The 288,358-nt window shown below is 34.1% G+C and overlaps 114 non-coding genes across 114 annotated transcripts; all 114 read right to left on the bottom strand.

The window, feature by feature from the left end:
• Positions 1 to 117,927: 117,927 nt before the first annotated feature.
• Positions 117,928 to 118,000, bottom strand: TRNAR-UCG (transfer RNA arginine (anticodon UCG)). Its single transcript has one exon. It is a non-coding gene; the product is annotated as a tRNA-Arg (tRNA).
• Positions 118,001 to 118,582: 582 nt separating this feature from the next.
• On the bottom strand, positions 118,583 to 118,655 carry TRNAR-UCG (transfer RNA arginine (anticodon UCG)). Its single transcript has one exon. It is a non-coding gene; the product is annotated as a tRNA-Arg (tRNA).
• Positions 118,656 to 119,179: 524 nt separating this feature from the next.
• TRNAR-UCU (transfer RNA arginine (anticodon UCU)) lies at positions 119,180 to 119,252 on the bottom strand. Its single transcript has one exon. It is a non-coding gene; the product is annotated as a tRNA-Arg (tRNA).
• An 856-nt stretch (positions 119,253 to 120,108) lies between these two features.
• On the bottom strand, positions 120,109 to 120,181 carry TRNAR-UCG (transfer RNA arginine (anticodon UCG)). Its single transcript has one exon. It is a non-coding gene; the product is annotated as a tRNA-Arg (tRNA).
• A 364-nt stretch (positions 120,182 to 120,545) lies between these two features.
• Positions 120,546 to 120,618, bottom strand: TRNAR-UCG (transfer RNA arginine (anticodon UCG)). Its single transcript has one exon. It is a non-coding gene; the product is annotated as a tRNA-Arg (tRNA).
• A 91-nt stretch (positions 120,619 to 120,709) lies between these two features.
• TRNAR-UCG (transfer RNA arginine (anticodon UCG)) lies at positions 120,710 to 120,782 on the bottom strand. The gene has a single exon. It is a non-coding gene; the product is annotated as a tRNA-Arg (tRNA).
• Positions 120,783 to 122,402: 1,620 nt separating this feature from the next.
• On the bottom strand, positions 122,403 to 122,475 carry TRNAR-UCG (transfer RNA arginine (anticodon UCG)). The gene has a single exon. It is a non-coding gene; the product is annotated as a tRNA-Arg (tRNA).
• Positions 122,476 to 122,730: 255 nt separating this feature from the next.
• Positions 122,731 to 122,803, bottom strand: TRNAR-UCG (transfer RNA arginine (anticodon UCG)). Its single transcript has one exon. It is a non-coding gene; the product is annotated as a tRNA-Arg (tRNA).
• A 91-nt stretch (positions 122,804 to 122,894) lies between these two features.
• On the bottom strand, positions 122,895 to 122,967 carry TRNAR-UCG (transfer RNA arginine (anticodon UCG)). The gene has a single exon. It is a non-coding gene; the product is annotated as a tRNA-Arg (tRNA).
• Positions 122,968 to 123,659: 692 nt separating this feature from the next.
• TRNAQ-UUG (transfer RNA glutamine (anticodon UUG)) lies at positions 123,660 to 123,732 on the bottom strand. The gene has a single exon. It is a non-coding gene; the product is annotated as a tRNA-Gln (tRNA).
• Positions 123,733 to 124,697: 965 nt separating this feature from the next.
• On the bottom strand, positions 124,698 to 124,770 carry TRNAR-UCG (transfer RNA arginine (anticodon UCG)). The gene has a single exon. It is a non-coding gene; the product is annotated as a tRNA-Arg (tRNA).
• A 255-nt stretch (positions 124,771 to 125,025) lies between these two features.
• TRNAR-UCG (transfer RNA arginine (anticodon UCG)) lies at positions 125,026 to 125,098 on the bottom strand. Its single transcript has one exon. It is a non-coding gene; the product is annotated as a tRNA-Arg (tRNA).
• Positions 125,099 to 125,189: 91 nt separating this feature from the next.
• On the bottom strand, positions 125,190 to 125,262 carry TRNAR-UCG (transfer RNA arginine (anticodon UCG)). The gene has a single exon. It is a non-coding gene; the product is annotated as a tRNA-Arg (tRNA).
• Positions 125,263 to 126,118: 856 nt separating this feature from the next.
• Positions 126,119 to 126,191, bottom strand: TRNAR-UCG (transfer RNA arginine (anticodon UCG)). The gene has a single exon. It is a non-coding gene; the product is annotated as a tRNA-Arg (tRNA).
• A 255-nt stretch (positions 126,192 to 126,446) lies between these two features.
• TRNAL-UAG (transfer RNA leucine (anticodon UAG)) lies at positions 126,447 to 126,519 on the bottom strand. The gene has a single exon. It is a non-coding gene; the product is annotated as a tRNA-Leu (tRNA).
• Positions 126,520 to 126,938: 419 nt separating this feature from the next.
• On the bottom strand, positions 126,939 to 127,011 carry TRNAR-UCG (transfer RNA arginine (anticodon UCG)). The gene has a single exon. It is a non-coding gene; the product is annotated as a tRNA-Arg (tRNA).
• Positions 127,012 to 130,391: 3,380 nt separating this feature from the next.
• Positions 130,392 to 130,464, bottom strand: TRNAR-UCG (transfer RNA arginine (anticodon UCG)). The gene has a single exon. It is a non-coding gene; the product is annotated as a tRNA-Arg (tRNA).
• A 692-nt stretch (positions 130,465 to 131,156) lies between these two features.
• TRNAR-UCG (transfer RNA arginine (anticodon UCG)) lies at positions 131,157 to 131,229 on the bottom strand. Its single transcript has one exon. It is a non-coding gene; the product is annotated as a tRNA-Arg (tRNA).
• Positions 131,230 to 131,484: 255 nt separating this feature from the next.
• On the bottom strand, positions 131,485 to 131,557 carry TRNAR-UCG (transfer RNA arginine (anticodon UCG)). The gene has a single exon. It is a non-coding gene; the product is annotated as a tRNA-Arg (tRNA).
• A 1,948-nt stretch (positions 131,558 to 133,505) lies between these two features.
• Positions 133,506 to 133,578, bottom strand: TRNAR-UCG (transfer RNA arginine (anticodon UCG)). The gene has a single exon. It is a non-coding gene; the product is annotated as a tRNA-Arg (tRNA).
• A 255-nt stretch (positions 133,579 to 133,833) lies between these two features.
• TRNAR-UCG (transfer RNA arginine (anticodon UCG)) lies at positions 133,834 to 133,906 on the bottom strand. Its single transcript has one exon. It is a non-coding gene; the product is annotated as a tRNA-Arg (tRNA).
• A 2,326-nt stretch (positions 133,907 to 136,232) lies between these two features.
• TRNAR-UCG (transfer RNA arginine (anticodon UCG)) lies at positions 136,233 to 136,305 on the bottom strand. Its single transcript has one exon. It is a non-coding gene; the product is annotated as a tRNA-Arg (tRNA).
• A 524-nt stretch (positions 136,306 to 136,829) lies between these two features.
• TRNAR-UCU (transfer RNA arginine (anticodon UCU)) lies at positions 136,830 to 136,902 on the bottom strand. Its single transcript has one exon. It is a non-coding gene; the product is annotated as a tRNA-Arg (tRNA).
• Positions 136,903 to 138,031: 1,129 nt separating this feature from the next.
• Positions 138,032 to 138,104, bottom strand: TRNAR-UCG (transfer RNA arginine (anticodon UCG)). The gene has a single exon. It is a non-coding gene; the product is annotated as a tRNA-Arg (tRNA).
• Positions 138,105 to 139,888: 1,784 nt separating this feature from the next.
• On the bottom strand, positions 139,889 to 139,961 carry TRNAR-UCG (transfer RNA arginine (anticodon UCG)). The gene has a single exon. It is a non-coding gene; the product is annotated as a tRNA-Arg (tRNA).
• A 91-nt stretch (positions 139,962 to 140,052) lies between these two features.
• Positions 140,053 to 140,125, bottom strand: TRNAR-UCG (transfer RNA arginine (anticodon UCG)). Its single transcript has one exon. It is a non-coding gene; the product is annotated as a tRNA-Arg (tRNA).
• Positions 140,126 to 140,216: 91 nt separating this feature from the next.
• TRNAR-UCG (transfer RNA arginine (anticodon UCG)) lies at positions 140,217 to 140,289 on the bottom strand. Its single transcript has one exon. It is a non-coding gene; the product is annotated as a tRNA-Arg (tRNA).
• Positions 140,290 to 140,817: 528 nt separating this feature from the next.
• Positions 140,818 to 140,890, bottom strand: TRNAR-UCG (transfer RNA arginine (anticodon UCG)). Its single transcript has one exon. It is a non-coding gene; the product is annotated as a tRNA-Arg (tRNA).
• Positions 140,891 to 140,981: 91 nt separating this feature from the next.
• TRNAQ-UUG (transfer RNA glutamine (anticodon UUG)) lies at positions 140,982 to 141,054 on the bottom strand. The gene has a single exon. It is a non-coding gene; the product is annotated as a tRNA-Gln (tRNA).
• A 419-nt stretch (positions 141,055 to 141,473) lies between these two features.
• On the bottom strand, positions 141,474 to 141,546 carry TRNAR-UCG (transfer RNA arginine (anticodon UCG)). Its single transcript has one exon. It is a non-coding gene; the product is annotated as a tRNA-Arg (tRNA).
• Positions 141,547 to 141,637: 91 nt separating this feature from the next.
• TRNAR-UCG (transfer RNA arginine (anticodon UCG)) lies at positions 141,638 to 141,710 on the bottom strand. Its single transcript has one exon. It is a non-coding gene; the product is annotated as a tRNA-Arg (tRNA).
• Positions 141,711 to 141,801: 91 nt separating this feature from the next.
• On the bottom strand, positions 141,802 to 141,874 carry TRNAL-UAG (transfer RNA leucine (anticodon UAG)). Its single transcript has one exon. It is a non-coding gene; the product is annotated as a tRNA-Leu (tRNA).
• A 3,872-nt stretch (positions 141,875 to 145,746) lies between these two features.
• TRNAR-UCG (transfer RNA arginine (anticodon UCG)) lies at positions 145,747 to 145,819 on the bottom strand. The gene has a single exon. It is a non-coding gene; the product is annotated as a tRNA-Arg (tRNA).
• Positions 145,820 to 146,347: 528 nt separating this feature from the next.
• Positions 146,348 to 146,420, bottom strand: TRNAR-UCG (transfer RNA arginine (anticodon UCG)). Its single transcript has one exon. It is a non-coding gene; the product is annotated as a tRNA-Arg (tRNA).
• A 91-nt stretch (positions 146,421 to 146,511) lies between these two features.
• On the bottom strand, positions 146,512 to 146,584 carry TRNAQ-UUG (transfer RNA glutamine (anticodon UUG)). The gene has a single exon. It is a non-coding gene; the product is annotated as a tRNA-Gln (tRNA).
• A 419-nt stretch (positions 146,585 to 147,003) lies between these two features.
• On the bottom strand, positions 147,004 to 147,076 carry TRNAR-UCG (transfer RNA arginine (anticodon UCG)). The gene has a single exon. It is a non-coding gene; the product is annotated as a tRNA-Arg (tRNA).
• A 91-nt stretch (positions 147,077 to 147,167) lies between these two features.
• Positions 147,168 to 147,240, bottom strand: TRNAR-UCG (transfer RNA arginine (anticodon UCG)). Its single transcript has one exon. It is a non-coding gene; the product is annotated as a tRNA-Arg (tRNA).
• A 91-nt stretch (positions 147,241 to 147,331) lies between these two features.
• Positions 147,332 to 147,404, bottom strand: TRNAL-UAG (transfer RNA leucine (anticodon UAG)). The gene has a single exon. It is a non-coding gene; the product is annotated as a tRNA-Leu (tRNA).
• Positions 147,405 to 151,603: 4,199 nt separating this feature from the next.
• On the bottom strand, positions 151,604 to 151,676 carry TRNAR-UCG (transfer RNA arginine (anticodon UCG)). Its single transcript has one exon. It is a non-coding gene; the product is annotated as a tRNA-Arg (tRNA).
• Positions 151,677 to 152,368: 692 nt separating this feature from the next.
• On the bottom strand, positions 152,369 to 152,441 carry TRNAR-UCG (transfer RNA arginine (anticodon UCG)). The gene has a single exon. It is a non-coding gene; the product is annotated as a tRNA-Arg (tRNA).
• A 255-nt stretch (positions 152,442 to 152,696) lies between these two features.
• TRNAR-UCG (transfer RNA arginine (anticodon UCG)) lies at positions 152,697 to 152,769 on the bottom strand. The gene has a single exon. It is a non-coding gene; the product is annotated as a tRNA-Arg (tRNA).
• Positions 152,770 to 154,773: 2,004 nt separating this feature from the next.
• Positions 154,774 to 154,846, bottom strand: TRNAR-UCG (transfer RNA arginine (anticodon UCG)). The gene has a single exon. It is a non-coding gene; the product is annotated as a tRNA-Arg (tRNA).
• Positions 154,847 to 160,256: 5,410 nt separating this feature from the next.
• Positions 160,257 to 160,329, bottom strand: TRNAR-UCG (transfer RNA arginine (anticodon UCG)). Its single transcript has one exon. It is a non-coding gene; the product is annotated as a tRNA-Arg (tRNA).
• Positions 160,330 to 161,021: 692 nt separating this feature from the next.
• Positions 161,022 to 161,094, bottom strand: TRNAR-UCG (transfer RNA arginine (anticodon UCG)). Its single transcript has one exon. It is a non-coding gene; the product is annotated as a tRNA-Arg (tRNA).
• Positions 161,095 to 161,349: 255 nt separating this feature from the next.
• TRNAR-UCG (transfer RNA arginine (anticodon UCG)) lies at positions 161,350 to 161,422 on the bottom strand. Its single transcript has one exon. It is a non-coding gene; the product is annotated as a tRNA-Arg (tRNA).
• A 1,840-nt stretch (positions 161,423 to 163,262) lies between these two features.
• TRNAR-UCG (transfer RNA arginine (anticodon UCG)) lies at positions 163,263 to 163,335 on the bottom strand. The gene has a single exon. It is a non-coding gene; the product is annotated as a tRNA-Arg (tRNA).
• Positions 163,336 to 167,755: 4,420 nt separating this feature from the next.
• Positions 167,756 to 167,828, bottom strand: TRNAR-UCG (transfer RNA arginine (anticodon UCG)). The gene has a single exon. It is a non-coding gene; the product is annotated as a tRNA-Arg (tRNA).
• Positions 167,829 to 169,566: 1,738 nt separating this feature from the next.
• TRNAR-UCG (transfer RNA arginine (anticodon UCG)) lies at positions 169,567 to 169,639 on the bottom strand. Its single transcript has one exon. It is a non-coding gene; the product is annotated as a tRNA-Arg (tRNA).
• Positions 169,640 to 171,205: 1,566 nt separating this feature from the next.
• Positions 171,206 to 171,278, bottom strand: TRNAR-UCG (transfer RNA arginine (anticodon UCG)). The gene has a single exon. It is a non-coding gene; the product is annotated as a tRNA-Arg (tRNA).
• Positions 171,279 to 177,183: 5,905 nt separating this feature from the next.
• TRNAR-UCG (transfer RNA arginine (anticodon UCG)) lies at positions 177,184 to 177,256 on the bottom strand. The gene has a single exon. It is a non-coding gene; the product is annotated as a tRNA-Arg (tRNA).
• Positions 177,257 to 178,004: 748 nt separating this feature from the next.
• TRNAR-UCG (transfer RNA arginine (anticodon UCG)) lies at positions 178,005 to 178,077 on the bottom strand. Its single transcript has one exon. It is a non-coding gene; the product is annotated as a tRNA-Arg (tRNA).
• A 3,050-nt stretch (positions 178,078 to 181,127) lies between these two features.
• TRNAR-UCG (transfer RNA arginine (anticodon UCG)) lies at positions 181,128 to 181,200 on the bottom strand. Its single transcript has one exon. It is a non-coding gene; the product is annotated as a tRNA-Arg (tRNA).
• Positions 181,201 to 182,938: 1,738 nt separating this feature from the next.
• On the bottom strand, positions 182,939 to 183,011 carry TRNAR-UCG (transfer RNA arginine (anticodon UCG)). The gene has a single exon. It is a non-coding gene; the product is annotated as a tRNA-Arg (tRNA).
• A 1,565-nt stretch (positions 183,012 to 184,576) lies between these two features.
• Positions 184,577 to 184,649, bottom strand: TRNAR-UCG (transfer RNA arginine (anticodon UCG)). Its single transcript has one exon. It is a non-coding gene; the product is annotated as a tRNA-Arg (tRNA).
• Positions 184,650 to 186,491: 1,842 nt separating this feature from the next.
• Positions 186,492 to 186,564, bottom strand: TRNAR-UCG (transfer RNA arginine (anticodon UCG)). Its single transcript has one exon. It is a non-coding gene; the product is annotated as a tRNA-Arg (tRNA).
• Positions 186,565 to 186,982: 418 nt separating this feature from the next.
• On the bottom strand, positions 186,983 to 187,055 carry TRNAR-UCG (transfer RNA arginine (anticodon UCG)). Its single transcript has one exon. It is a non-coding gene; the product is annotated as a tRNA-Arg (tRNA).
• Positions 187,056 to 188,679: 1,624 nt separating this feature from the next.
• TRNAR-UCG (transfer RNA arginine (anticodon UCG)) lies at positions 188,680 to 188,752 on the bottom strand. The gene has a single exon. It is a non-coding gene; the product is annotated as a tRNA-Arg (tRNA).
• Positions 188,753 to 189,608: 856 nt separating this feature from the next.
• Positions 189,609 to 189,681, bottom strand: TRNAR-UCG (transfer RNA arginine (anticodon UCG)). The gene has a single exon. It is a non-coding gene; the product is annotated as a tRNA-Arg (tRNA).
• Positions 189,682 to 190,926: 1,245 nt separating this feature from the next.
• Positions 190,927 to 190,999, bottom strand: TRNAR-UCG (transfer RNA arginine (anticodon UCG)). Its single transcript has one exon. It is a non-coding gene; the product is annotated as a tRNA-Arg (tRNA).
• A 255-nt stretch (positions 191,000 to 191,254) lies between these two features.
• On the bottom strand, positions 191,255 to 191,327 carry TRNAR-UCG (transfer RNA arginine (anticodon UCG)). Its single transcript has one exon. It is a non-coding gene; the product is annotated as a tRNA-Arg (tRNA).
• Positions 191,328 to 191,691: 364 nt separating this feature from the next.
• On the bottom strand, positions 191,692 to 191,764 carry TRNAR-UCG (transfer RNA arginine (anticodon UCG)). The gene has a single exon. It is a non-coding gene; the product is annotated as a tRNA-Arg (tRNA).
• A 255-nt stretch (positions 191,765 to 192,019) lies between these two features.
• On the bottom strand, positions 192,020 to 192,092 carry TRNAQ-UUG (transfer RNA glutamine (anticodon UUG)). The gene has a single exon. It is a non-coding gene; the product is annotated as a tRNA-Gln (tRNA).
• A 200-nt stretch (positions 192,093 to 192,292) lies between these two features.
• On the bottom strand, positions 192,293 to 192,365 carry TRNAR-UCG (transfer RNA arginine (anticodon UCG)). The gene has a single exon. It is a non-coding gene; the product is annotated as a tRNA-Arg (tRNA).
• A 255-nt stretch (positions 192,366 to 192,620) lies between these two features.
• Positions 192,621 to 192,693, bottom strand: TRNAR-UCG (transfer RNA arginine (anticodon UCG)). Its single transcript has one exon. It is a non-coding gene; the product is annotated as a tRNA-Arg (tRNA).
• A 418-nt stretch (positions 192,694 to 193,111) lies between these two features.
• TRNAR-UCG (transfer RNA arginine (anticodon UCG)) lies at positions 193,112 to 193,184 on the bottom strand. Its single transcript has one exon. It is a non-coding gene; the product is annotated as a tRNA-Arg (tRNA).
• A 1,624-nt stretch (positions 193,185 to 194,808) lies between these two features.
• On the bottom strand, positions 194,809 to 194,881 carry TRNAR-UCG (transfer RNA arginine (anticodon UCG)). The gene has a single exon. It is a non-coding gene; the product is annotated as a tRNA-Arg (tRNA).
• A 255-nt stretch (positions 194,882 to 195,136) lies between these two features.
• Positions 195,137 to 195,209, bottom strand: TRNAR-UCG (transfer RNA arginine (anticodon UCG)). Its single transcript has one exon. It is a non-coding gene; the product is annotated as a tRNA-Arg (tRNA).
• A 528-nt stretch (positions 195,210 to 195,737) lies between these two features.
• Positions 195,738 to 195,810, bottom strand: TRNAR-UCG (transfer RNA arginine (anticodon UCG)). Its single transcript has one exon. It is a non-coding gene; the product is annotated as a tRNA-Arg (tRNA).
• An 805-nt stretch (positions 195,811 to 196,615) lies between these two features.
• On the bottom strand, positions 196,616 to 196,688 carry TRNAR-UCG (transfer RNA arginine (anticodon UCG)). The gene has a single exon. It is a non-coding gene; the product is annotated as a tRNA-Arg (tRNA).
• Positions 196,689 to 196,943: 255 nt separating this feature from the next.
• On the bottom strand, positions 196,944 to 197,016 carry TRNAR-UCG (transfer RNA arginine (anticodon UCG)). Its single transcript has one exon. It is a non-coding gene; the product is annotated as a tRNA-Arg (tRNA).
• A 364-nt stretch (positions 197,017 to 197,380) lies between these two features.
• Positions 197,381 to 197,453, bottom strand: TRNAR-UCG (transfer RNA arginine (anticodon UCG)). Its single transcript has one exon. It is a non-coding gene; the product is annotated as a tRNA-Arg (tRNA).
• A 255-nt stretch (positions 197,454 to 197,708) lies between these two features.
• Positions 197,709 to 197,781, bottom strand: TRNAQ-UUG (transfer RNA glutamine (anticodon UUG)). Its single transcript has one exon. It is a non-coding gene; the product is annotated as a tRNA-Gln (tRNA).
• Positions 197,782 to 197,981: 200 nt separating this feature from the next.
• TRNAR-UCG (transfer RNA arginine (anticodon UCG)) lies at positions 197,982 to 198,054 on the bottom strand. Its single transcript has one exon. It is a non-coding gene; the product is annotated as a tRNA-Arg (tRNA).
• Positions 198,055 to 198,254: 200 nt separating this feature from the next.
• On the bottom strand, positions 198,255 to 198,327 carry TRNAR-UCG (transfer RNA arginine (anticodon UCG)). The gene has a single exon. It is a non-coding gene; the product is annotated as a tRNA-Arg (tRNA).
• An 801-nt stretch (positions 198,328 to 199,128) lies between these two features.
• Positions 199,129 to 199,201, bottom strand: TRNAQ-UUG (transfer RNA glutamine (anticodon UUG)). The gene has a single exon. It is a non-coding gene; the product is annotated as a tRNA-Gln (tRNA).
• Positions 199,202 to 201,403: 2,202 nt separating this feature from the next.
• Positions 201,404 to 201,476, bottom strand: TRNAR-UCG (transfer RNA arginine (anticodon UCG)). The gene has a single exon. It is a non-coding gene; the product is annotated as a tRNA-Arg (tRNA).
• Positions 201,477 to 202,223: 747 nt separating this feature from the next.
• Positions 202,224 to 202,296, bottom strand: TRNAR-UCG (transfer RNA arginine (anticodon UCG)). Its single transcript has one exon. It is a non-coding gene; the product is annotated as a tRNA-Arg (tRNA).
• Positions 202,297 to 204,248: 1,952 nt separating this feature from the next.
• TRNAR-UCG (transfer RNA arginine (anticodon UCG)) lies at positions 204,249 to 204,321 on the bottom strand. The gene has a single exon. It is a non-coding gene; the product is annotated as a tRNA-Arg (tRNA).
• A 1,457-nt stretch (positions 204,322 to 205,778) lies between these two features.
• On the bottom strand, positions 205,779 to 205,851 carry TRNAR-UCG (transfer RNA arginine (anticodon UCG)). The gene has a single exon. It is a non-coding gene; the product is annotated as a tRNA-Arg (tRNA).
• A 91-nt stretch (positions 205,852 to 205,942) lies between these two features.
• Positions 205,943 to 206,015, bottom strand: TRNAQ-UUG (transfer RNA glutamine (anticodon UUG)). Its single transcript has one exon. It is a non-coding gene; the product is annotated as a tRNA-Gln (tRNA).
• Positions 206,016 to 206,106: 91 nt separating this feature from the next.
• On the bottom strand, positions 206,107 to 206,179 carry TRNAR-UCG (transfer RNA arginine (anticodon UCG)). Its single transcript has one exon. It is a non-coding gene; the product is annotated as a tRNA-Arg (tRNA).
• Positions 206,180 to 206,707: 528 nt separating this feature from the next.
• Positions 206,708 to 206,780, bottom strand: TRNAQ-UUG (transfer RNA glutamine (anticodon UUG)). The gene has a single exon. It is a non-coding gene; the product is annotated as a tRNA-Gln (tRNA).
• Positions 206,781 to 206,871: 91 nt separating this feature from the next.
• On the bottom strand, positions 206,872 to 206,944 carry TRNAR-UCG (transfer RNA arginine (anticodon UCG)). Its single transcript has one exon. It is a non-coding gene; the product is annotated as a tRNA-Arg (tRNA).
• A 255-nt stretch (positions 206,945 to 207,199) lies between these two features.
• TRNAR-UCG (transfer RNA arginine (anticodon UCG)) lies at positions 207,200 to 207,272 on the bottom strand. Its single transcript has one exon. It is a non-coding gene; the product is annotated as a tRNA-Arg (tRNA).
• A 251-nt stretch (positions 207,273 to 207,523) lies between these two features.
• TRNAQ-UUG (transfer RNA glutamine (anticodon UUG)) lies at positions 207,524 to 207,596 on the bottom strand. Its single transcript has one exon. It is a non-coding gene; the product is annotated as a tRNA-Gln (tRNA).
• Positions 207,597 to 208,288: 692 nt separating this feature from the next.
• On the bottom strand, positions 208,289 to 208,361 carry TRNAQ-UUG (transfer RNA glutamine (anticodon UUG)). Its single transcript has one exon. It is a non-coding gene; the product is annotated as a tRNA-Gln (tRNA).
• Positions 208,362 to 208,452: 91 nt separating this feature from the next.
• TRNAR-UCG (transfer RNA arginine (anticodon UCG)) lies at positions 208,453 to 208,525 on the bottom strand. The gene has a single exon. It is a non-coding gene; the product is annotated as a tRNA-Arg (tRNA).
• A 364-nt stretch (positions 208,526 to 208,889) lies between these two features.
• Positions 208,890 to 208,962, bottom strand: TRNAR-UCG (transfer RNA arginine (anticodon UCG)). Its single transcript has one exon. It is a non-coding gene; the product is annotated as a tRNA-Arg (tRNA).
• Positions 208,963 to 209,817: 855 nt separating this feature from the next.
• On the bottom strand, positions 209,818 to 209,890 carry TRNAR-UCG (transfer RNA arginine (anticodon UCG)). Its single transcript has one exon. It is a non-coding gene; the product is annotated as a tRNA-Arg (tRNA).
• Positions 209,891 to 210,418: 528 nt separating this feature from the next.
• On the bottom strand, positions 210,419 to 210,491 carry TRNAP-UGG (transfer RNA proline (anticodon UGG)). The gene has a single exon. It is a non-coding gene; the product is annotated as a tRNA-Pro (tRNA).
• Positions 210,492 to 211,018: 527 nt separating this feature from the next.
• Positions 211,019 to 211,091, bottom strand: TRNAR-UCG (transfer RNA arginine (anticodon UCG)). The gene has a single exon. It is a non-coding gene; the product is annotated as a tRNA-Arg (tRNA).
• A 91-nt stretch (positions 211,092 to 211,182) lies between these two features.
• Positions 211,183 to 211,255, bottom strand: TRNAP-UGG (transfer RNA proline (anticodon UGG)). The gene has a single exon. It is a non-coding gene; the product is annotated as a tRNA-Pro (tRNA).
• Positions 211,256 to 211,947: 692 nt separating this feature from the next.
• Positions 211,948 to 212,020, bottom strand: TRNAR-UCG (transfer RNA arginine (anticodon UCG)). The gene has a single exon. It is a non-coding gene; the product is annotated as a tRNA-Arg (tRNA).
• A 528-nt stretch (positions 212,021 to 212,548) lies between these two features.
• Positions 212,549 to 212,621, bottom strand: TRNAR-UCG (transfer RNA arginine (anticodon UCG)). Its single transcript has one exon. It is a non-coding gene; the product is annotated as a tRNA-Arg (tRNA).
• A 364-nt stretch (positions 212,622 to 212,985) lies between these two features.
• Positions 212,986 to 213,058, bottom strand: TRNAR-UCG (transfer RNA arginine (anticodon UCG)). Its single transcript has one exon. It is a non-coding gene; the product is annotated as a tRNA-Arg (tRNA).
• Positions 213,059 to 213,913: 855 nt separating this feature from the next.
• On the bottom strand, positions 213,914 to 213,986 carry TRNAR-UCG (transfer RNA arginine (anticodon UCG)). Its single transcript has one exon. It is a non-coding gene; the product is annotated as a tRNA-Arg (tRNA).
• A 528-nt stretch (positions 213,987 to 214,514) lies between these two features.
• TRNAP-UGG (transfer RNA proline (anticodon UGG)) lies at positions 214,515 to 214,587 on the bottom strand. Its single transcript has one exon. It is a non-coding gene; the product is annotated as a tRNA-Pro (tRNA).
• Positions 214,588 to 215,114: 527 nt separating this feature from the next.
• Positions 215,115 to 215,187, bottom strand: TRNAR-UCG (transfer RNA arginine (anticodon UCG)). Its single transcript has one exon. It is a non-coding gene; the product is annotated as a tRNA-Arg (tRNA).
• Positions 215,188 to 215,278: 91 nt separating this feature from the next.
• TRNAP-UGG (transfer RNA proline (anticodon UGG)) lies at positions 215,279 to 215,351 on the bottom strand. The gene has a single exon. It is a non-coding gene; the product is annotated as a tRNA-Pro (tRNA).
• Positions 215,352 to 216,043: 692 nt separating this feature from the next.
• On the bottom strand, positions 216,044 to 216,116 carry TRNAR-UCG (transfer RNA arginine (anticodon UCG)). Its single transcript has one exon. It is a non-coding gene; the product is annotated as a tRNA-Arg (tRNA).
• Positions 216,117 to 216,644: 528 nt separating this feature from the next.
• On the bottom strand, positions 216,645 to 216,717 carry TRNAP-UGG (transfer RNA proline (anticodon UGG)). The gene has a single exon. It is a non-coding gene; the product is annotated as a tRNA-Pro (tRNA).
• A 691-nt stretch (positions 216,718 to 217,408) lies between these two features.
• Positions 217,409 to 217,481, bottom strand: TRNAP-UGG (transfer RNA proline (anticodon UGG)). Its single transcript has one exon. It is a non-coding gene; the product is annotated as a tRNA-Pro (tRNA).
• Positions 217,482 to 218,173: 692 nt separating this feature from the next.
• On the bottom strand, positions 218,174 to 218,246 carry TRNAR-UCG (transfer RNA arginine (anticodon UCG)). Its single transcript has one exon. It is a non-coding gene; the product is annotated as a tRNA-Arg (tRNA).
• A 200-nt stretch (positions 218,247 to 218,446) lies between these two features.
• TRNAR-UCG (transfer RNA arginine (anticodon UCG)) lies at positions 218,447 to 218,519 on the bottom strand. The gene has a single exon. It is a non-coding gene; the product is annotated as a tRNA-Arg (tRNA).
• Positions 218,520 to 219,375: 856 nt separating this feature from the next.
• TRNAR-UCG (transfer RNA arginine (anticodon UCG)) lies at positions 219,376 to 219,448 on the bottom strand. Its single transcript has one exon. It is a non-coding gene; the product is annotated as a tRNA-Arg (tRNA).
• Positions 219,449 to 219,648: 200 nt separating this feature from the next.
• Positions 219,649 to 219,721, bottom strand: TRNAR-UCG (transfer RNA arginine (anticodon UCG)). Its single transcript has one exon. It is a non-coding gene; the product is annotated as a tRNA-Arg (tRNA).
• A 583-nt stretch (positions 219,722 to 220,304) lies between these two features.
• TRNAQ-UUG (transfer RNA arginine (anticodon UCG)) lies at positions 220,305 to 220,377 on the bottom strand. Its single transcript has one exon. It is a non-coding gene; the product is annotated as a tRNA-Gln (tRNA).
• Positions 220,378 to 220,468: 91 nt separating this feature from the next.
• TRNAR-UCG (transfer RNA arginine (anticodon UCG)) lies at positions 220,469 to 220,541 on the bottom strand. The gene has a single exon. It is a non-coding gene; the product is annotated as a tRNA-Arg (tRNA).
• A 255-nt stretch (positions 220,542 to 220,796) lies between these two features.
• Positions 220,797 to 220,869, bottom strand: TRNAR-UCG (transfer RNA arginine (anticodon UCG)). Its single transcript has one exon. It is a non-coding gene; the product is annotated as a tRNA-Arg (tRNA).
• Positions 220,870 to 221,288: 419 nt separating this feature from the next.
• On the bottom strand, positions 221,289 to 221,361 carry TRNAL-UAG (transfer RNA arginine (anticodon UCG)). Its single transcript has one exon. It is a non-coding gene; the product is annotated as a tRNA-Leu (tRNA).
• A 255-nt stretch (positions 221,362 to 221,616) lies between these two features.
• Positions 221,617 to 221,689, bottom strand: TRNAL-UAG (transfer RNA arginine (anticodon UCG)). The gene has a single exon. It is a non-coding gene; the product is annotated as a tRNA-Leu (tRNA).
• Positions 221,690 to 221,944: 255 nt separating this feature from the next.
• TRNAR-UCG (transfer RNA arginine (anticodon UCG)) lies at positions 221,945 to 222,017 on the bottom strand. Its single transcript has one exon. It is a non-coding gene; the product is annotated as a tRNA-Arg (tRNA).
• A 255-nt stretch (positions 222,018 to 222,272) lies between these two features.
• TRNAR-UCG (transfer RNA arginine (anticodon UCG)) lies at positions 222,273 to 222,345 on the bottom strand. Its single transcript has one exon. It is a non-coding gene; the product is annotated as a tRNA-Arg (tRNA).
• Positions 222,346 to 222,709: 364 nt separating this feature from the next.
• TRNAR-UCG (transfer RNA arginine (anticodon UCG)) lies at positions 222,710 to 222,782 on the bottom strand. Its single transcript has one exon. It is a non-coding gene; the product is annotated as a tRNA-Arg (tRNA).
• Between the last annotated feature and the right edge of the window lie 65,576 nt (positions 222,783 to 288,358).

Raw genomic sequence — 288,358 nt, 5'->3', positions numbered from 1 at the left:
ATTCCATAATTCTTGATGGCTAAATTTACTATTGTTTTCTGTAATGCAAAATACTAAACCATATTAGAATTAAAATGAATGTTTCATGCTTAACCAAAAACTGACCTTAAATAACTGAGATTTGTTTCCTAGACTTTTGTATGTAATTTCGATGAATCTTTGAAAAATAAAATTCTGCTAAAGTCAGTGATTCTTAATTCCTTACTTTTTAAATACTTTATATTTTAAAATCATTCTAGTAGTTTAAGTTTATGAGGCCAGTCGTGGTTCAGTTTTATTTGAATCGAGTGAAAGTTGTGTATCAGTTAGTTTCACCTCATTCCATTTGGATCTTAGTCGCATCTATATTTCGCCCTGTAACTCTAAATTTAAATATCTTCAGGCTGAATTTAAGCAAATAGATATGTATTATGTGTAGATGCATTATTTTATGCTATATACAACACGATAAATTTGGATAGTATCTTCGTAGCGTGAGAAGCTGCAAGCGGCTTGAAGGTGCATTCCAATCAACCGTTTCTAGTCTTCAAACAGAGGTTAGCTAAGTGAAATTTGAAAAGTTTCAAAAAGTCTGAATCGTACTTATAATTTTTGTTTATCAATAGAGGTTATAATGTGTTTTTCTTTTTGGATGTATGACACACATAATATGCAAACCGTATTGAAAAAGAAATCTGAGTAAATCTATACGAGAGCTAGGTATGTATAAGAAGTTCGAAAACACAGTTACTGTAATTTCTGTAAGTTCTGTTGTTTTAACATTAAAAAGATATTTTAGTAACGGGCTAAATTACACATTTCAATTTTTATTGCCCATACATAATGTAAATCGCAGCAAGTTCCAAACATTACATGAGAAATTATGCGCCAAAATTTAGTATCTATTTTGGATCATTTAGAATTGAATGATTAATCACTCCATTAGTTAACGACATACTTTTTATTATTTTGCAGCCACGACAAATTTATTTATTTTGAATGTGAAATATGCAATAACTTCAAAAAGATCTTTAATGTTTGCTGATTAGAAACTGCCATTATTTTTCATTCAGAATCTATTTCTTCAATAAACTTCTGCATTAGTGTAGCATTCTTCTTCTGTATAATCTCCTAGAATATTTAAAAAAAAAACATAGTAAAAAATAATATAAAATTTAAAACACATGAAACATAAGCAAAGTTTATACTGGTTAGGATACTTCAGAATCGAACTGCTGAGAAGCTAATGGCGCTTTGATTGATGCTTGCATTTTCCTTATGGAAAGTACGTTTAAAGTTTAAAAATAAATAAATGCAAGAACGTGCTATGTATATGCAAAATAATCAATGTATAAGCAAATGTGTATGTTTGCAAAGTCGTCAAGTTTATAAACATACACATTTTTATTAATACAGATATTAATGTAATTGAAAATAAATTTGAGTAATCTGTGTCACCAAAACCAGTAAATTATCCAAAATTACCAAATTAACCCAAAATAAAAGTACAAATTTTATCATATTTAGAAAGTATAGGATGAATATTTGCCATTTTAATTTTTTTTTTAAATCGCATTTGGAAGGTTTGCGTTGAATGTGCTGTTAAAGTTTTGGTTAATAAACAAATAATTTAAGCAGTTGTTGTATAACAGCATTATTTTACTGCATACAATAATAATCTTAAACGATGTTTAGCTAGAAATTAGCTTGGTTTCACAATTTTTAAAATGTCCTGATGCGCTTAATGCATTAAAGTTAAATGACTAAATAACGCTGTCTTGCGCTCATTCATGGCTTGACGTCATCAAAATTCAAGAATTTCCACAGTTTGTTCTGCTCCTGATTTTATTTTCACAACATTATCTTTGCAACAAGGAGTAACCATTTTTACAGGGGACTTCACAGGCAATAGCCTCCGGAAGAAAAGAGAGAGAAAATCCTCGGGATCTAAATAGCAGTGTAAAATCATATATGTTATTTTAAATTAATCATATCTGTTATTTTAAATTCTATATGACAAGATGACTCGAAAGTTTAAAAGTTGTTAGTTTGTTTAATAAAATTTAATATTTTAGTGAAATTTCAACGTAAATAAAACTTAACTTCAGGCATAGAAATATAAAAATCTTTTTTGAGAATTGTTTACGCTAATTTATTACTTCCCGTCCTGTTAAACAAAAGGAATTGAACCTTGTAACCTTTAATGCATTGCATACTTTTAAATCTTCGTTATTACAATTTAATTGTTATGAAACATTTTTAAACAGAAATAAATAATTTGGATTTTGTGATAATCCTGGGAGAAGAAGCGTCATTCATTTCTCTCTTACCTTTAATTTTTGATTAAAAGGGAGCACCAATCTATCTCCTTATACCATTTGCAAAGCATAATTGTGATTAAAAAATTACTTTATAAAGTATTCTACAAAAAATCCTTGTAGATTTGCATTTCTGTGCTGAGTTAATACACATTGAAAATTCAATGAAACATGAAATTTTGTGCAATTTCGCTTTCTTTTTACTGGCCCAGTATTTTGATAGAGCTTTAAAGAAAATTCATTTGAATTTGAGAAAAATATCGAGTGTTCGTATCGGAATGAGGGATTCATTATTTTATTGTGTCCAGATTTGTTCCAAATTTATAAACTCGGACTATGACAAAAAGGTCTCACAGCAGCATTACTCAATTATAAATGGCACCACATATAGAAATATGGCCCCACCACACATATAAGCACCTTAGGCACCACATATGAGTAATAAATCCAAAGGAAATTGCCTTACTTATGTCATAAATGTAATAGCAATTCTATCTAAAAAAATTCGATATTAAACAGTATATATAGTGAGACAAATAGATAAATAGATAGATAGATACAAAAAAATAGTTATATACAGAGTTTATCGTTATTAAATATATATATTTAATAAGAGTCAGCTTGAAGACGTTGTAGCTGAGATTCAAGGCTTTTAGATGACTCGGTGACACTTTTTCACTAAAACACTGAAATTGTTTCATCGCGTAGCCGACGAAAAGCACAGCACAAAGATCCTGTACGCACCCATCGGAGAAAAGCTTCGCCGCTCTATATATATATGTATAATAAACCTTAAATTTGTATGTATTTTGAACAAACAAATATACAATCTTTCCAGTACTATTTTACTTGAATCTGGGTGCAGCTTGAAATGACTAGTGTAATATACAGACCTTTTTCTGGTTCTAGAGACTGTACTATATTGCACATAACTCATAACTAAATGGAAATATTTTAACTTTTTTAAATTATGTAAACCATCATTAAACACAAATTTACTTTATACTTATCTGCAGTTTAAAATAAAATTATGCTTTATGAATAAAAGTTATAATTCTAGAACAGTTATTAAAAATTACACCTTCTTACCTTTTGCACAGAGCAATCTGAAAAACTTTGTGTAATGTGATATGTAATTCTTAGTTATTCAACTTCATCTCAAGTAGTTCTTCTGTTCAACAGGACTGCAAAAAGATTAAATCTGTGAAAAGAAAGAATAATTATGCAAATTATTCATAAAAACAATTATGTCTAAATTTCTAAAGCACTGATTCCTTTTTCGTAGATATGTTTTATTACTTAACAAGATACAACATAAAATATATACATAGAAACTTAGAAAACATACAATATTTTTTCATTATATACATCATCTCCAAAAAAGCGACAAAATATTGTACTAAATGGCCTGTTCTGTTAACGGTACTCCTCTTGCTAAGTGAAGCTAAGGTTTGTCTGCTATTTTTATGAGAGTAAATATAATATAAAAGGTAAAAAATCTGGAATATGTGCATTTAATTTCAGTATATTCTGTAAATATTTATACATTCTGTAAAAATATTCCATTGTAAATCTATATTATATGTTCTGTAAATATTCTGCATTTAATTTCAACATATTCTGTTAATCTTCATATCTCAACTTGTACCATATGTACTAAATTTAATTTTATTATCCTTCATATTTAAACAAATGTGTGTTGCGTTGCATATAATTAGGCTTTCAAAGTCTATGTTTCATCAGTCGAAAATATTAACTAAATCATAGTAATACTTTCGTATTTTGAACCTGTTAGTATAGGTTTTCGAATGTTATTTATCCGTTAGAAATGTACATGTTAGGTATCAAAGAAGCAAAGTCAGATGCAGGTCATTTTAAATAGCTTAAAATGAATTCTGCAGATTTTTCCTTTTGAATGGAAACATTCTTAATAACAATTTAGAGTGTGGCAACAAAGTTTACAAATCGGTAACTACCAACAGTAATTCATATTTATGTACTAATAATCATGGTTAGAAAATAAAAGAATCTCCTCCAGTGCGTTTTTCGAAATACCTGTCTGCATTATCTATTGATATACTTACCGTTAATATTTTTTAGTTTTCATTTCATCATATTCTAAAGTCTATTGCTGAGAAATTAAGCGGCAATTTTCTTTTAATTTTATAAAAGAAACGATGAAAAATAATTTTCTATTTAGTTTTCGCAGAAGTAAAAAATTTTCAAATGACCCTTATAACTCTAGATTTCTCAAATAAGCTCACATTATAAATTAGTGCAGCATACTTACGATAAATTTATTTATAACAGTGATCAGTTAGGCAAAAATGTATACATATTTCAGGTACTTTCAAGCAAACTTTCAACGAAGATTTAAAAATTTGAGTCCATTGCAAAATATAATTAAATAGTTGTGGCAAAAACACAATGATTAACACATAACTCTGAATACTTATATGAAATTAATAAACTTTTAATCTATTTAGTTTTTGTAAAAAAGTAACATAATCAGTAAATTGTGAAATTTGTTTAGTTACAGGCAATTTTTTACATGCTGGCTAAAGATAAGTAACAAATAAACACTTACTGTCTAAAAATAAGAAAGATTTACATGATTTCTAACTTGTAACCATCCGAATGGTACGACAGACTTCAACCTAGAAGATATTTAGTCTATTTAAGCAAAGCCATAGTATTTATAATGGCCATATTAACTAAAGCACTATCTGGGTTTCCTAGAGTTGCTACATAAATTACTTAATGCAGTGATCTAAACGTATTTTACCTGAAATTCAATGACGCACAGTTAATTATTGATGTAACTTCTTTGCCAACTTCGCATTTGCGTTTATTTCGAAGATAACTTCAGACCCTTCAGATAACATTTCAGCCCCTTCCAAAAGGTAATATTTGATAGGAAATGTACTTATTATCTCAGATTCTGCTCACCTCAGTTTGAAATGTTAAGGCACTCTAAGCTGTTAAGGAGACTTCATCTAAACAAATCTAAAATGGCTCTCTTATTACAGATTTACATCATATATAATTAACATAGATCAAGTTAAACGTACAGGACAATTTTCTGAGCTCTTTGTTCCTTTCCTTTCTGCGATGAAAACAGTTCTGATTTGAATTCCTCTCCTCTACATTACAAAGAAGTTCAATTCTTATCACCTAAAATAATGAAATTTTTTCAAACTAAAAAGTAGCATTTTTCAAGTAATGCATTTACCAAACATGAAACTCATCTGAATCCAAACCAATATTTTTAAGGAAGTTTTTTTTTGTAAACTGCTATATTTTTTGCAACTAAACTTCTATCTTCTGCTATATTTGTAAATGTAATCTTACTAGAATTTTGGATTTTATGGATAACAATGGTAGTTAATAAAATCATAATAATACTTACGTATTTTGAAGCTGTTACTAAAGGTTTTCAAGGATTATTTATCAGTTCGATGCATATATGTTAGCTATTAAAGAAGAAAAATCAGACGCAGGCCATATTAAACGACTTAAAATGAATTTCGTAGAACTCTCATTTTGTGAATGATTTAGAGCATCTGATTTTAGAAGATCTTCCAGCAAGCGCATTTATGCTGAATTTAGTATGAGAATATTAGTATTTAGTGTAGCTTATACTCAGATTTCGTTTACCGTAAACAACTTGTGCTGCAACCAAAACTTTCTGCTATAACTAAATCTTTTAATCGCATTTCTTTTTCGTAATTGTCTAAGTATGTCATGTAATCTGGCGCTTAATTAAAGTAATGCTGTGAATTAAATTTGTCCTAAACAGCAAACGATAGCTTTTTGTGTCTAGTATCTATATTTTCAGTTTAAATATTGCTTTGTATCTATAAATACCGAGCTAGAGATTTCTGGTTGCTATTATTTTAATGTGGAAAGGGCATTTGTTCTCAAATGCTTCCTTCAACTTTAAATCACTTTTCTGAAGCATAAAAAGTTGAAAGTAACATTGCCAAGGCTTGAACTAAATGCATCTTCACTTTAAAAGGGAGATCATTAGATCAAATTTAAAGATACTTTAATATAAATAGTCACCTCTGACGGCAATACAGGTAATGTTTTATGATGCTGATAGCATTTAAGTTACCATTTGCGAAATGCTATCCAGTTCGCAAGAAAAATTTCTTTTGAATGTACCTTTTTCACCAGCCTAATCCGATGAGAAATTCTAACCAACTTTTAGCATAAATTAAGTGAAGTATGTTTTATTTACAAAAAGATAAATATAGGACTTGTAAATGCATCTAAGGGCCGTTGCAAAGTGTATGTGCCTCATAACGTGTTATATTGAACAAACGAGTTTCGTAACACGTCATATTAACCAAAAAAACAAGTTTTCCTAAACTATGGCACTACTTTCACATAAGTCTGCCTTTCACAGACTTAAAAGATGCGACTGAATCTTCTTCACGTTCTCTACATTACAATACTCAAGGAAGCACTTTATAAAGTAAATCCGTATCCTCCACAAACAGTGCAGATTTCTATTTACCTACCAAGCGACAGTGATGCAGATTGTATTTATTTAAGTTGATGAAAACATATCCATTGCTTGTCACCTAACATGAAATCCTTTCTCATCATGTGGTCGCCGCGCCATGGAGTCTCGTAGATGTGCCGAAGACAGATCTTAACTGAATCGGGTAAGCGCTCAGTTGCCTTGGGCAGTTAACCCTTATTCACTTGAACTGTTGTAGTTTTTAAGTTTTCCTTCCGTGTACTTCAAAGACGTTATCAGAAGAATCTGAATATTGCTCACAAGTTAACCGTAGGCTGTTACGATGCTGTCCCAAAACGATTATCGTTAAAATCTGCATCTAATTATATCTAATTTATTGAGATGCTCTGATTTTACATACGAACTAGAAAAGATTGGTAAAGTTTTCTGAGATTACACCAAAAACTTACGAATGCGGGATGGAATTTAATCTTATGTTGTATACACAAATTCTGTCAATGTTCAGCTATCGTATACTGCGAGTTTTCTTCTTTCTTTTTTTATAATAATTAACAAAGAGGAATTACACGTTGCTTGTGGCACAGGAAAATTACACTGTATTTGTATTTGGAGGCATGTGAATTGTATTGTACACATGCTACAATGAAACTAATAAAGCAATATCGTACTGAAATTCGATCTGAGTGAAATTGGTTTTATAAAACTAAAAATTTTAAAGAATTTTAGTGCACTCTTTCTGGCCGGTTTCTAACCAGCTTCCTTAAAACTCTTGTAACGATTAAATCACAGCTTAAGTTAAAATGTATATTCCATTTTTGTTGCCGATGTGTTGCTACTGATTAAGTATTTTTTCCGTTGCTTATTAGTTTCGCTAAGCAGTAAATGTGATGAAATTGCTATATGTTCTCATTATTTTAAAAATATATGGGATCTTTTATTAACATTTCTTGTAAAGGTTTTCTAGTAAAGCTTTTCGAGTCATAAAAGATGGAACTGAATAAAATACAGACAAAGCAAATGGCGAATTATGCAAAAAAAAGTGACAGTGCAACATCCTAAACTGCATTAACACTCAGTTCTGCTGGTTAAAACTATTGCAGTATTAAGCAAACGTGTAGCAGTTGTTATTTGTGTTATTGCCAAATATTAAATTTATGAAACAAATCTTTTGTCTCATTACTTATGCAACGGAAAGTGATGAAAGTGTTACTATTAAAAGGCTATTTTATTATTTACCGACGAATATAAATTATATTTGAATAAAATTATTTCAGATAGTAACTAAGAATTATAAATTAAATACTGGGACAGAAAATGTAAAGTTTGATAGTTAAGAGGATTCATATGATAAATGCATCTGATCTTTCGTAAGCAAGTCACCTGCTTGTGACAGATTAATTAAGACCGTTATAGAGTGGTAGTACGTCCCGGGTCCGAAACTAGGCGAACGAGCGATGACTAAACTTTTAAAATCTTATTAAATAGATGTTTCTTAATAATTGTTTATCTGCAGTAGTGTAACAAGAGAAAATCAGCGTTCGTGACGTTCTTATTCAACATCAGTGGCAGAATTTTATGGAGTACAAGAGCCATAAAAAAACATATGATCCTTGCAAAAAAAAAAAAAAAAAAAAAAAAAAAAAACTTCCCAGACGTTAATAATTTTACGCATATTACTTTAGACTTGTTTTATTTTTCAATGCATAAAACATCTTATACTTAATAACTAAATATAAAACCTCAAAATGCTTTATTCCCCTTTGTTCGTTTTGTAACACGCAATATTCTTTTGAATATCATTATAAAAAATTGTGGTATGATGCACTTTTCTAACAATTAGTAAATTATTTTTTTTAAATTACATTATACGCATAAAAATTTAAATACTTGTCGAACTGTGCGTTATGTACTAATAAAAAAAAATAATAAACAAAAGATAAATGATTTTCTTTCTGTTATTTAGTGTCTCCCAGATGCCACTTTTAAATAGTGTACTGACTGTCGAGATGCTGACAACACACTGCATTTTTCTCATATGTCTGAAATTTTATTTGTAGGCATTACGAAAAAATATAGTTGTAACTTGCACTTGGGAAAAATACGTGTGTACATTATATGAAGGTAAAATGCGTGTGGTCCAGTTTGCATCTGGCGAGTAATTTAATAACGCTTCTAACATTAAGTGTGTGAGAAACACTAAACTATTTTTTAATGTAAAAATATTGGTGAGTTGATAGCTCATTTTATACTTATTTTCGAATCTGGTGCTCTGGCTCTAAAACGCAAGCCGTGTGTAAATGAACTGTAACACTGCTTCCCAATGTCATTTTTTTTTACCCCAAAGGGATTGCATATATGTTCATTGTGAAGGAAACTTGTTAGTTCTCTCACTTAAAGAATGAAATGTTCGCTCGAACGGAGAGCCCTTTTTAAATTATTCTAAAGTCATAACTTTTTTTTTTCTATGTATTAAATTCAGTTGACTAAAATTTTAACCAATTGGTGGAGGGGACTCGGAAGCTAGAAATTATGTTTGGTTTTCAGATGGAAAAAGTGTTGAATATACAGTATAAAAATATTTAATTTGTTTATTGCAAAACTTTTTTTTTTGTGTGTGTATTCGGAACAAGAACAATAAGGTTTTATTTCCATCCAATAACCTTATTAATTCTAAATGCGAAATCTTCATAAATTTGCTTAAAATGTTTCTTAATTCAATGTGTGAGAACTCCTTGTTAACTAATTTCAAATATGCCTCTCTATCCCCCAAAACTATTCTTAAAACTGTATAAATGTTTAGTTATGAATCTTGCAATATCTAGCTGCAACTCTTGAATAGTCTTGAACTCTTATATGTGGTTCCTAATGACTTTGATTTAAAGATTTGGTCCTTCTTGGACTACTTACGCATAGTGGAGAACGAAATATTTTCATAAGAATCATTAGCACAGTTCCAGACAGTTTCGACGTATCCCAGTAGCAATAAAAATGCTAATACAGTAAACCTTCGTTAATACACTCTCGAGGGACAGAAAAATCAAGAGTTACTGCTAAAAGAATTTGAATTAACTGGAGATTCAAATGTCAATTTTGGAATATTTTTTTACACAATAACCATTTACAGCATATAGTTACGTAAGTACTATAATATTATGTATGTCGTCATAGAAAACACAACAAGGCTATAATAATTACTGTATTATAACTTGAAAAAATACACTCATGTATCACAAACTTTATGGTGAATGGCATTCATGGCTTCCGTAAAACTAGTGGTCAATTCGGATGTAGCAGCTATAATGGAGTCCACACGAAAACATTTTCATCTGCACTAACAGACTATTAAATCTCATCATTGACGCAATGATCATGATTGTCGAGTAATGTTACTCATGCTGGCTATATTTAAAAGAATACAATGTATTCTTTGATGTTTTCAATTAAACGAGACAGAAAATTTCGGAACGCTGTCCTTGCAGAGAAACAACATAAAAATAGATAAAATCTAACGAAACAATGGATTAAAAAAAAACTATGTTCATATGTTCGTAATTCGTGTTAACCGACATTCACGTTAACGGATAAAATTTCTTATAACATGGTATGCATTGCTGCCAAGACTGAAATTTTGTTCATGTTAACCGAGTGTTCGCAATAAGCGAGTTCGTGTTAGGAAGGGTGTAATAGATATGTTCTTTCTATTGCTATTTATAAATGCTAATATTTTGCAGCTATTAATATACTCAAATGTTTTTGCACAAAAAAAAGGGAAAGAAATGAAATTATAATTTGGATAATACTAAAGCCGTATGTACTACATGCATGGGCACTTGCAAGCGCATTTATATGTCAACTAGCCATCTTATCTTTTAGTTGTTAATCACATATTATAGGGTATTTCAGCTCAACACATATTTTTTAAGATATTTAGGATAATAGCTAAATTTTAAATGAAGCCTCATTATTTATGTTTTTCTCCTGTTATGCTAGTGCTTTTTATAGTACTGAAATATTGTGTGCTATGAAAGTATAATAGTGAAAGCCTGTCAGCAATGAAAAGGAATTACGAATACATTTTCTGTGATTTAAACTCTTTTTATTATTATTATTATTATTATTATTATTATTATTATTATTATTATCATAGTATTTATATGTTATTACATTTCTAATGTTTCTGTACTTTTCATTCATGCTTTATGACTGTTTCATATAGCATGAATGAAATGCTATATTCATGCTGTATGACGTATTAATGCTGTAACCAATCATTTAGCGTACTTTTGTTTATATTTAAAAGTTATTTCGACAGTTTCTTGTGCTTTTATTGGATGCATTACTGCCCTTCATGTACAACTGTTACAGTAGTCAACTTAACACGCTTTTGATGAATCTTGTACATTTTTGGAAAGGATTGCATTTGACTATGCCCATTTAATGTTTTGATATTTATTTATACTTTTCACCAGTGGACAATTTTTCAATTTTAAGGAATTATATTATACCTTTCTGTTATCAAGAGAGTAGTTACTTCCTCCCCCCTGCGCATGTTTAAATTGTACATGCAGAATGTTAATTTGTATCGTGCAATAATGTAGTACGCTACAGCAAAGCTTACATTACTGTATTAGATATCATATTAGATTAATTATCTGATATCTTTAAAAATACTGTGGCAAGCTTTTTGTGAAGATTTATAGAGAAGATTTCTTTGATTAAACTTTTAAAATTTGAAGTTGTCCAAATATTTTTTTTTCTTTTAAAATAAGATTTAGATATGCTAGCTTGAATTTAATGGATTTTTTTTCTTTTTTTTTTTTTTTATAGTGATGATGTTAAAGAAAATATTGAGATTGAATGAAAAAAGTTTTGATAGCTTAGTTTTCAGAATTAATTTTTGCCAACTGCTCAAAAAATCAAAATTTCTTATTCATGACGGAAGAAAGCAGATGTGAGATAACAGCGTACCTTACAGTTAAAAACCTTTCAAAAGCGCAGGTATTATGTGTTGCCAATAAGGAAATAAACAAATGAATGCAAAAGAAGAAAATTAATTTCACATATTACAGCTTGAAAATGTTATCAAAATTTAATCGCGCATTTGTTTCTGCTACTATCGAGATTGCATCAGTAAGAAAACGATTAGAAAAATTTTAATTATTTTTTTTTTAATCTGAAAGCTTTCAGATTTTATATTAAGCCCAAAGAAGTGCCTTTTTTATCGTTTTGCGTGTTACCTTTATTTATTAAATATCATGTTGTTCTTCGCACTTAAACCACATAAAATTCAATTTAACAACAATATCACGAAATATTTAAAAACAGCATATCTTTAGAATTTCCGGTGGGCAGTCTCGCACCCTGAAGATAAAAATACATTCTTCGTACAACGTTGTCCTTGCTCGCCATGAAATAGTTGAGTTTGTTAATCAAAAATTCGTTAAAGTTTTACAAAATCTGAAATAGATAATAAAGCAAATTCCAAATTAGGGCTTCCAGATGACCATACTCGGTGAAAGATTACGTTATTCAAGATTTGATGACTCTAGGTACCGCTGTTTTATCAGAATGCGAGAAACGTACATATATTCATGCAGATTCTTTATTATATAATTTTTTTAAACATAATAGAGGCCGATAATATTTGGTGGTAACAATTTAAAAAGTGATACGTCGTTTACAGTGAAACATTTTGGGACTAATAGCTCTTCTCGGTTACTGCTTCTTAAAGCTATTATTATTTTTTAATAATGGAAAGAAAGTCGTTCAAGAACAATTTAAATTTCCAGTTCTGACTTTAACAAAGAATGAAAAATTAAATTTTTTACTAGTGTAAAAGAATGGCGTCACCCTCAAGGTCTCGTAATTAAGGCATTAATAATAACAACATAAAAACCTGTGTCAGCGATTCTGTAATTGATATGTGAAGCAACTCCTTTACTCAAGGAAGTGTTAGTAGAAAATATATATTATTAATTAAACCTTGCAAACTAGGTGTATATATATTTTATCATTACTTCATTCGTATTTTTTTTAACTTGAAATATTTATTAGGTTGCTACCTTGTCTACCATGTAACTTACGTACTCATTAACTTTCTTTGCAATGGTTCGAAAGGTCTGAATATGTCATTATTTTAGTTTTATATTAAGATTCAATCTTAACGATCTGTTACTTGCACATTATTTGTTAAAAAGCGACATAAATCTTCTCAAATCAAGTTTTTAAAGAAAGATTAACTCTAGATTGAAACATATTTATTCCCTTCTGCTCTCCCACCTTTAATATTTTTTTCTTCTTTATAATCAAGCTGAGGGTGATAGGAAAACTCGTAAAAATAATTGGCCCAGTCACCTGATGTGCTCATGAGGAGGAAAAAAAAAAAAAAGAATGTTGTAAGGGAGAAAAAAATATTTGCTAAGGTCTTTCGTTAATTATTGCATTGTTCAATGTTTACTGCCTCGGGGGCATTAGCTTGGAAACGAAAGAGATAAAAAATAAAAGTTCTCTGATTTCGGTGTAATAAGCATAATGGAGATTGTCAGAGTGTCGAGGCTGAATTTAATATTTACGCCCTCTGGTGAGTTTTAATTCGTATCACGGAACCTATTACAGGAAATTATTCCCTAAACATTCTGTAGAACGAGATGGCCATGTGTTCCATGTCAGAAGTGATTTGCTGTTGGCTTTTTGTGTGGGAAATCTGTTTTATGCTTCGGAAGAGAGGAATTCAAATCACAGAGTTATCATGTCTAAAAGTTGTTTTATGTTAATTACACATGTGCAATCAAATTTCTTAATTACTGTTATAAAAAATGTTAACAAACTTGAAATGAAGGAAATATTTTAACTCCATATTTTTTCTACTTTTCATTTTATTACGAATATTATGCATTAAAATTTCATTAAGAGTCATGAAGAGTATAAATAGTGTCATTTAAACAATAGCTGCGGTCCATAACACAAGAAATATACTTACCTTTTTAACCTTCCATCATTTACCTTTCCTATTAGAATGATATTTCAATTTCGCGCGATATGCACTGTGTCTATAAGTATGGTAGAGAGGTACTATTTAAGCTGGTAACTCAGTTACTTGAGACAGAGCGTGTTCTGCCGTTCAGCCACGTTGTTTCTCTGATTTAAGATTGCTAGTTTACGTTACGTATAGTAATTGCCAGTTTGTGTACGTCGGTGGTAGGGCTAACAGCCAACTCGCGTTAATTATCTCTGCGCAGCTTCGGCTGATTATTTAACTATTTTACACCTAGTAGTCTATTAATTATTTTACACCTAGTTTCAATTTTAAATTTCTCTTTTGAGTTGCAGCCAAAGTATTGACTAAGTTTGATAAGTACCAGGAGTGTCGTCTGTAAATTACTTCTTGAGTTGAGTAAAGGGGTCTTTTCCCCCTTCCTGGGTCTGGTCATTCATACAGCTAGAATTTAGTTCAAGTAAAGATCGCTTCAAAGTTCAAGTACGGATATAGCCAGCAAAGTAGCTTTAGTTTAGTTCAGAGTCTTAAAATATCTGTTTAATTCTTGCAATTATGTCAAATTTAAGCGTGTTTATTTCCCATTTGAACTAGCATCTAAACCTTCTTCTTTAGTCTTAGTTAAACATTTTCTGAAACTTCGCAGCTAAAAGTGCTGATTAGTACACTTTAAAAAAACTGTTTTAAGAAACAAATAACAATTTTCTTAATACTGAAAATTGTACTTATTTATTTGTTTGTTTGTTTGTTTATTAGACAGCTCTCTATCCTATTTAAGCCATTGATTCAATTTTTTGTTTTGAAGCAGCAGTGCTTCATTTTCAAAACATGTCTAAATTAATGTTATGTAAGGAACAGGCTGTGGATTTTCTTGAATTTTAATGATACTCAGGACAAAAAAAAAAATTAAGAGTGGAAGAACATTATTTTACTTTAATCCTCTTATATTAAGCATCAGAAATAAATATGGAACCAATCCTAAGTTTAAGATTATGCTAATTTTAAGCTAAGCCTCATTTTACATTTAGAATATTGTTATAATACTCATTTTATGCTAAGCTAGAAAAAATGCATTCAGTGAGAAGATTTAATTTTAAAACTTCGAAAATTTCAAATGTACATAGCAAAATGTACATCTGTATATTTATTTTAATTTAAGATTAGAAATAAAAATACACTATACTAAAAACCGTATTTCCAGTGTTCATTAACCAAATGCGGCGAAGTGGCTGCTGCAACTGTGTAATACTTGTCTACATAACGTTGCAGTAAACTTTGACCTTGCGGTTATTCGAAACGTCTGATGAAATTGCATTTTAAATTTTATAATTGCACTATAGCAATTTTCTGATGGCGTCTAATGTTCGCATCTCAGTGTATGTTGTTATACTTTGAGTAATGTAGTACATTCTCCACTTATGACCATAATTGGTATTAACTGGCTATCATAGCTGGCTTTCAAGTTGGACATCGTTGGCTGAAGTTTTATACGTATTCAAAACTGCTGGAAGTTCACATATTTAAATACCAAATGTTTTACCTTCCAGACGAAACCAGTTTAAGACATTTAACCTGGCTGATCCGTCTGCAGACCGCAAGTCCTACTTCTGTTAGCACCGTGACCTACCAGTGGGTCGTAATAATTTGAACGCTGCAACAGATCTTATTGTATGAGAGTTTCGTATTTTAATTTCTAAATATATAAATGAACTAAAATTGAATATAGTTCAGACCACAGAGGTGAAGGATTAATTCTGTACGAAGATGTCTGTTTTTAGGAAAGATAAATAATATTTTCATTACTTGAATTTTTATTTTAAAATAGCTTAAATCAAAACAATCAATATAATATGAAATTTTTCGCACGTTTTTCTAATTACCTATTGCAGTCTGGGTCTATTTATCTATCGCATCCTAATTTTGCGACCGTTCTTTTTAGCCCGAAAAAGACATTAATCCCAAATGGAATATTAGTCTCGAAAGACTTAAATGTGTTGCATCATTGTTCAAATTGTTGCCACTAAATAATGTCGTCTTGTATTATATTTGAAGAAATTAAATAATGAAGAGTCTGCATGAATGCATATATGTTTCTCGTATTGTGAAAAAAATAATGGAACCTAGAGCCATCAAATTTGGAACAACGAATTTCGCTACTCGAGCATCAGTACCTGGAAGCCCGAATTTGGCGTTTGGAATTTTGTTTTAACACCTGTTTCCAATTTTACAAAAACTTTAACGAATTTTTTATTAACAATTTCGACGATTTCAAAGCGAGCAATGGCAACACTGTACTAAAAAAATAAAATAAACACTTTTATCTCCAGCACGCAAGACTGTCTATCGGAAATTCTAAAGATATGCTGTTACTAATATTTTGTGATTTTGCTGCTGAATCGAATTTTATGTGGCAAAAGCGCGAAGAGCGTGGTACTTAATAAGTGAAGTAAACACACGAAACGTTAATAATAAAAAGACAAAAGAAGTTTCGTAAAGCTAACTTAGTAAGGAAACAGAACATTGATATGATGACTTAAATAATAAGAAAAATGTATGCCAACATTTAAAGCTATATCGGTAATTCTAAACGTATATTTTTATGCTTCTTTTAAAATTTTTTCAATTTGCTGTTGTATTGAATATGGCGCAAGTACGAAGAAAATGATGCTTAATAATAAAGCTTAAAGCCCAAAAAATGGTTTATCAGGAGTGAACAGACTGGTAGATTGCGAGCTCTGAGAGACTGTAAAAAACCTTAACAAACCCTTTTTGGCGACAGTTAAAATCTGAAACCTTTCAGATTTTACTTTTATTTATTTACTAATTTATGTATTTACTTTTTTACAATCTGGTGAATAATTTTAATAATTTTTATACTTTTTTCTCATTTTCCTTTTTGAGATATGAAGGCATAATATTACTTGCATTGTTTCCTTGTTAGTCGTGTTATTACCATTTATTATTTTTAAAGACATAGCTTTCCATATGTATAAAATAGAGGGTTACATAATTTGCATTAGCAGCAACCTCAAAGAGTAAATCCAGCTTACGTAAGAATCAAAATTTAATCATCTTTTACCTACACTTATATAGTGAAATGAAAATTCTCATATATGCTTATGGATCGTGGTGAAAAGCAAACAAATTGTGATCAAGACAGCAATTTCCCTTTATGATACAACGAAAGATGTAGTAGGTTACGGACTTTTATATTTCTATAGTGTTTTATTATGATTACCGGGTTTTGCTTTTATTGTAGATGGTTGAGTATACGTAGAATAGTCAGGAAGAGATTCTGTAGCCAAAATGTGCCACTTATAGTTTTGTAAAAATATGATTAAAAACTGTAATAAAAGTATAAATACTCATAAAATAACTAATCTTTAGAAAAGCCAATAGTTTACTTGAACGTAAGAAAATAATAATAATAGTAATAATAATAATAAAAAAAAACAATGATGCTAATAATAAATATTCTTTGGAGAATCTTGGTACCATCCAAATGTACCCAAAAGTTGTCAAAATGATATTTTAAATTATCTATTCTGTTAACTTTAATCTATACTATTGAAATCTGTGCGCGTCTGTATTTTTCTTTCTTTATTTGTTTGTTTTAGGCATTATCTCCTCCGGAACGGCCGGAAATTGAGTTTCGAGTGAGATACCTCCGGATTCTAAAAATTCGTGAGAGGGCATTTCGACCATTCTCATCTTCGCACGACTTTAATCAGCTGAGATAATAGTTAAAAACTCTGAAAATGTTAATTTTCGCACTCATTTTTCCGAGTGGCAACAGTCCCGCGCGTTATAGATAAAATTGCTTTATTTTGAAATGTGTTGCCACTGCTCGCTTTCAAATCGTAGAATTTGTTAATAAAAAATTTTTGTTTCACATAATATGAAATAAAATTAGCATTGCCATACATTAAATATGTCATTATTACGAGTATATAAGGGGATATTCTGACTTTGAAGAAAGCACGCGATTGCATATGACGTCATAGTATATCGAAATTTTATCGTTAATGTCAGAATTTTAAATAAATAGCTGCTGTTGGCAACTTTTCTCTTTCAGGTTAGGAAAGATGTTATCGCCATGTTAATTCTTTTATTGATAAAGTTGTTATATTATATCAAATTTAAATCGTGACGTCATACGTATTAACCTGAACTGTAAAAAGTTTAGTTTCTTGGTTTGGCAAAAAAAATGTGTATGAATTGGTTATTGCTTGTGAAAAATTAACTGATTTCTTTCATATTAAAATGCTTTTATACATTTACTTTTCAGGGGTACACAGAAATTTTAAATTTTTCTTTGGTTGCAGCCCACTTATCAGCTTGTCCTCTGGTATACCATCATAATCTGAATGATTTTATATCGTGGGATTTGGTGACAGTTTCCGCTGTTGTATGATACACTCGGGCGAAACTTCTTGCGTATCCTACAAATATCATCACATTTTTCAGCGGTGAAAATGTGAGGGAAAATGTACAGATGCTATATGAAATTAGTGTATGAAACCCCGGGAGGAAAAAAAAATTAGTATTGAAGATAATTGGATTGGAGAAAAAAGAGAAATATTTAAGGAGATTATTTTCAAGATGTCAATGCTCAGAAACCAACATTAATAACACAGAAAATTCAAGAAAATGTCTGCAGTTCGTAATTAAGAAACGCAGCAAGAAGATATTTCTGAAATAAATTTAAGATCTGAAATGTAAATAAGCAACAAATACGTGCATACATAGAATAAATGTGAACATGTCTCTGAGGCTGTTTTTGTCTCCTCTTATCAACAGCACTAAAAAATTGTCCTTAAACTTTTTTTGGTTCTTGTTGAAAACTGGAAACGCAAAGCAATTTCTCATCTTACCTTTATTAAATTTGAAACATATATTGAATACAGAGGAAAATAAACCCAATAATGTACGTACAAAAGGAAATGATTAAATTTACCGAAAGGAGAATTTGATTTCAAATAATTCATTCAGTAATTTGTGGCGTTGTTTTCGTAAGCTTATTTTAAGTCCCGGGGGGGGAGGGGAACTGTGATGCTATTTTTTCAAGATAGTGGTTTTCAATTTCATGTAGCTCATAATCTTTTTTTATAGTTTAATCTACCGCGCAAAATGCTTGTAACTTTGCAATTAATCGGTTGACACTGAGAAATACATCCGATACCGCATATGTAAATTAAAATAAAATTTTTAACATTAGATTTCTGTAAATTTCTTGCTCTTTTTATTCTCTCTTTCTTTTTATTTCATTTCCTAGAATGCACGCTTGTAGAATATAGTTCTCTAAAATATGTTATACACTTAACACAATAGCAACTGACAGCAACATCATTTCGAAAATTAAACTCTGGACATAGCTTAAGCAGTAAGTATTTGTAAGGTATTCGTTAATGATATCTTAAAATGTCCGAAATGTTTTTAATAATATTTTAATAACTATCATATATGTTACGTTATTTTACAACATTTTTGAGTGTGTGAAAACACTTGTGATGTGTGAAATGTGTGTTTTCGAAACGTGTGAAAAACTTTAAAAAAATTTACGTCTCAAGACTGAGTGATAAGATTGTCTTAGCTGTGTCTATTTCATATATAAACTTAATTTTTTCCATCAGAAATATTTATCTAATAAAAAATCTTTATATCCCTTAAAAATCGAAAACTATTTTATCAGAAAGGAAAATATACATCAAAAAAATCGATAATTTTTGTTACTAGTGTGATTAATAAAGTAATAATCAGTGGGAAAAAAGGAAAGAATAACACTACACAATAGTTTTCAGCATTTTTTATTTCATATTTAAAATCGCACATCTGTAAACAGAACTATTTATTAAATCATTAATGCTACTGATATGAAACATAAAATACTTACTCAAGTTTAGTTTCAGCTGCTTTCTGATATATATCAGCTGCTTTCTGATATATATCTGTTACCGGCAAAGTAAAAGGAAATCCGGCATTCCATAGAGTGCCTAGGCATTTTACAGAATGTCGCAAACTGGCCGGCCCGATGCATGAAACGATTAAATATTTCACACATTGCTAGGCATTTTATAGAATGCCAGATGACAAAATAGCAAAGTATGGAATATTCTTTTCGAATAACCTAAACTACTTACCAGAAGTTAATAAACGATGTAAAAATACCAAAATGGCTGCTAAGAAGGAATCACGGGACAACTGGTTGCTGAATCGCTATGATGGAATGTTTGCAGAAAACAAATTTAACTTATTTATCATATTAAAGAAGACGTCAGTTATTTCACTTACTTCATGGAATACATTTGGCTGTTGGGCACAGAGGACGTGATAGAGTGTTGAAGGAACTTTAAACCTGATACCACGGAATGATATTGAACAGTACATCAATTTTTGTGAGCACTGCCAGAAAAGGCCATTATTGTGAAACCTGTGATTTTTCTGAATTTAATTCCCGTTGCCAGGTAGATCTTATTGATCTCCAGTCATTTAGAGAATACAAATTTATTATGGTGTATCTGATTATTTTTAAGTATTTAGAATAAAAGATTTTAGTGGCAAACTTTTTTTATTTTTTCAAAATAACAGAGTTGTATTTTTCAGTAATGAATGTTTTTATCATGACCTTTTTTTTCATACTTTACCTAAGGCGCATTTGTCATTCTATAAAATTCCTAGGTATTATATACAATGTCTAGGCAAAGTATATAATATATAATAATTCTCATATTTCATATTTTGCCTAAAAACACCAGGCATTCTATAAAATGCCCATCAGGAGTTCTATAGAATGCCGGCGCTACGTACATTGTCGTTAACATACATAACTCCTTGCACTTCTTGCAAGCCGCATAAAATTCGTAAACAAAATAATTGCGGATAAAACAATATCCTTTTCTGTATGTATGAAGCTCGGTTGACAACAGTGAATAGCAACAATATCGTACCCCGGGGAAATTCTACTTATAGTATGCTGATATTTCGCTATACTTTAGAAAACCTGGTTATAACGTAAATATAAATCTGTAAAAAAACAGCAAAAAAATTCCGAAAATCGCCAACAATTAGCATTCGAAGCAAATTTGTTTAGAAGTCCTTGAAATAGGATTAGTTTAATATTGAATTAGGATAATTGTAACTAGGATACTTGAAATTAATATTGAATTAGGATACTTAATATTGAATTAGGATACTTGAAATAGGATAATTGTAACAGCGTAGATTTGATAATTAACTGCTTAGATTTGATAATTAACTGCGTAGATTTGATAATTAACTGCGTAGTAACGCAGACAACCTATTCAATTTCTAAAGAACTTAAAATCAGTTGTCTTATCCTGCGCAAATTCTGCAAGTTATTTTGACTGCATTGAGCCTATGTAAATAATTCAGTTTCCAAAATGAAAAAATTTTAAGTCAATACCAGTTTTGGCCTACATTTGATAATAATATTATAACAGCTTTGTGGCGATTTTCAAAATATTTTCCATAGTGTTCGAAAGTAAACACTCGTAGCGTGATCGATCTCAATGATTAGATTCTTATGGAACTGAAATCTTGACGTATGTGCAAATAAAAATACGAACCATAAAATTATAGTGATTTTCAATCGTTTTATGTTTGTAAATATTTAACAAACCAGGCAATGATAAGATTTCCATTTTCCTTTTTTAGATTATGGTTCATTTGCGGCAATAATTGGATGTGATAAAAATAAGATACTAAAGCAGCTTAGTGCAATAATAATTCCATTGTTTAACATCTAAATTGTATTTAGATGTACGATTGTATTTAATTGTACGCTTTTAACATCTAAATTGTATTTGATTTTTTTTGGGGGGGGTGTTGCTGTTATTGATGATTACCTGGTTTTGGTCAATAACAAAGTACTCAAAATGCTTCCTTATGTCCTCAGGTTACACATATACAGCTCTTTAAAATGAAACAGATGGAATGAAGTTTTCCGTAATGGTATTTGTATCAAATTAGCGTTCAGCTTTCTAGCTTTAATAAATCTGATGAATGTCCAACAGCATATACAAAAATAAATGTATGTTCTATATAAGGAAATATCATGCAATACATGATTCAGAAGAATTGAACAAACCATATAATCAAGTCTAGTAACTTCTTATTTAAACAGGGAAAAGGGAAATACGATAAGAATTATTGTTTGCAAAGACAGCAATGCATTGTAACTTAGCTTTTGCCACGCATATGCAATGAAATATAAGAATTTGGAAACTGAATGAAATAGGGAAGGTAATATTTTATTTTGCAGTAAAAGGTATTTAAGTTGTTATGGAAATTGGTCGAAATGTTTGCTTTATTCCATAGTCTACGTTAATTTCACATTTTTCGAATATTAACTCAGTATCTTGAGCTGAATTCATGGTTTGAAGCAAAGAACTTATAAAAACATGACTGCATGCAAAACCCAAGATTTCTCAAAACAATAATTTGATTAAATAATATGAAAAACTAACTAGAATTTTTTTTAATTATCGCATTTAAATTAGGAAATTATTTGAACAGAAAAGAATGTAAATCAAGGAGGAGAAATTGCCTAGTTTAAAAATAAAATTAAAATAGTGATAAATACTAGGGATTACAAGGGGTATATCTGGGGGAGTGAGATAGCTGCTTTTTTATTATTTTATTACCATATGTCATGTTATTATCATTATTTTTATCATTTTATTACCATTTATTTCCATATCAATTTTTTTCAATCTTTCAACAAGCAAAATTTTAAGAACTTTTCTCATAATTTAGTTTAAAATAACAAGCCTAATAACGATTATTGGAGAAGTTAAACAACAAGAATTAGCGTAATGTTTGTAAAGCGTGAAGGATTAGTTTCGATAGTTAAATACAGAAACCTCATCTTCAACTGCTTATGTGAAAATGAAAGAGATGAAGAAGATGGTTCTGTATTTAAACCAACAAAACTGAAAATTTTCCAAACATTACTCTGATTCTTGTTGTTTAACTTCTCCAACTTTTCTTGTATTAACATCTCAATTGCTTCGTTTCTTTTTGCTTTTTTAATATTAATAATTATTCTTAATATTTCTGTAAGAATCCTATGGCAGTGATTGCTCCTATATTAATAATTCACTAAGTTCCTCGTATAACTGGTAATTTGTATAGCTCTTCACAGTATAAATTTAAAAAAAAAAACTGCTCCAACAATGAATCTTTCAGTTAGGAAAGAGGAAATTTTCTCTTAATTCGAAAAATCAATAGTCTAAAGATGAAGAATTCATAAAAAATTCTATTAATAAATTGAATATTTCAAAATTTTTAAGCTTTGGATTATATAAATTATAAATAAGTGCGGACGAACCATTATTTATCTCAGTGAATGTGAAATCTTAAATCCTTGTCATAAAGGAACGTCGTCAATGTCTGAAATTTTGTCATTTTCTGCAGTTTTATTCAGCTGGGCTGTAATTGCCCACTATTTAGCATATATACGAATTTTTAATCACGAATCACAAGAAAAAAGAGTACAATAAATTACTTTGTTCATTCTTCTGCTGTTCAAATATGTTCATATAACTACTTATTATTTTACTGTTGCTATTTTTTCCCTTATTCATGCACTACGATTTTAAATCATGAATTTTAGTTCTTTGTATATATATTCATTTCATTTTCAATCACAACTTACTTGATTTGTAAGCTTTTTGTACTAAAGAAAGCACTAAGTTTTAAAATTAGGGTACTGAGTTACTTAATATTTATTTAGTTTCTAATATTTTAAAAACTGCTAATCCATGCATTGTAGCTATCAAACTAAACAAACTTCTTGTATCTGCTCTTCTATAATTTGCGAATTTTTCTTTTTCGCAACTCTTAAAACTGCATGCTTAAATTTATTATTTAAAGATCTTTTAAGAATAAATATTAAATAACTTCTCAACTGTTTAATTTCAATTTAAATACCTGAGTGAAACTTGACAGGAAGAAAAAAAAATGGTTATTTAAGGGATGTTACAAAAGAAAATTATGCTTTTCTAATAACGTAAAACCAAAAATATCTTCAGAAGTTTAAGATACAAATACTTTTTAGGGCATTCTGCAACTGATATGAATTATATATTTTTTTAAAATTTACTAAAGCTCAGGAAATTTCCTCCAAAACTGATGTCAGTAACTTTTTATACTCCTCTCTGAACTTAAAAATTACACCTTCATGTAATAAACTTGGCATGCATTTAAGTTTTGCATTTAGAGTTCAACATAAATGCAAGATTCTTTCAGTAGATAGACATGATTTATGGTTTTCAATTAGCAGCACGTTGAATATGAATTAAAAAAGAATTCTTGATTAATTTTGTGATGCATATATATCTATCTTAACGATAGTACTATTGTGTCAAGATAAGTATCAGTTTCATTTTTGTGAAAATGAAAAGTATACATATATAAATGTAACATTCATTCCGTAGACAGGTTTTATTGCTTTTAACTAACAAAGAACTGAAAGGGATTTTGGAGGAGTCGCCAACTACTTTTTTTGCGCAGCATATTATTATGTGATAATGCTAAACTAAAAGCTTTCTCGTAATTCGATTTTATCTTTCTGCATATAGTTTTAAAATTAACACATGATAACACACACACAACTAATTCATTCTAGTTTTGATTTTAATAGGTAACATTTTGTTTCCCTACCTTTATCTTTCAATGTACCCTCATAATGTGGTATGTGAGCCCATATTTTATAAAAAGTGTATTTTTGAGCATTTGCTTTGTCTTTTAGAAGCACTGTTAACCTTTTTTCCTATCTTGTGTAGCTTCCACAAGCAGGTGCTTATGCTATAGAAGCGATTTATGGGATATTTATCCCAGCACGGTATTTCTCGACATTGGCTTGGGGGACATTAGATAAGTGTGGGGACACCTCTTATGCAAATATGTGCGACCTTTAACCTTCCCACCCACACTGTATTTGTTGCCATTAACTTAACATAATAGCTTCTCTCCTCCGAGATTGGTTCGCTCTTCTTTTGTGGGAGGAGCGATCATGATTTACGAGGAGTTCGGAGCTTTCCTTGAGGGGCCATTATGTTCAAGTACCCCCCAAATGGCCCTGGACGATCCTTCTAAGCGATTGCCGAGAACAGAGTTTTGCTCATTCCAATGCATTGGGGAATCTGAAAGTGCTACTGTTTTAAAACGAGATTTTTTTTCTTCTTTCTTCCTTCTCCAGTTTATTGTAAGAATCGGTAATAAACACCAGCTGAAGCATAAAGTGTGAGGCACAAAGAAAAAAAAAAAAAAAAAGCAAACATAAATAAGCGTTTTAGACGTTTATCGCAAAATAAAGAGCCATTTTTTGTAGATATAAGCAGAGATCAATATTTTATTGCATGTGCTGTGTAAATTAAGGATCATTAAGCATGCTTATCTCAACACTAGAACTATTACAGAATTGCAGCTGCTGTTCTGTAATAATCTGAGCTCACTTTAACAAACTTTTTAGAGAAGGATATTTTTTTTTTTTTTTTTTTCTTATTTAAAACGGAAGAAGTATATTATATAAGTATGCATTTTTAACATAAGTATTTCCTTATTTCATTTAGTTCGCTTAAATTGAAAAATTCATTTTTTAATTTTTTTATATTTATATCATTTTTAAGATGTTGTTTAAAATTTAATATTATGAAAATATTTTCAGTCTTATTTCTGTGTCAAATGCAATTTTTGTTGTTGTTGTTGTTATTAAAATTACATTTTCTTACGTATTGCAAATGAGTAAACAAAACAAAGGTAATTTTATTTTTAATGAAAGTTTTTTCGAACATTATTTTTGAGTTTAAAATATATTTGTTTTTTAAATTGTGAATCTGATGTGAGTCTCTGGCTTTCTGCATTTAGATTAAGAAAAAAATAGTGCGAGTATTTTATCCATTAAAACTACTTATTTCTTTTTCATTTAATTAAGTAAGTTTTATTAATAATAAAGACCTTAATCATAAATTTTAGAAGCATTAGAGCCCTGAAAACTTTGAATTTAAAATAATACTTTGATATTGTTCATATATTTGTAAAAGCTTTTATTTTCTTATGGGACAACAACGCATTACTGATATGTAATTCTTTTTAAACTGCTAGTCAAACCGTTTTTTTTTAATAGCCCAAAGGAGTAATTTGCCCAGAAGGGCTATTGATTTCGTTTTGGCATTTTGCGTTGGTTCAGTATAAACGGCGTGTCACTTTTCAAACTGTTGCCACCAAATATTAGAGACATGCATTATATTTAAAGAAATTAAATAATGAAGAATTTGAGGAAATGTATGTATGTTTCTCGCACTGTGAAAAAACAACGGTACTTAAGAGACATCAAATTCTGAATAGCGTAATCCTCCACTCGAATATCGGCCTAGAAGCCCGAATTTGGAATTTGCTTTATTATTCGATTTCATATTTTTCAATACTTTAACGACGTTTCGATTAACAAACTCAACGAATTCAAAGCGAGCAGTGGCAACACTGTGAGGAAAGAAACATTCGTTGAGTTTGTTTCAGAGTTAAGAATCTATCGTTTTCCTTTGGAAATGCATTAGCTTTTTTATTTCAAATTAGTACTAGGAACGATAGAATTCTGCCAATTGCTAAACACGAGCGTTCTGTAATAACATATAAATTAAAAATTTTAAAATAATTCAACTGATCTTAGATCCATATATATTGATAACAGCTCCACATCATGAAATACCCACCAGTTATTATTAAATTATTCCTTGTATTCATGATTTATTGCAACTTATTGAGTGTACGTGGAAATATTGGTAAAATAATAGAAAGCAATTAAATTTTTACTCTTTTAAGAGATATCAATGCAGTTGAAACCAGTTTAAATAAATTCAGAAAAAATAAACTTAGGCGATGGTTTTTGTTTTGGCAATCAATTCGTTGCTTTAATATGAATTAAGCATGAAAGAGTTTTTAAGAAACATTTACTTATGCAAGGTTCAGAAACTTGATGTATGTTAAAATTAGGCTTTGATCTTAATTTTAGAAAAATTAATTATTTCCGAAAGTGTGGGCAAATATCAAATGCAATTTTAATCATTTTGTTAAACACTGACAGTTTTTTTTTGGGGGGGGGAGAGAATTTTAAATGCACATATAAATAAATAAATAAATATAAATTGAGTCATTCCTGATTTTTCAGAAATAATTTTTATAAGTGATTTGATTTGAATAATTCATACATTGTTGTTTATTATATTAAATATATTTATTCAACTTTGAATTTGCCCAACAGTGGCCGAGCGGTAAAGTAGTTGAACACTGTTAGTTCGGTCCGTGAGCCGGCTGGCTGCATGGGCGTTTTCATGTTTTCCCTCATCTGTAACGTGTATATGAGTCAGTTCCCCTTCGAAAGTCCTTCACAAAGACATCCCTCCGTTTAGGCAGATATCCCTCGAGGTTTTTGCAGTAACCAAACCAAACCAACTATGAATTTAGAGCATAAGTACAACTGGTTTTGGCCTGCTTAAAGTAATATTTCCTTATTTACATATTTTTTCATTCTATGAATTGAAAAACATAATGTGCAGATTAAACTCTTTTTTGAATGATGTGAATTCATAACAGACATGAACAGTTCGCAATATATGCATATAAACAAATCAAATGAAATGTTTTTAATGAGGAAATATTTATAATGATAATAATAATGTTGTCAGCTTCATGCAAAATTAAAAAAAAAAAAAAAAAATAGTAATAAGTAGTAGTAGTTTTAGTGTGAAAAAAAATATTACTCAACTGTATTTAAATCTAATTGAAGAAGTAAATCAAGAATAGAAAAAAAATCAGTCACACTTACTCATTTAAAAAATTAGATGCGTTAAAAATGGAACGAGAGAAAACTGATAATTTAACATTAGATTCATATATTACACACGTTATTAAAGAAAAATTCCAAATATATGGTACAGTTTCTAAAAGCCTTGGCTTATTTGAGTATGGCAAAGCACTCGAGGGCTATCTGCCTGAGTGTAGGAGTGCCTTCGTGGAGAACTTTCTAAGGGAAGCCAGGTCATATACATGTTACACGGGAGGAAAGGTAAATGCGATCAGCTCGTTCGCGGTATTCGAACCTCGGACCGAACTACCAGTATTCATTGACTTTACCGCTCGGCCGCTGGTGGGCCTACAGTTTCTAAAAGTGAAGTGGAGTTGAACTGGCAGGCGTACACTCTTTAAATTCGAAACTGATAATATGTTTAATGTCAAAATTACAGATAAAAAATTATATATCGCTAATCTTTCATTTTTGGTAAAAAAAAAAAAAAAAAAAAAAAAAAAAAGGGTCAACCAAGAAGTCTTAAACTTGAGAGTGAGCAGTGAACAGGAAACTTTCATGAAACCGTAACAGTTGGTTTATTCCAGTTTCTGATCACGCATATCAAATGTATACTCATTAATTTTTATTGAACAAAAACGGTTACATAAATGCCATATTATCGGAATTTGGGGGGTCCTTTTCTCATTCACTAAAAGCTATAATCTTCGGAACATGTAAGTAAATAATAACTGTAAAGCACATATATTCTGGGTTTAATTTTTTAAATCCTTAAATATCATTTTCAGTTTTTATGAATCAAAACTAGCAAATTGAGTTAACTAAGGTAGAAAAGACGCAAATACTGACAATTAAATCCATCTTGATAACTGATATTTTATCAAAGATGCTTTCAAAATTGAAAAGGTTTCAGCTATGTTTATAATGATAATTGATAAACTGAAAAGTAATCTCTAAAAAGTCATAGATTTAAGTATGCAAAGCAACAAACTTATAATTTGGCGTAGATTTTAGTCAACACTCTATCTACTCTTGACTAAAATCTACGCCAAACGTTAGGTTATTGCTTTGCCTAAGTTCATGATCTTACTTCGGCGTATTTCTCTTTTTTCCTGGTCATAGATATATCGTTATGATATTCATGACTTAAGAGCATTTTTGTATCATTTATTTATTATCTACGCCAAACGTTAGGTTATTGCTTTGCCTAAGTTCATGATCTTACTTCGGCGTATTTCTCTTTTTTCCTGGTCATAGATATATCGTTATGATATTCATGACTTAAGAGCATTTTTGTATCATTTATTTATTATCTACGCCAAACGTTAGGTTATTGCTTTGCCTAAGTTCATGATCTTACTTCGGCGTATTTCTCTTTTTTCCTGGTCATAGATATATCGTTATGATATTCATGACTTAAGAGCATTTTTGTATCATTTATTTATTATCTGTAGAACTTTCGATATTGCACATGTTTAAACTACATCTATCAATAAAACTTAGCACGAAAGTAAGTCAAAAATCGGGTAGTGAACCGGAAACTTAGCTAGGATTAGCACAGACTAAAAAATCGTAATGAAATGTCATAAGGTTGTCATTTATTTTAATTGACGCCATAAATTCTATAAACTAAAAGAAACAATACAGATTTCAATTAGGGACTGCACTTAGTAATTTGTGAAAACACTTTCCATTTAAAGGTCTTTGTTAGAACGCATGCAGTTTACGAAATATTAAAAAAATATACATATTTCATTTATTGCTGACGAAAGAAATTAAACCACAAACGCATATAAGTGTTTGCACATGAAGAGCTTAACAATACCCGAAATATGCTTAATTTCTGCATACTTACGAGCATTTTATGTGCAAAGCTTTAAAGTTATTAAAATTTCAGTGAAGGTTTGCGATTGTGAAAGCACGATGCTACTGCTAAAAAAACTTTAATGAATCTCATTTTCCTTTCCTCAAGGATATTTTTTTGGAAATATTAACAGTATTTGTAACAACAAATTTTCTTATTATCTTCCTTACTGATGCCAAAAAACTATCTCATTAATTAATTAAATGAACATTGTTCGGGACACTCAAACCGTTCTTAATGTCTCCTCCTTCGAAGAATGAGAACAGTACGCTCTAGAAACTTGACGCCTTTTAGGAGAACTTCAGAAATGGACACAAAAGGTACTAATGGTCTATCGCTATCTATCAAAGCAACGTTTGTCAGAATCACAAAATCGGGATCTTGACATTGAGCTTTGTCAAAAGCCGCTTTTTTTTCTTCTTCTTTTTACGGTTCGTAATTACCAGAGTTTCTCGTTTTCTGGAGATTGATGGCGACAAGCCCAAATTGACGCCAAGACATCTTGAGTGCAGACAACTCTTCCCCCCTTTTTTTTTAATCTTTTGTTGTTTTGGGACACCCCTCTCCAGATTGCACGCAGCTGACTGACCAACCAGGAAGCAGTATTTAATGGCATAAAAGCCAATGAGGTGTTTCAGACAAAGTCGGCGACGTGTAACTTTTCTTACCATCTTCAGACTAAGAATATTTTTTTCCCTGCTTATTTTCTTTCGTTATAGTTTGCTTTCTTTTTACGTTATCAGCTTTTGAGTTGGAAGTTACATTGACCACCCGTGGGAGAGACATAATTCTTCCTCGTTCTTCTCGCCTTTTCTTTTATGTATTTTTTGGGGAGGCAGAAGGAGCTTGACAAAGCAATGTGTTACATTTCAAGATATCTAACGGGTACTTTTAAAATTTTCGGCATCTCAAAAGACATCCAGCCCCGTTGCTATTCAGCTACCGTGGGAAATTTGGATATTCACACTGTTCATTTGTAACGCTTTTAATACATGGGATGCAGACAAAGTTCTCTAATACTTTAATGCATGAGATCAGATTTATGAACTTCACGCTCCAGAATCTTGTAGGAAAAAGTTTGTCTCACAAAAGTATTTCTCAAAAGAAGCATCCTTTTCTCTTATCATTTCGAACGATTACATACAAAACAGAAATTCTTTACAAATTTACTAAAAATTAATTTCTGAAAATTGTATTAATTATAAATTTTCTGGAAATTGAAAGAGATAGGATATTTATCAGAGAACTGACTTGCAGTGACATGAATTTAATCAATGAATAAGGTGGTATATAGTGACGAATGTTTTGTTATTAATATGCTAACTGAAAAAAACATGCTTTCATTAATATTTTTATCTGTCATTAGTTATTAATTCTTTGTTTCTGTGAGATACCTGGTCTTTTAAACGATATTATCTTTATCTTTGTTTCTTCTTTCAGGATTGTTCATTTCGTATTTCAATTAATAACGTAATTTTAAACGCTGTTTGCCGTCTTTTAAAGGAATGAAGGTTATTAATTTTTATTCAATGGACTAAAGACTATTATTACATAGTTACTATTAAGTAGTCTTTTAAGAACAATTATCATGTTATTATTATTGTTATTATATGCATCAGCTTTTGAATCAAGAAAATAATTATTCAACATTTCTCCTGTTTTAGGTTAAAATAACACGCCGAACAAAGATTAATTTAGAAGTTAAAACAACAAAAATCAGCGTTGTATTCGCAAATTTTCCAGAACTGATTTCGATGATTCTATCGAACAATTATCCTCAGCTGTCAAATTGGAAAATTTCCGAACATAACGCTGATTTTCGCTGTTTGACTTCTAAATTAATTTCATCTATTTCTCAGTAAATACAAATAAAAAAAACTATGCACATATAAAATATAGCAACAAAGCCTTGTTTAATACCTGCAACTGACTTCTGCCTTTATAAATGTGCACAATATATTAAGAGTAAATTAATTTTTTTTCAACATTTATTTTATAATTAAAAAAATTAAGAGTATCTTTTGAGTTTTTTAAACACGCAGTTCAGTAATAATTTTAATGAATTAAGTAAATCAGTAATTAGCCCAAAGGGACAATTTGCCCAGAAGGGCTATTAATTTCGCTTTGGCATTTTGCGTCGGTTCGCTATAAATGTCGGTTCACTTTTCAGATTGTTGTCATTAAATATTAGAGCCCTGCACTATATTTAAAGAAATTAAATAATGAAGAATCCGCATAAATATTATATGTTTCTCGCATTGTGATAAAACAACGTAACCTAGAGCCGACAAATTTTGAATAACGTGCGTCTCCACCCGAATATGGGCATCTGGAAACCCAAATTTGAAATTTGTTTTATAATCTATTACATACTCGTATTTCGTAAAGCATTTATGAGTTTTTAATTAAAAAAACTCAACGATTTCAAAGCGAGCAATGGCAACACTGTACAAAAAAAAAAAAAAAAAAAAAAAAAATTATCTCCAGCGAGTGAGACCGTGTATCGGAAATTTTAAACATTTTGTGATATTGCTGTTAAATTGAATTTTACGGTTTATGTGCGAAGACATGATATTTAATAAATAAAGGTAACACACAAAAGGTTAAACGAAAGAAAGAAAGAAAGAATCTTTGGACGTAATATAGAATCTGAAAGCTTTCAGATTCTTTTTAAAATTATTTTACTAATTTATTTTGCCCCCAAAATCCTGCTAATTTTTTTTTCATATCTCATCTATTCATGCTTCATATTCAAAAGAATACTTGAAAAGCTAATAAGCAACCCGTCTTTTCTAAAATGAAATGGAAGCTTTCTTATGTTTCAGAAGATTTACATACTCGTTTTTCTTAAAGCGCCCCCACAAAGGAAAAAAATTAGACCATCAAATATTAATGCAAAGACAAATAGTTTATGAATGGAGTTATTCTAATGGAGAGTTTTCTCTTCAAATACTATGGGAAAGATTGGGATTGTATAAGATTCTTTACATAGTTTAAACTTCTTTTTTAAATGTCTAAATTCCTTTTATTCATATATATTTACTCCACATTTTATTTGTATCTTAGCGCTTAAAGACACATTTCCAAAGTTGTTTTTTTCATTGGAAATTTAAAATAATAATAATGATTAATACATAAAATTTGATAAATAGAAGCACGTTCTCCAAATTATTTTTATTATTTTTATTAATATCTGATGAAAAAGGTATAGTGCTATTAGAATTATCTCGGCTATGATAAATAACTTACATCCGCAAAACATTTCAAAATATAATACCAGAACTATTAGTATATTATCACCGACAGTTCTGTATTTTAATATAATCTGCAGAGAAAATTTTGTTTTAATATATCTTTACGCTTAGTTTTTTGGCTCCAGAATTCTTCGAGAATTTCTCAAGAAAATGAAAATTTTCTCTGCTTTCATTTAAAAGTGCCATTTTGATTTAGATTATTTGGTTTTAACGTGAATTATCCAATTTATTTGATATGATCTAATAAATAATTTAAGCTAACAATCATTATTAACTTGGTTACATTGTCCACACCATCATGCGAAAAGCAGTATAAGGACACAAATATAAAACAGACAGCCAATTTTCTTTAGAAACATTTTCCACGAAGGCATGCCTCCCACAGGCAGATAGTCCTTATATGCTTTGCGGTATTCGAATACCCTAATCTAAACTGAAGAAGCTAAGCATAGATAATCTGAAGAAAAACTGTATTTTAATTTCGCTTTTATCTCGTTATGCTTCTTCTATTACTTTATACATTTTCTCTTTTTATTTTGCAGTAATTTGTAAGAATTGAATGCCCGGTTATTTAAATAATTTATTTGAAAAATTACCAATGTGAATTTAATTATATATAATGATACAGAGAAATTTCTAGAAACGAATATAATTCTTTTCTTGATAAATGAAAGAGGATGCAGTACAGAAACACTACTTATAACGTCAATTGCGAAATATTTTAAATAATGAGAATAAAAGAAAGTTTAAAAGTAATCTGATGTGATGAGGGGCCCAACAGAAGAATAGCTTATGTTATAGTCATAAATTTTACATAAGATTTGATTGTACTCATTTTGACCGAAACTGAATATTATTGTATATTTCTCTTGTTTATAGCATAATTTTCTCCACTCGGATTTTTACTTCACTCGTTTTACGCAGCCTCATTCTACTTTTGTGTCAGTTTAAAATTAAAATTACGAGATTATAATTTTAAGCACCAAAGTTTTAAACAAAAATGGGTCCACGAATGAGATAAACATTAAATTTGAAGTTCTATATGTTTATTCAGTCTATATTTATTCCAGTCTGAGATAGTATTTAGCGAAATACTTTTATTACGTGCGGGAAATTTTTCCAGCTCTAATATTTGAATTCATATCTTATATTGAATTCCCTGAATTCACTTATACTGAATATTCATTTGAAGCTATATGCTTCTATTTCAACGTCTTGATGTGTCATCGTGAAAAATTACTGGGACAGGTATTCGCTACGCTGAGACGAGTCTGTAAATATTGAACAATGATTTAGATTAATCAGTAATTTCTAAAGATAATTTAGTGCTAGGTGATAATTTATGTTAATTAATAACTGCTAAAGACTGATGTTGGCTTGACGAAATTGTCTCATTTAACATTGTGGTAATCTAAACTGGATTAGACAACAGGTTTAATAAGAGTCAAAATAAAATTAGCGCTTGTCTTACCCAAAATTTAATCTTATGAAATAAGAAGAATTTAAGTTTTCCGTTAAAATTATTGAGAATAATAAATTTAGGGGCTAGTAACTAATGTCCTCCCATTTCTATGAACATTCTACAATGATTAGAAATTTAAGCAAATTAAAATACGATTCTCTTAGACTAATAAATGCATGCCGTTATAATCACGACGTGTTTTATAAGCCACAACGTTTGATAAAATGAAATTCAGAAACTCAGAAATTATCACCATCACGTAATACGTCTTTTAAAATACGTATGTACATTTTGAGAATTAGCAGTTTTGCGCAAAACACAAAATTATTAATAGAGGACAATTTCTTATTTTTCAGAGTAGTAAATCACTAGCAAACTTTCATTTTTCCTCCGTATTGGATAGAATTTTCTGTTCATATATTTTAGTATATTTTGCTCATATGTGTTTAATATAATAATCCACTTAATGTTCTGTTCGTATATTTTAATATAGGAAAAGATACTTTTAAACAGGTTACAGACTCAATTTTCTTTAACATAAAGAATCTAATAGTCTATAAAATAACTCATTTGAATTTTGGTAATCAAATGTTTAACATTTTTTTGTGTTTGTCAAACAGAAATAATGGAATTTTTTCCTATGCATCGGATTTTCTGAATAGCGTACAAAAGGTGTTACGCAATTTATTAATTAAAGAAAGACCTGAGAGAATATAATTTAAGATTTACAGATGATCAATCCCAGGCGGAGGCAAATGAAGCTGCTTTGAAATCAAGTGAAAAATGTGTATTTATATTGATACAATACTGTATTCTAAAATGTACTTGTGAAACCTCAAATTAAAAAATTCAGTAAATATTTACTAGTATAATTTTTTGTCTCCATTGTTTGCTCCTTTCTTATGGAAATATTTCTTAGTCTCTTGTACAAAGAAACAAAAAGCATTATTTAATTTTTTATTCCAAAGCGTATTATGAAAGCAGGAAGATTGATAGTTTCAAAGCTTTTAGGTACAAATGAACCATAAAACAAGTAAGTTGATACATTCGATCATTTCTTGATAAAATTAGTTTATTTAAAAAATTAAACTGATTACTGAAAAAAAAAAATTATTCTAAATAAGAGAAAAGTGTTTGTAAGAAAAAAGTGTACGTCTGAACCTGTTAGGGGCTTAAAACGGGGAATTTTTTAATTAAATATTAAATTTTAGGGAAGTTAAATTTGCGGTACTTTGCTGCTTTAGTTGTTATGAAAAATTATCTCAAGCCGAAGTTACTAATGCGAAAATAGTCTTTGTATTTTGCTTATCCGATAAATACAAATAAATTTGTTGAAAATGAGAAGAGGGTAATGTTTTGAATATGCGTCGAGGAAATTTGCCTATTTTTTTTAAAGATTCCGGATTAAATAAAATTCACCCAAAAAGCGTTGGGAGGGTAAAACCAACATTTAGCTTCATGGAAGAAGTGAAAATAGATATTGCTCTATTACTTCGCTCAAAATATGCTCAAAATATTCAGAATTACGATATTCATTGCGTACAGAAATTACCTAAGTTCTAGTCTTCCTAGAGTAAAATAATGTGGTTATAGTTTCAAATTTCATAGCTCAGAATAAATCTTAAAAAATTCCTTCGGTTAGAAAAGTCGTTGTTTGCTTATATAAAAATAAAAAATTACATGTTCCACAAGCATTTTTTTCTTCTGCAGTACTTATTCTCAAATCATGAATTTAATTGAAAAACTTCGGGCAGTACACTTAAAACGGAATTGTGAGTCTTAATATGTTGTGGAGAAGACAAATTTTTACATTACTTGTAATATATATTGATAATTGCGATCAAAATTTGATGAATTCTTAGAATTAATGAAACTTGGCATAATTTTTTTTTAATAACCGAGTGCTTTTCTTTACAGGGAAATTCATTCCATACTCTTGCGTATTGTGCATATCATAAAGTAAAGGCACATATGACATAAATGCAAGTGTACGATAAATACAAATTCTAGCATGTGTTAAATATAAAAGTTACACAGTTTTTGTTCTTGAATTTGAAATTAGAGTTCAAAACAAATTACAAAAACTATATAACAAACGTTAAATTATCTAACGATATGTGTTGTTGATATATAATAATCACAAAATTTCTAACTCTCATGTCACAGCAATATATATATATGGCAGGTCACTGATATCATCTCTATAAGATGAAGTTACACAAGACGTATTATAAAAGTAAAATCATTACAATGTTATCTTTAGAACAAATTAAATACACATATATGATATTTTTTTTTTTTTTTTTTTTACCATGAAAATTTTTCTTTCCATTAGAAGGGCTGAGACCTACCATAAATTGTAGAGCATTTGTTAATTTGTTTGATGTATGTATAGTCTGTTAAACAGCTGTAAGATGGAGTGTTACGTTTTCCTGATATTATTCGTTTAGTATTACAAGTCTTATTACATTCCGAAATGTCATAGTTGTGTTCTGTGCTGTGATAATTCTTTGCTTTCATTCACTCATCTCTATTAGAACCTTCAGAGTCAGGTAGGGCAAGCACTATTCTAGCTACCAATATCCCAGCTAAGGTCCGCAAATGCCAATGCTTGGCCCAATCTTTATCCTATTTAGGTCACGATTATCCCCATGTTTAACGACAACATTAATCAAACCAAAGATAAACAAATCACGGCATGCAACGCCGAAATATCAAATATTTCACGGCATACTACGCCGACAATACTGCGAAATCCTGGCTTTGGCATTGCTCGTATATAAGATAGAAGAATACCTGAGAATTTCCTCTTCTCTTCACAAGTAAAGAACAAGTAAGAAAACTATAAAGAAGAATTTTAAATAACATTTCAAAAATTTCGATTCGATTATTTACAATATTTGGTATACCATTTCTTCCTTAATTTTATTGTTTGCTTAAATTTTTACATTTTTTCCCTTCAACGTTATTTTTTACTTAATTTTTTTCATAGGTACTTTTCAAATTTTTATCCTATATTCTAGAGTTTATGCTTACTAAAATTTGCAAGCTATATTCCGTTTCCAGCAGAATGTTTAAAGCGCGCCTCTAGTTTTTCGCGATTACAATACTTCCTCTTTACTTCCTTTTGCGAAAAGGTTCAGGCTGCATATTTCAACGAAAATATCCCATTTTAACCTCTTTCAAATGCAATTTAACGATGTATTTCCGTGATATCTGTATGTAAGAGCAGAATAAAACACTCTTTTTCTCCAAAAAAATTATAAAACTGCTTTAAAATGAATTCTGAAGAGAATTTTTCGTGGCGTATGGACGAACTTATGTGCGTACGTACGTATCTCGCATAACTCAAAAACGAGTATATAGGACTGCTATAACATGTAGATGTGCACCTAGTATTTTGGTTGCAATCGGCCGCACCAAACGTATTATATCCACTCTGTTACCCGGCTCAGTGATCTCAGTTTCTTTACTCTTATATGTTTTTAAATTGTACATTTTTTGCTTTAAAAATGATTGAATTATGTTGTTCTTATCTTCCGGTTAAGGTTGTTATGCCTTTAGTAAATCTGTATGCAATATTTTTAGAATTATCAACAATTTTAAAATTGTTTAAGTGCCGCTAAGCCTAATAATGTTTTTGATGGCGGCCATTGTTCTTGTTTACATTTGAAACAGCAGGATAGCGGATTTGTTGCCAATCTAGAGAAACTTAGCTTCGCAACAACAAAGATAACGCCTTCATTTATTATTTAAATCATGCTTAATCCTTTCTGGAATTTTTTTTCGAGGAAATAAGCGTTTAAGATTTACTTCGTAATTTTTAATACAGATATTTTGAGTTTTTACGTATTTTTGCCTTGTCGAGAAGTAAGAACTGAATTAAGTGAGTGAGAAATATTCAATCGTCTGTGAAAAACTGTTTCTTTTTTGTTTTGTTTGCTTAATTTCATTTATACATCGTTCTAGCTTTATTAGAGTATTTGAATAGAACATGTGGCAACGATTAGATAATTCTTTAAATGATATAAATTTTGTGCATTCTGAGTTATAATATGAACGAAATATAATACTGTTAAGTCAACCTAGCGCCAGAGTGTGAAACAAAGTGAATTTTAAAGAATGAATTTATTCTATTGTGGTTTATGCGCTGTCGGCGAAGTAGGTTTAATTCAATCTAATAAGTTTAAATGAAATACAAGAAAAAATGCGTATAATTTAATATTCTGTACAAGGAAGTCATGTAGTGTACACATCAGATTTTTTTATATTGCATTGTTAATAAAGGAAAGAAAAGCATTGCTTTACTTTTAGATAATACAGACAAAGTAGAATATATAATTTCTTGGTTTAATTAACAAGTATTCGAAACAGAAACAGAAACTACAAAGAGCATTAATTTTATCATTGGGAAAGTCAAAATTCATGTGCCGTCGCGGTAAAACAGTTGAAACTCTCAAAACTTTAAAAGCCTAGTATTTACATGAACATTTTCGCGATCGAGATTTACGTAAATAGTTTTGAGAGGGGTGAAAAGGAATGATATATACCAGAAACGCGATGCGATAACGCAAATAACTACAAAATGAAAATTCGTACATTTTAAAACTGACATCTAGATTTATAAATCAACCAGATCCTGGAATCTTACTGAACTTTGCTACTTTAGATTACGACTGGACAGTATTTATGTACATTATGCTATGCATATTCTTCATTTAGTAATGTATTTTTTCAAAAAGGACTGGCCAGTATCGCAGTTATGCGTTGGCAGTGGCATGCACGGAGGCGACTTTGGGTAATCTCGGGAAAGGCTTTTTCTCATACTCCAAAAATCCAGTAAAATTTAGGAAAATCCAAAGCTCATTCTTCTAGTTTAGATTTTGGAGTGTGAAAATGTGTGTTGTTGCAGCGTGTTTTCTTTTCTTTTCTTTTCTTTTTTTTTTTTTTTTTTTTTTTTTTAAGAAATTGTAATGGACATTGAAAAAAAAATTACCTAAATTGGAAAATAATTTAGAAATTGTAATAGAAATTAAAAAAGAGAGGGAAAATTCCAAAATTCACAAATTTATTACACGTTTGCGGAAAGAAAAATCACATAAAATTTTCAAAAAAATGGTAGAAATTTGCTCTGAGATTATAGTTTATATATATATATATATATATATTGTTTGAATGCATGTGTTTTTTTCATTCGCTTTTATACTTCGTTAATAATGTTCGAATTCCTTTTTTTCACGTTTATGTATGGATATAAATAGCACTTAATAATCTCATAAGAGCAATTGTTCTTAATTTTCAGAGAGCAGATAAAATTAATCGTAGGCAGACGTAACCGAGTCTTAATACTACATGCTAGGCAAGGCCAAGCTGCAGCTTCTCGTGCCTAGCATATAGTGGCTCTTTGGCTCTTGGAAATATGTGGCTCTTTGGCTCGTTAAATATGGCTCATGTTATGACAAATAGTAATATTATTTTTGAAATATCATTCCAGTTTTGAAACACAATTCGAGCTACGTCATGCTATTTTAACAATAATAGTTTCATATTTTAAATTGTATTACATGCATCATGCTTTTAGATATTAAATTTTGAACTATTTCTGAGACTTGCTACTGAGGTAATTTTTAAAACAGCCCAAATTCTCTCGAAAAGCGTATGTGTATGTAAATAAAAAAAACGCCCCTTTGGGAGTAATATAAAATCTTAAAGCTTTCAGATTCATTTATTTATTTATTACTATTATTGTTATTATGACTTCCCTTTGACCTATAGCAAAACTCCAAATATGTGAATTAACTGGGATGGTAGTCCGTCAGTGTAACGGAAAAATCCGAATAAATGGATTGAGATTATATCCTAACCACAACACGAATTATATATTATGAATAATTTTATAAAACTTTTTGTCAATTGCTATTTTCTAAATTTTTTATGTTAAATAATCATATTGATTATAAAATATGATATCATTCGAGAATCTTATGAAATTTTTTAAAGCATATAAGGTATTTCTCCCGCCTTCTTAGCATGCCTTCGTGGTGTAGCTGTTAGCACACTTGGCGCGTATTCGAGACATCCGAGGTTCGAGTCCTGGCGAGGACATTGTTCATTTAACATCTCTTCTGCTTTAAAAAAGTACCTAATGTCTTTACAGTGACGCCCAAACTACAAAAGGTGGTGGATGATGATTCTTCACCACCAGAATTTGGCGAGTGGCTCCCCTAATCCCTAGTCGCCCTTTAAAGGGGGTGCATATAAGATATTTCACTCGCTTTCTTAGCATGCATTCATGGTGATCAGGACACTCTGCGCGTATTCGAGAGGTCCGAGGTTCGAGTCCCAGCGAGAACATTGCTCATTTTTCTCGTCTTCCGTCTTAAAAATAACCTAATGGCTACAAGCATTAAGACAAATTTTAATACAAATTTTGTTCAAATATTGTTATGTATTTTTAAAATCTAAAGTTTGCTCCCAACAGGTATGAAGCATGGCCACTCCTGCTTCAAGCATTTAAATATATATATACATATATATAATTCCTCATTTTACGCATCGTTATCCATTTTTTTGTTTCACAGACAAGTAAATTATGAGTTTAAAACAACTGCACATCTTAAAAATTCAGATGTTAACAGAAAGTGAACAAACAAAATTGTTTATGGTACATATTTTAATTAAAGTCATTATTTGTTTTATCATCTCATTGTAACGAGTTCAAGCATGTCATTTTCAATTTATTTGAAGCTTACAAATTTAGCAGAATTTTAAGTATATTCTCTACACAATCAAACTATGAAATTAGCACCCAAGACAACTAGGTACACCCGAATATTTATTATTAGCATACTACCTACTGAAAAATCAGCAGTTAAATCAATAATAATTAATTATGTATAATAATTATAGGCTCAGTTTTCTATTTCAAAGACTGAGAATGGAGACAATTAATGCAGTTATATTCAGAATCATACAAGTTCATTAGAAAAACCGATAGTTAAAAAATTATGTAAATTATTATTTTTATGGCAAAGCTTGCGTTATTCTTGTAGATAATGAGTAATTTACATAGTTTTAAGAATTTTTATTTCAAATCCTCATTTTGTCGCTATACAGTTGTATTTTTCGTCGCTAATGTATAATTCTGCATTCATCCATGCTAATCGGCTTCGAACGCTTTTATCTTGTGGAATTTCATATTTTTCTGGCAGATCATTGGAACTAATAATTATATGCATGAAATATGAATGAGCTACCTAAATTTAATTAATATTACACTAATATCGTCCAAACGTTCCACACATATTAAGAGACTTTTGGGAAGGTACTATTTCGTATTCCATCTGTTGTTTAGCAAATTTAGCAAGCATCCTGCATTAAATTTAGAAAGAAAGCTAATAATTACCAATAGAAAGAACAAATAATAAAACTGTACGGAGATGTCGCAAAATAATGAAAAAGCTTTCACAGAGTTAAACAACTTAATAATTATTCAGAAAGCAGAATTTCCCTAATAAACTTCAAAGTACAAGTAAATACTATTGAACGCTGATAAACACTAATAAGTTCCAACTTACGTTTCATCTGCACCTCTTATAAAAAATAAACAATTTATATTAAAGAAAAGTAACTTTATAGTACAACTATAGCATGCTGCTACACTGCTGTGATTTTGATACTGAGATTTAAATCGTTTCATTACTATTATTATTATTATTATAACTTCCCTTCCACTTATAGTAAAACTGCAAATAAGTAAATTAACTGAGATCGTAGTTCATCAGGATAATCGAAAAAACCGAATAATTGGGTTGGGAACATAGTCTATCCGAATATTAAAAAAAAATCGTATTTTTTTGCTGCCCGTCAAATATGTATTTACTATACAGCAAATCACAAATTTTATTTTCTGGTCTATTCTAGCACATTTCAATAGAAATTATTTAACTAAAAATGTATAAAATATTTTTACTTTATATCATTTTGTTTATAATACAAAACACATCGTTTTCAGGAAAATGAAATTAATTTTTTTTTATCTTGAAGCAAAATACAAACTATGTATTTATTTATTTATTTATTTATTTATTTTTTTCCTGTTTAAGTTAAGCAAAGAATTTTTTCCCTGCAAATAAAGAGTATAACTTATTTCTATTCCCCCAAATTTTTATTATTATGTTTATTTTTTACATTTAAGTTAAACAAGGAATTATTTTTTCCGCAAACAAAATGCATAATCTACTTTTATTCCCCAAAATTAAATTAAACTGCTGTCAGATAATACAAATAACAAGATAATACATTTCATTAGGTAATTAAACAAAGAAATTATTTTTATTTTTGTAAACAAAGCACAGGAGTTATTTTTATTGTAGAAAAATTAAATTGAAACATTACCTTAATTGGAACTATTTAATAATATAACACGAATCGTACAATAATGACGCTTATATAATATCCGCTTATAATATTATTTTTTTTTTCATTATTTAAATCAACGATAGAATCTTAAAGCACTAAAGTCAACTAACTACCAATTAGCTTAATTTTACTTTACTCTGATAAAAGAATTTCCGGACATTTGGAGCTCGCATAAATGGAGTTTTACTGTATTTCAGTTTGCATATTTAACATGCACACAAATAAGATTTACTAGAACAAGCTTAAACTGATCCCCTTTTTACATTACCAGAGCAACTTTTTTTTAAAACACATATAAACAAAATTTCGCTTACCTTGAAATTAATAACTATATAAACATCAATTTATTACTAATTCCGAGCAGGTTATTTTACAACTACACTACTTTCGTGTTGATCTAAACTCAGTGGTACACAATTTAACGTATCCCTACTACAGAAATTAGAACCAAAGTATTAATATCCGAGTAATTACATTACGGTGTTATCATTACAGACAGCAAGCCACGCCTCGTGTTCAACAAGAAGTCGTAGACATCAATCCATCAACGCCTTGGGCCAAAGCTCTTGCTTGACAGCTGACACTAAAGAAGACAACTGTCGAGATAACATCACATGATCTCACGCTTTAGAAGGTAATTCCAGTTCCCCCCCTTCTGAAATGAATAAGCAAGTATGTTAGTATACAAATCATAATATAAAAATATTTACTCAGTAATTAGGAATGAAAAACCTACATTTTTTATAGGTAGCATTTTTATGAGTAATATTTTCTTACATACATCAATGAAACTTCTTTATTTTTTCCCATTATTACTAAAAACATAGCATCTTTCTTCGTATAAGCGAACAATAGCTAAGAATTTTATTGCTGTATATTGCAAATCTACAGAAATATTTAGTAAAATTTACTTTATGTTGGGGGGTATTAGCTAATTTTGTATATGTTAGAGCTTTTTATCCACTTATTAGACATTAACTGGACTTTGTTAGGTTTGGTTTGGTTTATTTAACTATGGCAAAGCACACTAGGGCTATCTGCCTAAGGGGAGGGATGCCTTCGTGGAGGACTTTCTAAGGGAAACTGACTCCTATACACATTAAACATGGGTGCGTAGTTTAGTAAAGTAAGTTAATGTACAAACAAATAGGAACGGTAAATATACACTACGAGGCGGAAAGTATAAATTTTTCTTAAAAGCTTGGAATGCTTTTCGCAAATGCCATTCTAGTTTTTTTATTTGTTGTTAATGCCAAAAATCATCTTAAAATTACCTCAATGCCAAAAACCATCTTAATCTACTTAATAATTAAATAACACCTATTATCTGCACGAAGTTTATGAATCTGATATATATATATATATATATATATATTAATATATATATATTTGTGTGTTTAGCATCAACAGACCTATCTGCGAAACGCTTGTTAAATATATGAAAAATTTTAAGAATAAGAGCTATAAGAATAGGCTGCCGCCTTGCGTTGTTGTGTCAGTTTATAAAACCTTTTTAGCCCAAAGGAGGCGTTAGCCCAAAAAGAGCTCTTAGTCTCGAAACCGCATTTAGCGTTTAATCACTTAAATGTGATGTAACATTTTTCAAATTGTTGCCACCAAATATTGCCGCCCTGTATTATATTTAAAGAAACTAAATATTGAAGAATCTGCATGAATGTAGGTATGTTTCTCGCACTGTGAAAAAACAATGGTACATCAAATTTCTAGATTCATCAAATTTTGAATAGCATAGTCCTCCACTCGAACATGAGCACTTGGAAGGCCGAATTTCGAATTTGTTTTGTTGTCTATTTCATATTTTGTCAAACATTAAAGAATTTTTTTATTAAGAAACTCAGAGTGAGCAAATTTCAAAGCGAGCAATAGCAACACTGTACGGGAATAAACAATTTTTATCTCCAGCACGCGAGACATCAGAAATTTTAAAAATATGCTGTTTTAAATATTTTTAGCATAAAGTGGCATTAGCCCAAGTGCCGTCGAAAAGTATATGTGTCTGTAAATGCAAAAAACAATATAAAACCTGAAAGCTTTCACATTTTATTTTATTTTATTTACTTATTATTTTTTTTTTCACGGACAATAGATTAAAACTGAGTTTTTGAACTAAGCTTATCAAGTCATAGCTCGGTCCCTTGAGAAAATTAAAGTTACATTTACTTGTTAAAACTGTAAAACTTGCAGGTTCATTTTGGGAACGTCTGCGGTATACTCGCATTCTAAACAAGAAATGGTGGAATTCATTTAAATAAATATCGTAAATTGCGTAAAAGCAAACGCAAATCAAAAATGAAGAGAATCGGTATTGTAATTGCGAAATGAAAAATTCAGAGAATTAAGATTAGATTTCAAGATTTAAAAATACTAATGCTAATAAACGTTAACAAAATAAATTATTAGATTAGCATATGCTAAGATAAAAAAGCATATATATAAAGAGGTATTACACTTGGTTACAAATAAACTTTAAATACACCGGCACTTTCATCACTATCTTTCAAAATTTCTTAATTAAATGTAAATTCATTTAAAATATTCAGTTTGACGTATCATTAACTCATTTTGAACATATTTAATTCTTTTCATTCTAGGTGAGACATATCGCTATGGTTAATATTATTTTACAGAAGAATAGTATTTGTTATTATGAAAAGTTACCCGTCCCAAACAACTGACATCGGATTGTGTCTTGATTCTGTTAAATCATAGTATCAGTTTCTTGTCTTCGAAACTGCTGCTGGTCTCATATAGAGTACATGATATGAAATTATCATCTTGAAAAATTTTCCCTTTATGTAACTTCTAAACAGTCATTTTCTCCTTTACAACGGCATTTTCCTCCACGAAGGCATGCTTCTCCTTAACTGCACAGACTTCCCATGCTTTGCTATAATTACATATAACGGGTAATCAAAATTCATGACAATAGGAGTCGCATAATGGAATTCAGAAAAGCTTGAGAGCCACTGCCACATTTTCTGAGAGTTCTAGATTTTGCAGGTTTTGACATCTTTTGAGCAAATCTTTATACATCTTCTATATTTGAGTAAAGGACAAAGCCAAGTTTGAAAAATAAATTTAGTAATTTATTTAGTTATTAGCCCAGAAGGGTTATTAATTTCGTTTTGGCATTTTGCGTTGGTTCACTATAAATATCGGTTCCCTTTTCAAATTGTTGCCACCAAATATTATCGCCCTGGATTATATTTAAAGAAATTAAAAAGTGAAGAATCTGCATAAAGGTATGTACGTTTCTCGCATTGTGATAAAACAACGGTACCTAGAGCCATCGAATTTTGAATAACGTACGTCTAGACCCGAATGTGGGCATCTGGAGGCCCGAATTTGAAATTTGTTTTATTATTGATTTCAAATTTTGTAACAATTTAACGAATTTTTCATTGACAAACTCAACGATTTCAAAGCGAGCAATGGTAACAATGTACGGGGGAGGGGGGGAAATATTTCCAGGGCGCGAGACTGTGTATCGGAAATTCTAAATGCATGCTCATTTTAAAATTATTTTGCGATATTGTTGCTGAATTGAATTTTATGGTTTAAGGGCGAAGAGCATGATATTTACTAAATAAAGATAACACACAAAACGTTAAAGACGTCGGATGTAATGTAAAATCTGAAAGCTTTCATGTTGTACATTTGCCTAACTAGACTTTCTTGTATAGTTTGCTTCTTGTTTAATAGTAAGTTTTACATTTACAATTTAAATTACAGCTCGTCAATAGCTTTTTAGCTATTTTATTTTAATTGTACTTTTGCTTAACTAGGCTTTCTTGTAAAACGTTTTCTTGTTAATTAGTAAGTTTTACATTTACAATTTAAATTACTGCGCGTCGGGAAAAGAAGCAATATAATTGGGACTTACTAAACTTTTTTAGATTTTTCAAGTTCTATTAGTGAACGCTTATAGTCTCAATTACTATCGTTTGACGAAACGCGTTATAGGTATTAACTTGAGTCGTGTTTTGAGCTGCTTTTCCCTTGATAAATCCGGCTCAAACCTCGAGTTGAGCTATTTATCATTTATTGCAATTTTTTGTACATATTTACTGTGTATTTGAAATGTATTTAATTTTTACAAGAGTTCTTTTTTAAATTGTTTGCACGTTAAAATTTCTTAAATTTTACTCACCCTTTTTTATTTTGAAGTCATCTCAAATTTTAATTTTTGCATTTAATTTTTACGAGATAGCTTTTACTACTTTAATATTGTTTCTAACTGTTACATGATTTTACATTTTTGCTAAGGAACTGTAGTGTCAAATGTATTTTTTAGCATTAGCTTTTTAACATTCCTCTCATAAAATTAAAAAAAACTTTTGCAGCTCAGTGCGCAAAATTCTTGACCACTAAGGTCTCTCTAATTCCTGTTGTCTTGCTACTTTATATATATATATATATATATATATATTATTTATTTATTTATTTAATTTTGCTTTTAATTCACATTTGCTGCTTTGGAAAGAATAAGTAAACGTTACATCGCTCGCTGTTGAGAAACTGATATTTGTAAGAGAAAAACTATTTTTAATAACTTTTCTGGGCTTTTACCTTATTAGCAACTCAGTTTTCTCCTGATAATTACTTCAGAGAGATGAAAACTAGTCATAGATAGTTGAATTAATTCATTAGAATCGAAGTGAATCGTCACTTACATTTTTTTTTTTTTTTTTCTAAGAACGGGACTTTCGAACTTTCAGATACCCGAAATCTACTCTAATCTTAGCGCATTTGTCATTATTCGACTCCTAGCCTAAGGTTTTGGTTTTGCTCATTTGAGTGGCAAAACACTCGAGGGCTATCTACCTAAGAAGAAGGATGTCTTGGTGGAGGACTTTCCAAGAGAAACTGGTTCGTATGCAAGCTACAGGTAAAGAAACCCGCGAAAACCGCCATACAGTCAAACCGTTCGCCACAATTCAAACCCCGACAGCCACTTTACCGCTCGGCCGCTACTGAGTCATAAGCATTTTAACTTAAAATTTTGAAAACATTTTGTTGACGCCAGGCAAAAGGTACATTAATTAAAGAGGGAGATCATCACAGTTTAAGTGGTATCTGAATCACCAAATCACTTCCTAATGGTCCTGATTACCACTTGTTTTGCGACAAGCAGTAAAACTTGCCAGGATATTCTAGTAATGACGTGCTGAGCTTTCTTGAAAATTTTGGAAAGTTCTCTCAAATCTGGTTGCTCTGAACATAGGTAACTTCCTAAAAATAGATTCCGGATATTTATAACAACTGCTGTTATGGTACATAAATATATAAGTAAGAATTTTAAGTAATTGTTTCACATCGGATTTAAAAACAGTAGATATATCTGTAATAATAAAATGATAAATTAAAAAATACAATCAAGTTTTACTTATCTTACCTAAATTTCATTGTTTTTTTGCAGACTCCTGTTATTTCAAGCTACAATGATTTATTCTTTCATGGCGATTTGCGGTATGGATGGGTAGTTTGCTCAAATTATTTTCATTAGCTAAAATGAAGAAACTGTAAGTATTAATTTATACATTTTTAGCGACTTATTCTTAGGTATTAATTTTATTAATACCTAAGAATAAATTAAAAATAATAAATTAAATTAGGTATTAATTTTAAATAATATTATTAACTTCCGTAACTGTACTATACAGAAAAATTATATTAATTAATCATGCTTTTGATGCCAAAAAGTGAAGAAATATTACTCTTTAAAATTATTGCTTTTATGTAAGTTGCTCCCCTCCCCCCGTGCTTGCTGTTTTAAAATCAGGTAAATAAAACGAAAGCCGCGTGATTTTTTTTTTTTTTTTTTTTTTTTTTTTTTTTTTGTGTGTGTGTGTGTGTGTGGCGGTTCAAATTGAATTTTAAGAAGTGTTAAAGGAAAACTTATAAAAATGCTTATTTTTTATTTATTTAAACTTTTTTCACATTAGTAATGCTTGCAATACAGTCCATCTATTTTGTGCATTGCGTTATCATTTATCATGCCTGTGGCCATCATTTTTCAGTTTCTGCCGTTCTATAATTTATCTTTCAAATTAAAACTTGCATTGCTTAAATAACTGAGTAAAAAAAAACGTGGCTATTTTAGAACAATTTATAATATACCTTACTCATATAATTCTTAAACTGTAGTCTGCTGACCCTTGGGTGTTCTTGAGCTCATAGTCGATGACCCGCAAGTGATTTTCAAGCTAAGACTCGATTTATTAACTAATTTTATTATATAGAACATAATGAAAATATAATGCAATTTGAAAGTTATGGTATATATGAGTTGGGTAATAAGTCATCCTTCATTTGGACTTAGTCGACTGGCTCTTGTGGCTCTTCCCAATTGCTCTTTAAGTATGAAGAAGGTAAGGAATTATTGCAGTTCCCAGTGCATAACCTGTCCCCCTGTAAGTGTCTGGCAAGCCCAGCTATTAGCTGAACTGAATCCATAATTTTGGAGAAAAAATAATTGGTTAATCATGCTTCCTGAGCTTATTCTTTCATGAAAATAAAGATAAAATACACATCATATGAAAAAAATTCAGCAAAATTTTATGAATATTTGTGTTGTGAGTGTAATTAATCAAAGATACTATTTATAACGTCATGTATTAAGTATCTATGTGTAGGTTAAATCTTATGCCTTTCATTTAAGACTGAGTTTTTTTAGCCCATTTTTCTTAGAGTAACTTTGCAAAGAAGGAAAGAATAAGTCGCTAAATACAGATTTTTAAAGTTAAAAACTGCGATCAAATAAGTTGAAAGGAGTGTGTAAAATGTAAAATTATGTAGGGAACACTTTGCAAAAAAAAGTCTCTTAACTTAAAAATTTTACGTTACTGTATCAAGTTACATCAGGAGCAGTTACCAAGAGTAAGAAATAAAAATTATTCAAAGATAATAATGAGTAAGGAATGATGTGAGTAAACATTTTACTTTAATATTTTTTTTTCTTTGCAGTTCTGGTTTGTCGAGACGTGACATGATGCTATACATCCCGTTTGAGACCAAGCATTGGGTAAATATCATAAAAGTGTAAAGTTAAAATTATGATGGTTTATAGCTTAAAACTGCTCGGCGTCATTTCAAATTGTCAACAGCATCATAATCATAATCATGAATAGTGATATTTATATTTTCAACTTTTCTGTAAAGCTTGCAATTCTAAAAATCGCATATTTCAGCGATTTTGACATTGCAAATATACTAAAAGTTATTGGTAAATGCGGTGTAAGAGGATATTTCGTGCAACTTGCCATCTATCCACATTCGTAATGGTGGCAAACAACCTGAAAAGCAAATATAACTTAATATGATACATACTATGTATGATAATGAAGCTCAGTAACGTATCATCAATAGATAAAATACAAAATACTTTGTTTAGAGCAATTAGGAACAGGAATGAATTTTCTGTATTTCTAGAAAGTCTAAATGATGTCACGACCCACTAAGGATCATTTCGACGCAAATGTACTTATTATCAGTTCGCTTTTGAGAACAGGGTATTTAAAATATGTTTTGGAGACAGGCATAATTTTCTGATAGAATATATAATTATGACTTGCGCAATCATAATTAATCCTGTGCATAGTTAATTTTACTAAGGGTACATTATGTATTCATATTTTAATTGCTAAGCATTTAACTAGTATATCTGTAAGTAAAACAATATATCTGCATCTTCTTTAGGACTGTTTTTAGCCCAAAGGGTGTTAGCCCAGAAGGGCTATTAATTTCGCTTAGCGTTCTGCGTCGAAAACTTTAAATGTCCGTTTCACTTTTCAAATTGTTGCCACCAAACGTTATCGCTCTGTGTTATATTTAAAGAAATTAAATAATGAAGAATCTGCAAGAATGTGTGTATGTTTCTCGCATTGTGAAAAAACAACGGTGCCTAGAGGCATCAAATTCTGAATAACGCAGTCCTCTACTCGAATATGGGCATCTGGAAGCCCATATTTAGAATTTATTTTCTATTTCATATTTTGTAAAACTTTAACGAATTTTTGATTAACAAACTCAACGATTTCAAAGTGAGCAATGGCAACACTGTACGAAAAAAAAAAATTTTTTAATCTCCAGCGCGCGAGACTGTGTATCAGAAATTCTAAGGATATGCTCTTTTTAAATATTTTGGAGTATTGCTGTTGAATTGAATTTTTATGACTTATAGGAGAATACCATGATATTTAATAAATAAAGGTAACACACAACATGAGGGGGAAAACCCTTTGGCCGTAATATAAAATCTGAAAGCTTTCACATTTTATTATTATTATTATTTCCTTCTAAAGTAGAGGGTTCTGTATCTGATGGCCTTTGAAATCTTTTTAATCTAGGCCAAGTTAAGTTTACTTTTTGAGTAATATTCTATTTTACATTGGTTTTTTTCCTTCCATTTGATATCTATAATTTTTAAGTGTTCAAGACTAAGAGAGAAGTGCGGAGTTTATTTTAAAAACTCCTTACATTACATTAGGATTTGTAATCTCAATGAAGTTTTAATATCCCGAAACTTATAATTTTACATAATGGTTTATATTAATATTGCTTTTATTTTATTCTTTTATATAGACATTATAAAACATGCATTCGAGTTGGTCATTATAAATATGGAACAATAGTATAAAAAACAAAATTATTTATTTATTCTTACGTTAAATCTACTTTTTAGACCGGAATTTTTTTGCTTTATTTTTCCAAAACTTCACATAAATAAGTTAATCAGTACGATTATTATCTAGATTCCTTGTCGAAAAATATGTCTACAAATTTCACACTACATGTTTACCCACATTGTTTCATTTATTATTATTATTATTATTATTATTTCCCTTTACACTGTGGTATATTATAAAACTTAAATCTAAAAGAGGACAAATTAATAACACACATCTTTTAAGAAATACTTTGGAGCATGAGTTATTTTTAAACAATTCTAAATATATATTTTAACTGAATTTTATAAGTACCACTAAATGTTCCCAGTGCAATAATTTAATCTACTTATATATGAAGACATGCCTACAAATCGAACTTTTCACTTTTACTAAGAATTATATTGTTTATAAAAGACACTTTTAAATAAATTATGAATAAGATTCTCGTAGAGGATTTCTCCTAGAAGTTCTCCACGAAGGCAACCCTCCCTTCTAGTCTTTTAAAATTAGCCTCTCCCTTCCATAAAAAACCCTTTTTATGGCAGTTTTTTTTTTTTTTTTTTTTAAAAAGGTAATAACGACAACCGTTTTTAAAATAGCGATCCAAAAAAAAAATAATAATAATAATAATGACGCACAAAGGCAAACGTTTTGCGAGAAATTTCTTACAGTTTGTTCGTTTGCCTATTGCCTCCATGCGTCATTTGCTTTTCTGAATCGCTATTTTAAAAACGGTTGTCGCTATTATCTTTTTGCAGAAAAAAAAAAAAAAAAAAAAAAATTTTTTTTTGCTCCTGGAGAAGAGGGATCTGTGTCTGATTGCTCTCCAAATAGATAGAACTTTACCCAAATTCCTCGCCGCTAAGGTTGCTTTTTTGGCTAATTTTGAATTCTACATTTAAGAGAAAAAATTTTAAAAAAAGTTTGTCTTAATTAGACAACCCAGTATTTATGAAAATTATTTTTACATTAGGAAAAAAAAAACATATTTTGATCGAAAAAATTTTACAGCTTTTAAATAATAACACAAATTCAAATTTAAGTTTAAAAAAAACAATTTCTTGCCCTCTGCCATTAACGACAGGTAGTCAAGTTAGCAGTTTAAAATCTGAATGCATTTCATCATCTTTTATCACTTTTAAGCAAACTGACTTCCTCTCGTATAGCTGTGAAGTTATAACTTGTAAAAAAGTACACCCTCTATAGTACGTAGTACATGATTACCTCTTGAAAATAAGAAATCAATTCATGTTTCATACGCTCTCTAAATATCAGTTGCATATCAGCATAGGCTTACAAAATATTTCTCAATACGTTCTCTTCAAATGACAAGTTAACGAATTTTCATTGCATATGTATACACAGTATATTATATTGATAAATAAACAGCAAGTATATGTAATTTAGGACCACACACGACTATGTAGATATCGAAGAAAGTGCATTAAGACTTATTGAAAATAAATATTAATGATATATAAATCTCTCAGAGGGCGCTTTTGATAAGGATAGGCGTGCCCCAGAAAGGTACAGCTAATTTTGATTTATACATTCATCCGCATTAATATTTAACAAGTTCCCGTTCTGTGTTATGAGAAGGATGTACAGGAACACCTCATGAAATATTTTGGAAACACTGCTGAAGTTACCATATAAGTTTTATTCTATTATAAAATTACAAATGGCAGTTGTTATGTTATCATTTTCAAATGCATAAATAATAAAATAACAAATGCTTGTTGCTGAGCCTGTCAATTTCAAACGCGTAAATTACAAAATTGCAAACGGTAGTTGCTAAGAATTTTGAGTTTCAAATGAGTAATGCTTCCAATTATACTTTTGTGATATTTTCCGTTTAGTATCAATACAAGGTATTTCTCTGTAAAATGATTCCCCTTGCTTCAAGAAGATTTTGGTCTTCTTTGGAGATCATCACCTTACAGAAGAAGACGGGAAATGATAACGATTATCTATTTATATAATGGATAAAACTATATTGTAATGTTCGCGTCATTAAAAAAAATACAAACTGGATTGTCTGTGTTTGTTAATAAAATTACGATTTAATTATAAAGGTAGGTTGAAAATAATGTAACAATAATACAAGACATAAAAAAAAAATTTTCATATAGTTAATTTTCTAAAATCTAGTACATAAATGATGCTTTTAAACACAAATAAAGCTTTCAGATTTTATTTTATATTACACGCAAACGGTTTTTTTTTTTTTTTTTTTTTTTTTTTTCCATTTACAGACACATACACGTTTCGAGAGCATTTGGGATAACACCACTTTGTGCTAAAAATATTTTAAAACAGCCTATCTTTAGAATTTCCAGTAAAAGTCTCTCACGCTGGAGATAAAAATTTATTATTTTCTCCAGTGTTGTTTGAAATCGTTCAGTTTTTTAATAAAAAATTCGCTCAAGTTTTAACTATATATAAGATATAGTGAAATAGATAATAAAACAAACTCCAAATTCAATCTTCTAGACACCCATATTTGGGTGGAGGACTATGTTATTCAAAATTTGATGGCATTAGGTACATTGTTTTTTCACAATTCGAGAAACATACATACATTCATGCAGATTCTTTATTATTTAGTTTCTTTAAATATGATACAGGCGATAATATTTGGTGGCAACAATTTGAAAAGGGATTCAGCCGTTTGTAGTGATTTAACGCAAAATGCTGAGTGGAGACTAATAGCTCCTTTGGCTAACGTCCATTTGGCCTAAAAATAATTCTTATTGGTAGAGAAAGGAAAAAATTACTAAAATCTATCATTGTTTAAAATAATTTCTTGTTTAAAATAAATATTATTTTAACTGCTTATTATAATATTCATCCTGTGAAGTGAACCTACTTGATTTTTTCATTATTATTTTCTCTTTCAAAAAATGGAACTGAATAGTATTAGAGCATCAGTTAAGGAAAAAAAAAAAAATCAATTTTGTTACTTTCTTCCTCCAGCAGAATTTTTTCTGCTTTTCAGAACAGAAAAGCAATTTAGAAATATCTTTCTTCAGTCGGTCTTTAATATGCATACAGTGGCTAAACAGTCATTTTAGAAATAAGCACGATCGTCTGTAATAATATTAAAAACAGAAATGAATTATCTTTCATTTGTGTTACGTTATCAGCTACGGAAAAAAAGTAAAAAAAGTAAAAGCATTCAGAGAGAGGCCGACGAGCGGCCGAGCGGAAGAAGAGGGATCTGTGTCGAGCGAAGTCGCTGAGTAACTTCGAGCGAAGTCGCTGAACACTGGTAGTTCAGTCCGAGGTTCGAATCCCGCGAACGGGCTGGCTGCATGGGCGTTTTCGTGATTTTCTCCATGTGTAACGTGTATACAAGCCAGTTTTCCTTAGAAAGTCCTCCTCCATAAATGCATTCCTCCGCTTAGGCAGATAGCCCTCTAGGCTTTGCCACAATCAGACACACACATTCAAAGAAAATATATATACAACTAATTTAAGAAATCGGTATTGTTCAGAAATGTTTGTTTGAGTATTTGAAATTTCATTTCTTTATTTACTGAAGAAAAGCAAACTATTTTTCTGTAACAAGAGGTACATGATATATGATATTAAATGTAACATTTATTAAATAAAAGTGTTGCAAATATTCATAAAAATGAGTTGAATTATTTATTATACGATTTAAATACACAATATAATTGTATGTTTCATGAGTTAGATGCATTATTAAAAGTAAAATAAATTATCAAAAAATATTTTCATAACTTTAAAATCGTTTATTTTGTTAAGCAACTACAGTTAGAATTTGAAAAATAAATTAAATGTCTTGTGCCTTGGCAGACAGTAGCACTTTGGGGATAGACTATAAATTACAGATTTTATATTTCGTATTATGGAATACTTGCCTATGCGCATAGAGGACAAATACTATGGTAAGTAATGTAACATAACACTATGCAGCAAGGAAAAAATATAGTATATACAATAAAATAAAAAAATAAAGCCAAAAAAGGCATTTTTTTCACTTACACGCATATAATGCTTCGAGAGCATTTGGACTAAAAATATTTTAAAACAGAACATTTTTAGAATTCCCGATAGATACTCTCTCGGGCTTTAGATAAAAAGATTTTATTCCGTATAGTGTTACCACTGCTGTCTTTGTAATATTGGTTTAAATAAAAAAATTTAAATAAAATATGACATAGATAATAAAACAAGTTTATATTCAGAATTCGGGCCTGCCAGGTGGCTATGTTCGTTACTCAAAATATGATGGCTATAGGTACCGTTGATTTTTCACAATGCAAGAAATATACATACATTCATACAGATTTTTCAGTATTTAATTCCTTTAAATATAGCACAGGGCGATAATATTTGGTGGCAACAATTTGGAAAGTGATTCAACACTTTGATGCAAAATGCCGTTTCGAGACTAATAGCCTTTTTGAGCTAACGCCTCTTTGAGTTAAAAAAATTAATAGGTATTTCTAACACAAAAAGGTTAAAAATTTCTCCAAACGGTACGAATATTTTTGTTTAAAAGTGTCTATTCTAAATCTAAATACCATCAATGCGCTCAGTTGTTTAAAATGGTAGTTTTCAAGATCTAACGTTTTATATTAAAAAAAGGGGGAAGAGAAAAAATAAATAAAAATTCTGAGCACTGTGGACACAATCAACTGTTTACAAATTGTTCACGTTTACAAATTGTTAAGTGTTGTCATGTAAGTGTTGTTTTTTGTATTTACTGTACTATTTATATTTTTAGGATAAAAATTGGTGAAGATAATAGGATTTGTTCCGGTTGCCTTCATTTGTAAAAACTATTACTGTTGAGAGTTGTAAAAATGGTTCCAATTTTTTTTTTTTTTTTTTTTTTTTTTTTTTTTTTTTTTATGGTATGTTTATTCACAAGCTTTTTCACGAACATTTAACAAACAAAAATACCAAGTCAGTATTTGAAAATATTTGAAAATATCAAAATGTTTAATTTAATTATTCTTTGCTTTGAAGCCGTGATGACAACGCTTTGTAAAGCAATTTAAAATGAAATCCTAAATTTTAAAACTATCATTTTGGAAAATGGCTAAAATGTTATTTTTGTATATTTAAAAAGGAGAATTTTAAGATTCCAATAATAAATCAATAGAATGTTATAAACCTTATTATTATGATCTAATTTGATGGTTTGCGTTGTGCGAATAGTTTTTAAGTTCATTTTAAGATCTTATGAAATGAAAGACCTTTAAGGAACAAGTTGCCTATTTTGGATATTGGTTTTATTAGTTTTGATTTTAGTATTTTACAAATTAAATTAATTAGTTTACTATTTTATTTTATTTGTTATTTTAGTTATTACTTCCAATGTTAGCAATGATATCAGCATTTTCCCTAATATGATACAGAAATTCAAAGAAAAAAGCAAAATGTGTGTGACATGGACTCACTCAGATGATCAGGATTTACATTTACAAGTAATGTTTTCGAAAATGAAAGTAATCAAAAAAGAATCTGAAAAAGTTTATTAAGCACTAATTTAATTTAGCTCTTTCCGTGCGCTTGAAGAGTTAACATCAGTATTAACACATTAAAAAATCTAGACACATCATTGGGTATTAAAAACAAGTATACTGGCTGGTCATTTTAATTTAGAGCATTATTCAATTCGTTAGAATGTCGAGTCATTAGATTTTTTGTTTCTAGGGGACGTGACGAAGGAACAATACCCTCGAAGTTATATCCAAATAAAGTTGATGTGATCGAATTTTTTGGTTAGGTGGAGTGGAGTGCACCTTTATTATATCGCCTTGTTGTATCCACATAAATCGACATTTAATTATTTGCATTATTTTTTTACGGTGCATCATCAAACGTCTAAATTCATAAAATTATTCCCTTGAATTCATAAAAAAAAATCTTCTTTGTACGGAATACTAAATTATACGCAATTTTCCTGCATTTCATTTAAGCATATTGAATTAACAGTTAACGAATTTTTAATTAAATCTACTTCGTGGATAGCGCATAAACCACAATAGAATAAATGCAGTCTTTCACCATATTCAGTTATAGTTATAAAGTTCACAATATTTATTTACCACAGCGACACTTCTGCGTTAGGTTCACTTTAGCAACATTACATCTCTTTCATTTTCTGACTCAGAGTTTAAAAAAAAATATATATATATATATATATCAATATATCATCTGAAGAATTACCACAAATTTTGTTCAAATACTATAATAAATCTAAAACGATGTATAAAATAAATTAAAGAAATAAAAAAGAAACAGTTTTTCGCAGACTATACAACGCCGCTTACCTGATGCACGTGCGCTACTAATTAACTCGGTGCTCACTTCGCGGCAAGGTAAAAAATACATAAAAATTCAAAATATTTTCATTAAAACTTGAAAGATACAGAAAAACATAAAACACCAAGTACAATTAAAACAATTAAAAATTTTTTTAGAGTTTTTACGCAAAAACAAGCTAATAACTTAGATGATAATTTCAGAATGAATTAAGTATAATTTAATTCATAATAATAAAAGAAGGTGTTAATTTGTTGTTGCGAAGTTTAGTTTCTCTAGATTGGCAACAAATCCACTATTCTGCTAAGTTTCAAATGTAAACAAACATGGCTGCCATGATAATCGAAAATTAGGCTTATCCGCACTTAAAAACCTTTTAAATTTTTGATAATTCCATAATTATTGTATGCAGGTTAACTAAAGGTATCAAATTCTTAACCAGAACAACATAACTAAGACACAATAACACGCCGAAAAAATATTAATATAGAAGTCAAACAACAAAAATCAGCGTTATATTTTCCAATTTTCACAAAACTAGTTCCGATGGGTGTATTTTTTTTTTTTTTTTTTTTTTTTAAACTTCTAAATGATAACAACATAATTCAATCGTTTTAAAGCAAAGAATGCAGAATTTACAAACACATAAGAGCAAAGAAATTGACCTCACGGAGCCGAGTAACAGAGTGGATATTTATATGTATTTATGTACTTCTGATGAGGCTGATTGCAACCAAAATGGGAGGTACACATCTACCTGTTATAGAAGTCTCATGTACAAACGTTCTGAGGCTGCTCGTTTTTGAGTTTTGGTGATACTACGTACGTATAGACGCCACAAAAAATCTCTTCAGAATTCATTTTAAATCAGTTTTGTAATTTTTCGGGGGAAAAGAGTCCGTTATTCTGTCCTTACGTACAGATCTCATGCAAAAACATCGTTAAATTGCATTCGATAACGGTCAAAATGGAAATGATACCCTAAATTTTTCGTGATTACAATACTTCCTTTTTAATTCGTACAAGGAAGTAATAAGAATTTGAAAAAAAAATTTCTCTTTAATCAAATGGCTCAATAATAACATAATCACTTGATTACGAAGTGCTCTGTCATTCGTCAGAATATTCCAGTGAATTAAATGGGATTTATTTAACGTCTATTCCTGCATTTTATTCTAAAAAGTTTTTATAATAAAGTAAATAATCTTCCTTTCAATTATTAATAATTACATTTTTTATATTATAATATGTTTCATTTATAGATCCATTCGATGCTATAGATGAAAATGAATACGTGTTTTTCGTGTAGATTAGGGAATTTTCATTTCGTGTCATTTTAGTTTAAACAATATTTCATAATAATATTCTGCTTTAGTGAAGAGAGGGAAATGTAAATTTTTTAATTAACTGTTTTCAACAAAAATATTAGTATGCTAACCACTTTATTCTCACAAATTAGTTGCATTAGACGAAATCTTTTTTTTATCGGTTTTTTTAAGCATTATTAATTATATGTTCAGTTTAAATTCATTTATTAAATTATTTAACAAGTGTTTTTAATCCAATATTGGCATCATTTTGCTTACACCAGAAGTTACTGAAATCAAAATGTGTTTTATTTCCCTAACTTAAAAATGTTGTTATTCTTCAAACATGTCTTATTCATTTCATTTCATAAAGTTCATTAGAAAAAGTCTATTTACTATGGAGTTTTTGCAAGCTATTACGTACTTCAGCTTAAAAATATATAAGTTCCTATCTCATCTGAAATACTGTTATCGCTTTTCATCTACAGCTTGTATTATGAAAACTCGATAAACAATTTTTTCCCATTCTCCTTTACAAAAATTTCAAAAATCTTCTGCATGATTGATATAAAATATAATTATAATTACATTCATATACATCCAAAGTCATGACGTAGAAAGGGAAATTATTAGAATTAAAAAATGTAATAAATTTTTTACCTTACCTTAGCAAGTAGTTTTAAGACTTACTTGGAGCTCCGTTTAAAGTAAGTCGATTATTATGTCTTAAGATTGAGTATTTTGCCTTCCTTCTATTCATTACACTGTGTTATGAGAATATTGAATGCAAAAATTAATATGAATAAAAAAAGAAATATAACACATTATTAAAAAATAACAGTGACTCTCCTAATTTTCTTGGAAATTATAAATGTAAAAATTCCTAAAATTATAACATATCATAGTCAATTAATAGAAATCAACAGAAATATGAGTTATTTCTTCCTTTCATTTTAACCTATGTGGTCATCAAAAATTTTCTTAAAAATCAAACAGTTTCAAATTAAAATCATTGTTATGTTAGATTAGTATTCGTTTTTTTTTTGTTTTATTAATATAACATTTCTTTTTATAAAATTTAAAAAATTTGATTTTGTTGGAAGAACAGGTTCTTAATTTAAGGTTATTAAAGTTCTTAATTTACCTGGAATAAATAATTTTTTTGTAAATGAATATATATATATATATATATATATTTGCACTTGCAAATTCTAATCTCAGAAAACATTTCTAGAGAATAAAAATATAAGATTTAATGATCTAAACAATAACCATACTTAAAAAATTCATACTTCATTTGTGAAAAATAAAAAGTAATTAAAATTATTTTTATATTTTCAAAAGATTTCAAAGACCGAGTAAAATTATTCATTAAATAAAACATAAATTTATCGAAAACTCTATTAAGATGCTTTGGGTTGCAAATTTATATCTTCTAAGAAATTTTGCAAAATTTAATTCAATAAAGTATTTGCTTTTAAAATATGGCAACAAGTGTGCGCAAAACGAAAAAAACTAATCAAGTTATTCCGGAACTCTGCTGGTACTTTAGAATTTTGAGTTATAAATGTACGATTAATGTAGGCAGTTGTTTTCTTTGGAATGCAAACTGCACCACTCTCCCCCCGAATTAAATAATTTACTACGAAATGAGTAAATGTCTAGTGTTTTGTTCAATATTAATAATAAACTGAAAGTCGTCAATGGATACAATAAATTTATTATTATATAACTTAATAACACATTTCTGATTTCCTTCTTCCTTACTTTTGCGCATTGATTATTTACGGTCTTTCATGAAACTTTCGCATATTTTATTATTACTATTATTATCATCATCATAATCATCATTATTAATGAGACAGTTAAATTTATACTTTAATTACCTTTCTAGATTTTTAGATCGTAAAATTTATGATTATATAATAGGTAGTAAAGCAAAAAAATTATACAATTCTATAGCTATAATACGCAAAAACAAGTAAGGAAAAAGTCTGATATCAGCCACTACATAACTCCCTTGTACGGCCTATTAAATTATACGCATTTTTTGCTGCATTTCATTTAAACTTATTTCCTCGAATTTCATTAGAGATAAATTTCTCAATCAATTAATGTGTATACGAGCCAGTTTCCCTTAGAAAGTCCTCCACGAAAGGCATCCCTCCCTTTAGGCAGATAGCCCTCGTGTGCTTTGCCATAATTAAATACACCAACACCAACACCTCAATCAATTAATTCAAGTCTCACTTCGCGGCAAGCCAAAATACATAAAAATTTAAAACATCTTCATTAAAAATTGAAAAATGCAGAAAAATATAAAACACCAAATACAATTAAAAACAGGCCACCAGCGGCGGAACGGTAATGTCGCTGACCACTAGTAGTTCGGTCCGAGGTTCGAATCCCGCCAACGGGCTGGCTGCATGGGTGTTTTCGTGGTTTTACCCCTGTGTAACGTGTATACGAGCCAGTTTGCCTTAAAAAGTCCTCCACGAAGGCATCCCTCCCTTAAGGCACATAGCCCTCGAGGCTTTGCCATAATCACACATACATACTATTAAAGTGCTTTTCCGTAATCTAATAAACCAAGCCAAACCAATTAAAAACAATTAAAAAGAATTTCTTATAGTTAAAATTAGAGCTTTTATACAATAACAAGGAATTCGGCCATCGGTCAGGACAATAGATTTTTTAGTGCACAAAATTGAAAGTTTGTTTTTGGTCTCAACCTACAAAAAGACACTGAAGTTGGTGCACAAACTGACTTAATTCACGATTCTTTTAGGCCCACCAGCGGCCGAGCGGTATAGTCGCTGGACACTGGTAGTTCGGTCCGAGGTCCGAATCCCGCGAACAGGCTGGCTGCATGGGCGTTTTTGTGGTTTTCCCCATATGTAACATGTATACGAGCCAGTTTCCCTTAAAAAGTCCTCCAAAAAGGCATCCCTCCCCGTAGGCAGATAACCCGTAGGCTTTGCCATAATCACACACACACACGCAAGATTCTTTTGAGTGTTTCAAATGTAAACAATGGCGGCCTCGTTAGGCTTAGCACCAATTAAACAATCAAACTTTTAAGTTGTTGATTATTGCATGCAGATTAACTAAAAGCATAAAATCCTTAACGAAATATAAAAACAATATAGTTCAATCTCTTTTAAAGCAAAAAATGCACAATTTATTAAAAAAAAAAAAAGAAAAAAAAAAAAAAAAACTGGAGTGGGTATATATGTATAGTTTTGGTGCGGCCGATTGCAACCAAAAACGGAGGTGCACAGTTACATGTTATAGCAGTTCCATGTACAAAATTTCAACGTTCTGAGGCTACTTGCTTCTGAGTTGTGCGAGATGTATACATAGGTACGTACGTACGTACAGACGTCACGATAAAACCACTTATGAATACATTTTAAATCCGTTTTACGGTCCATGTGGGAAAAGAGTCGTTCATTGTGTCCATACGTACAATGTAGAGGCATTAGGTGGTGGGTGGTTTTTTTTTTTTTTTTTTTTTTTTTTTTTAACAGTAGAGATAAAAAAATGAGCAGTGCCCTCGCTGGGACTCGAACCACGGATCTCTCCAATACGCGTCGAGCGTGCTGACCACTACACCACGAAGGTACGCTAAGAAGGCGGGGGAAATACCTTATAACAGATATCATTTAAAAACATCTTTTAAATGGTTTCAAAAGAGGTCAAAATGGATATTTGCGTTGAAATACGATACTCGGAATTTTTTGCGATTGCGATACTTCCTTTACTTCGTACAAGGAAGTAAACAATTAAGCGGGAATATTTATGAATAAAAGTAATGGCTTCCTTTGTTTTTATTCCTGGAATAAGAACAATTAACAAAAAAAAAAAAAAAAAGAAAGAAATACCTTCACTTCCCCCTTTTTAATATTCTATAAGTAGTAGGAAGAATTCAAGAAATTCATTAAAAATGTGGTCATAGACCTGTAACAGAGGAGGCTTTTTTTTTAATAAAGTTAAATATTATTTCGAAAACTATAAATTCAAACACAATTAGTAAAATATCCTAAAATTAAAATACCTTTTAATATTATTTCCCTTTGATACATTTTGATGTAGAGTTTCTTGATTGTTGTTTTGCGTAACAACGCTAGTTCGCGCAGGACGACTTATGATAGGAGTAACGGTAAAAATGTAATCAAGCAGTTACATCAGCTGTACCAATAAGCCTAGTTATGTCATTTATACTCACAGAACGATAAGACTAGAAATGACTAATTTTACTTTTATTGGGGTGGACAGTCTCTTTATTGCAAAAAGTTATTCTTATCTGCTGTCTTTCAAATCGAGAATGAAATTATGGTGCTTTCTATTAGCACAATGGAAATTTTATTTACTCTGATATGTAGCTACTTCTCTTCAGCTGCTAAATCTGCTAACAAAAAAATAGTTTTTTTTTTTTTTTTTATGTACTGACAGTAATTTCTAACTCTTATTTTATTAATAAGATGTGACTGTAGGCTACTGACGACTAAAGATGATAAACGTTAGCAGTTTACTACGGGCTCGGTTGCAGGTGGCTGTACTGCCAATCGCATGCTATTTTCATGATTTTCTCATAGTAAGGACTCTTTTCCGTTAGAAAATATTTTTCAAGTGTATATTTCTTCTCCGACAGATATTCTTCAAGGAGCTTTGCTTTTATGAATAAACCGAAATAGCCTGGGAAATTCATTTGTCACCTAGTAAATCCATTCACACAGTGCTAGAAAGGTAACAAATTCCTAATTTCATAAGGCTTGCATAATCAAGGCTGCTGTGTTTTTAATAAAATTATATATTACAGCTCAAAATTATTGGGAAGGGTTGGCAATCTGAAAGGTTCAGATATTAACGATCGCCCTAAAAGACTCTTTTAAAGATTATTAGGGTTTATCAGTACAGATTATCAATAGAAGGGTATCAATAAAATCTAGAATCGATAGAAATGGTGGAATAGCGAAACATTTTATAGGGTATTGGATGAATATGCTTTTAGAGTAAGATGAGAACATTATTAGTATAAAAGGGCAATTTGACCAGAAGGACTGTTAATTTCGTTCTGGCATTCTGCCTTGATTCACTATAACCGTTGTTTCACTTTTCAAATTATTGCCACCAATTATTATCGCTCTGTATTATATTTAAAAAAATTAAATAATGAAGAATCTGCCTAAATGTATGTGTGTTTCTCTCATTATGGTAAAACAACGGTACCTAGATCCATCCAATTTTGAAAAGCGTAATCTTCCTGAGAATATGGAAGCCAAAATTTGAAATTTGGAATTTGTTTTATTATCGATTTCATATTTTGTAAAACTTTAACGAATTTTTTATTAACAAATTCGAGGATTTGAAAGCGAGCAATGGCAGCAATCTACGGGGGGGGGGGTAGACATTTTTATTTCCGGAACTGTGTATCGGAAATTCTGAAGATATTCTCATTTTAAAATTACTTTGCGATATTGCTCTAAAACTTAATTTTATTGTTTAAGTGCAAGAACATGATATTTAATAAATAAAAATAGCACACAAAACGTTAAAAAAGCGCCCCTTTGGGCGTAATTTAAAATCTGAAACCTTTCAGATTTTTTTTATATCTTCTGTATTCTATTTATAAAGGGATAAAATATGTAATGTAATTCTCTAACTATATTTAATATTTTTAATAAGATATATTATGAATTAACTCTATTTTGATTTAAATCAATCGCATTGAAAAGTAGGAAAAAATATACTTTTAAGAACAGCATCTAATACTTTGAAATAGTTTAGTTTGTTAATTAATTCTAGATTAATTCTAGATTTAAATATGAGAGAATAATATTTTACGTTTTTTTGAATGGCAACTGGAATGAAAAGTGAAACAACGCAAATTCCGGTTTCGAGACTAATAGTCTTTTTGGACTAAAAAACTTTCTTTTATCTTTTTCTGCCGTTTTTATCTTTGAAATGACAGATTTCTGCCTTCTTTATCTTTGAGATTTAAGGAAACAAAGAAACCGAGATATATACATTGTTTTCCAGAAGCACGCTGTGTAAATCCTGAGTTTCAAAATACGAGCTGTAATTTCACAGGGGTTAATCATTACAGCCCTAAAAGGGGATTTACAAATGTCAAATAAAAACACCAATTCGCTTTCTACTCTACATAAACAGGTAGCAATTAGAAAATTAGGAATTGGCTGAATAGGATATCTCTCTGAAACTTTGAGTACATTTAACAACTGATAGAATTTTTTTTAAATTTTTTAAATTCTACTTCTTCTGCAGCCTTGTAGATAAAATGCATGTCGCTGAGCTCCACTTTCGTGCTGCGATACATACCGCACCGATACGGAAAAAATAATTTTCGACTGAAGAACACTTTTATCTACACCATGTACTATCCCAACAAGCTATTTCCACACTCATATTCCATTGCAAAATCTATCTATTTGCGTATCCTCTTCCTGCGTTTACATTTTTACAGATATTTTGAATCACCTGTATAAAAAGACGTTAAAGCAGTAAAAAGCACATTTACAGGTCCTTTGAATATGTCAAATATCTAGATTATTTATAAGATTTTATATATGAGTTTAAAGAATTATTTAAAATTATTTTAAAGAAATATCTGGATTATTTATTACATTTTAAATATGAATTTAAAGGATAAAAAAATATTCTTTTTAGGCCAAAGGGGACAATTTGCCCAGAAGGACTATTAATTTCGTTTTGGCATTTTGCGTTGATTCACTATAAAGGTTGATTCAGTTTTTAAATTGTTGCCGATATTTTTGAATTGTTTACATTTGTTTAAATTTCTTTTTATAATGTTGTCAAATATTAGATCCCTGTAAAATGTTTAAAGAAATTAAATCATAAAGAATCTGCATAAATGCATGTATGTTTCTTTCATTATGATAAAACAACGGTACCTAGGAACATCAAATTTTGAATAACGTAATCTTCCACCGAATATGGGCATCTGAAAGCCCTAATTTGGAATCTGAAATTTGTTTATTATCGATTTCATATTTTGTAAAACTTTAACGAATTTTTGAGTAACAATTTCAACGAATTAAAACCGAGCAATGGCAACACTCTACGGGGGGGGGGACCTTTTTATCTCCAGCGAGTCGAACTGTGTATCGAAAATTCTAAAGATATGCGCAAAGAATATCCTTAGAATACTCTAAAGATTAGATCCTTAGAATACTCTAAATATCCTTAGAACACTCAAAAGATTTTAAAATTATTTTGCGACATTGCTATTGAACTAAATTTTATGCTTTGAGTGCAAAGAACATGACATTTAATAAATAAAGGTAACACACAAAACGTTAAAAAAACGCCCTTTTGGACGTAATTTAAAATCTGAAAGATTTCAGATTTTTTTATTTTTTTTCCTATTCGAAGAAGCAGAGTGAAAAGTTCTTAAGCGTAGTAAAATATATCTTTAACATACATACTATCAACATCTGAAAAATTGAGATTGCTTGCGCAAATACGAACTTTGTGAGAAAGAATTTGAAATATTCTCCAAATCTTCATCTATTCTCATCTTCACTTTTCTACCACCTTTCTATATGTGTTCTATATTCTCTGTTTACGGACTATAGTAAAATACAGTTCAACTGCAGCAAATGCTCTCCTGGAGAACTTTCTTACGAAGTTTAGCTCGTATTCCTTTTGCTTTCTATAAAACCATGAACTGTAATTCTTTTAACTCTCTGAAACCGAATATCAACTGAAACATTATGGCCACTCATCCTGTTCATTAGGACACCACAGAACTACTACATACTCGTATAGAAATAATTCGAGATGAAAAATATTAATTATTATTTGAAAAATCAGCCTCAGCTTTAACATAAGCAGAAATTCTAGATACTGTAAATTTATTTGGCTTTGTCCCTGAAGGACTATTGTTTTCGTTTTGCGATTTTGCATTGAATCACTATAAATGTCCGTTTCACTTTTCAAACTGTTGCCACCAAATGTTAGAGTCTTGCATTATATTTGAAGAAATTAAACAATGGAAAATCTGCATAAATGTATGTATATTTCTCGCATTGTGATAAAACAACGGTACATAGAGCCATCGAATTTTGAATGACGTAATCCTCCTACGAATATGGGCATGTGGAAAACCAAATTTGAAATTTGGAATTTGTTTTATAATCGATTTCATATTTTGTAAAACTTTAACGAATTTTTGATTAACAAACTCAAGGATTTCAAAGCGAGCAATGGCAACACAAACCTTTTTATCTCCAGCGCGCGGAACTGTGTATCGGAAATTCTAAAGATATGCTCATTTTCAAATTATTTTGCGACATTGCTATTGAATTGAATTTTATGATTTAAATGCAAAAAACATGATATTTAATAAATAAAGGTAACACACAAAACGTTAAAAAAACGCCCCTTTGGACGTAATTTAAAATCTCAAAGATTTCAAATTTTTTTATTTTTTATTTTTTTTTTCCTATTCGAAGAAGCAGAGTGAAAAGTTCTTAAGGGTAGTAAAATATATCTTTAACATACGTACTATCAACAGCTGAAAAATCGAGATTGCTTCCGCAAATACGAACTTTGTGAGAAAGAATTTGAAATATTCTCCAAATCTCCATCTATTCTCATCTTCACTTTTCTACCACCTTTCTATATGTGTTCGATATTATCCGTTTACGGACTCGGAAAATTTTAATTTAGTTAACATAAGTATTTTATTATTAGCCCAGAAGAGCTATTAATTTCGTTTTGACATTTTGCGGCTAAAACTTTAAATGTCGTTTCACTTTTCCATTTGTCGCCGCCAAATATTATCGCCCTGTGTTATATTTAAAGAAATTAAATAATGAAGAATCTGCATGAATGCATGTATATTTCTCTCATTGTGATAAAACAACGATACCGAGAGCCATCAATTTTTGAATAATGTAAACCTCCACCGAATATGGGCATCTGGAAGACCGAATTTGGAATTTTTTTTGTTACCGATTTCATGCTTTGTAACACTCTAACGAATTTTTGATTAGCAAATTCAGCGATTTCAAAGCGAGCAATGGCAACACTGTACGGGAAAAAAAAAAAGGTTTTTATCTCTAGCGCGTGAGACTATGTATCGGAAATTCTAAAGATATGCTCATTTAAAAACTATTTTGCGATATTGCTCTTGAACTGAATTTTATTGTAGAGAAATGATTAAATAAATAAAAGTTTAAATGTATAATTAGTAAGGTTAAGTATAGCTAGTATGATGTCACATGAAAGGTGAATACTTTGTGGATTAGATAACTAATACGATGCTAACATGGAAGCTTCAATGTTTTCTTTTCAAGATTTAGATTCAAATGATCATTTTTGATGAGATTAAATATAACGGTGATTTCAATAGAAAATTCAATACTCAGATTTATGTAATGAAAAGAGGTCTACGTCTAGTAGACAATCAAGTTTTTATAGACTTCAAGGATATATGATTTTTATAACTGAATTTGTATTTCAGATAGTAACAATTTAAACATAATACGTTTACGTAAAGTAAAAACTGAAAGCTTTCACATTTTTTAAAAAATTTATTTATTTATTCATTTATTTTTTCGGGAATTTAAATGTCGCACGAAATGGAAAAATCATTTAAGCAACTAGTCTGTTTATTTTTTCTATAAATGTTGTATCTATTATTCCATTTCAAATGTACTTTATTTTAATATACAATTTCCCTTTCTTACACAAAATCTAAAATTGGACTGAGATCATCTATTTGGAATGGCAAATGTGAGTCTGATAGAGAGGTGCTAAAACAGTATTTATTATGCAAAGAACTTTTCAAAACTGCGCTTTCTTTAAATTTTGAAACTCTTAATCACGCACTTGGAGTAATAGCAACCATCATCATGATAAACAGCAACAGCAACAAATAAGTAAATAAATAAAATTAATTTAAATTTAAAAAAATGTTAAAAAAATGTCAGATTTTACATTACTCCCGAAGGGGCTTTTTTTAACGTTTTGTGTGTTAACTTTACTTATTAAATATCCTGTCTTTGGTACTTAAACCATAAAATTTAGTTCAAGAGCAATATCGCAAAATAATTTTAAAATGAGCATATCTTTAGAATTTCCGATACACAGTCTCGTGCGCTGGAGATAATTTTTTTTTTTTTTTTTCCTTTTTTTGGTATTGTGTTGCCATTACTCGCTTTGAAATAGTTGTGTTTGTTAATCAAAAATTCGTTAAAATTTTACAAAATATGAAATACATAATAAAAAATTTCCAAATTCTAAATTTGGGCTTCCAGATGCCCATATTTGATTACGTTATTCAAAATGGGATGGCTGTACGTACCGTTGTTTTACCACAATGCGAGAAACATACATACATTTATGCAGATTCTCCATTAATTAATTTCTTTAAATATAATGCAGCGCTATAACATTTGCTGGTAACAATTTGAAAAGAGATAAATCCTCAAAATGCCAAAGCGAAATTAATAGCCATCCTTGGCTAAGACCCATTCGGTTAAAAAAGTTGAGATTGAACTTTCCGAAAGAGTATCCCATAAAATATTTGCTGTTAGACCTTTTCCCAGCACAAAGTCAGGAAGAAGCACGTTTCTGTAGGAAAAAGTGAATTGGAAAGCAAATTGGAAAGTTCAGATTGCGGGGAGTATTGCGCACTGCGTCGACCCACATACGAATGAGATCGATTTCTTATTGAAATGCAGCGCGAGCTGGCCTCTTCGCCTCTTGCCATCATCAAGATTGACACGAAAGTTGAGATGCGGAGAAGTGCTGAGGAAAAAGTAATTGAACACGAATCTGTCTTTTAAAAAGTTTCTACATTTTATAAAACTGTAAAGTCCGATCAATAAACAAAGAATTTTTAATCAAATATTGATTTCCATTTTAATAAAGTATTTTATAATTAAAAATAATATAAATTACCCGAGTTGTATTTGATTACACCATATAAATTCAAATACGCAGTTTCTGATAGCAAAATCATTAAATTAGTAAACGTAAGTACTTTTCAGCCAGGTGAATATTACAATTAATGACATAATTAATATTTTTTTAATATTAAAACTTAAAGTGTGCTTCTTACTTAATCCTTTATTAAGTCAGACGATCACATTACTTTTCCACGCTAAGTTTTTAAACTCAGTATTATTATATCTTGACTAAGTGGAACTGGATAAAGAGAAAAACTGCATTTTTCAAAATTTAAATTACTTCTGCATATCGCGTAAGCTTCGTATTAAAAAAAAAAAAAAAAAATGGCTAATAGGACCCAACGTAGCGATTTTTATCTGCATCAAACATAGTGTTCTTGTTGTTGTGACTTATCTGAATCAACTTCAGAACAAACCCACGAAATTCATTATGGCAAGGAGTGCAAGATGGCGCCTGTAGTCTGCCTGGTGCCTGTCGGAGCGCAAGATGGCGTAAGATGTCATCTGTATTGCGCTCAAGGCTTTTGTCTTGAGCACCATACAGATGACATTCCGACTTTGCTCCGTTCCGCTCCAATTTTTATTTAGAGCTCCCCGGAAGGGACGAGTCCGTCGGTCTCCCATCCCTCTTCTCCTCCCATCAACCTATCGATAGGACTTTCTCTTCGGCTCTCCGCATACTTAGAGTGCCCCCATGCCGCACAAACACTACAAATTTACAAACATCCATAACTTCTTCGGGATTCAAACCCGGGTCATTCAGTACGGCAATCAACTTCGCTAACCATTATCCCGGTTGGACGGCTAAATTTAACATATTTTTACCAATAAGGTTAAAAGTAAACAAAGAGGTCTCTTTTTACTTCCTTGTACGAAGTAAAAAGGAAGTATTGTAATCGCGAAAAGTTTCAGGCATCATATTTCAACGCAAATATCCATTTTCACCGCTGTCGAATGCAATTTAACGATGTTTTGCGTTGCGTAAGGACAGGATAAAGGACTCTTCCCCTCCCTCCCCCCCAAAAAAACCTAAAACTAATTTAAAATGAATTCCGAAGAGAATTTTTCATGGCGTCTGTGCTTACGTACGTACGTATGTATCTTGCTTAACTTAAAAACGAGTAGCCTCAGAACAATGAAATTTTGCATATAGGACTGCTATAACATGTAGATGTGCACCTCGTATTTTGGTTGCAATCGTCCTCACCAAAAGTGTATAAATATATGCATATATATATATATATATCCACTCTGTTACTCGACTCAGTGATCTCAGTTTCTTTATTCTTATATGCTGGTAAATTGTACATTTTTTGCTTTAAATATTAATGAATTGTGTTGTTCTTACCTTTCAGTTAAGGTTTTTATGCCTTTAGTAAATCTGTATGCGATATTTTTAGAATTATCAACAATTTAAAATTTGTTTAAGCGCCGCTAAGCCTAATAATTTTTTCCATGGCAGTCATTGCTTGTTTACATTTGAAACAGCAGAATAGTAGCTTTGTTGCCAATCTAGAGAAAGTAAGCTTCGCAACAACACAGACAACGCCTTCTTTTATTATTGCGAAATAAATCATGCTTAATCCATTCTGGAATTTATTCGAGGAAATAAGTATTTAAGATTTACTTCATAATTTTCAATACAGACATCTTGAGTTTTAATGTATTTTTGCCTTGTCGCGAAATGAGAACTGAATTAATTGAATGAATTAATTGAATGAGAAATACTGAATCGTCTGTGAAAAACTGTTTCTTTTTTGTTGTTATTTTTGTTCTTTGCTTAATTTCTTTTATACATCGTTTTAGATTTATTATAATATTTGAATAGAACATGTGTCAACAATTAGATAATTCTTAAGATGATATAAATTTTGTGCATTCTGAGTCAAAAAATGAATGAATTGTAATGCTGTTAAGTGAACCTAGGGCCAGAGTGCCACTATGGTAAACAACTCTATGGTCACGCTATGTAAAGAAACAAAGGTACCTAGAGCCATCAAATTTTGAATAACGTAATCCTCTACCCGAGGAATTTTGAATTTCGAATTTGTTTTATTATCGATTTCATATTTTGTAAAACTTTAACGACTTTGTGATTAACAAACTCAACGATTTCAAAGCAATGGAACACTGTACAGAAAGAAAAACATTTTTATCTCCAGCGCGCGAGATTGTATATCGGAAATTCTAAAGATATGCTCTTTTTAAATTATTTTGCGATACTGCTGTTGAATTGAATTCTATAGTTTAAGTGTGAAGAACATGATATTTAATAAGTAACACATAAAACGTAAAAAAAAATCCTTTTGGACGGAATCTGAAAACTTTCAGATTTTTTAAAATTATTTTAGTATTAATTTATTGTTAATTTATAATGAAATAATTTTATGGCATAGGAATATAAACTACGTACTGGCTTTAATACGAATATTTAGGTCTACTTTGTATTGCATCAATATGCATGTTAATTTTTAATCGGAGAATCTACTTTTCGATGTTCGGCAGTTCCGTGTTATCCTACAAATCATTTTCAAACACGGTTGTATCGGGTAATAAAAATTTTACTGTATATTAATTAATAATTTAAAGCATATTTTAAATAAATAAAAATTATGAATTTTTTCCAAACCTGTTGCAAGAAAGATGTATAAACGTATAAATTTAAATCTGTTATAGTAGTAAGAATATTCATTAAAATAAACATATTTTTTTTATCATTTTCAAGATTCTCGGCATTCCAGTGGTAGTTTGTGTAAAAAACGAAGATTTACACAGAGTGCAAAGTTATTGCATAATCTTGCTATTATATATATAAATTAATTCTGCAATTTAAGGAAAATTTACTTGAATGGAGTTAAAAAAATTTCCAGGTATTTTTTAAATCGATAAATTAAATGGCTATCATTTGAAATCATTCTGATATGAATCATTTATTCGCAAACCTTCACCTGCAATAAAAAAGTTTTAAAAAATTTAAACACATTTAAAATTTATCCAAGCAACTGAAATATAACTTAGATAATTTTAAAATGCAATTAATTAAGTATAACCTTAGTGTATCCATTTGATGATGCTAAAACGTTTAATTTTAAATTTGTGATTTAAGTACAAAAAATCATGATTACGAGTACAAATAATGGAACAAAAGGTAAACAAATATGAATAAAATGTATTAAATTCGTTAAAAGTATAAGTACGATTTCCCCCTGATTACCTTTAGAAAAGAGCCACTTAGAAAACTGATGAATTAATCGATTAGAATTTTTTCGAATGATTAAATTCTTCATCAGCTAAAGGAATACATAAAAATATATATTTTGTAACTTCTCATGAAATACTTTTCAAATCTTACATGTAATAAAGAGACCTTTTTCAAAGATGTATGGCATTTGTTTGCAGTTTTAAAGCTTTGCTTATGGAAGATTTAAATCAACTTTTTTTTTTAATCAGAACTTTTGTGAATTATATGAAGAAGATTACACATTACAATCAAGATTCAAATACCTGCAAAATAATGCACAAAGCTCCAAGGCTGTCAGATATTTTCAGGGAATAATAAACTATTTGCGTAACTGAAAATAAAAATGATTCAAGTAAACGTTTTAAGGAACTGGATGATAATTTTCGAGATCCTACATTGGTGTCTGCATCGAAACGAGTCTCAAATGTATACGAAGTTAGGATTTGGTGTTGTTGTTGTATGTATACACATAATATCATTATATTTTCCTGCTCCTTAGCTATGTGTCATACTTGCTAATTCTCAATAAATACATTTCCTATTTCTCCATTATTATTGTTTGAAAATTAAGTCAGATAATAATAATGTGATGGCATCTACGGTTTCAACGAAGTATGTATTTAATATTCAGTATTTGAAAGTATAAAGAGCAATTTCAGTTTTTCGTGACGATACGTAACACTCATCTCACTTATCACTCTGCTTTATAATTTTCTCTTTTCTAATATTCATTCTTATTGGATTTCATCAGTCTCACCTGACTCTTTAATTCGCACTCAGTAATTGGATTTCTCAAATCACTATGAATGAAGTGAGGTCATTAATTAACATGTGTTACAATTTTCGCATGCGTGAACACAGAGGGCAATAAATTTCAGAACTTCAAGCCAAAAGAATTCTATAAAAAACGAAATAAATTTAGATCTTTAGAAATCTATAATTAAATTTAGATATCTATAACCTATAATCTATAATATCTATCTCTATAATCTATAATTTAATTTAAATTTAGGTCTTTATTAAGTCTATAAATGAATGAAAAAATACTTAATGACGTCTATAAATAAAATACTCACGACATTCACTGTAATTTTAAAACGCTTTCACATTATTATCATGAATAAACTTCGTGTACTTAAGTGTTTCAATGATTTGCTTTTACAAGAGTATACAAAATAAAGCTTTAACAAATTATGCTCCGAATTTAATTTATGAGAAATATCTAATTACTCTCATTCTCTTCCACCCTCTCTTTTTTTTTTAAAAAAAAAAATCTTTTTATCGAATATTATCTCGAAGAATTTAACCGATCACTTTAAATATAAATCAATAAAATAACAATTAAAAAAATCGTAAGATTGAAATAGAAGCTGCTACTTGATCTTAGTACGCAAATTTAATTTTAACACTTGAAATAATTTCCAACTAGACACTTATGATAGGCTTATTGGTTTAAGAATTAAACGCCTTAAAATTAAAGAAAAGAACATATAATATTTTATTTAAATTTAACTGCCGCCAAACTGCGCAGCCAAATTTTCGCCAAACTGCATAGCCAAATGGTAGAAAAAATAAATAAATAAATAAAAAAATCCGAAATGTTTCAGATTTTAAATTACGTCCAAAGGGGCGTTTTTTAACATTTTGTGTGTTACCTTTCTTTATTAAATATCATGTTCCTCGCACTTAAACCATAAGATCCAGTGCAACAGCAATATCGCAAAATAGTTTTAAAACGAGCCTATCTTTAGAATTTCCGATACAGAGACTCACGCGCCGGAGATAAAAATGTTTTTTCTGCACAACGTTGCCATTGCTCGCTTTGAAATCCTTGAGTTTGTTAATCAAAAATTCGTCAAAGTTTTAAAAAATAGGAAATCGATCATAAAACAAATTTCAAATTTGATCTTCCACATGCTCATATTCGTTGGAGGATTACGTTATTCAAAATTCGATGACTCTATGTACCGTTGTTTTATCACAATACGAGAAATATACATACATTTATGCAGATTTTTCATTATTTAATTTCTTCAAATATAATGCAGGACTCTAACATTTTGTGGCAACAGTTTGAAAAGTGAACCGACATTTATGAGTCCGACGCAAAATGCCAAAACAAAACTAATAGTCCTTCGGGATTCAAATCCCTTTGGACTAATAAATAAAATAAAAACGAAAGCTACCATTATATTATATCATTATAAATTAACATTATGTAGAAATGTACGCACTTATTTTACAAAAGAAAGAATTAACTGTGCACTTATTTAATTTGTATAATTATTATTATTGTATTTTGCATTGCCTGCGCGTTAGGCTTGCAACAAACATCTCTTTTAAATGGCAACACTTTTTTTATTTGACACAAAATCCATTTACTGAAAACAATAAACGCTTCATCGAAGTTTTTTAAAAAGGTACGAAATGGTACAAAAGCCAAAATTAAACAGGTAAATAAATGCAAGCATGAAAAATATACATAGAGAAAGAGTTTTATAACAGATTTAGAAAGTTTAAAATAACAGTTATTAAAGTTGAGAAGGAGTAAAAAAGAGGCAAAAATTTCTCCCTCCGCCTCCACCTTCCCACTCCACCGGTCAAGTGTCCGAAGTGGGCGGTCTATGGCCCGAGACGACGCTGTTATAAATTTGCATTAGTTGAGTTTGACTAAAGAGCCTAAACAAAGCAATCTCTATAACCCTCTCATCAATATTCAGCTTTTCGCAATTGGCGGCTATCGATTTGCTCCAGTCCACACAAAGACATAATCGCCAACCAACGACAACCTGCCTTCCCGAGATGCCCCGCGAGCCACAACCGCCGCGATCCAACCCTCTGCCTGCGACCGCCATATTGCCGAAGGCCCCTCTTTACATTGTTGACTTGATCCTATTTCCCAACACGAGTTCCACGACTCCGAATTCCTCATTCACATACTCCAAAAGCTGAGACGAGCGGGTGGTAAAGTTGCTGATGATCGACAAAAAAAGGTAAGAATGTCATTTCATCTTATCGGTATCGTACAACGGTAAAGTTTATTTTGAAGTTATTTATTTGCACTCCCGCGTAGAGATACACGCGTGCGACTACAACTCAACCTGTGTGAGGCGGTTTCGTCTGATTGAGCTCTGTGCGTGAGCAGTGATTGAGTCACAAAGCTGAGTGGTCTGTTTAAGTGACGTGCTGTTTTCTTTTCTTTTTTTATTCTTAATTGCTTTTCCAGCATTTGTTGTCTAATTTTTCCGCCTCGCGTGTTAGCGTGCATAAGAGGCCAAGTTTGGGTAAAAAAGAAAATATCATTTTTGTAAACGTATCTTATGCACAAACACGAAAACATTTGAAGATAAATAAATTAGTTAGCCAATGCTTACGAGACAATTTCTACTTAGTATTACTTTATTTGTTGTAACTTAAAATTCTGATGTAATGCCATTTAATTTCAACCGAAATTGAAGCATTATAAATTAATTAGCAACGGAAAATTATAGAAGTCACTTAACCTTACATTTTTTCAGCGTCAATAAATTAACATTTCCTGGGCGAAAGTAGTAGATTAAAAATTAGAACAACTTCATTGATGTTTAGAAGGTATCAAATACTAAAAATTTAAACTAATGAAATTAATTGATATAAATCATTATTATACGATATATATTGCTAATTACGTTCTTAGAAAGGGATTCACAATGATACAAAATATTTAAATTAAAGTTTTTTTTAAAGCAATTAAAACAAAAACATAAGGAAATTGTTCTCGATCAGTAATTTATTTAAATGAAGCAGAAAATCATATTGAAGGACTGATAAATTGCATCGTAGCATTTTTAAAATTATAAATGTATAAATATGTTCCTATAGGTTTTCATTTTTTAACTCAGAATCTTAAATAAACTGGGATCTAAATATTTACTAAATTATAAAATAATTATTTCTATTATACAACTTCTAGAATAAGTTCGTATGAGGATTTTTAACCAAGAAGCTGTAATTATTATACTAATAGCAATGATCTCAATTAAATGTAGTAATTTCAGTTGCGAAAAGATAATTTTTTTTAGAAGTTGTACTTTATCAATTTCTGAAAAATAATTAAAAGGTCTTATGTCATGTAGAAGGCAAACGATTTTTTTTTTCAATTATTTTGAAAATCAATATTTTTGAGTGTTGAATGTAAATTTATTAAAGAAATAAAAAAACAGCTCTTTCAGGATATTGATAAAATAATTAATAATAAAAATTACCTGCTTGAAATTTTTAATTTTAATAATTTATGTACTTAATATCGTACGTTAATTGTTTCCAAAATTTGGTCATGTTATTCATATGATTGAAGAAAAATCTTGCCTACAGTAATCTAAATGTTAATTGATATTCTCTATCAATTATTTTTTTTGGGGGGGAAGGAGAGGGGATGTAATGTAATTAACTCATCTGCTTAAAGTTTTATTTGAATCAGAAATTATATATTTTGCTTTTATGTCTAAGTTAAAAACTATGCTATTTACATTCTTATTTAAAAATTATGTTTCAAAACTATGCTGTTTACATGTATGTTTAAAAATTATATTATTTATTTAAAAATCTTTGGTAACTTTAATTCTAAAACTAAATTAGCGCAGACATTTACTATTTTTCATCACGCATTTTGATGATGTAATTTATTTGACGAACGCTTTATTTTGTTTTAGCGTACTTTTGTTTGTGGTATATTTTAATGCTCTTTCTAAAACAATATGAATTCCAATTGTATAAATTTTAGATATCCATGAGCGGGACAAAGGTTTTTAGTGATAATTATGTATACTTGTTTCAATTAAAAAACGGATATTTTATATTAAATTGCAGTGCTATAGAATTTTAATTGCTTATGCTTTAAGTGGTAATTGTTAATATTCAGAATTTTTTATATTATTCTGCACAAGCAAAAATTTGCTATGAATCTCCGTCTTGCTTTTAGTAATAAAATAGTTTGTTATTATATATAATATTTATTGTGCAAGTAAGAATTTGCTTTTTATCCTAGATTATCAGTGACACTTGAAAATAAATAATATAATTAAGATTTAAAACTAAAAGAATTCAACAAACTAAATTTACAAAAAGAGAAACTTCCAAAGAAATCTACGAGATAAATAATCCACTATGTTTTTAATAATCGATAGATTTTATGTTATTATTATAAAAACTAAAATAAATATGTATTAATTTTTCCTAAAATTTTAATTCCAGCGATCAGTTTATATTAAATATCGTCATGGGTTTTTTAAATTTGCCTCCACCAAAGCTGTTCCACTGCTCTGTGCTATTTATATCTGAAAAAATTTTGGAGAAGCCTCGTGACTGCGATTACTAACAAGATTTTCTCTTTCTATCATCCCCCCCTCCCTGTGTCGCCAATTTTAATCATTTATTGAGATTACAGATATCTGATTTCAAATGTGAAACATATTCGCGAACATTACTCACATTAAGTTATTAATGTTATTAACGTTTATTTTTCATTACACTTATGTATTTTTATGAAATGCACATTTTTCTTCCCGAAAGCAATGGTGTTTTTATTAATATGGGTTTGTGTCCAGATAATTATTCAAGAGCGAAGATTTGCGAAGGCATTATATACGTTCATGTCAAAATGAAATCTCTTCTCTAGTAGCATTCTATAATTGTTCTGTATGTGAAAACATTCAAATGGCTAACTAAACTGTTTTTCCAAGTATAAAGTTTTTTTTTTTTTTTTCCCTTAATGTTATTATTTCTTTTTATTTTTATTTATTTATTTATTTATTTTTTTAAATTTTTATTTATTTATTTTTTTTTCCATTTTGTTTTGTTATCAAGGACAGACAAACTTAAAAGTACACCATTTTTTTTTAAATTTATTTATAAGACAGTTCTTAATTTCTGTGCAGATAAAACATTTGATTTCCGCAGAAAAATTTGGTATACAGAAGCGTTTAAAGAAACAAAACAAAAAATTTAACGAATGCTCCTGGTTGTGGCAGAGCGGATAAGATAAGTGAATGTTGGTAATTTGTTCTTTTGCCTCAATGCCCAGCTACTGAATGAAATGAATACATGAAGATTTTGTTGCGTCTCTTCAGTATAATAAATTTTTCCCTTAAATCTCAACAATGGCAATCCGCTTGAAATAAATAAAGTAATTTACCCCGCCAAAACTCAGATAGCCAGCTATTGCTTTGATGTGATAAATTTCCTGCTTAAAAAACAAAACTGTGTGAAAATAAAATCTTTTATTTAGTTTCTAGCTTTCTGAGAAAGGATTATTTGCAAAAGAAACAGGCATGTTATGCTTAATAATCAGTATTTGAATGCAGTAAGTCTTCAGATAAAATGCAATTAAAGTATGCATGGGGTTAGCACATTTTAAAGTAGCTTTAAAGCATTATCAGGAAATCAGTGTGCCACAGAGAGTCAAAAAGTATATTAATTTCAGGATTGTTAATGTGGAATATTCTTATGTAATACATAAAGTAGTACGTGATATACTTTAAAACTAAAAATTTCAGGCTATCCTAGTCGCATTAGGAAATTCTTATGCTTTGAAAGTATAAAAATATTAAAAATTAAATTGCTGCCACTTGATTGATTCATAAAATTCGCAATTAATGAAATATTTAAGATACCTATTTAGCAAATGAAATTACTTACTTTTGTTTTCTTTTCTATTTCTCTTTCTTCAAACTGTCTTCAAGGCGGATGCAATTTTTCGTTTTTTATTTAAAAAATATATTTTACGGAATTTTTTATATTTTTCTATAAAGCTATCAGCTACATGTTAATTTACTAGCTACTTGTTAAAATTTGTTAATGTTTTGAAATATGTTATACTAATCTTATAAATTTATTTATCAAGTTTTATTATCATAAGTATTGCAATAATAATTTTTCATGTTATTAACAAATATTTAATATGAAATTCTTATAATAAGAAATATGTTGAAAATAACGAACATATTTTACGTTCATTATAATGAAAAAATCAGTCGATGATTATATGAACAATACAGGCTCTTCATACTAGCACTGTGTTACTCGATATTAACTTTGCGTTTATTATTCTTGTAATTATGTACTATATGTTCAATATAGAATCTATGCGGCGGATGTTAAGAAATTGTTAATAAATCAATTTTAGAGGTATACTAGTAATTTATTGTTGCAAGACGAGCGAAAATCTTGGAAGAGATGCTTTCTTGATAAACTTTCTAAAGGATACGGAGCTGCACTTGTATATATGTCAGAAGCACAGAAACTCAAATAATCCAACACATTCGCCTGGAGAATGACTAAGAAAAAATTCAGAGGTCTTATTTACCTCCCCCCCTCCCCCCCCACAATTGAGCCATTTCAGAGGCAAAAGCAGTTAATTTATTTTAGAACCATGCACGTTTTGCCGATAAGTTTGAGTGAAAGTTTTGAAGTTTTAATCTACTCCTTAGTTATTCCTGAAACGCGTCTGGATATTACAATATCCGCCAAAAATTTTACTAAGAGAATAATCAATGAACAACAAAATGTCCATTACATATTTTAAATATTTCTCCAAACGACTTTACTATGAGAATAATCAATGAAAAAACTAAATGTTCATTAAATATTTTAGATCTTTCTCCAAACGATTTTACTATGAGAATAATCAATGAACAACAAAACCTTCATTAATTTTTTTATCTTTAGAATTTACGTAAGATAATCCATGAATTATTTATTTTACAACTGTTGTTAATATCAAAGGTAATGTGACTTCTTTTATTTGGAAAAGCAACAATTCTGAGCAAGTTGTTCTTATTTCTTTTACGCGCTGATGTTAATTAAAATTTTGGCTGCTATTATTTCAAGAATGAATTATTATCATCTCTTTGGTTACATTTTCCCCATAATAAGCTGGAAAATTTAGTAGGTTTTTATTTTCATGACATTTATACACTGAGTTAAGAAAAATTGTTTCCTTTTTCGAAATGGTGCGAAATTCATTAGAAATCATTATCAACATAGATATTGTTTAATCTATTATTTGATTCTGTATTTGTTCATTATATCGTTTTTAGTTCTGTAACCTGCATCCACTACTTGAAATGAAAATAGAAACCTGATTGGCTAATGCATTTTAGAATACATTTATTGTATAATAAAATAAATAGCAAAAAAGAAAAAAAAAAAAAAAAAAAGAAAGAAATCGGAAAGCTGTCAGATTTTATACTACGTCAAAAGGGGCGTTATTTTAATATTTTGTGTGCTACCTTTATTTATCAAATATTATGTTCTTCGCCCTAAAACCATAAAATTCAGTTCAACAGCAATATCAAAAAATATTTAAAACAGCACATCTTTAGAATTTCTGATACACAGTCTCGCGTGCTGAAGATATTTTTTCCCCCGTACAGTGTTGCCATTGCTCGCTTTGAAATCGTTGAGTTTTTTTAATAAAAAATTCATAATTGCTTTACAAAATATGAAATAAATAATAAAACAAATTCCAAATTTGGGCTTCCAGATGCCCATATTCGGGTGGAGACGTACGTTATTCAAAATTTGATGGCTCCAGTTACCGTTTCATCACAATACGAGAAACATACATACATTTATGCAGATTCTTCATTATTTAATTTCTTGAAATATAGTACCGGTCTCTAATCTTTGGTGGCAACAATTTAAAAAGTGATTCGCCGTTTATAGTCAATCAACACAAAATGGCAAAACGAAATTAATAACCCTTCTGGGCAAAATGCCTCTTTGGGTTAAAAATGTAAAACTAATGATAAACCTTTTCTTGAAATCCTGCTTAAAACTGCTGTTGATGAAAAAGTAAAGCGGTAAAAAGTACTGTAATACAGTATTTGAAGATTGATATAAATGAGGTATATGAAATACAATCTTATTTTATTAGTTATTTCTGTTTGCTAATTTTTTAGATCAATTTTTAATCTTTTTAACTTTTTTTCTCATTTTAATACGGTTGCTTTTTAAAAACAAAATCAGTTGTAACGAAATTTTTCATATCCAAATTCACCATTCAGTTATATAATACTCACATATTTTAGTTATTGCAAACAAATTAAATATTAGACCTCTTCTCTTTTTTATAACTTGATTCTAACGCAATAAATAGTAATGTAATTAATATGATTAATTTTAACCTAATTCTCATGCATACATCCAGAAATTTCAGCAATATTTTTATACTCAAACTTGAGAGACCGCATATATATTAGTTCAAAATAACTTTATAAGTAATTCGATCACAAAAATGAATAGTTAAAAATATTAATGATCGAAATAATTGAAAAAGTATTATTTTTATTTAATCTTAATATAGATTCAATAAATTTCTCAGTGATAGTATCCGACACAGAGTTTTTCAGCTTTTCCCACAGGCAATAATACAGAGAGCTTATAGTGTCCCGGGTGAACAGCATTGTTTTCTATTTCATCATTTATTAACTCATCCGCTTTGCAAATGATATCATCTTCATTTCAGTGCGTAACGTTGCTGACGTCACACTTTTTCATTGATCTGACTATCATTTCCGACCTATTTTTCGAATGGATGAGAACCTGACACTCACCTACCAGATTTAGCTAACTTAGACTACTACTCAATGGAATATCGATCGATATGTGGTTGAATTTACAAGGAAATTTTACACAAGTTTTCCAGTTTGGCTAATTTTTTTCAAAATTTCACTTTTCAGCGTATACACGGATCGAGTTATTTTTGTAAATTATATTGTAATTTTTTATATTCCCTAATTATCTTTGAAAGTAAAAGATATGTAAATAGAGTTAAGAAGATTTCGGTTCAAATTCACATTCATATTCCTATATTCACAGTCTATATATTTTGAAGAATTCCTTGGTTAAGAATTTATAAATTCTTGCCGTCTTAAAGACCTTGCAGTCAGAGTGTTGTTCAGCATATATGTTCTTTTTGTGTACTACAGCATACGTTGCAAGAATCAGAAGACTGTTTTATTCTTTAAGTAGCAGATTTTTAGGCCTTTGTTTGAGCTGAAGTCTGTATTTTCAAATGTAATGATTCATTTGGGCAATAGTCTACGTTTACTGTAAACTCTCTTCAAGTATTTTATTCTTAGTTTCAAATCTTATTACAAGTTAAAGGTTTCATTTCCAGATCTTATACCATTTTAAGTAATTTTGTTTAAATTATTTTATTTGACAAAGTATATCGTTCCTTTGGTTATAGGTGAAAACATCACGGACGAAAACGTCGTTGACAAAACAACGCTAAGCGAAAACATTGTCGTACAAAAAACATCGTGGAAGGGGGAAGCAAAGATAAAACAGCGATTTAGAAACATTGCGGTTTTAAAATATCGTCGTAAAAAAGAAAGCACCTCCAGATCATCGCATGATGATAACATCGTAAACATATGTTTTTCAGTTGGAAAATTTAAAAGTTGGAAATGTATATTCGTATAATGATTTGTGAGCGCAAGAAGGAATGAAGAATATGTTACTCGTCTTTCCTTTCGTATTGTTAGCTACATTTTTCCTGATCTCTACAACTTTATAAAAGATATTAATTAAACAATGACCTTTAAGGCTTGTTCAGACGGTGGTGTAAATGTCATAACTTGTATAAGCTGAGCTTTATTGCTAGTTAACCAGACCTTGCTACGCACAAAACTGGCTACGCACAAACTTGGAATTTTGGCATAAAATTCCAAGTTTTCAACTTTATGCCGACTTGGTATAAGAGTCGACTAATCAGAGCGAACGCGCGAAATCTATTGAGCAGGAAAGTTATAGACACAATCTTACGGATGCGCAAATTTAGCTTCTCTAATTGGCTACAGCTTAGACCATGCATCGCAGGTATGAACGCAACTTCCGCATTTTATGTCCTATGACTATGCCTCTGTGACATTTATGCCACAGTCTGAATAGAGCCTAATGGTTAACTATATAAACTTAAAATTCTATTACCTGGTTTTTTAATATTTAAGTTCCCTTCTTACTTTTTTAGCAAAAAAAAAATATATTAATTAATTAACAATATGAAATATCGTGATAAAAATATTCCTCGCCACTCCTTGCGCTGAAACTAAAAAATACACGTCTGCTATATTATCATCAGGCGATGATTTGTAAGTGCTTTAATTTTTACGAAGATGTTTGAAAAACCGCAATGTTTTGAGCCACTTTATTTCCAATGGCGATGTTTTGTATCACGCTGTTTTAGAACTGCGATGTTTTTGCCTTATTTTCTTTTCTTACGCCATGTTATATACTACGATGTTTTCAGTGGACACCTTTGCCTTGTTACAATATGAATGTGTTATCTAAATTTTTCTATTTCAGGTATTCTTAGCCTTTGTTATTCAATTTCCTATTGTCACCATTTATTAAATGACATCGCCGAAACTGGTAAGATTTTTCGAAGCTAGTAGTTTATTCCCAGTTTAGCTTATGTTGAAATTCCATTTTCAAAATAGAACTGAAAACGGACATAATTATGTTTTAGTGCAATGTAAAGGCAAATGTACAGTTTGACTCTGCCAGTCTAATCGATTATCCCCCCCTCTCTCTGTTTAAAAAGAAAATGATACTATTTTATCAAATTTCATTTAAAGATTTTTGAAAATTTAGTGTAATAAACAAACTACTAATTTCATCACCCACTATCGGCGTTAGATTCGGGATTGTCTAATTTTCCTTAAGTGTACTATTAATTAACTACGGCCGCCCAGATGGTATAAGGGTTAGGGAAGCCTGAATGCGACACCAAAGGGCCTGGACAAGGCATTTGGATGTAAAATTGTTTGTCCCTTCACAGGAGGCAACAGTGGCGGCTTATTAGGTGCTGCCTTCACAATCAAATGGCCACTACAACTGGCATTAGTAGTGGCTACTTCCGTTATAGACAAGTGCCCGCCATTGGAAAAAAAAAATAATAATAATAATTAATTAACTGCAAGTAATGCTAATTAAGACAAATGCAAGTAATGCATTTGTGTTAAATTGCTTTCATTTTTTAGTTCAGGATAACAATCACTAGAATTTAAAACTCTACTTTAAAAGTGTACTGAATTTTTGATTTAAATACACTCTAGTATATTTCCAAGATTTGTTTTGAGTGCTACCTAATTTTCATAAACGTTGACACATGACAATCTCAGTTTCATTCAAACTTTATTGAAATAAATGAATGAATCATAAAAAATTTTAATTTAATGAAATCACTAAAAAATTTTTAGTGATTTCATTAAGAGCGAAATTATTAAATACTTTCAAATCATTTTTAAATAAGAAATAAACTTTTAATGCAATTATAGTTGCTCCAGTAGATTTTATTCATTTAAAATTATCGCATATAAAAATACTGTAGAAATTTCTCGAATGATTTTTCGCAATGAAATTAAAGGTTGTATTAAAGGTTTATGATCTGACTTTCTCATCTGTAAAAATATAGGCAACCACTTTTGCCTGAATACGAAATAATTGTTTCCCATTTATATTTCAATATTTTCCCTGCTTTTTTGTAGAGTTATTTTAATTAATTTTCATACAGTTCTTACAGCATGATGACAATTTCAAATTATTACAATAACTTAATATTTAGTCTTAAACCTTCCGAACATTTCTAGAGACAGTTTATAACAATTTGTTTTTGAAGGAAGAAATCCACACTGTGCATCCCTAAAAACGCTCAAAGCTGCATGAAAAATGCACAATGTGCTAAAAATATGCTAAGATCGCTCTTTAAATTAATGCCCCCCTCCCCAAATTTTTTTTTTTTTTTAGCAATTACAGAAATTGGTGAGATTTTCAGTATTTCAGTATTTTACTGAAAAAGCTTCATTAAAAAAATAATCCTAATGTCTTAGGGCAACGATTATAGATGGATTTATATTTAAGTGTGTATTTAATTATGGCAAAGCACACTAGGGCTATTTGCCTAAGAGGAGGGGTGCCTTTCGTGGAGGACTTTCTAAGGGAAACTGGCTCGTATACACGTTACACATGGGGAAAACCACGAAAACACCCATGCAGCCAGCCCGTTCGCGGGATTCGAACCTCGGACCGAACTACCAGTGTTCAGCGACTTTACCGCTCGGCCGCTGGTGGGCCGGATTTATATTTAAGACCCCATAAGACAGGAATATAATACCCGTATTTCATTTACCATGTTTACTTACGTAACAGTCGCAACCCCGTTTTGGAGGAGAAGATGTGTAGAAGATTTCCTCGCATAATAGTCGTACCTAGATTTTCACAATTAAAAATTGACAAAAAAAAAAAAAAAAAAAGGGCGATTATTACGCGAGTAAACACGTTAACCTGTAACCTATGACCTATTTCAAATTTGCATTAAAACTGAATCATTAGGTAATCTGAGGGTACTGTAAAACTTTAGAGAATTTAGGTTTTTCACTAAATTGTTCTCACCGGGAGAATTTTTTCTCAATGGCTTATCTGATAAATTCAGAAAAATCTTTGGGTAAGAATTTAAACTTAATAAAATAAAAATGTTGAAATTAGTTTTAGATTTTATTTTCCTTTGTATATTTCCCAAAGTTTGAAAAAATATTAATATTTTTCAAACTTTGAGCTTTGAAACTTTTGCTTGCCTTTTTGAAACTTTTCAGAGGCAATTCAGATACATTTAATTTAATTTGTTTATTAAGCGTTTATATTTACTGGAGTTCCGAATGCAGAATTGTGTCTAGCATATTAAAATATGCAGACAGATACAGAAAAGTAACAACGGCTAGCAAAAGGTTTTGAATTGTTCTTGAGTTATTAAACTGTATTCAAAATTTAACAAAGCCTTAGTACAGGATTCAAAGAATGAACTTTTTACAGAAAAAAATATGAACCTGTAATTAATATAATTGACGATAATTTAAAAAAAAACTTATCCTTTTGGGTGTTTAAATTGTTTCGAGCTGTTTTATCTTTTTATTATTATTATTATTATTTTTTATCCTTTTGCATCAAGCAGTTCATGTAATTAATAAGCCATCTAAAGTCATTTTACGACATCAACGTCTGGCTCTTACTTGTTGCTTGCTAATGATGCGCTATTAAAAAAAGTTTTTTTAAGTATGAATTATTTTGTCTGGCGTGTCAGTCAAAGAACTTAATATATGAAAACCTGTACAGTTTCCATACAGTTGTAGACTAAACAGTAGATGTTTAAACTCATTTAATATGGCTGCTTCTTTCTCCGTATTAATAAACTAAAAGTATTTTCTTATTCAACACATATTTTTCATAGATTTATGGCATATTCTGCCACATCTAGAATATAATTGCGGTTTGATTATTTAGTTTAAAGTCCACAGATAAATGCTTACGTTTCTCATTCAGTTCTGCAGCTAATTAAATAGACTATTCTACTTATTTCATGAATAAATTTAAATCCTATTATTTTTTTAATATGTTATTACAAGACTTCATTTTATTTGTGAGTTAACTGCAAGAATTTTGATTCGTAAATACAAATTACAGCTTATGGGGAAAAGTTATAAAAACACTGAAGGGCAAAGGAAGGTTGTATCGATCATTCTACTTAATACTCACATTCATAATCTTATAAGGTATTTTCTCCCTCCTTCCAGGATGCCTTTGTGGTGTAGTGGTAGCATATTCGGCGCGTATTCGAGAGGTCCAGGTTCGAGTCCCGACGAGAGCATTGCACATTTTTCACCTCTCATGCTTAAAAAAAAAAAAAAAAAAAAAAAAAGTAAATAAATAAAATTAATGACTCTACAATCTTATCCTACTAATTTCGGATTTTGAAATCGTAAAGTGAACTTTTTTTTTTATTTCTAAAATTAGAAATTGTAAAAAATTTCAAAGTTTTTATTAGTACTAAAAACTACTTCAAAGTTGAAATCGAAAATATATATTTTATTACAATCCAACCCTTTTATCCGAATTTTGATTAATCAAGGTTACATATTATCCTTCCAATGCCCTAGCTCAATGCAATAAGATGTGAATGGGTTGGATGCAAGATGATAAGAATTTGAACTCTCTGATGAGGCCATTGTAAATTTAATTTCACACAATGAGATTTCTGATGACGAAGACATGGGAATTGTTTAAATCAACATCAGTCACACAGGTGGCTTGAACGCAATCGAAAAGGCTCTTAACAGCAAGTCGAGACGTTACCAGCCGATATTGCGATGTACAGCATCTACGCAATACAGAGGTAAGCAAACGAGGCAGCACAATGAAACAGAAGGCTGTTCCTGAATTTTTTTTTTTTTTTTTTTTTTTTTTTTAGTATTTAGTTAGGCATGTTATGTATTCTGAACGGCACCTCATTAGTATTAAAGGTATGTATTTTCAAGTTTATACTTTTTGACAAGTATAAATATTTTCAAGTTTTTTACTTTTTGACTTCTATAAGATTTTTAATTTCTTTCAATGTAATTAGTTTTATAATTTCCTTTACAAAAGAGTTTATAGTAGGTATCATTTTTAGTAGTACCTGCATATCTGTACATTTGAACGAGCATATGTTTTATATCATACGTACCTGCTAAGTACCTGCATGAATCATGCATGTTAGTAAATTCCATATAGTATATACAATAAGACTATAGTTTTAAAATTTTTTTTTGTATCGATCCGTGTTATCCGAATTAGCCCTGGTCTTCGTTAGTTCTGATCATCGGGGCTCTGCTGTATTTATAAATTTATGTTCTGTATTCATAATTTGTAATGTTTCAAAGTATTAATTTACTTTATTACGATCCCTTAACTGATATTTTTCAGGCATGTTTTCATCGATTTTTGATAAAATATCTCATGTTTTATTACAGGGTATTTTAATTCGAGGATTTGTAAAATAGAGATCTGGCTTAATTTTTTATTTCTAAGAATCCTCATTTCTTTCTCATTCTTAAAAATTAGACACCATTTTGCTTAAATCCGAGATATTCTCAGTTCAGCATTTCCAATATTATATGGAATCCGCTTAGAGGGGTTAAACTGAAATATTCCGCACATTTTATTATTTAAAGCGGTTCAATCATTTCAATGTTACACTGTCCCAAACAATTATTTTTTCCTTTATTAATTCTGTTACCATAAATTTCCTTTTAAAGTACCAAAAGAATTCCAAAACAAACTCCTAAAACAGAACATCTACAAATTTTTACATAAATTAATTATAATTTGATATTCAAAATTAAATCTTTGAAAGGACAATAATACTTCTTAAGCATATTCAGGTCGTATTATAATGTTGATTTTCTTAATGACCTTGCTCACTCAGACAGGAAGTAAAATGTTAATCTTTAAACAAGTATTTTGTTATTTTCATTTAAATTTTAAAAGGTTGATTAAATGACTGGCTTAATTTTAGACATTAAGTGCTTCTCATCTTCTTATGTCAGATTATATATTTTAAGAGACTGTTCAAATTAATGATGTACTATAATGTTTAATGCAGTTTAAGTAACTAAAAAGCTAATTAAAAAAAGTATTCTAAATATTCATTTGATAACAAATAGTTTGTAAATCATTGCCAAATTTTATGATGTCCTTTTTCGAGTAGTACTAATCTAAAATTTAAAAACTACTTTTTGTTGAATATTTCCTGTAAAACTTAAGTGATAAAAAATTCTGACTTTTCCTCCTCTAAAAATAAGGAGTCATAAACATGATTTGATCAATTTGTCATAATCATGATTTAATCAAAGTTTATGACAAATTCCTTCAAGATTTTATTGACTTTTTTTTTATCTCTAAAAGATTTTTAATTTTTTTCAATAAGAAATATATATCAGCATATTGCTTACAATTAGTATTGAATTTTATTTGTAAATATTCAAGTGTTTATATTGTTTATTTAATCTTTATTACACATCTCATTGCACTTTATTTTACTTATGTTAATATTTTCACGGAACCACAGTATCTAAGCAACTTTTTAGCGTACGAATTAGGAATTTTCTTTTAACATTTTTCTAAATTTTGCAGCTCAGTGCGCAAAGTTTTTGACCACATATGTCTTTTATCGTTTGTTCTCTTTTCTTTAACATATATATATATATATATATATATATATGTTGTACGATAAAATTAGCGTAGTTTTTTCGTTATATGTGTAATTTATTTAACAAAAAGGAGACACAGTGTTTTTTAAATTTATGAATAGAAATCATAAGTATACTTCGAGAAGTAAAGCACAGTAGGTAAAAACTCGAAGAACGTTAAAAGCGTAAAAACTATGAAAGCGTTTTGATATTTTTCAACCACGAAAAAAAAAAAAAAAAAAAAAAAAAAAAAAGACTATTTATGTATTTATTTGAGGAATTTTTCGTTTAGAATCTCACTGAAATACTTTTCTCGCCCACTGTCATCTAAGATACTGAATGAAGAATTAAACATAAATCGAAACTTCTATTTCATTAAGATTTTTTGTAACTAAATGTATGGAATTTGGCTCAACCTGTGATGTGCATAACCCGTGAAGGTATATAGGAAAAGTTTTGGGAGTTCATCCAAAAGATTTCAAAAATCGCTAGATTTAGGAACGAAAGTCATTACATCTGACAACCCTGCTTTTAATTAAAGCTCTGGTTACGGATTTCTATCCTTAAGTGCTTTTTATGAATTTAAATATGAAGACCAGGTTGAGTGCTGAAGATCTCTTGAGACTCTAATGCTGATTTCGCTGATTACTCAATAAAATATGGATTAGCAGTATAACGATTTATTAACTTATTCATGTCAATTTTTGAATTTATTGATTTATGTAATTTATGAATATAAAATTCAAGTTTATATCATTTTAATCTCTTTCTTATACTATAGTTGAGGTTTTACTATCTTGTAAAAGTCACTTACATTTACATTTCCAAGTAATTAAGAATAAAAGTATAGAACCGCTATTTTATATGATACATGATAAATTTCAGGGGTTAGGCGTTGAAAGTCAAATAAGAATATATATTGGTATTAATAAATTATTAATATATTATATATCAGCTAATATGGTGTTTATGTTAGTTTTACTAAATAAAATAGACATTATACTTCTAATACTTACTTTCAAACTAATTTTATAATATATTTTATGTACTTATATTTCGTAATATGTATTTTATATTCTTGTAGTTTTTATACATCCGCTCTTAACAAAAGCAGGTTTAGAGAATTTAGAACATCGTTTAACAAAATTTAAAATTAAAAAATGCTTCCTGTAGACTGTGTTTATTAAACAGTGCCCAAAAATCTACATTTTCAGATTTCTTGTCCAAAATGAAGATTATATAATGTATGAAGTGGAATCGTGTGTTAAAATTTTTTGAAGGACACCGTCATTAAACTTTAACGAACTTGCTTTGCTAAATCGCTTTTAGCAAACCTATTTTATTTCTTGCTTGGATTTAAAAGAATTCTAGCTTTCAATATTGAGTAAAGAAATTAAAAATGCCTGTTTGGAGATAAAAAGACTTCTAGAGTAGACTTCTAGTATAAAATTTATCTTCTTTTATGGAACACAATTTTCTTAAAATCATTTATCCTTGTATACTTTTGCGTTAAATTTCTTATCAATTCTTTAATAAATTAAGTTATATTCATTATTTTTTAGATTTACACCCAGACGATATAGTGGTTAGGGGAACCTACTGTGATACTGAAGGGCCTGGGTTCGAAACCTGGAGGAGGCTGGGATGTTTCTAAATGTATAGCATCTTTTTGGCATGGGGGCGCTCTAAATACATGGCGAGCCGAAAGTCCTCTCTAGAGGTTGGTGGTAGAGAGAGAGGTGAGAGACACTTGAACCTTTTTCCCGAGGTGCTCGCTATCAAAATTGGGGTAGGAACTGAGCAAAGTCGTACTATCTCCTGTATGGTGCGCAAAGCTCTAGCCAACGACAGACGCAGTCTTGCTCTTCTTGCCACGATGAATTTCGTGATCATGTTCTGGCGTTACTGTCAGACAAGTGAGATAAGTCACAACAACACAACATTTGTTAGATTAAATTGGAAATAAAGGAAAGAGGAGAGAAACAAAAAAAGCTTGATTCTGTTATGGCTTAGAATGTTACGTACAGTTCCGGTATAGTGTTTTTTAACTCAAAGAACGTTAGCCCAGAAGGATTATTAATTTCGTTTTGGCATTTTGCGCCGATTCACTTTCTGTGATGATTCACTTTTCAAACTGTTGCCACCAAATATTACAGCCCTGTATTATATTTAAAGAAAACAAATAATGGAGAATCTGCATAAATGTATGTATGTTTTTCGCATTGAGATAAAGCAACGGTACCTACAGCCATCAAATTTTAAATAACGTAATCCTCTACCAAATATGGGAATCTGGAAGCCCTAATTTGGAATTTGTTTTATTATCGATTTCATATTTTGTCAGACATTAAAGAATTTTTGTTTAAGAAACTGAAAGATTTCAAAGCGAGGAATGGCAACATTGTAAGAGGGAAAAAATTATCTCTAGAGCGCGAGACTGTGTATCAGAAGTTCCAAATATATGCTCATTTTAAAATTATTTTGCCATATTGCTATTGAATTGAATTTTATGGTTTAAGTGCGAAGAACATGATATTTATTAAAGGTAACACACAAAATGGATTCAGATTTCATTAGTTTTAATTTGATTTTTTTTTTTTTTTTTTTTTTTTTTTTCAATGAATGCAAAGTAAAGAAAAGTTTCAGACAAGAAGTGAAATAAATTTGCCATTCGGGGGAGGGGATATATGAAGAGGGGGATAAATGGCTCAGTTACTAAGAAAACGCAATTTTAAGTCTTACATTTCTTCTGTTGTATCCTCCAAAAACTATCTGCAAAATTTGACGCAGCCAATTACAGCAATAGACTGCGACACGTGTAATAATTGCCACATGGTGTACAGGAACAAACATTGTTTTACTGAAAGCATGCGGAGGTCAATTTTGTGCAATTTCTTTAATTCAGTTAAACAATTAAATTTTACGTTTACACAAAATGCTTTTTTTTTGGGGGGGGAGAAGTCCCAGTCCCACAGTGATCTTAACTCTGACTCTTTGTAAAGTAGAAGTAATTCGAATTACGAGAAATTTTATTATTTGCATACAAACTGCAATTTTTTTATGCAATATGTCTGCATAAACCATTGTACAGAACAGCCGAATTCGAGTTACATCAAAGGCTTCCGCTGCTTTCTCCCCTCTTCTTTTAAATTCTTTCTGAGAAAAATCAAAACAGCCGAATCTTCAGAATAATTGCAGTCATCTCCCCCTCCCAAAAAAAAGACAGGAATTTCTGAGCACAAAGGATTTCGAAACAATGCCAAAGTACGATAAATTTTATAAAATAACCCCCAAACGAATTTATTTTTGTCTATCGTGAGTCATTTCTCACCTTTAAATTCTTTCCTCCAGTAATGAAGTACATATAAATCCAATAACCTTCAGCTTAAACTAACAAGTAAAGTGCTTAGAGGAAAGGCAAAGTTGTAAATTAACTTTCTGTAAGAAAATTCCTTAGCTATATAAAGTGTAAATATGAATAATCTGAAACCGTTTTTGCTTGTTATGATTTTGATGCTATAATTTTTTAAAAACTTTTAACCCGAAGTGTATGGTTTCAAAATTTACATATGTTTCTATTTTTTCTTGTATTGAATTACCTATATTTGCATTTTTGTTTTTTCGACTCGATCTGTTCAAAATAACATTTTTGTGCTTTTTAAAATTTATTTATGTTTTTGATGTTATAATTTTGCAAAAAGTTTTTACACTATTTGCTTCGGCCTGTACGGGTTGGACTGATTAAAGACACAGATTACTTTCAGTGTTTTTATGAGATTATTTTAAGTTTTAAACATTAAATTGTGTCTTTATTGAATCAGAAGCAGGTTGATTTATTTACTTGTTTTGTTTCACCAACCACCTGATGACGATGCAGCGAAAGGTATAAATTTCTTATTTAATTTTTGTTTGCATGTTTTACCATTTTTGTCCCGCACATCGCCACTGTGCTTCTGATTTTTGGTTTTGGCAAATAATAATTCCGAACTGAATATGGGATGAATTTTAAATGTATTTCATTCAATTTACATTTATCTATATATATAAAGAAGAAAGTCTGTTTGTTTGTCTTCTAATAACTCAGCCATTACTATAGCTATCATCGCCAAACTTTCTACGATTCTTTTCTGGGTCCTGGAAAAAGGTCGACGTCCATTTTTTTCCGAAAAAAAGTGGCTAAAATCAGAAATATTAATTAAAACTCTGAAAAACAATAATTTTTGCCCTAATTTTCCCAGTGGCAACAGTTTTGCAATCTGGAGAGGAAAGTATGCTTTATTTTGTTGCCACTGCTCGCTTTTAAATTCTAGAATTTGTTAATAAAAAACTTCTAAGTTTTACGATGAAATGAAAATAGCATTGCCAAACACTAAATTCCTTATTCCCTATTACAAAAAGTCGTGGGAAACCATTTAGACTATTTCCATCTTCGTACGACTTTAATCAGCCGAGATATTAATTAAAAACTCTGAAAACATTAATTTTCGCCTTTATTTTTCCGAGTGGCAACAGTCTCACACGTTGGAGATAAAAATGCTATATTTCGAAAAGTGTTGCTACTGCTCGCTTTCAAATCGTAGAATTTGTTAATGAAAAATTTGAAAGTTTATAAAATCTCTCTCTATATAGAAGAAAGCCTGTTTGTATGTTTTTTCGCGTTATTGATTTATGATCAATTATGATCCATTTTTTGCCACATTTAATCGACTAAAATTGAATATAGTTGAAATATTGGATGGAATTTGAGCCTTTACGACCATTTGATTAGAAAGACGAAAATCATTGAAAACTGCATGTCATTGTTGCTGGTATAATGAGAGAGAATCAGTTTATTTTTCCATCGAAATTTTTTATCTGGGTTCCATATCGCATCAGACTGAAAAATTTATGACTATGTATTGTACTTTTTCCATCATTATTAGAGAAAGATTACAGCGGTATCGTTCTCCCTGTTGTTAGATGTATTACTTTAAATGACATCGAGTACTTCCGCTAATATATAATAAATTAGAAGCGAGAAAAAGCGCATGTTAGCACAAAAGAATTCTCTCAAGTTTGTGATTGATTACGTAGTGACTTTGTTGCAGGTGCTGCCGATAAGGCGTGGTCGATCTCAGCTGTTGGCTGGCTCCAAGCTGTAGTAATGCCTCTTTCGGATTTCTTTGCAAGAGCCACGTTGTTTAGTTGGTATATTGATGTGGTAGCAAGGATTTAGTTCGCTAAGTCTCATGTCGTTGCAGTCTTCTTTTTTTTTATTATTGTTTCTAATTCTATCAGTCATACTTTTTTTTTCAATTTTTAATGAATTTTTATTTGATGGTATCTTATTTCTTGTATTGTAAATTTTTAAGTTTTACAACGAAAAATAAGATTACTATAATGCATCGAATTCCGTCTTTTAACTCAAAAAATTGGATGTATTTTTTTCTATATTGTCTTTTTAATCATATTTCAAAACTTATCCGTTATTCTTGAATATTGTTTATAGGTACTACGTTTGAGAAAAAGTGATGTTTTGTCTCAGAAACGAAATAATTAAATTGAAAAGAATACTTCTATGCTGATCTTCCTTTTGGGATTCCGTTTCTTCCAAGCAGCGAATTACGGTTCCCTGCTACGTATACTGAAGGTATACCGGAAAATAAAAACTCAGGATACACTCAGTATACGAACAGGTGCCCTTAAAGCATCTTACGATCTGCGTTCTTAGATTCTGAGACTTTAAATGAAGATTAAACTTGTCCTCAGAGTTCTCTGTTGGAAATCTGGAAACAAACAAAAGATAAGGTAAGTTTCAAGTTTTCATTTTTAAAGTAATTACAGTTTACTTTAACGAGAATAAAATATCAGTTATTGAGAATTTTAGATATTGACAATACACCTTTTTAATACTCATAATAAATGTATGTGATTTTAAATGCTTTAACTTATTGAATGATATTTCAGTTCTCTAATTCTCACTTCTCTATTTAGTTAAATATTGAATATAAACGTGGAAGTAAGATTTTAAAGGAGAAATTTTTAAGTTATTATTGTGGATTGTTCATCTTGTACTTCGGAAATGTTTTAACAATATATTCCATCACGTTCAAGTTTATCCTCATTTCTGAAAATTTCTAATTGCATCTATATCACGCCAAAGCCACGAATCTGTAGTTTATTATTTATATATTTTCTGTTTTTTTACTTACATTCATTTTCATGACTGCTGTTCGATATTTTGCAGTTAAGAGAGGTTCAACATTGTCTTAAATGCATTTAAGAAAAATAACTGCGTAGTAGTAACTGGAACTCAATTTTTCTCAAAACTGAACTATTCAAACTTTTAAACATTCCTGAAATATCGATTGATCGAAGAGATTGGCTTGTATCGAAGTTTGCGTGTGGTGCCGACCGTATAATCTGGATCGCTAACCATTTGTTTCTAGATATTTTTTAATTGCCTAAAATATTTATAACTAAATAACATATTATTTACATTCATAATTTAGATTTAAATCATAATTCTTAACATCGTCACAATATAAACATAAGTAGCTTCTTTCTGTATTTCCGTGGCAGTTGCAGCAAAGGTATAAAAATTTTGGGTACTTTTCCGTTTTGCCGGCGCAAGCGATAAAGTCGCCAATAATGGTACAACCGATGCCAAACGGAATATTCTCGCTGGTAACCTTTTACGCCTCATTCACATAGTTCAGTTTTATGTCTAAGGCCATTTTCGGAAATTAAATCAATTAGGATGCAATCGCAGCGCTTACCCGAAGCCTAAAATATAGAAAAGGTAAAGTCAAGGGTTCATCAATTCTAATGAGAATGCATTAGCGAAGTAAAGCACTGCAGTTTTACATAATTTCTGAGTAAGCTATTCGTACGAATTGAAGTATTTCTTGCATTTAAACTTGTGTTCCAAATTAAGATTTAACTTGAAATTAATGTAGATAATTACTGAGAGCATTATATTTTTGTAGAGTAGTATACGTGAGATGAGATCGCTTGGGGTCATGTGATATGAACTGGCGAAACAGGATGTTGAACTATGAAAGCATAGTAAATTCTTAAATTAATGTCTTTTTATAAATTTATTGTCTTTATTTATTGGCTTTTTATAAAATTTTAAGCGATATTAAAATGTTTATGCGTTCAAAAAAAGAATTCTTAGGACTAACATTTTTTTAATATTTTTTTAATATTATTTGCGCCGGCGAAACGGAAAAGTACCAAATTTTGTATTTCCATAGTATAGAAACGGTATAATATTAAAACCAAAATAATTAAATATAACGAAGATAATTGAGAACAATAAAGTCAATGAGGTTGTTAATGTATGGAAATTATGTCCTTCCTGAATGCCTGTAAAGTTATCTTCAGAACTAAAAACATCTGTAAGCATGTTTTAACACATGGTTTTCACAGAAAGCGTATTGTTTTATATGTTGAAACGTGATGAACGAGAATTATCATTGAAAAATGTGCCTCCTGTGAATACAGATACACCGTTTTTTAATTTCCAGTCAAAACAGGAAACGTTAAAGTATTTTATCCATTTAAAAACCTAATAACGTGAAAAGAAAGTGAAAAAAAATATCGGGGTACTATGCTGCTCCTAAACGTCTTTGAAAATAAAATTTGCTTATTAAATGAAATCATTTTCGCAAATTAATTGAATTGTGGGGAATGTTTGTTATTTTATTAGCGAATCATCTGAAATTACTATACAATATAATGATTTATACTGTGCAGTATACATGTATAGAATAAACCACAATAAATAACAACAACAAGAAGAAAAAAGCATGCCGGCATGCTTAGTCATGCCGAATATTAATGTATGCAGTTCTGTATCAAAAAATAATTTCATGTTGGCCTGATGACGACAAAGTCCCACAAAGATCGGGCCTAAGGACGCATTGAAAGGCCTTCAGATCATGCAGTAATTCCTCATAATGTTATCTTCGCTTATAAAAACAAGAAAATTAGGGTTTCGAGGCCTCTAGAAATGTGATGTTCCAAGGTTACCAGACTGGCATAACTGGGCCTTTCGTCTTATAGGAAAGTAAGAATATAAGAATGTCAGTTCATAAGTTCGTGCGCATTAAGAGTATGTGTGGAATTCAATATGACGCATTTACTAAAACAATACAATTTTGAACCTGTTGAAACTTGCCATCGTTTGACTAACATATTATTCAGTTTATCACCAACTTTCATAAATATCGAACGCATTTTAGTACCCATAGAAGATAAATATAGATAATCAGTACAAACGTGCTATGCTACATTTTTTATTTTCGTGTGGTGAATCCACCAGGTTTGCAGCGATAAAAATTAATAGTGTACATGGTGAACACACTATTAGTGTAAGTACTTCCCAGAAATGGTTTAAAATTTTTTAAGTTAGAAAAAGCAGCATTGATGATGAACCCAATTCAGAATGTTTTGAACTGTTAGAACCAAATCAAACGATTCATTCAGAAGTTTATAGTGAACAACTTTGCCGTCTAAACTCAAAATTGATCAAAAAAACGCCCACGACTGGTGAATATGAAGAAAATACTGTTTCATGATGATAACGCTAGACCGCATACAGCTCAAACAACGCTGCAAAAAAATTAGTGAATTTAATTGGGAGCTTTTGCCACATCCTGCTTACACCCCAGATACTGCCCTAAGTGATTTTCACTAATTTCGTGTCTGACAAATTTTTTTACTATGAAAAAAATTAAATTCTAAACAGGATGTACACAATGAACTTTCAAGTTTTTTTGCATCAAAACCAGAGTCTTTCTACAGCAATGGCATAAAAAAAAATTGCCTGTAAGATGGCGAGACATTATAGATAATGGAGGAAAATATATAATTGCTTAAAATGTTAAATTGTACTTTTTTATATTATTTAAAAATTTACCAAAAAATGCGCATGAATTTATGGACTGACGTAATAATATGAGCAAGCATTATAGTTAGTTAGAAATATGCTTTTAGAGATGTTTAGTTAAAATTAAGTTTCATAAAGTAAATGCAATCTAAGTTTTTTTTTTTTTTTTTTTTTTTTTTTTTTTTTAAATTTCTAGATTTTCTGTACATTAATAGTAATAGACATTTTAGGAAACGTTTCTTATTAAACCTATGTGTCTTTGGCAGGAATTATATTGATCTAGATGCTAACTAGAACTACAATGAAATACATTGAGATACTGTAATATCACTTCCGTTCAGTAATTTGCTTTTCGTCTTGAGAATGTATGCTTTTTCTTTCTTACTTTTTAGTCTAAAGTCCCTAAAAAACTATTGTTTTCGTTCTGCGATTTTGCGTTGGTTCATATAAATATCCGTTTCCCTTTTCAAATTTTGCCACCAAATGTTAGAGTCCTGCATTATATTTGAAGAAATTAAATAATGAAAAATCTGCATAAATGTATGTATATCTCTCACATTGTGATAAAACAACTGTACATAGAGCCATCGAATTTTTAATGACGTAATCCTCCTACCATATGGACATGTGGAAGCCCAAATTTGAAATTTGGAATTTGTTTTATTATCAATTTCATATTTTTTAAAACTTTAGCAACTTTTTGATTAACGAGCTCAAGGATTTCAAAGCGAGCAATGGCAACGTTGTACAGGAAAAAAAAAATTATCTCCAACGTGCGAGTCTCTGTATCGGAAATTCTAAAGATATGCTCATTTTAAAACTATTTTGCGATATTACTGTTGAACTAAACTTTATGGTTTAAGTGCGAAGAACGTGATATTTAATAAATAAATATAACACACACACAAAAAAAAAAAAAAAAAAAGTCCCTTTGGACGTAATTTAAAATCTAAAACCTTTCAGATTTATTATTATTATTATTATTATTATTATTATTATTTTCTTTTCTATCATATGATGTGAAACTCAATTTCCCTCCTCTTCACATGCTATGCAGAATGAATGTATGTCTACTGTTTAAAGCTAATTCAAGCTTAATTGTATTGTTATTTTGATGTTAAAAACAGTTTTAGCAATGCCTTTTCATTTTTTCCCCTTGGCGTTTGTATGTGTGTATTTTTGTATATGTTTGCATTTTGCAGTATATTATAATGCACACTCTCTGGTAAATGTACGCGATATTAGATCTTTAATTTACCTATGAAATAACTCTTTAACAAACTGAGGAATTTAAAATGACTATAAAGAATGTTTGATAATTTAAATATTTAGTTTACATATCCAGTTTATTTATTTAATGCGTCCAAATACATCTAAATCATTTAATACGTCCAGTTAATTAGTACAATCAATTGATGCATTCAAATTATTTAACCCATCCAACTGATAATTGTCAACACTTACAACATTGTTTCAATTAATAAAGTATTATTCTAATGCCATGTATTGCATATCTTATTACAGAATCGTTTAGTTTTTCTAATAATACATCTAACTAATATAGTTCAGAATACTTTTGATTTATAATACTTAGAGATGATACTTTTTTACAAACACCCGCAGCATTATTGTATTAATTAAAGATGCTTCTAACTTAACATATTATACTTCTATACATCAAAATCTATATCTTGTAGAATTGTTAAGATTATCAATGCGGGAAAATGAAAAATATAAAATGCCCTCTCCAGAATTCGGGCACGGGATACCCTGATGCGAGCCAGGCGTACTTTCTTGTTCAAGAAGGCACACGAAAGCAGGGAGAAAATACCTTATATACCCTCCTTTTGAAGAGCGACTGGAGAAGAGGAGACCCAATCTCCAAAATCCTATGAATTATAGTGTTTAGTTCAGATGCCATATGTAGGGAGGGTTATTAGGTCTGTCGATGCAGGAGACGTGAAAAATGCGCTGTGCCCTAGCCAGGATAGGAATACCGGACCTCCCAATTTAAATTGAGATTGTTTTTTTTTTATATGATTTATACTCTTAAAGATATTTATTGCAAACTAATGAATTTTTCCCCTCTTTATTTATTGGATAAATTTGAAAAATATTTCTGCTTTAATTAAAATCATCCCAAAAATAGTAATTTTTAATAAAGTGTAGAATATTTTTGACTGATGTTTAAGCTGAAATGTTACTTGTATGTTCTTACTTGTTCTAAAGTTAGTAAAATTTTAATTAAAAAATATTATATTTAAGAAATATTTTGTGTTTTTCCTATTTAAAAGAATGTAGGTTAGAAGTATTTCGAAATTCTTCGAACATCGAAAATTCTGAAAGAAGGGTAGTTTAAATTAGCTTGCATACATCTGCAGAATTTTATTATTATTGATTAATCTCGCAAAATATTCTGAAAATTTAGAAGCATTTTAAAACATTCCTTTATTTCAACAAATCACATAGCATGCAATGGCAAAGTTATAAAGTGGTAGAATTACCTCACTTGAAATTTTGGGGACGCCTCATTAAAATTGAATAAATGATTTAGAGACCCTTTGAAAAGTGGGGCGCCTAGTGATTCTAAGACCCTGGTAAACCTGCTTCCGACAAAATAATAAGAAAATATCCTCAAAATGGAAAATAAGAATTTTGTTCTTTTATTATGCCAATTCTTCATTCTCCATATTTCTGAAAAGTTTCGATGACCCCTGTTCTCCGATCGAAAGAGATACGAATGGCCGAGCGCAATACTACTCATTGCGCATGCGTGTTTTTTTTCCCCCTCTCTAACCATCCCGGATGCGCTTTTTCTGTCTCCATTGAAAGGCTCCGATTCCACACAAAAATGTAATTTACGAGTCAGAATCTGATGAAACCGGTTCTGCGATGTTTCTGCCCCGCTGAGTCGTACTCACCTGCACGCACATGAATACTGAATGAGATTCGAATCGGTCTCAATCGCCACTCATCGCTCAGACAGACCGAAATTCAGAGCACGAGGGCGAATTAATACACAACATTTACGCCTCGGCGAATGGATAATTCACTTTTGCATTCATAAAGCGTGGGTGAAATACGGAAACATTTCCGTGCCGAGCGCGTGGCGTAAGAGAAAGCATTAAAGGAGTGTGTTGTCAAAAGTGTGATCTTTATTTTATGGGGATATCTTACGCCAGAGGAAGAAACTTTTTTTTAAACAGAGCAAAAATGTTTACGAAATAAAATCAATAAATTTAGTAATTCCTCATTAATGTCTCAAATCTTAAAATTAAGCAAAATTCAATTTAAATTTCATGAAGGGCTTATTACATACAGTCGAATTTTTTGTGTACCTGCCGAAGATGGACCTGTGTCATATTCTTCTGAACTTTTCTACTAAACAAACAGCAATTCAAGCCTAGATGTTTCTTAGATTTAAAGCTCAAATTGAGGTGTTTTCCTCCAATCTATTAATTTAAAACTTAGTTCACAGCAAATAAATATTTATTATGTTCAAGAACTTTTTCGTAGATGGGAATTATTTTAGGTAATCTTTATAATCTCTATTTATTAGGTGAAAGGTATCTTCAGATAATTATTTAATAAAATTTCGCATTTTCATGCACAGCCTTTGTTTATCTACTCATGATTTTTCATACAAAGAATTTTAGAAAGTCGTATTATAAAATAATAACATATGTTCATAAATATTAAAATATACACTGCTCGCCATTAAAATTGCTACATCAGGAAGGTGGCAGGCTCCTCATGTGAAATTTGCATGACAGCAAACGGTGAGATTTTCAGCGCATTTATGCAGAGCAGGCGGCGGTAGTAACACCTACAATGTGTATAAAACCAGAGCTCTGATAGCAACTTTTTAATACTCAGCTTCCATTTGAAAGTTGTTTTCGGCTAAGAAAGTTTTTGTAATGTCTCGAGTAAGAAGCAAAAATGCTTATCAATACGTGTTTGGCAATGGTTGAGGAAGGATTATAGCCTACCGGATGCTCTTTATCGTACCGCAATATTACTGTTCTGTACGCAGACTATGGAATCAATGAGCTCAGAATAGTTATATAGAATGTCGTGTAGGATCTCAGCGGCTTCTCATCAATAACAGCAGAAATAACAAACATCTTGTTTGCATAGCCACAAGGGATAGTACAACTATGTCACGAATCCTGTGTTGAGAAATGGAGGCGTTTGTGAAACAACAAGTTCCTTCTGGTAAAATTCGACGACGTTTGCAGCATCACGGGCTGTCAGCACGGCGACCATGGCTTCGGGTATCCTTGACGCTGCGTTACAGCTAGGAGCGTCATCAGTGGCGTGATCAACGACGAACCTGGAAACAGGAATGATGTCACGTCGTCTTTATAGATGAATCAGGATTCTGTATACAACATCATGATGCTCGCATCCGTGTTTGGCAACATCGCAGAGAGCGCACATTGCCAACTTGCAGTGGACATCGTCATACTGGCCCAGCAGCTGGGATTGATGGTATGGGATGCCATTGGATACACGTCTCGATCACCTCTTGTTCGCATTCCCGGCACTCCAAGCAGCAATCGTCACATTTCTGATGTATTAAGGCCCATGGCTCTGCCTTATCGTCAAGGCCTCCCTACCGCTTTGTTTCAGTAGAACAATGCACAACCCCATGTTGCCCATACTGTCCTGACCTTCCTCAATACAGAACGTGTTCGACTATTGCCCTGCCCTGCACATTCTCCCGATCTGTCATCGATTAAAGCGTGTGGTCAATGGTTGGCGAGCAATTGGCCCGCCACCACTTACCATCCATCACTGTCGACAGACTGTGGCATAGTATTGAAGATGCATGGGTCTGCGATTCTCGTATATGTCATCAGATCTCTGACTCCATACCCAAAACGATAAACGCTGCTATTGCTCCCAGAGGTTTCTCGGGTACTGAATTCTTGGAATCTATATGTCCTGTCAATTTAATCGCTTGTCCTTTCCAATATAATGCATGAGTCTAATAAATACCATTCTGTTATTTGCATTCGTCTTATCGTAGCAATTTTAATGGCTAGTAGTGTTTTTTGAAAGCAAGATATGCTTTGTAAATCCTTCTTGCTTTTTAACTCCTGTTAGCCAAGGATACTTCTTGAAGGAATTGTAGAATTTATCTTTTTGCTGTAGCAAATATAATGAACCAGTATTCATTACGCTGTAGACCATGTAAATGAATTTAAGCCTTCAACCAGCCGGATTAAATATGGTTACCTAGAAGAATGTGGGAGACGAACTTACATCTAACTGATCTTAGATTTGATCTCTTTCCCCAGGTTCGGAAACCAGTAATGAGTTTCGCCTTGTAATTTTTATCTTAGAAACATAATCATACTTTTTACTCAAATACTTGTCTATTAGATTTTCCAAGTATTCAAACAAGCTGAAAAACTCTTATTGAAAGTCAACAAATGGGAAAGAATGCTAAGATTTCTTGAAACCAAACTTTAAAAATTCCTTTGTACTCATGTATATAATCAAAGAATTAATATGCTAACTTTCCTATAACGAAAGGCCGTTTTAGTGTCAAATCAAATGATTAGCTATGGTAAACCTGCTTAAATCAAATACTTGTTAATATTTATATGTATCATTTCCTAAATTGTCTTTTTTCCATGGGATTGGAACACTGAAGGGATGTTGGAACCCCAAAATCCTCAAAAAATTGTGATTTCGGATTTTTGCATTTTCAAATTCTCTACACTTTTATCTTTCTAAAAATACCATTCTTTAATCTCTATGAAAGTTAGAACTGTAAAAAAAATGTAGTTTTAATTTGTCATCTACTGCTTTGATCAATAAGGATTTTTACATAAAAACGCGTTTTTCTCCAAAAGTGATACTTTTATACTCTATGTACCTTTTCTCAGGAACTACTGCTCACAGGTATCTAAACTTTTTATGGCTTATTTATTAGGTTCCCTAATATTTACTGAAATGAGCTTTTTGTAATGAACTTAGAAAAAAAAATTTTCAATTTTTTTGTGTGAGAAAAGTGCTAAATTTTACTATGCCTAATAAAATATTTTGTAATTTATTCTAAAATTCAAAATGCTTCAAAAGCTCATTTCAGTATAATCATATAGGTATACGTTAATTGCAAAAAAATATTTCAGCGTTTCCAGTCATTTAGTTGACGTTTGAAAATTTCTTACTTGTCTTCCTCTGTTTGATATTCTAGTTTAAGAGTTCTAATTTGTCTTAAACTTTATTATGAATCTTCTTTTTGTTTGCCTCCCTCTCAATGCCGAAAATTTCCATTCCGTTAAACAAAAAATAACTCCATTTTGTTCTTACTCAGGTATCATGCAACTTCTCTTACTGGAGAACTCAGTCACTTAACATTTTTTAAATTTATAGAAGTCTTACCCCTATATATTTATTGATTTAAACTTTAAAAAATGTCTCCTTTCTTTTGTAAAAATTAGCTGCCCACAAAAACAAATCCAATAATCTTATTATCATATTAGTTTCTCTTCTTATTAATTCAATATAAATAGAAATATTTCATTCATTCTGAAAAATTTCGAACTTCAAAATATTATTTCTCCTTCAAACAAAATTCAATGTTGTTCTTAAGAACTCTATTATAGATCTTATTTCTTAGGTAATTTATACTTTCGTTGTCAATAACATTTGATATACAACGGCCAAATTAAGAAAGTTAAAATTTCACATTCAAGAACATGATTCTTAAGTTAGAAAACGCGAAATAAACAAATCTTCTATAACTAGGCATTGTTGATTAAGACACAATAACACGCCGAATAAATACTAATTCAGAAGTCAAACAACAAAAATCAGCGTTATATTTACAAAATTTTCACAGGACTAGTTTCGATGGTTTTACCGAACCATCATCTTCAGCTGCAAAACCGCAAATGAACAAGATAGGAAATAATGATTAGATAAGATAAGAAAGCCTGGACAAGAATAAGCAACTGGCGCCATCTGTTGGCGAAACCAGAACTAAAACATAATTTCTCTAAAAGCCGAAGGCAAATTTGGATTGGAATTAGAATCGTTAACTAGAACAGAAAGATTTTTATGAATGTGAAATGCCTCTAGAAAATCCAGTTCTCCAATGGAAGATGTTTTTTGAATAATTTTGGCAGCAGAAAAATTGAAAGTGTGATTTTCGGACCAACAATGTTGAGCAACAGAAGACTTCTGTGTTTCCTTTTTTCTAACATATGCCTCATGTTCTTTGACGCGAAATTTTAAGGCTCTCTTAGTTTGGCCAATGTAAATTAAACCACACTGGCAAGGAATCCTATAAATACCCCAGGAATTCATATCCGGAATGGGGTCCTTGAGTATAGAAGTTGGCATTTTATTGATGGGAGAATAAACAACCCGAAAGTTAAATTTCTGCAAAATATGTGCAACTTTATAGCTAATTGATGGAAATAAGGGAATGACAACAGAATTTTTATAATCTCCTGAAATAAGAGTGTGGCTTTTAGTGTGTTGAGATGAAAATTTTTTAACTGCTTGATTAATAATGTTGGGTGAAAAGCCCCTGTCAATAGCTATTGCTTTTAAATAATTTAGTTCTTCATCAAGGGCTAGTTTGGAGGAGCAAACTTGAAGAGCACGGAAAACATAGGAATAAAATGAAGCTAACTTTTGTTTAGTCGGATGACATGATTTAAAGTGTGGTGGAAGGCAAACCGATGAAGGTTTACGGTAAACTGTAGTACTGAAGTTGGATGTATTACGTGTGACCAGAATGTCGAGAAACGGAAGAGAATTGCAAGTCTCAAGCTCAAAAGTGAACTGAATAGCAGGATCAATAGAATTCATTGTTGAAAGAACTTTATTTAAATCATCTTTATTACCTTCAAACAGGGTAAAAGTATCGTCTACGTAGCGGAACCATGCTGGGAAGTTTAAAGTTTCAAACAATTTTGATTCATAATAATGCATGTAGATATCAGCCAGGATGGGACTGAGGGGGCTTCCCATGGCTAATCCCTCAGTTTGCTTGTAATATTTATTTTGGAAAACAAAATGTGTTTGTTTCAAACAGAGTTGAGTGAGAGAAATTAGCTCATCAATTTCGATGCAAGAGAAATGAAATTCGCGAAGTCTGGTTTCTAGACATCTTAATGCACCCTCCACTGGGACATTGGTGAATAATGATTTTACATCAAAAGAAACCATGAGTAAATTACTAGGAGAAATGTTTTTAACCTTTTTTACAAACTCTATTGAATTTTTTATGGTGTAAATGTTATTGTCTAATAGAGTGGAAAATCTAGAAACTAAATATTTAGCTAATGTATACGAGGCAGTACCTAAATTTGATACAATAGGGCGGAAAGGAATACCACTTTTATGAATTTTGGGAAGAGCATATAATCTGGCACAATTCGCAACAGATGGGATAAGCGAATGTTTTAAGTTGCTTGAAATGATTTGCGAAGATTTGATCGCAGTTTTTATTTTGGATAAGTCCGAAGGTGAAGGATCTTTAGGGATCGGATTACATGGTCCTTCGTTTAAGAGTTTAGTGACACCATCGATGTAAGTGTTCTTATCCATGACGACTATCTGGCCACCTTTGTCGGCCTTTGAAATGATAATATCCGGGTTAGAATGAATTTCACGCATTGTAGCTCTTTCTCTCGCAGTTAGATTTGGTTTCAAAGGTTTATTATTGAATTTCACATTATGAGCGATAAGATGCCTAATCATTTCTTTCTGTGAATCTGAAACTTTACTGAACTTGAAAGCTTTTTCGATAGGAGCCAAAATCTTTGGAATCGAGGGTTTACAGGTTTGTGAGAAGTTAAAATTATATTTTAGAATTCTCTCTTGTTCTTCTGAAAGACTTCAATTAGAAATATTAACTATTGGCTTGATGTTTACAATGGGAAGATTTTTTGAACTACTTGAACTGGAAGACTGTAAAAGAAGTTTTTCGAATTTAACTGCAAGGGTGTTTTTATGACGGTTAACTGCATTCTCCGTTCAAGACCAAGACTTTTGTTCAAGGGCAGTGAATTTTGGATATGATTTAGCGAGTTCCAGATGAAGCTTATAGAGTTCATAAACTCTATATTATTAGAGTTTATGAACTCTATAAGCTTCATCTATATTACTCTATATTATTAGAGTTTATGAACTCTATAAGCTTCATCTGGAACTCGCTAAATCATATCCAAAATTCACTGCCCTTGAACAAAAGTCTTGGTCTTGAACGGAGAATGCAGTTAACCGTCATAAAAACACCCTTGCAGTTAAATTCGAAAAACTTCTTTTACAGTCTTCCAGTTCAAGTAGTTCAAAAAATCTTCCCATTGTAAACATCAAGCCAATAGTTAATATTTCTAATGTTAGTCTTTCAGAAGAACAAGAGAGAACTCTAAAATATAATTTTAACTTCTCACAAACCTGTAAACCCTCGATTCCAAAGATTTTGGCTCCTATCGAAAAAGCTTTCAAGTTCAGTAAAGTTTCAGATTCACAGAAAGAAATGATTAGGCATCTTATCGCTCATAATGTGAAATTCAATAATAAACCTTTGAAACCAAATCTAACTGCGAGAGAAAGAGCTACAATGCGTGAAATTCATTCTAACCCGGATATTATCATTTCAAAGGCCGACAAAGGTGGCCAGATAGTCGTCATGGATAAGAACACTTACATCGATGGTGTCACTAAACTCTTAAACGAAGGACCATGTAATCCGATCCCTAAAGATCCTTCACCTTCGGACTTATCCAAAATAAAAACTGCGATCAAATCTTCGCAAATCATTTCAAACAACTTAAAACATTCGCTTATCCCATCTGTTGCGAATTGTGCCAGATTATATGCTCTTCCCAAAATTCATAAAAGTGGTATTCCTTTCCGCCCTATTGTATCAAATTTAGGTACTGCCTCGTATCCATTAGCTAAATATTTAGTTTCTAGATTTTCCACTCTATTAGACAATAACATTTACACCATAAAAAATTCAATAGAGTTTGTAAAAAAGGTTAAAAACATTTCTCCTAGTAATTTACTCATGGTTTCTTTTGATGTAAAATCATTATTCACCAATGTCCCAGTGGAGGGTGCATTAAGATGTCTAGAAACCAGACTTCGCGAATTTCATTTCTCTTGCATCGAAATTGATGAGCTAATTTCTCTCACTCAACTCTGTTTGAAACAAACACATTTTGTTTTCCAAAATAAATATTACAAGCAAACTGAGGGATTAGCCATGGGAAGCCCCCTCAGTCCCATCCTGGCTGATATCTACATGCATTATTATGAATCAAAATTGTTTGAAACTTTAAACTTCCCGGCATGGTTCCGCTATGTAGACGATACTTTTACCCTGTTTGAAGGTAATAAAGATGATTTAAATAAAGTTCTTTCAACAATGAATTCTATTGATCCTGCTATTCAGTTCACTTTTGAGCTTGAGACATGCAATTCTCTTCCGTTTCTCGACATTCTGGTCACACGTAACACATCCAACTTCAGTACTACAGTTTACCGTAAACCTTCATCGGTTTGCCTTCCACCACACTTTAAATCATGTCATCCGACTAAACAAAAGTTAGCTTCATTTTATTCCTATGTTTTCCGTGCTCTTCAAGTTTGCTCCTCCAAATTAGCCCTTGATGAAGAACTAAATTATTTAAAAGCAATAGCTATTGACAGGGGCTTTTCACCCAACATTATTAATCAAGCAGTTAAAAAATTTTCATCTCAACACACTAAAAGCCACACTCTTATTTCAGGAGATTATAAAAATTCTGTTGTCATTCCCTTATTTCCATCAATTAGCTATAAAGTTGCACATATTTTGCAGAAATTTAACTTTCGGGTTGTTTATTCTCCCATCAATAAAATGCCAACTTCTATACTCAAGGACCCCATTCCGGATATGAATTCCTGGGGTATTTATAGGATTCCTTGCCAGTGTGGTTTAATTTACATTGGCCAAACTAAGAGAGCCTTAAAATTTCGCGTCAAAGAACATGAGGCATATGTTAGAAAAAAGGAAACACAGAAGTCTTCTGTTGCTCAACATTGTTGGTCCGAAAATCACACTTTCAATTTTTCTGCTGCCAAAATTATTCAAAAAACATCTTCCATTGGAGAACTGGATTTTCTAGAGGCATTTCACATTCATAAAAATCTTTCTGTTCTAGTTAACGATTCTAATTCCAATCCAAATTTGCCTTCGGCTTTTAGAGAAATTATGTTTTAGTTCTGGTTTCGCCAACAGATGGCGCCAGTTGCTTATTCTTGTCCAGGCTTTCTTATCTTATCTAATCATTATTTCCTATCTTGTTCATTTGCGGTTTTGCAGCTGAAGATGATGGTTCGGTAAAACCATCGAAACTAGTCCTGTGAAAATTTTGTAAATATAACGCTGATTTTTGTTGTTTGACTTCTGAATTAGTCATTGTTGGTCTCTGAAGCAAATATCCGAATTTAGTTCTGTTAAAATTATTCCCAAAATACTATTCCGTTAGTAAATTAGATTTAAGTCTTGCATATTTCTAAAAGTCTGCCTACTTTAACTAATAGTATTAATTCTTTAGTACTTCCGACATCTTTTAAATTCTAATAACTTCATTGAATTTTCTTTTTGATTTCTGTCTTCCCCGATGACTCACTATGACCCACTATGACTATTCAGTTTTGTCACTCATATTTATTTACCCCTTAACCCGTCGCCTAAGTAGAATTGTTTCGGTTCCTTTGGAAAAAGAGCTTACATTTTTTGAGTACTTACAATTTGTTTTCTGTTGCAAAATTAGTTAGATCAAATTAATCTTTATTTTCTACTTGAAAAAACATTTCATTATTTTTAATGCCCAAATCAATGTGATTATTGTAATACGTGAACATTTATAAATGATAAACTTCAAAGTCTTTTTAGTAATTCACTGGCCCAACAAGTGGCCGTAAGACTCTGAATTCTGGTAGTTCGACCTGGTTTCGAATGCAGCGAACGGGCTTGCTGAATGTCTGGTTTGTGTGATTTTTCTCATGCGTAACGTGAACATGAAACAATTTCTTTTAGGAAATCATGGACGAATGCATCCTTCCCCTTAGGAAGATGGCTCTCGTGTGTTTCGCCTTATTAAAAAAATAACCGAATCTAATAATACGCAATTTTTGCTCCATTCGTTTCAGAATAAATAAATAAAATGTGCTTAAAATGTAACACTATGCTGCAAAATCCTATTTCTTTTCTGAAGTGCATATTATAGATTACCGGAGCATATTATTATTATAGACCCAGTTTAAGACGTGTTTTATAATATCAAAACAAAGTAATTCGTTTAAATTGTATTAATATTTTTAAATATCAATACATTTTAAAAGACAATATTAAAGCATTCTTTTAAAATATATCAATGTTCCATGATTGTATTTTTATTATGTGACTATAAGTATTGTTTTTAGGCGAGTGAAAAATAAAATATTTTGGATTTTTTTCCCCTCGAAAATTTCTAGATTTTTAAAATATCCAATAAATTTTTTTTTAAAATTTATATCTAGTTTCTGCAAAATTAATCTTAAATTAGGGTTTAGTTTCTCCTTAATGTTATTTTTAGTTTAGCAGCAGATGTATATTTAATTCATCTCGTCTGTCACCGCTGTGCTGATGAATGTCTTGTTTTTCATATATAGCACATGACATGAATACCATATGTTCGACTGGTGACCTCCCTCCTTCTAGCGTGTTTCTCAAGGTGTTTCTCCCTCCTTCAAGCGTGTTCTCGTCGTGTAATGTTTAACCCATTCGGCATGTAACGGCACCTCTCGTGTATTCGAGAGGTCTAGGTTCGAGTGCCGGCGAGTGTATTGGTCATTTTTCATGTCTCCAGCATTAAAATAACCTTATGATTCTACAGTGGCATCCAAACTAAATGGTGATGGATGATGAGGCTTCTTCACCATAATTTGGCGACTGGGTGCCCTAACCCCCAGCCGCCCTTTGAAAGGGCGGCTGGGGGTTAGGGGACCTGGGGGTTAGCCTTTAAAAGGGCTATATATAAGTTAATTCTTCCTCCTTCTAGCATTCCTTCGTGGTGTAATGGTTAGCACACTCGGCGCGTATTTGAGAGGTCCAGATTCCTGGCGGCTATCAGAGGTCTGCAGGAATTGTCTCCGCCCTCCTTTCAGGAGTTTACTGCAACAAAAATTATTTGGACATGGCATAAATGATACTGTTACGGATTTATCTTTATTTATTTAGCTATTTTTAGTAGAATTTTTAATTAAAATTGTTTTATATTCCCGTGCAGTCCAGCACGAGACTTATTTGAAGAGAAAGCTACGCCGGAAAAATTAAAATACAGGAGCACCTGCATTTCACATTTTAATAAATAGTTATCTCGTAATTGTATTCTTTTGCAATCCAGAAACCTCGAGAAGATACCAGAATGTTCTCGTGCATAATTAAAAAGCTTATAAAAGCCAGATCAAAACATCTCAGTTCAGTTGTTTAATACCTATTTGTTGTTGTTGACTGTAGAGAATTCGCGGTGAGATCGGATTAGATTTCTCTGCACTTAAAATTGTATTTTATTTAACGTTTTAGTAGTGTAAAATATAACTACTGTGTGATATTGCGATATCGTACAAATATCTGTGAGGAAAAATTTCAACATTTTGTTTTTATTTGTCGTGATAAGAATAATTTTTATTAACTTTTCATCAGACTTGTGCATTCAATCTATTGCGAACCCGTACCCGTGCAACAATACATTACAGATGATATTTTTCATCTATTAATACAGAATTGGAAAGTTTGGTATTACAGAAGTCAAGCAGAAGTTACAGTAGTCACTCTAAAATTGCTAGTTAGAGGTGCTTTGTAACTAAACATGAAATTTTAAAGCATATTACATAAAATAACACTGGTTAAAATAAGTTTAATATTAAAATTTAACTAAAACTAAAAATAAATTTAAAAAACTGAAAACTTTCAAATTTTACTTTCCGCCCAAAGGAGCGTTTTCTAACATTTGTGTGCTACCTTTGTTTATTAAATATCAAGTTCTTCGCACTTAAACCACAAAATTCAGTTCATTAACAATATCGCAAAATAATTTTAAAATGAGCATATCTTTAGAGTTTCCGATACACAATCTCGCGCGCTAGAGATAATTTTATTTATTATTTTTACGTACTGTATTGCCATTCCTGGCTTGGAAATCGTTGAGTTTCTTAGTCAAAAATTCATAATGCTTAACAAATTATGAAATAGATCATAAAACAAATTCCAAATTAGGTCTTCCAGATGCCCATATTCGGTGGAGGATTACGTTATTCAAAATTTGATGGCTTTAGGCACCGTCGTTTTATCACAATGCGAGAAACATATATACATCTATACGGATTCTTTATTATTTCATTTCTTTAAATATAATACAGGGCTGTAATAATTAGTGGCAACAGTCTGAAATGTGAATCAACGCAGAAAGTAAATCGAAGCAAAATGCTAAAACGAAATTAATAGCCTTTCTGGGCTAACGCGCTTTAGGCTAAAAATAAATTTAATTAAAACTAAAAATAAAGCTAAAAGTAAAATTACAAGCATAAATTTTGTTACATTAATTGAGCATATGCTGAAAAGAAACGGAGCTCAGTGAGTGTCCTTGATTTGACTAAATTCTATTGCCAGATGTTTTGTCATTGCTGGAAAGAGAAGTGGAAAGAAACTGGAAAGAGAAGTGGAAGAGCATCATAGAAGACAAAAACACGTACAGCGATGAGCCTCTCCAAGAGTCATAAAACGCCTGTTACTGAATCTGTATCAAGTCTCTCTTAACCTATTGTATGTTAACCAACATACATACAGAATGTCTGCTGTGAAACGATGCATTTGTAGTGATTCAACGCAAAATCCCATCTTGAGACTAATGTCCCTTTTGGACTTCAATAAAAAAGATACCCCCTCTCCCCTCCCAAAAAAAATTTGAAAGGCTTCAGATTTTAAATTACGTCCAAAGGGGCGTTTTTTTAACGTTTTGTGTGTTACGTTTATTTATTAAATGTCATGTTCTTTGCACTTAAACCATGAAATTCAGTTCAGTAGCAATGTCGCAAAATAATTTTAAAATGAACATATCTTTAGAATTTCCGATACACAGTTCCGCGCCCACTGGAGATAAACAGGTCACCCCCCCCCCCCCGCCGTACAGTGTTGCCGTTACTCTCTTTTAAATCGTTGAGTTTGTTACTCAAGAATTCGTTAAAGTTTTACAAAATAGGAAATCGATCATGAAACAAATTTCAAATTTCAAATTTGGTCTTCCACATGCCCATATTTGTAGGAGGATTACGTCATTCAAAATTCGATGGCTTAATGTGTCGTTGTTTTATCACAATGCGAGAAATAGACATACATCTATGCAGATTTTTCATTATTTAATTTCTTCAAATAAAATGCAGGACTCTAACATTTGGTGGCCACAGTTTGAAAAGTGAAACGGACATTTGTAGTGATTTAAAGCAAAATCGCAACACGAAAGCAATAGTCTTTAAGAGACAAGTCCCTTTTGACTAAAAATGTTTCATAAAAATTTACAGTTTAACAGAATTTTACAATTTTTATAAATTTCGATGGAATTAGTTTATTTTTATATTTATTTTTCAGAAATGCTTTTATCACGAAATAAAATCTTGTATGGATTATTTGTTAATTAAAAGAGATAAATTAGATCTAACAATAAGAGATTTTATTAAAATATAAATTGTGCATTTATTTTTAGAATTTCAAGTAAATTTTCAGAAAATCTTCTGGAAAAAAACGAAACTGGTATTCCTTAAAATTTGATCTTTACTAACCGAGTTTTCTATTATCCGAGGTCATAAAAAGCTCAATCACCTCGGATAAATGGAAATCTACTGAATAAAATGCTAGCAGTGCCATCTTACGGCAGGAATGTTATTAAAAGATGGGTGATTATAGGGCGAGCCGAAAATTTAATTAGAGATTATACCAAATATAACAGCTCTGTTTCACTTATCGACACATAGTCACAGATTGATTTTGGACTCCAAGAATATAACATGTATTCGTAGTTTTTATATATTTAAATTATCCACGGTTTAAATCATGTTATTGATATTTACGATAATAATTTGTCAAATCCTAATAGCCAATATTTGCAATATTAAAAGGTCTGGTAGGTTTCAAATGCCAAAAACATAACACATTTTAAACTCATTGTCCTTAAATTAACTGATTTATGATCAGAAAATTTTATGTACTTATTTCTATATGCACGTTTTGTATTTGATATATTATTTTATGTTCTAGATGTAAAAATATTTGGTACTATTCGATTTCGACGGCCGTAAAAAATCGCCAAACTATTGTTGATGCCAAGGCTGCCAAAAATAATTGCGGCAAGAAAGGAAGTATAATAGTAAATAACTATCTAAGATTAATGTGGCTACGCGGACACACTTAGGTCCTCCTCTTTGCATTACACGATCAGACAAAATTAAAACTAAACAAGAAAAAATTCAAAAACAAAATTACACATTTAGTACACATCCGCGACAGGATTCGAACTTGCAATCATCCAATTCAAAGTCACACGCCTTATCCATCAGGCCACGCGGACTCATTCAAGCCTTCTTCTTCACACTACATGATCAGACAAAATTAAAACTAAGCAAGAAAAATTTTAAAACCAAAATTTCACGGTTAAAACACGTCCGCGACAGGATTCGAACCTGCAATCTTCTAATTCGAAGTCAGACGCCATATCCATTAAGCCACGCGGACACATTCAGGTGTTCTTCTTTACAGTACATGATCAGACAAAATTAAAACTAAACAAGAAAAGTTTTAAAACCAAAATTTCACGGTTAAAGACGTCCGCGACAGGATTCGAACCTGCAATCTTCTGATACGATGTCAGACGTCTTATCCATTAGGCCACGCGTACACATTCAGGTCCTCTTCTTTACAGTACATGATCAGACAAAATTGAAACTAAACAAGAAAAATTTTAAAAACAAAATTTCACGGTTAAAACACGTCCGGGACAAGCGGACACACTCAGGATCTCTTCTTTACATTACATGATCAGACAAAACTTAAACTAATTAAGAACAATTTTAAAAATGAATTTTCATGTTTAGGACACGTCCGCGACAGGATTCGAAGCTGCAATCTTCTGATTCGAAGTCAGACGCCTTATCCATTAGGCCACGCGGACACATTCAGACCTTCTTCTTTAAATTACATGATCAGACAAAATTAAAACTAATTAAGAATAATTTTAAAAATGAATTTTCATGGTTAGAACACGTCCGCGACAGGATTCGAAGCTGCAATCTTCTGATTCGAAGTCAGACGCCTTATCCATTAGGCCACGCGGACACATTCAGGTCCTCCTCTTTACAGTACATGATCAGACAAAATTAAAACTAATTAAGAATAATTTAAAAAATGACTTTTCATCGTTAGAACACGTCCGCAACAGGATTCGAACCTGCAATCTTCTGATTCGAAGTCAGACGCCTTATCCATTAGGCCACGCGGACACATTCAGGTCCTCTTCTTCACACTACATGATCAGACAAAATTAAAACTAAACAAGAAAAATTTTAAAACCAAAATTTCACGGTTAAAGCACGTCCGCGAGAGGATTCGAACCTGCAGTCTTCTGATTCGAAGTCAGACGCCTTATCCATTAGGCCACGCGGACACACTCAGACCTTCTTCTTAAATTACATGATCAGACAAAATTAAAACTAATTAAGAATAATTTAAAAAATGAATTTTCATGGTTGGAACACGTCCGAGACAGGATTCGAACCTGCAATCTTCTGATTCGAAGCCAGACGCCTTATCCATTAGGCCACGCGGACACATTCAGGATCTCTTCTTTACAGTACATGATCAGACAAAATTGAAACTAAAGAAGAAAAATTTTAAAAACAAAATTTTACGGTTAAAACACGTCCGTGACGAGCGGATACACTCAGGTTCTTTTTTTTATATTACATGATCAGACAAATTTAAAACTAATTAAGAATAATTTTAAAAATGAATTTTCATGTTTAGAACACGTCTGCGACAGGATTCGAACCTGCAGTCTTCTGATTCGAAGTCAGACGCCTTATCCATTAGGCCACGCGGACACATTCAGGTCCTCTTCTTTACAGTACATGATCAGACAAAATTAAAACTAATTAAGAATAATTTAAAAAATGCCTTTTCATGGTTAGAACACGTCCGCGACAGGATTCGAACCTGCAGTCTTCTGTTTCGAAGTCAGACGCCTTATCCATTAGGCCACGCGGACACATTCAGACCTTCTTCTTTAAATTACATGATCAGACAAAATTAAAACTAATTAAGAATAATTTTAAAAATGAATTTTCATGGTTAGAACACGTCCGCGACAGGATTCGAACCTGCAATCTTCTGATTCGAAGCCAGACGCCTTATCCATGAGGCCACGCGGACACACTCAGACCTTCTTCTTAAATTACATGATCAGACAAAATTAAAACTAATTAAGAATAATTTAAAGAATGACTTTTCATGGTTAGAACACGTCCGCGACAGGATTCGAAGCTGCAATCTTCTGATTCGAAGTCAGACGCCTTATCCATTAGGCCACGCGGACACATTCAGGTCCTCCTCTTTACAGTACATGATCAGACAAAATTAAAACTAATTAAGAATAATTTAAAAAATGACTTTTCATCGTTAGAACACGTCCGCAACAGGATTCGAACCTGCAATCTTCTGATTCGAAGTCAGACGCCTTATCCATTAGGCCACGCGGACACATTCAGGTCCTCTTCTTTACAGTACATGATCAGACAAAATTAAAACTAATTAAGAATAATTTATAAAATGCCTTTTCATGGTTAGAACACGTCCGCGACAGGATTCGAACCTGCAGTCTTCTGATTCGAAGTCAGACGCCTTATCCATTAGGCCACGCGGACACATTCAGACCTTCTTCTTTAAATTACATGATCAGACAAAATTAAAATTAATTAAGAATAATTTTAAAAATGAATTTTCATGGTTAGAACACGTCCGCAACAGGATTCGAACCTGCAATCTTCTGATTCGAAGCCAGACGCCTTATCCATTAGGCCACGCGGACACACTCAGACCTTCTTCTTAAATTACATGATCAGACAGAATTAAAACTAATTAAGAATAATTTAAAGAATGACTTTTCATAGTTAGAACACGTCCGCGACAGGATTCGAAGCTGCAATCTTCTGATTCGAAGTCAGACGCCTTATCCATTAGGCCACGCGGACACATTCAGGTCCTCCTCTTTACAGTACATGATCAGACAAAATTAAAACTAATTAAGAATAATTTAAAAAATGACTTTTCATCGTTAGAACACGTCCGCAACAGGATTCGAACCTGCAATCTTCTGATTCGAAGTCAGAAGCCTTATCCATTAGGCCACGCGGACACATTCAGGTCCTCTTCTTCACACTACATGATCAGACAAAATTAAAACTAATTAAGAATAATTTTAAAAATGAATTTTCATGGTTAGAACACGTCCGCGACAGGATTCGAACCTGCAATCTTCTGATTCGAAGTCAGACGCCTTATCCATTAGGCCACGCGGACACACTCAGACCTTCTTCTTTAAATTACATGATCAGACAAAATTAAAAGTAATTAAGAATAATTTTAAAAATGAATTTTCATGGTTAGAACACGTCCGCGACAGGATTCGAACCTGCAATCTTCTGATTCGAAGCCAGACGCCTTATCCATTAGGCCACGCGGACACATACACCTCTTCTTTACAGTACATGATCAGACAAAATTGAAACTAAAGAAGAAAAAATTTAAAAACAAAATTTTATGGTTAAAACACGTCCGTGACGAGCGGATACACTCAGGTTCTTTTCTTTATATTACATGATCAGACAAAATTAAAACTAATTAAGAATAATTTTAAAAATGAATTTTCATGTTTAGAACACGTCCGCGACAGGATTCGAACCTGTAGTCTTCTGATTCGAAGTCACACGCCTTATCCATTAGGCCACGCGGACACACTCAGACCTTCTTCTTTAAATTACATGATCAGACAAAATTAAAACTAATTAAGAATAATTTAAAAAATGACTTTTCATGGTTAAACACGTCCGCGACAGGATTCGAACCTGAAATCTTCTGATTAGAAGTCAGACGCCTTATCCATTAGGCCACGCGGACACATTCAGGTCCTCTTCTTTACAGTACATGATCAGACAAAATTAAAACTAATTAAGAATAATTTAAAAAATGCCTTTTCATGGTTAGAACACGTCCGCGACAGGATTCGAACCAGCAGTCTTCTGATTCGAAGTCAGACGCCTTATCCATCAGGCCACGCGGACACATTTAGGTCCACTTCTTCACACTACATGATCAGACAAAATTAAAACTAAACAAGAAAAATTTTAAAACCAAAATTTCACGGTTAAAGCACGTCCGCGAGAGGATTCGAACCTGCAATCTTCTGATTCGAAGTCAGACGCCTTATCCATTAGGCCACGCGTACACACTCAGACCTTCTTCTTTAAATTACATGATCAGACAAAATTAAAAGTAATTAAGAATAATTTTAAAAATGAATTTTCATGGTTAGAACACGTCCGAGACAGGATTCGAACCTGCAATCTTCTGATTCGAAGCCACACGCCTTATCCATTAGGCCACGCGGACACATTCAGGACCTCTTCTTTACAGTACATGATCAGACAAAATTAAAAGTAATTAATAATAATTTTAAAAATGAATTTTCATGGTTAGAACACGTCCGAGACAGGATTCGAACCTGCAATCTTCTGATTCGAAGCCACACGCCTTATCCATTAGGCCACGCGGACACATTCAGGACCTCTTCTTTACAGTACATGATCAGACAAAATTGAAACTAAAGAAGAAAAATTTTAAAAACAAAATTTTACGGTTAAAACACGTCCGTGACGAGCGGACACACTCAGGTTCTTTTCTTTATATTACATGATCAGACAAAATTAAAACAAATTAAGAATAATTTTAAAAATGAATTTTCATGGTTAGAACACGTCCGCGACAGGATTCGAACCTGCAATCTTCTGATTCGAAGTCAGACGCCTTATCCATTAGGCCACGCGGACACACTCAGACCTTCTTCTTTACAGTACATGATCAGACAAAATTAAAACTAATTAAGAATAATTTTAAAAATGAATTTTCATGGTTAGAACACGTCCGAGACAGGATTCGAAACTGCAATCTTCTGATTCGAAGCCACACGCCTTATCCATTAGGCCACGCGGACACATTCAGGACCTCTTCTTTACAGTACATGATCAGACAAAATTGAAACTAAAGAAGAAAAATTTTAAAAACAAAATTTTACGGTTAAAACACGTCCGTGACGAGCGGACACACTCAGGTTCTTTTCTTTATATTACATGATCAGACAAAATTAAAACTAATTAAGAATAATTTTAAAAATGAATTTTCATGGTTAGAACACGTCCGCGACAGGATTCGAACCTGCAATCTTCTGATTCGAAGTCAGACGCCTTATCCATTAGGCCACGCGGACACATTCAGGTCCTCTTCTTTACAGTACATGATCAGACAAAATTAAAACTAATTAAGAATAATTTAAAAAATGCCTTTTCATGGTTAGAACACGTCCGCGACAGGATTTGAACCTGCAGTCTTCTGATTCGAAGTCAGACGCCTTATCCATTAGGCCACGCGGACACATTCAGACCTTCTTCTTTAAATTACATGATCAGACAAAATTAAAACTAATTAAGAATAATTTTAAAAATGAATTTTCATGGTTAGAACACGTCCGCGACAGGATTCGAACCTGCAATCTTCTGATTCGAAGCCAGACGCCTTATCCATTAGGCCACGCGGACACACTCAGACCTTCTTCTTAAATTACATGATCAGACAGAATTAAAACTAATTAAGAATAATTTAAAGAATGACTTTTCATGGTTAGAACACGTCCGCGACAGGATTCGAAGCTGCAATCTTCTGATTCGAAGTCAGACGCCTTATCCATTAGGCCACGCGGACACATTCAGGTCCTCCTCTTTACAGTACATGATCAGACAAAATTAAAACTAATTAAGAATAATTTAAAAAATGACTTTTCATCGTTAGAACACGTCCGCAACAGGATTCGAACCTGCAATCTTCTGATTCGAAGTCAGACGCCTTATCCATTAGGCCACGCGGACACATTCAGGTCCTCTTCTTCACACTACATGATCAGACAAAATTAAAACTAATTAAGAATAATTTTAAAAATGAATTTTCATGGTTAGAACACGTCCGCGACAGGATTCGAACCTGCAATCTTCTGATTCGAAGTCAGACGCCTTATCCATTAGGCCACGCGTACACACTCAGACCTTCTTCTTTAAATTACATGATCAGACAAAATTAAAAGTAATTAAGAATAATTTTAAAAATGAATTTTCATGGTTAGAACACGTCCGAGACAGGATTCGAACCTGCAATCTTCTGATTCGAAGCCACACGCCTTATCCATTAGGCCACGCGGACACATTCAGGACCTCTTCTTTACAGTACATGATCAGACAAAATTAAAAGTAATTAAGAATAATTTTAAAAATGAATTTTCATGGTTAGAACACGTCCGAGACAGGATTCGAACCTGCAATCTTCTGATTCGAAGCCACACGCCTTATCCATTAGGCCACGCGGACACATTCAGGACATCTTCTTTACAGTACATGATCAGACAAAATTGAAACTAAAGAAGAAAAATTTTAAAAACAAAATTTTACGGTTAAAACACGTCCGTGACGAGCGGACACACTCAGGTTCTTTTCTTTATATTACATGATCAGACAAAATTAAAACTAATTAAGAATAATTTTAAAAATGAATTTTCATGGTTAGAACACGTCCGTGACAGGATTCGAACCTGCAATCTTCTGATTCGAAGTCAGACGCCTTATCCATTAGGCCACGCGGACACACTCAGACCTTCTTCTTTACAGTACATGATCAGACAAAATTAAAACTAATTAAGAATAATTTTAAAAATGAATTTTCATGGTTAGAACACGTCCGAGACAGGATTCGAAACTGCAATCTTCTGATTCGAAGCCACACGCCTTATCCATTAGGCCACGCGGACACATTCAGGACCTCTTCTTTACAGTACATGATCAGACAAAATTGAAACTAAAGAAGAAAAATTTTAAAAACAAAATTTTACGGTTAAAACACGTCCGTGACGAGCGGACACACTCAGGTTCTTTTCTTTATATTACATGATCAGACAAAATTAAAACTAATTAAGAATAATTTTAAAAATGAATTTTCATGGTTAGAACACGTCCGCGACAGGATTCGAACCTGCAATCTTCTGATTCGAAGTCAGACGCCTTATCCATTAGGCCACGCGGACACACTCAGACCTTCTTCTTTACAGTACATGATCAGACAAAATTAAAACTAATTAAGAATAATTTTAAAAATGAATTTTCATGTTTAGAACACGTCCGCGACAGGATTCGAACCTGCAGTCTTCTGATTCGAAGTGAGACGCCTTATCCATTAGGCCACGCGGACAATCTCAGACCTTCTTCTTTAAATTACATGATCAGACAAAATTAAAACTAATTAGGAATAATTTAAAAAATGACTTTTCATGGTTAGAACACGTCCGCGACAGGATTCGAACCTGCAATCTTCTGATTCGAAGTCAGACGCCTTATCCATTAGGCCACGCGGACACATTCAGGTTTTCTTCTTTACAGTACATGATCAGACAAAATTAAAACTAATTAAGAATAATTTAAAAAATGCCTTTTCATGGTTAGAACACGTCCGCGACAGGATTCGAACCTGCAGTCTTCTGATTCGAAGTCAGACGCCTTATCCATTAGGCCACGCGGACACATTTAGGTCCACTTCTTCACACTACATGATCAGACAAAATTAAAACTAAACAAGAAAAATTTTAAAACCAAAATTTCATGGTTAAAGCACGTCCGCGAGAGGATTCGAACCTGCAATCTTCTGATTCGAAGTCAGACGCCTTATCCATTAGGCCACGCGGACACCCTCAAACATTCTTCTTTAAATTACATGATCAAACAAAATTAAAAGTAATTAAGAATAATTTTAAAAATGAATTTTCATAGATAGAACACGGCCGAGACAGGATTCGAACGTGCAATCTTCTGATTCGAAGCCAGACGCCTTATCCATTAGGCCACGCGGACACATTCAGGACCTCTTCTTTACAGTACATGATCAGACAAAATTGAAACTAAAGAAGAAAAATTTTAAAAACAAAATTTTACGGTTAAAACACGTCCGTGACAAGCGGACACACTCAGGTTCTCTTCTTTATATTACAAGATCAGACAAAATTAAAACAAATTAAGAATAATTTTAAAAATGAATTTTCATGTTTAGAACACGTCCGCGACAGGATTCGAACCTGCAATCTTCTGAATCGAAGTCAGACGCCTTATCCATTAGGGCACGCGGACACACTCAGACCTTCTTCTTTAAATTACATGATCAGACAAAATTAAAAGTAATTAAGAATAATTTTAAAAATGACTTTTCATGGTTAGAACACGTCCGCGACAGGTTTCGAACCTGCAATCTTCTGATTCAAAGTCAGACGCCTTATCCATCAGGCCACGCGGACACACTCAGACTTTCTTCTTTACAGTACATGATCAGACAAAATTAAAACTAATTAAGAATAATTTTAAAAATGAATTTTCATGTTTACAACACGTCCGCGACAGGATTCGAACCTGCAATCTTCTTATTCGAAGCCACACGCCTTATCCATTAGGCCACGCGGACACATTCAGGACCTCTTCTTTACAGTACATGATCAGACAAAATTAAAAGTAATTAAGAATAATTTTAAAAATGAATTTTCATGGTTAGAACACGTCCGAGACAGGATTCGAACCTGCAATCTTCTGATTCGAAGCCACACGCCTTATCCATTAGGCCACGCGGACACATTCAGGACCTCTTCTTTACAGTACATGATCAGACAAAATTGAAACTAAAGAAGAAAAATTTTAAAAACAAAATTTTACGGTTAAAACACGTCCGTGACGAGCGGACACACTCAGGTTCTTTTCTTTATATTACATGATCAGACAAAATTAAAACTAATTAAGAATAATTTTAAAAATGAATTTTCATGGTTAGAACACGTCCGTGACAGGATTCGAACCTGCAATCTTCTGATTCGAAGTCAGACGCCTTATCCATTAGGCCACGCGGACACACTCAGACCTTCTTCTTTACAGTACATGATCAGACAAAATTAAAACTAATTAAGAATAATTTTAAAAATGAATTTTCATGGTTAGAACACGTCCGAGACAGGATTCGAAACTGCAATCTTCTGATTCGAAGCCACACGCCTTATCCATTAGGCCACGCGGACACATTCAGGACCTCTTCTTTACAGTACATGATCAGACAAAATTGAAACTAAAGAAGAAAAATTTTAAAAACAAAATTTTACGGTTAAAACACGTCCGTGACGAGCGGACACACTCAGGTTCTTTTCTTTATATTACATGATCAGACAAAATTAAAACTAATTAAGAATAATTTTAAAAATGAATTTTCATGGTTAGAACACGTCCGCGACAGGATTCGAACCTGCAATCTTCTGATTCGAAGTCAGACGCCTTATCCATTAGGCCACGCGGACACACTCAGACCTTCTTCTTTACAGTACATGATCAGACAAAATTAAAACTAATTAAGAATAATTTTAAAAATGAATTTTCATGTTTAGAACACGTCCGCGACAGGATTCGAACCTGCAGTCTTCTGATTCGAAGTGAGACGCCTTATCCATTAGGCCACGCGGACAATCTCAGACCTTCTTCTTTAAATTACATGATCAGACAAAATTAAAACTAATTAGGAATAATTTAAAAAATGACTTTTCATGGTTAGAACACGTCCGCGACAGGATTCGAACCTGCAATCTTCTGATTCGAAGTCAGACGCCTTATCCATTAGGCCACGCGGACACATTCAGGTTTTCTTCTTTACAGTACATGATCAGACAAAATTAAAACTAATTAAGAATAATTTAAAAAATGCCTTTTCATGGTTAGAACACGTCCGCGACAGGATTCGAACCTGCAGTCTTCTGATTCGAAGTCAGACGCCTTATCCATTAGGCCACGCGGACACATTTAGGTCCACTTCTTCACACTACATGATCAGACAAAATTAAAACTAAACAAGAAAAATTTTAAAACCAAAATTTCATGGTTAAAGCACGTCCGCGAGAGGATTCGAACCTGCAATCTTCTGATTCGAAGTCAGACGCCTTATCCATTAGGCCACGCGGACACCCTCAAACATTCTTCTTTAAATTACATGATCAAACAAAATTAAAAGTAATTAAGAATAATTTTAAAAATGAATTTTCATAGATAGAACACGGCCGAGACAGGATTCGAACCTGCAATCTTCTGATTCGAAGCCAGACGCCTTATCCATTAGGCCACGCGGACACATTCAGGACCTCTTCTTTACAGTACATGATCAGACAAAATTGAAACTAAAGAAGAAAAATTTTAAAAACAAAATTTTACGGTTAAAACACGTCCGTGACAAGCGGACACACTCAGGTTCTCTTCTTTATATTACAAGATCAGACAAAATTAAAACAAATTAAGAATAATTTTAAAAATGAATTTTCATGTTTAGAACACGTCCGCGACAGGATTCGAACCTGCAATCTTCTGAATCGAAGTCAGACGCCTTATCCATTAGGGCACGCGGACACACTCAGACCTTCTTCTTTAAATTACATGATCAGACAAAATTAAAACTAATTAAGAATAATTTTAAAAATGACTTTTCATGGTTAGAACACGTCCGCGACAGGATTCGAACCTGCAATCTTCTGATTCGAAGTCAGACGTCTTATCCATTAGGCCACGCCGACACATTCAGGTCCTCTTCTTTACAGTACATGATCAGACAAAATTAAAACTAATTAAGAATAATTTAAAAAAAGACTTTTCATGGTTAGAACACGTCCGCGACAGGATTCGAACCTGCAATCTTCTGATTCGAAGTCAGACGCCTTATCCATTAGGCCACGCGGACACACTCAGACCTTCTTCTTTAAATTACATGATCAGACAAAATTAAAAGTAATTAAGAATAATTTAAAAAATGACTTTTGATGGTTAGAACACGTCCGCGACAGGATTCGAACCTGCAACCTTCTGATTCGAAGTCAGACGCCTTATCCCTTAGTCCACGCGGACACACTCAGACCTTCTTCTTTACAGTACATAATCAGACAAAATTAAAACTAATTAAGAATAATTTTAAAAATGACTTTTCATGGTTAGAACACGTCCGCGACAGGATTCGAACCTGCAATCTTCTGATTCTAAGTCAGACGCCTTATCCATTAGTCCACGCGGACACACTCAGAGCTTCTTCTTTACAGTACATGATCAGACAAAATTAAAACTAATTAAGAATAATTTAAAAAATGACTTTTCATGGTTAGAACACGTCCGCGACAGGATTCGAACATGCAATCTTCTGATTCGAAGTCAGACGCCTTATCCATTAGGCCACGCGGACACATTCAGGACCTCTTCTTTACAGTACATGATCAGACAAAATTAAAACTAAACAAGAAAAATTTTAAAACCAAAATTTCACGGTTAAAACACGTCCGCGACAGGATTCGAACATGCAATCTTCTGATTCGAAGTCAGACGCCTTATCCATTAGGGCACGCGGACACATTCAGGTCCTCTTCTCTACAGTACATGATCAGACAAAATTAAAACTAAATAAGAATAATTTTAAAAATGTAATTTCACGGTTAGAACACGTCTGCGACAGGATTCGAACCTGCAGTCTTCTGATTCGAAGTCAGACGCCTTATCCATTAGGCCACGCAGACACACTCAGGTGGCACTGCACTCCTGATAAAACGCTGCGTGTCACAGTTCCGCAGCTTTCGTTCGTAGAGGCCTCTGCTATTTCACTCACAACAAACACTTCCATAACATACACTCTTGTCTCCACTTACATACCTCCAGGACGTCATGTTTCTGCAGTCCTGGCTGACTTACAAATTTTACTCAGTCTTGGAAAACACATTATCCTAGGTGGAGACTTAAATGCAGGACACCGCGCGTCGAACTGCTATAATTCAAACGACAATGGACGTGTAATTCTAAACTTAGCCCACACGGCTGGATTACACATAGCAGCTCCAAAAACCCCAACACAGTACACCACTAGGTCCACCGGAATCCTCGAATTCTTCCTGCTCGGAAATACCAGTGTCCCACTGGATATTTCCGGGCTCTATGAATTATCATCGGATCATAACCCGGCTAAGATGATTCTGGACATTAGTGGGTATACCACAACAGACACCAGAGCCTTTCGGATTGACTGGCAAAAATTTGCTAAAGCTCTTAACAACATATACTACACTCTTCCTACGATACAGTCAGGGGATGACATTGACAGTTTTATTCAGAAGATTACTCAAAAAATTACTATGGCAAGAAATGATGCCAAAGCAGAAGTACCTAATAGGAAAACGGTACGTAACAGAGAGTTGACACTACTTGTCAAGCAGATAAATGCAGCAAGAAGGAGATTTCAGAGGACCAGGCATAGAGAGGATAAACAACTGCTGAATCGCCTGTCTAATGCAGTCAAGTCTCTTACACGTGAACAAGCACAACACAGCTGGACCAGGTACCTTAACTCACTTTCCACAGATGATAATTCACTGTGGAAAGCAATCTCTAGGTATACTAAATGCTACAATAACATTCCGCTCCTTAAAGGCTCTATGAGGATTTACTACACTGAAACTGAGAAGGCAGAATTGTTAGCATAGCAGCTGAAATCTCAGTTTTGCACAAACAACATACAGGACACTACAACAGAAAATCTTGTTTACACCTTTCATAACAGTCTCACAACAGATACAAGCATAAACAACATCCCTCCAGTTATGCCTTCGGAGGTTGTTGACTATGTCAATAAACTAAAGAAGAAGAAGAGTCCAGGACTGGACAGCATCACCAACACCATGTTGAAGAAACTGCCTCTCAAGATAGTCTTCATGCTTTCCAAGCTCTTCACGAAAATCTTACAGCGGCAGTATTTTCCTACAGCATGGAAAACGTCAAAAATCCTCCCTATCTTAAAACCGGGGAAAACTGCATCGGATCCGGAGGCTTATCGGCCGATAAGTCTATTATCTTCACTGAGCAAGTTCTTTTAGGCCACTCTACTACAAAGAATCAGTAGTCATTTGGAAAACAACAACATCATGATCCCAAGTCAATTTGGTTTCAGAAAAGGCCTGGGAACTACAAACCAGGTCTACAGAGTAGTGAAAATGATTTCTGAAGGTTTTGCAAAGAAAAAAGTCACTGGAGGACTGTTTATTGACATAACCAAGGCCTTCGATAGAGTCTGGCTGGAGGCACTCGTCTACAAAATACACAATCTGAGTTTCACAGATTACATCACAAACATCACAAAGTCCTACCTAACAAGTAGAAACTTCGTCCTTCACGTATCTGGAACAAATTCCACTGTGCATCCCATAAGGGCCGGGGTACTTCAGGGATCCCTTTTAGGGACCACCTACTTTAATATTTACGTGAACGACATCTCTACAACACACAACACAACACTGGCTATGTATGTAGATGACACAGCAATCCTCACACAATGTGCATTTGCTGGTTCAGCTATCCAACACTTACAAAATTACATACAAGCATTAGAGGCTTGGCTTGTACAATGGAAAATCAAAGTCAACATAAACAAAACTCAAGCCATTCTCTTTACTAGAAAGGAGAAATTCAAGAGAAACCTCAGGATGTATGGAAATTCTATCCCCTGGGACAAGCAAGTCATTTACCTTGGGCTGACCCTCAGTAAAACTTTGTCATGGAACCCACACATTACGGGTATTATTAAGAAGTTTCGAGCACGTAAAGCTAAATTCTTCCCCTTAATTGCTCGAAACAGTGTTTTATCAATAGATAATAAGCTACTGATTTATAAATCCATTTTGCGTCCATTACTATGCTATGCATGCCCTGTCTGGGCGTACTCATGTAACAGATACAGAGGGAAACTTCAAGTAGCACAAAATTGTATGCTACGTCAAATTGTCAACGCACCATGGTATGTGCACAATAATAAGATACACGAGGACCTGTGTGTACGCCTCCTCAAATCCTTTTACTATAGTATAGCCAAGAGGTTTCATAGCAGACAGCTAGCAATCAACAACCTTGCCATTAAGATTCCCGATTCCTGATTACGACCAGTACGACCTGGATAATAAAAATAGACCACTGGCCACTCTCAATGAATGGATAATGTAAGCTTGAAGCATAGCATAGTAATGCATTTCTGTTATTCATATTTGTATGTTTAGTATTGAGCAGCTTCTTTTACTTTTATTTACTGTATTGCATTTTTATATTGTATCTTTTATTTACTGTATTGCATTCTTATATGTATATCTTTAATTTGTTTACCTGCATCCTCTCCATATTGATCAAGGCCTTGTAACACTTTTGGTACTCCTTCTGCCATAACATCTTGTCTTTCAGGACACACGGCTCGGCAGCTTTCTGCTCTTTACAGCTACAAATAGATTTTAGGTTGAATTATATTTTTAATTCAAATGATAAAAATAAAAAAATTAAAAAATAAATAAATAAATAAAAATTATAAATATTTAAAAAAATATTAGATCTAATTAGTCAGGTTAATTGATTTAATGTTGTTCCTAATGTCTAAAATAATCTACAAGGGGTAGGGCCTTCGGCCCAGGTCCCCTGGTGTAAAAAAGCACCGCTCCACTGAGTCCGGACATACTCAGGCCCTCTTCTTTAAATTACATGATCAGACAAAATTAAAACTAAATAAGAATAATTTTAAAAACAAAATTTCACGGTTAGAACACGTCCGATACAGGATTCGAACCTGCAATCTTCTAATTCGAAGTCAGACGCCTTATCCATTAAGCCACGCGGACACATTCAGGTGTTCTTCTTTACAGTACATGATCAGACAAAATTAAAACTAAACAAGAAAAGTTTTAAAACCAAAATTTCACGGTTAAAGACGTCCGCGACAGGATTCGAACCTGCAATCTTCTGATTCGAAGTCAGACGCCTTATCCATTAGGCCACGCGTACACACTCAGACCTTCTTCTTTACAGTACATGATCAGACAAAATTAAAACTAATTAAGAATAATTTTAAAAATGAATTTTCATGTTTACAACACGTCCGCGACAGGATTCGAACCTGCAATCTTCTGATTCGAAGTCAGACGCCTTATCCATTAGGCCACGCGGACACACTCAGGTCCTCCTCTTTACAGTACATGATCAGACAAAATTAAAACTAATTAAGAATAATTTAAAAAATGACTTTTCATCGTTAGAACACGTCCGCAACAGGATTCGAACCTGCAATCTTCTGATTCGAAGTCAGAAGCCTTATCCATTAGGCCACGCGGACACATTCAGGTCCTCTTCTTCACACTACATGATCAGACAAAATTAAAACTAAACAAGAAAAATTTTAAAACCAAAATTTCACGGTTAAAGCACGTCCGCGAGAGGATTCGAACCTGCAGTCTTCTGATTCGAAGTCAGACGCCTTATCCATTAGGCCACGCGGACACACTCAGACCTTCTTCTTTAAATTACATGATCAGACAAAATTAAAAGTAATTAAGAATAATTTTAAAAATGAATTTTCATGGATAGAACACGTCCGAGACAGGATTCGAACCTGCAATCTTCTGATTCGAAGCCAGACGCCTTATTCATTAGGCCACGCGGACACATTCAGGACCTCTTCTTTACAGTACATGATCAGACAAAATTGAAAATAAAGAAGAAAAATTTTAAAAACAAAATTTTACGGTTAAAACACGTCCGTGACGAGCGGATACACTCAGGTTCTTTTCTTTATATTACATGATCAGACAAAATTAAAACTAATTAAGAATAATTTTAAAAATGAATTTTCATGTTTAGAACACGTCCGCGACAGGATTCGAACCTGCAGTCTTCTGATTCGAAGTCAGACGCCTTATCCATTAGGCCACGCGGACACACTCAGACCTTCTTCTTTAAATTACATGATCAGACAAAATTAAAAGTAATTAAGAATAATTTAAAAAATGACTTTTCATGGTTAGAACACGTCCGCGGCAGGATTCGAACCTGCAATCTTCTGATTCGAAGTCAGACGTCTTATCCATTAGGCCACGCCGACACATTCAGGTCCTCTTCTTTACAGTACATGATCAGACAAAATTAAAACTAATTAAGAATAATTTAAAAAATGACTTTTCATGGTTAGAACACGTCCGCGACAGGATTCGAACCTGCAATCTTCTGATTCGAAGTCAGACGCCTTATCCATTAGGCCACGCGGACACACTCAGACCTTCTTCTTAAATTACATGATCAGACAAAATTAAAACTAATTAAGAATAATTTAAAGAATGACTTTTCATGGTTAGAACACGTCCGCGACAGGATTCGAAGCTGCAATCTTCTGATTCGAAGTCAGACGCCTTATCCATTAGGCCACGCGGACACATTCAGGTCCTCCTCTTTACAGTACATGATGAGACAAAATTAAAACTAATTAAGAATAATTTAAAAAATGACTTTTCATCGTTAGAACACGTCCGCAACAGGATTCGAACCTGCAATCTTCTGATTCGAAGACAGACGCCTTATCCATTAGGCCACGCGGACACATTCAGGTCCTCTTCTTCACACTACATGATGAGACAAAATTAAAACTAAACAAGAAAAATTTTAAAACCAAAATTTCACGGTTAAAGCACGTCCGCGAGAGGATTCGAACCTGCAGTCTTCTGATTCGAAGTCAGACGCCTTATCCATTAGGCCACGCGGACACACTCAGACCTTCTTCTTTAAATTACATGATCAGACAAAATTAAAAGTAAATAAGAATAATTTTAAAAATGAATTTTCATGGATAGAACACGTCCGAGACAGGATTCGAACCTGCAATCTTCTGATTCGAAGCCAGACGCCTTATCCATTAGGCCACGCGGACACATTCAGGATCTCTTCTTTACAGTACATGATCAGACAAAATTGAAACTAAAGAAGAAAAATTTTAAAAACAAAATTTTACGGTTAAAACACGTCCGTGACGAGCGGATACACTCAGGTTCTTTTTTTTATATTACATGATCAGACAAATTTAAAACTAATTAAGAATAATTTTAAAAATGAATTTTCATGTTTAGAACACGTCTGCGACAGGATTCGAACCTGCAGTCTTCTGATTCGAAGTCAGACGCCTTATCCATTAGGCCACGCGGACACATTCAGGTCCTCTTCTTTACAGTACATGATCAGACAAAATTAAAACTAATTAAGAATAATTTAAAAAATGCCTTTTCATGGTTAGAACACGTCCGCGACAGGATTCGAACCTGCAGTCTTCTGTTTCGAAGTCAGACGCCTTATCCATTAGGCCACGCGGACACATTCAGACCTTCTTCTTTAAATTACATGATCAGACAAAATTAAAACTAATTAAGAATAATTTTAAAAATGAATTTTCATGGTTAGAACACGTCCGCGACAGGATTCGAAGCTGCAATCTTCTGATTCGAAGTCAGACGCCTTATCCATTAGGCCACGCGGACACATTCAGGTCCTCCTCTTTACAGTACATGATCAGACAAAATTAAAACTAATTAAGAATAATTTAAAAAATGACTTTTCATCGTTAGAACACGTCCGCAACAGGATTCGAACCTGCAATCTTCTGATTCGAAGTCAGACGCCTTATCCATTAGGCCACGCGGACACATTCAGGTCCTCTTCTTCACACTACATGATCAGACAAAATTAAAACTAAACAAGAAAAATTTTAAAACCAAAATTTCACGGTTAAAGCACGTCCGCGAGAGGATTCGAACCTGCAGTCTTCTGATTCGAAGTCAGACGCCTTATCCATTAGGCCACGCGGACACACTCAGACCTTCTTCTTTAAATTACATGATCAGACAAAATTAAAAGTAATTAAGAATAATTTTAAAAATGAATTTTCATGGATAGAACACGTCCGAGACAGGATTCGAACCTGCAATCTTCTGATTCGAAGCCAGACGCCTTATTCATTAGGCCACGCGGACACATTCAGGACCTCTTCTTTACAGTACATGATCAGACAAAATTGAAAATAAAGAAGAAAAATTTTAAAAACAAAATTTTACGGTTAAAACACGTCCGTGACGAGCGGATACACTCAGGTTCTTTTCTTTATATTACATGATCAGACAAAATTAAAACTAATTAAGAATAATTTTAAAAATGAATTTTCATGTTTAGAACACGTCCGCGACAGGATTCGAACCTGCAGTCTTCTGATTCGAAGTCAGACGCCTTATCCATTAGGCCACGCGGACACACTCAGACCTTCTTCTTTAAATTACATGATCAGACAAAATTAAAAGTAATTAAGAATAATTTAAAAAATGACTTTTCATGGTTAGAACACGTCCGCGGCAGGATTCGAACCTGCAATCTTCTGATTCGAAGTCAGACGTCTTATCCATTAGGCCACGCCGACACATTCAGGTCCTCTTCTTTACAGTACATGATCAGACAAAATTAAAACTAATTAAGAATAATTTAAAAAATGACTTTTCATGGTTAGAACACGTCCGCGACAGGATTCGAACCTGCAATCTTCTGATTCGAAGTCAGACGCCTTATCCATTAGGCCACGCGGACACACTCAGACCTTCTTCTTAAATTACATGATCAGACAAAATTAAAACTAATTAAGAATAATTTAAAGAATGACTTTTCATGGTTAGAACACGTCCGCGACAGGATTCGAAGCTGCAATCTTCTGATTCGAAGTCAGACGCCTTATCCATTAGGCCACGCGGACACATTCAGGTCCTCCTCTTTACAGTACATGATGAGACAAAATTAAAACTAATTAAGAATAATTTAAAAAATGACTTTTCATCGTTAGAACACGTCCGCAACAGGATTCGAACCTGCAATCTTCTGATTCGAAGACAGACGCCTTATCCATTAGGCCACGCGGACACATTCAGGTCCTCTTCTTCACACTACATGATGAGACAAAATTAAAACTAAACAAGAAAAATTTTAAAACCAAAATTTCACGGTTAAAGCACGTCCGCGAGAGGATTCGAACCTGCAGTCTTCTGATTCGAAGTCAGACGCCTTATCCATTAGGCCACGCGGACACACTCAGACCTTCTTTAAATTACATGATCAGACAAAATTAAAAGTAATTAAGAATAATTTTAAAAATGAATTTTCATGGATAGAACACGTCCGAGACAGGATTCGAACCTGCAATCTTCTGATTCGAAGCCAGACGCCTTATCCATTAGGCCACGCGGACACATTCAGGATCTCTTCTTTACAGTACATGATCAGACAAAATTGACACTAAAGAAGAAAAATTTTAAAAACAAAATTTTACGGTTAAAACACGTCCGTGACGAGCGGATACACTCAGGTTCTTTTTTTTATATTACATGATCAGACAAATTTAAAACTAATTAAGAATAATTTTAAAAATGAATTTTCATGTTTAGAACACGTCTGCGACAGGATTCGAACCTGCAGTCTTCTGATTCGAAGTCAGACGCCTTATCCATTAGGCCACGCGGACACATTCAGGTCCTCTTCTTTACAGTACATGATCAGACAAAATTAAAACTAATTAAGAATAATTTAAAAAATGCCTTTTCATGGTTAGAACACGTCCGCGACAGGATTCGAACCTGCAGTCTTCTGTTTCGAAGTCAGACGCCTTATCCATTAGGCCACGCGGACACATTCAGACCTTCTTCTTTAAATTACATGATCAGACAAAATTAAAACTAATTAAGAATAATTTTAAAAATGAATTTTCATGGTTAGAACACGTCCGCGACAGGATTCGAACCTGCAATCTTCTGATTCGAAGCCAGACGCCTTATCCATGAGGCCACGCGGACACACTCAGACTTTCTTCTTAAATTACATGATCAGACAAAATTAAAACTAATTAAGAATAATTTAAAGAATGACTTTTCATGGTTAGAACACGTCCGCGACAGGATTCGAAGCTGCAATCTTCTGATTCGAAGTCAGACGCCTTATCCATTAGGCCACGCGGACACATTCAGGTCCTCCTCTTTACAGTACATGATCAGACAAAATTAAAACTAATTAAGAATAATTTAAAAAATGACTTTTCATCGTTAGAACACGTCCGCAACAGGATTCGAACCTGCAATCTTCTGATTCGAAGTCAGACGCCTTATCCATTAGGCCACGCGGACACATTCAGGCCCTCTTCTTTACAGTACATGATCAGACAAAATTAAAACTAATTAAGAATAATTTATAAAATGCCTTTTCATGGTTAGAACACGTCCGCGACAGGATTCGAACCTACAGTCTTCTGATTCGAAGTCAGACGCCTTATCCATTAGGCCACGCGGACACATTCAGACCTTCTTCTTTAAATTACATGATCAGACAAAATTAAAATTAATTAAGAATAATTTTAAAGATGAATTTTCATGGTTAGAACACGTCCGCAACAGGATTCGAACCTGCAATCTTCTGATTCGAAGCCAGACGCCTTATCCATTAGGCCACGCGGACACACTCAGACCTTCTTCTTAAATTACATGATCAGACAGAATTAAAACTAATTAAGAATAATTTAAAGAATGACTTTTCATAGTTAGAACACGTCCGCGACAGGATTCGAAGCTGCAATCTTCTGATTCGAAGTCAGACGCCTTATCCATTAGGCCACGCGGACACATTCAGGTCCTCCTCTTTACAGTACATGATCAGACAAAATTAAAACTAATTAAGAATAATTTAAAAAATGACTTTTCATCGTTAGAACACGTCCGCAACAGGATTCGAACCTGCAATCTTCTGATTCGAAGTCAGAAGCCTTATCCATTAGGCCACGCGGACACATTCAGGTCCTCTTCTTCACACTACATGATCAGACAAAATTAAAACTAATTAAGAATAATTTTAAAAATGAATTTTCATGGTTAGAACACGTCCGCGACAGGATTCGAACCTGCAATCTTCTGATTCGAAGTCAGACGCCTTATCCATTAGGCCACGCGGACACACTCAGACCTTCTTCTTTAAATTACATGATCAGACAAAATTAAAAGTAATTAAGAATAATTTTAAAAATGAATTTTCATGGTTAGAACACGTCCGCGACAGGATTCGAACCTGCAATCTTCTGATTCGAAGCCAGACGCCTTATCCATTAGGCCACGCGGACACATACACCTCTTCTTTACAGTACATGATCAGACAAAATTGAAACTAAAGAAGAAAAAATTTAAAAACAAAATTTTATGGTTAAAACACGTCCGTGACGAGCGGATACACTCAGGTTCTTTTCTTTATATTACATGATCAGACAAAATTAAAACTAATTAAGAATAATTTTAAAAATGAATTTTCATGTTTAGAACACGTCCGCGACAGGATTCGAACCTGTAGTCTTCTGATTCGAAGTCACACGCCTTATCCATTAGGCCACGCGGACACACTCAGACCTTCTTCTTTAAATTACATGATCAGACAAAATTAAAACTAATTAAGAATAATTTAAAAAATGACTTTTCATGGTTAAACACGTCCGCGACAGGATTCGAACCTGAAATCTTCTGATTAGAAGTCAGACGCCTTATCCATTAGGCCACGCGGACACATTCAGGTCCTCTTCTTTACAGTACATGATCAGACAAAATTAAAACTAATTAAGAATAATTTAAAAAATGCCTTTTCATGGTTAGAACACGTCCGCGACAGGATTCGAACCAGCAGTCTTCTGATTCGAAGTCAGACGCCTTATCCATCAGGCCACGCGGACACATTTAGGTCCACTTCTTCACACTACATGATCAGACAAAATTAAAACTAAACAAGAAAAATTTTAAAACCAAAATTTCACGGTTAAAGCACGTCCGCGAGAGGATTCGAACCTGCAATCTTCTGATTCGAAGTCAGACGCCTTATCCATTAGGCCACGCGTACACACTCAGACCTTCTTCTTTAAATTACATGATCAGACAAAATTAAAAGTAATTAAGAATAATTTTAAAAATGAATTTTCATGGTTAGAACACGTCCGAGACAGGATTCGAACCTGCAATCTTCTGATTCGAAGCCACACGCCTTATCCATTAGGCCACGCGGACACATTCAGGACCTCTTCTTTACAGTACATGATCAGACAAAATTGAAACTAAAGAAGAAAAATTTTAAAAACAAAATTTTACGGTTAAAACACGTCCGTGACGAGCGGACACACTCAGGTTCTTTTCTTTATATTACATGATCAGACAAAATTAAAACTAATTAAGAATAATTTTAAAAATGAATTTTCATGGTTAGAACACGTCCGAGACAGGATTCGAACCTGCAATCTTCTGATTCGAAGTCAGACGCCTTATCCATTAGGCCACGCGGACACACTCAGACCTTCTTCTTTACAGTACATGATCAGACAAAATTAAAACTAATTAAGAATAATTTTAAAAATGAATTTTCATGGTTAGAACACGTCCGAGACAGGATTCGAAACTGCAATCTTCTGATTCGAAGCCACACGCCTTATCCATTAGGCCACGCGGACACATTCAGGACCTCTTCTTTACAGTACATGATCAGACAAAATTGAAACTAAAGAAGAAAAATTTTAAAAACAAAATTTTACGGTTAAAACACGTCCGTGACGAGCGGACACACTCAGGTTCTTTTCTTTATATTACATGATCAGACAAAATTAAAACTAATTAAGAATAATTTTAAAAATGAATTTTCATGGTTAGAACACGTCCGCGACAGGATTCGAACCTGCAATCTTCTGATTCGAAGTCAGACGCCTTATCCATTAGGCCACGCGGACACATTCAGGTCCTCTTCTTTACAGTACATGATCAGACAAAATTAAAACTAATTAAGAATAATTTAAAAAATGCCTTTTCATGGTTAGAACACGTCCGCGACAGGATTTGAACCTGCAGTCTTCTGATTCGAAGTCAGACGCCTTATCCATTAGGCCACGCGGACACATTCAGACCTTCTTCTTTAAATTACATGATCAGACAAAATTAAAACTAATTAAGAATAATTTTAAAAATGAATTTTCATGGTTAGAACACGTCCGCGACAGGATTCGAACCTGCAATCTTCTGATTCGAAGCCAGACGCCTTATCCATTAGGCCACGCGGACACACTCAGACCTTCTTCTTAAATTACATGATCAGACAGAATTAAAACTAATTAAGAATAATTTAAAGAATGACTTTTCATGGTTAGAACACGTCCGCGAGAGGATTCGAAGCTGCAATCTTCTGATTCGAAGTCAGACGCCTTATCCATTAGGCCACGCGGACACATTCAGGTCCTCCTCTTTACAGTACATGATCAGACAAAATTAAAACTAATTAAGAATAATTTAAAAAATGACTTTTCATCGTTAGAACACGTCCGCAACAGGATTCGAACCTGCAATCTTCTGATTCGAAGTCAGACGCCTTATCCATTAGGCCACGCGGACACATTCAGGTCCTCTTCTTCACACTACATGATCAGACAAAATTAAAACTAATTAAGAATAATTTTAAAAATGAATTTTCATGGTTAGAACACGTCCGCGACAGGATTCGAACCTGCAATCTTCTGATTCGAAGTCAGACGCCTTATCCATTAGGCCACGCGTACACACTCAGACCTTCTTCTTTAAATTACATGATCAGACAAAATTAAAAGTAATTAAGAATAATTTTAAAAATGAATTTTCATGGTTAGAACACGTCCGAGACAGGATTCGAACCTGCAATCTTCTGATTCGAAGCCACACGCCTTATCCATTAGGCCACGCGGACACATTCAGGACCTCTTCTTTACAGTACATGATCAGACAAAATTAAAAGTAATTAAGAATAATTTTAAAAATGAATTTTCATGGTTAGAACACGTCCGAGACAGGATTCGAACCTGCAATCTTCTGATTCGAAGCCACACGCCTTATCCATTAGGCCACGCGGACACATTCAGGACCTCTTCCTTACAGTACATGATCAGACAAAATTGAAACTAAAGAAGAAAAATTTTAAAAACAAAATTTTACGGTTAAAACACGTCCGTGACGAGCGGACACACTCAGGTTCTTTTCTTTATATTACATGATCAGACAAAATTAAAACTAATTAAGAATAATTTTAAAAATGAATTTTCATGGTTAGAACACGTCCGTGACAGGATTCGAACCTGCAATCTTCTGATTCGAAGTCAGACGCCTTATCCATTAGGCCACGCGGACACACTCAGACCTTCTTCTTTACAGTACATGATCAGACAAAATTAAAACTAATTAAGAATAATTTTAAAAATGAATTTTCATGGTTAGAACACGTCCGAGACAGGATTCGAAACTGCAATCTTCTGATTCGAAGCCACACGCCTTATCCATTAGGCCACGCGGACACATTCAGGACCTCTTCTTTACAGTACATGATCAGACAAAATTGAAACTAAAGAAGAAAAATTTTAAAAACAAAATTTTACGGTTAAAACACGTCCGTGACGAGCGGACACACTCAGGTTCTTTTCTTTATATTACATGATCAGACAAAATTAAAACTAATTAAGAATAATTTTAAAAATGAATTTTCATGGTTAGAACACGTCCGCGACAGGATTCGAACCTGCAATCTTCTGATTCGAAGTCAGACGCCTTATCCATTAGGCCACGCGGACACACCCAGACCTTCTTCTTTACAGTACATGATCAGACAAAATTAAAACTAATTAAGAATAATTTTAAAAATGAATTTTCATGGTTAGAACACGTCCGCGACAGGATTCGAACCTGCAATCTTCTGATTCGAAGTCAGACGCCTTATCCATTAGGCCACGCGGACACATTCAGGTTTTCTTCTTTACAGTACATGATCAGACAAAATTAAAACTAATTAAGAATAATTTAAAAAATGCCTTTTCATGGTTAGAACACGTCCGCGACAGGATTCGAACCTGCAGTCTTCTGATTCGAAGTCAGACGCCTTATCCATTAGGCCACGCGGACACATTTAGGTCCACTTCTTCACACTACATGATCAGACAAAATTAAAACTAAACAAGAAAAATTTTAAAACCAAAATTTCATGGTTAAAGCACGTCCGCGAGAGGATTCGAACCTGCAATCTTCTGATTCGAAGTCAGACGCCTTATCCATTAGGCCACGCGGACACCCTCAAACATTCTTCTTTAAATTACATGATCAAACAAAATTAAAAGTAATTAAGAATAATTTTAAAAATGAATTTTCATAGATAGAACACGGCCGAGACAGGATTCGAACCTGCAATCTTCTGATTCGAAGCCAGACGCCTTATCCATTAGGCCACGCGGACACATTCAGGACCTCTTCTTTACAGTACATGATCAGACAAAATTGAAACTAAAGAAGAAAAATTTTAAAAACAAAATTTTACGGTTAAAACACGTCCGTGACAAGCGGACACACTCAGGTTCTCTTCTTTATATTACAAGATCAGACAAAATTAAAACAAATTAAGAATAATTTTAAAAATGAATTTTCATGTTTAGAACACGTCCGCGACAGGATTCGAACCTGCAATCTTCTGATTCGAAGTCAGACGCCTTATCCATTAGGCCACGCGGACACACTCAGACCTTCTTCTTTAAATTACATGATCAGACAAAATTAAAAGTAATTAAGAATAATTTTAAAAATGACTTTTCATGGTTAGAACACGTCCGCGACAGGTTTCGAACCTGCAATCTTCTGATTCAAAGTCAGACGCCTTATCCATCAGGCCACGCGGACACACTCAGACTTTCTTCTTTACAGTACATGATCAGACAAAATTAAAACTAATTAAGAATAATTTTAAAAATGAATTTTCATGTTTACAACACGTCCGCGACAGGATTCGAACCTGCAATCTTCTTATTCGAAGTCAGACGCCTTATCCATTAGGCCACGCGGACACACTCAGACATTCTTCTTTAAATTACATGATCAGACAAAATTAAAACTAATTAAGAATAATTTTAAAAATGACTTTTCATGGTTAGAACACGTCCGCGACAGGATTCGAACCTGCAATCTTCTGATTCGAAGTCAGACGTCTTATCCATTAGACCACGCCGACACATTCAGGTCCTCTTCTTTACAGTACATGATCAGACAAAATTAAAACTAATTAAGAATAATTTAAAAAAAGACTTTTCATGGTTAGAACACGTCCGCGACAGGATTCGAACCTGCAATCTTCTGATTCGAAGTCAGACGCCTTATCCATTAGGCCACGCGGACACACTCAGACCTTCTTCTTTAAATTACATGATCAGACAAAATTAAAAGTAATTAAGAATAATTTAAAAAATGACTTTTGATGGTTAGAACACGTCCGCGACAGGATTCGAACCTGCAACCTTCTGATTCGAAGTCAGACGCCTTATCCATTAGGCCACGCGGACACACTCAGACCTTCTTCTTTACAGTACATAATCAGACAAAATTAAAACTAATTAAGAATAATTTTAAAAATGACTTTTCATGGTTAGAACACGTCCGCGACAGGATTCGAACCTGCAATCTTCTGATTCTAAGTCAGACGCCTTATCCATTAGTCCACGCGGACACACTCAGAGCTTCTTCTTTACAGTACATGATCAGACAAAATTAAAACTAATTAAGAATAATTTAAAAAATGACTTTTCATGGTTAGAACACGTCCGCGACAGTATTCGAACCTGCAATCTTCTGATTCGAAGTCACACGCCTTATCCATTAGGCCACGCGGACACATTCAGGACCTCTTCTTTACAGTACAGGATCAGACAAAATTAAAACTAAACAAAAAAAAAATTAAACCAAAATTTCACGGTTAAAACACGTCCGCGACAGGATTCTAACCTGCAATCTTCTGATTCGAAGTCAGACGCCTTATCCATTAGGCCACGCGGACACATTCAGGTCCTCTTCTTTACAGTACATGATCAGACAAAATTAAAACTAATTAAGAATAATTTAAAAAATAACTTTTCGTGGTTAGAACACGTCCGGGACAGGATTCGAACATGCAATCTTCTGATTCGAAGTCAGACGCCTTATCCATTAGGCCACGCGGACACATTCAGGACCTCTTCTTTACAGTACATGATCAGACAAAATTAAAACTAAACAAGAAAAATTTTAAAACCAAAATTTCACGGTTAAAACACGTCCGCGACAGGATTCGAACATGCAATCTTCTGATTCGAAGTCAGACGCCTTATCCATTAGGGCACGCGGACACATTCAGGTCCTCTTCTCTACAGTACATGATCAGACAAAATTAAAACTAAATAAGAATAATTTTAAAAATGTAATTTCACGGTTAGAACACGTCTGCGACAGGATTCGAACCTGCAGTCTTCTGATTCGAAGTCAGACGCCTTATCCATTAGGCCACGCAGACACACTCAGGTGGCACTGCACTCCTGATAAAACGCTGCGTGTCACAGTTCCGCAGCTTTCGTTCGTAGAGGCCTCTGCTATTTCACTCACAACAAACACTTCCATAACATACACTCTTGTCTCCACTTACATACCTCCAGGACGTCATGTTTCTGCAGTCCTGGCTGACTTACAAATTTTACTCAGTCTTGGAAAACACATTATCCTAGGTGGAGACTTAAATGCAGGACACCGCGCGTCGAACTGCTATAATTCAAACGACAATGGACGTGTAATTCTAAACTTAGCCCACACGGCTGGATTACACATAGCAGCTCCAAAAACCCCAACACAGTACACCACTAGGTCCACCGGAATCCTCGAATTCTTCCTGCTCGGAAATACCAGTGTCCCACTGGATATTTCCGGGCTCTATGAATTATCATCGGATCATAACCCGGCTAAGATGATTCTGGACATTAGTGGGTATACCACAACAGACACCAGAGCCTTTCGGATTGACTGGCAAAAATTTGCTAAAGCTCTTAACAACATACACTACACTCTTCCTACGATACAGTCAGGGGATGACATTGACAGTTTTATTCAGAAGATTACTCAAAAAATTACTATGGCAAGAAATGATGCCAAAGCAGAAGTACCTAATAGGAAAACGGTACGTAACAGAGAGTTGACACTACTTGTCAAGCAGATAAATGCAGCAAGAAGGAGATTTCAGAGGACCAGGCATAGAGAGGATAAACAACTGCTGAATCGCCTGTCTAATGCAGTCAAGTCTCTTACACGTGAACAAGCACAACACAGCTGGACCAGGTACCTTAACTCACTTTCCACAGATGATAATTCACTGTGGAAAGCAATCTCTAGGTATACTAAATGCTACAATAACATTCCGCTCCTTAAAGGCTCTATGAGGATTTACTACACTGAAACTGAGAAGGCAGAATTGTTAGCATAGCAGCTGAAATCTCAGTTTTGCACAAACAACATACAGGACACTACAACAGAAAATCTTGTTTACACCTTTCATAACAGTCTCACAACAGATACAAGCATAAACAACATCCCTCCAGTTATGCCTTCGGAGGTTGTTGACTATGTCAATAAACTAAAGAAGAAGAAGAGTCCAGGACTGGACAGCATCACCAACACCATGTTGAAGAAACTGCCTCTCAAGATAGTCTTCATGCTTTCCAAGCTCTTCACGAAAATCTTACAGCGGCAGTATTTTCCTACAGCATGGAAAACGTCAAAAATCCTCCCTATCTTAAAACCGGGGAAAACTGCATCGGATCCGGAGGCTTATCGGCCGATAAGTCTATTATCTTCACTGAGCAAGTTCTTTTAGGCCACTCTACTACAAAGAATCAGTAGTCATTTGGAAAACAACAACATCATGATCCCAAGTCAATTTGGTTTCAGAAAAGGCCTGGGAACTACAAACCAGGTCTACAGAGTAGTGAAAATGATTTCTGAAGGTTTTGCAAAGAAAAAAGTCACTGGAGGACTGTTTATTGACATAACCAAGGCCTTCGATAGAGTCTGGCTGGAGGCACTCGTCTACAAAATACACAATCTGAGTTTCACAGATTACATCACAAACATCACAAAGTCCTACCTAACAAGTAGAAACTTCGTCCTTCACGTATCTGGAACAAATTCCACTGTGCATCCCATAAGGGCCGGGGTACTTCAGGGATCCCTTTTAGGGACCACCTACTTTAATATTTACGTGAACGACATCTCTACAACACACAACACAACACTGGCTATGTATGTAGATGACACAGCAATCCTCACACAATGTGCATTTGCTGGTTCAGCTATCCAACACTTACAAAATTACATACAAGCATTAGAGGCTTGGCTTGTACAATGGAAAATCAAAGTCAACATAAACAAAACTCAAGCCATTCTCTTTACTAGAAAGGAGAAATTCAAGAGAAACCTCAGGATGTATGGAAATTCTATCCCCTGGGACAAGCAAGTCATTTACCTTGGGCTGACCCTCAGTAAAACTTTGTCATGGAACCCACACATTACGGGTATTATTAAGAAGTTTCGAGCACGTAAAGCTAAATTCTTCCCCTTAATTGCTCGAAACAGTGTTTTATCAATAGATAATAAGCTACTGATTTATAAATCCATTTTGCGTCCATTACTATGCTATGCATGCCCTGTCTGGGCGTACTCATGTAACAGATACAGAGGGAAACTTCAAGTAGCACAAAATTGTATGCTACGTCAAATTGTCAACGCACCATGGTATGTGCACAATAATAAGATACACGAGGACCTGTGTGTACGCCTCCTCAAATCCTTTTACTATAGTATAGCCAAGAGGTTTCATAGCAGACAGCTAGCAATCAACAACCTTGCCATTAAGATTCCCGATTCCTGATTACGACCAGTACGACCTGGATAATAAAAATAGACCACTGGCCACTCTCAATGAATGGATAATGTAAGCTTGAAGCATAGCATAGTAATGCATTTCTGTTATTCATATTTGTATGTTTAGTATTGAGCAGCTTCTTTTACTTTTATTTACTGTATTGCATTTTTATATTGTATCTTTTATTTACTGTATTGCATTCTTATATGTATATCTTTAATTTGTTTACCTGCATCCTCTCCATATTGATCAAGGCCTTGTAACACTTTTGGTACTCCTTCTGCCATAACATCTTGTCTTTCAGGACACACGGCTCGGCAGCTTTCTGCTCTTTACAGCTACAAATAGATTTTAGGTTGAATTATATTTTTAATTCAAATGATAAAAATAAAAAAATTAAAAAATAAATAAATAAATAAAAATTATAAATATTTAAAAAAATATTAGATCTAATTAGTCAGGTTAATTGATTTAATGTTGTTCCTAATGTCTAAAATAATCTACAAGGGGTAGGGCCTTCGGCCCAGGTCCCCTGGTGTAACAAAGCACCGCTCCACTGAGTCCGGACATACTCAGGCCCTCTTCTTTAAATTACATGATCAGACAAAATTAAAACTAAATAAGAATAATTTTAAAAACAAAATTTCATGGTTAGAACACGTCCGCGACAGGATTCGAACCTGCAGTCTTCTGATTCGAAGTCAGACGCCTTATCCATTAGGCCACGCGGACACATTTAGGTCCACTTCTTCACACTACATGATCAGACAAAATTAAAACTAAACAAGAAAAATTTTAAAACCAAAATTTCATGGTTAAAGCACGTCCGCGAGAGGATTCGAACCTGCAATCTTCTGATTCGAAGTCAGACGCCTTATCCATTAGGCCACGCGGACACCCTCAAACATTCTTCTTTAAATTACATGATCAAACAAAATTAAAAGTAATTAAGAATAATTTTAAAAATGAATTTTCATAGATAGAACACGGCCGAGACAGGATTCGAACCTGCAATCTTCTGATTCGAAGCCAGACGCCTTATCCATTAGGCCACGCGGACACATTCAGGACCTCTTCTTTACAGTACATGATCAGACAAAATTGAAACTAAAGAAGAAAAATTTTAAAAACAAAATTTTACGGTTAAAACACGTCCGTGACAAGCGGACACACTCAGGTTCTCTTCTTTATATTACAAGATCAGACAAAATTAAAACAAATTAAGAATAATTTTAAAAATGAATTTTCATGTTTAGAACACGTCCGCGACAGGATTCGAACCTGCAATCTTCTGATTCGAAGTCAGACGCCTTATCCATTAGGCCACGCGGACACACTCAGACCTTCTTCTTTAAATTACATGATCAGACAAAATTAAAAGTAATTAAGAATAATTTTAAAAATGACTTTTCATGGTTAGAACACGTCCGCGACAGGTTTCGAACCTGCAATCTTCTGATTCAAAGTCAGACGCCTTATCCATCAGGCCACGCGGACACACTCAGACTTTCTTCTTTACAGTACATGATCAGACAAAATTAAAACTAATTAAGAATAATTTTAAAAATGAATTTTCATGTTTACAACACGTCCGCGACAGGATTCGAACCTGCAATCTTCTTATTCGAAGTCAGACGCCTTATCCATTAGGCCACGCGGACACACTCAGACATTCTTCTTTAAATTACATGATCAGACAAAATTAAAACTAATTAAGAATAATTTTAAAAATGACTTTTCATGGTTAGAACACGTCCGCGACAGGATTCGAACCTGCAATCTTCTGATTCGAAGTCAGACGTCTTATCCATTAGACCACGCCGACACATTCAGGTCCTCTTCTTTACAGTACATGATCAGACAAAATTAAAACTAATTAAGAATAATTTAAAAAAAGACTTTTCATGGTTAGAACACGTCCGCGACAGGATTCGAACCTGCAATCTTCTGATTCGAAGTCAGACGCCTTATCCATTAGGCCACGCGGACACACTCAGACCTTCTTCTTTAAATTACATGATCAGACAAAATTAAAAGTAATTAAGAATAATTTAAAAAATGACTTTTGATGGTTAGAACACGTCCGCGACAGGATTCGAACCTGCAACCTTCTGATTCGAAGTCAGACGCCTTATCCATTAGGCCACGCGGACACACTCAGACCTTCTTCTTTACAGTACATAATCAGACAAAATTAAAACTAATTAAGAATAATTTTAAAAATGACTTTTCATGGTTAGAACACGTCCGCGACAGGATTCGAACCTGCAATCTTCTGATTCTAAGTCAGACGCCTTATCCATTAGTCCACGCGGACACACTCAGAGCTTCTTCTTTACAGTACATGATCAGACAAAATTAAAACTAATTAAGAATAATTTAAAAAATGACTTTTCATGGTTAGAACACGTCCGCGACAGTATTCGAACCTGCAATCTTCTGATTCGAAGTCACACGCCTTATCCATTAGGCCACGCGGACACATTCAGGACCTCTTCTTTACAGTACAGGATCAGACAAAATTAAAACTAAACAAAAAAAAAATTAAACCAAAATTTCACGGTTAAAACACGTCCGCGACAGGATTCTAACCTGCAATCTTCTGATTCGAAGTCAGACGCCTTATCCATTAGGCCACGCGGACACATTCAGGTCCTCTTCTTTACAGTACATGATCAGACAAAATTAAAACTAATTAAGAATAATTTAAAAAATAACTTTTCGTGGTTAGAACACGTCCGGGACAGGATTCGAACATGCAATCTTCTGATTCGAAGTCAGACGCCTTATCCATTAGGCCACGCGGACACATTCAGGACCTCTTCTTTACAGTACATGATCAGACAAAATTAAAACTAAACAAGAAAAATTTTAAAACCAAAATTTCACGGTTAAAACACGTCCGCGACAGGATTCGAACATGCAATCTTCTGATTCGAAGTCAGACGCCTTATCCATTAGGGCACGCGGACACATTCAGGTCCTCTTCTCTACAGTACATGATCAGACAAAATTAAAACTAAATAAGAATAATTTTAAAAATGTAATTTCACGGTTAGAACACGTCTGCGACAGGATTCGAACCTGCAGTCTTCTGATTCGAAGTCAGACGCCTTATCCATTAGGCCACGCAGACACACTCAGGTGGCACTGCACTCCTGATAAAACGCTGCGTGTCACAGTTCCGCAGCTTTCGTTCGTAGAGGCCTCTGCTATTTCACTCACAACAAACACTTCCATAACATACACTCTTGTCTCCACTTACATACCTCCAGGACGTCATGTTTCTGCAGTCCTGGCTGACTTACAAATTTTACTCAGTCTTGGAAAACACATTATCCTAGGTGGAGACTTAAATGCAGGACACCGCGCGTCGAACTGCTATAATTCAAACGACAATGGACGTGTAATTCTAAACTTAGCCCACACGGCTGGATTACACATAGCAGCTCCAAAAACCCCAACACAGTACACCACTAGGTCCACCGGAATCCTCGAATTCTTCCTGCTCGGAAATACCAGTGTCCCACTGGATATTTCCGGGCTCTATGAATTATCATCGGATCATAACCCGGCTAAGATGATTCTGGACATTAGTGGGTATACCACAACAGACACCAGAGCCTTTCGGATTGACTGGCAAAAATTTGCTAAAGCTCTTAACAACATACACTACACTCTTCCTACGATACAGTCAGGGGATGACATTGACAGTTTTATTCAGAAGATTACTCAAAAAATTACTATGGCAAGAAATGATGCCAAAGCAGAAGTACCTAATAGGAAAACGGTACGTAACAGAGAGTTGACACTACTTGTCAAGCAGATAAATGCAGCAAGAAGGAGATTTCAGAGGACCAGGCATAGAGAGGATAAACAACTGCTGAATCGCCTGTCTAATGCAGTCAAGTCTCTTACACGTGAACAAGCACAACACAGCTGGACCAGGTACCTTAACTCACTTTCCACAGATGATAATTCACTGTGGAAAGCAATCTCTAGGTATACTAAATGCTACAATAACATTCCGCTCCTTAAAGGCTCTATGAGGATTTACTACACTGAAACTGAGAAGGCAGAATTGTTAGCATAGCAGCTGAAATCTCAGTTTTGCACAAACAACATACAGGACACTACAACAGAAAATCTTGTTTACACCTTTCATAACAGTCTCACAACAGATACAAGCATAAACAACATCCCTCCAGTTATGCCTTCGGAGGTTGTTGACTATGTCAATAAACTAAAGAAGAAGAAGAGTCCAGGACTGGACAGCATCACCAACACCATGTTGAAGAAACTGCCTCTCAAGATAGTCTTCATGCTTTCCAAGCTCTTCACGAAAATCTTACAGCGGCAGTATTTTCCTACAGCATGGAAAACGTCAAAAATCCTCCCTATCTTAAAACCGGGGAAAACTGCATCGGATCCGGAGGCTTATCGGCCGATAAGTCTATTATCTTCACTGAGCAAGTTCTTTTAGGCCACTCTACTACAAAGAATCAGTAGTCATTTGGAAAACAACAACATCATGATCCCAAGTCAATTTGGTTTCAGAAAAGGCCTGGGAACTACAAACCAGGTCTACAGAGTAGTGAAAATGATTTCTGAAGGTTTTGCAAAGAAAAAAGTCACTGGAGGACTGTTTATTGACATAACCAAGGCCTTCGATAGAGTCTGGCTGGAGGCACTCGTCTACAAAATACACAATCTGAGTTTCACAGATTACATCACAAACATCACAAAGTCCTACCTAACAAGTAGAAACTTCGTCCTTCACGTATCTGGAACAAATTCCACTGTGCATCCCATAAGGGCCGGGGTACTTCAGGGATCCCTTTTAGGGACCACCTACTTTAATATTTACGTGAACGACATCTCTACAACACACAACACAACACTGGCTATGTATGTAGATGACACAGCAATCCTCACACAATGTGCATTTGCTGGTTCAGCTATCCAACACTTACAAAATTACATACAAGCATTAGAGGCTTGGCTTGTACAATGGAAAATCAAAGTCAACATAAACAAAACTCAAGCCATTCTCTTTACTAGAAAGGAGAAATTCAAGAGAAACCTCAGGATGTATGGAAATTCTATCCCCTGGGACAAGCAAGTCATTTACCTTGGGCTGACCCTCAGTAAAACTTTGTCATGGAACCCACACATTACGGGTATTATTAAGAAGTTTCGAGCACGTAAAGCTAAATTCTTCCCCTTAATTGCTCGAAACAGTGTTTTATCAATAGATAATAAGCTACTGATTTATAAATCCATTTTGCGTCCATTACTATGCTATGCATGCCCTGTCTGGGCGTACTCATGTAACAGATACAGAGGGAAACTTCAAGTAGCACAAAATTGTATGCTACGTCAAATTGTCAACGCACCATGGTATGTGCACAATAATAAGATACACGAGGACCTGTGTGTACGCCTCCTCAAATCCTTTTACTATAGTATAGCCAAGAGGTTTCATAGCAGACAGCTAGCAATCAACAACCTTGCCATTAAGATTCCCGATTCCTGATTACGACCAGTACGACCTGGATAATAAAAATAGACCACTGGCCACTCTCAATGAATGGATAATGTAAGCTTGAAGCATAGCATAGTAATGCATTTCTGTTATTCATATTTGTATGTTTAGTATTGAGCAGCTTCTTTTACTTTTATTTACTGTATTGCATTTTTATATTGTATCTTTTATTTACTGTATTGCATTCTTATATGTATATCTTTAATTTGTTTACCTGCATCCTCTCCATATTGATCAAGGCCTTGTAACACTTTTGGTACTCCTTCTGCCATAACATCTTGTCTTTCAGGACACACGGCTCGGCAGCTTTCTGCTCTTTACAGCTACAAATAGATTTTAGGTTGAATTATATTTTTAATTCAAATGATAAAAATAAAAAAATTAAAAAATAAATAAATAAATAAAAATTATAAATATTTAAAAAAATATTAGATCTAATTAGTCAGGTTAATTGATTTAATGTTGTTCCTAATGTCTAAAATAATCTACAAGGGGTAGGGCCTTCGGCCCAGGTCCCCTGGTGTAACAAAGCACCGCTCCACTGAGTCCGGACATACTCAGGCCCTCTTCTTTAAATTACATGATCAGACAAAATTAAAACTAAATAAGAATAATTTTAAAAACAAAATTTCACGGTTAGAACACGTCCGATACAGGATTCGAACCTGCAATCTTCTAATTCGAAGTCAGACGCCTTATCCATTAAGCCACGCGGACACATTCAGGTGTTCTTCTTTACAGTACATGATCAGACAAAATTAAAACTAAACAAGAAAAGTTTTAAAACCAAAATTTCACGGTTAAAGACGTCCGCGACAGGATTCGAACCTGCAATCTTCTGATTCGAAGTCAGACGCCTTATCCATTAGGCCACGCGTACACACTCAGACCTTCTTCTTTACAGTACATGATCAGACAAAATTAAAACTAATTAAGAATAATTTTAAAAATGAATTTTCATGTTTACAACACGTCCGCGACAGGATTCGAACCTGCAATCTTCTGATTCGAAGTCAGACGCCTTATCCATTAGGCCACGCGGACACACTCAGGTCCTCCTCTTTACAGTACATGATCAGACAAAATTAAAACTAATTAAGAATAATTTAAAAAATGACTTTTCATCGTTAGAACACGTCCGCAACAGGATTCGAACCTGCAATCTTCTGATTCGAAGTCAGAAGCCTTATCCATTAGGCCACGCGGACACATTCAGGTCCTCTTCTTCACACTACATGATCAGACAAAATTAAAACTAAACAAGAAAAATTTTAAAACCAAAATTTCACGGTTAAAGCACGTCCGCGAGAGGATTCGAACCTGCAGTCTTCTGATTCGAAGTCAGACGCCTTATCCATTAGGCCACGCGGACACACTCAGACCTTCTTCTTTAAATTACATGATCAGACAAAATTAAAAGTAATTAAGAATAATTTTAAAAATGAATTTTCATGGATAGAACACGTCCGAGACAGGATTCGAACCTGCAATCTTCTGATTCGAAGCCAGACGCCTTATTCATTAGGCCACGCGGACACATTCAGGACCTCTTCTTTACAGTACATGATCAGACAAAATTGAAAATAAAGAAGAAAAATTTTAAAAACAAAATTTTACGGTTAAAACACGTCCGTGACGAGCGGATACACTCAGGTTCTTTTCTTTATATTACATGATCAGACAAAATTAAAACTAATTAAGAATAATTTTAAAAATGAATTTTCATGTTTAGAACACGTCCGCGACAGGATTCGAACCTGCAGTCTTCTGATTCGAAGTCAGACGCCTTATCCATTAGGCCACGCGGACACACTCAGACCTTCTTCTTTAAATTACATGATCAGACAAAATTAAAAGTAATTAAGAATAATTTAAAAAATGACTTTTCATGGTTAGAACACGTCCGCGGCAGGATTCGAACCTGCAATCTTCTGATTCGAAGTCAGACGTCTTATCCATTAGGCCACGCCGACACATTCAGGTCCTCTTCTTTACAGTACATGATCAGACAAAATTAAAACTAATTAAGAATAATTTAAAAAATGTCTTTTCATGGTTAGAACACGTCCGCGACAGGATTCGAACCTGCAATCTTCTGATTCGAAGTCAGACGCCTTATCCATTAGGCCACGCGGACACACTCAGACCTTCTTCTTAAATTACATGATCAGACAAAATTAAAACTAATTAAGAATAATTTAAAGAATGACTTTTCATGGTTAGAACACGTCCGCGACAGGATTCGAAGCTGCAATCTTCTGATTCGAAGTCAGACGCCTTATCCATTAGGCCACGCGGACACATTCAGGTCCTCCTCTTTACAGTACATGATGAGACAAAATTAAAACTAATTAAGAATAATTTAAAAAATGACTTTTCATCGTTAGAACACGTCCGCAACAGGATTCGAACCTGCAATCTTCTGATTCGAAGACAGACGCCTTATCCATTAGGCCACGCGGACACATTCAGGTCCTCTTCTTCACACTACATGATGAGACAAAATTAAAACTAAACAAGAAAAATTTTAAAACCAAAATTTCACGGTTAAAGCACGTCAGCGAGAGGATTCGAACCTGCAGTCTTCTGATTCGAAGTCAGACGCCTTATCCATTAGGCCACGCGGACACACTCAGACCTTCTTCTTTAAATTACATGATCAGACAAAATTAAAAGTAATTAAGAATAATTTTAAAAATGAATTTTCATGGTTAGAACACGTCCGAGACAGGATTCGAACCTGCAATCTTCTGATTCGAAGCCAGACGCCTTATCCATTAGGCCACGCGGACACATTCAGGACCTCTTCTTTACAGTACATGATCAGACAAAATTGAAACTAAAGAAGAAAAATTTTAAAAACAAAATTTTACGGTTAAAACACGTCCGTGACGAGCGGATACACTCAGGTTCTTTTCTTTATATTACATGATCAGACAAAATTAAAACTAATTAAGAATAATTTTAAAAATGAATTTTCATGGTTAGAACACGTCCGAGACAGGATTCGAACCTGCAATCTTCTGATTCGAAGTCAGACGCCTTATCCATTAGGCCACGCGGACACACTCAGACATTCTTCTTTACAGTACATGATCAGACAAAATTAAAACTAATTAAGAATAATTTAAAAAATGCCTTTTCATGGTTAGAACACGTCCGCGACAGGATTCGAACCTGCAGTCTTCTGATTCGAAGTCAGACGCCTTATCCATCAGGCCACGCGGACACATTTAGGTCCACTTCTTCACACTACATGATCAGACAAAATTAAAACTAAACAAGAAAAATTTTAAAACCATAATTTCACGGTTAAAGCACGTCCGCAAGAGGATTCGAACCTGCAATCTTCTGATTCGAAGTCAGACGCCTTATCCATTAGGCCACGCGGACACACTCAGACCTTCTTCTTTAAATTACATGATCAGACAAAATTAAAACTAATTAAGAATAATTTAAAAAATGACTTTTCATGGTTAGAACACGTCCGCGACAGGATTCGAACCTGAAATCTTCTGATTCGAAGTCAGACGCCTTATCCATTAGGCCACGCGGACACATTCAGGTCCTCTTCTTTACAGTACATGATCAGACAAAATTAAAACTAATTAAGAATAATTTAAAAAAATGCCTTTTCATGGTTAGAACACGTCCGCGACAGGATTCGAACCTGCAGTCTTTTGATTCGAAGTCAGACGCCTTATCCATCAGGCCACGCGGACACATTTAGGTCCACTTCTTCACACTACATGATCAGACAAAATTAAAACTAAACAAGAAAAATTTTAAAACTACAATTTCACGGTTAAAGCACGTCCGCGAGAGGATTCGAACCTGCAACCTTCTGATTCGAAGTCAGACGCCTTATCCATTAGGCCACGCGGACACACTCAGACCTTCTTCTTTAAATTACATGATCAGACAAAATTAAAAGTAATTAAGAATAATTTAAAAAATGACTTTTCATGGTTAGAACACGTCCGCGACAGGATTCGAACCTGCAATCTTCTGATTCGAAGTCAGACGTCTTATCCATTAGGCCACGCCGACACATTCAGGTCCTCTTCTTTACAGTACATGATCAGACAAAATTAAAACTAATTAAGAATAATTTAAAAAATGAATTTTCATGTTTAGAACACGTCCGCGACAGGATTCGAACCTGCAGTCTTCTGATTCGAAGTCAGACGCCTTATCCATTAGGCCACGCGGACACACTCAGACCTTCTTCTTTAAATTACATGATCAGACAAAATTAAAACTAATTAAGAATAATTTAAAAAATGACTTTTCATGGTTAGAACACGTCCGCGACAGGATTCGAACCTGAAATCTTCTGATTCGAAGTCAGACGCCTTATCCATTAGGCCACGCGGACACATTCAGGTCCTCTTCTTTACAGTACATGATGAGACAAAATTAAAACTAATTAAGAATAATTTAAAAAATGACTTTTCATCGTTAGAACACGTCCGCAACAGGATTCGAACCTGCAATCTTCTGATTCGAAGACAGACGCCTTATCCATTAGGCCACGCGGACACATTCAGGTCCTCTTCTTCACACTACATGATGAGACAAAATTAAAACTAAACAAGAAAAATTTTAAAACCAAAATTTCACGGTTAAAGCACGTCCGCGAGAGGATTCGAACCTGCAGTCTTCTGATTCGAAGTCAGACGCCTTATCCATTAGGCCACGCGGACACACTCAGACCTTCTTCTTTAAATTACATGATCAGACAAAATTAAAAGTAATTAAGAATAATTTTAAAAATGAATTTTCATGGTTAGAACACGTCCGAGACAGGATTCGAACCTGCAATCTTCTGATTCGAAGCCAGACGCCTTATCCATTAGGCCACGCGGACACATTCAGGACCTCTTCTTTACAGTACATGATCAGACAAAATTGAAACTAAAGAAGAAAAATTTTAAAAACAAAATTTTACGGTTAAAACACATCCGTGACGAGCGGATACACTCAGGTTCTTTTCTTTATATTACATGATCAGACAAAATTAAAACTAATTAAGAATAATTTTAAAAATGAATTTTCATGTTTAGAACACGTCCGCGACATCCTGGATTCGAACCTGCAGTCTTCTGATTCGAAGTCAGACGCCTTATCCATTAGGCCACGCGGACACACTCAGACCTTCTTCTTTAAATTACATGATCAGACAAAATTAAAACTAATTAAGAATAATTTAAAAAATGCCTTTTCATGGTTAGAACACGTCCGCGACAGGATTCGAACCTGCAGTCTTCTTATTCGAAGTAAGACGCCTTATCCATTAGGCCACGCGGACACACTCAGACCTTCTTCTTTAAATTACATGATCAGACAAAATTAAAAGTAATTAAGAATAATTTTAAAAATGAATTTTCATGGTTAGAACACGTCCGAGACAGGATTCGAACCTGCAATCTTCTGATTCGAAGCCAGACGCCTTATCCATTAGGCCACGCGGACACATTCAGGACCTCTTCTTTACAGTACATGATCAGACAAAATTGAAACTAAAGAAGAAAAATTTTAAAAACAAAATTTTACGGTTAAAACACATCCGTGACGAGCGGATACACTCAGGTTCTTTTCTTTATATTACATGATCAGATAAAATTAAAACTAATTAAGAATAATTTTAAAAATGAATTTTCATGTTTAGAACACGTCCGCGACATCCTGGATTCGAACCTGCAGTCTTCTGATTCGAAGTCAGACGCCTTATCCATTAGGCCACGCGGACACACTCAGACCTTCTTCTTTAAATTACATGATCAGACAAAATTAAAACTAATTAAGAATAATTTAAAAAATGACTTTTAGTGGTTAGAACACGTCCGGGACAGGATTCGAACATGCAATCTTCTGATTCGAAGTCAGACGCCTTATCCATTAGGCCACGCGGACACATTCAGGACCTCTTCTTTACAGTACATGATCAGACAAAATTAAAACTAAACAAGAAAAATTTTAAAACCAAAATTTCACGGTTAAAACACGTCCGCGACAGGATTCGAACATGCAATCTTCTGATTCGAAGTCAGACGCCTTATCCATTAGGGCACGCGGACACATTCAGGTCCTCTTCTCTACAGTACATGATCAGACAAAATTAAAACTAAATAAGAATAATTTTAAAAATGTAATTTCACGGTTAGAACACGTCTGCGACAGGATTCGAACCTGCAGTCTTCTGATTCGAAGTCAGACGCCTTATCCATTAGGCCACGCAGACACACTCAGGTGGCACTGCACTCCTGATAAAACGCTGCGTGTCACAGTTCCGCAGCTTTCGTTCGTAGAGGCCTCTGCTATTTCACTCACAACAAACACTTCCATAACATACACTCTTGTCTCCACTTACATACCTCCAGGACGTCATGTTTCTGCAGTCCTGGCTGACTTACAAATTTTACTCAGTCTTGGAAAACACATTATCCTAGGTGGAGACTTAAATGCAGGACACCGCGCGTCGAACTGCTATAATTCAAACGACAATGGACGTGTAATTCTAAACTTAGCCCACACGGCTGGATTACACATAGCAGCTCCAAAAACCCCAACACAGTACACCACTAGGTCCACCGGAATCCTCGAATTCTTCCTGCTCGGAAATACCAGTGTCCCACTGGATATTTCCGGGCTCTATGAATTATCATCGGATCATAACCCGGCTAAGATGATTCTGGACATTAGTGGGTATACCACAACAGACACCAGAGCCTTTCGGATTGACTGGCAAAAATTTGCTAAAGCTCTTAACAACATACACTACACTCTTCCTACGATACAGTCAGGGGATGACATTGACAGTTTTATTCAGAAGATTACTCAAAAAATTACTATGGCAAGAAATGATGCCAAAGCAGAAGTACCTAATAGGAAAACGGTACGTAACAGAGAGTTGACACTACTTGTCAAGCAGATAAATGCAGCAAGAAGGAGATTTCAGAGGACCAGGCATAGAGAGGATAAACAACTGCTGAATCGCCTGTCTAATGCAGTCAAGTCTCTTACACGTGAACAAGCACAACACAGCTGGACCAGGTACCTTAACTCACTTTCCACAGATGATAATTCACTGTGGAAAGCAATCTCTAGGTATACTAAATGCTACAATAACATTCCGCTCCTTAAAGGCTCTATGAGGATTTACTACACTGAAACTGAGAAGGCAGAATTGTTAGCATAGCAGCTGAAATCTCAGTTTTGCACAAACAACATACAGGACACTACAACAGAAAATCTTGTTTACACCTTTCATAACAGTCTCACAACAGATACAAGCATAAACAACATCCCTCCAGTTATGCCTTCGGAGGTTGTTGACTATGTCAATAAACTAAAGAAGAAGAAGAGTCCAGGACTGGACAGCATCACCAACACCATGTTGAAGAAACTGCCTCTCAAGATAGTCTTCATGCTTTCCAAGCTCTTCACGAAAATCTTACAGCGGCAGTATTTTCCTACAGCATGGAAAACGTCAAAAATCCTCCCTATCTTAAAACCGGGGAAAACTGCATCGGATCCGGAGGCTTATCGGCCGATAAGTCTATTATCTTCACTGAGCAAGTTCTTTTAGGCCACTCTACTACAAAGAATCAGTAGTCATTTGGAAAACAACAACATCATGATCCCAAGTCAATTTGGTTTCAGAAAAGGCCTGGGAACTACAAACCAGGTCTACAGAGTAGTGAAAATGATTTCTGAAGGTTTTGCAAAGAAAAAAGTCACTGGAGGACTGTTTATTGACATAACCAAGGCCTTCGATAGAGTCTGGCTGGAGGCACTCGTCTACAAAATACACAATCTGAGTTTCACAGATTACATCACAAACATCACAAAGTCCTACCTAACAAGTAGAAACTTCGTCCTTCACGTATCTGGAACAAATTCCACTGTGCATCCCATAAGGGCCGGGGTACTTCAGGGATCCCTTTTAGGGACCACCTACTTTAATATTTACGTGAACGACATCTCTACAACACACAACACAACACTGGCTATGTATGTAGATGACACAGCAATCCTCACACAATGTGCATTTGCTGGTTCAGCTATCCAACACTTACAAAATTACATACAAGCATTAGAGGCTTGGCTTGTACAATGGAAAATCAAAGTCAACATAAACAAAACTCAAGCCATTCTCTTTACTAGAAAGGAGAAATTCAAGAGAAACCTCAGGATGTATGGAAATTCTATCCCCTGGGACAAGCAAGTCATTTACCTTGGGCTGACCCTCAGTAAAACTTTGTCATGGAACCCACACATTACGGGTATTATTAAGAAGTTTCGAGCACGTAAAGCTAAATTCTTCCCCTTAATTGCTCGAAACAGTGTTTTATCAATAGATAATAAGCTACTGATTTATAAATCCATTTTGCGTCCATTACTATGCTATGCATGCCCTGTCTGGGCGTACTCATGTAACAGATACAGAGGGAAACTTCAAGTAGCACAAAATTGTATGCTACGTCAAATTGTCAACGCACCATGGTATGTGCACAATAATAAGATACACGAGGACCTGTGTGTACGCCTCCTCAAATCCTTTTACTATAGTATAGCCAAGAGGTTTCATAGCAGACAGCTAGCAATCAACAACCTTGCCATTAAGATTCCCGATTCCTGATTACGACCAGTACGACCTGGATAATAAAAATAGACCACTGGCCACTCTCAATGAATGGATAATGTAAGCTTGAAGCATAGCATAGTAATGCATTTCTGTTATTCATATTTGTATGTTTAGTATTGAGCAGCTTCTTTTACTTTTATTTACTGTATTGCATTTTTATATTGTATCTTTTATTTACTGTATTGCATTCTTATATGTATATCTTTAATTTGTTTACCTGCATCCTCTCCATATTGATCAAGGCCTTGTAACACTTTTGGTACTCCTTCTGCCATAACATCTTGTCTTTCAGGACACACGGCTCGGCAGCTTTCTGCTCTTTACAGCTACAAATAGATTTTAGGTTGAATTATATTTTTAATTCAAATGATAAAAATTAAAAAATTAAAAAATAAATAAATAAATAAAAATTATAAATATTTAAAAAAATATTAGATCTAATTAGTCAGGTTAATTGATTTAATGTTGTTCCTAATGTCTAAAATAATCTACAAGGGGTAGGGCCTTCGGCCCAGGTCCCCTGGTGTAACAAAGCACCGCTCCACTGAGTCCGGACATACTCAGGCCCTCTTCTTTAAATTACATGATCAGACAAAATTAAAACTAAATAAGAATAATTTTAAAAACAAAATTTCACGGTTAGAACACGTCCGATACAGGATTCGAACCTGCAATCTTCTAATTCGAAGTCAGACGCCTTATCCATTAAGCCACGCGGACACATTCAGGTGTTCTTCTTTACAGTACATGATCAGACAAAATTAAAACTAAACAAGAAAAGTTTTAAAACCAAAATTTCACGGTTAAAGACGTCCGCGACAGGATTCGAACCTGCAATCTTCTGATTCGAAGTCAGACGCCTTATCCATTAGGCCACGCGTACACACTCAGACCTTCTTCTTTACAGTACATGATCAGACAAAATTAAAACTAATTAAGAATAATTTTAAAAATGAATTTTCATGTTTACAACACGTCCGCGACAGGATTCGAACCTGCAATCTTCTGATTCGAAGTCAGACGCCTTATCCATTAGGCCACGCGGACACACTCAGGTCCTCCTCTTTACAGTACATGATCAGACAAAATTAAAACTAATTAAGAATAATTTAAAAAATGACTTTTCATCGTTAGAACACGTCCGCAACAGGATTCGAACCTGCAATCTTCTGATTCGAAGTCAGAAGCCTTATCCATTAGGCCACGCGGACACATTCAGGTCCTCTTCTTCACACTACATGATCAGACAAAATTAAAACTAAACAAGAAAAATTTTAAAACCAAAATTTCACGGTTAAAGCACGTCCGCGAGAGGATTCGAACCTGCAGTCTTCTGATTCGAAGTCAGACGCCTTATCCATTAGGCCACGCGGACACACTCAGACCTTCTTCTTTAAATTACATGATCAGACAAAATTAAAAGTAATTAAGAATAATTTTAAAAATGAATTTTCATGGATAGAACACGTCCGAGACAGGATTCGAACCTGCAATCTTCTGATTCGAAGCCAGACGCCTTATTCATTAGGCCACGCGGACACATTCAGGACCTCTTCTTTACAGTACATGATCAGACAAAATTGAAAATAAAGAAGAAAAATTTTAAAAACAAAATTTTACGGTTAAAACACGTCCGTGACGAGCGGATACACTCAGGTTCTTTTCTTTATATTACATGATCAGACAAAATTAAAACTAATTAAGAATAATTTTAAAAATGAATTTTCATGTTTAGAACACGTCCGCGACAGGATTCGAACCTGCAGTCTTCTGATTCGAAGTCAGACGCCTTATCCATTAGGCCACGCGGACACACTCAGACCTTCTTCTTTAAATTACATGATCAGACAAAATTAAAAGTAATTAAGAATAATTTAAAAAATGACTTTTCATGGTTAGAACACGTCCGCGGCAGGATTCGAACCTGCAATCTTCTGATTCGAAGTCAGACGTCTTATCCATTAGGCCACGCCGACACATTCAGGTCCTCTTCTTTACAGTACATGATCAGACAAAATTAAAACTAATTAAGAATAATTTAAAAAATGTCTTTTCATGGTTAGAACACGTCCGCGACAGGATTCGAACCTGCAATCTTCTGATTCGAAGTCAGACGCCTTATCCATTAGGCCACGCGGACACACTCAGACCTTCTTCTTAAATTACATGATCAGACAAAATTAAAACTAATTAAGAATAATTTAAAGAATGACTTTTCATGGTTAGAACACGTCCGCGACAGGATTCGAAGCTGCAATCTTCTGATTCGAAGTCAGACGCCTTATCCATTAGGCCACGCGGACACATTCAGGTCCTCCTCTTTACAGTACATGATGAGACAAAATTAAAACTAATTAAGAATAATTTAAAAAATGACTTTTCATCGTTAGAACACGTCCGCAACAGGATTCGAACCTGCAATCTTCTGATTCGAAGACAGACGCCTTATCCATTAGGCCACGCGGACACATTCAGGTCCTCTTCTTCACACTACATGATGAGACAAAATTAAAACTAAACAAGAAAAATTTTAAAACCAAAATTTCACGGTTAAAGCACGTCAGCGAGAGGATTCGAACCTGCAGTCTTCTGATTCGAAGTCAGACGCCTTATCCATTAGGCCACGCGGACACACTCAGACCTTCTTCTTTAAATTACATGATCAGACAAAATTAAAAGTAATTAAGAATAATTTTAAAAATGAATTTTCATGGTTAGAACACGTCCGAGACAGGATTCGAACCTGCAATCTTCTGATTCGAAGCCAGACGCCTTATCCATTAGGCCACGCGGACACATTCAGGACCTCTTCTTTACAGTACATGATCAGACAAAATTGAAACTAAAGAAGAAAAATTTTAAAAACAAAATTTTACGGTTAAAACACGTCCGTGACGAGCGGATACACTCAGGTTCTTTTCTTTATATTACATGATCAGACAAAATTAAAACTAATTAAGAATAATTTTAAAAATGAATTTTCATGGTTAGAACACGTCCGAGACAGGATTCGAACCTGCAATCTTCTGATTCGAAGTCAGACGCCTTATCCATTAGGCCACGCGGACACACTCAGACCTTCTTCTTTACAGTACATGATCAGACAAAATTAAAACTAATTAAGAATAATTTAAAAAATGCCTTTTCATGGTTAGAACACGTCCGCGACAGGATTCGAACCTGCAGTCTTCTGATTCGAAGTCAGACGCCTTATCCATCAGGCCACGCGGACACATTTAGGTCCACTTCTTCACACTACATGATCAGACAAAATTAAAACTAAACAAGAAAAATTTTAAAACCATAATTTCACGGTTAAAGCACGTCCGCAAGAGGATTCGAACCTGCAATCTTCTGATTCGAAGTCAGACGCCTTATCCATTAGGCCACGCGGACACACTCAGACCTTCTTCTTTACAGTACATGATCAGACAAAATTAAAACTAATTAAGAATAATTTAAAAAAATGCCTTTTCATGGTTAGAACACGTCCGCGACAGGATTCGAACCTGCAGTCTTTTGATTCGAAGTCAGACGCCTTATCCATCAGGCCACGCGGACACATTTAGGTCCACTTCTTCACACTACATGATCAGACAAAATTAAAACTAAACAAGAAAAATTTTAAAACTATAATTTCACGGTTAAAGCACGTCCGCGAGAGGATTCGAACCTGCAATCTTCTGATTCGAAGTCAGACGCCTTATCCATTAGGCCACGCGGACACACTCAGACCTTCTTCTTTAAATTACATGATCAGACAAAATTAAAAGTAATTAAGAATAATTTAAAAAATGACTTTTCATGGTTAGAACACGTCCGCGACAGGATTCGAACCTGCAATCTTCTGATTCGAAGTCAGACGTCTTATCCATTAGGCCACGCCGACACATTCAGGTCCTCTTCTTTACAGTACATGATCAGACAAAATTAAAACTAATTAAGAATAATTTAAAAAATGAATTTTCATGTTTAGAACACGTCCGCGACAGGATTCGAACCTGCAGTCTTCTGATTCGAAGTCAGACGCCTTATCCATTAGGCCACGCGGACACACTCAGACCTTCTTCTTTAAATTACATGATCAGACAAAATTAAAACTAATTAAGAATAATTTAAAAAATGACTTTTCATGGTTAGAACACGTCCGCGACAGGATTCGAACCTGAAATCTTCTGATTCGAAGTCAGACGCCTTATCCATTAGGCCACGCGGACACATTCAGGTCCTCTTCTTTACAGTACATGATGAGACAAAATTAAAACTAATTAAGAATAATTTAAAAAATGACTTTTCATCGTTAGAACACGTCCGCAACAGGATTCGAACCTGCAATCTTCTGATTCGAAGACAGACGCCTTATCCATTAGGCCACGCGGACACATTCAGGTCCTCTTCTTCACACTACATGATGAGACAAAATTAAAACTAAACAAGAAAAATTTTAAAACCAAAATTTCACGGTTAAAGCACGTCCGCGAGAGGATTCGAACCTGCAGTCTTCTGATTCGAAGTCAGACGCCTTATCCATTAGGCCACGCGGACACACTCAGACCTTCTTCTTTAAATTACATGATCAGACAAAATTAAAAGTAATTAAGAATAATTTTAAAAATGAATTTTCATGGTTAGAACACGTCCGAGACAGGATTCGAACCTGCAATCTTCTGATTCGAAGCCAGACGCCTTATCCATTAGGCCACGCGGACACATTCAGGACCTCTTCTTTACAGTACATGATCAGACAAAATTGAAACTAAAGAAGAAAAATTTTAAAAACAAAATTTTACGGTTAAAACACATCCGTGACGAGCGGATACACTCAGGTTCTTTTCTTTATATTACATGATCAGACAAAATTAAAACTAATTAAGAATAATTTTAAAAATGAATTTTCATGTTTAGAACACGTCCGCGACATCCTGGATTCGAACCTGCAGTCTTCTGATTCGAAGTCAGACGCCTTATCCATTAGGCCACGCGGACACACTCAGACCTTCTTCTTTAAATTACATGATCAGACAAAATTAAAACTAATTAAGAATAATTTAAAAAATGCCTTTTCATGGTTAGAACACGTCCGCGACAGGATTCGAACCTGCAGTCTTCTTATTCGAAGTAAGACGCCTTATCCATTAGGCCACGCGGACACACTCAGACCTTCTTCTTTAAATTACATGATCAGACAAAATTAAAAGTAATTAAGAATAATTTTAAAAATGAATTTTCATGGTTAGAACACGTCCGAGACAGGATTCGAACCTGCAATCTTCTGATTCGAAGCCAGACGCCTTATCCATTAGGCCACGCGGACACATTCAGGACCTCTTCTTTACAGTACATGATCAGACAAAATTGAAACTAAAGAAGAAAAATTTTAAAAACAAAATTTTACGGTTAAAACACATCCGTGACGAGCGGATACACTCAGGTTCTTTTCTTTATATTACATGATCAGATAAAATTAAAACTAATTAAGAATAATTTTAAAAATGAATTTTCATGTTTAGAACACGTCCGCGACATCCTGGATTCGAACCTGCAGTCTTCTGATTCGAAGTCAGACGCCTTATCCATTAGGCCACGCGGACACACTCAGACCTTCTTCTTTAAATTACATGATCAGACAAAATTAAAACTAATTAAGAATAATTTAAAAAATGCCTTTTCATGGTTAGAACACGTCCGCGACAGGATTCGAACCTGCAGTCTTCTTATTCGAAGTCAGACGCCTTATCCATCAGGCCACGCGGACACATTTAGGTCCACTTCTTCACACTACATGATCAGACAAAATTAAAACTAAACAAGAAAAATTTTAAAACCAAAATTTCACGGTTAAAGCACGTCCGCGAGAGGATTCGAACCTGCAGTCTTCTGATTCGAATTCAGACGCCTTATCCATTAGGCCACGCGGACACACTCAGACCTTCTTCTTTAAATTACATGATCAGACAAAATTAAAAGTAATTAAGAATAATTTTAAAAATGAATTTTCATGGTTAGAACACGTCCGAGACAGGATTCGAACCCGCAGTCTTCTGATTCGAAGACAGACGCCTTATCCATTAGGCCACGCGGACACATTCAGGTCCTCTTCTTTACAGTACATGATCAGACAAAATTGAAACTAAAGAAGAAAAATTTTAAAAACAAAATTTTACGGTTAAAACACGTCCGTGACGAGCGGATACACTCAGGTTCTTTTCTTTATATTACATGATCAGACAAAATTAAAACTAATTAAGAATAATTTAAAAAATGCCTTTTCATGGTTAGAACACGTCCGCGACAGGATTCGAACCTGCAGTCTTCTTATTCGAAGTAAGACGCCTTATCCATCAGGCCACGCGGACACATTTAGGTCCACTTCTTTACACTACATGATCAGACAAAATTAAAACTAAACAAGAAAAATTTTAAAACCAAAATTTCACGGTTAAAGCACGTCCGCGAGAGGATTCGAACCTGCAGTCTTCTTATTCGAAGTAAGACGCCTTATCCATTAGGCCACGCGGACACACTCAGACCTTCTTCTTTAAATTACATGATCAGACAAAATTAAAAGTAATTAAGAATAATTTTAAAAATGAATTTTCATGGTTAGAACACGTCCGAGACAGGATTCGAACCTGCAATCTTCTGATTCGAAGCCAGACGCCTTATCCATTAGGCCACGCGGACACATTCAGGACCTCTTCTTTACAGTACATGATCAGACAAAATTGAAACTAAAGAAGAAAAATTTTAAAAACAAAATTTTACGGTTAAAACACATCCGTGACGAGCGGATACACTCAGGTTCTTTTCTTTATATTACATGATCAGATAAAATTAAAACTAATTAAGAATAATTTTAAAAATGAATTTTCATGTTTAGAACACGTCCGCGACATCCTGGATTCGAACCTGCAGTCTTCTGATTCGAAGTCAGACGCCTTATCCATTAGGCCACGCGGACACACTCAGACCTTCTTCTTTAAATTACATGATCAGACAAAATTAAAACTAATTAAGAATAATTTAAAAAATGCCTTTTCATGGTTAGAACACGTCCGCGACAGGATTCGAACCTGCAGTCTTCTTATTCGAAGTCAGACGCCTTATCCATCAGGCCACGCGGACACATTTAGGTCCACTTCTTCACACTACATGATCAGACAAAATTAAAACTAAACAAGAAAAATTTTAAAACCAAAATTTCACGGTTAAAGCACGTCCGCGAGAGGATTCGAACCTGCAGTCTTCTGATTCGAATTCAGACGCCTTATCCATTAGGCCACGCGGACACACTCAGACCTTCTTCTTTAAATTACATGATCAGACAAAATTAAAAGTAATTAAGAATAATTTTAAAAATGAATTTTCATGGTTAGAACACGTCCGAGACAGGATTCGAACCCGCAGTCTTCTGATTCGAAGACAGACGCCTTATCCATTAGGCCACGCGGACACATTCAGGTCCTCTTCTTTACAGTACATGATCAGACAAAATTGAAACTAAAGAAGAAAAATTTTAAAAACAAAATTTTACGGTTAAAACACGTCCGTGACGAGCGGATACACTCAGGTTCTTTTCTTTATATTACATGATCAGACAAAATTAAAACTAATTAAGAATAATTTAAAAAATGCCTTTTCATGGTTAGAACACGTCCGCGACAGGATTCGAACCTGCAGTCTTCTGATTCGAAGTAAGACGCCTTATCCATCAGGCCACGCGGACACATTTAGGTCCACTTCTTTACACTACATGATCAGACAAAATTAAAACTAAACAAGAAAAATTTTAAAACCAAAATTTCACGGTTAAAGCACGTCCGCGAGAGGATTCGAACCTGCAATCTTCTGATTCGAAGTCAGACGCCTTATCCATTAGGCCACGCGGACACATTCAGGTCCTCTTCTTTACAGTACATGATCAGACAAAATTAAAACTAATTAAGAATAATTTAAAAAATGCCTTTTCATGGTTAGAACACGTCCGCGACAGGATTCGAACCTGCAGTCTTCTGATTCGAAGTCAGACGCCTTATCCATCAGGCCACGCGGACACATTTAGGTCCACTTCTTCACACTACATGATCAGACAAAATTAAAACTAAACAAGAAAAATTTTAAAACCATAATTTCACGGTTAAAGCACGTCCGCGAGAGGATTCGAACCTGCAATCTTCTGATTCGAAGTCAGACGCCTTATCCATTAGGCCACGCGGACACACTCAGACCTTCTTCTTTAAATTACATGATCAGACAAAATTAAAAGTAATTAAGAATAATTTAAAAAATTACTTTTCATGGTTAGAACACGTCCGCGACAGGATTCGAACCTGCAATCTTCTGATTCGAAGTCAGACGTCTTATCCATTAGGCCACGCCGACACATTCAGGTCCTCTTCTTTACAGTACATGATCAGACAAAATTAAAACTAATTAAGAATAATTTAAAAAATGACTTTTCATGGTTAGAACACGTCCGCGACAGGATTCGAACCTGCAATCTTCTGATTCGAAGTCAGACGCCTTATCCATTAGGCCACGCGGACACACTCAGACCTTCTTCTTAAATTACATGATCAGACAAAATTAAAACTAATTAAGAATAATTTAAAGAATGACTTTTCATGGTTAGAACACGTCCGCGACAGGATTCGAAGCTGCAATCTTCTGATTCGAAGTCAGACGCCTTATCCATTAGGCCACGCGGACACATTCAGGTCCTCCTCTTTACAGTACATGATCAGACAAAATTAAAACTAATTAAGAATAATTTAAAAAATGACTTTTCATCGTTAGAACACGTCCGCAACAGGATTCGAACCTGCAATCTTCTGATTCGAAGACAGACGCCTTATCCATTAGGCCACGCGGACACATTCAGGTCCTCTTCTTCACACTACATGATGAGACAAAATTAAAACTAAACAAGAAAAATTTTAAAACCAAAATTTCACGGTTAAAGCACGTCCGCGAGAGGATTCGAACCTGCAGTCTTCTGATTCGAAGTCAGACGCCTTATCCATTAGGCCACACGGACACACTCAGACCTTCTTCTTTAAATTACATGATCAGACAAAATTAAAAGTAATTAAGAATAATTTTAAAAATGAATTTTCATGTTTAGAACACGTCCGCGACATCCTGGATTCGAACCTGCAGTCTTCTGATTCGAAGTCAGACGCCTTATCCATTAGGCCACGCGGACACACTCAGACCTTCTTCTTTAAATTACATGATCAGACAAAATTAAAACTAATTAAGAATAATTTAAAAAATGACTTTTCATCGTTAGAACACGTCCGCAACAGGATTCGAACCTGCAATCTTCTGATTCGAAGACAGACGCCTTATCCATTAGGCCACGCGGACACATTCAGGTCCTCTTCTTCACACTACATGATGAGACAAAATTAAAACTAAACAAGAAAAATTTTAAAACCAAAATTTCACGGTTAAAGCACGTCCGCGAGAGGATTCGAACCTGTAGTCTTCTGATTCGAAGTCAGACGCCTTATCCATTAGGCCACACGGACACACTCAGACCTTCTTCTTTAAATTACATGATCAGACAAAATTAAAACTAATTAAGAATAATTTTAAAAATGAATTTTCATGTTTAGAACACGTCCGCGACATCCTGGATTCGAACCTGCAGTCTTCTGATTCGAAGTCAGACGCCTTATCCATTAGGCCACGCGGACACACTCAGACCTTCTTCTTTAAATTACATGATCAGACAAAATTAAAACTAATTAAGAATAATTTAAAAAATGCCTTTTCATGGTTAGAACACGTCCGCGACAGGATTCGAACCTGCAGTCTTCTTATTCGAAGTAAGACGCCTTATCCATCAGGCCACGCGGACACATTTAGGTCCACTTCTTCACACTACATGATCAGACAAAATTAAAACTAAACAAGAAAAATTTTAAAACCAAAATTTCACGGTTAAAGCACGTCCGCGAGAGGATTCGAACCTGCAATCTTCTGATTCGAAGTCAGACGCCTTATCCATTAGGCCACGCGGACACACTCAGACCTTCTTCTTTAAATTACATGATCAGACAAAATTAAAAGTAATTAAGAATAATTTAAAAAATGACTTTTCATGGTTAGAACACGTCCGCGACAGGATTCGAACCTGCAATCTTCTGATTCGAAGTCAGACGTCTTATCCATTAGGCCACGCCGACACATTCAGGTCCTCTTCTTTACAGTACATGATCAGACAAAATTAAAACTAATTAAGAATAATTTAAAAAATGAATTTTCATGTTTAGAACACGTCCGCGACAGGATTCGAACCTGCAGTCTTCTGATTCGAAGTCAGACGCCTTATCCATTAGGCCACGCGGACACACTCAGACCTTCTTCTTTAAATTACATGATCAGACAAAATTAAAACTAATTAAGAATAATTTAAAAAATGACTTTTCATGGTTAGAACACGTCCGCGACAGGATTCGAACCTGAAATCTTCTGATTCGAAGTCAGACGCCTTATCCATTAGGCCACGCGGACACATTCAGGTCCTCTTCTTTACAGTACATGATCAGACAAAATTAAAACTAATTAAGAATAATTTAAAAAATGCCTTTTCATGGTTAGAACACGTCCGCGACAGGATTCGAACCTGCAGTCTTCTGTTTCGAAGTCAGACGCCTTATCCATTAGGCCACGCGGACACATTCAGACCTTCTTCTTTAAATTACATGATCAGACAAAATTAAAACTAATTAAGAATAATTTTAAAAATGAATTTTCATGGTTAGAACACGTCCGCGACAGGATTCGAACCTGCAATCTTCTGATTCGAAGCCAGACGCCTTATCCATGAGGCCACGCGGACACACTCAGACTTTCTTCTTAAATTACATGATCAGACAAAATTAAAACTAATTAAGAATAATTTAAAGAATGACTTTTCATGGTTAGAACACGTCCGCGACAGGATTCGAAGCTGCAATCTTCTGATTCGAAGTCAGACGCCTTATCCATTAGGCCACGCGGACACATTCAGGTCCTCCTCTTTACAGTACATGATCAGACAAAATTAAAACTAATTAAGAATAATTTAAAAAATGACTTTTCATCGTTAGAACACGTCCGCAACAGGATTCGAACCTGCAGTCTTCTGATTCGAAGTCAGACGCCTTATCCATTAGGCCACGCGGACACACTCAGACCTTCTTCTTTAAATTACATGATCAGACAAAATTAAAACTAATTAAGAATAATTTAAAAAATGACTTTTCATGGTTAGAATACGTCCGCGACAGGATTCGAACATGAAATCTTCTGATTCGAAGTCAGACGCCTTATCCATTAGGCCACGCGGACACATTCAGGTCCTCTTCTTTACAGTACATGATCAGACAAAATTAAAACTAATTAAGAATAATTTAAAAAATGCCTTTTCATGGTTAGAACACGTCCGCGACAGGATTCGAACCTTCAGTCTTCTGATTCGAAGTCAGACGCCTTATCCATCAGGCCACGCGGACACATTTAGGTCCATTTCTTCACACTACATGATCAGACAAAATTAAAACTAAACAAGAAAAATTTTAAAACCATAATTTCACGGTTAAAGCACGTCCGCGAGAGGATTCGAACTTGCAATCTTCTGATTCGAAGTCAGACGCCTTATCCATTAGGCCACGCGGACACACTCAGACCTTCTTCTTTAAATTACATGATCAGACAAAATTAAAAGTAATTAAGAATAATTTAAAAAATGACTTTTCATGGTTAGAACACGTCCGCGACAGGATTCGAACCTGCAATCTTCTGATTCGAAGTCAGACGTCTTATCCATTAGGCCACGCCGACACATTCAGGTCCTCTTCTTTACAGTACATGATCAGACAAAATTAAAACTAATTAAGAATAATTTAAAAAATGACTTTTCATGGTTAGAACACGTCCGCGACAGGATTCGAACCTGCAATCTTCTGATTCGAAGTCAGACGCCTTATCCATTAGGCCACGCGGACACACTCAGACCTTCTTCTTAAATTACATGATCAGACAAAATTAAAACTAATTAAGAATAATTTAAAGAATGACTTTTCATGGTTAGAACACGTCCGCGACAGGATTCGAAGCTGCAATCTTCTGATTCGAAGTCAGACGCCTTATCCATTAGGCCACGCGGACACATTCAGGTCCTCCTCTTTACAGTACATGATCAGACAAAATTAAAACTAATTAAGAATAATTTAAAAAATGACTTTTCATCGTTAGAACACGTCCGCAACAGGATTCGAACCTGCAATCTTCTGATTCGAAGACAGACGCCTTATCCTTTAGGCCACGCGGACACATTCAGGTCCTCTTCTTCACACTACATGATGAGACGAAATTAAAACTAAACAAGAAAAATTTTAAAACCAAAATTTCACGGTTAAAGCACGTCCGCGAGAGGATTCGAACCTGCAGTCATCTGATTCGAAGTCACACGCCTTATCCATTAGGCCACGCGGACACACTCAGACCTTCTTCTTTAAATTACATGATCAGACAAAATTAAAAGTAATTAAGAATAATTTTAAAAATGAATTTTCATGGTTAGAACACGTCCGAGACAGGATTCGAACCTGCAATCTTCTGATTCGAAGCCAGACGCCTTATCCATTAGGCCACGCGGACACATTCAGGACCTCTTCTTTACAGTACATGATCAGACAAAATTGAAACTAAAGAAGAAAAATTTTAAAAACAAAATTTTACGGTTAAAACACATCCGTGACGAGCGGATACACTCAGGTTCTTTTCTTTATATTACATGATCAGACAAAATTAAACTAATTAAGAATAATTTTAAAAATGAATTTTCATGTTTAGAACACGTCCGCGACATCCTGGATTCGAACCTGCAGTCTTCTGATTCGAAGTCAGACGCCTTATCCATTAGGCCACGCGGACACACTCAGACCTTCTTCTTTAAATTACATGATCAGACAAAATTAAAACTAATTAAGAATAATTTAAAAAATGCCTTTTCATGGTTAGAACACGTCCGCGACAGGATTCGAACCTGCAGTCTTCTTATTCGAAGTCAGACGCCTTATCCATCAGGCCACGCGGACACATTCAGGTCCACTTCTTCACACTACATGATCAGACAAAATTAAAACTAAACAAGAAAAATTTTAAAACCAAAATTTCACGGTTAAAGCACGTCCGCGAGAGGATTCGAACCTGCAGTCTTCTGATTCGAAGTCAGACGCCTTATCCATTAGGCCACGCGGACACACTCAGACCTTCTTCTTTAAATTACATGATCAGACAAAATTAAAAGTAAATAAGAATAATTTTAAAAATGAATTTTCATGGTTAGAACACGTCCGAGACAGGATTCGAACCTGCAATCTTCTGATTCGAAGACAGACGCCTTATCCATTAGACCACGCGGACACATTCAGGACCTCTTCTTTACAGTACATGATCAGACAAAATTGAAACTAAAGAAGAAAAATTTTAAAAACAAAATTTTACGGTTAAAACACGTCCGTGACGAGCGGATACACTCAGGTTCTTTTCTTTATATTACATGATCAGACAAAATTAAAACTAATTAAGAATAATTTTAAAAATGAATTTTCATGTTTAGAACACGTCCGCGACATCCTGGATTCGAACCTGCAGTCTTCTGATTCGAAGTCAGACGCCTTATCCATCAGGCCACGCGGACACATTCAGGTCCACTTCTTCACACTACATGATCAGACAAAATTAAAACTAAACAAGAAAAATTTTAAAACCAAAATTTCACGGTTAAAGCACGTCCGCGAGAGGATTCGAACCTGCAGTCTTCTGATTCGAAGTCAGACGCCTTATCCATTAGGCCACGCGGACACACTCAGACCTTCTTCTTTACAGTACATGATCAGACAAAATTGAAACTAAAGAAGAAAAATTTTAAAAACAAAATTTTACGGTTAAAACACGTCCGTGACGAGCGGATACACTCAGGTTCTTTTCTTTATATTACATGATCAGACAAAATTAAAACTAATTAAGAATAATTTTAAAAATGAATTTTCATGTTTAGAACACGTCCGCGACATCCTGGATTCGAACCTGCAGTCTTCTGATTCGAAGTCAGACGCCTTATCCATCAGGCCACGCGGACACATTCAGGTCCACTTCTTCACACTACATGATCAGACAAAATTAAAACTAAACAAGAAAAATTTTAAAACCAAAATTTCACGGTTAAAGCACGTCCGCGAGAGGATTCGAACCTGCAGTCTTCTGATTCGAAGTCAGACGCCTTATCCATTAGGCCACGCGGACACACTCAGACCTTCTTCTTTAAATTACATGATCAGACAAAATTAAAAGTAAATAAGAATAATTTTAAAAATGAATTTTCATGGTTAGAACACGTCCGAGACAGGATTCGAACCTGCAATCTTCTGATTCGAAGACAGACGCCTTATCCATTAGACCACGCGGACACATTCAGGACCTCTTCTTTACAGTACATGATCAGACAAAATTGAAACTAAAGAAGAAAAATTTTAAAAACAAAATTTTACGGTTAAAACACGTCCGTGACGAGCGGATACACTCAGGTTCTTTTCTTTATATTACATGATCAGACAAAATTAAAACTAATTAAGAATAATTTTAAAAATGAATTTTCATGTTTAGAACACGTCCGCGACATCCTGGATTCGAACCTGCAGTCTTCTGATTCGAAGTCAGACGCCTTATCCATTAGGCCACGCGGACACACTCAGACCTTCTTCTTTAAATTACATGATCAGACAAAATTAAAACTAATTAAGAATAATTTAAAAAATGCCTTTTCATGGTTAGAACACGTCCGCGACAGGATTCGAACCTGCAGTCTTCTTATTCGAAGTAAGACGCCTTATCCATTAGGCCACGCGGACACACTCAGACCTTCTTCTTTAAATTACATGATCAGACAAAATTAAAAGTAATTAAGAATAATTTTAAAAATGAATTTTCATGGTTAGAACACGTCCGAGACAGGATTCGAACCTGCAATCTTCTGATTCGAAGCCAGACGCCTTATCCATTAGGCCACGCGGACACATTCAGGACCTCTTCTTTACAGTACATGATCAGACAAAATTGAAACTAAAGAAGAAAAATTTTAAAAACAAAATTTTACGGTTAAAACACATCCGTGACGAGCGGATACACTCAGGTTCTTTTCTTTATATTACATGATCAGATAAAATTAAAACTAATTAAGAATAATTTTAAAAATGAATTTTCATGTTTAGAACACGTCCGCGACATCCTGGATTCGAACCTGCAGTCTTCTGATTCGAAGTCAGACGCCTTATCCATTAGGCCACGCGGACACACTCAGACCTTCTTCTTTAAATTACATGATCAGACAAAATTAAAACTAATTAAGAATAATTTAAAAAATGCCTTTTCATGGTTAGAACACGTCCGCGACAGGATTCGAACCTGCAGTCTTCTTATTCGAAGTCAGACGCCTTATCCATCAGGCCACGCGGACACATTTAGGTCCACTTCTTCACACTACATGATCAGACAAAATTAAAACTAAACAAGAAAAATTTTATAACCAAAATTTCACGGTTAAAGCACGTCCGCGAGAGGATTCGAACCTGCAGTCTTCTGATTCGAATTCAGACGCCTTATCCATTAGGCCACGCGGACACACTCAGACCTTCTTCTTTAAATTACATGATCAGACAAAATTAAAAGTAATTAAGAATAATTTTAAAAATGAATTTTCATGGTTAGAACACGTCCGAGACAGGATTCGAACCCGCAGTCTTCTGATTCGAAGACAGACGCCTTATCCATTAGGCCACGCGGACACATTCAGGTCCTCTTCTTTACAGTACATGATCAGACAAAATTGAAACTAAAGAAGAAAAATTTTAAAAACAAAATTTTACGGTTAAAACACGTCCGTGACGAGCGGATACACTCAGGTTCTTTTCTTTATATTACATGATCAGACAAAATTAAAACTAATTAAGAATAATTTAAAAAATGCCTTTTCATGGTTAGAACACGTCCGCGACAGGATTCGAACCTGCAGTCTTCTTATTCGAAGTAAGACGCCTTATCCATCAGGCCACGCGGACACATTTAGGTCCACTTCTTTACACTACATGATCAGACAAAATTAAAACTAAACAAGAAAAATTTTAAAACCAAAATTTCACGGTTAAAGCACGTCCGCGAGAGGATTCGAACCTGCAGTCTTCTTATTCGAAGTAAGACGCCTTATCCATTAGGCCACGCGGACACACTCAGACCTTCTTCTTTAAATTACATGATCAGACAAAATTAAAAGTAATTAAGAATAATTTTAAAAATGAATTTTCATGGTTAGAACACGTCCGAGACAGGATTCGAACCTGCAATCTTCTGATTCGAAGCCAGACGCCTTATCCATTAGGCCACGCGGACACATTCAGGACCTCTTCTTTACAGTACATGATCAGACAAAATTGAAACTAAAGAAGAAAAATTTTAAAAACAAAATTTTACGGTTAAAACACATCCGTGACGAGCGGATACACTCAGGTTCTTTTCTTTATATTACATGATCAGATAAAATTAAAACTAATTAAGAATAATTTTAAAAATGAATTTTCATGTTTAGAACACGTCCGCGACATCCTGGATTCGAACCTGCAGTCTTCTGATTCGAAGTCAGACGCCTTATCCATTAGGCCACGCGGACACACTCAGACCTTCTTCTTTAAATTACATGATCAGACAAAATTAAAACTAATTAAGAATAATTTAAAAAATGCCTTTTCATGGTTAGAACACGTCCGCGACAGGATTCGAACCTGCAGTCTTCTTATTCGAAGTCAGACGCCTTATCCATCAGGCCACGCGGACACATTTAGGTCCACTTCTTCACACTACATGATCAGACAAAATTAAAACTAAACAAGAAAAATTTTAAAACCAAAATTTCACGGTTAAAGCACGTCCGCGAGAGGATTCGAACCTGCAGTCTTCTGATTCGAATTCAGACGCCTTATCCATTAGGCCACGCGGACACACTCAGACCTTCTTCTTTAAATTACATGATCAGACAAAATTAAAAGTAATTAAGAATAATTTTAAAAATGAATTTTCATGGTTAGAACACGTCCGAGACAGGATTCGAACCCGCAGTCTTCTGATTCGAAGACAGACGCCTTATCCATTAGGCCACGCGGACACATTCAGGTCCTCTTCTTTACAGTACATGATCAGACAAAATTGAAACTAAAGAAGAAAAATTTTAAAAACAAAATTTTACGGTTAAAACACGTCCGTGACGAGCGGATACACTCAGGTTCTTTTCTTTATATTACATGATCAGACAAAATTAAAACTAATTAAGAATAATTTAAAAAATGCCTTTTCATGGTTAGAACACGTCCGCGACAGGATTCGAACCTGCAGTCTTCTTATTCGAAGTAAGACGCCTTATCCATCAGGCCACGCGGACACATTTAGGTCCACTTCTTTACACTACATGATCAGACAAAATTAAAACTAAACAAGAAAAATTTTAAAACCAAAATTTCACGGTTAAAGCACGTCCGCGAGAGGATTCGAACCTGCAATCTTCTGATTCGAAGTAAGACGCCTTATCCATTAGGCCACGCGGACACACTCAGACCTTCTTCTTTAAATTACATGATCAGACAAAATTAAAAGTAATTAAGAATAATTTAAAAAATTACTTTTCATGGTTAGAACACGTCCGCGACAGGATTCGAACCTGCAATCTTCTGATTCGAAGTCAGACGTCTTATCCATTAGGCCACGCCGACACATTCAGGTCCTCTTCTTTACAGTACATGATCAGACAAAATTAAAACTAATTAAGAATAATTTAAAAAACGACTTTTCATGGTTAGAACACGTCCGCGACAGGATTCGAACCTGCAATCTTCTGATTCGAAGTCAGACGCCTTATCCATTAGGCCACGCGGACACACTCATACCTTCTTCTTTAAATTACATGATCAGACAAAATTAAAACTAATTAAGAATAATTTAAAAAATGACTTTTCATGGTTAGAACACGTCCGCGACAGGATTCGAACCTGAAATCTTCTGATTCGAAGTCAGACGCCTTATCCATTAGGCCACGCGGACACATTCAGGTCCTCTTCTTTACAGTACATGATCAGACAAAATTAAAACTAATTAAGAATAATTTAAAAAAATGCCTTTTCATGGTTAGAACACGTCCGCGACAGGATTCGAACCTGCAGTCTTCTGATTCGAAGTCAGACGCCTTATCCATCAGGCCACGCGGACACATTTAGGTCCACTTCTTCACACTACATGATCAGACAAAATTAAAACTAAACAAGAAAAATTTTAAAACCATAATTTCACGGTTAAAGCACGTCCGCGAGAGGATTCGAACCTGCAATCTTCTGATTCGAAGTCAGACGCCTTATCCATTAGGCCACGCGGACACACTCAGACCTTCTTCTTTAAATTACATGATCAGACAAAATTAAAAGTAATTAAGAATAATTTAAAAAATGACTTTTCATGGTTAGAACACGTCCGCGACAGGATTCGAACCTGCAATCTTCTGATTCGAAGTCAGACGTCTTATCCATTAGGCCACGCCTACACATTCAGGTCCTCTTCTTTACAGTACATGATCAGACAAAATTAAAACTAATTAAGAATAATTTAAAAAATGAATTTTCATGTTTAGAACACGTCCGCGACAGGATTCGAACCTGCAGTCTTCTGATTCGAAGTCAGACGCCTTATCCATTAGGCCACGCGGACACACTCAGACCTTCTTCTTTAAATTACATGATCAGACAAAATTAAAACTAATTAAGAATAATTTAAAAAATGACTTTTCATGGTTAAAACACGTCCGCGACAGGATTCGAACCTGAAATCTTCTGATTCGAAGTCAGACGCCTTATCCATTAGGCCACGCGGACACATTCAGGTCCTCTTCTTTACAGTACATGATGAGACAAAATTAAAACTAATTAAGAATAATTTAAAAAATGACTTTTCATCGTTAGAACACGTCCGCAACAGGATTCGAACCTGCAATCTTCTGATTCGAAGACAGACGCCTTATCCATTAGGCCACGCGGACACATTCAGGTCCTCTTCTTCACACTACATGATGAGACAAAATTAAAACTAAACAAGAAAAATTTTAAAACCAAAATTTCACGGTTAAAGCACGTCCGCGAGAGGATTCGAACCTGCAGTCTTCTGATTCGAAGTCAGACGCCTTATCCATTAGGCCACGCGGACACACTCAGACCTTCTTCTTTAAATTACATGATCAGACAAAATTAAAAGTAATTAAGAATAATTTTAAAAATGAATTTTCATGGTTAGAACACGTCCGAGACAGGATTCGAACCTGCAATCTTCTGATTCGAAGCCAGACGCCTTATCCATTAGGCCACGCGGACACATTCAGGACCTCTTCTTTACAGTACATGATCAGACAAAATTGAAACTAAAGAAGAAAAATTTTAAAAACAAAATTTTACGGTTAAAACACATCCGTGACGAGCGGATACACTCAGGTTCTTTTCTTTATATTACATGATCAGACAAAATTAAAACTAATTAAGAATAATTTTAAAAATGAATTTTCATGTTTAGAACACGTCCGCGACATCCTGGATTCGAACCTGCAGTCTTCTGATTCGAAGTCAGACGCCTTATCCATTAGGCCACGCGGACACACTCAGACCTTCTTCTTTAAATTACATGATCAGACAAAATTAAAACTAATTAAGAATAATTTAAAAAATGCCTTTTCATGGTTAGAACACGTCCGCGACAGGATTCGAACCCGCAGTCTTCTTATTCGAAGTAAGACGCCTTATCCATTAGGCCACGCGGACACACTCAGACCTTCTTCTTTAAATTACATGATCAGACAAAATTAAAAGTAATTAAGAATAATTTTAAAAATGAATTTTCATGGTTAGAACACGTCCGAGACAGGATTCGAACCTGCAATCTTCTGATTCGAAGCCAGACGCCTTATCCATTAGGCCACGCGGACACATTCAGGACCTCTTCTTTACAGTACATGATCAGACAAAATTGAAACTAAAGAAGAAAAATTTTAAAAACAAAATTTTACGGTTAAAACACATCCGTGACGAGCGGATACACTCAGGTCCTTTTCTTTATATTACATGATCAGATAAAATTAAAACTAATTAAGAATAATTTTAAAAATGAATTTTCATGTTTAGAACACGTCCGCGACATCCTGGATTCGAACCTGCAGTCTTCTGATTCGAAGTCAGACGCCTTATCCATTAGGCCACGCGGACACACTCAGACCTTCTTCTTTAAATTACATGATGATACAAAATTAAAACTAATTAAGAATAATTTAAAAGATGCCTTTTCATGGTTAGAACACGTCCGCGACAGGATTCGAACCTGCAGTCTTCTTATTCGAAGTCAGACGCCTTATCCATCAGGCCACGCGGACACATTTAGGTCCACTTCTTCACACTACATGATCAGACAAAATTAAAACTAAACAAGAAAAATTTTAAAACCAAAATTTCACGGTTAAAGCACGTCCGCGAGAGGATTCGAACCTGCAGTCTTCTGATTCGAATTCAGACGCCTTATCCATTAGGCCACGCGGACACACTCAGACCTTCTTCTTTAAATTACATGATCAGACAAAATTAAAAGTAATTAAGAATAATTTTAAAAATGAATTTTCATGGTTAGAACACGTCCGAGACAGGATTCGAACCCGCAGTCTTCTGATTCGAAGACAGACGCCTTATCCATTAGGCCACGCGGACACATTCAGGACCTCTTCTTTACAGTACATGATCAGACAAAATTGAAACTAAAGAAGAAAAATTTTAAAAACAAAATTTTACGGTTAAAACACGTCCGTGACGAGCGGATACACTCAGGTTCTTTTCTTTATATTACATGATCAGACAAAATTAAAACTAATTAAGAATAATTTAAAAAATGCCTTTTCATGGTTAGAACACGTCCGCGACAGGATTCGAACCTGCAGTCTTCTTATTCGAAGTAAGACGCCTTATCCATCAGGCCACGCGGACACATTTAGGTCCACTTCTTTACACTACATGATCAGACAAAATTAAAACTAAACAAGAAAAATTTTAAAACCAAAATTTCACGGTTAAAGCACGTCCGCGAGAGGATTCGAACCTGCAATCTTCTGATTCGAAGTCAGACGCCTTATCCATTAGGCCACGCGGACACATTCAGGTCCTCTTCTTTACAGTACATGATCAGACAAAATTAAAACTAATTAAGAATAATTTAAAAAATGCCTTTTCATGGTTAGAACACGTCCGCGACAGGATTCGAACCTGCAGTCTTCTGATTCGAAGTCAGACGCCTTATCCATCAGGCCACGCGGACACATTTAGGTCCACTTCTTCACACTACATGATCAGACAAAATTAAAACTAAACAAGAAAAATTTTAAAACCATAATTTCACGGTTAAAGCACGTCCGCGAGAGGATTCGAACCTGCAATCTTCTGATTCGAAGTCAGACGCCTTATCCATTAGGCCACGCGGACACACTCAGTCCTTCTTCTTTAAATTACATGATCAGACAAAATTAAAAGTAATTAAGAATAATTTAAAAAATTACTTTTCATGGTTAGAACACGTCCGCGACAGGATTCGAACCTGCAATCTTCTGATTCGAAGTCAGACGTCTTATCCATTAGGCCACGCCGACACATTCAGGTCCTCTTCTTTACAGTACATGATCAGACAAAATTAAAACTAATTAAGAATAATTTAAAAAATGACTTTTCATGGTTAGAACACGTCCGCGACAGGATTCGAACCTGCAATCTTCTGATTCGAAGTCAGACGCCTTATCCATTAGGCCACGCGGACACACTCAGACCTTCTTCTTAAATTACATGATCAGACAAAATTAAAACTAATTAAGAATAATTTAAAGAATGACTTTTCATGGTTAGAACACGTCCGCGACAGGATTCGAAGCTGCAATCTTCTGATTCGAAGTCAGACGCCTTATCCATTAGGCCACGCGGACACATTCAGGTCCTCCTCTTTACAGTACATGATCAGACAAAATTAAAACTAATTAAGAATAATTTAAAAAATGACTTTTCATCGTTAGAACACGTCCGCAACAGGATTCGAACCTGCAATCTTCTGATTCGAAGACAGACGCCTTATCCATTAGGCCACGCGGACACATTCAGGTCCTCTTCTTCACACTACATGATGAGACAAAATTAAAACTAAACAAGAAAAATTTTAAAACCAAAATTTCACGGTTAAAGCACGTCCGCGAGAGGATTCGAACCTGCAGTCTTCTGATTCGAAGTCAGACGCCTTATCCATTAGGCCACACGGACACACTCAGACCTTCTTCTTTAAATTACATGATCAGACAAAATTAAAAGTAATTAAGAATAATTTTAAAAATGAATTTTCATGTTTAGAACACGTCCGCGACATCCTGGATTCGAACCTGCAGTCTTCTGATTCGAAGTCAGACGCCTTATCCATTAGGCCACGCGGACACACTCAGACCTTCTTCTTTAAATTACATGATCAGACAAAATTAAAACTAATTAAGAATAATTTAAAAAATGACTTTTCATCGTTAGAACACGTCCGCAACAGGATTCGAACCTGCAATCTTCTGATTCGAAGACAGACGCCTTATCCATTAGGCCACGCGGACACATTCAGGTCCTCTTCTTCACACTACATGATGAGACAAAATTAAAACTAAACAAGAAAAATTTTAAAACCAAAATTTCACGGTTAAAGCACGTCCGCGAGAGGATTCGAACCTGTAGTCTTCTGATTCGAAGTCAGACGCCTTATCCATTAGGCCACACGGACACACTCAGACCTTCTTCTTTAAATTACATGATCAGACAAAATTAAAACTAATTAAGAATAATTTTAAAAATGAATTTTCATGTTTAGAACACGTCCGCGACATCCTGGATTCGAACCTGCAGTCTTCTGATTCGAAGTCAGACGCCTTATCCATTAGGCCACGCGGACACACTCAGACCTTCTTCTTTAAATTACATGATCAGACAAAATTAAAACTAATTAAGAATAATTTAAAAAATGCCTTTTCATGGTTAGAACACGTCCGCGACAGGATTCGAACCTGCAGTCTTCTTATTCGAAGTAAGACGCCTTATCCATCAGGCCACGCGGACACATTTAGGTCCACTTCTTCACACTACATGATCAGACAAAATTAAAACTAAACAAGAAAAATTTTAAAACCAAAATTTCACGGTTAAAGCACGTCCGCGAGAGGATTCGAACCTGCAATCTTCTGATTCGAAGTCAGACGCCTTATCCATTAGGCCACGCGGACACACTCAGACCTTCTTCTTTAAATTACATGATCAGACAAAATTAAAAGTAATTAAGAATAATTTAAAAAATGACTTTTCATGGTTAGAACACGTCCGCGACAGGATTCGAACCTGCAATCTTCTGATTCGAAGTCAGACGTCTTATCCATTAGGCCACGCCGACACATTCAGGTCCTCTTCTTTACAGTACATGATCAGACAAAATTAAAACTAATTAAGAATAATTTAAAAAATGAATTTTCATGTTTAGAACACGTCCGCGACAGGATTCGAACCTGCAGTCTTCTGATTCGAAGTCAGACGCCTTATCCATTAGGCCACGCGGACACACTCAGACCTTCTTCTTTAAATTACATGATCAGACAAAATTAAAACTAATTAAGAATAATTTAAAAAATGACTTTTCATGGTTAGAACACGTCCGCGACAGGATTCGAACCTGAAATCTTCTGATTCGAAGTCAGACGCCTTATCCATTAGGCCACGCGGACACATTCAGGTCCTCTTCTTTACAGTACATGATCAGACAAAATTAAAACTAATTAAGAATAATTTAAAAAATGCCTTTTCATGGTTAGAACACGTCCGCGACAGGATTCGAACCTGCAGTCTTCTGTTTCGAAGTCAGACGCCTTATCCATTAGGCCACGCGGACACATTCAGACCTTCTTCTTTAAATTACATGATCAGACAAAATTAAAACTAATTAAGAATAATTTTAAAAATGAATTTTCATGGTTAGAACACGTCCGCGACAGGATTCGAACCTGCAATCTTCTGATTCGAAGCCAGACGCCTTATCCATGAGGCCACGCGGACACACTCAGACTTTCTTCTTAAATTACATGATCAGACAAAATTAAAACTAATTAAGAATAATTTAAAGAATGACTTTTCATGGTTAGAACACGTCCGCGACAGGATTCGAAGCTGCAATCTTCTGATTCGAAGTCAGACGCCTTATCCATTAGGCCACGCGGACACATTCAGGTCCTCCTCTTTACAGTACATGATCAGACAAAATTAAAACTAATTAAGAATAATTTAAAAAATGACTTTTCATCGTTAGAACACGTCCGCAACAGGATTCGAACCTGCAATCTTCTGATTCGAAGTCAGACGCCTTATCCATTAGGCCACGCGGACACACTCAGACCTTCTTCTTTAAATTACATGATCAGACAAAATTAAAACTAATTAAGAATAATTTAAAAAATGACTTTTCATGGTTAGAATACGTCCGCGACAGGATTCGAACCTGAAATCTTCTGATTCGAAGTCAGACGCCTTATCCATTAGGCCACGCGGACACATTCAGGTCCTCTTCTTTACAGTACATGATCAGACAAAATTAAAACTAATTAAGAATAATTTAAAAAATGCCTTTTCATGGTTAGAACACGTCCGCGACAGGATTCGAACCTGCAGTCTTCTGATTCGAAGTCAGACGCCTTATCCATCAGGCCACGCGGACACATTTAGACCATTTCTTCACACTACATGATCAGACAAAATTAAAACTAAACAAGAAAAATTTTAAAACCATAATTTCACGGTTAAAGCACGTCCGCGAGAGGATTCGAACTTGCAATCTTCTGATTCGAAGTCAGACGCCTTATCCATTAGGCCACGCGGACACACTCAGACCTTCTTCTTTAAATTACATGATCAGACAAAATTAAAAGTAATTAAGAATAATTTAAAAAATGACTTTTCATGGTTAGAACACGTCCGCGACAGGATTCGAACCTGCAATCTTCTGATTCGAAGTCAGACGTCTTATCCATTAGGCCACGCCGACACATTCAGGTCCTCTTCTTTACAGTACATGATCAGACAAAATTAAAACTAATTAAGAATAATTTAAAAAATGACTTTTCATGGTTAGAACACGTCCGCGACAGGATTCGAACCTGCAATCTTCTGATTCGAAGTCAGACGCCTTATCCATTAGGCCACGCGGACACACTCAGACCTTCTTCTTAAATTACATGATCAGACAAAATTAAAACTAATTAAGAATAATTTAAAGAATGACTTTTCATGGTTAGAACACGTCCGCGACAGGATTCGAAGCTGCAATCTTCTGATTCGAAGTCAGACGCCTTATCCATTAGGCCACGCGGACACATTCAGGTCCTCCTCTTTACAGTACATGATCAGACAAAATTAAAACTAATTAAGAATAATTTAAAAAATGACTTTTCATCGTTAGAACACGTCCGCAACAGGATTCGAACCTGCAATCTTCTGATTCGAAGACAGACGCCTTATCCTTTAGGCCACGCGGACACATTCAGGTCCTCTTCTTCACACTACATGATGAGACGAAATTAAAACTAAACAAGAAAAATTTTAAAACCAAAATTTCACGGTTAAAGCACGTCCGCGAGAGGATTCGAACCTGCAGTCATCTGATTCGAAGTCACACGCCTTATCCATTAGGCCACGCGGACACACTCAGACCTTCTTCTTTAAATTACATGATCAGACAAAATTAAAAGTAATTAAGAATAATTTTAAAAATGAATTTTCATGGTTAGAACACGTCCGAGACAGGATTCGAACCTGCAATCTTCTGATTCGAAGCCAGACGCCTTATCCATTAGGCCACGCGGACACATTCAGGACCTCTTCTTTACAGTACATGATCAGACAAAATTGAAACTAAAGAAGAAAAATTTTAAAAACAAAATTTTACGGTTAAAACACATCCGTGACGAGCGGATACACTCAGGTTCTTTTCTTTATATTACATGATCAGACAAAATTAAACTAATTAAGAATAATTTTAAAAATGAATTTTCATGTTTAGAACACGTCCGCGACATCCTGGATTCGAACCTGCAGTCTTCTGATTCGAAGTCAGACGCCTTATCCATTAGGCCACGCGGACACACTCAGACCTTCTTCTTTAAATTACATGATCAGACAAAATTAAAACTAATTAAGAATAATTTAAAAAATGCCTTTTCATGGTTAGAACACGTCCGCGACAGGATTCGAACCTGCAGTCTTCTTATTCGAAGTCAGACGCCTTATCCATCAGGCCACGCGGACACATTCAGGTCCACTTCTTCACACTACATGATCAGACAAAATTAAAACTAAACAAGAAAAATTTTAAAACCAAAATTTCACGGTTAAAGCACGTCCGCGAGAGGATTCGAACCTGCAGTCTTCTGATTCGAAGTCAGACGCCTTATCCATTAGGCCACGCGGACACACTCAGACCTTCTTCTTTAAATTACATGATCAGACAAAATTAAAACTAATTAAGAATAATTTAAAAAATGCCTTTTCATGGTTAGAACACGTCCGCGACAGGATTCGAACCTGCAGTCTTCTGATTCGAAGTCAGACGCCTTATCCATCAGGCCACGCGGACACATTTAGGTCCACTTCTTCACACTACATGATCAGACAAAATTAAAACTAAACAAGAAAAATTTTAAAACCATAATTTCACGGTTAAAGCACGTCCGCGAGAGGATTCGAACCTGCAATCTTCTGATTCGAAGTCAGACGCCTTATCCATTAAGCCACGCGGACACACTCAGACCTTCTTCTTTAAATTACATGATCAGACAAAATTAAAAGTAATTAAGAATAATTTAAAAAATGACTTTTCATGGTTAGTACACGTCCGCGACAGGATTCGAACCTGCAATCTTCTAATTCGAAGTCAGACGTCTTATCCATTAGGCCACGCCGACACATTCAGGTCCTCTTCTTTACAGTACATGATCAGACAAAATTAAAACTAATTAAGAATAATTTAAAAAATGACTTTTCATGGTTAGAACACGTCCGCGACAGGATTCGAACCTGCAATCTTCTGATTCGAAGTCAGACGCCTTATCCATTAGGCCACGCGGACACACTCAGACCTTCTTCTTAAATTACATGATCAGACAAAATTAAAACTAAACAAGAAAAATTTTAAAACCAAAATTTCACGGTTAAAGCACGTCCGCGAGAGGATTCGAACCTGCAGTCTTCTGATTCGAAGTCAGACGCCTTATCCATTAGGCCACGCGGACACACTCAGACCTTCTTCTTTAAATTACATGATCAGACAAAATTAAAAGTAATTAAGAATAATTTTAAAAATGAATTTTCATGGTTAGAACACGTCCGAGACAGGATTCGAACCTGCAATCTTCTGATTCGAAGCCAGACGCCTTATCCATTAGGCCACGCGGACACACTCAGACCTTCTTCTTTACAGTACATGATCAGACAAAATTAAAACTAATTAAGAATAATTTAAAAAATGCCTTTTCATGGTTAGAACACGTCCGCGACAGGATTCGAACCTGCAATCTTCTGATTCGAAGTCAGACGCCTTATCCATTAGGCCACGCGGACACACTCAGACCTTCTTCTTAAATTACATGATCAGACAAAATTAAAACTAATTAAGAATAATTTAAAGAACGACTTTTCATGGTTAGAACACGTCCGCGACAGGATTCGAAGCTGCAATCTTCTGATTCGAAGTCAGACGCCTTATCCATTAGGCCACGCGGACACATTCAGGTCCTCCTCTTTACAGTACATGATCAGACAAAATTAAAACTAATTAAGAATAATTTAAAAAATGACTTTTCATCGTTAGAACACGTCCGCAACAGGATTCGAACCTGCAATCTTCTGATTCGAAGACAGACGCCTTATCCATTAGGCCACGCGGACACATTCAGGTCCTCTTCTTCACACTACATGATGAGACAAAATTAAAACTAAACAAGAAAAATTTTAAAACCAAAATTTCACGGTTAAAGCACGTCCGCGAGAGGATTCGAACCTGCAGTCTTCTGATTCGAAGTCAGACGCCTTATCCATTAGGCCACGCGGACACACTCAGACCTTCTTCTTTAAATTACATGATCAGACAAAATTAAAAGTAATTAAGAATAATTTTAAAAATGAATTTTCATGGTTAGAACACGTCCGAGACAGGATTCGAACCTGCAATCTTCTGATTCGAAGCCAGACGCCTTATCCATTAGGCCACGCGGACACATTCAGGACCTCTTCTTTACAGTACATGATCAGACAAAATTGAAACTAAAGAAGAAAAATTTTAAAAACAAAATTTTACGGTTAAAACACATCCGTGACGAGCGGATACACTCAGGTTCTTTTCTTTATATTACATGATCAGACAAAATTAAAACTAATTAAGAATAATTTTAAAAATGAATTTTCATGTTTAGAACACGTCCGCGACATCCTGGATTCGAACCTGCAGTCTTCTGATTCGAAGTCAGACGCCTTATCCATTAGGCCACGCGGACACACTCAGACCTTCTTCTTTAAATTACATGATCAGACAAAATTAAAACTAATTAAGAATAATTTAAAAAATGCCTTTTCATGGTTAGAACACGTCCGCGACAGGATTCGAACCTGCAGTCTTCTTATTCGAAGTAAGACGCCTTATCCATCAGGCCACGCGGACACATTTAGGTCCACTTCTTCACACTACATGATCAGACAAAATTAAAACTAAACAAGAAAAATTTTAAAACCAAAATTTCACGGTTAAAGCACGTCCGCGAGAGGATTCGAACCTGCAGTCTTCTGATTCGAAGTCAGACGCCTTATCCATTAGGCCACGCGGACACACTCAGACATTCTTCTTTAAATTACATGATCAGACAAAATTAAAAGTAATTAAGAATAATTTTAAAAATGAATTTTCATGGTTAGAACACGTCCGAGACAGGATTCGAACCTGCAATCTTCTGATTCGAAGACAGACGCCTTATCCATTAGGCCACGCGGACACATTCAGGACCTCTTCTTTACAGTACATGATCAGACAAAATTGAAACTAAAGAAGAAAAATTTTAAAAACAAAATTTTACGGTTAAAACACGTCCGTGACGAGCGGATACACTCAGGTTCTTTTCTTTATATTACATGATCAGACAAAATTAAAACTAATTAAGAATAATTTTAAAAATGAATTTTCATGTTTAGAACACGTCCGCGACAGGATTCGAACCTGCAGTCTTCTGATTCGAAGTCAGACGCCTTATCCATTAGGCCACGCGGACACACTCAGACCTTCTTCTTTAAATTACATGATCAGACAAAATTAAAAGTAATTAAGAATAATTTAAAAAATGACTTTTCATGGTTAGAACACGTCCGCGACAGGATTCGAACCTGCAATCTTCTGATTCGAAGTCAGACGTCATATCCATTAGGCCACGCCGACACATTCAGGTCCTCTTCTTTACAGTACATGATCAGACAAAATTAAAACTAATTAAGAATAATTTTTAAAATGAATTTTCATGTTTAGAACACGTCCGCGACAGGATTCGAACCTGCAGTCTTCTGATTCGAAGTCAGACACCCTATCCATTAGGCCACGCGGACACACTCAGACCTTCTTCTTTAAATTACATGATCAGACAAAATTAAAACTAATTAAGAATAATTTAAAAAATGACTTTTCATGGTTAGAACACGTCCGCGACAGGATTCGAACCTGCAATCTTCTGATTCGAAGTCAGACGCCTTATACATTAGGCCACGCGGACACACTCAGACCTTCTTCTTTAAATTACATGATCAGACAAAATTAAAAGTAATTAAGAATAATTTTAAAAATGAATTTTCATGGTTAGAACACGTCCGAGACAGGATTCGAACCTGCAATCTTCTGATTCGAAGCCAGACGCCTTATCCATTAGGCCACGCGGACACATTCAGGACCTCTTCTTTACAGTACATGATCAGACAAAATTGAAACTAAAGAAGAAAAATTTTAAAAACAAAATTTTACGGTTAAAACACGTCCGTGACGAGCGGATACACTCAGGTTCTTTTCTTTATATTACATGATCAGACAAAATTAAAACTAATTAAGAATAATTTTAAAAATGAATTTTCATGTTTAGAACACGTCCGCGACAGGATTCGAACCTGCAATCTTCTGATTCGAAGTCAGACGCCTTATCCATTAGGCCACGCGGACACACTCAGACCTTCTTCTTTAAATTACATGATCAGACAAAATTAAAAGTAATTAAGAATAATTTTAAAAATGAATTTTCATGGTTAAACACGTCCGAGACAGGATTCGAACCTGCAATCTTCTGATTCGAAGCCAGACGCCTTATCCATTAGGCCACGCGGACACATTCAGGACCTCTTCTTTACAGTACATGATCAGACAAAATTGAAACTAAAGAAGAAAAATTTTAAAAACAAAATTTTACGGTTAAAACACATCCGTGACGAGCGGATACACTCAGGTTCTTTTCTTTATATTACATGATCAGACAAAATTAAAACTAATTAAGAATAATTTTAAAAATGAATTTTCATGTTTAGAACACGTCCGCGATATCCTGGATTCGAACCTGCAGTCTTCTGATTCGAAGTCAGACGCCTTATCCATTAGGCCACGCGGACACACTCAGACCTTCTTCTTTAAATTACATGATCAGACAAAATTAAAAGTAATTAAGAATAATTTTAAAAATGAATTTTCATGGTTAGAACACGTCCGAGACAGGATTCGAACCTGCAATCTTCTGATTCGAAGCCAGACGCCTTATCCATTAGGCCACGCGGACACATTCAGGACCTCTTCTTTACAGTACATGATCAGACAAAATTGAAACTAAAGAAGAAAAATTTTAAAAACAAAATTTTACGGTTAAAACACATCCGTGACGAGCGGATACACTCAGGTTCTTTTCTTTATATTACATGATCAGACAAAATTAAAACTAATTAAGAATAATTTTAAAAATGAATTTTCATGTTTAGAACACGTCCGCGATATCCTGGATTCGAACCTGCAGTCTTCTGATTCGAAGTCAGACGCCTTATCCATTAGGCCACGCGGACACACTCAGACCTTCTTCTTTAAATTACATGATCAGACAAAATTAAAACTAATTAAGAATAATTTAAAAAATGCCTTTTCATGGTTAGAACACGTCCGAGACAGGATTCGAACCTGCAATCTTCTGATTCGAAGACAGACGCCTTATCCATTAGGCCACGCGGACACATTCAGGACCTCTTCTTTACAGTACATGATCAGACAAAATTGAAACTAAAGAAGAAAAATTTTAAAAACAAAATTTTACGGTTAAAACACGTCCGTGACGAGCGGATACACTCAGGTTCTTTTCTTTATATTACATGATCAGACAAAATTAAAACTAATTAAGAATAATTTTAAAAATGAATTTTCATGTTTAGAACACGTCCGCGACAGGATTCGAACCTGCAGTCTTCTGATTCGAAGTCAGACGCCTTATCCATTAGGCCACGCGGACACACTCAGACCTTCTTCTTTAAATTACATGATCAGACAAAATTAAAAGTAATTAAGAATAATTTAAAAAATGACTTTTCATGGTTAGAACACGTCCGCGACAGGATTCGAACCTGCAATCTTCTGATTCGAAGTCAGACGTCATATCCATTAGGCCACGCCGACACATTCAGGTCCTCTTCTTTACAGTACATGATCAGACAAAATTAAAACTAATTAAGAATAATTTAAAAAATGACTTTTCGTGGTTAGAACACGTCCGCGACAGGATTCGAACCTGCAATCTTCTGATTCGAAGTCAGACGCCTTATCCATTAGGCCACGCGGACACACTCAGACCTTCTTCTTTAAATTACATGATCAGACAAAATTAAAAGTAATTAAGAATAATTTTAAAAATGAATTTTCATGGTTAGAACACGTCCGAGACAGGATTCGAACCTGCAATCTTCTGATTCGAAGACAGACGCCTTATCCATTAGGCCACGCGGACACATTCAGGACCTCTTCTTTACAGTACATGATCAGACAAAATTGAAACTAAAGAAGAAAAATTTTAAAAACAAAATTTTACGGTTAAAACACGTCCGTGACGAGCGGATACACTCAGGTTCTTTTCTTTATATTACATGATCAGACAAAATTAAAACTAATTAAGAATAATTTTAAAAATGAATTTTCATGTTTAGAACACGTCCGCGACAGGATTCGAACCTGCAGTCTTCTGATTCGAAGTCAGACGCCTTATCCATTAGGCCACGCGGACACACTCAGACCTTCTTCTTTAAATTACATGATCAGACAAAATTAAAAGTAATTAAGAATAATTTAAAAAATGACTTTTCATGGTTAGAACACGTCCGCGACAGGATTCGAACCTGCAATCTTCTGATTCGAAGTCAGACGTCATATCCATTAGGCCACGCCGACACATTCAGGTCCTCTTCTTTACAGTACATGATCAGACAAAATTAAAACTAATTAAGAATAATTTAAAAAATGACTTTTCGTGGTTAGAACACGTCCGCGACAGGATTCGAACCTGCAATCTTCTGATTCAAAGTCAGACGCCTTATCCATTAGGCCACGCGTACACACTCAGACCTTCTTCTTTACAGTACATGATCAGACAAAATTGAAACTAAAGAAGAAAAATTTTAAAAACAAAATTTTACGGTTAAAACACGTCCGTGACGAGCGGATACACTCAGGTTCTTTTCTTTATATTACATGATCAGACAAAATTAAAACTAATTAAGAATAATTTTAAAAATGAATTTTCATGTTTAGAACACGTCCGCGACAGGATTCGAACCTGCAATCTTCTGATTCGAAGTCAGACGCCCTATCCATTAGGCCACGCGGACACACTCAGACCTTCTTCTTTAAATTACATGATCAGACAAAATTAAAAGTAATTAAGAATAATTTAAAAAATGACTTTTCATGGTTAGAACACGTCCGCGACAGGATTCGAACCTGCAATCTTCTGATTCGAAGTCAGACGTCTTATCCATTAGGCCACGCCGACACATTCAGGTCCTCTTCTTTACAGTACATGATCAGACAAAATTAAAACTAATTAAGAATAATTTAAAAAATGACTTTTCATGGTTAGAACACGTCCGCGACAGGATTCGAACCTGCAATCTTCTGATTCGAAGTCAGACGCCTTATCCATTAGGCCACGCGGACACACTCAGACCTTCTTCTTAAATTACATGATCAGACAAAATTAAAACTAAACAAGAAAAATTTTAAAACCAAAATTTCACGGTTAAAGCACGTCCGCGAGAGGATTCGAACCTGCAGTCTTCTGATTCGAAGTCAGACGCCTTATCCATTAGGCCACGCGGACACACTCAGACCTTCTTCTTTAAATTACATGATCAGACAAAATTAAAAGTAATTAAGAATAATTTTAAAAATGAATTTTCATGGTTAGAACACGTCCGAGACAGGATTCGAACCTGCAATCTTCTGATTCGAAGCCAGACGCCTTATCCATTAGGCCACGCGGACACACTCAGACCTTCTTCTTTACAGTACATGATCAGACAAAATTAAAACTAATTAAGAATAATTTAAAAAATGCCTTTTCATGGTTAGAACACGTCCGCGACAGGATTCGAACCTGCAATCTTCTGATTCGAAGTCAGACGCCTTATCCATTAGGCCACGCGGACACACTCAGACCTTCTTCTTAAATTACATGATCAGACAAAATTAAAACTAATTAAGAATAATTTAAAGAATGACTTTTCATGGTTAGAACACGTCCGCGACAGGATTCGAAGCTGCAATCTTCTGATTCGAAGTCAGACGCCTTATCCATTAGGCCACGCGGACACATTCAGGTTCTCCTCTTTACAGTACATGATCAGACAAAATTAAAACTAATTAAGAATAATTTAAAAAATGACTTTTCATCGTTAGAACACGTCCGCAACAGGATTCGAACCTGCAATCTTCTGATTCGAAGACAGACGCCTTATCCATTAGGCCACGCGGACACATTCAGGTCCTCTTCTTCACACTACATGATGAGACAAAATTAAAACTAAACAAGAAAAATTTTAAAACCAAAATTTCACGGTTAAAGCACGTCCGCGAGAGGATTCGAACCTGCAGTCTTCTGATTCGAAGTCAGACGCCTTATCCATTAGGCCACGCGGACACACTCAGACCTTCTTCTTTAAATTACATGATCAGACAAAATTAAAAGTAATTAAGAATAATTTTAAAAATGAATTTTCATGGCTAGAACACGTCCGAAACAGGATTCGAACCTGCAATCTTCTGATTCGAAGCCAGACGCCTTATCCATTAGGCCACGCGGACACATTCAGGACCTCTTCTTTACAGTACATGATCAGACAAAATTGAAACTAAAGAAGAAAAATTTTAAAAACAAAATTTTACGGTTAAAACACATCCGTGACGAGCGGATACACTCAGGTTCTTTTCTTTATATTACATGATCAGACAAAATTAAAACTAATTAAGAATAATTTTAAAAATGAATTTTCATGTTTAGAACACGTCCGCGACATCCTGGATTCGAACCTGCAGTCTTCTGATTCGAAGTCAGACGCCTTATCCATTAGGCCACGCGGACACACTCAGACCTTCTTCTTTAAATTACATGATCAGACAAAATTAAAACTAATTAAGAATAATTTAAAAAATGCCTTTTCATGGTTAGAACACGTCCGCGACAGGATTCGAACCTGCAGTCTTCTTATTCGAAGTAAGACGCCTTATCCATCAGGCCACGCGGACACATTTAGGTCCACTTCTTCACACTACATGATCAGACAAAATTAAAACTAAACAAGAAAAATTTTAAAACCAAAATTTCACGGTTAAAGCACGTCCGCGAGAGGATTCGAACCTGCAGTCTTCTGATTCGAAGTCAGACGCCTTATCCATTAGGCCACGCGGACACACTCAGACCTTCTTCTTTAAATTACATGATCAGACAAAATTAAAAGTAATTAAGAATAATTTTAAAAATGAATTTTCATGGTTAGAACACGTCCGAGACAGGATTCGAACCTGCAATCTTCTGATTCGAAGACAGACGCCTTATCCATTAGGCCACGCGGACACATTCAGGACCTCTTCTTTACAGTACATGATCAGACAAAATTGAAACTAAAGAAGAAAAATTTTAAAAACAAAATTTTACGGTTAAAACACGTCCGTGACGAGCGGATACACTCAGGTTCTTTTCTTTATATTACATGATCAGACAAAATTAAAACTAATTAAGAATAATTTTAAAAATGAATTTTCATGTTTAGAACACGTCCGCGACAGGATTCGAACCTGCAGTCTTCTGATTCGAAGTCAGACGCCTTATCCATTAGGCCACGCGGACACACTCAGACCTTCTTCTTTAAATTACATGATCAGACAAAATTAAAAGTAATTAAGAATAATTTAAAAAATGACTTTTCATGGTTAGAACACGTCCGCGACAGGATTCGAACCTGCAATCTTCTGATTCGAAGTCAGACGTCATATCCATTAGGCCACGCCGACACATTCAGGTCCTCTTCTTTACAGTACATGATCAGACAAAATTAAAACTAATTAAGAATAATTTTTAAAATGAATTTTCATGTTTAGAACACGTCCGCGACAGGATTCGAACCTGCAGTCTTCTGATTCGAAGTCAGACGCCCTATCCATTAGGCCACGCGGACACACTCAGACCTTCTTCTTTAAATTACATGATCAGACAAAATTAAAACTAATTAAGAATAATTTAAAAAATGACTTTTCATGGTTAGAACACGTCCGCGACAGGATTCGAACCTGCAATCTTCTGATTCGAAGTCAGACGCCTTATACATTAGGCCACGCGGACACACTCAGACCTTCTTCTTTAAATTACATGATCAGACAAAATTAAAAGTAATTAAGAATAATTTTAAAAATGAATTTTCATGGTTAGAACACGTCCGAGACAGGATTCGAACCTGCAATCTTCTGATTCGAAGCCAGACGCCTTATCCATTAGGCCACGCGGACACATTCAGGACCTCTTCTTTACAGTACATGATCAGACAAAATTGAAACTAAAGAAGAAAAATTTTAAAAACAAAATTTTACGGTTAAAACACGTCCGTGACGAGCGGATACACTCAGGTTCTTTTCTTTATATTACATGATCAGACAAAATTAAAACTAATTAAGAATAATTTTAAAAATGAATTTTCATGTTTAGAACACGTCCGCGACAGGATTCGAACCTGCAATCTTCTGATTCGAAGTCAGACGCCTTATCCATTAGGCCACGCGGACACACTCAGACCTTCTTCTTTAAATTACATGATCAGACAAAATTAAAAGTAATTAAGAATAATTTTAAAAATGAATTTTCATGGTTAGAACACGTCCGAGACAGGATTCGAACCTGCAATCTTCTGATTCGAAGCCAGACGCCTTATCCATTAGGCCACGCGGACACATTCAGGACCTCTTCTTTACAGTACATGATCAGACAAAATTGAAACTAAAGAAGAAAAATTTCAAAAACAAAATTTTACGGTTAAAACACATCCGTGACGAGCGGATACACTCAGGTTCTTTTCTTTATATTACATGATCAGACAAAATTAAAACTAATTAAGAATAATTTTAAAAATGAATTTTCATGTTTAGAACACGTCCGCGATATCCTGGATTCGAACCTGCCGTCTTCTGATTCGAAGTCAGACGCCTTATCCATTAGGCCACGCGGACACACTCAGACCTTCTTCTTTAAATTACATGATCAGACAAAATTAAAACTAATTAAGAATAATTTAAAAAATGCCTTTTCATGGTTAGAACACGTCCGAGACAGGATTCGAACCTGCAATCTTCTGATTCGAAGACAGACGCCTTATCCATTAGGCCACGCGGACACATTCAGGACCTCTTCTTTACAGTACATGATCAGACAAAATTGAAACTAAAGAAGAAAAATTTTAAAAACAAAATTTTACGGTTAAAACACGTCCGTGACGAGCGGATACACTCAGGTTCTTTTCTTTATATTACATGATCAGACAAAATTAAAACTAATTAAGAATAATTTTAAAAATGAATTTTCATGTTTAGAACACGTCCGCGACAGGATTCGAACCTGCAGTCTTCTGATTCGAAGTCAGACGCCTTATCCATTAGGCCACGCGGACACACTCAGACCTTCTTCTTTAAATTACATGATCAGACAAAATTAAAAGTAATTAAGAATAATTTAAAAAATGACTTTTCATGGTTAGAACACGTCCGCGACAGGATTCGAACCTGCAATCTTCTGATTCGAAGTCAGACGTCATATCCATTAGGCCACGCCGACACATTCAGGTCCTCTTCTTTACAGTACATGATCAGACAAAATTAAAACTAATTAAGAATAATTTAAAAAATGACTTTTCGTGGTTAGAACACGTCCGCGACAGGATTCGAACCTGCAATCTTCTGATTCGAAGTCAGACGCCTTATCCATTAGGCCACGCGGACACACTCAGACCTTCTTCTTTAAATTACATGATCAGACAAAATTAAAAGTAATTAAGAATAATTTTAAAAATGAATTTTCATGGTTAGAACACGTCCGAGACAGGATTCGAACCTGCAATCTTCTGATTCGAAGACAGACGCCTTATCCATTAGGCCACGCGGACACATTCAGGACCTCTTCTTTACAGTACATGATCAGACAAAATTGAAACTAAAGAAGAAAAATTTTAAAAACAAAATTTTACGGTTAAAACACGTCCGTGACGAGCGGATACACTCAGGTTCTTTTCTTTATATTACATGATCAGACAAAATTAAAACTAATTAAGAATAATTTTAAAAATGAATTTTCATGTTTAGAACACGTCCGCGACAGGATTCGAACCTGCAGTCTTCTGATTCGAAGTCAGACGCCTTATCCATTAGGCCACGCGGACACACTCAGACCTTCTTCTTTAAATTACATGATCAGACAAAATTAAAAGTAATTAAGAATAATTTAAAAAATGACTTTTCATGGTTAGAACACGTCCGCGACAGGATTCGAACCTGCAATCTTCTGATTCGAAGTCAGACGTCATATCCATTAGGGCACGCCGACACATTCAGGTCCTCTTCTTTACAGTACATGATCAGACAAAATTAAAACTAATTAAGAATAATTTAAAAAATGACTTTTCGTGGTTAGAACACGTCCGCGACAGGATTCGAACCTGCAATCTTCTGATTCAAAGTCAGACGCCTTATCCATTAGGCCACGCGTACACACTCAGACCTTCTTCTTTACAGTACATGATCAGACAAAATTGAAACTAAAGAAGAAAAATTTTAAAAACAAAATTTTACGGTTAAAACACGTCCGTGACGAGCGGATACACTCAGGTTCTTTTCTTTATATTACATGATCAGACAAAATTAAAACTAATTAAGAATAATTTTAAAAATGAATTTTCATGTTTAGAACACGTCCGCGACAGGATTCGAACCTGCAATCTTCTGATTCGAAGTCAGACGCCTTATCCATTAGGCCACGCGGACACATTCAGGACCTCTTCTTTACACTACATGATCAGACAAAATTGAAACTAAAGAAGAAAAATTTTAAAAACAAAATTTTACGGTTAAAACACGTCCGTGACGAGCGGATACACTCAGGTTCTTTTCTTTATATTACATGATCAGACAAAATTAAAACTAATTAAGAATAATTTTAAAAATGAATTTTCATGTTTAGAACACGTCCGCGACAGGATTCGAACCTGCAATCTTCTGATTCGAAGTCAGACGCCTTATCCATTAGGCCACGCGGACACATTCAGGACCTCTTCTTTACACTACATGATCAGACAAAATTGAAACTAAAGAAGAAAAATTTTAAAAACAAAATTTTACGGTTAAAACACGTCCGTGACGAGCGGATACACTCAGGTTCTTTTCTTTATATTACATGATCAGATAAAATTAAAACTAATTAAGAATAATTTTAAAAATGAATTTTCATGGTTAGAACACGTCCGAGACAGGATTCGAACCTGCAATCTTCTGATTCGAAGACAGACGCCTTATCCATTAGGCCACGCGGACACATTCAGGACCTCTTCTTTACAGTACATGATCAGACAAAATTGAAACTAAAGAAGAAAAATTTTAAAAACAAAATTTTACGGTTAAAACACGTCCGTGACGAGCGGATACACTCAGGTTCTTTTCTTTATATTACATGATCAGACAAAATTAAAACTAATTAAGAATAATTTTAAAAATGAATTTTCATGTTTAGAACACGTCCGCGACAGGATTCGAACCTGCAGTCTTCCGATTCGAAGTCAGACGCCTTATCCATTAGGCCACGCGGACACACTCAGACCTTCTTCTTTAAATTACATGATCAGACAAAATTAAAACTAATTAAGAATAATTTAAAAAATGACTTTTCATGTTTAGAACACGTCCGCGACAGGATTCGAACCTGCAGTCTTCCGATTCGAAGTCAGAAGCCTTATCCATTAGGCCACGCGGACACACTCAGACCTTCTTCTTTAAATTACATGATCAGACAAAATTAAAACTAATTAAGAATAATTTAAAAAATGACTTTTCGTGGTTAGAACACGTCCGCGACAGGATTCGAACCTGCAATCTTCTGATTCAAAGTCAGACGCCTTATCCATTAGGCCACGCGGACACATTCAGGACCTCTTCTTTACAGTACATGATCAGACAAAATTGAAACTAAAGAAGAAAAATTTTAAAAACAAAATTTCACGGTTAAAGCACGTCCGCGAGAGGATTCGAACCTGCAGTCTTCTGATTCGAAGTCAGACGCCTTATCCATTAGCCCACGCGGACACACTCAGACCTTCTTCTTTAAATTACATGATCAGACAAAATTAAAAGTAATTAAGAATAATTTTGAAAATGAATTTTCATGGATAGAACACGTCCGAGACAGGATTCGAACCTGCAATCTTCTGATTCGAAGCCAGACGCCTTATCCATTAGGCCACGCGGACACATTCAGGACCTCTTCTTTACAGTACATGATCAGACAAAATTGAAACTAAAGAAGAAAAATTTTAAAAACAAAATTTTACGGTTAAAACACGTCCGTGACGAGCGGATACACTCAGGTTCTTTTCTTTATATTACATGATCAGGCAAAATTAAAACTAATTAAGAATAATTTTAAAAATGAATTTTCATGTTTACAACACGTCCGCGACAGGATTCGAACCTGCCCACCAGCGGCCGAGCGGTAAAGTCACTGAACACTGGTAGTTCGGTCCGAGGTTCGAATCCCGCGAACGGGCTGGCTGCATGGGCGTTTTCGTGGTTTTCCCCATGTGTAACGTATATACGAGCCAGTTTCCCTTAGAAAGTCCTCCACGAAGGCATCCCTCCCCTTTGGCAGATAGCCCTCGAGGCTTTGCCGTAATCACACACACACACACACACACACAGGATTCGAACCTGCAATCTTCTGATTCGAAGTCAGACGCCTTATCCATTAGGCCACGCGGACACATTCAGGTCCTCTTCTTCACACTACATGATCAGACAAAATTAAAACTAAACAAGAAAAATTTTAAAACCAAAATTTCACGGTTAAAGCACGTCCGCGAGAGGATTCGAACCTGCAGTCTTCTGATTCGAAGTCAGACGCCTTATCCATTAGCCCACGCGGACACACTCAGACCTTCTTCTTTAAATTACATGATCAGACAAAATTAAAAGTAATTAAGAATAATTTTGAAAATGAATTTTCATGGATAGAACACGTCCGAGACAGGATTCGAACCTGCAATCTTCTGATTCGAAGCCAGACGCCTTATCCATTAGGCCACGCGGACACATTCAGGACCTCTTCTTTACAGTACATGATCAGACAAAATTGAAACTAAAGAAGAAAAATTTTAAAAACAAAATTTTACGGTTAAAACACGTCCGTGACGAGCGGATACACTCAGGTTCTTTTCTTTATATTACATGATCAGGCAAAATTAAAACTAATTAAGAATAATTTTAAAAATGAATTTTCATGTTTACAACACGTCCGCGACAGGATTCGAACCTGCCCACCAGCGGCCGAGCGGTAAAGTCACTGAACACTGGTAGTTCGGTCCGAGGTTCGAATCCCGCGAACGGGCTGGCTGCATGGGCGTTTTCGTGGTTTTCCCCATGTGTAACGTATATACGAGCCAGTTTCCCTTAGAAAGTCCTCCACGAAGGCATCCCTCCCCTTTGGCAGATAGCCCTCGAGGCTTTGCCGTAATCACACACACACACACACACACACAGGATTCGAACCTGCAATCTTCTGATTCGAAGTCAGACGCCTTATCCATTAGGCCACGCGGACACATTCAGGTCCTCTTCTTCACACTACATGATCAGACAAAATTAAAACTAAACAAGAAAAATTTTAAAACCAAAATTTCACGGTTAAAGCACGTCCGCGAGAGGATTCGAACCTGCAGTCTTCTGATTCGAAGTCAGACGCCTTATCCATTAGCCCACGCGGACACACTCAGACCTTCTTCTTTAAATTACATGATCAGACAAAATTAAAAGTAATTAAGAATAATTTTAAAAATGAATTTTCATGGATAGAACACGTCCGAGACAGGATTCGAACCTGCAATCTTCTGATTCGAAGACAGACGCCTTATCCATTAGGCCACGCGGACACATTCAGGACCTCTTCTTTACAGTACATGATCAGACAAAATTGAAACTAAAGAAGAAAAATTTTAAAAACAAAATTTTACGGTTAAAACACGTCCGTGACGAGCGGATACACTCAGGTTCTTTTCTTTATATTACATGATCAGACAAAATTAAAACTAATTAAGAATAATTTTAAAAATGAATTTTCATGTTTAGAACACGTCCGCGACAGGATTCGAACCTGCAGTCTTCTGATTCGAAGTCAGACGCCTTATCCATTAGGCCACGCGGACACACTCAGACCTTCTTCTTTAAATTACATGATCAGACAAAATTAAAACTAATTAAGAATAATTTAAAAAATGACTTTTCATGGTTAGAACACGTCCGCGACAGGATTCGAACCTGAAATCTTCTGATTCGAAGTCAGACGCCTTATCCATTAGGCCACGCGGACACATTCAGGTCCTCTTCTTTACAGTACATGATCAGACAAAATTAAAACTAATTAAGAATAATTTAAAAAATGCCTTTTCGTGGTTAGAACACGTCCGCGACAGGATTCGAACCTGCAGTCTTCTGATTCGAAGTCAGACGCCTTATCCATCAGGCCACGCGGACACATTTAGGTCCACTTCTTCACACTACATGATCAGACAAAATTAAAACTAAACAAGAAAAATTTTAAAACCATAATTTCACGGTTAAAGCACGTCCGCGAGAGGATTCGAACCTGCAATCTTCTGATTCGAAGTCAGACGCCTTATCCATTAGGCCACGCGGACACACTCAGACCTTCTTCTTTAAATTACATGATCAGACAAAATTAAAAGTAATTAAGAATAATTTAAAAAATGAATTTTCATGGTTAGAACACGTCCGCGACAGGATTCGAACCTGCAATCTTCTGATTCGAAGTCAGAAGTCTTATCCATTAGGCCACGCCGACACATTCAGGTCCTCTTCTTTACAGCACATGATCAGACAAAATTAAAACTAATTAAGAATAATTTAAAAAATTACTTTTCATGGTTAGAACACGTCCGCGACAGGATTCGAACCTGCAATCTTCTGATTCGAAGTCAGACGCCTTATCCATTAGGCCACGCGGACACACTCAGACCTTCTTCTTAAATTACATGATCAGACAAAATTAAAACTAATTAAGAATAATTTAAAGAATGACTTTTCATGGTTAGAACACGTCCGCGACAGGATTCCAAGCTGCAATCTTCTGATTCGAAGTCAGACGCCTTATCCATTAGGCCACGCGGACACATTCAGGTCCTCCTCTTTACAGTACATGATCAGACAAAATTAAAACTAATTAAGAATAATTTAAAAAATGACTTTTCATCGTTAGAACACGTCCGCAACAGGATTCGAACCTGCAATCTTCTGATTCGAAGACAGACGCCTTATCCATTAGGCCACGCGGACACATTCAGGTCCTCTTCTTCACACTACATGATGAGACAAAATTAAAACTAAACAAGAAAAATTTTAAAACCATAATTTCACGGTTAAAGCACGTCCGCGAGAGGATTCGAACCTGCAGTCTTCTGATTCGAAGTCAGACGCCTTATCCATTAGGCCACGCGGACACACTCAGACCTTCTTCTTTAAATTACATGATCAGACAAAATTAAAAGTAATTAAGAATAATTTTAAAAATGAATTTTCATGGTTAGAACACGTCCGAGACAGGATTCGAACCTGCAATCTTCTGATTCGAAGCCAGACGCCTTATCCATTAGGCCACGCGGACACATTCAGGACCTCTTCTTTACAGTACATGATCAGACAAAATTGAAACTAAAGAAGAAAAATTTTAAAAACAAAATTTTACGGTTAAAACACATCCGTGACGAGCGGATACACTCAGGTTCTTTTCTTTATATTACATGATCAGACAAAATTAAAACTAATTAAGAATAATTTTAAAAATGAATTTTCATGTTTAGAACACGTCCGCGACATCCTGGATTCGAACCTGCAGTCTTCTGATTCGAAGTCAGACGCCTTATCCATTAGGCCACGCGGACACACTCAGACCTTCTTCTTTAAATTACATGATCAGACAAAATTAAAACTAATTAAGAATAATTTAAAAAATGCCTTTTCATGGTTAGAACACGTCCGCGACAGGATTCGAACCTGCAGTCTTCTTATTCGAAGTCAGACGCCTTATCCATCAGGCCACGCGGACACATTTAGGTCCACTTCTTCACACTACATGATCAGACAAAATTAAAACTAAACAAGAAAAATTTTAAAACCAAAATTTCACGGTTAAAGCACGTCCGCGAGAGGATTCGAACCTGCAGTCTTCTGATTCGAAGTCAGACGCCTTATCCATTAGGCCACGCGGACACACTCAGACCTTCTTCTTTAAATTACATGATCAGACAAAATTAAAAGTAATTAAGAATAATTGTAAAAATGAATTTTCATGGTTAGAACACGTCCGAGACAGGATTCGAACCTGCAATCTTCTGATTCGAAGACAGACGCCTTATCCATTAGGCCACGCGGACACATTCAGGACCTCTTCTTTACAGTACATGATCAGACAAAATTGAAACTAAAGAAGAAAAATTTTAAAAACAAAATTTTACGGTTAAAACACGTCCGTGACGAGCGGATACACTCAGGTTCTTTTCTTTATATTACATGATCAGACAAAATTAAAACTAATTAAGAATAATTTTAAAAATGAATTTTCATGTTTAGAATACGTCCGCGACAGGATTCGAACCTGCAGTCTTCTGATTCGAAGTCAGACGCCTTATCCATTAGGCCTCGCGGACACACTCAGACCTTCTTCTTTAAATTACATGATCAGACAAAATTAAAAGTAATTAAGAATAATTTAAAAAATGACTTTTCATGGTTAGAACACGTCCGCGACAGGATTCGAACCTGCAATCTTCTGATTCGAAGTCAGACGTCATATCCATTAGGCCACGCCGACACATTCAGGTCCTCTTCTTTACAGTACATGATCAGACAAAATTAAAACTAATTAAGAATAATTTTTAAAATGAATTTTCATGTTTAGAACACGTCCGCGACAGGATTCGAACCTGCAGTCTTCTGATTCGAAGTCAGACGCCCTATCCATTAGGCCACGCGGACACACTCAGACCTTCTTCTTTAAATTACATGATCAGACAAAATTAAAACTAATTAAGAATAATTTAAAAAATGACTTTTCATGGTTAGAACACGTCCGCGACAGGATTCGAACCTGAAATCTTCTGATTCGAAGTCAGACGCCTTATCCATTAGGCCACGCGGACACATTCAGGTCCTCTTCTTTACAGTACATGATCAGACAAAATTAAAACTAATTAAGAATAATTTAGAAAATGCCTTTTCATGGTTAGAACACGTCCGCGACAGGATTCGAACCTGCAGTCTTCTTATTCGAAGTCAGACGCCTTATCCATCAGGCCACGCGGACACATTTAGGTCCACTTCTTCACACTACATGATCAGACAAAATTAAAACTAAACAAGAAAACTTTTAAAACCAAAACTTCACGGTTAAAGCACGTCCGCGAGAGGATTCGAACCTGCAATCTTCTGATTCGAAGTCAGACGCCTTATACATTAGGCCACGCGGACACACTCAGACCTTCTTCTTTAAATTACATGATCAGACAAAATTAAAAGTAATTAAGAATAATTTTAAAAATGAATTTTCATGGTTAGAAAACGTCCGAGACAGGATTCGAACCTGCAATCTTCTGATTCGAAGCCAGACGCCTTATCCATTAGGCCACGCGGACACATTCAGGACCTCTTCTTTACAGTACATGATCAGACAAAATTGAAACTAAAGAAGAAAAATTTTAAAAACAAAATTTTACGGTTAAAACACGTCCGTGACGAGCGGATGCACTCAGGTTCTTTTCTTTATATTACATGATCAGACAAAATTAAAACTAATTAAGAATAATTTTAAAAATGAATTTTCATGGTTAGAACACGTCCGAGACAGGATTCGAACCTGCAATCTTCTGATTCGAAGACAGACGCCTTATCCATTAGGCCACGCGGACACATTCAGGACCTCTTCTTTACAGTACATGATCAGACAAAATTGAAACTAAAGAAGAAAAATTTTAAAAACAAAATTTTACGGTTAAAACACGTCCGTGACGAGCGGATACACTCAGGTTCTTTTCTTTATATTACATGATCAGACAAAATTAAAACTAATTAAGAATAATTTTAAAAATGAATTTTCATGTTTAGAACACGTCCGCGACAGGATTCGAACCTGCAGTCTTCCGATTCGAAGTCAGACGCCTTATCCATTAGGCCACGCGGACACACTCAGACCTTCTTCTTTAAATTACATGATCAGACAAAATTAAAAGTAATTAAGAATAATTTAAAAAATGACTTTTCATGGTTAGAACACGTCCGCGACAGGATTCGAACCTGCAATCTTCTGATTCGAAGTCAGACGTCTTATCCATTAGGCCACGCCGACACATTCAGGTCCTCTTCTTTACAGTACATGATCAGACAAAATTAAAACTAATTAAGAATAATTTTAAAAATGAATTTTCATGTTTAGAACACGTCCGCGACAGGATTCGAACCTGCAGTCTTCTGATTCGAAGTCAGACGCCTTATCCATTAGGCCACGCGGACACACTCAGACCTTCTTCTTTAAATTACATGATCAGACAAAATTAAAACTAATTAAGAATAATTTAAAAAATGACTTTTCGTGGTTAGAACACGTCCGCGACAGGATTCGAACCTGCAATCTTCTGATTCAAAGTCAGACGCCTTATCCATTAGGCCACGCGTACACGCTCAGACCTTCTTCTTTACAGTACATGATCAGACAAAATTAAAACTAATTAAGAATAATTTTAAAAATGAATTTTCATGTTTACAACACGTCCGCGACAGGATTCGAACCTGCAATCTTCTGATTCGAAGTCAGACGCCTTATCCATTAGGCCACGCGGACACACTCAGGTCCTCCTCTTTACAGTACATGATCAGACAAAATTAAAACTAATTAAGAATAATTTAAAAAATGACTTTTCATCGTTAGAACACGTCCGAGACAGGATTCGAACCTGCAATCTTCTGATTCGAAGCCAGACGCCTTATCCATTAGGCCACGCGGACACTTTCAGGACCTCTTCTTTACAGTACATGATCAGACAAAATTGAAACTAAAGAAGAAAAATTTTAAAAACAAAATTTTACGGTTAAAACACGTCCGTGACGAGCGGATACACTCAGGTTCTTTTCTTTATATTACATGATCAGACAAAATTAAAACTAATTAAGAATAATTTTAAAAATGAATTTTCATGTTTAGAACACGTCCGCGACAGGATTCGAACCTGAAATCTTCTGATTCGAAGTCAGACGCCTTATCCATTAGGCCACGCGGACACACTCAGACCTTCTTCTTTAAATTACATGATCAGACAAAATTAAAACTAATTAAGAATAATTTAAAAAATGACTTTTCGTGGTTAGAACACGTCCGCGACAGGATTCGAACCTGCAATCTTCTGATTCAAAGTCAGACGCCTTATCCATTAGGCCACGCGTACACACTCAGACCTTCTTCTTTACAGTACATGATCAGACAAAATTAAAACTAATTAAGAATAATTTTAAAAATGAATTTTCATGTTTACAACACGTCCGCGACAGGATTCGAACCTGCAATCTTCTGATTCGAAGTCAGACGCCTTATCCATTAGGCCACGCGGACACACTCAGGTCCTCCTCTTTACAGTACATGATCAGACAAAATTAAAACTAATTAAGAATAATTTAAAAAATGACTTTTCATCGTTAGAACACGTCCGAGACAGGATTCGAACCTGAAATCTTCTGATTCGAAGTCAGACGCCTTATCCATTAGGCCACGCGGACACATTCAGGTCCTCTTCTTTACAGTACATGATCAGACAAAATTAAAACTAATTAAGAATAATTTAAAAAATGAATTTTCATGGTTAGAACACGTCCGCGACAGGATTCGAACCTGCAGTCTTCTGATTCGAAGTCAGACGCCTTATCCATTAGGCCACGCGGACACACTCAGACCTTCTTCTTTAAATTACATGATCAGACAAAATTAAAACTAATTAAGAATAATTTAAAAAATCACTTTTCATGGTTAGAACACGTCCGCGACAGGATTCGAACCTGAAATCTTCTGATTCGAAGTCAGACGCCTTATCCATTAGGCCACGCGGACACACTCAGACCTTCTTTAAATTACATGATCAGACAAAATTAAAACTAATTAAGAATAATTTAAAAAATGATTTTCGTGGTTAGAACACGTCCGCGACAGGATTCGAACCTGCAATCTTCTGATTCAAAGTCAGACGCCTTATCCATTAGGCCACGCGTACACACTCAGACCTTCTTCTTTACAGTACATGATCAGACAAAATTAAAACTAATTAAGAATAATTTTAAAAATGAATTTTCATGTTTACAACACGTCCGCGACAGGATTCGAACCTGCAATCTCCTGATTCGAAGTCAGACGCCTTATCCATTAGGCCACGCGGACACACTCAGGTCCTCCTCTTTACAGTACATGATCAGACAAAATTAAAACTAATTAAGAATAATTTAAAAAATGACTTTTCATCGTTAGAACACGTCCGAGACAGGATTCGAACCTGCAATCTTCTGATTCGAAGCCAGACGCCTTATCCATTAGGCCACGCGGACACTTTCAGGACCTCTTCTTTACAGTACATGATCAGACAAAATTGAAACTAAAGAAGAAAAATTTTAAAAACAAAATTTTACGGTTAAAACACGTCCGTGACGAGCGGATACACTCAGGTTCTTTTCTTTATATTACATGATCAGACAAAATTAAAACTAATTAAGAATAATTTTAAAAATGAATTTTCATGTTTAGAACACGTCCGCGACAGGATTCGAACCTGAAATCTTCTGATTCGAAGTCAGACGCCTTATCCATTAGGCCACGCGGACACACTCAGACCTTCTTCTTTAAATTACATGATCAGACAAAATTAAAACTAATTAAGAATAATTTAAAAAATGACTTTTCGTGGTTAGAACACGTCCGCGACAGGATTCGAACCTGCAATCTTCTGATTCAAAGTCAGACGCCTTATCCATTAGGCCACGCGTACACACTCAGACCTTCTTCTTTACAGTACATGATCAGACAAAATTAAAACTAATTAAGAATAATTTTAAAAATGAATTTTCATGTTTACAACACGTCCGCGACAGGATTCGAACCTGCAATCTTCTGATTCGAAGTCAGACGCCTTATCCATTAGGCCACGCGGACACACTCAGGTCCTCCTCTTTACAGTACATGATCAGACAAAATTAAAACTAATTAAGAATAATTTAAAAAATGACTTTTCATCGTTAGAACACGTCCGAGACAGGATTCGAACCTGCAATCTTCTGATTCGAAGCCAGACGCCTTATCCATTAGGCCACGCGGACACTTTCAGGACCTCTTCTTTACAGTACATGATCAGACAAAATTGAAACTAAAGAAGAAAAATTTTAAAAACAAAATTTTACGGTTAAAACACGTCCGTGACGAGCGGATACACTCAGGTTCTTTTCTTTATATTACATGATCAGACAAAATTAAAACTAATTAAGAATAATTTTAAAAATGAATTTTCATGTTTAGAACACGTCCGCGACAGGATTCGAACCTGCAGTCTTCTGATTCGAAGTCAGACGCCTTATCCATTAGGCCACGCGGACACACTCAGACATTCTTCTTTAAATTACATGATCAGACAAAATTAAAACTAATTAAGAATAATTTAAAAAATGACTTTTCATGGTTAGAACACGTCCGCGACAGGATTCGAACCTGAAATCTTCTGATTCGAAGTCAGACGCCTTATCCATTAGGCCACGCGGACACATTCAAGTCCTCTTCTTTACAGTACATGATCAGACAAAATTAAAACTAATTAAGAATAATTTAAAAAATGCCTTTTCATGGTTAGAACACGTCCGCGACAGGATTCGAACCTGCAGTCTTCTGATTCGAAGTCAGACGCCTTATCCATCAGGCCACGCGGACACATTTAGGTCCACTTCTTCACACTACATGATCAGACAAAATTAAAACTAAACAAGAAAAATTTTAAAACCAAAATTTCACGGTTAAAGCACGTCCGCGAGAGGATTCGAACCTGCAGTCTTCTGATTCGAAGTCAGACGCCTTATCCATTAGGCCACGCGGACACACTCAGACCTTCTTCTTTAAATTACATGATCAGACAAAATTAAAAGTAATTAAGAATAATTTAAAAATGAATTTTCATGGTTAGAACACGTCCGAGACAGCATTCGAACCTGCAATCTTCAGATTCGAAGACAGACGCCTTATCCATTAGGCCACGCGGACACATTCAGGACCTCTTCTTTACAGTACATGATCAGACAAAATTGAAACTAAAGAAGAAAAATTTAAAAAACAAAATTTTACGGTTAAAACACGTCCGTGACGAGCGGATACACTCAGGTTCTTTTCTTTATATTACATGATCAGACAAAATTAAAACTAATTAAGAATAATTTTAAAAATGAATTTTCATGTTTAGAACACGTCCGCGACAGGATTCGAACCTGCAGTCTTCTGATTCGAAGTCAGACGCCTTATCCATTAGGCCACGCGGACACACTCAGACCTTCTTCTTTAAATTACATGATCAGACAAAATTAAAAGTAATTAAGAATAATTTTAAAAATGAATTTTCATGGTTAGAACACGTCCGCAACAGGATTCGAACCTGCAATCTTCTGATTCGAAGTCAGACGCCTTATCCATTAGGCCACGCGGACACATTCAGGTCCTCTTCTTCACACTACATGATGAGACAAAATTAAAACTAAACAAGAAAAATTTTAAAACCAAAATTTCACGGTTAAAGCACGTTCGAGACAGGATTCGAACCTGCAATCTTCTGATTCGAAGCCAGACGCCTTATCCATTAGGCCACGCGGACACATTCAGGACCTCTTCTTTACAGTACATGATCAGACAAAATTGAAACTAAAGAAGAAAAATTTTAAAAACAAAATTTTACGGTTAAAACACGTCCGTGACGAGCGGATACACTCAGGTTCTTTTCTTTATATTACATGATCAGACAAAATTAAAACTAATTAAGAATAATTTTAAAAATGAATTTTCATGTTTAGAACACGTCCGCGACAGGATTCGAACCTGCAGCCTTCTTATTCCAAGTCAGACGCCTTATCCATCAGGCCACGCGGACACATTTAGGTCCACTTCTTCACACTACATGATCAGACAAAATTAAAACTAAACAAGAAAAATTTTAAAACCAAAATTTCACGGTTAAAGCACGTCCGCGAGAGGATTCGAACCTGCAGTCTTCTGATTCGAAGTCAGACGCCTTATCCATTAGGCCACGCGGACACACTCAGACCTTCTTCTTTAAATTACATGATCAGACAAAATTAAAAGTAATTAAGAATAATTTAAAAATGAATTTTCATGGTTAGAACACGTCCGAGACAGCATTCGAACCTGCAATCTTCAGATTCGAAGACAGACGCCTTATCCATTAGGCCACGCGGACACATTCAGGACCTCTTCTTTACAGTACATGATCAGACAAAATTGAAACTAAAGAAGAAAAATTTAAAAAACAAAATTTTACGGTTAAAACACGTCCGTGACGAGCGGAGACACTCAGGTTCTTTTCTTTATATTACATGATCAGACAAAATTAAAACTAATTAAGAATAATTTTAAAAATGAATTTTCATGTTTAGAACACGTCCGCGACAGGATTCGAACCTGCAGTCTTCTGATTCGAAGTCAGACGCCTTATCCATTAGGCCACGCGGACACACTCAGACCTACTTCTTTAAATTACATGATCAGACAAAATTAAAAGTAATTAAGAATAATTTAAAAAATGACTTTTCATGGTTAGAACACGTCCGCGACAGGATTCGAACCTGCAATCTTCTGATTCCAAGTCAGACGTCTTATCCATTAGGCCACGCCGACACATTCAGGTACTCTTCTTTACAGTACATGATCAGACAAAATTAAAACTAATTAAGAATAATTTAAAAAATGCCTTTTCATGGTTAGAACACGTCCGCGAGAGGATTCGAACCTGCAGTCTTCTTATTCGAAGTCAGACGCCTTATCCATCAGGCCACGCGGACACATTTAGGTCCACTTCTTCACACTACATGATCAGACAAAATTAAAACTAAACAAGAAAAATTTTAAAACCAAAACTTCACGGTTAAAGCACGTCCGCGAGAGGATTCGAACCTGCAATCTTCTGATTCGAAGTCAGACGCCTTATCCATTAGGCCACGCGGACACACTCAGACCTTCTTCTTTAAATTACATGATCAGACAAAATTAAAAGTAATTAAGAATAATTTTAAAAATGAATTTTCATGGTTAGAACACGTCCGAGACAGGATTCGAACCTGCAATCTTCTGATTCGAAGCCAGACGCCTTATCCATTAGGCCACGCGGACACATTCAGGACCTCTTCTTTACAGTACATGATCAGACAAAATTGAAACTAAAGAAGAAAAATTTTAAAAACAAAATTTTACGGTTAAAACACGTCCGTGACGAGCGGATACACTCAGGTTCTTTTCTTTATATTACATGATCAGACAAAATTAAAACTAATTAAGAATAATTTTAAAAATGAATTTTCATGTTTAGAACACGTCCGCGACAGGATTCGAACCTGCAGTCTTCTGATTCGAAGTCAGACGCCTTATCCATTAGGCCACGCGGACACACTCAGACCTTCTTCTTTAAATTACATGATCAGACAAAATTAAAAGTAATTAAGAATAATTTTAAAAATGAATTTTCATGGTTAGAACACGTCCGCAACAGGATTCGAACCTGCAATCTTCTGATTCGAAGTCAGACGCCTTATCCATTAGGCCACGCGGACACATTCAGGTCCTCTTCTTCACACTACATGATGAGACAAAATTAAAACTAAACAAGAAAAATTTTAAAACCAAAATTTCACGGTTAAAGCACGTCCGAGACAGGATTCGAACCTGCAATCTTCTGATTCGAAGCCAGACGCCTTATCCATTAGGCCACGCGGACACATTCAGGACCTCTTCTTTACAGTACATGATCAGACAAAATTGAAACTAAAGAAGAAAAATTTTAAAAACAAAATTTTACGGTTAAAACACGTCCGTGACGAGCGGATACACTCAGGTTCTTTTCTTTATATTACATGATCAGACAAAATTAAAACTAATTAAGAATAATTTTAAAAATGAATTTTCATGTTTAGAACACGTCCGCGACAGGATTCGAACCTGCAGTCTTCTGATTCGAAGTCAGACGCCTTATCCATTAGGCCACGCGGACACACTCAGACCTTCTTCTTTAAATTACATGATCAGACAAAATTAAAAGTAATTAAGAATAATTTTAAAAATGAATTTTCATGGTTAGAACACGTCCGCAACAGGATTCGAACCTGCAATCTTCTGATTCGAAGTCAGACGCCTTATCCATTAGGCCACGCGGACACATTCAGGTCCTCTTCTTTACAGTACATGATCAGACAAAATTGAAACTAAAGAAGAAAAATTTTAAAAACAAAATTTTACGGTTAAAACACGTCCGTGACGAGCGGATACACTCAGGTTCTTTTCTTTATATTACATGATCAGACAAAATTAAAACTAATTAAGAATAATTTTAAAAATGAATTTTCATGTTTAGAACACGTCCGCGACAGGATTCGAACCTGCAGTCTTCTGATTCGAAGTCAGACGCCTTATCCATTAGGCCACGCGGACACACTCAGACATTCTTCTTTAAATTACATGATCAGACAAAATTAAAACTAATTAAGAATAATTTAAAAAATGACTTTTCATGGTTAGAACACGTCCGCGACAGGATTCGAACCTGAAATCTTCTGATTCGAAGTCAGACGCCTTATCCATTAGGCCACGCGGACACATTCAAGTCCTCTTCTTTACAGTACATGATCAGACAAAATTAAAACTAATTAAGAATAATTTAAAAAATGCCTTTTCATGGTTAGAACACGTCCGCGACAGGATTCGAACCTGCAGTCTTCTGATTCGAAGTCAGACGCCTTATCCATCAGGCCACGCGGACACATTTAGGTCCACTTCTTCACACTACATGATCAGACAAAATTAAAACTAAACAAGAAAAATTTTAAAACCAAAATTTCACGGTTAAAGCACGTCCGCGAGAGGATTCGAACCTGCAGTCTTCTGATTCGAAGTCAGACGCCTTATCCATTAGGCCACGCGGACACACTCAGACCTTCTTCTTTAAATTACATGATCAGACAAAATTAAAAGTAATTAAGAATAATTTAAAAATGAATTTTCATGGTTAGAACACGTCCGAGACAGCATTCGAACCTGCAATCTTCAGATTCGAAGACAGACGCCTTATCCATTAGGCCACGCGGACACATTCAGGACCTCTTCTTTACAGTACATGATCAGACAAAATTGAAACTAAAGAAGAAAAATTTAAAAAACAAAATTTTACGGTTAAAACACGTCCGTGACGAGCGGATACACTCAGGTTCTTTTCTTTATATTACATGATCAGACAAAATTAAAACTAATTAAGAATAATTTTAAAAATGAATTTTCATGTTTAGAACACGTCCGCGACAGGATTCGAACCTGCAGTCTTCTGATTCGAAGTCAGACGCCTTATCCATTAGGCCACGCGGACACACTCAGACCTTCTTCTTTAAATTACATGATCAGACAAAATTAAAAGTAATTAAGAATAATTTTAAAAATGAATTTTCATGGTTAGAACACGTCCGCAACAGGATTCGAACCTGCAATCTTCTGATTCGAAGTCAGACGCCTTATCCATTAGGCCACGCGGACACATTCAGGTCCTCTTCTTCACACTACATGATGAGACAAAATTAAAACTAAACAAGAAAAATTTTAAAACCAAAATTTCACGGTTAAAGCACGTTCGAGACAGGATTCGAACCTGCAATCTTCTGATTCGAAGCCAGACGCCTTATCCATTAGGCCACGCGGACACATTCAGGACCTCTTCTTTACAGTACATGATCAGACAAAATTGAAACTAAAGAAGAAAAATTTTAAAAACAAAATTTTACGGTTAAAACACGTCCGTGACGAGCGGATACACTCAGGTTCTTTTCTTTATATTACATGATCAGACAAAATTAAAACTAATTAAGAATAATTTTAAAAATGAATTTTCATGTTTAGAACACGTCCGCGACAGGATTCGAACCTGCAGTCTTCTTATTCCAAGTCAGACGCCTTATCCATCAGGCCACGCGGACACATTTAGGTCCACTTCTTCACACTACATGATCAGACAAAATTAAAACTAAACAAGAAAAATTTTAAAACCAAAATTTCACGGTTAAAGCACGTCCGCGAGAGGATTCGAACCTGCAGTCTTCTGATTCGAAGTCAGACGCCTTATCCATTAGGCCACGCGGACACACTCAGACCTTCTTCTTTAAATTACATGATCAGACAAAATTAAAAGTAATTAAGAATAATTTAAAAATGAATTTTCATGGTTAGAACACGTCCGAGACAGCATTCGAACCTGCAATCTTCAGATTCGAAGACAGACGCCTTATCCATTAGGCCACGCGGACACATTCAGGACCTCTTCTTTACAGTACATGATCAGACAAAATTGAAACTAAAGAAGAAAAATTTAAAAAACAAAATTTTACGGTTAAAACACGTCCGTGACGAGCGGAGACACTCAGGTTCTTTTCTTTATATTACATGATCAGACAAAATTAAAACTAATTAAGAATAATTTTAAAAATGAATTTTCATGTTTAGAACACGTCCGCGACAGGATTCGAACCTGCAGTCTTCTGATTCGAAGTCAGACGCCTTATCCATTAGGCCACGCGGACACACTCAGACCTACTTCTTTAAATTACATGATCAGACAAAATTAAAAGTAATTAAGAATAATTTAAAAAATGACTTTTCATGGTTAGAACACGTCCGCGACAGGATTCGAACCTGCAATCTTCTGATTCCAAGTCAGACGTCTTATCCATTAGGCCACGCCGACACATTCAGGTACTCTTCTTTACAGTACATGATCAGACAAAATTAAAACTAATTAAGAATAATTTAAAAAATGCCTTTTCATGGTTAGAACACGTCCGCGAGAGGATTCGAACCTGCAGTCTTCTTATTCGAAGTCAGACGCCTTATCCATCAGGCCACGCGGACACATTTAGGTCCACTTCTTCACACTACATGATCAGACAAAATTAAAACTAAACAAGAAAAATTTTAAAACCAAAACTTCACGGTTAAAGCACGTCCGCGAGAGGATTCGAACCTGCAATCTTCTGATTCGAAGTCAGACGCCTTATCCATTAGGCCACGCGGACACACTCAGACCTTCTTCTTTAAATTACATGATCAGACAAAATTAAAAGTAATTAAGAATAATTTTAAAAATGAATTTTCATGGTTAGAACACGTCCGAGACAGGATTCGAACCTGCAATCTTCTGATTCGAAGCCAGACGCCTTATCCATTAGGCCACGCGGACACATTCAGGACCTCTTCTTTACAGTACATGATCAGACAAAATTGAAACTAAAGAAGAAAAATTTTAAAAACAAAATTTTACGGTTAAAACACGTCCGTGACGAGCGGATACACTCAGGTTCTTTTCTTTATATTACATGATCAGACAAAATTAAAACTAATTAAGAATAATTTTAAAAATGAATTTTCATGTTTAGAACACGTCCGCGACAGGATTCGAACCTGCAGTCTTCTGATTCGAAGTCAGACGCCTTATCCATTAGGCCACGCGGACACACTCAGACCTTCTTCTTTAAATTACATGATCAGACAAAATTAAAAGTAATTAAGAATAATTTTAAAAATGAATTTTCATGGTTAGAACACGTCCGCAACAGGATTCGAACCTGCAATCTTCTGATTCGAAGTCAGACGCCTTATCCATTAGGCCACGCGGACACATTCAGGTCCTCTTCTTCACACTACATGATGAGACAAAATTAAAACTAAACAAGAAAAATTTTAAAACCAAAATTTCACGGTTAAAGCACGTCCGAGACAGGATTCGAACCTGCAATCTTCTGATTCGAAGCCAGACGCCTTATCCATTAGGCCACGCGGACACATTCAGGACCTCTTCTTTACAGTACATGATCAGACAAAATTGAAACTAAAGAAGAAAAATTTTAAAAACAAAATTTTACGGTTAAAACACGTCCGTGACGAGCGGATACACTCAGGTTCTTTTCTTTATATTACATGATCAGACAAAATTAAAACTAATTAAGAATAATTTTAAAAATGAATTTTCATGTTTAGAACACGTCCGCGACAGGATTCGAACCTGCAGTCTTCTTATTCCAAGTCAGACGCCTTATCCATCAGGCCACGCGGACACATTTAGGTCCACTTCTTCACACTACATGATCAGACAAAATTAAAACTAAACAAGAAAAATTTTAAAACCAAAATTTCACGGTTAAAGCACGTCCGCGAGAGGATTCGAACCTGCAGTCTTCTGATTCGAAGTCAGACGCCTTATCCATTAGGCCACGCGGACACACTCAGACCTTCTTCTTTAAATTACATGATCAGACAAAATTAAAAGTAATTAAGAATAATTTAAAAATGAATTTTCATGGTTAGAACACGTCCGAGACAGCATTCGAACCTGCAATCTTCAGATTCGAAGACAGACGCCTTATCCATTAGGCCACGCGGACACATTCAGGACCTCTTCTTTACAGTACATGATCAGACAAAATTGAAACTAAAGAAGAAAAATTTAAAAAACAAAATTTTACGGTTAAAACACGTCCGTGACGAGCGGAGACACTCAGGTTCTTTTCTTTATATTACATGATAAGACAAAATTAAAACTAATTAAGAATAATTTTAAAAATGAATTTTCATGTTTAGAACACGTCCGCGACAGGATTCGAACCTGCAGTCTTCGGATTCGAAGTCAGACGCCTTATCCATTAGGCCACGCGGACACACTCAGACCTACTTCTTTAAATTACATGATCAGACAAAATTAAAAGTAATTAAGAATAATTTAAAAAATGACTTTTCATGGTTAGAACACGTCCGCGACAGGATTCGAACCTGCAATCTTCTGATTCCAAGTCAGACGTCTTATCCATTAGGCCACGCCGACACATTCAGGTACTCTTCTTTACAGTACATGATCAGACAAAATTAAAACTAATTAAGAATAATTTAAAAAATGCCTTTTCATGGTTAGAACACGTCCGCGAGAGGATTCGAACCTGCAGTCTTCTTATTCGAAGTCAGACGCCTTATCCATCAGGCCACGCGGACACATTTAGGTCCACTTCTTCACACTACATGATCAGACAAAATTAAAACTAAACAAGAAAAATTTTAAAACCAAAACTTCACGGTTAAAGCACGTCCGCGAGAGGATTCGAACCTGCAATCTTCTGATTCGAAGTCAGACGCCTTATCCATTAGGCCACGCGGACACACTCAGACCTTCTTCTTTAAATTACATGATCAGACAAAATTAAAAGTAATTAAGAATAATTTTAAAAATGAATTTTCATGGTTAGAACACGTCCGAGACAGGATTCGAACCTGCAATCTTCTGATTCGAAGCCAGACGCCTTATCCATTAGGCCACGCGGACACATTCAGGACCTCTTCTTTACAGTACATGATCAGACAAAATTGAAACTAAAGAAGAAAAATTTTAAAAACAAAATTTTACGGTTAAAACACGTCCGTGACGAGCGGATACACTCAGGTTCTTTTCTTTATATTACATGATCAGACAAAATTAAAACTAATTAAGAATAATTTTAAAAATGAATTTTCATGTTTAGAACACGTCCGCGACAGGATTCGAACCTGCAGTCTTCTGATTCGAAGTCAGACGCCTTATCCATTAGGCCACGCGGACACATTCAGTACCTCTTCTTTACAGTACATGATCAGACAAAATTGAAACTAAAGAAGAAAAATTTTAAAAACAAAATTTTACGGTTAAAACACGTCCGTGACGAGCGGATACACTCAGGTTCTTTTCTTTATATTACATGATCAGATAAAATTAAAACTAATTAAGAATAATTTTAAAAATGAATTTTCATGGTTAGAACACGTCCGCGACAGGATTCGAACCTGCAATCTTCTGATTCGAAGTCAGACGCCTTATCCATTAGGCCACGCGGACACACTCAGAGCTTCTTCTTTAAATTACATGATCAGACAAAATTAAAAGTAATTAAGAATAATTTAAAAAATGACTTTTCATGGTTAGAACACGTCCGCGACAGGATTCGAACCTGCAATCTTCTGATTCGAAGTCAGACGTCTTATCCATTAGGCCACGCCGACACATTCAGGTCCTCTTCTTTACAGTACATGATCAGACAAAATTAAAACTAATTAAGAATAATTTAAAAAATGCCTTTTCATGGTTAGAACACGTCCGCGAGAGGATTCGAACCTGCAGTCTTCTTATTCGAAGTCAGACGCCTTATCCATCAGGCCACGCGGACACATTTAGGTCCACTTCTTCACACTACATGATCAGACAAAATTAAAACTAAACAAGAAAAATTTTAAAACCAAAACTTCACGGTTAAAGCACGTCCGCGAGAGGATTCGAACCTGCAATCTTCTGATTCGAAGTCAGACGCCTTATCCATTAGGCCACGCGGACACACTCAGACCTTCTTCTTTAAATTACATGATCAGACAAAATTAAAAGTAATTAAGAATAATTTTAAAAATGAATTTTCATGGTTAGAACACGTCCGAGACAGGATTCGAACCTGCAATCTTCTGATTCGAAGCCAGACGCCTTATCCATTAGGCCACGCGGACACATTCAGGACCTCTTCTTTACAGTACATGATCAGACAAAATTGAAACTAAAGAAGAAAAATTTTAAAAACAAAATTTTACGGTTAAAACACGTCCGTGACGAGCGGATACACTCAGGTTCTTTTCTTTATATTACATGATCAGACAAAATTAAAACTAATTAAGAATAATTTTAAAAATGAATTTTCATGTTTAGAACACGTCCGCGACAGGATTCGAACCTGCAGTCTTCTGATTCGAAGTCAGACGCCTTATCCATTAGGCCACGCGGACACATTCAGTACCTCTTCTTTACAGTACATGATCAGACAAAATTGAAACTAAAGAAGAAAAATTTTAAAAACAAAATTTTACGGTTAAAACACGTCCGTGACGAGCGGATACACTCAGGTTCTTTTCTTTATATTACATGATCAGATAAAATTAAAACTAATTAAGAATAATTTTAAAAATGAATTTTCATGGTTAGAACACGTCCGCGACAGGATTCGAACCTGCAATCTTCTGATTCGAAGTCAGACGCCTTATCCATTAGGCCACGCGGACACACTCAGAGCTTCTTCTTTAAATTACATGATCAGACAAAATTAAAAGTAATTAAGAATAATTTAAAAAATGACTTTTCATGGTTAGAACACGTCCGCGACAGGATTCGAACCTGCAATCTTCTGATTCGAAGTCAGACGTCTTATCCATTAGGCCACGCCGACACATTCAGGTCCTCTTCTTTACAGTACATGATCAGACAAAATTAAAACTAATTAAGAATAATTTTAAAAATGAATTTTCATGTTTAGAACACGTCCGCGACAGGATTCGAACCTGCAGTCTTCTGATTCGAAGTCAGACGCCTTATCCATTAGGCCACGCGGAGACACTCAGACCTTCTTCTTTAAATTACATGATCAGACAAAATTAAAACTAATTAAGAATAATTTAAAAAATGACTTTTCATGGTTAGAACACGTCCGCGACAGGATTCGAACCTGAAATTTTCTGATTCGAAGTCACACGCCTTATCCATTAGGCCACGCGGACACACTCAGGCCTTCTTCTTTAAATTACATGATCAGACAAAATTAAAACTAATTAAGAATAATTTAAAAAATGACTTTTCGTGGTTAGAACACGTCCGCGACAGGATTCGAACCTGCAATCTTCTGATTCAAAGTCAGACGCCTTATCCATTAGGCCACGCGTACACACTCAGACCCTCTTCTTTACAGTACATGATCAGACAAAATTAAAACTAATTAAGAATAATTTTAAAAATGAATTTTCATGTTTACAACACGTCCGCGACAGGATTCGAACCTGCAATCTTCTGATTCGAAGTCAGACGCCTTATCCATTAGGCCACGCGGACACACTCAGACCTTCTTCTTTAAATTACATGATCAGACAAAATTAAAACTAATTAAGAATAATTTAAAAAATGACTTTTCATGGTTAGAACACGTCCGCGACAGAATTCGAACCTGCAATCTTCTGATTCGAAGTCAGACGTCTTATCCATTAGGCCACGCCGACACATTGAGGTCCTCTTCTTTACAGTACATGATCAGACAAAATTAAAACTAATTAAGAATAATTTAAAAAATGACTTTTCATGGTTAGAACACGTCCGCGACAGGATTCGAACCTGCAATCTTCTGATTCGAAGTCAGACGCCTTATCCATTAGGCCACGCGGACACGCTCAGACCTTCTTCTTTAAATTACATGATCAGACAAAATTAAAAGTAATTAAGAATAATTTTAAAAATGAATTTTCATGGTTAGAACACGTCCGCGACAGTATTCGAACCTGCAATCTTCTGATTCGAAGTCAGACGCCTTATCCATTAGGCCACGCGGTCACACTCAGACCTTCTTCTTTACAGTACATGATCAGACAAAATTAAAACTAATTAAGAATAATTTAAAAAATGACTTTTCATGGTTAGAACACGTCCGCGACAGGATTCGAACCTGCAATCTTCTGATTCGAAGTCAGATGCCTTATCCATTAGGCCACGCGGACACACTCAGACCTTCTTCTTTACAGTACATGATCAGACAAAATTAAAACTAATTAAGAATAATTTTAAAAATGACTTTTCATGGTTAGAACACGTCCGCGACAGGACTCGAACCTGCAATCTTCTGATTCTAAGTCAGACGCCTTATCCATTAGGCCACGCGGACACACTCAGACCTTCTTCTTTACAGTACATGATCAGACAAAATTAAAACTAATTAAGAATAATTTAAAAAATGACTTTTCATGGTTAGAACACGTCCGCGACAGGATTCGAACCTGCAATCTTCTGATTCGAAGTCAGATGCCTTATCCATTAGGCCACGCGGACACACTCAGACCTTCTTCTTTACAGTACATGATCAGACAAAATTAAAACTAATTAAGAATAATTTTAAAAATGACTTTTCATGGTTAGAACACGTCCGCGACAGGACTCGAACCTGCAATCTTCTGATTCTAAGTCAGACGCCTTATCCATTAGGCCACGCGGACACACTCAGACCTTCTTCTTTACAGTACATGATCAGACAAAATTAAAACTAATTAAGAATAATTTAAAAAATGACTTTTCATGGTTAGAACACGTCCGCGACAGTATTCGAACCTGCAATCTTCTGATTCGAAGTCACACGCCTTATCCATTAGGCCACGCGGACACATTCATACCTTCTTCTTTAAATTACATGATCAGACAAAATTAAAACTAATTAAGAATAATTTTAAAAATGAATTTTCATGGTTAGAACACGTCCGCGACAGGATTCGAACCTGCAATCTTCTGATTCGAAGTCAGACGCCTTATCCATTAGGCCACGCGGACACATTCAGGATCTCTTCTTTACAGTACATGATCAGACAAAATTAAAACTAATTAAGAATAATTTAAAAAATGACTTTTCATGGTTAGAACACATCCGCGATAGTATTCGAAAATGCAATCTTCTGATTCGAAGTCACACGCCTTATCCATTAGGCCACGCGGACACACTCAGACCTTCTTCTTTACAGCACATGATCAGACAAAATTAAAACTAATTAAGAATAATTTAAAGAATGACTTTTCATGGTTAGAACACGTCCGCGACAGGATTCGAACCTGCAATCTTCTGATTCGAAGTCAGACGCCTTATCCATTAGGCCACGCGGACACATTCAGGATCTCTTCTTCACACTACATGATCATACAAAATTAAAACTAAAGAAGAAAAATTTTAAAACTAAAATTTCACGGTTAAAGCACGTCCGCGAGAGGATTCGATCCTGCAATCTTCTGATTCGAAGTCAGACGCCTTATCCATTAGGCCACGCGGACACATTCAGGACCTCTTCTTTACAGTACATGATCAGACAAAATTGAAACTAAAGAAGAAAAATTTTTAAAACGAAATTTTACGTTTAAAACACGTCCGTGACAAGCGGACACACTCAGGTTCTCTTCTTTATATTACATGATCAGACAAAATTAAAACTAATTAAGAATAATTTAAAAAATGACTTTTCATGGTTAGAATACGTCCGCGACAGGATTCGAACCTGCAATCTTCTGATTCGAAGTCAGACGCCTTATCCATTAGGCCACGCGGACTTGTTTTATCAATAGATAATAAGCTACTGATTTATAAATCCATTTTGCGTCCATTACTATGCTATGCATGCCCTGTCTGGGCGTACTCATGTAACAGATACAGAGGGAAACTTCAAGTAGCACAAAATTGTATGCTACGTCAAATTGTCAACGCACCATGGTATGTGCGCAATAATAAGATACACGAGGACCTGTGTGTACGCCTCCTCAAATCCTTTTACTATAGTATAGCCAAGAGGTTTCATAGCAGACAGCTAGCAATCAACAACCTTGCCATTAAGATTCCCGATTCCTGATTACGACCAGTACGACCTGGATAATAAAAATAGACCACTGGCCACTCTCAATGAATGGATAATGTAAGCTTGAAGCATAGCATAGTAATGCATTTCTGTTATTCATATTTGTATGTTTAGTATTGAGCAGCTTCTTTTACTTTTATTTACTGTATTGCATTTTTATATTGTATCTTTTATTTACTGTATTGCATTCTTATATGTATATCTTTAATTTGTTTACCTGCATCCTCTCCATATTGATCAAGGCCTTGTAACACTTTTGGTACTCCTTCTGCCATAACATCTTGTCTTTCAGGACACATGGCTCGGCAGCTTTCTGCTCTTTACAGCTACAAATAGATTTTAGGTTGAATTATATTTTTAATTCAAATGATAAAAATAAAAAAATTAAAAAATAAATAAATAAATAAAAATTATGAATATTTAAAAAAATATTAGATCTAATTAGTCAGGTTAATTGATTTAATGTTGTTCCTAATGTCTAAAATAATCTACAAGGGGTAGGGCCTTCGGCCCAGGTCCCCTGGTGTAACAAAGCACCGCTCCACTGAGTCCGGACATACTCAGGCCCTCTTCTTTAAATTACATGATCAGACAAAATTAAAACTAAATAAGAATAATTTTAAAAACAAAATTTCACGGTTAGAACACGTCCGCGACAGGATTCGAACCTGCAATCTTCTAATTCGAAGTCAGACGCCTTATCCATTAAGCCACGCGGACACATTCAGGTGTTCTTCTTTACAGTACATGATCAGACAAAATTAAAACTAAACAAGAAAAGTTTTAAAACCAAAATTTCACGGTTAAAGACGTCAGCGACAGGATTCGAACCTGCAATCTTCTGATTCGAAGTCAGACGCCTTATCCATTAGGCCACGCGGACACACTCAGGCCTTCTTTAAATTACATGATCAGACAAAATTAAAACTAAATAAGAATAATTTTAAAAACAAAATTCCACGGTTAGAATACGTCCGCGACAGGATTCGAGCCTGCAATCTTCTGATTCGAAGTCAGACGCCTTATCCATTAGGCCACGCGGACACGCTCAGGTCTTCTTCTTTAAATTACATGATCAGACAAAATTAAAACTAAATAAGAATAATTTTAAAAAAAAGTTTCACGGTTAGAACACGTCCGCGACAGAACTCGAACCTGCAATCTTCTAATTCGAAGTCAGACGCCTTATCCACTAGGCCACGCGGACACACTCAGGTCCTCTTCTTTACATTACATGATCAGACAAAATTAAAACTAAATAAGAGTAATTTTAAAAATTAAATTTCACATTTAGAACACGTGCGAGACTGGACTGGAACCTGCAATTTTCTGATTGCAGGTTCAGACGCCTTATCCGTGGTTTGTAATATATTTTCGTTGCTACGCTATCAACATAATTCCACTAAGAAACCCCATGCAAATATTATCCGTTTCGGAAGCTGTACGCCCTTAAAGTGCTTTTCAGTTATTCTCTAAGTTGGTTGTTCAAAAATGGAGAGATTTCTTTAAAACTTCATTACAGATGTGTAACAGAATAAATATCTGGTGGTAGTCGCTAGGATAGAAAGGTGAAACCAGTGTTTATTTAAAAAGAAAAGAAATACAGTAGGTGTGAAGTAGAAATACAGTAGTGTATAAGTTTTTATGAATACTGTGCCATTTTATATGAAAATGCTTAATCTTATTATTGAATTCAAGTAATAGAACGATATTCTAAGTTTAACCTTTTGGATTAAAGCGTCAAAATATTTAGCCTGATTACGATGTTCTTTTAAAATTTGAGCTCTTGTATTAGAGTGGTAAGATATCCGACTACCTTCTAATCCTCAATTTTGAAGAAATTTTTCAAAAAATTTATTTAATTTTGGCAAAGCTCGTGAGGGCTATCTGCATAAGGGAAATAATGCCTTTGCGGAGGACTTTCTAAGGGAAACTAGCTCGTATACACGTTACACATGAGAAAAAACCACAAAAACGCCCATGCAGCCAGCCCGTTCGCCTGGAATCGACCTCAGGTCGGAATTACTCGTATCCAGCGACTTTACATTCGGCCGCTGGTGTGTCCGTGTTAAATAGTAGATATCAGCCAAGGAAATAATGTGTAAGAATCAGAATGTAAGATAACAATGCGAGGCTTACTTATTATTTTCTTTTCGTTTTTGTTTCGTTTTCTTAACTTTATTTAAAATCAACCAACAAATCCGTCTTGTGTCCTTATATTGTCCACCCAAATTTGAAATTCCACCGTCCAAGCAAAAAAATACTCTTCCTTGAAAAACAAGGGCTATAATTTAATGCGTTTGGACTGCACTTTTATTGCCATTATCACCAAAGAAAAGTTAAATTTTTATCAGTCATTGACCAATTATTGAAATTTGATTAAATTATTGATTTTCATTTATTACATTATTATTTTATATAAGAAATGGAAGTGTTTGAGGAAATAATAATAGTCCTAGAAGAAAATATCTAATGGAATATACGCTGAAATCGAATTACGTCAAGCACCTTGCCATTTTCGTTACTGTTTATTCTTTCTTTAATATGCTTTAATTTTCACATTTCATTTTAGTACTTGTTGCAGGTTGAGATGCGCATAGTAATTTTTATTATAAATATTAAAAGAAAAAAATGTACATAGTTAATTTTCAATGGAGTACTATCAAGTGATAAGTACACATCGTAATCCGTCTATCTGCTCAATGAACGAATAGTTAGACGAATTATGATATTATCTAATTGGGAATTTTAAATTAGATAAACAAGTTGTAAATTATAACTTGTTTATCTAATTAAAATAAACTGTTTTAAAATTAAAAAAATGTTTTATATAAATTTATATTAATCTGAAAAATTACAATTAGTGCTTATTTCAGAAGTTTTGTGCTGTTATCAAATTAACAATCATTTAATTTGATCGGCTTAACAATTCAAATGGATACTTGTGTCTTTGAAATTCTTTCTGTGTCGAAAATTCCCTCATCATTACTTTCATATTTTTTGTCTTAATTTACAAAAGAGGTTAAATTTTTCAGCAACGAAAGATAAAGCTTTATGACAGCTTCGTTTGGAAGAATCGCGCATTCTCAAAATCTTTACAATTTGTTATTTTAATTTTTCAGACACAATAATTTTGTGAAGTGCTGTCACCATTCATTTTTGGACGTATCAATGACCTCAATATTTAATTTAATCTTTAGATTTATGATTCATTTGTAACATTTACTTACACATTTAGGACAAAGCGTAAAACTGAGAAGGAGAAAAAAAGACCCCCTGGTGTTCAAAGTCTATGACCAACGACAGGCACACCCCATGTTTCCGCTTATGATTATTAATGAGGCCGTCCGTAGTCGTAGAGTTTAATAACAACGACAGGGAAAAAAATTACCTGCAGTCTGACTTGCAATTAGATTTGAGCTTAATAATTGAACACTGACGTAAACTTATATTCTTGTCACATGAAAAAACCGCTAGTCGGTAACTACAATATGCTTTATAATAATAAGCAATACCGACTTATATTACAGGCGTATGATATTTTAATTAAAAAACTCACATTTACATTGCTATGCTTATATGTGGAGTGTAAACTAGAGAAGAGGATTAAAGGTTCTAATTTTTACAAAGCGGCCTTTGTTGAAATGTAGTCTCACTAGCGGTCGGAGCAGTAAAATCGCTAAACACTGCTACTTCAAATCGGGTTCAAATCCTGATGAAACGGGTGGCTGCACGAGAGTTTTCATAGTTTCTCTAACCATGTGTAATGTAAAACGAATTACCGTATTTGACGGCATATAAGACGCACTTTTTTCCCTAAATTTGGTCTCAAAAAAGTTACCTGCGTCTTATACGTGAAGGTAATTGCATTCAATAATTGTTTATTTGGCTTTTACGAAACGTTAGAACTAAAAGAAACCACGCTATTGAAACTTTTTTTCTTGTGTGTGGCCGTCTAAATAAGGGTGCGTCTTATATGCCATCAAATACGGTAGTTGCTTCGACGAAAGCAACAGTCTCCTCAGGTAAAATCTCCGGTGTGTTTTGGCATAATCTATATAATTTAAATAACATAAGAACAGGAAAACAAATTTAGATAATTAAAATCTGTTCAGTTAAGAATAGTTCTTACTATTATCATATGATAAAATAAAATTATTATTTTTTAAATAAAATAAAATAAGATTTAAAAAAACTTTTTTTTTTTAGCCTAAGCGGGCGCTAGCCCAGAATGCTGTTAGTCTCGAAAAGGCATTTTGCGTCGGTTCACTATAAGTGTCCGTTTCGCTTTTCACATTTTTGCCACCAAATGTTATTGCTCTGTATTATATATATAGAAATTAAATAATCAATAATCTGTATGAATATATGTTTCTCGCACTGAGGAAAAACAGCGGTACCACTTAGAGCCATCAAATTCTGCATAACATAGTCCTCAACCCGAATATACGCACCTAGAAGCCCGCATTTCGAATTTGTTTTATTGTCTATTTCACATTTTATAAAACGTTTTTATTAAGAAACTCAACGATTTCAAAGAGAACAATGGCAACACTGCACACATACACACACACACACACACACACACAAAAAAAAAAAAAAAAAAAACTCTAGCGTGCGAGACTGTGTATATCGCAAGTTTTAAGGATATGCCGTTTTTAAATATTTTTAGCCCAAATGTTTTCGAAACGTGTATATGAGTGTAAATATAAAAAATGCCCGTTTGGGAGTAATATAAAATCTGAAAGCTTTCAGATTTATTTTTCTTTGTAAATTTATTTCATTTTATCCCTGGAGGACTATTGTTTTCGTTTTGCGATTTTGCGTTGGTTCGCTATAAATGTCCGTTTCACTTTTCAAACTGTTGCCACCAAATGTTAGAGTCCTGCATTATATTTGAAGAAATTAAATAATGAAAAACCTGCATAAATGTATGTATATTTCTCGCATTGTGATAAAACAACGGTACATAGAGCTATCGAATTTTGAAGGACGTAATCCTACTTCGAATATGGGCATGCGGAAGCCCAAATTTCAAATTTGCAATTTGTTTTAGGATCGATTTCATATTTTTTAAAACTTTAACGAATTTTTGATTAACAAACTCAAGGATTTCAAAGCGAGCAATGGCAACGTTGTACAGAAAATACATTTTTATCTCCATTGCGCGAGACTCTGTATCGGAAATTCTAAAGATATGCTCACTTTTTAAAACTATTTTGCGATATTGCTCTTGAACTGAATTTGTGGTTTAAGTGCGAAGAACGTGATATTTAATAAATAAAGGTAACAGACAAAATGTTAAAAAAAAAAAAAAAAAAAAAAAAAAAAAAAGCCCCTTTGAACGTAATTTAAAACCTGAAACCTTTCATATTTTTATTTATTTATTTATTTATTAAAAACAGATAGAGTTAGCAAACTAATAACATGGGATGCGTGAAGGATTTTCTTAGGGAAATTAGCCTGTATTTCCTTAGTACATTAAGAAAAATCACAAATTTATACATGCTACCAAACCATTCACCGGGCTTTGATGCTGAGTGAAATTACCAGACTTTAGAGGTCTTATCCACTCCACTGCTTCTGGTTTTAAAAAGTCGATGTTTATTTTTGTACATATTTAAATGAAAAGTGTTACAAGCAGAAAAACCCTAAAAATATTATTAAAAAGTAAATTATTCGTTTAAATAAAGTAGCAATAAATACAATATATGGAAAGTGCGATCTGTATGTTTCTACTGAATTTTACAGTACTATATAATTTTATTTAGATGCAAATGATAGCGTATACCAAGTTCAATAATAAAACAATATTGTGATTTTTTTTTAAACACTGCCGTTACTTAAAAGTGTGAGAAAAGAAAACACAAAGGGAGTAACGAAGAAGTTGTTTTTGAGCAGACTGAGAGTTAGAGGTTTCCTACAAGAGCAAACCTTGTAGTATAATAGTCATGGCTTTTACAAGAAGTTCAAAATTTTGTGATCAGATTCATATTATAATGTGTTTGCAGCGCCTTTATAAGCTTCAATTACGATGCTTATATATCGTTGCGGGGAGGAATGCAAAGGGCTGTAGAAGAATTTTATGTTTTTTTCATTTTGATACTTAGGCCCACCAGCTGCCGAGAGGTAAAGTCGCTGAACACTGGTAGTTCGGTCCGAGATTCGAATCCCGCGAACGGGATGGCTGCATGGGCGTTTTCGTGGTTCTCCCCGTGTGTAGCATATATACGAGTCAGTTTCCCTTAGAAAATCCTCCACGAAGGCATCTCTTCCGTTAGGCAGATAGCCCTAGTGTGCTTTGCCGTAATTAAATAAACCAAACCAAAGCATTTTGATACTTATCGCATATAAATCTTTAAGATGTAAAACTAGTTAATCCTTCGATTCGTTTATGGTAGAGGAGGCATAAATGTTTGGAATGTTATATTTATTACACACGACCAAAAACAACTTTATGTAGAAAATGACCATTGGCTTCAGCAAGGATTGAGTAATTAAGATAGCTGAATATTGGAAGTGAAACCCAGAGGTTCGGAACAGGCAAATAGATGGCTATATATTTGTTTTTTGCGAGTTCCCATTATGTAAAGTGAATACGATCCAGTTTTCCTTGAAACTTCCTTCCCGAAGGTATCTTCTCTCCTTAGGCAGAAAGCTGTTATACGCCTTTTCATATTCAAGTAACCTAACCTAGAAAAGTCATAAAATTTTCTTCAGAAATGACTAAAATCATGCATTTATACTTTATTTAAAATTTAAAAAACTGCGAGGGGAGAACTTTTAATAGGTATATCTCTCATTTTCACTAAATATTTTCTATAAATGATAGAAATGCATAATAATTGTTAGAACATGCAGGATCTATTCTAAGTTTGCAGTAAAATCTTGAAAACTCTTGCTTAAAGAAAGCATAATTGTAAAAAAATAATAACGCACATAATCTCATTTCACGCTTGTACATTACAGTTTCTGTTCTTGTATAATCAGGCGCATAAGGAGTGAGATAAGAAGTGTTCTGACTCTAAATATAACTGCCTTATAACATTTTGATAGAAAGAACAGATGTTTCAAATATTAGTTTTAGAAGACTAGTTATTTTCTTTGGTGAAAAAATCGCAGAGACTATTATAATTTTTTGAGCAAGAAATATGAAAAAAATCAACTGAGTGTTCAGGGCCTCCAACCATATATCTTCCAATGTTAATTGGATGTACTAACCACACGTAACACACAGAGAAAAGACGGGAATCCCTTACATTATCTTTCATTTAAAGAGCCACTAGAAGTGAGACCCAATCGACAAAATCTAGGGGGTGATTAGTTATTGTCCACCACATTCTAGTTCAGATGCCACTGTAAAGACATTCCTGACTAGGAAGCATGAAAAATCCACTATGTCCCCAACGATATTCGAAAAGTGTGCTTTCTGACTTTCCAACTGGAAAATGCTGGATATACTCTCATTTCCATTTGGAGCTGCAATAAATGTTCAAAACTTTATAAAAACGCAAATTGAGAAATCTGAGAATTCCTTGTAAAATGAAGTTAGACTTTTGGCACAAACGATTTTAAAATGTGCGTCGTGAGAACAACGCAAAACTTTAAATTCCTGTTAACCCAAAAGAAACTTTCCATAAGCCTATCTTCCATCCCATGTTATAGTAATTTGATACAGCATTCCGTTCTTTTCCGTCTGTTTCTAGAGCAAGACTTCACATCCAGGGGAAAATTCCCCTCTAGATGGAATTTCACAGCTTGAAAGGGGGAATGGGTTCATCCTTTATTTACCTATTAAGCATTTAGTTTTAGTTTATAAGAAGCTGCTTTCAGTAAATGTATATATATATTTAGAGTTTTGGAAAAGAAGGTTGGAGTGATGGTCTAGCAATGGTAAAAAGAATACATGGGACTTAATAGGTTGAACACCGCTGTCCTAAAGGATCTATATAGCGAAATTTACTGCATTTGCGTGGTTACAACACCTGTAAATATGTATATTTATTTTTTCATTTATTTATTACCTCTTTATCTATTACCTCTTTATTTATATTCATTATTTATTTATGATATATTTTATGTTACTTTTTATTGATAATCGTTTAACGTTTCTGTTTGCATTTAGTTGGATAATTATTTTCTTATAATTCTGTTCGGATTCTGGTAAACAGACATTGAAACTGTAAAAAATATTTTAAGGAGAACTGGCGACCTCCTTAAAATATTTTTACAGTTCCAACTTCTTGTTCGTTACTAGACTATTTATTGACTATCACCTGAAATTTTTGTCTAGAAAAGCTGGAAAATTAGAGAAATTTGATGGTTTCTTGCTAGTTATTCTATATTAGGGAGTTCTCGAGTCTTCATACAGATTTTTTAGGTGGCTGTGACTATAGTATGTATAAGAGACTGTGTGATGTGCTTTAAAGTACTCTGTGATTTTAAGCATTATTTCTGTGTGAGCAGTTTTATGATTTGTCTGTGGTTAAAGAGACTTATAGCATCTTCTTTCTCTTTGAGCTGTTTGAAGCTGGTCATTTACATCTCCAAAAACAGTTATCGCCTGGAGCTGCAATAAAAGTTAAGTGTGTTCTTTTTCCCTGGACGGATATTTTGATGAACACCTAAAATAATACTTGATGGGAAATTAAGCAAAACATGCAGATTGTTTTTAAATAGTTCTCTTTGTAATAATAATGAGCAATGTACTTTTATTAAAATATTCTATCCTTAAGCTTCATCGACCGACAATTTTTATTTTGCCACGATACCAATTTTTACTTTTAACGTCGTGAAAACAATTAAACGTGATCTCAGGTATTAGCATAAGTTGGTTAGACTTCAGAATATTACTTTCATTGTATCAAAACACTTATAGCAATTATGAAATATCACTTTTCAGCGCTTATTTTGTTTTTCAACTCGATATTACTGGATAAGGTATTTTTCCCCTACTTTCTGCCTGCTTTTGTGGTGTCACAGGTCCAGGTTTGAGCCCCGGCGAGAGCATGGCTCATTTTTCGTGTTTCCTACTTCAAAAATCCTAATGACTCTGCAACTGTATTAGATTGTTTTGGACATAAGATAATTATGCATTTTCTAAATACGCAATTGTGAGAGCGCGTTAGTCTGAATAAAACAAAATAATGCAAATGACAATTAGCGGTATCGAAGGAAAAAAAATACGAAATCACGAAATAAGTAATATATGAATGGCTGAAATAGAAAGAATTAGGAACAGTAAGAAATGATAGATTTCGATAAAAGAGAAAGACTTTAACGAAATTTAATTTATTAGTTAAGAAGTTATTTAATAAAACTATCAATATATCAGTAGTAAATAAATTAAAATATAGTTGTGATGATAGCCTCTGTTGCATTAAATCTAGGTATTGTTTTATTTATTTCAGCAAAAATAATAAAAAATTCTGTTGAAATCATCCTTACTTGTCAGGAAGTTTTTTTTAATTTTTTTATTGTAAGCATTCTAACTTTTGCTAATTCACTAAAATCTAGAAACTTATAAGCTTCAAACAATTTTGCTACGATTTATAGAGCTTAGTATTCATGTTTGCATTTAAAAAAGTTAAGTGATCTGGCAGTTGGATTTTGATAAGATTATACCTAGCTTTTAACTTATTCTCCTATAAAATTTTCCGCCTGGGTGAATTTTATTTTAAAACATTCAGTGATGTTTGTATAAAAATTCTTCTTGGATTATTCGGTGAAGATTCTACTTTCGCAAGCACCGATCTGTAACGAATAGTATTTGGGGAATTTGAACGGAGAATAAACACATTGCTTCTTCTTAAAAACCGCTAAATCATTTCTCGTCTCAGCTAAATGTTTATAAATTGCTAAGAATTTCATTAAGCGTGTAAAGTTATTTAACAAATCATATGCTAATTATCTTTGCCAAATTTAATGAATGAAAATATTTGCGTTTTCCTCCCTCTCCATTGCAGTGATAAATTTTTACGTTATTTGTAAATGTTCTGTTTTAAACTGAATTTAACTTACATTTATCACTGCATAAGATTATTGCTAAAAATTTATTTTATAATGCAGCTGATTAAAAATTATTGCTTGGAAATTTACTAGGTTATTATTCAATAGTTCTTTCCTTTTTCAAATATTATTTCCTTGAAATTTTAAGAATATAGTTATAAAACTTATTTTCAAATAAGGTGTCGTACAGTCCTCGCATCCTTAAAAACAAATGTATTTTTCAAAAAGAAATGAATAAAAAGTAGTATTTAATATCGTTTTTATCATTCCCTTTATTTGGTTTTGCTACAGAAATATTTTTATATTTTATCTTGTGACTTTCTCCTATAAAACGGCGTATTGCTTTTCAAATTGTTGCCAAAGAATATTTTCTTGCGGTATTATTTTTAAAAAAGTTAAATAATAGAAAATTTGCATATATGTATGTATGTTCCTCGCAGTGTAGAAAAAAAGAAAAGGTACCTTGAGTCCTCAAATTTTGAATAACGTAGTCCTCTATCCCAACACGAGCACCTGCAGCCCGAATATGTAATTTCGAATTTGCTTTATTATTCATTTATTTCATATTTTGTGAAAAAAATTATTAACAAACTCAACGATTTGAAAAAGAGCAGTGGCCACACTATTCGAAATAAAACATTTTTATCAGCAGCACGCGAGACTGTTGCCTGGTGCAAGATATGTTCTATAAAATCAACGTGTTGTTGCGATCAGAAGTGATTGACATTCAGTAAAGTCTAAGATACTTTCAAATTTGAACTGGATGTTAGCTGATTAATAAACTAAGCGATTTAACAGCAAAAACGCAATTGTTAAGAATATTTTCTTGTACTTTGTAATGTGATTAATTATATAAATATGTATTAAAATCATGAGGTGTCTAATTAGAAATATTCAACATTTTTATGAAATTACATTATCTAGACCCATTAAAATATTTATGTGTATACGTTTTCGTTTTTATGATAACTATTTTAGGAGCTTGGGCGCATGAGCGGCTAGTTTTTAAAGAAATCATATAGCGGATATAAAAATATGCATAGCAACTATTTTGTGATTTTCCTGTTAAAATGAATTTTCTGTGGCGCCAGTGCGAAGAACGTGATGTTTAATTTATTAAGATAACTCATACAAAGTTAAAAATAAAAAGACAAAAAAATTGTTAGTTATCTTACTAAGAAAACTGAGTACTGTTATGATGAACTGAAAGAAAGTATTGTTACGGATTTTGTATTTATTTAGCTAATTTTAGTAGAATTTGTAATTAAAATTGTTTTATATTCCGGTGCAATGCAGCACGAGACTTACTTGAAGAGAAAGCTACGCCGGAAAAATTAAAATGCAGAAGCACGCGCATTTAACATTTTAATAAATAGATATCTCGTAATTGTACTCTTTTGCAATCCAGAAAAATCGAGAAACTATCAGCAGGGTCTCGTGCATAATTAAAAAAGCTTATAAAAGCTGGAGGAAAACATCTCAATTCAGTTGCTTAAAGAGTTATTTACTTACTTCTTGTTATTGTTTGTAGTGAATTCACGGTGAGATCGGATTAGCTTTCTCAATGTTTTTGAATTGAGTTCTATTAAACGTTTTAGTAGTTTAAAATATAACTACTGTGAGATATTGCGATATTGTACGAACATCTCTGAGGACATTTCAGCATTTTGTTTTATTTCTTGGGATAAGAATAAATTTTATTAACTTTTTATCGACTTGTGCATTCAATCCATTACGAACCCGTACGCATGCCAACAGTATAAACATGTACGCCAACATTAACACTGCACCAGGAATTCTAAACATATGCTTCTGTGCAGCTTTTAAAAATTTTCTGGTTTTGTGGTTGAACTTACGTGTCGTAAGTGCAAAGAAAACGACGCTTAATAATAAACCTAGACAGATAGGATTGAGTGCGAGAGTAGACTGGTAGACTGTGAGTTCACCAGGAGCATAAAAAGCCATAACAAACGCCATTTTGTTAGATCATTAAAATCTGAAACCTTTCAGAAATTTTCTCCTTACTTTTACTATGATAACTTAAAACTGAGCTCGATTTTAATTTTTGCCATTTTTATTCACCAACCTATTTCACTTATTTAGTTTTAAAATCACATTTTAAAAATAAGAGAAAGATTTAATTTTATTGCTTAGAAGCTCTACTCATATTTTCCAGTTTTCATTTTCTTTAAACCTTATTCTCTGAGGAACAGCTTTTCACAGGTTTGTTTTGAATGATGCTTCGATTATTTCGGATTAAGTTAGATTATTCGGATTATAACGATGCACGTGACGACTATCTGAATCTCCCTAAAGAAAAAGGTGTCTTCTTAATTTTTAAGAACGGTTTTAAGAGAAATTGACTTATATTTATGCTATTGATCAGAGAAATCGCAAAACCTCTCGTGCTGCCAAAATGTTCGTCGAAAGTTGAACCTGGATCGAGCTACCAGTGTTCAGAGATCTTGCCACTTGTCCAATGGCGGACCTTTATTTCCTAGGAAAATGCAAATAACTCGAATTTTTTCTATGAGAGCGATTTCGATTTAATTCTGCAGTTTTTAACATATAAAAATTAATGAATTTTCAACATAATTTAAATTAAGTAACATTTGTTTAGGCATGGCAGTTTTAAGAGCTTTGTTGTGTGCAACAGGGGCTTTGAATATGTCAGTCGTATTTTTCTTCAGTGTATTCAACACGCCCAGCAGAAGAAGGCATTACATCCTGGCCACCAGTTTTTTTTTTTTTTTTCCCTCCCCAGAATGTTGTTTCAAAAATCTGGATTCGAAGGTCTCTCACTCTTTTTCTCTACCACCAAACCACTCGAGAGAATGTTTCACTTTTTACATACATTTTAAGCGCTTTAGCCGCAAAGACACTATCCGCTTACTAATATCCAAAGCCTTCTCCGGAAATCGAACGTAGGCTCATCAGTAAGGCAGCCACCATCGTAAACCACTTTCTCATTCAAGGGTGGCCTTCAGCTTCTCAAATGTAAAATATATATGAAATCCAGACAGCACAAGCTATTGAGTTTTTAATGATATTCAATTAAGAAGAGTTTGATAGAAATCTGTTAGGTTAAGTTTGTGTTCTCTTCTCGTTAGCCATAAAAATCCAGTTTTTTAATATCCAAGTGTATCCACTAATGTATGAAGTCCTGTCCTGGCAAAATAAAATCTATAGATATGATCATGCATGGGAAACTGAAGGACGAAAAATTGAAGTTTATTATCCACACATCTAGGCAACATGTCATCATAATATAATTTACCTTCCATACACTTTCGTGTATAGTCGGTTATCAGAATGTTACTACTATAACATCTTTATGTTGTTAAGCTACTAAATAAATATTCAGAGCGAAATGTAGAAGACATTACGCTTGAAGATACGTTGAAAATCCTCAAGTTGGAAAATATTTCAGGTTTTGTTAAGTTTGAAAAATAAAAAGTTTTATGTTCGATCAAAACGGTGGAATTTCTTTAAACATTTCACCACACCATCCTCATTAAAGTTGAAAAATCTTTAGTTAATCTTCTAAGTGTGTTATAGATTAATAGAAGGTAAGAATAAAAAACAATAAACGCCCTTCTTAGTGATTAAAATTTTTGTTTTACATTTTTCAATCATTAATCAATTTGATATGTATTAAAATATAATATTGTTACGAAATGTACAGGCGCGGTAAGATGGCTTCCCCGCAAAGCAGTTTTAGGGTTGCCATAAAATGGAAAAGGAAGGCAAGGTTGCCACATTTGGTGAGGAATCGCCCATTTGGCGATAAAATTGGCGATATACCATGGACGGATGGAGAACCTTCTGGAACGAATTCTTACTGGTTTAACCCAGAATGTTCTCGAACACAAGTCGAAAGCTATATAAACTCTGTTGGTCCGCAGTCAGTTAGATGGTGCCTCGTCTAGCGAGCTGATTGTCAGTCATTGAGCGAGTGTCTCGAAGTCTAGCGCCGAGTTGGTCGTCGAGTGCAGCTCCCGACTCTTCGGTTCAGTTGTTCCCGGTGTTTAACACACTCTCTCGACGATGCACTCGACGACCAACTCACTGACTCGACGACCGCACTGGGGCCTTCGGCCCAATATCTACAAGATACTTTACTCCACTGTCGCGGAGAGGGTCCTAACCTACGGAGCAGCCATCTGGGCAGCCCCGATGACAGTCAGAAAGGCAAAATTGCTAAGTAATGCACAGCGACCATTTGTCCTGGCCATAACGAAGACCTACAGGACAACGTCGACTGCGGCCGCTTCGGTATTAGCAGGGCTTATGCCGCTCCCAATCAAAGAGCAGCAAGAAGCCTCAATTGCAAAGGTGACACAACTCCAACAGCCATGCACATATGGGGATACATGCTATCTGCCAGAAGTCTACGAAACACGCAGGTCCAAACTAAGCACACATCCGTCGGAATATGGACTGGGCATAAGGACTTTCCACTCACCAGCGTTAACCCCGCGCTTAGACGGACCAGGGGCCGTGCTTTATACAGACGGGTCAAAAATTGATAACGCTGTAGGCAGTGCCTATATAGCCTATATAAATGGAAACATAGCAAAGGAATGGAAGGGCCGTCTGGGCGCACAGAACTCAGTGTTCCAAGCGGAAGTAGTTGCCCTCACAAAGGCAGTGAAATGGGCAATTGACACACGGCAGAGTCGAGCTACGATATTTACTGACAGCCTGTCAAGCATTTATGCTATCAACAACCCTCTCCAGCGCTCCGCACTAATCTCGCACCTGCAAGAAGTCCTCCGTCTACAAGAAAAGTCAATGAGAATCCAAATTTCCTGGGTGAAGGCGCACGCCGGAATCCAGGGAAATGAAGCAGCAGACGCTCTTGCCAAGAAGGCTGCCCAAAATGAGGAAACGGATCAGATTCAGGTGCCCCTGCCCCGGTCATGCCTAAAGAGGCAAATAGAGGAGTCCGCCATTGGAAACTGGCAGAATGAATGGGACCAAATCCCGCAAGGCCGCAGAGCATATGAGTTCCTGCCCAAGGTAGAGGTGGACCGGCTCATCTCAGCGCCCTACCTCACGCGATATATAACAGGCCACGGCCCCTTTCCGACGTACTTTGCAGAAAGGGGTCTAGCAACAACTGATATGTGTGTTTGTGACAACGTGGGCTCACCAGACCATTATGTCACGGAGTGCCCCTTAACAGCAGAATGGCACATCAAATTCCCAACTACCAATGTTCTGCCTTTCAAACGCCTTCTCGTAAAACATCGAGGCACGCGGCGCGGCAAAAGCTTAAAAGCATAATGGACAAACTAGAAAAAATGGGCATAGACCTCTGCAGGCCGGAATAGGGCACATGCAATAAACACAATTGGTATAAAAGCGTCTTACAACTGTGAAGTCTCTAGATGGTTGCAGGGCCAGGGTAATACCCGAGTAGTCATAGAAAGCCGTCCGGGTGCCCTGTCCTGCTGTCACCTGTCACCTGTCGTCGAGTGCATCGCGAGTTGTAGCGGGGAGAGTCTCCAGAGTATGTGGAGTTCTGTGAACGACCGAGCAGAGTCAGGAGCTGTACTCTGGTGCTTTGCAGTGAAACTGTCTCCACCGTTATAGCGTGATAGTGTGAAGGTTCTGTCGCTGATTGTTCCAGCGTGTTTATAGCAGATCTTCGACGACTGTAAAACGGGACTTTGGAGCTGTCCTGATTAATATTGGTAAATAAAGTGTGTTTCGATACTTCATCAAGTGTCGTTATTCACTCCAAATCTACGAACCCCGTACGAACGTGAAGGAAGAAAAAAAAAAACGTAACAATATGTATGATATATCTAACTAAATTTGTATGAGCATAATAAATAAAATATACTCATTTGGTATATTTAAGTTGAATTTTTTTTTAATTCTTTAATAGTAGTATTTTCTAATGTTTTGAAAATTCTTGTGACAAACTTATAAGGTATTTTCTCCCTCCTTTCCGTAGGCCTTCGTGGTGTAATTGGAAGCATATTCGACGTTTATTCGAGAGGTCCAGGTTCGAGTCCCGGCAAGGGGATTGCACATTTTTCACGTCTCCTGCTTCAAAATTATCTAATGTCTCTATAAGCTTTGCTCGAACAAAAAGATGGTGGACATCACCACCAGGATTTGGGGATTAGTCCCTTTCATCCTCAGTCGCCGTTTAAAAGGAAAATAAGATATTTTCTTCCTTCTTTTCGCGTGCCTTCGTGGTGTTGGAAGTATGCTTGACGCATATTTGAGTCCCGGCAAGAGCACTACATATTTTTCACACACAAAAAAAGGCCTGTAAACTAATTCTTCGAATTGTTAGAATAAAATCTGAATTTTACAGATTACAACTTTTATTAACTATTACTTCTTGTTTCTTTTCCAACTTCTCCGGTTAGATTAAAATACATGCATGCTTATTAAATTTTCCTTTTTATCTCCCCTTATAAGCCACACGATTTTGCCATTTCGATAAATTTTTAAAGTTTCAGAGAATTTACTATTGCAGTGTTATATTTCCAGAAATCATATATTAAAAAAAAAAAAAAAAGCCTTTCTAAAGTACACTGCTGGCCATTAAAACTGCAACACCATGAAAGAAAGCAAATATAAGAAAGATATTTATTGTACGCAAACATCATGACATGCAGACAAAATGGTTAAATTTGTAAGCAGTTTGGGGATTTACAGGGGTGCGAAATTGGTAGAAACAGCTATCACCCCTGGCAGCTAAAACAGTCCTTACCTGGTTAGGCATGGAATCAAACTGGGCTTAGATGACAGAAGCCGGCAACTCATTCCTTGTTGTTTCAAGTCTATGTCTCACTTCATCAACGGTGTTAGCTGGAGAGGGATGGCGGGCCAGTGTCTCAGCAACCCATGACTAGATTAGATGTTTTTAATGGGGACAGATCTGGAAATCGTGCAGGCCAGGGCAGCAGTCGAGTACCCCGTGTATCGAGGAAGATCAGAACACGACGGTCTTGCATTATTTTGTTTGGAAGAGGGCGTTTGGCAGGCCTCGAAGATAGGGCACCCGTAAAATTTCAGAAACGTACCGAACTGCTTTCAAATTACCATCGATTCGAACTAGAGATGTGCGTGTCGTGTACCCAATGGCTGTGCAAACCATCACACCAGGTGCAGGCCCCCTATGCTGATATCGAATGCAAGCAAGCGACCATGTGGTCTCCTCGGAGCCTCCTCATACGTATAGAGCCATCAGAATACTGCACGCAGAACCGGAACTCATCTGAAAAGGCGACATTGGGCCACTCCTGTACCCCGCTTTGTCGTCTGGCGCACCAGAGACGCCGTCTCTTTCTATGCTGCATTGTCACGAGAAGCCGAAGTAATGGTCGCCGTGCTGCAAACGTCGACACACCGTACGAGCGGATACTGGGCGTGCCGCAAGCATGCCCATTTTCTGACTAATGGAGCGTGATGTGGTTGCACTGTTTTGCAGAGCCGACCTTACAATATGTCTGTCCTCTCAAACGTTAATCATGGAAGGGTGTTGTGATTCTGCATGCCATTCAGTATGACCCTGAGCAACCTATTGATTCCCTAGCCTCATGGCAATGTTTGGATGTTGACCAAAGCGAAGGGCGATATCACGGAACGATAGTCTTTACTCTCGATAGGCAACGACTCTACCTCTGTCGAATTCCGACAGTTGCTGATAAGCCTTTTTTCTTATTATTCGAGGCATAACACGATATTCTGAGCAAACTCTGTCCTTAAAAAGCAATTTTCGAATGAGAAATCCACTACACAACTTTTCTTTTAGGCAGTGCTTCAGATGTCCCTCCAGCGTCATCTAAATGCCCTGAAATACTAATCATTTGCATATCCCAACATCTTCTTCCCTTCATGAAATTTTGACGTTCGTTAGATCATTCCTTCTAGGGATTGCAATTTTAATAGTCAGCATTGAATTTGAAACCTTACCTAGTTTCCTATCCCTCTCAGAAAACAATGAATGACAAGTCGTTCAACACTTAAAACGGTTAAAACCCTCTTTCAAGAAGTGCTCAAAATGTGCAGGAGAGAATAACTTGATAGCAAATTGCTTCGAAGAACATAAATACACTGGTTATCATAAATTAAGGAAAAATCACAAAAATAGCGATAACTCCCTCAAAAATAAGCCAAACCGTGTAAAATTTGAATATGTTGCCAAGTAAGAGTAGCTGAGTAAAACTGCGGTGTGCAAATTAGTGGCGCTGATTTCGGAATACGTCATCTGCGAGGAGCATAAAAGTCCATGTTTGAGAGCAAGCCTACATATTTCACTGTGACAGTGACATCAGAAATCTGAGATGGCCAATTCGTAACAATGACCTCCAGGCATCGTTTGCCTGCAGAACTGCGAGAGCCATTGGGAGACCAGAGGCAGGACCAGGACCAGAAGTGGCCAGATGGCTAAATGAGAGTCCTTCTGTGGTTCATAGACTTTGGAGGCAATTTCAAACCACAGATTCGGCATTTAAGGTGGTTCAGCCAAGGACGGCCAACTGCTACGACGAGCGCCGAGGATCGATATTTGACATTATGTGCGCGCAGGAATAGAACCGCTACTTCTAATCTTCTTAGATCCTCCCTTGCTGCAGCCACCGGAAGGTTTGTGCCAACGTTAACTGTGCGTAGAAAGGCTTCACGAAGGTGGTCTGTATGCGAAGCGACCAGCCATTTGTGTGCCGCTTACGTCACGCCATAGGAGAAACCCTTTTCAGTGGGCACGACAACATGTTCACTGGACGCTTGATCAATGGAGGCGGTTCTCTTTACGGATGAGTCCAGGTTTAGTCTAGAAAGCGATCGTACGCGTTATTTGATATGGAGAGAATCTAGAACCCGTTATCATCCGTCAAACATCCGTGAAAGAGATGCATACGGAAGGGGCAGTGTCTGTGTTTGGAGTGGCATCTCTTTGGGTGGACGCACAGACCTCTATGTCTTTCCAAGGGGAACTCTGAATACTCAGATTTATAGAGATGACATCCTTGATGTTTATGTGCGCTCTTATGCCGGGGCAATAGGTGATGCTTTCCTGTTACAGGACGACAACGCAAGACCACACAGGGCTCGCATCGTAGATGATTATCTTCAGCAGGAAACAATTATGTGCATGGAGTGGCCAGCTCGATCTCCGGACTTGAATCCTATCGAGCGCGTTTGGGATGCTTTAGGGAGACGTCTAGCTGCTCTCAATCCGCCCCTTTTCGCTCTTGCAACTGCTTTGCAAGAGCAATGGCTCTCGCTTCCTATGGAACTGATAGACCGCATAATTGAAAGCATCACTAATCGCTGTATGTGCTGTGTTGCTTCTAGAGGCGATCATATTCTATATTGAAGATACTTTTCCTATAGCAAACTGACACCTTCGATTTGTTCATTTTATACATGTGCTAATTTCTATATTACCATATTTGTCTGGTAATTTCTTTTTATATTATTTGATACCTTACTATGTGTTGTATATTGTGGGTAAGTTTCATTAAATTCTACATGTAACTTTTTTAGTAATCGTGATTTTTGTGATTTTTCCTTAATTTATGATAACCAGTGTATTTCCAATCTACCAGATTATTCTTCAATGAAAAATAAAATTTTATCAAATTTTAAATAGTAATAATTTAAAAGCCTAATTCAAAGAGAATATTTTTGTTAATTTTTGAACAAACATTCGATAAGAAATATAGCTTAATGTCAGGGCACATAAATTTTTGTTCCTATATAAAACACGGAAGGCTTCTTTCTCTTTATATCTTCATGAAAAAATACATTAGGCTGAATGCAACTTAACATCAGATGAATTCGCTTATAACCTCAAAGGTTTATCTTAACATTTATTGAGTGTAAAATATTTGTTTTCTGCTTCATAAATATTATTTCGAAACATATTAAAATTCCTCAATTTTGCTAAATAAAACGAAATAAACATATTTTTGCGTTTGTAGGGCTTTATAATGGATTGAATGCACACAGAACCGATAATAGCTTGATAAAATTTATTTTTACCAAAGGAAACACTTTACAGTTCTAGAACTTACTCGTACAGCTCTTCTCGGTATCACAGTGTATAATCAGTAGTAATACTTCAAACTACCAAAAGCGTTAAACACGTGCTAAAACAATGCAAGCGTATCTAAAAGGCGAAGCTCACACGGAGATCTCTGAATACTCCGAACTCACCGCTGAACTAAACAACTGAGAACTGATGCTTTCTCCTGTCTTATATCCGGCTGCCGAATACTCTCTAGTACCTTCTATATCTCAAAATTTCTGGAAGGCGTATACGGTTAAAGTTACATATAAGAGTTGGGAATCCTTACAGTTACATACAGGACTCAATTACAGTTATCCAGTAATAGTACCAATTACAATAATACAGTGACCTGTCACAAATTTTGGCTGCTTTTGGCAATTTCTCGCCAAATTCGAAGAAAAAATTCACTCTCCAAAACCGTCGCCAGCTTGATGATATCTCATTAATTAAGCGAGATAACCATTTATCTCAATGTTAAACAGACCAACCGCTGTAGCCTTCTTTTTCACGCAGAGCTTCGCTTTTCCAAGTATTTCATGTTGCATTATAAAACAGATACTATAGTTTCACATATATTTCACTAAAATTACTTAGACATATATATGAAATTCATAGCAGTATTAAAACTATTCAGGTTTTAAAAATGAAAGTACATTTTTAATCCACGTAGCAGAGTATTTAGAGTATTTGTGATGTATTTAGTGTAATTCATTCAACTTACAAGTTTTGATTGTTAATACATACGTATATTAAATATAACGTATACGTTATATTTATATACGTATGTATATAAATATATTAAATATTTATATACATACGTAGTATATAAATATACACGTGCACAATCAATTCATCTTATTCCTTCACTGCTTTTAATTTTGTTTATAGGACTAGCATATAAATTTGAAATAAATTAATTATATTAATTGTAAACATTATGAAGGAATAAATTCATACGGGCGGCTAGAAAAAAATGAAAAAAAATTGCAAATCACTGGATTAGTAACGAAACTTGCAAAAGTTTTGTCAATGTTTCTCAGATGCAAAGTCGCAAATAATGTGAAGACATTAAATATTGCTACTGAATTTTAAATTCAATTTTACAGCTTCATATAACTGACGACTTTTGGCGAAAATTTTAGAACTGAAAAACGTTGGATTAGCTTACAGATCTTGCAACAATGAAACCCTAATTAGTTAATATTTTTTTAATAAATTATTGCAAGGACTGAGAAATTATTAAATGCTATTACTGAGCTTTAAATTCAAATTCGTATCTTGACTTGAAATTTTTAAAGGACGAATTTAAAACTGAAAAACCGTGCCAACCATTAGTCTATCAAGCGTATAACAGCTAAATTATATTTGATTAATATTTTTAAGTGTATTACTATAGCAGAAAATATTAACTGTCGCCGCTGGACTTAAAATCCAAATTTCAATGGACTTTAAATCCAAATGCAAATCTCCACTCGCCTGAAAATTTTCGAAGAAAAGATTTAAACCGCGTATTTAAAAAAGAAATTCTGATGTGTACACCACATCACTACCTTGCACGGAATATTAAATTATACCCATTTTTGCCGCATTTCATTTAAACTTATTTCCTCAAATTTCATTAGAGATATAGTTCTCCTTCAATTAATTCAGTCCTCACTTCGTGGCAAAGCAAAACCTCAAAATAACTTTATCAAAAACTGGAAAATATAAAACACTAAATACAGTTAAAACAATTAAAAAACAATTTTTACAATTAAAATTAGAGTTTCTACTCAAAAACAAGCAATTTGGCCTGCGAGAAAGAAGGTAGATTTCTCTTCTCCGTGCGCAAAACTAAAAGTTTACTGTTGGCTCCAGTCGACAAAAAGGCACTGAAGTTACAGAAGCTGACTTAGTTCACTATTCTGCTAAGGAATTTCAAATGCTAAGTTTCAAATGTAAACAAAGCGGCAGGTATGATTAAAAAAAAATTGAGGCTAGCCTCACTTAAGCAAATTTAAATTGTTGATAATTCTAAAACTATTGCATGCAGATTAACTAAAGGCATAAAAACTTAACCGGAGGATAAGAACGAACAACCTAATTCAACCCTTTTGAAAGGAAAAAAAATGCACAATTTACCAGTTTTTTTATTTTATACTCAGTTTTTTATTCTTTTAATAAGAATAAAAAAACTGAGCTGACGAAGCCGAATGACAGAGTGGATATATATACTTTTGGTGATGTCGATTGCAACCAAAAAAGAAAGTGCTCAGCTACATGTTATAGCAGTCCTATATCACAATTTTAATATTTAGAGGCTACTCATTTTTGAGTTATGCGAGATACATACATACGTACGTACGCACAAACGCTACGAAAAAAAATCTCTTCTGAATCAATATATAATCAGTTTTCTAATTCGTTTGGGGAAAAAGATTCCTTTATTCTGTGTTTACGTACAGATGTCACGCAAAAACATCGTTAAATTGCATTCGATAGCGGTCAAAATGGATATTTTTGTTGAAATATGCTGCCTGAAACTTTTCGCAATTACAATACTATCCTTTTAATTTGTACAAGGAAGTAAAAAGCAACTTTAATTAGCTAAATATTGAATTTAATCAGTTAAATTGCATTTTATAGCTGTCAAAATGGATATTTTCGGTGAAATGTGATACCCGAACATGTTCGTAGTTACAATACTTCCTTTACTTCGTACAAGGAAGTAAAAAAAGGGAAGATATCACACTGTTTTTAAAATTAAAATACTGAATTTAACTTAAATAGTAAGAATACATATTATTATTAAGTTAATCAAAATTTATTTTTATTATTCTATCTTAGCTGAAAAATTAGCACACAAGACCGTTTTAATGAATTTCTCTTTTTAAAAATACAATCGAGTATTACATTTTCATAAGAAATAAAAAAAAATTCCCCCCCCCCCTCGCCACGTAAATGCAACAAAAGTAAATCACAGTTAAACTTGATAGCCTTGAATAAGAAATTCTCCATCACCTATTTCCGCAAGTGCTTCTATTTGTTTTATACATCTAAAGTCTATTTAATGCTCAGTTAAAGTACTTTTATATCCGTAACGACCTGTCGAACGGCAGGTTGAAGTGTAAGTTTTATATATTTTTACTACTGGTCGTCACAGTTGTAAAAATAACCGTTAGAGGACCCTTTATTTTGAGCCACCCGCTGAATAAAAAGCTTGCTTGAGTAGTTTGATGGAGCCATTTTCTAGAAGGTTTAAAGTCTCCTAATTTCAATAACCCCACTCATCTGTCACATCAAAAAATCCTCTAGATCACATATTCACGGAGAAAGGTTATAAAACTGTTATGGCCGTAGTGAAACTTGTATACAAGGTATAAAAATTTAATTCGTTTTTAAAGACGGGAAAATAATTTTTATATATGCCATTCATTCCGTTTTGTTTCTCGGCAGCGCCACCCTACGGACATTTCTTACGTCATTTTTATGCCCACATTGTGAACGAGCTATATATATATATATCTGCAAGTGTTAAATCGTAAAGACGATTCTTCTTCTTCTTCCTTTGCTTTTCTTTTGAAATATATGCTTTTGTTTGGGGTTGGTTGGAAGACACCTTTCTTCCATTGTCAAATGCTTTTCTTTTATTTGACGGGTCTCGTGATTTATGCCAAAAGACATAAATATTTTATTTATTTAAATTTTTAGAATAGTAGATAAATATTCGAAGAGAATGAAGGCTTGTTGGAGAGCATATTTCATTAGCAATAGCGGATATCTTTCAGTTGGCATGTTTATCCCAGCTTGGCATGTCAGCCTCGTGACGCGAAAGTCACACAATTCTTTTGTTTCAGAAGACGAGATTTGTTTTCTTCTATTTTCAAGGCGTGTTGAACTTTTCTTTATTTCATTATCCCCAAGCTTGTGTTATTGAAATCTGCTGAAAGAGGATTACGAAACAAACTGTTCGAAGGTTCAATGCTCATATATCATATGGCAGCTTAATCCTTTAATGCTTGATTGACATCTGAATCGAAGGCTCTTTCTCTGAATGGATGCAGCTATCTGCACTCGACATGTTAAGATTTCTCTTAAGCTAGCAACTTTGCACTGCATTCTAAGCTACCACCTAGTTGGACGTACAGACTATAATTTCATTGGCTACCTCGTATAATTTTTATTGAGTTGAATGTGAAGAAGATATTTTATTGAGCTAAGAGTAAAAGAACCTTTTTCTTCAATAAAAATGCTACAATACAAGTTGGGAATCACAAAATAAACTGAGAAGAAAGGTTAAATTTCGCGAAATTCAAAAATGTAGTAGAGCTGATTATTCGAATAATCGGATAATCTTTATACACATATGAATTATCAACTATATGTCGATTATCTTAGAAAATTAATAGTTATCTAATGTGTGTCATATCTTCATTTGGTGCATGCTATCTAACATTGTGTGGCAAACTTTGTTTGATATTCTCTGGTTTAGTCTGTTGGTCGAAAAGGAGCATGTGTAATCCCAGGCAAAATTATAACAGGAAAAAAAAAGAGTTTTATTTTCAAGTAAATACATTAATATGTTAAAGATAATATAGTTGGATATTTCCTTCTTTTCCAGACAAGAGCAATAGGCTGTTTAAGAATCTCTGGTTTAGTCTGTCGATTGAAGAGGAGCGTGCGCTATCGATAAGCACTGTGACTGATTAAGCAAAAAGCAGTCAGTTATTGTTCATAAGAAGCTATCTGTTTTTCCGTTAATATTTATAGGTTACGTTTTTGTAACAAATATGAAGCCATTATATTTTCCAAATATGAATAAATCGTACACATTCGTTGAACATTATAGGCTACAGTGGTTATTTGCTACCTTAGAAGTACACATTTACTTCTGATTTTCGTTCTAATGGTTAAAGGAATATTTTTCAAGATGGTATACAATTACATACATGTTACCTTGAAAGACAGACCGTAATCGCAGAATTTCGACATTCACCGGTGAATGTCAATACATATACGCCAGTGAAAGTTCGAATATTTAGTCATATTCTTTTATATTCGACAAGTATAAATGTTTTGATGGAGGTCGAAATGAGAAGCTGAGAAGGCCAGACAGAGAAGCGTTGTAAAAGAAAAGGATTTTTACGCAATTTAAAGTTTGATAAAGTTTAAGTTATTGCAATAAATAAGACTGTATAACGTTAATAACATCATTTGTTAACATACATAATACAATAATAACATCTTCAGCTTTCTCCTGTTTTTGGACATATGATAATACATTTTAATAATAAAGTATGATTTAAAAAAGGTTAAAAAATGCTTTTATTTAATATTCATTATCAGCGCATGGTGAATGTCGGCATCTGCCCGTGTAAGTGAGAAATAAGGATACTTGGATACTTAACAAATATTTCGGACCTACACAAAGCGATTATGCCAAAGTTGACATTTACCAGAGAATGTCGACGTTTTCCAGATTTCAGTCTTTCATGGTAAAATACATATATACGTACATACATACATACATACATACATACATACACACATACATACATACATACATACATACATAAACATGTCTTTCTGTTTTTTTACCATATAGTACATTATTAATTTTACTAAAGAAATTTTCTAAATCTTTAAGCTTTTATCTTATTACTTTATAGCAATATTTTCAAAATAATGGTGTGTGTATCCGTTGGAATTTAAAGAATCTTTTTTCCGTCACTTTTATACATTTCAAGCATATGATGATTATTTAAAGAATCTCGTAGGATTCTTAAGTAGCAAAGTATGTCACGAAAGAGAAATCTGAAGAAAAAAAAATCGATGTGATACCATTGTATAGCATTCTCGGAATGCAGAAACCTTGACGCTCTGTAAAGCTGTTTTAAAAATAGCTCGCAAGCAAAGAGCTTGACGTAGGTTGAAATAAAACAAATATGACTAAAATCATTAAATGAGTGGATTGCCGAAAAGGTTGAGTAGCTCCTAAAAGAAAATTGCTAGGCTACTCAAGTGTTTGGGCTGGTTATCTTGCAGACTTCCTAGATGTTAAAAAAAGAAATTAGTTCTTTTAATTTAAAACGAACTAAATAAAAAAAACAACACAATTTTTAGCCATAGAGAACTTTTTTAATCAAATTGTATTAAAAACTTTAAATTTTGTTTTCACAAATATTATATTTACAAATGAATACTTTTTAAAAATAATGTTCAACTCTGCAATTTAGTCGTTAGGAAATTATGCTGACTGTACAGAAAATACATATTTTCTAATAAACCTATGGAATTAATCATGATCAGAGTCACTCGAACAAAAATGTGGTAGATGCTAACTCGTTCAACACCTGGACTAGAACGACTTTTAGTCTCATTTTTCTCCTCAGTCTGTTTTTAATGGGTGCAAAATGTAAAAACTGTTGCATAACACCATTCGTGCTACCGTGGTGTAAATGGTTAGCAAGACCAGTTAGCTAACGGAAGATAAGTGACTGAATATCGGAAAGCATGCAGTTTGATTTTCACACTTCTGCTTTGAAAAGTCTATCAATCTTTACAATCTGAAAAGCAAAGATAGTTTAGATTATCTGTATATGGTGAAGCTACAAGGATTATCTGTCTAATAGAAGGGATATCTTCGTGGAGGACTTTCTGAAGGAAATGGCTAGTATTTACATGTGAAAAACAACGAAAACCAGCCATGCAGCCATCCCGTTCGCCTGGATTTGAACCCAAGCCAGGACGAACTACCAGCATTCAACAATATAAACCACTCAGCCACTGCTGCGGCTCCTGATCTGAAACTTTGTGTCAAATATTTCGTCTTTAAGCATATTGCAAATCATTCTGATAACTGAATATTACGATTTTTTTCAGCCTTCTAATGACAAAATCATTAAAGTATAAATGAATCCCATATTTGGAACATCGTGCGTTCACGTTTACATGGAGTTTTGTTCATGTATAATGTAAAAATAAACAAGTTCATAAGATAACAAAACAAAACGAAATAGAAGACATACAAAAATTAGTACGGCTATGGGTATCGAATTTATCATACAATTTTGTAGAAAACAAAATTTTAAAAAACTCTTTCAAATTGTAAAATTATTTATCACTATGCATTAAGGAAGTAAGGCCGGGATGACCTTTATTGGGCTGATTTTGTGATTTATAAAAAATATATCAGTAACACTAGTTTAAAATAACTTTGTTTAAAACATTAAATAAGATTAAGAGTAACAAGGTTTTCATTGCTGGTGTTAGATTAAGAATAGCGAATTTTTTCTTTTTTTATTTTTTAATAAAGGGCATGATATTATTTTATTACTATGAATTAATCAAAGTTTTAATTTAATTTTCCTTGAAAGAAAAAAAAAACTTCAGTTTCACTTTTGCCGTTATATAAGTATTTACATTATAGACGAATCATATGACAGGGATTAGTTTTGAAGTGACACATTTCAGAAAGATTTAGTACGGTGGAGAGGTTTCAATACATAATGTGATGACTTGTTCTCAAACACATGCCGAACAATATCCATTTATGTTAAAAAAATTGGAACATCATTGCAGTTTGATGTTCTTGAGTCCATTCATGAAGCAATTCTTAGCTCGCAAAAGTTCTAGGCAGAGTCATTGAAAAAAATAAATAAATAAATGCCTTCCGCATATTTCATGCATGTTCAGTATGATTTCAAGCTCAGGTAATCTCAATGGCTATTCGATAGAAACCGCTGTTTCATATTTTAGTGGCTGTTGGCAGTAAGAAATGAGCAAATATATTTCTCAAGGATATGATTTCTATACCGTATCCCGGTCATAGTTCTACGAAGAAGGAGAGGAAATCAAATCGGCCACCTATAAACTACCAAATCACTGTATCTGTAATGGTGCAGACCTCCAACGGTTGAAATATAATGTCGGTGAATACTGGTGGTTTAATCTGAGTTTGGTTCTCAGTTGCATGGTCAGTTTCATGGCCTACTCCACGTGTGACATGGATACGAGCCGGTTTTTCCTTGGAATGTCTTGCACAAAGGCGTCCCTCTTCTTAGTCAGATAGCCCTCGAGTACTTTGCCGTAATCAAATAAACCAAACCAAACGCATGCCTGTATTCCACGGGTATTGCTAGGTTCATAATGGTTTCAGGCATATTCCAGACCAATAACTATCGGGAATCAGTTTCTAGACCAAATCATGATTGGTCTGTAAAAAGCTCAATGTTCCAGTGTTGTGATATCCAGTCGGTATGTTCCCAAGACCAGTTTAATCTGTCTTCTTTTCGTGTCTGTGAGAAGAAAAACATTTTACATCATACAGCTGACTTGCCTCTAACTATGTGTAAGGATTTTGCCGAAATACCATTCTTTCTGTAGACACTGCAAGGTTAAAAAATAAGTTAACTTATAGTGGTAATATACTGACATATTACTGGTTTCATACTGACAGACATGGTAAGAGATCATACTGAGCGCTTGGGTTATGATCTATTCACTGATCTCCGAGGCACAATTGCGTCATTTTGGTGCGTATGTATAGGTGGCAAACAACGAAGCATAAGATATAAAAGGTCATAAAAGGCACCTCAAAGGGCTCGACCTACTTTCGACTATAGCTGACTCCTTTCGAGACATCATCCTCCAATCATCGAGCCACTCGTTTTTCAAAGTTTGGCTAATTCGATTTTCCTCTTTATGTAAGTATGTAGCAGAGGTACAGGTTTTGCATAAATCCGCCATTTTTTAGCGGCATTTTTTCCGCCATGCATTTGTTATGCATACAAATTTTGTGGCTGCACGTTATTTCTTTAACCGAATACTCTAATTTTTCCTGATTTTTACTTATTTTTTTGGACACCACCAGTGTATATTTAAGCTTTGTACGAGCGGTCTTAGATATTATAAACCTTTCTAATAACGAAATCATTTACTCGCAACTAGCTAAACAATGCTTGGAGCATTTTTTGTAACTTATTTTTATTTTCTGTAATTGAAAAATAAAAAGCTTATTTTTTTCGCCCTCCCTTACGTCAAGACAAATATTAGAATATCGTTTTTCCATACCATTACATAAATAAAAGTAAATAGTAGAATAATAATTGCGTAATAATAGTAGTAAATATTTAATTGCCTCGGAAGCAAAACATTTAAATGATATTAAGAAGTGCTTTGCATATGTAAAGGCGATGTTTCCAATTAAAGGTGAATTGTTTTCCAGCTTCCTAGACATTTATGTGTGGAAGATTCTTCTCCGGTTCTTCATAAGAAACTTTCTTGTCACGAGGAAATGCAGTACTGTGAGCTATCCCGTTCTTAGACATTTATTTTTACTTATCGTGGCTCAATTAAAAGGCGGGGAAAAGAGAAAAAGAGCTTTGTCAAGAGGATAACAAACAGTGCAATAATTCAAGTAAATAAATCATGTGAACTCTTTTGTTTTCAATTTCCATAAAGGCCATATAAATTTAGTTTTATTGACAGCAGAGTGGGTCTTAAATTCGACAGTGTGTTGTAAAAAAGTTGACATATATTTGACGTGAAAAGATTTTAAGTGTTCTTCTAGAATTTACTTGCGTCTTTTTACTTTGCTTTGTTTTACTGATTTTAATAAATCTCGGATGTACTAAAAAAAGAGTTTCACATTCCCTGTTTTTGAATTATGTAATTTTCATTTATGTGCTGGCAAAAACGTATTATAGTTTAATGCAAGCATAGTTTTGCCATATCTGTTAATTTAGTTGGTATTTGAAACACCTAATGCCTGTTCTTTCATATTCTGACTTATTTTAAAAGCAGCAGAAAAACTAAAAGAGCTTATAAAGTGATGAAATAACGAATGAAGAAAAACAGCTCTTTAAAATAAGAAATAAATATTATTTAAAAATAAAAAAAAATAAAAATCTGAAAGCTTTCAAATTTTATATTACGCCTAAAGGGGTGCTTTTTTTAACGTTTTGCGTGTTACATTTAGAGACATTAGAAGTTTTTTGGAAAAGCCGGAGAGATGAAAAATTAACAACCGCCGGTACACGGACCTCTGGAATACTCCCCGTTTTAAAGGGCGATTGATGTTTTTAGGGAACCCAATCGCCAAATCCTGGATGTGGAGAATCCTCATCTAACACCCTTTTAGTTCGGGTGCCACTAGAGAGACATTATGATCTTTTTGAAAGAAAGAAAAATGAAAAATTTGCAACCGCCTTCGCCGAGAATAGAACCACGGGCCTCTGGAATACCGGCCCAGCGTGCAGAACCACTACACCACGAAGGCACGCTAGGAAAGTGGGAGAAATACTTTATACCTTTATTTATTAAATATCCTGTTCTTCGCACTTAAACCATAAAATTCAATTCAACAGCAATATTACAAAATATTTAAATGAGCATATCTTTAGAATTTTCGATACGCAGTCTCGAGCGCTGGAGATAAACAATTTTTTTTTCGTACAGCGCTGCCATTGTTCACTTTGAAATCGTTCAGTTTCTTAATCAAAAACTCATAAATGCTTTACAAAACATGAAATAGCAAATGAAACAAATTCCAAATTTGGGCTTTCAGATACCCATTTGCCAGATTCCTTTAGTTTATCTGCATGCAGTAGTTGTAGAATTATCAACAATGTAAAGGTTTAAGTGTAACTAAGCCTAATGAGGCTGCCATTTATTTACATTTAAAACTATTACTAGAAAAGTGAATTAAGGCAGTTGGTGCACTAGCATCAATATCTTTTACCGAGTGGGACCAAAAATTAACTTTCAATTTTATGGACCTAAAATTCTGTCTTCCTGTCAGCTGGCTGAATTGCTTGTTTTCTAATAGAAACTTTAATTTTAATTGTACAAATTTTTTAACTGTTTTAACTTTATTTTGGTATTTTAGGTTTTCTCTATTTTACAGCTTTTAATAAAGATTGAATATTTATGTATTTTGGCCTAGCCACTATGTAAAACTGAATGGATCGAGTTAGAAATATGCATCTGATAAAATTCAAGAAAATAAGTTTAAAGGAAATGCAGCAAAAAATGTGTATAATTTAATAGGCCGTACAAGATCCACGTCAGATGTTTATTTTCTGCAAAAGGCTGTGGGACCCTTGAAAACGTTCCGCTGAATCTACCATAAGAGCTCTACGGAATCCAGTTTAGCTTTGCTTCGAATTAAGGGAAAATCCCAATAAATTACTCGCAGTATCTAAAAACATTGGAAAAATTCTAAACTCGGATACCTGAGCCTAAATATAATCCACCTTTGATGCCTAGTAGAAACTACAGCTAAGGATAATTTATAGCCGACATAAATTTACCGATAATAGGAATTCCATTTGCCTCATAACTTTCTGTTCGTATTCAGTAGAAATCTGGACGTTGATCAAATTTTATTACCGAGTCATTTATCAGATGAAGAGTGCATTTCATTTTGCAATAATAATAAAAAAAAATTACTGACGCTTTCGGAATAAGTCCTATGTAAATGTAATAAAACTAAGTGCACGTAAATGAAAAAGATTTAGCCCAAAATGTCCAAAGTGGAGTCAACCCAGAAGGGCTAAAAATATTTTTAAAAGTAGTCTCGAAACGGCATTTTGCGTCGTATCAGTATAAACGGCTGTATCACTTTTCAAATTGTTAACACCAAATATTATCGCCCTGTATTATACAGCGTGTTTCAAAAAGAATATACGTATTTCGAATGCATATATTCATTAAACTGTATGCCATACAAATATGAAACTTTACACACATATGTACGAACCTCTCAAGTTTACAGATGTTCAATATGTCCTCCATCAGGGAAATGAACAATATCACATCGATACTCAAATTCCTCTCATATTCGGGCAAGCATGTCCGTCGTCACTGATATAATGACAGTACGGATACAGTTCTTCACTTCTTCCAAGTTCTTTGGGAGTGGTGGTACATAAACGTAGGTCTTTAATGAAACCCCACAGGAAGAAGTCACAGGGTGTCGAATCCGGTGACCGCGGAGGCCAGCTGAGACATGCTTAGTCGCCAGATCCTTGACGACCAATCCAACGGGGTAGAGTTTCATTCAGATAATCACGCACTTGGCGACATCAGTGAGGGAGTGTCTTGTTGAAAAATGAAGTTGTCTTCGTGCAGCCTCGGAAACAACCAGTTTTGTAACATAGTGTAATACTGCTGACCATTAATCATGTTTTCCATCAAAGAAGAATGGGCCGTAAACAGATGATCGGGATATCGCACAAAACACATTGATTTTGGGCGAATCTCGTACCTGTTCAGTGGCTGCATGTGGGAACATTGTGTTTGTTTACATGACCACTAACATGAGAGCCGCTTCGTCACTGAACACGATGCGTTGTGCGAAAGTGTTATCATTGTCAAAAGCAGCAATAATCTCGTTACAAAATGCAACATGTTTGCGTTTGTCATCAGGGCGCAGAGACTGTAACAAATGTAACTTGTACGGCTTCATAGCCAACCGAAGTCTCAAAACACGCCAAACTGTTGTTGTAGGCAGTTGTAACTCCCGACTGGCACGGCGAGTTGATTTCGAAGGCCTACGTTTGAAAACAGTTTGAATTCGTGCAATATTTTCTTTGGGAACAAGAGTGCGGCGAGGACTCTTTCCTTTACATACACATCCTGTATTTACAAACTGTCGATACCATCTGCGAATGTTTCACCCATTCGGAGATCACTTTTGTACCTCAACTTGAAACGTCTTTGCACAGTAATCACGGAACTGCATTTCGCAAACTCGAGAATACAAAATGATTTCTGCTGCGGAGTAACCATTTTAAACATGTGACGGTTACCACGCAAAACAGAAGTCAACTGACATCTAGCGGCTATTTATATAAATTAGACTATGTATTCGTTTCGCCAATAGCCGAGCCGAGGTGCAGTGATCGATAGTTTGGACAAAATAACACTTTGTAATACGTATATTCTTTTTGAAACACGGTGTATTTAAAGAAATTAAATAAGGAAGAATCTGCATGAATATAGTTCGACCGTATCAAGGGCAACCCTGGTTGGTATTCTGCCAAAACACATAGACTCGCCCAAAAGGGGCGGAATTACTTGCTGCGACGTGAAAGGTCTTCTCTTCTCCGGAGAGAGCTAGGCTGGAGAGAAAGAAAGTCCCCATCCTTCCACCTTATTTTGAGAATAATTCGGTCCGAATAGCGCATGCGTGTTTGCGCTCATGGTCACGGATGAGGTGGTCGAACTATATATGTATTTTTCCATCATTGTGAAAAAATAACGATACTTAGAGCCATCAAATTGTAAATACCTTAGAATTCCACCCGAATATGGGCACCTGGAGGCCCAAATCTTGAATTTTTGAATTTTTTTTTTTATTATCTATTTCCTATTTTTTAAACTTTAACGAATTTTTAAATAAAAAGCTCAGTTATTTCAGAGCGAACAGTGGCAACATACTATACTGAATAAAGTATTTTTATCTCCAGCGCGCGAGACTAGTATTCTAAAGGTATTTTTAGCCCAAATGCTCTCAAAACATGTATTGTATGTGTAAATAATAAAAACGTCCCTGTAGGCATAATATAAAATTAGAACGCTTTCATATTTTTTTATTTCAAATTCTTTTTAATATTATACTATTTATACTACTTATGATGTAGCGAGATTTATTATAAGCTTGTATTCAGTTCGCTTATGGTATTTGTCGCTAAGGTCAAAACTTTGCCATTGATTTTTAAACTACTAATATGCTATTGAGCTCAAATTTTGTTCACATACCCTTTGTGGAGGACAGTGCGGTGTAGTGAATGGATCACTTCAAAATTCAATTTAGAATTTTTTCTGCATTTAGTGTTAAAACCATTTTTGGAACATATCTTTTTTTAATAAATAAATTAAAAATAGCAGAAATTGACTATTTACACTATCGGAGAGCGAGGGAAAAAATTTTAATGAATTTCATACGAGCTTTAAACGTGATTTTTTTTTGGGGGGGGGGCAAAATCACTGGACTTTTTTTTAAGTCCAAAAGAGATGTTAGCCTTGAATGGACGTTAGTCTCTGAACCGTATTTTGCGATGAATCTCTAAAAACGGCGTCTCACTTTTAGTTTTTTTTCTCTAGTAGGTCTATATTCTTCGCAGAGTTAAATTTTTGTTGAGAAATAAATCCAGTACGGGTAAATGAAAAGACAAAACTATATTTTCAATGCATTGCTTTGGCATTAGCATTTATTGCAAGTAATAATTAATTTATCTATTTATTTCTATCTAAAATTTATCACTTTAGTAAGCAATTATTATTGGAGGTTTCCTCTCTGTAGGTATCTGTATAGATCTTAGAACATATCGGAAGAATTAAATCTTATAGCAGTTTTTCCAGACTTTTCTCATTGTGGAATACGTTTCAGGTTCTAAACATTTTAAGGCACTCTAATTTTGGGTTAATTGTCATAATAAAAAAAATACAAATATACTAGATAAATAAAAAGATTTATTCCAGTTTTTATACCATGCCTATAAATGGAAAGGTTATTAATTTCTAATTTTGAAAACATGACACATAAAACTAAATGACAAAAATAAAATTAAAAAATTAAAACGTTTTAGTTTTTAATGATTTCGATGTATTTGATTCGTCAAATTGCAAATTCCTTTAATGTACAATATTAAAGACTTGTCAAAAATTTTTCTGTCAAACGCAACACCATATCAGTTTCCATATTAGAATTTTGTTGGAGCATAGGATTAAAAACCTGGCTAGCACAAATATGTTGTCCCATAAGGAAATTATAAGGTATTTTCGCCCTCCTTTCGGGGTGTAACTGTAGCACACTCGGCGCGTATTCGAGAGGTCCAGGTTCGAGTCCCGGCGAGGTCATCGCACATTTTTCGTGTACTCCTGCTCCAAAATAACCTAATGACTCTACAAAGTAAAATAGGAATAGCTTTTTTTGTTAAATTTGGACATTCTTGTGATAAACTTACCTAAAATTCATTCAATTTGTTCTTTAAATTTTTATTTTATGTTAGAATCAGTTGTCATACCAATTAATTTTTCGAAACATGGGTCTCTCATACCCCCGACTTAGCTGCTGTAGTGAAAGGATTTCGAATCCGAAAATTGACTTCTTGGCACTGTAGGAACCACTTACCGAGGGTTAACTACTTGCACCATCGTACAGAAGGGAAGAAATTTTAATGAATTTATTTTATATGAGATTTTAAAGGAATGTCTTATTTTTTCTGCAAAATCGTTAGACCCTTTTTTACTTCCTTGTACGAAGTAAAAAGAAGTATTGTAATCGCAAAAAGTTTCAAACAGCATATTTCAACGAAAATATCCCATTTTGACCTCTTTCAAATGCAATTTAACGATGTATTTCCGTGATATCTGTACGCAAGGACAGAATAAAACACTCTTTTCCTCTAAAAAAATTATAAAACTGCTTTAAAATGAATTCTGAAGAGAATTTTTTGTGGCGTCTGTACGAACGTATGTACGTACGTGCGTACGTACGTATCTCGCATAACTCAAAAACGAGTAGCCTCAGAACGTTGAAATTTTGTATATAGGACTGCTATAACACGTAGATGTGCACCTCGTATTTTGGTTGCAATCGGCCGCACCAAACGTATATAAATATATTTATATATATATCCACTCTGTTACCCGGCTCAGTTTCTTTACTCTTATATGTTTGTAAATTGTACATTTTTTGCTTTAAAAATGATTGAATTATGTTGTTCTTATCTTCCGGTTAAGGTTTTTATGCCTTTAGTAAATCTGTATGCAATATTTTTAGAATTATCAACAATTTTAAAATTGTTTAAGTGCCGCTAAGCCTAATAATGTTTTTGATGGCGGCCGTTGCTCTTGTTTACATTGGAAACAGCAGGATAGCGGATTTGTTGCAATCTAAAGAAACTTAGCTTCGCAACAACAAAGATAACGCCTTCATTTATTGTTTAAATCATGCTTAATCCTTTCTGGAATTTTTTCGAGGAAATAAGCGTTTAAGATTTACTTCGTAATTTTTAATACAGATATTTTGAGTTTTTATGTATTTTTGCCTTGTCGCGAAGTGAGAATTGAATTAATTGAATGAGAAATACTCAATCGTCTGTGAAAAACTGTTTCTTTATTGTTTTGTTTGCTTAATTTCTTTTTTACGTGGTTCTAGCTTTATTATAGTATTTGAATAGAACATGTGACAACGATTAGATGATTCTTTGAATGATATAAATTTTGTGCATTCGGAGTTATAATATGATCGAAATATAATACTGTTACGTGAACCTAGCGCCAGAGTGTCGCTATGGTAAACAAATAGAGTGAATTTTAAAGAATGCATTTATTCTATTGTGGTTCGGCGAAGTAGGTTTAATTCAATCTAATAAGTTTAAATGAAATGCAAGAAAAAATGCGTATAATTTAATATTCCGTACAAGGAAGTCATGTGGTGTACACATGAGATTTTTTTTATAGCACAAAAGGGGCATCATTCCCGAATGGGATATTAGTCTCGAAACGGCATTTTGCGTTGAATCTCTAAAAAACAACGTAATCTCTAAAATAATCTAAGTTATTCAAATGCCGCAATATTTTACGGTACATCTACTGTCTATTTTTAAACTTTCTCCATTTAAAATGTTATCAGAAGTATGAAAATGCTCATATTCATTCTCTTCGTGAAAAAAATTCAAAATATTCTGTTATATTTCTACCGTAGCAGAAAACATTCATTTTTTAAAGTAAAAATGCTTTTAATTATAAAAATATTACACTAGTTAGTCAAATGTTAGGAAAACTTTTATATTTACTTATCAGTTTCAAAAATAAGATAAAGTAAAAAGAAAAGAAAAACAGCGTTCAACGAAAACTAATGCTTTTAAAATATTAAAGTGATATCGGAACATTTCTTTACTTCTGAGCACAGAGCAGAGACACTAACCGAAATGCATTCTGTACCTATTTCATTGCCAGTGTAAACCATCCAGTATTATGCTACATAACTAAATTTATTATGCGCGCTATTTAAACTAATTTATTTAATGTCTCTTGTTAAATTTCATTTAAGAGCTCTTTTGAATTGTGTGAGATGCATGAAAGCAAACAATGTTTCGTTTTCCCTAAACTCGATTTGTAGAGACATTAGATGATTTCGAAGCAGGAGACTTAAAAAATGAGCAAGCCCTCGCCACGACCCGAACCTTGAACATTTCAAATACGCGCCGAGTGTGCTGACCACGAAGGCGTGCTAAGAAGGCTGGAGAAATACCTTATGTTTCATAATCTTTTGCAGAACACTTAGCAACTGTTTGGGAAACCTCATTTTTCTACGGAACACAGCTTGAGAAATACTGTGTTATCACATACTTGATAAGTATTTATTTAATTTAATATAAAAGTTTTACGTAATTTTTTAATTTATTGTTATTCTAAAAAGCATATTCTTTAAATTTATATATTAAAGTGCTGCCGAGTATATCTTGGCTTGCCTGAAAGTATGTATACTTGAATGAATATATGTAAATAAAGTTATATGTGTAAATCAAAACTTCTTTATTTGGAGATCGTAATGAGTAATGTCTCTTTACTAAAAGAAACTGCCTTTGTGAGTATGGGGTTGAAAAGTAAATAGATTAGTAGGGGGCTATTTGTAGTCAGCAACTACTTAGTAACAGATAGTTTAAATGCTCATTTCGATTTAAAAAAGGAAAACAAAAACCAAAAATTATCACTGCCATCCCTTGCGACAAACTTCAATTTATCTGCGGGCTTTTAAATCACAGGGAGTTTCAAGGGACAAATCTACATCTTGGGATCATGCTTTAATGAAGACTTTCTAAAAGCATAGCAAAGAAGCCTTTCTTCCAATATAAAGGATGCGAAGGAACCATGAATAACTTAGTGTCATTCTTCAAGGGTGAAACAGAGAGATAGGAAAGAATAGCTTGAACAACTTGGTGGTCATTGCTAAGGGCGAAAAAAAGGAAGAGGAAAGAATATTGCTAGTGATATCGGGTTTTGGTTAAATTAAAAAAAAAATAATAATAATTTAGAGCTTTAAAAATGCAAAATTCCTGCTGCATCCCTGATGCTCACATCCACTTAAGAACTTGCACAAAAGACACCAAGATGCATATTTTGTGAAGACAAGCATTCCACTGCTTTTAAGTGAGAAAGTGTCGCATGTTTTTAAAATGGCTCATTTGTAGTAAAACATATGTTCCCTTGATGTGTGAACAACTGCAAACTTTCAATAATCCTAATCAAAGGAAGGAAGAAGAAATTTCTCTTTCAAAAGATGTTAACTTATATAAGTTCAAATCCGAAGTTAATCCTTCAGACTTTTAAAACGAACCTTATCTTTGGTGATAAAAGGAATTCACTTGTTATGTGATATCAGCTCACAAATCTCGTACGTACAATTTAAGCGGTATTGCCGAAGAGATGAAATATCCTATACGACGACAACATACGATTAAGCGTTTTTTGTTTCGTGGTGTTTCTATTAAGGATAACTGTTGCAAAAAATAAGCAACTAAATTGGAATTTCACTTGTAATTTTGAAGTATTAGATTAAGATATTATGTGTAGGCTTAGTTAAAGGAACTGAAATCTATAATTTAAATTGATACTTGCTCTTCTTATGAACCTGTTCTTCACTGGAACAGATATTATTGGTAAGCGTTTGATGGGAGGAAGAAAAATATTAGTCTCAGGTTTAGTTGTAGTCGAAATTCATCTGGGATGGCCATTAACAGGAGAAACCCCCCAAGTAAATACTATAAGAGAAAACTTTGCTATGTTTGTGACATTACTGTTTGTGAAGGAAATGGAAATCTTTGATCTCTGGAGATTAGATGTCGCTGGAAGCAAGTATTCCATGGAGAAAAAGTCAAAATTGGTGATAGACCTAAAAACTGAAGAACACTTCCTAGAAGCAGTGAAATTTAATCCAGGTAATAGCTATGATTTTTTTTTTTTTTTTTTTTTTTTTTTTTTTTACATGGACGAACGATAGTTCTCCTTTGGACGATAACTTAAGCTTCGCACAGAAAAGACAAAATGACAATTACATAACTCTTGTCCCACAACTTGAACAACGACTTTCTGCAGTGGCTTTATGATGGAATTATTGAGGAATTCCCTTCCTATGAAGTCATTCTGCATGGTAGCTACTTACCTCATCGAAACCACGCTTAATGGACCGGCGTCTACAGTGTAGGCAAATTTTATTGAATTAATTTCAGACATTCTGCTATGATTTATAAAGAAGTTTAGTGTCACAGCATATATTAAAAAAGCTTTCTAAGCTATTAAATAAGTGTTTGCAAAGAGAACAGAGTTTTCTCGTGTTTTCTTTGTTTGAAGAATTTAAAACCGAAGTAACCTAAAATGTTTCGCCGTAAAAGTTTGGCTACTTACCTAGATGAGGATGAAATCATACGTGCCAAGACACAAATTAACAATAGAAAAGACAAAAAAAATATTTCGAAAAGCCAATGATTCTACCCTCATTTTTCCTGCAAGACATCCAGGAATAGTGTTGCTTTTAGAGTTAAGGACAATCGTTTCTTGCCTCTGTTACAGAATATTATGCTGAAACTAGTCAAGATTTTTACCTTAAGTTAAAACCCTACAATAAAGTTTCTGTGTTGACAGTGTTGAAACTAGGGTTGACAGTTACACTGATATAAAAGATTTCATTTCCAAATTCCGTCTGCTCATGTGAAAAGGTGGTTTTGATCTCATATATGTCAATACTCAATGATACAGAAAGAGACGAAACTGAACATGGTTGGAAAACACCTGTTTTAGACCTGAAGTCGATTGGGTCCTGTAACGATTAATATAAGTTGGATGAAGGAATTAAATCTTTAGAGAATAACTAAACTAGTTATGCTATCCGTGACAGATAAAGTTGTTGATCCTAATTCAGAAGTCAAACAATAAAAATCAGCGTTATATTTTCAAATTTTCACAGGACTAGTTTCGATGGTTTTACCGAATCACATCCTTAGCTGCAAAAGCGCAAATCTTTTGTTGATCCTATTGGATGTATATAACTCCAGTTATGTTTTTCCCCGAGATAATGCCATAAAATAATTGAAAAATTGGATGTGACATGAGACACAGAAATTATTGGTAATCTGAGGAAAGAGTTCTTTCAGTGATTGAAAGAATTAGACATTCTGGAAGATATTCATATTTTCAGATGGATTTACATTCCAGCACAAAATATGAAGCATTGCACAACTCACACATTCTGTGATGCTAGAAACGATGCCTATGCTGTTGTGGTTTTTCTGAGATTAGAAGAGAAACGTTCTGTTAGTTTAGTAATAGAAAATTTCGGTGAATTTTAGGATTGCATCTGACAAGTAGCTTTATATGATGGTAAGTTTATTTTAAATTGCTATATTCACGTTTAAAAAGTTAATCACTTGACATTATTTTAAGTTTCTGTGCTTATATTTAAAAATTGCTAGTTGCTTGATTTTAGAGTTTAAAAAAACTATACACTCAAACAGCATTTAATGTTATGTATGAGGAATAATTAAACTATTTAATCTGGATGAATAATTTGTAACTTAATTAACGGAATTCGAAAAGATTTGGTACGAACTTTTAAGACACTAATTTCAAAGTAATTGTTGTTGGTTAAAGTAATATTGCTTCATATAAAAAGTCTCCACGCTCTTTTGCCACTAGATGTCATTGTTGCCTATATATCCAGCAGCCCTCACCCGATTGTCTGAAACAGACATGTGCTTTAAAGGTAACATACAGCTTCCATTGTTTGTGAAGATAGTTTTCTAATGTGTTGTTCGCTTCAAAAGTTATATTGATTGGAAAATGAGTGAAATATCATTTACAAATATGCTATGTCATACTTTTTTACTATAAAAAAGATAAAAATGCTTCAAGAACATGCCGAAAAATTTGTGAAATATACGGTGAGAATGCTCTGAGTGAATAAAGGACCCAGCAGTGGTTTGCTTGATTCCATTTCTGAAATTTCTATGCCGAGATCGGAAGGGAATTGTCCATTATGAGCTGCTGCAACCTGGCGAAACCATCAATTCGGCAATGTACGGTACACAAGTCGACCGATTGAACGAAGTAGTCCAGAAAGAGTGACCTGATTTGGCAACAGAAAGGGAGTTGTGTTCCATCATGACAATGCGCGGCTACACACATATTTGATGACTCAGAGCAATTTGACGGAACTTGGTTGGAAAGTTTTGATGCACCCACCGTATAGCCCTGACTTTGCACCATCTGACTACCATTTGTTTCGGTCTCTGCAAAACTCTCTTGATGGTAAAAAATTGGTTGACCGAAGCACCGCTGAAAATCACTTGGCCAAGTTTTTCGACGATAAATCACAGAAGTTCTACACCGACGGAATTATGAAGCTACTCGAAAAATAGCAAAATGTCATATATAATAATCGTCAATATGTAGTTGATTAAAACTGATTTTCAATAAAGGAAATATTTGTTCAAAATGTACCAAAAAGGAGTAGAGACTTTTTATATAACCCAATATTTATACGCATCGTTGTTTTAACTGATAATTTTTAATGTATTAGTGAAGTAAAGTTAATTATTTTGAGTAATGATCACTAATAAAATTATATTTTAACTATAACTATTTTTCGATTCTAATCCATTTAAATATCAATGAACTTGAACTGAAAATAATGCTAAAATTAGTTTAAGTATAGAATCATGTAAAATAATCTTGTGCTACAAAAGACTTTGAGGAAAAAGCTGAATCATTTAAAAATCGTTCACAATGCCTTTTACATGTATAAAAAGAAACTACGTCTATAAATTACGAAAGTGATGAATATAAAATATATCAATAGACCGAACATGATTTGCCAAAGCTTTCTTTAAGAACACAAAGAAACAAAAATTGCAATAAACTCATCACTGATGAAGATTAAGATATTTTATTCTTCGAATGAATGCCCTCTTGAATAAGATCATTGTTCGCAAGGTCGCAAGGAATAAGAAAGCAATAAAATATGCAATAATCAATGATAAATAAAAGCCTTTTCTTTAATTGTGATGACAACGTCTGCAAGGTCATGACGGAAAAAAATCAAGCATAAAAATAAAAAAAATATATATATATAGTTAATCATAGAAATGAAGGAACAAAAATGAAAAGCAAAAGAACTTCTTTTAACTGTGACTGAGAACTGAATCATTTGAAGATCATTACATCGAAAACATCTGCGTAGCAATTTGTAGTATAGTTTTGTTTCTTAAGTTTCTTGTGCCTAGGGTAGATTAGCACATTTTTTTTCCCTAGTGTTTTGGAGTGCTTGTTTTGCTCATTTATTAAATTTCATTCTCCGATGAAATTATTATTATTATTATTATTATTATTATTATTATTTTACATTCTAACAGTCTTTATAACAAAATGAATCATCAAAAATATAGGCTAACAACTTTCTAATACAGAATATATTGCATTTATTCAGTGCAATTTACGAAGTATGTAATGAATTTTTATATTATTTTGACAGACTTTTTAAGAATACCTATTTATGCAAGATATTCGAAAATAATTGCATTACTAGATATCTTTTGATTGGGTGCTTACAGAGGCATGGTTCCAAGATAATTCTTCAGCAAGTGCAATAATCATAGAATGCAGGAACAAAAATGAAAAGCACTCAGGCTCACATTTCTACACTCAGGCTGACAAAGGAAAGTAAACGCGCCGACTGAAGGGTTAAGAATCAACAATCAAATAAGAAAAGCTTTTAGGGTTATGGCAAATTCAGTCATGTAGCACCTATCAGAAAAATATTCAAAATTTAAATTTTGCTGTTTTCTTCTATGAAGAAAATCTCGATGAGTGTATCATTAACAATATCAATAACATTATGTCTTACACTATTTCCCTGATGAAAAAACAGCAAAAATATCAATTTTGGGCCCAGCATAAGAATGAATACTAGTATATAAAATTTTTCGACTTTTGCCTTTCTATATAAGGGAAGTTGAAATCTTAACTCAGTATTTATATTTGCCTTGCATAAAATGTATCTTTGTAATATTTCATCACGTAAATATTTAAATGCAGATTACAAGTACAATACATAGACATGTATTGTCTTTAGATGAAGAAAAATCGATTTTTTTAAATCGATGAAGAAATATCAATTTTAAAATGTTATTTTTAAAGATTTAAGCGATTTTTGGCTTACAGAAACTGATTTTAATTTTCAACTAAAAGTTTTTAAGCAATATTCTCCTAAATACAAATGTTTTAGAATAAAGACTTGATAATAATCGTTTAAGGAAAATTATCACTTTACGCTTTGCCGTTTTTAGCAATATATTAAGAGATTTAAACGGTTTTGGACTTACGTAATTTGAATCTGATTATCAACTAAAAATTTTTAAAACGAAATTTTCATAAACAAGGTTAGATTCAGGTTTATTAGGCCCACCAGCGGCCGAGCGGTAACGTCGCTGAATACTGGTAGTTCGGTCCGAGGTTAGAATCCCGCGAACGGGCTGTCTGCATAGGTGTTTTCGTGGTTTTTCCCATGTGTAACGTGTATACGAGCCAGTTTCCTTTAAAAAGTCCTCCACGAAGGCATCCCTCTCTTAAGGTAGATAGCCCTCTAGTGCTTTGCCGTAATCTAATAAACCAAACTAAACCAGGTTTATTAGTTTACAGCAAAGCACACTATGGCTATCTGCCTAAAGTAATTTTTAAAACGAAACTTTCATAAAGTAAACAAGGTTAGATTCAGGTTTATTAGGCCCACCAGCGGCCGAGCGGTAACGTCGCTGAACACTGGTAGTTCGGTCTGGGTTTCGAATCCCGCGGACGGGCTGGCTGCATGGGTGTTTTCGTGGTTTTCCCCATGTGTAACGTGTATACGAGTCAGATCCCTTAAAAAGTTCCCCATGAAGGCATCCCTTCCTTAAGGCAGATAGCCCTCGAGTGCTTTGCCATAATCTAATGAACTAAACCAGGTTTATTAGTTTACAGCAAAGCACACTATGGCTATCTGCCTAAAGTAAATAAGAACCTTTAGAATAAAAGATCGATAATATCCGTATAAGGAAAATTTCTCATTCATTTCCTGCTGTTTCTAATGATTGTTATTCCTCAATATTTAGTTTAAACTGTGTGCTTGAATTCCTTCTGATAGGGCTTTTATTACAAATTTATTATTGTTCAATAATTATATCTAATTGTTTTTTAAATTTCATCAATCGAACTGGTTTTCTAGCTTTCAAATACGCTTTTTCAGGAAAATAATGAAAGAGAACGTAGAAGTTGTGTATGTAAGAGAAATTTGTAACATTAAATGATAGAAAAATTCAACCATTCCCTTTGAATATGTAATCGGGGGGGGGATCAGATTTTATATTACTCCCAAACGAGCGTCTTTTTAACGTATTGTGTGTTACCTTTATTTATTAAATATCATGTTCTTCTCAAATAAACCATAAAATTCAATTCAACAGCAATATCACAAAATATTTAAAAACAGCCTCTCTTTAGAATTTCCGATACACAGTTACGCGCGCTGGAGATAAAAATGCTTTTCTCCTTACAGTGTTGCCATTGCTCGCTTTGAAATCGTTGAGATTATTAATCAAAATTTCATTAAAGTTTTACAAAATTTGAAATAGATAATAGAACAAATTCGAAATTCAAAATTCGGGCTTTTAAGTGCCCATGTTCGGTTGAAAGACTACGTTATTCAAAATTTGATGGTTATAGGTACCGTTGTTTTTTCACAATGCGAGAAACATTCATGCATTCATGCAGATTCTTCATTATTTAATTTTTTTTAATATAATACATGGCGATGATTTGGTGGCAACAGTTTGGAAAGTGAACCAACGCAGAAAGTGAAACGACTCAAAATGCCGTTTTGAGACTAATAGCCCTTTGGATATGAAACCTTTCGGCTAAAAAGAGAGAAAGATTGATATTTTGTAAATCGCAATGAAATGGAGTTTTCTAATGCATTTGCTGCTCACTTGGTAGTAAAGTTGTATTTTCTGCATATTTTGATTCTGATTTGATAATGAATTTCGTATTTTACTTTCTTTTTAGGCAAATGCGGTTAAACTATGCATGTTTAAATGATAATTGTCTTTAGTTAAGTGAAATAGAATTTTAGATGTAAATGTTAATAAACCTTTTAATTATGAAGATATGGTAAAAACTGTTAGTAAAATATCAAGTTGTTTATAATAATTTACCACTCAAAACATGAAGAAATTTTATAATAAAGAACGAAGATTATTCATAAAATCGCATCTTTTGAGCAATTATGAAACATAATCTAATAGTGAACTATTAAATTAAATTTATTTTGTCTTTTTACTCTTGAAATACTTTTGGTATTTACGTATTATCTATCGCAACCACCTCAGCAGAAGTCCCCAAACTATGGAACCATGCGCATAACAATTCGTTATGTATTCATATACCTTGTAAGTTGCAATTCACCGAATCACTTTTTTTTCTGTAAAAAATCGCCAAACTGCACCAAGATGGTTGCTCTAATACGTAACTACCTACTTTTTTAATTGTCGTGTCAATATGATTTATTCCTCCGTTTTAAATTTTTATAGTATTCACTCTATATGTAGTTTTGCATGCTAAAGAGAATTCTGTCAGAGTTTGGTTGTAAAATCTTAAAAGTTATTCCTCAGATACTGATTGAAAAAATTAAATAAAGCAATTTTTGTGTGTAAACCATTCACTCTGATTTACTTAACCAACTACCTTTTCGTAAACGTCTCATCAGAACCATTGTACATGTTAAGTAAATCTTAAGAGATTATGCTTATGACATTCAGCTTAAAAATTGTACTTCATTAACAGGGTCTCTCATCTAGGCATAATGGGATGGTAAAATTGGGTAGATTTAATGAACTTCTTGTAGCCTTCCTAAGAAGATTGAAAGGGACCAGCAGTATTTCTGAGAAGACAAATAAACGTAAGTATTAAATAATACCTCTCTGAGACAAACACTTAACAAAAGACTAGAATCATTTGGAATCGTATGTGTTTTTCTTAGTGAGGATTCATTATAACTCTGAATTTGTTTATAGTGTATGCTACAGTTCGTTTATATACACTCATGTCTATAAATTAAGGATAATTCGGAGTCACGCGGAAATCGAACTCTAAAATAAATATATCACCTGTAAAATCACTACACACATCTTCATGAATCATATGCAAATTTCAGGAAGTAACCAGGTGACACTGATGGTACGTCACAATGACGAGAGTGTAAGAGAGTGATATATAAGGAATAAAGGCAAAGAAATTGTTCGCAGACGCTTTATAAATATTTCAGTGCAATAACCGAATAGTTATGACACAAAGGACGCATTTGGATCATTATTTACGTGGTAGAATTATCGGCTGTCTGGAATGTGGGCGTACCCAACTGGAAGTATCAGACGAACTTGGAATAGCCCAGAGTGTCATCTTCAGGCTTTGGAAACGATTCCAAGATGATGGTAATGTGAGTAGACGTTACAGCCCAGGTCGCTCCAGAGTTACAACGCCGAATGAGGACCGGTATTTGGCAGTTAATACCAAAAGAAACAGACGAAGCACAGCCTCAGACCTGTCTCGTCAGCTCTCTTCAGCCACTGGTACGACAATTTCAAGGCAGACCGTGTACAGACGCTTAGCGCAGATTGGTCTATATGCTCGTAGACCTGTCAGATGCGTTCCACTTACTGAAACTCACTGTCGCCTGCTGTTAGCCTGGAGTAGAAAGCATGCATTGTGGACACCGCAACAGTGGGCTTGTGTGATGTTTTCCGACGAGTCCAGGTTTAGCTTGCAGTCTGATTCTCGCCGGACTTTCATATGGAAAGATTCAGGTAGGCGTTACCACCAAGAAAACATCATTGAATCACACCGTTACGGTGGTGCAGGAGTGCTCGTTGGGGGTGGAATTATCTGGGTTCCAGAACTGACCCGCATGTTCAAATTAGAACCATGACAAGCAAAATCTATCGGGACGTCATTCTAGAACAACATGTACGTTTGTTTCGGGGCGCCATGGGCGCACAATTTGTGTTTATGGTGTTTTGTGTTTATGGTTAATTTGTGTTTTGTGTTTATTTGTGTTTATGACAACGCCCGTCCTCACCGTTCAAACATCGTAAGCGAATGCTTTTAGTCGGAGGATTCACCCGTATGAAATCATACCAACCATGTAATATTGGTTTTTTGTAAATAGGTGTTTTTTGTAATTTGCTCCAAGGAGAAAAAATCGCTAATTTTTTAATAATATCAAACATATAGCATCTTTTTTTGCTCTTTCACTTTTGTTTAATAAATAAGCTTTACAAATAAGTCAAATTTGTTTTGATTCTAACTCTTCCTTTGCCTGATTTTGCATTATCCTTAATTTATGGACATGAGTGTAATACCTTTCTTTGACGTAATATCATACTTTCCTGTTAGTAGAAATAAAGAAACTACATGTAAAATTGCAATACAGATGAAAGAAATTAAATGATAATTTGCTAAAATTATGTATTTTTAACGTCTGAAATTCCGGTTTATTTTTTTCCAACTGGGAAAATTTTAACTCTAATATATATCTTGTAATTGGATATATAAAAACTGAATGTAAATATCTAACAAACTAGCAGGGGCGGGAATTAAATCACAGTATTTCAACAGCTTTAAAAACAAAATTCCATGTAATAAAAATTTTACTTAGGAATTGTATGCTTTGCAGATGCCCATTTCTTACATTCTAATTTTTTTTTTTTTTTCTGATTCAAACTGTCTTGTTCTTAGTTTATTTTACACTTTCTCATTTAGAGTTTCAAATAGTATTAATAATTAATCCTGAAATCAAGGATGTATGGAGCTTTATTTCAAGTCAAACCTATTGTATAAAATTTATTATAACAAACAATTTATACACCTACCGTGTATAAATTGTTCTCTTCTAATGCTTACTATATATTACTAGCTTCAACAGAACTTTCACTTTGTGGACCAAAAAAAAGAAAGAAAGATGGAATGGTAAAGGAGGGACAAAGCATGTTAAGGCAAAATTACTGGACAAAATGTCATCTGTGAGCGGTCCGCTACACAAATAAATTTGAAAGGCCACTGACACATGCTTCATAAATTACACGATATTTTTTTCTTCATCTCTCATAAGAGTCACGGTTGGAGAGGGATCGCACGGTACGCCGGATGGGTTCCTTTCCTTTCTCATTTTTTTACTATTATTATTTACTCGAAATTGCTCAAATATAAAAGGGAAAGAGTAAAATCACGAATGATGAGGCAAACGACCTGGGGATTTCGGTAATATTTTCTTGTTAAAGTTCCCCTTTTTTTTTTTTTTTTTTTTTTTTTTTTTCAATGAATTTTCTAGATATTTTATTTGAGATTATTTTCTTACTTCCTCTCCTTCTTATTCCAAGAAACCTCTCTAAAATCATTTCATATATAAAAGTTAAGAATATGATCACACAAGTATTGTAAAGTCTGGCAGCTATTGAAAATGTCTCGCAACTTTAGTTTTGATTCTTAATTTAATAGAAGGGTCTCTACTTTTCACTTTATACTAAAAGGGTATTAACATTCTGAAGGTTTAATAAGTTGCTGCTTCTCCATACATTGCCTAACTGAACGACTGATAAGCAATTCTGAGTCTTAATAATTTTGTGCTTGCATTTTCAATATTATGCAAATGGGCACTGAAAAAAACAACGGCTATCAGAGTCACATTATGAGAAACATTTTCTCCTTTCTTTTCACTGTCGGCTGGGCATATATTCCAAAGCGTTCATATCAGTCTTACAGTTGTAGTTCGGTACATCCTACGAAATATAATACTTCGATTATTACCACAGACAGCAATAACTGTTGCTACTTTGTTCAGAACTGAGATGAAGACATATGAAATGTCTATTTGAGACATGCTTATCCATGCACTGTAACGTCAGGACACCCGTGTCGGGTGAAAGAAAGACAGGTTGTCTTTTAAATTATTTATTTGATAAACTAAAATAGATTTCTTGATTAAAACATAAAAATAAACTGATCATTACAGCCCTAAATCATACAATATCCGCTAACGCAGATTGGACGCAAAAAAGCGTCCTTTTTACTGTAGTTACGGCATAAAAAAAACTATTGTTCTACAGAAACCACTGGCGTGGTTTAGAACGTAAAAGATGCGTCCTGTCACCTCAAAATCACATGAAGAACTCTTACACAAAGATTTCACTCGTTTTGTTATCTGCGAAGAGAAATATAATTAGTTCCTTGTGTCCGGAAACTCCCAGGGGTTTTTATCTGCAGTTCTGCTTTTTGCAGGTATGGTCCATTTCGTCCACGAACAAACAGGAAGTTATAATTCAGCACCTGTGCCCGCGGGGGGGGTGCTAATAGCTGTAACGTCACAGCACCCAAAGTTACGCTGTTAAAAGGTGGCCCCCAATGTGATTGGTTTCTTACCCCTCTCTCCACCGTGTGATCTGAGGTACGCAGATTGTTGTAAATCAGTTCTGGGAAATTCCTGAGGGATGAGAAAATTACTAGTTGATGGCCATCCAATAACTGTTGGGCTTTGGACCACATCTAGGCGCACATTACCTTGTAACAGGCACTAAAGATAAGAAAAAATAACATTTAAGAGATAAGATGCTGAATTTTCAGCGTACTGGAAAGAACTAAGAGCGGAACCAGAAACCGCTGACATCCCCTATCATAAAGCCAGATGCAAGAATGGTACGAGACTCAATCTATTTTTTACATTAATGATAAATTTGAATGAAGCCATCATGACTTTGCAGATAAAAGCGGAATTCATATGGTAAGATGATATTATGATATTATGACATTTGCTCGTCATTCTGAAGCTCTAGGTATCACTGCAGTGTCAGATGCCTGTAAGTAGCACTTTTAAAGTAGTTTTTCATGTTAAAGTAGTCAGCACTTTTCAAAATTTTTTGACGTTCTAGAATTGAACCCTACATGCGCAGACTGGCTGTTGTGCTACATACTTTAATTTCTGAGCTATGATTTGTCATGTAGCTGTACTATCCACAATTCATGTGTGTCAGACATTTTCTTTCCTTTTGCAGTGGGATAGGGTCGTTGGCATTCTCCATGCTAGGTAGTTTTTCACTGTTCCATCCACCGGTCTATAATAAATAATGTCTCATCACTGGGACCAAATTTCTTCCAGCACGAACACCATTTTATACGATGGGTAATCTGCAGTCTCGATGTGCCATAATGCATCCGCAATGAAAGTCGGAATGCTGCTGACATAACTACCGTATTCTTCTACTTATTGACAGGACAATTTCTGCTAATAAACCAAACTAATCTATCTGTAATCAATCTATCCAAAACTTTTCCAAGAAAATTTAAGAGCACTATGGGCCTTTGTTTCCCATTGCATTTAGGGATCAAAATGAGTCGACCTAACTTCCAACACCGAGGGAAAACAGACAATCTTAAACAAGCCTAAAACTCCGAGGGAAAACAGATAATCTTAAGACTGTTTTCTGCCGCGATAAATCTTTGGCGATAGAAGCACCTCTATCAAATACAATGATGTTGCAAATATTTGCTAAAATTTTTAGTCATATTTTTAATCTTCTGTATTAGACATATGTTAGCATTTATTAGTTAAAGATGTTATAAGGTACTTTCTCCCTTCTTCCAGCGTACACTCGGCGCGTATTCGAGAGTTCCAGATTCGAGTCCTGGGGAGGACTTTGCTCATTTTTCACCTGTCCAGCATAAAAAAACTCAAGACTCCACAGTGGCGCCCGAACTAAAAAGGTGGTGGACAATAATTCGTCGACACCAAGATTTGGCGAGCGGTAAAAAGAGAAGTATATAAGGCATTTTCTCCCTCCTTCCAACATGCTTTTGTGTTGTAACACTCGGAGCGTATTCGAGAGGCCCAAATTCGATTCCCGAAGAGGGTATTGCTCATTTTTCAAGTCTCCTTCTTCACACTAATCTAATGACTCTACAATGTTATTAAAAATAATAATAGAAGTTGTTAAGAAGTACAAATAACTATTTCTAAATCACTCTGTTAATTAAGCAGTGTATAGTTTTCATTTGAAAGGTAATTTAAAGATCACATACCATGTCGATTGGCAACATCTCTGAGGAGTGACAATCTATGGGGTCGTTTCGTGAAATAAATTTAAGGTACTATGCTTGATGGATTGGCAATTCTAGCGAAGCTACATAGAAGAAAGAAATTGTAGTGGTTTAATGCACTTTAACAGAGTGCGAAAAATATAAGATTAAGTTATAGATGCTTCTACATAATTCTCAAAGCAAAAGATTCTTAGGTACATCTCTCAATCATAGAGAACACTACAAAGGGCAATCTGAGTTTTTATTTTTCTGAAGAATCATAGGGCACTGAAACAAATTTATAGTTTTTTAATGGAAAAAACTGCAAAAATTGTGTAGAAAGGAGGGAAATAGCTATTTCTTTTCGAAATGCTTAAATTTTTGCTAGACTTCTGTTTTCCTTGATATTTTTTATTGCACAATGAATAGATAAAATTATGAAAAGAACTAAAGTAATAATCAAACAAACTTGACTCCTTGTCAGTCGCTTCATTTTATTGATCGCATTTAAATGCCTTTTTCTACTCTGCTAAGTAATTTTCTGTTTCCATAAAAACGAAAAACTTCGATCAAATTTGCCTTTAGCTGTTTCAGTTTAGAAATGAAAGACAACATTATTTTCTTTCTAAAGATCTGTTTTATTTCATTCTAAAAATACTGAAACATAAAAAGGAAAAAGAGCTGCGGGTAAAGAAAATTAAAAGTTCGAGAATTTTACTGCCTTCTGAATCTAAAGCACCGTCCTTCTTAACTACTCCAACTTCGCGAAAGTAATGAGAGATGAATTTTCATTGGGCCATCAGAAAAAGAATTCTATTTCAGAAGTTTCGATGCATCGTCATGCATTCCGTAAGAAATTACTTTTCGAAAATTCCATTTAAAAGAAAAAAAAGGGGGAAAGAGCAAATTCAGAAATCGGCGACTATACCCTAAATAAATTCTACTCACGGCGTGGATAAATTATTCACAGTGATCTGCTTTTAACTACTGGAGACGCTGGAGGTTAAATAAGAAGCCCTCACTTTATACGAGGTCATAAAAATTTAAGGGCGACTTTTAGTAAGAGGGCGTTCAGAGATGCCTTACACAAAAATTCGATCAATTGAATGAATCCAATTTTTGTATCTCAGTGTAGGCCTCGAAGAAAAAAAAATGGCACGGGCAGCGCGTTGTTGTTTAATGGTACAAGTCGTGGCTGCATCAGCATCAGTTGTAAGAATGATTTGCTGAGACGGTTGTTGTGTTTTATGTAATCGTCGTGAAAATCTCGGTGTATAAGGGAAGTTGTTTGTTTTATGCGGTCATGAAATGGCAGCCCCAGACAGTTATCGGAAATAAAGTGGGAAGCCTTCTCTTGTGGAGCTATTACCCATTCTGAAGCGGGGGCAGTGCTTGCCCCAGCATAGCTTGTAATGATGGTCAAGTGCTGATAAAATTTCCATCGTACAACGAATAAATGACACAAATAAATTTTATAATGGTCGTAAACGATTGATATCTTTGAATGGTATGCGATGCATTTATTGGGTTTTTAAGAGGTTTGGATTGCCGATCATGTTTTTAGTACGTTGTTAAGGGTGCCGTTGAGCACCTTCTTATAAGCTGATCCACCAGTAATCACCGCGCGTTTATGACGAGCTGGAGATGCACGACTATCAAAGCGAGAAAGAAGGCTATTTATGGAAATGTTCCACCTGTTAATATTCCATAAATAAAACGATGATAATTTCTTCCATGCGGTGCCTTTTGGAAACGTTACTCATACACGGAAAGATAGTTTTACGCAATAGAAGTTATTGTAAAAGAAGATGTTATAATTTTAAAACAAAAAGAATTTAAAATGAATACAACGGTTATTTATAACTTTGAGTTCTTAGAAACATTGTCACAATCATTAAGTCAAATATAACTGGTGAAATAAACACCATAAAAAGTTTTACCCCAAAGGGGCGATTTGCCCAGGAGAGCTATTAATTTCGTTGGCATTTTGCGTCTGTTCACAAGGTCCACTTTTCAAATTGTTGCCACTAAATATTAGAGACGTGCATTATATTTAAAGAAATTAAATAGTGAATAATTTGCATGAATATACTCGTATGTATGTTCCTCGCATTGTGATAAAACAACGGTACCTAGAGCCATCCAGTTTTGAATAACGTTCGTCTCCACCCGAATATGGTCATTTGCAAGCCCAAATTTGCAATATGGAATTTGTTTTATTATCTGTTTCATATTTTGTCAAACATTAAAGAATTTTTGATTAAGAAACTCGAAAATTTCAAAGCGATCAATGGCAACACTCTACTGAAAAAAAATATATATATATATATATATATATTTCTGTCTATACGCGCGAGACTGTGTATCGTAAATCCTAAAGATATGCTCTTTAAATGTTTTGTGATGTTGATGTTGAATTGAAATTTATGGTTTAAGTGCCAAAAACATATATTTAATAAGTAACGCACAAAATGTTAATAAATAGAATTAGTAACATTCTAATCTGAAAGTTTTCAGATTTCTTTATTAATACATATAATAGATATTATTTTTATTATGAAATTTAACAGTACTGAAGGCACAGGGCTGACATTTCTGGAACCTGTAGCACAAAATGGTTTCGAATCTGTGACAATGTCGGTTCTATATCGGTGTCTGTCTTATGTCAGCGTCGGTCCTGCATATATGCAGGTACTCTAAAAATATTAATTTTATCGAATTCTTTCCATTTTGTTTATGTGTTGTTGATAATTATTGTTTTTGGCTTTATTATGAAATGCCCGTTGCATGTCTTATTGGGATAAGTCTTATGCAATGTCGATCGCCTGTGGCAACTTGTGAAAGTGACAAATGAGCATTACGCTTCTAACTCATTATTACATCATTATCAAAACTGCTACTTTGTTGTATCGATCATATGTCAGTCTTGATCTTGTACTGGTGTCGGTGGTACGCTTTACCAATCAACGCAGTGTCGGTCTTATGCGGCTGTACCGGTTCTATGAAGTATTATTCCTATGAATATAACCCATTGTTTTCACTATATATATGAACAAATACGAACTGTTTGCTAACTGTGCACCATAATCCATTTAGAATTATGTTTTTAATTTTTCCAGTTTTAAACGTAATTCTACTTAGTTCGCCTAATACCTCAAGATAAGATACACTTTGTATAGATTATGGAACTTTAAATACTTGAGAAATTTTTTAACAATCTTCCCCAAATTTTGGAAATTTAATAACACTGCATTTAATTCTAACAGCATTTAATTCTTCTTTGATATCCGTTTTTAGTCCAAAGAGCCTTTCTCCCCTGAAGGACTATTGTTTTCGTTTTGCAATTTTGCGTTGGTTCACTATAAATGTCCGTTTCACTTTCCAAACTGTTGCCACCAAATGTTAGAGTCCTGCATTATATTTGAAGAAATTAAATAATGAAAAACCTGCATAAATATATATATATATATTTCTCGCATTGTGATAAAACAATGGTACATACATCCATCGAATTTTGAATGACGTAATCCTCCTACGAATATGGTCTTGTGGAAGACCAAATGTGAAATTTGGGATTCGTTTATTATCAGTTTCATATTTTGTAAAACTTTAACGAATTTTTGATTAACAAACTCAAGAATTTTCAAAGCGAGCAATGGCAACGTTGTAGAGAAAAAAACATTTTATCTCCAGCGCGCGAGACTCTGTGTCGGAAATTCTAAAGATATGCTCAATTTAAAACTATTTTGCGATATTGCTCTTGAATTGAATTTTACGGCTTACGTGCGAAGTATGTGATAGTTAATAAATAAATGTAACAGACAAAATGTTAAAAAAACGCCCTTTTGGGAGTAATTTAAAATCTGAAACCTTTCAGATTTCTTTCCACCCTCCCTTTCTTTTAACATCGTGAGAATTTTGACTCCTTTTGAAAATTTGGGTACATTTTTTTTTTTTTTTTTTTTAAATAAATCACAACACTTTTCTCACGCTAAAACTAGCAAATGAGAAATAAACGTATAATTTTTATAATAATGACTGCAGTAAATCAACTTAATGGCATAACGTTGTAAATTTCATACATAAGCACATTTAAGTGACGCAAAAGATAATATGACAATAATAGCATTTGAAAGAGTACTTACATTTTAATATCGCTTAAGAAAGCAATTGGTACTTCCTTTGTGAAAGCGACCAGTGCATTTAATCGCTAGAATTGGCAAACTTAATCTCTCAAATTGAAGTGCAAATTTGAAATGTCACAGAAGGCCTATGCTGTGGCTGCTTAACAAAGAAGTGAAACAGGTGGGCATGTTGATCAGTAAGGTATTGTTATTGCCATTAATTGAAAGCGAAAGTAAGCCATTAATTGAAAGCCAAGTAAAATATTCCGTAGCCACATATTTTCATCTTTCAATTCCCTAGTCTTAGCTATCGCTTAAAAGCAATTTTTTTTTTTTTTTCTTCTTTTTCTTTTCTTAGGTTCATAGTTAATTGTAACTGTGACAATACCCGTGCATTGGCTTCAAAATGCCAATGAAATTTTACGCTCTGTCTTTCAGTCCCACTATCCTACTTTACACAAGGCTTCTTTCATGCGAATCTTAGTTCCCACGCGTTCTTATTTTAGCAACAGATTCAGAATTCCCTGATTCAGAATGCAACGTACCAAGAACGCACTCAAGCGAAGTGGATATACGATGCGTGTTATATATATGCAATTCTCCGCCCTCCACCAATTTGCGATCAATCATTTGTTGCGAAAATCGTTTCGCTTCAAATTCCTTGGTCCCTGAATCTTTAACTCTGCTACGTCATATGTGGCGAATGTAGAAGCGTTGCGAAGCCCAACTGTACAAAGCTTTATATTGAGTGGCTAAAATTACGTACATTAACGTTCTTGTATTCTTATGTTCTTCGTTCCTTAGAGGAGTATTGCGGCGTCCTTCGGGGAATTCGAGTTATTGATTTTACACATAAGGCCTGAAAGTAAATGGAAAAGCATTGACAATAAAATACCCTTAAAAGAATTATTTTCAGAATGGTTTCTTCCAATAAATGTGCTATTCTATTTTAATGTAACAGTGGCGATTAAGAAGACCTGTAAAACAGTTAATCGTTAAACAATGCGGATTTGCATAGCGTAGCTTTGCTTAAACTTGGATTTCTCAGTAAACAGCATAAGGAAAAGTTTCTCAAGTATCTCAAAAATGCGTTGTTTTCAGCAAACGGGTTTCAAATCTTGACACATTAAAAAATATTACCATTTGAGAGATGTATTTATCGCATGCCTCGTGCGCAAACGATCCAATGAAGTAAATGAATAATTAAATAAGAGCACAAATCTCCATGTGTCTTTAGTTTAAGCAGAAATAACATCAAGGCAATTTTTTAATTATTTTATCTTTATCATATTAAAAAGCTAATTTTAAATATAGGACTTTTTATTTCTGGAAACGAATTCAGGTACTTACATGTTATCGCAAATATCTTCGTAAACGTCAGATTTTTCAGAACATAAACTTTAGAAACGTATGCATAACCCTTCTCTACGCAATCATGCCCATCATAATCCTTCAATCAAGCAACGTCATCATTTTCGTATGCATTCTTCCTGTTGCATTCCAGCCACTTTTATAAACAAACCGTGAAACTTTTTTGCCTTAAAATTAATTTCAAAATATGCTCTTTGCCTGCATGGAAAAAGCTGCGGTAAAATTTCTGCAGGACTACAAAGTTTTGACGCAAGATTTCTAAAGGGAACAATGAGGAGATGCGTTTGGTAGATAGCCGGTGTTATCAGTATTTGTGCGATGCCGAATTTCTGCAATTCTCTAATGTATTTTAAAGCGAAAACAAATCGCTGTGTACTTGGGGAGATGAACAGGGCGAAAAAATTGCAGAATGATTTGCAGAAGAATACAGTGTTTGTTGTTTCAGTGCATCACGTAATCCTTGTTTAATAACTAACAATTGCATTTTAAAATGCTAATATATATTTTGTTTCACATGCTGATAATCTTTGCCGGGTTAGAATAATTATAGACACTTTAGGAATTTTTTTAAAAAGTCACGAAAACCACCATCTTGCACTCGATAAAGTAAGGTTTTTCCTTTCTCCGTTCGTCAAAATGTTACGGCAAAATGATTTTGTTAATAGGTAAGTACCCTAATTCTTGAATTAGAAGCTCTAACAGCTTAGTTTGTAATAATTTCAAGCGTTAAAAAGTAATCTGCATATCCTAGTCAGATAATAGTTTTTTTAATATCATTATTTTATAATTTATAATTTTGATTTTAATTTTTAATTTTTTTTTTTTTTTTTTTTTTTTTTTTAATTTTAAGGGTTGGGTTGTTTTACTTTTTAGTTTGTAATATTAAGTTCTCAGATTGTCTTTTCTTTCCTCTTCCCCAAAAAACCTTTTTTTTTTTTTTTAATTTATTTATTTTCCCAGTTGTCTGCAGACAAATCACGAGTTTATAATTAATTTAAAAAGTAAAAAATGGAAAAGATCAAAAATACATTAAAGAACTATGTACTTTGTCGTGGTAAAGACATGAGTACGGTACGAATGGGTAAAAATTTATATGAATACTAATTAAATTGATGTTGTATTGATTGCGGTTAAATATGACCAAATCCACCCAAATTTTCATTTTTGTTTCAAAATTCCCTCAAAAGTTTTCAATTGCATAAAAAGTTTTCATGAAAAGTTTTATTTTCCACAAAAAGTTTTAATTTCTGTTGAATAGTCATAACATGCATGGTGTTTTGTACCCTGCAAAGACGTTACTTAAATCTATTTTATGCCAAGAGATGATTCGTCTTGTACACAAAGACAATAAATAAATGCAATAGAGATTTGGAAATATAATTATGGTCTTTCGAGAGCATTTTCTTCGTTCCTCATCCTACTTTAAAAAAATTATTTTATTGTAATACACAGATATTTCCGTATAGACAACTACATAACTTATAAACTTAAAAATGAATTCTAGGCATATGCTTCCAATTATAAGTTCCTTTAATAATGATCTAGCTATATAAACTGTTGCTAATAGTGAAGTTTCTGAGAATAAAATAGACAATTTTAAGGAAGTTTCAACACTATGTTTGATAATGTGACCAAATATGATACCACTACTATATTTGGCTTATATATAATGCACATCGCCATTTTGTTTCTTTGCATCCGAATACACAAAAGTAAAGTCGCTCTTAAACTTTCAAACGAACAAAGTGGTCAATGATCTCACAAGTCAGATTAATTTTATCACCGGTATCCAGAGAAATTATTTTTCAATAAGGGATAAGGCTCTGTTAATACGAAACGTAATTTTTTATATTGGCTGCCTGAAGCAAAAATTTTAGTAATAAAATATCTAGCATGTTTCAAATAGTTAAATCTGCAAATTTCCCGAAGATATTCGACAGCGCCGTAACTTGTTTTAATAATTTATTAGTAGTTTCGTGTCAGCAAAACAACATTCGTTATTAATATTAATACTATAGCTGAAGCAATGAAATTATTAATTACCGGTATATCTGAGAAATGTCCAAGTAAATATATTAAATTTTTCCTTCTAGATTAGATGCATCATAAATATTTTATTAACTGGCAGTTTTGCACACTGAAGAATATATAAAATAATAGATTTTACATTTACGGAACTCTTCCATTCACAGTATTTTTAACTCTTTCCATTCCTTTATTGTTTTTCTCCTAGCTAGAAACATCTTATTGGGAATTAATATTTAGGATTGTTATTTCAAAAAATATAAGTTTTTTGAAATAACAATCCTTCTTCTTCCTAGGAAGGGAGGTACACGCGTTTCCAATTTTTGTTATAGTCTTATTCTAACTTCATCGTTTAGCCTTCAGAAAAACAGAATAATGCATTTTTTTCCGTGTCCTACTAGATTCTCGGCCGATTTCATGAGGTAGTTAGCTGCTTTACATGGAGACGCTATTTCCTGCAGAGTAACTGCAGAGAAATTCGTCAAAAGCACCGTCCAAAGAGGACGTTTTGGAATCGATGTTAGTTAAGAATGGAATCGATGTTAAGTTAGAGTATACGCTATTTCCCATTAAAATTGCTACACTTTGAAGGAACGTAAAACTTATTTATTGTACATTTAGAGTATAATAGGAGGAAGACTTCATTAAATTTGCAAGTGGTTTGGAGGCACATAACGTGCATAACTTAGTACACAGAGCTGCTAATTCTGGCAGCAAAAGTGACTGTAATCGGGCTGGGCAATTCTTGTATTCATGCCGTACTGTATGCTTTCAGTTCATATTATGCTACTATACTTTCCTCATCTTTTAAGTAACCTCATCATTGTGCTTCTGTAGTACGAATTTCATGTCTTCCAGTTGATTACTGAATTATAGCCAAAATCAGAAAAGATGCTTAAGTTTCGCACATTAGTATAGACACGGATACTTCATTCCATGACGCTTCAAAGCTGTGCGAGAGTTCACCAGTTGACGGGGCTGGCAAGTGGTGGCATACCAGTCTCTCGGCAACCCATGACGAGATTTTCTCTAAGAGTGAAAAGTCTGGAAAACATTATGGCCAAGGCAATAGTGAATGACCTCCTGTGTCGAAGAAGGTCAAGAGATAGCACATGCGTTCACCCATTACCTTGTTGACAGATTGCATCACGCAAGCTTCGGTATTAGGACAGAGCTGCTGGCTTTAATACATCAGAAATGTAATGATAGCTGTTCACATTGCTAGCTATGAGAACAAGAGGTGACGGGGATGAATACTCATTGATACACCATACCAGCACCCAAGCTCTATGGCGTGTATGATGATGAATGCAAGTGGCCACTTTCGTCCTCTTTAGTGTCCGACACACGGATTCCTCCATCATGATGCTGCACGCAGAACCAGGATTCATCCTAAAATACGACGTGATGCCACTCCTAATGTCCAATGTTATCGTACGTTGCACAACTACTCGCCTGTCACCACTATGCGTCTGTCTCTGATACAGCATTAAGAAAAGACGCAACAATGCTTACCCTGTTGACCGTCTATGGTGTTGTACACGTCATCGCGCTTTTCGTAAGAGCACTTGTCGTCCTGTACATGAGCCAAATTTCTGACTCAAAGTACATGACGTGACTGTACCATATGAGCTCGAAAGAACAACATGTTTGTGAACTCGGGCTTTAGAAGCCTGGTACCGCTGAGATCCTACATCGCGTTCAGTATAGCTCTCCTGGACTCATCAATTCTATATTTGCTAGTCTCGACCAGCAGTGCACTAGAAGGTAGAGACTCCATGGCCTCCGCTTTAAATAGCCTTTAACATTGTATGACGCCTCTAGAGGCAATCCACGGGGGCGTAAGCTCCCAGTGGGCCGCCCGGGCGACAATGAACATGGTCAGGTGTATGAGCACAAAACAGGCCAGCCAGGCACCAGCTGGTCACCGAATAAATAAAGACAACGTATTACAATGTCAGTCCCCCTGAGCTTGACCAACAGAGATGAGCCTCAGAGGATACCCCTTACAATATCAAATATGTAGCGATCACACAGCCCGAGATAGACTTAATAGCGCCCCTACGGTCTCTGCCAAGCCTGAAGGGACCACCAAATAGTCGGTGAGTCTCGTCCTGTGAAGACAATCTATTTACACAAGGAGCCGAGTCTGTCTAAGCGAAAATCTGAACCAAAATCTCGACCAACAGGAGCAACAATGTCGCGGAGGGATAAACCGAGTCTCGATAGGCCACAATCCTGCAACGTCGAATTTCGGACTGGTAAGAGTTCCTCCTTCTTAGACGAAGCATAACACGATCTTTACATACACAAACAAGATTCAAATGTTATTTTTAAATGAGAAATCCACTGTGCAATCATCCCAGTACAGATCGCGTTACTCATATGGAATGCTAAGGATTTGTATATCTCAGCATCTTTCATGCAAATCTGACATTTTTTTGTGTCGCATTCATTGTGTAGCAGTTTGAATGGCCAATAGTACTTAAATCTTGAATTTTTATGTGAACCCCATAGAAATAAAAATGTTAGGAGATTGATCAGCAAATTAATAAAGCAATTAAACAAAAAAAAAAAAACAATCTTATACAATTAGAATTATCAGAGTAAGTATTAATCGAAATTCTGAATCACTGGATGCAAATATTATTCATAATTGTTGCGTAAGTTAGGTTTTCGGTTGTAAAATGTCTATGCTTCTCGTGAATACTACCGCCTGAACAAAAAATAAAATGGCAGATTAAATTGCAGCCCTCTTTTCATGCAGACACTTTTTTTTTTACCTTCTACAAGCCCCTTTAAAGGTTTTTAGAAACAATTAGGCGTTTCATTTTGGAGAAGCAGACGTGAAAAATGTACAATGCTGTCTCTGGGACTCGAATTCCAGATTTTCCGATTACTAGCCGAGTATGTTTTCCAACTAATATATCACGAAGGCACGCAGCAAGAAGAGAGAAAAACATTACATTCTCCACTCACTTGAAGAGCGACTTGTGAGGCCGGAAGCCAATCACCAATTCTTGTGATTTATCGTCAGGGTTTCAATGACACCACGAAAATATGTGATAAGAAGGGAGAAAAACCTTATAGACTAATCTATTTTTTTAACATTTTGATGCTTTTTATAATACTATCACATTAAAAAAAAAGGAAAGGAAAAAAAAAGGAGGGGGAATAAAAGTAGGACATTTTGAAAGGATTCGGATTTTAAAAACGCATCGGAGAGCTTTTGTTAAGGTCTTTTATGCTCTTGTGGAGCATCTCGCTGAGAGGTTACCAGGCTGCTCTTAGAACGACTCCAGATAGGAAAATTGTTTTCTCATTCTTCTTCTCACTTATAACACATACAACTCAACAGCAAAATTACAAAATTTTTAAAAGAAGCATAATAGCATATGTTCAGAATCACCGATACAGTGTTACGTGTTGGCATATATATTTCTATTTCTATTTCTTACCCAAAAAGGACTATTAGTCTCCAAGCATGATTCTCCGAAAATTCGAATGATGCAGAAGTCAGTATGCTCTTCTAAACTTATGCTTCCGTAAGCAAGCACACAGTCTCCTTCATAATGCGATCTTTCTTTGGCATGCGTTAAACTGTGTCAATTACCACGATCTTCGCAGATCAGAAGGCGTCGATTTTTGAGTCTGGGCTAAATCTGTACTTAACAGAAAAGTGAATTTGGCTCCATCACTTTAGTCACAGATCAATTTCTTCAAGCGCTTCGGTGTGGAGGCTTACGTGCCTACGTGCACACAAACCACACGCGGGAAGGGCGTCTGCAAACTATTTGTGTTGCTACTTTTCTTTCGGTTGCCATTAAAAGCTGCCTCTGCATTTTTATACCATTTCCCAAGGACTTTTAGCAGCAAAATAACAGTTACTGTCTGAAGTGGTAGCTTGTGAACGACTATGTTCCTATGTATTAGCACGCTGTCTGTTTGGCCAACTGCGTTGTAGCAACATGTTAAACGGTACAAGAATATAATTTCAAAATAAATTCTCTCCAATTTCTCATAATTTTTGAATATACATCAATTTGACGTCATTCTTGTATTTCGAAGTGCTTTCTACACCTTCCTTTTCATTACTTGCAGGAATCTTTCCATAGTTCAATCAAATTTCACTTGATTGCTTTGAATAAAATTATTTAAAACGGCTGCTTTTCTAATTTTGTTGACTCATGTAGAATGTTGATGAAGGCTTAAAAGTTTTAATATTTCGAACTCCAATTTTTGCTAACCGAGATATAACTCTGTTACGGAACTGCCTTTAACATGTTAAGGATCTGTTCAGTTTCTTTGTGTATTTAATTATGGCAAAGCACACTAGGGCTATCTGCCTAAGGGGAGGGATGCCTTCGTGGAGGACTTTCTAAGGGAAACTGGCTCGTATACACGTTACACATGGAGAAAACCACGAAAACACCCATGCAACCAGCCCGTTCGCGGGATTTGAACTTCGGGCCGAACTACCAGTGTTCGGCGACTTTACCGTTCGGCCGCTGCTGGGCCAGTTTCCTGTAAGGTTAATATAATATAGAGTAAATACTATACTATCAACACTTAGCAGAAATAATAAGTCTGCAAAATCATTGTTTCGAAAACTCAACTTTCAAGCTGTTATGGTTCTTGCAAAACAAGTTTTGTACTCTCAACTTAGAAAACGTTTAGCGGTCAATTTAGCAAGAAAAATAATAGAAACAAAATTTTGCATAATATATTTTTATTTGAAAAATATGTAATATAAATATAATGCGCATGTAATATAAATTTCATAAGAATGCAGTTATTAAGAGGAATTAGAAATCAATGTTCAATCATCATTCAATCTAGGGGGGGGCTGTAATATTGTTTTAATTTTTCATAAAATGTATTTTCACGAAATAATATTTTTAAAATACTGAGTGTTTAGATTGAAGAGAAGGCGACACTCTTCTGTTATCTGAACCGGATTCAGAAATGTAGGTATGTATGGATATATGTGTTCATGTATATATGTGGGTACGTATGAACATGTGTGTACACGCACATGCATAAAGGCACGTACTTACATTTCTAAATCCGGTCCCGATAAGAGAAGAGTACCGAAAAGACTGAAATGTGCTTCTGTATTAAGAAAAAATTGATACTTTTGTAATAATAACTAATTATTTTAGCCATTTATGAGAACCTTGCATTTCAATTACATAAAAGTGCCGTTATTTCTTAAAAATATCATATATTAAAATATGGTCCAATTTAATGCACATATTAAAAATTTCACGGCATTAAATAAATTTATTTTAATTAAGCTTGAACTATTTTCTACATGTTCAGAGCCAAATAAAACTATTATATTCCATAAAACCAATAAGAGACTGAAGAGAAAGCCTAGATAACTGAAATCTTTTCTTATTGGATGAAACGATGCTTACTTTGCCCAATAGCATGTGAGTCTGGTTTTTTCAATTGAATTAGTCAGTCAAAACTACAAACAATAGTTTCATAAGTTGATCCTATCTTTGCATAAAGAAAGAAACGTAAGTGGTTATAATTAAGTCATTATCTACCTTTAGAAAAGGAAGTCGTAAAGAAGAATAATTGCATTGTAATATTGTGAATCTTGTTTTCAAGCCTATTTCAATCCCTGTTTTCAAGCCTTATGTTATGCAGATTTCAATCTGAAAATCACATTTTCAACTCTGAAGTGCTTGCACAATACGTTAAAGTGTCCTAATCCATAAGCTGTGTCATAAATTTAACTAAAAATTGCAAATGTAGAAGATAATAAATATTAGTTACGTTCTATAAAATAGGAATTTTTAATTTTTATGCTTAAAAGCTAAAGCGTCTATAAATAATCTAAATATTTAGTAGTTATTGCCTTTTTTTGGGGGAATAGGAATCGAAATTTGAGCCTCTGTACTCTGAATACAAGTTTAGTGAAAAACTGAATATTCTGAAACCAGAAAGGAGAAATTTGAAGTATTAAAAAAACAGAAGATAAATATTAGAAATATTTCGTTCAGTGATATTTCTTTTCGTAGCTCAAATAATTTCTCCGATTGGATATTTAAATAGCACGGTAATGAAAAAGATAAATTTACCCTTCTTTTCAAATGCAGTATATTTGCACAGGCACACTCAAAAAATATATTGATTAATGCGATACTAATGAGAAAACTTTCCATGTCTATACTTTTTCTTCAAAAAATTTTAATTCGCACCAGGTAAAAATGTTGCAGTTTTTTCTAATTTTAAGGTATGTACTTATAAACGTAAACCGTAAACTTAAACGTAAAACCTTCCTGAAACGTAAACCACGAACCTAAGCTTAACATTGATGGCCTAGGCATTCTAAGTTTTAACTTTATATTCTTTATTGTACGGACAATATCATTCGAAATTAGACTACACAGATAGCTTTAAAATATTGTATAAAAGCATTATATTTTATATTACGCCCAAAGGGCAGTTTTTTAAAGTATTGTGTGTTACCTTTATTTATTAAATAGCATGTTCTTCACACTTAAGCCATATAAAATTCAATTCAACACAGCAATATAGCAAAATATTTAA

Source organism: Stegodyphus dumicola, chromosome 12 (genome assembly GCF_044657685.1).
Source record: "Stegodyphus dumicola isolate Sdum_Otavi_A_Nest chromosome 12, ASM4465768v1".
Classification (NCBI taxonomy): domain Eukaryota; kingdom Metazoa; phylum Arthropoda; class Arachnida; order Araneae; family Eresidae; genus Stegodyphus; species Stegodyphus dumicola.
This window is presented reverse-complemented; position numbering and strand designations above follow the sequence as displayed.